At 42.0% G+C, this 288,358-nt stretch overlaps 2 protein-coding genes and 1 long non-coding RNA gene across 3 annotated transcripts; 2 read left to right on the forward strand and 1 right to left on the reverse strand.

The window, feature by feature from the left end:
* Positions 1-16,358: 16,358 nt before the first annotated feature.
* BNIP3 (BCL2 interacting protein 3) lies at positions 16,359-72,176 on the forward strand. Its single transcript, XM_089669285.1, has 6 exons — positions 16,359-16,486; positions 43,320-43,497; positions 46,507-46,591; positions 50,166-50,272; positions 51,835-51,984; positions 62,148-72,176. The coding sequence occupies exons 1-6, from the start codon at positions 16,459-16,461 to the stop codon at positions 62,191-62,193; spliced, it is 594 nt and encodes a 197-aa protein (XP_089525411.1). The 5' UTR covers positions 16,359-16,458; the 3' UTR covers positions 62,194-72,176.
* An 8,497-nt stretch (positions 72,177-80,673) lies between these two features.
* On the reverse strand, positions 80,674-118,895 carry PPP2R2D (protein phosphatase 2 regulatory subunit Bdelta). Its single transcript, XM_089669300.1, has 10 exons — positions 118,629-118,895; positions 117,852-117,926; positions 100,480-100,577; positions 97,962-98,127; positions 95,623-95,735; positions 93,012-93,189; positions 89,255-89,419; positions 87,268-87,437; positions 87,081-87,172; positions 80,674-83,569 (listed from the first exon to the last, which is right to left on the reverse strand). Exons 1-10 carry the CDS (start codon positions 118,633-118,635, stop codon positions 83,290-83,292), a joined length of 1,344 nt encoding a protein of 447 aa, XP_089525426.1. The 5' UTR covers positions 118,636-118,895; the 3' UTR covers positions 80,674-83,289.
* Positions 118,634-132,337, forward strand: LOC149474233 (uncharacterized). The gene is made up of 2 exons (XR_016311584.1): positions 118,634-119,125; positions 131,557-132,337. It is a non-coding gene; the product is annotated as an uncharacterized LOC149474233 (long non-coding RNA).
* The last annotated feature ends 156,021 nt before the right edge of the window (positions 132,338-288,358 follow it).

A 288,358-nucleotide genomic window follows, 5' to 3' on the forward strand; every position in this document is an offset into this window, starting at 1 on the left:
GTGGAACTTATTCTCATCAGACCACAGGACATGGTTCCAGTAATCCATATCCTTAGTCTGCTTGTCTTCAGCAAACTGTTTGCGGGCTTTCTTGTGCATCATCTTTAGAAGAGGCTTCCTTCTGGAATGACAGCCATGCAGACAAATTTGATGCAGTGTGGGGTGTATGGTCTGGGCACTGACAAGCTGCCCCCTACACCTTCAGCCTCTGCAGCAATGCTGGCAGCACTCATACGTCTATTTCACAAAGATAACCTCTGGATATGATGCTGAGCATGTGCACTCAACTTCTTTGGTCAACCATGGCAAGGCCTGTTCTGAGTGGAACCTGTCCTGTTAAACTGCTGTATGGTCTTGGCCACTGTGCTGCGGCTCAGTTTCAGGGTCTTGACAATCTTCTTATAGCCTAGGCCATCTTTCTGTAGAGCAACAATTCTTTTTTTCAGATCCTTAGAGAGTTCTTTGCCATGAGGTGCCATGCTGAACTAACACTGAATTTAACACACCTGCTCCCCATTCACACCTGAGACCTTGTAACAGTGATGAGTCACATGTCACTGGGGAGAGAAAATGGCTAATTGGGCCCAATTTGGATATTTTCACTTAGGGGTGTACTCACTTTTGTTGCCGGCAGTATAGACATTAATGGCTGTTTGTTGAGTTGTTTTGAGGGATAGTCAACTCTGGACACTTTCACCCCCTTCCAGTCCAGGCCAGTTTTCAGCTTTCAGTGCTATCACACTTCATATGACAATTGCGCAGTCATGCAACACTGTACCCATATTAATGTTTTAGCATTTTTTTAGGAAAGATAAAACTTTCTTTTGGTGGTATTTATTCACACTGGAATTTTTATTTTTTTGTTATATAAATGAAAAAGTCAAACCATTAAAAAAAAAGTGTTTTTCTTATAAAGTTTTGCAAATAAATAATTTTTCTTTATAAATCTTGGCCAAATTGTATTCATCTATCTTTTTACTAAAAAAAAAATAACACTATAACTAATTGTTTATAACCAAAAATGATAATTTTTGTATTTTTTAACATACTGTCACCCTAGCAGTAGTGTCACCATAGTGACACTGTACTACCTGTGGGGGGTGATGAAGTTTTTTTTTCTTTTTTTTACACTGATTGCTTTTACACCCAAAAAAGGCTGTAAAATCAATAATTTCTCCTCCTCTCTGGCTGCATTCCTGCAGCCATTGATAAATACTGTGAGGGCTGAGATTGGTCACAGCTTGTCACATGGTACAAGGCTGTTGTGAATAGCCTTGTATTATGTGATTTCTGTGATCATTCACAGATTTCACACGTAGTACGCAATGATGTCAGGAATGGACATCTTGTTTACTACTGTTCATGTCATCACTGATTGGCCAATCAGTGATCACATGAATCAGGACCTCAAACAAAGGTCCCCTAAAGCGATCTGTGTTCCACTGTGTCTGGAGGACACAGTGGGCAATGATTGTGGTGCCGCTCGCTCCCAGGGAACGCGCACAGGCAAAGGATGCGGGGGGAGGATTAGAAACGTCCCCCTGCATCGGCAGCGCTCCCGTTCGGCCGTTTATCTACATGGGCTGGACAGGAAGAGGTTAAGCCATAAAATTCATCCTAATATACTTATGTAAGTAGATGCACAAAAATTTTTACACTAAATCTGCAGGTTGTACTATGGAATGTATGAAATGCTTGCTTAATCCTTTACATGACTTACTGTACATGAGGGAGTGGAGGTGCAAACAGTAAATCCCCGCTGATGTGCCCTGGAGTTCCTGAGTGCCATGGAACAACCTGTTGATGTGATCTGCCATATGGTTCCAAGGCTGGTGATGGATGATTCCTGGCAACATGTTTCTATAAGACCACCTAGAATTTGGGGTCTTATTGTTTGGTAAGAGGCTGCAATTGGTGTTGGTGTGGAATTCACAAGGCTGCCTGTTGTCATTCACAAATGAAAACATACAGGCAGCACAGTGGCTAAATGGTTAGCACTTCCGCCTGGCAGTAGTAGGGTCATTGGTTCAAATCCAAACCACAGCACCACCTGTCTGGAGTTTGCATGTTCTCTCTGTGCCTGCGTGGGTTTCCTCTGGGTATTCCGATTTCCTCCCACACTCCAAAGATATGCTGGTAGGTTAATTGGATCCTGTCTAAATTGGCCCATGTATGTATAAATGTAAGTTAGGGACCATAGATTGTACGCCCCTTGAGGGTTAGGGACTGATGTGAATGTACAATATATATGTAAAGTGCTGCATAAATTGACGGCGCTATATAAGTATCTGAAATAAATAAATATGGCAAGCTTTGCAATGATGGTGGAACTACACGTAACTACTTATTTTATTTGGACATTTCCATATAGGTGGTGGACTTCCATATGGTTCTATGTTTATTGATTTATGAACTGATATTTTTTCTTCATTGGTGTGTCACTATGGAATAGTGGTGTCACCCTCTGATTTTTTTTTTTATCATTTTACTGTGTATTTATGATGTTGGGACACATATCATATTTTTTTTGGAATAATATATGATCCTTTGTATTGGGATACATATAACCAACACACATCAAATTTAGTAACACAGTGCCACATTTGTATTCCTTTTAATTTTGCTTCAGCATTGGCATTGTGTGTGGTTGGTGAAGACAGCTGTGGGAGATTTTATTTAGATTTTTGTTAGATCCTGAGCATCAAGTGCAGTTTTTCTACCATTTAGTTAATATATTTTAAAAGTCTAAGTACCTGGGCATGATCAATGTACATGGCAGTACATACATAAGTACAGTATATATACTGCAGAGAATATATGCTCCAAAAAAAAAAGAATAAAACAAAGTACTAGTATTATTTAAAAAACTAGAAAAGATAAATATTGAAGAAAAAAACACAGCTAAATAAAATGACAAAGGAAATGAAACTGTTATAAGAATACCTATGTTGGTGTTTCTGTACATAATAACAGCTCTATAGTTACAAATATTGTTGTATACCGTTAAATATATATATAAATGTTAATAGATATACAAATACAGTGAGCGTTCTCAATAATTAGCAGCTGAGCATTCAAGGAAAAACATATAAAAAGTCCCAAAGAATATAAATATATAAAAATGCAGCACTATCTGATGTTATAATGCTATATGCAATTAAATGCAAATGGATATATGAAATAAAATAAATTATGTCAAATCACAGTCCACAAGAAAAAGTGCTTGTTGATTCCCAGTGCAGATGGTAGGAATGCACACTAACCAGAAGCGTATTGGTAATACGCGTATGTGTAAAATAATCACGCTTCTACAAAAAACAAGTTAATTCTTCTGAATGACATTTCCAGGTTTGCGAACAAAGAAATTTACTACAGCAGTTCACAAAAAACAAGCAGTAAAGGCACTTTTTAGGTTTCCTAGTCTGGGCATGTTCAGTTGTGTCACTACTGAGACATTTGAACTAGGTGAAGTCAATGCATGTTTGGATTTTTTGAACTATATTACTTTATACAGACAAATTTAGAGTTCTTTTAAAGCAGTTATTCTTTAAAATGTTCAACCTATGTATAGGAAGTATACATATGCTTGAGATCATATCATTAAAGTGTTAATAAACCCACAACAGTAAATTCAGTCTGTATATGAAGTAAAGCATGCTTGTTATACTCACTGTGGAACCTGAGGGGTTAATATTCTGCATTGTGTAAAAAGGCTGTTTGATCCTGACTTATTTGCTCCTCCTCTTGTTCAAATATCCATGTCTTATCTCAATTTAGTGTGTATTGCTAGAGTTTTTTTTCTTGAGATGTGATCCGCACGGGGCCAATCAGCACTGTACAAATAGAGGTCAGGGCAGGGGTGGACTGACAACTCATGGGACCCCTGGGCAATAGGGGATCATGGGGCCCCTGTGTCCTTGCCCAAACTCAAAAAAGCCTATGAAAAAGGTACCAGGGGCATCTCATGGGGCCCCCTACTGACCCCGGGCCCTCGGGCAGTGCCCAAGTTTCCAAATGGTCAGTCCACCCCTGGGTCAGGGGTTTTGCATCCTCCTAGAGCAGAAAGAAAACTCCTCCTACAAGCTTTAACCAGTGCTCTGCTGAAGTCACAAGACTGCTCTAACTGCTGATGAGAAAAGGTATTTAGCAGTTTATATTTACTAAAATAATTGCACTTGTTGTGTGTACTGTGGGAGACCAGATATAGTGAATGCAGGGTCCTGGGTTTAGTAACACTTTAAAAATATTTTTCTTTGCTGTTCACTTGGTTCTAAGAGGTGAACTCATTTAGACAGGTGCCAAGTTTGACCATTACTACATTCCAAATTGTGACTATTTGTTGAGTGCTTTAGTAAATCTTTTCTCCTCCTAAAAGTAGTCAGTGGTGCAGGGAACTGCGACCATTTGCCAACAAGGTGCTTTAGTAAATCAACCGGTGCTTGTAGTTGATTCATTCACAGAACTCTGTTGTTGTTGTGTGGGTGGAGTGCTCTTTTTAAAAAGCGACAGCTTGTACAGGAAACTTCTCCCCGTACTGCTGTCACACCCAGCACATTGCTGCAGGAGTGGGAACATGTTACATATTCCACCCTTAAAATGGGTGTAATACATAACATGTTCCCGAAGGTGAACTTATCTTTTAATTTGGAGTAACTGCGACATTTAACTCTAAAGCATATAGGGGGAGTCATCGCTCCAAGCCATCCTTCATTCAGAATAATAGTCTTGTTTTTGGTTCCAAAATCTCGCTGTCCATCTTTCCTTTACAGCTGGTCTTCTTTAGGATTGATGTATGGAGCTGTATGGATAATTGTGTCATTAAAGAATATGCCACTCATTCACTCCCTTATCATATCACGACTTGACTACTGCAACTCCCTCCTCACCGGCCTACCTCAACACAGGCTATCCCCGCTTCAGTCTATCCTGAATCTGGCAGCCAGACTCAACCATCTTACTAACCGCTCCGTATCCGCCACCCCCCTCTGCCAATCCCTCCACTGGCTTCCGTTTGCCCAACGCATAAAATTGAAATTACTAACATTGACGTACAAAGTTGTTCATAACACTGCCCCAAACTATATCACCGACCTAATATCCATCTACCACCCAAAATGCACTCTCCGCTCCTCACAAGACTTCCTACTCTCTAGTTCCCTGGTCTCCTCCTCCGATGCCCATCTCCAGGACTTCTCCAGGGCTTCCCCCATCCTCTGGAACTCACTACCCCAATCCATCAGACTGTCACCTACCCTCTTCACCTTTAGGCACACCCTGAAAACCCATCTCTTCAAAGAAGCCTACCCCACCCTCACCTAATTGCCGATCTCCTCCACTCTTCCCACCACTCCATCCCCCACAGCTATTTCCTCCTGTACCACTCTCCCCTCCCTCCTACTGTAGATTGCAAGCTCCAAGGAGCAGGGACCTCGAACCCCTCGTGTATCGCATTGTATTGTTACTGTGCTGTCTCGTGTATTGTCTCCCATTATAATGTACAGCGCTGAGCAAACTGTTGGCGCTATATAAATACTGTATAATAATAATAATGCCAACCCAACATTTCATATTCCTGATATGTGCCTGCTGTACCATGTACTTGTATGAAAAAGTATCCTGTTCTCTTTGTATTGCTTCCTTTGTGTGAACTCCCTAGTGTTCCTGCCAGTCCAGCTACTTTCCTACTAAAAACTGACTACACTAGCATGAGAGCACAGTGTGGTCAGTTCTCAAGCTGTATTAACAACTCAGTGTGCTCTCCTCCAATGGTCAGACTAGTGCTGACACCCCCCCCCCCACACACACACACACAGCCATTCACTTGGAAGACCAGTGTGCTGCCTTTTCTCCTACCCCAGCTGCTTACGCTGCTGAGAACAAAGGGTATGTGATCACTTATAAAAAAGGGATAAAAAGGTATTTATAATGTTTTTATATATGCGTGGACAAATGTTTTATCCTGCATTTCTATTTTAAACTGTATGGGTTGTTTTGCAAGGTGAGCGTTCTTTAAATGTGTTCATCAAAATTGTATAGTATTATTACTATATGTATTTATATAGCGTCATCAAGTAATGCAGTGCTTTACATACTAATAATTTACTCCTTGAGGGTGCTTACAATCTAAAGGTCCTATCTCACATGCGCACATACTAGGACCAACTTGGAGAGGAGCCAATTAACTTACAAGAGTATCTGTGGAGTGTGGGAGGAAGCCAGAGTACCTGGAGAAAACTCATGTTAACACAGGGAGAACATGCAAACTCCATGCATACAGTGTCCAGAATGGGATTTGCAGCAAAGTCCCCAGCACTGCAAAGGAGAAGTGCTAATCACTGAGCTGCTATGCTGCCCAGTATTTCATTCCTCTTTGTGGAGTATAGTGTTGTTGTTTTAAAACAATTATAAGTGAACTGTAAAGCTGGCTATAGAGAAGTTTTTTTAGTTTTTTTGTTCAGCCAGATTCCTCCATCCACAGGTAAGATGAATGGAAGAATCCGCCCATTGGAACATTATATTCTGACAGCGGGACCCAGCGCTGCCACAATACACTAATCAGCGGCAGCAGCCGCTGATCGACAGAAGTTTCCCAGATTGTTGAACAGAAGTCAGTTTAACAATCACATTCCATTAAGCAGAGATGGCTACATGCTCATCGAAATTCAGCCAATCCCTGCTGAACCACAGGAATCTAATCTGTCTAATTTTGTTACTCATAAGTAACCAATCAATGGGTTCCTAACTCTACAGTGAGACCAGAGAATTTGGTGTCAGTTATTATAAAACATCAGTGTTTATGTTTTTACCTTTTGTTGGTGGTACCCCTTTTTTGTACATAATGACTACTTTGGGGTCTACTTATAAATGTTTTCACACAAAATTCAGTTTTCTAATTGGAAAACACATTTTTGTGGTCTTGGTCTCAACTGCAAATTTAGCTTATTCAAAAAAGAAAAAAAAAACCTTTTTAACAGAAAATGAGTAATAAAGAGTTAAAGTGCAGCACCACCCCCAGTATTTCCTCCTCCCTTTGGAGGGGTCCTCCCCAGCTGTATTTTTCATGTGGTTTTGGTTTGGTTACATGACACCTAGGTTGCTTTTCCTTTTTTGGATCTTCTTCAGTGATGACTCTGGTAACAATTCCCTAGGAGACAGGTACATGATGCCCTTAATGTAGTTGAACTTAATCTGGAACAGGCAACGCAACAGTCCTCAACAGCTATTCGGTTCACTGGTTTCCAAGCCCAGTCCAGAGTTTTACTCTCTATTCCTCCAGCCCTGATGAATGGGGACCCTTGCAGCCCTCAAAATGCATGGACTTACTCCATTGAATAAAAATAAAACTTACAGTGGTTTGAAAAAGTATTCATACCCCTTGAAATGTTCCATACTTTGTCATATTACAACCAAAAACATAAATGTATTTTATTGGGATTTTATTTGATAGACCAACACAAAGTAAGACATAATTGTGAAGTGGAAGGAAAATGATAAATGGTTTTCAAAATATTTTACAAATAAATCTGTGAAAAGTGGCGTGCATTTGTATTCAGTCCCCCTGAGTCAATACTTTGTAGGACCACCTTCCGCTGCAATTAGAGCTGCAGGTCTTTTTGGGGATGTCTCTACCAGCTTTGCACATCTAGAGAGTGAAATTGTTGCCCATTCTTCTTTGGAAAATAGCTCAAGCTCTGTCAGATTGGATGGAGAGCGTCTGTGAACAGCAATTTTCAAGTCTTGCCACAGATTCTCAATTGGATTTAGGTCTGGACTTTGACTGGGCCATTTTAACACATGAATATGCTTTGATCTAAAGCAGGGGTCTCCAAACTTTATAGAAAAAGGGCTAGTTTACTGTCCTTTAGACTTTAGGAGGGCTGGACAGTGACCTTTTCAAAGTAGAAAAGGTCCCGATGTCAGTGGAGCAAAACAATGCCCCATCTTTGGTGTCAGTGGGAGGAATTGTGCCCCATCAGCGGTGTCATTGGGCCCCATTGTTGTCATTGAGAGAAATTGTGACCCATAGTTGGCATCATTGGGAGGAATTATCAGTGGATGAAATAGTGCCCCAAGGGTCAGATAAAAGCAATCAAAGGGCCGTATCTGGCCCTTGGGCCGCAGTTTGGAGACTATCTAAACCATTCCATTGTAGCTCTGGCTGTATGTTTTGGGTTGTTGTCTTCCTGGAAAGTGAAGCTCCGCCCCAGTCTTAAGTCTTTTGCAGACCCTAACAGGTTTTCTTTTAAGATTGCCCTGTATTTGGCTCCATCCATCTTCCCTTCAACTCCATCCAGCTTCCCTGTCCCTGCTGAAGAAAAGCATCCCCAGAACATGATGCTGCCACCACCATGTTTCACGGTGGGGATGATGTGTTCAGGGGTTTTGCTTTTAGGCCAAAAAGGTCAATTTTGGTCTCATCTGACCAGAACACCTTCTTCCAAAAGTTTGCTGTGTCCTCCACATGGCTTTTCGCAAACTGCAAACAGGACTTCTTATGGCTTTCTTTCAACAATGGCTTTCTTCTTGCCACTCTTCCATAAAGACCAGATTTGTGGAGTGCACAACTAATAGTTGTCTTGTGGACAGATTCTCCCTCCTAGGCTGTAGATCTCTGCAGCTCCTCCAGAGTTACCATGGGCCTCTTGGCTGCTTCTCTGATTAATGCTTTCCTTGCCTGGCCTGTCAGTTCAGGTGGACAGCCATGTCTTGGTAGGTTTGCAGTTGTGCCATACTCTTTCCATTTTTGGATGATGGATTGAACAGTGCTCCATGAGATGTTCAAAGCTTGGGATATTTTTTTATAACCTAACCCTGCTTTAAACTTCTCCACAACTTTATCCATGACCTGTCTAGTGTGTTGCTTGGCCTTCATGATCCTGTTTGTTCACTAATGTTCTCTAACAAACCTCTGAGGGCTTCACAGAACAGCTGTATTTATACTGAGATTAATTTACACACAGGTGGATTCTATTTACTAATTGGATGACTTTGGAAGTCAATTGGTTCCACTAAATTTTAGTTAGGGGTATTAAAGTAAAGGAGGCTGAATACAAATGCACACCACACTTTTCAGATATTTATTTGTAAAAAAAAATTTGAAAACTATTTATCATTTTCCTTCCACTTCACAATTATGTGCCACTTTGTGTTGGTCTATCACATAAAATCCCAATAAAATACATTTACATTTTTGGATGTAACATGACAAAATGTGGAAAATGAATACTTTTTCAAGGCATTGTATTCTCCACATCTACTAGGTGAGTGGCAATTTTATTCCCCAGTCCTTTTTGTACACATGAAATGCTTAGATTGCTGTGCTACAAATAAGAGTCTCACAGACATGTATAAATCTCAGTACAATGTATAGTGCACACTGCAAATAGGCAGAGAGCTAATACTTTTTCTTAGCCTGTCTTACAGAAGAACTTCATTAAAATAGTTGGAGATTGCTTAACTAATAGCAGCTCTTGAGACAGTGAACACATTTGTGAGAAGTTTGTCATGTACCGTATAGTATATACTGTTCAGGAGTCTGTCCCCCGATCAATCACCCCCCAGGTAAGTGTTACCCAGCACAATCACCACCACCCCAGGTCAGTGTCCCCAGCGCAATTACCACCCCACCCCAGGTCGGTGTCTCCCAGCAAAATCACAAAACCCCAGGTGATTGCCACTCCCACAGGTTAGTGCACCCCACCACAATCACCCACCAAGTCAATTTCCCCTACCACAATTACCACCCAATAGGTCAGTGCCCCTCCAGGTCAGTGCCCCCCACCACAATCACCAGCCCCCAGGTCAGTGCCAACCCCCCAAGCCATTGTACCCCAGAACAATTGCTAATTCCCCCAGGTCAGTGTCACCCAGCACAGTCATCAAGTAACCCCCCTTCCCTCCAAGTACAGTTAGTTTTTCCCTAACACACCTCAGAAACATCTTGGCAACATGTGAGGTTTCCTTCCTCCTGGGCTCAAGACATTAGCACTCCACCTACCCCCCCAGTGATGTTGAACCCACCCCCAGAGTTAACAGCCATCTGCAGATCTTGAACATCAACAGGCAGTGGGACACAGGCATTGGGGACACAGCAAGCAGGACACAGGTATTGGGGACACAGGCAGCAAGACACAGGCATCAGAGACACAGGCAGTGGGGACACAGTTAGTGGGCAGTGACAGGCATGGCTGCAATGCCTAGACATGTAAGAGGCACACCGCACCTAATGTGACAGGAAGGCCACATGGGTCACCTGGAGCAAGGGCAGGGTCACCACTGCAACCCCTCTATCTCCACCCATGACCCTGGTACAAAGCAAACCTAACCTAGTATCAGCAGCAAAGAGCAGCATAAACAAATCAACAGCTTAAACCATGAGGAAAAGTCCCACAATACCCCTCTGCAACAAGTGGTCAAATGTCCCACAGTGCATTCTGTGTACATTCATCTGAGTGTAGGTATGTGTATATTTCCTGAAGGGGTACTTTAGAGAGGCACAGTATCTGGCACCTAAATTTGCAAGCTTCAGCCTGCTAATGGTGGGGCCCACTCTGTATGGTGGTGCACTTAAAGGCATAGTTCACCTTTACCAAAAACTGCCTATGCTGATAATGGACGTCTGTAGATGAAAAAAAATTGAGCAGTATTGACTAGGCCTTTCTTTGCAATATTATGGGAATATTAAAGTCAAGTTTCATGAGGTACGTAAATGGCCTACGCATATAGCAAGGGCATTATTCAACTTTGGTCAAAGCTGCACAGATGATTTTATCTTCAGTCATCGCTTATCTACATAGCCTGTTTTCTGGTAAAAGTAAACTAACCCTTTAATTACTGTCCCTTTAACCCTGCATGCAATGATCAGCTTTTGGGGCTGCTAAACAAGGAGGCAGTGTCCTTTTGTACTGAACTACTAGCAGTGGTGAAATAAGCACAGCTAAAACCTCTCACCAGTCCTGGCAACTCTCTGTCTCTGGTCCTCTGATACCTGATCCTTGGAGGCTCAGTCCTCAGTGGCTTGTTTCTAGCATTGTGGTCCTCAATGTCTCCCCAGGTCTCTGCACACCAGCCACAGGTCTCTCCAGACTGGATCATTGCACTGCAGTAATCTCTATGTGTCTCAAAGCCTGGGAAAAAATTATCTGCTCTTGTGGTTCTTGCAAATTTGCAGCTGCATTCACTTCCACAGTTCAGCTCCCTTTGCAAACTACATTTCCAAAGTTTCCATATGGCTGTATCATAGTCATTCTAGTTCTTTCTGTTTTCTAGCTCCTCCTAGTGTACAGAGGCGCGACAGCATGGTGATCACTGTATTGGTGTCACTGGGGATGTTAGTTACACCAAGTCAGTTCCCACCCAGTGTCAGAATGCCCGCTGCAGTCCGGCTTTAAGTCACTGATCGCCATCATTACTAGTAAATTAGAAAAAAAAATTCCATTATCCATACTGCCATTTGTAAATGCTATAACTTTCCCATAAACCAATTCACTTACACGTATTGGGATTATTTTAAGCAAAGACATTTAACAGAATATGTTTTGGCCTAAATTTATGATGAAATTTGATTTTTTAAGTGTTTTAAATTTTTTTACTGGACATGTTTAATAGCAGAAAGTCAAAAATATTGTTTTCTTCTCAAAATTTTTTTCTATATAGCGCAAAAAATAAAAAACGCCCAGGCGACCAAATACCACTGAAAGAAAACCAAACTTTGCACTTGGCAGAATGCAAGCAGGCAAGTACCGTTCTGGCAAATGCCAAACCCAGACACGTCCATCGGATTGCCAGACAGAGAAGTGTGATTTGTTACTCCAGAGAACACGTCTCCACTGTTCTACAATCCAGTAGTGGCATGCTTTACACCACTGCTTCCGGAGCTGTGCATTGTACTTGGTGATGTAAGGCTTGGATGCAGCTGCTCGGCCATGGAAACCCATTCCATGAAGCTCTCTACACACTGTTGCTGTGCTCATCTGAAGGCCACACCAAGTTTGGAGGTCTTTAGCTATTGACTCTGCAGACAGTTGGCGACTTCTGCGCACTGTGCGCTTCAGCATGCGCTGACCCCACTCTGTCATTTTACATGGCCTACCACTTTGTGGCTGAGTTGCTGTTGTTCCCAGTTGCTTCCACTTTGTTATAATACCACTAACACCTGACCGTGGAATATTTAATAATATGGAAATATCACAATGGACTTATTGCCCAGGTGGCAACCTATCACATTATAATGCTTGAATTCGCTGAGCTCCTGAGAGCGACCCATTCTTTCACAAATGTTTGTAGAAGCAGTCTGCATGCCTAGGTGCTTGATTTTATACACCTGTGGCCGTGGAGGTGATTGGAACACCAGAATCCAATGATTTGGAGCGGTGGCCCAATACGTTTGGCAATATAGTGTGTGTGTGTGTGTTTTTTTTTCAAATCATACACCTCTATCATTGAAAGGATTTTGTTATATCTGTATGGTAAGTGCAAACAATACCTGTCCCAGGAAGCTGTCTGCCTGTGCTGGACTCGTCTGACCTCATTCACTGGGATTCTAAAATGTGTAATCCATGGATGGGCTGTGTATTTATGTGGCTTGAGCCGCTAAATGCTGCATGTAGGCAGCCCATTCAGGCCTATGGGGATGCAGCAGGTGCATAGACACAGCTGCTCATCCCAGACGTGCAGATTAGCCATTCCGAATGCAGACAATGAGGTCATTGTGAACTATTACATAGGAATACACGGTCATGTTTTTCTTCCCTGTATTTAACGCAAAAGTGTAAGAAAAATGCATCAGTGTGAATGCAGCCTAACACTATTAAAAATAATTTTCCCCTGCAGGAGCAAATTAGATCGTGCTTTGCTGATTTTTTTTTTTTGCCTTCCTCTGGATCAATTGTGGGTATAAGATTATAACTTTTTTCTAATAATTGAACAGGATGGACTTTTGTCTTTTTTCAGCCAGACTAACTATGTAACTATATAAGTACTGTCTGCTGTGAAGGAGTCACTCTGTACTACACAACACCTTCCCCCTTCCTATCCCCATGGTTAACTGAAATAAATTAATGTGAAATAATATGCTGAAGTAAGGCTCCCTAGGAAGATCTCTCCATTCTACAAGCCACCTTCCTACTTAAGATGGACCAAGTGTATCACGCAGGAATTATAAACCTTCCCTGATCCAACATGTATGAAATGAAGGATGGATCTACAAACCACCTTCCTCTAATGCAAAAGATGCAAAAAATGTGCGTAAACAATATCTCCCCTCTAAAGTGAACGTGCCTAAGGGGTGGTACTATGATACACCTCCCCCGTGAGACCCCATACATAAATTCACCAAATGCATATAAACAATTAACAGTGCAATAAACTCTATACAATAAAATGGCAAATGGAAATCTATAAGCCACCTTTCTCCTTTGCAAAAATAGGATGTGCATGCACAATACTCCCCCTCCAAAGTGAACGTACTCAGACGTGGTACTGTATTGCACCTCCCCCTAGAAATACCATAGCTAAACTCACCAATATAAATAAACAATGAACACTGTAGGTGACATTAATGCAATAAGCACTATACAATAAACATAAAGCAAATAAAAGTGTCCGTGCATAAATCAGATATTTTGTATCAGGAAAAAGTATAGCCCAATAAATATATTTCTTGTGCTCCAAGGTGCTGTGGGTGATAATAAAAGAACTTGTGCTTCCATACATGCTCCCCCTTTGACACCGCACTCACCACAAGGTTAGATCCATGTTCCCAGTGGGTCTAACACACTTTAAGAAAAGAGGGAAGCTTCTATAGTGTAAAACCTTTTCATATTAAAATAGGAAGTGCCAAAAACACACTTACAATAGTAAGAAGTAAAAAGCGTTTGAAACCTGAATGCCATGCATTCCACAGCCAAAACCCGGAAACCGGAAGTTACATAAGTTAGCCCCCCCCCAACACATTTCATCATTGTGACATCATCAGGAGCTCCATCTTTAATGGTCCGGTATATGGAAGATTAGAGTGATCCTCTGGTATATTTCCTTCATGGTTTGGTAAAAAGAAAACCAGTGTATTTGAAATCGAACGGGCATGCACAGCCCTTGCACAGTGGATTGGAGAGCTACAAAAGTGTGTAAGACCTACTGGGAACAGGGGTCTAACCTTGTGGTGAGTGCGGTGTCAAAGGGGAAGCACGTGTGGAAGCACAAGTTCTTTTATTATCACCCACAGCACATTGGAGCACAAGAAATGTGATCAATGGACTATAATTTTTCCTATTTCAAAATATCTGATTTATGCAAGGACACTTTTGCTTTCATAATGTGAAGTGAAAAAATGCTGCCCTACAGGAAACAATGATACAAACCATTATATAACCAGAAAACAAAGTGAAAAAATAAATATATGTAAGAAAAAATAGTAATAAAAAATATATATTAATATTGAAATTAAAATATAAAAATATAAATATATATATATATATATATATATATATATATATATATACACACACAGTATATATATATATATATATATATATATATATTTATATATACAGTATATTATATATATATTATATATATATAAATAAACACAAAAACCACACAAACAAATAAAAATAAAGAATATTTTTAAGAATGAATCAAACAAAAGTAATTAAAAAAATCAAGTTCAATCAATAAAGTGTTCATTCAGTGAACCATCCTTTGGATAACAAAAGTTATGTGCATCTGTCATCAATTCCCATGCAAAGACATCCTCCATCATATATCTGCTCTCCTCATGCAGTGTGATCTCACATTATACAATGTTACGGTCTAACTGCACTTTTGGTCCCATATGGACTCACAAGATCAGTTTGCTGAATGAAGACTCCAAAGTAAGCTCCCTCCTGATGAGCATCTTTGTATCAGCCGTATTCCTCATTAAAAAGAACTCAACGTAGTGCTTTATCCTTTTAAACTTCTATTCATCAATTAAAACATATGAAATACACTCACGTTCCGGAGGTGTATTTTGCACCAGGTATGATGAAGATCCAGTGATGTACTGATTAACCACTAGATGGCAGTATCATCTCAGCAGCAGAGTCCTGTACAAGTTCAAAACAGACACCATCTGTAATGTAATGCAAGGCAAAGCACGGGCCACTTAATGAATGCTATTGTCTGCTGTAATGTCGTTCCAAGAGCCATTTGTAGAGTACTACAAGCCGCTATCCCAATGAATGACAACGTCGTGACGTCATCCGCACTCTCCTCTCCGACGCGTTTCGTCACTAGTCACATGACTTTATCAAGGGGAACGACATTACAGTAGGCAATAGCATTCATTAAGTGGCCCGTGCTTGGCCTTGCATTATATTACAGATGGTGTCTGTTTTGAGCTTGTACAGGACTCTGCTGCTGAGATGATACTGCCATCTAGTGTTTAATCAGTACATCACTGGATCTTCATCATACCTGGTGCAAAATACACCTCCGGAACGTGAGTGTATATTATATGTTTTAATTGATGAATAAAAGTTTATAAGGATAAAGCACTATGTTGAGTTCTTTTTAATGAGGAATACGGCTGATACAAAGACACTCATCAGGAGGGAGCTTACTTTGGAGTCTTCATTCAGCAAGCTGAGCTTCTGAGTCCATATGGGACCAAAAGTGCAGTTAGACCGTAACATTGTATAATGTGAGGTCACACTTTGAATCCGTCCCTTTTTGGCAGAATCGGATCGGATGTCAGTGGGTGTAAATGGACACGTCTGTTTACACCAGCCGCTCCATAGAGGATAGAGGTTCCAATTGGGCCTGTCTGAAAAATGGCCAGGTGGATCCGATTATCTGTGTGAAAGAGCCCTTCTACAAGAGGTGAAAAGAGAGGGGGAAAAGCCAAAGAAAAGAAAACGAATGCAGCCACCACATTTAATGATTGGTAAGCTGCAATAAATTACACTTTTGGGGCGTTTTATATCGCTTTACCTCATTTATTTAGGTAGACTTCTATACATCAGACAAAAACAGGAGGAAAGAGGGACATTCCCTTGAAGAGAGGGACAGCTGAGAGCAGTGCTGGCCCCCACAGTGCTCTGTCCCTTTGTGTACAGATCTGATCCTCCTGCCCTCCTATTCATCCTCTATAAATAGATGCTGGGTTATATTTGGAATCCCTAAACTGGAGCTATGAATCAGTGATCACGTCCATGTCCTGCCCCGGGATGACAGGAGAACACATGACAGACCCCCGGAGCGGCCAATCACCGCACGGCTGACATCCAACTTCTACAGAACTAGTAGAACTCCGAGCCCACCAATGGGAGCCCCGCCTCCAGCTCAGTGGGTGGACTGTGCTGCCGGCCAATCAGATGGCGGCTACGTGTGCGGCGTCACCACAGCTCACAGCAATAACAATAACAAGCTCAGTGACAAAGCCAGCTGCGGCAGCTGTGGAGGAGCCAGGCTCGGACCATGTCTCAGCACGACGAGCCTCTGCAGGGTGAGGGCACCACGGTATAGGGGGCGATACACTGCGAGCATCTCCTGCTTTTCATTCATGATCATCCCATCGCTCTGTGCGGAGCTGTGGCTTGGCTGCCTGTGTTCACCCCGGGTGTCAGCAGGGACAAGTCTCATTGCTTTTCCCAGGCTGCTGTTTACATGGCACAGCGCTGTCGGGGCTTCCTCCTAGGCAGCAGACTGCATTGCTGGCATCAGCCCCCGGTGACGTCACTTGCTGTGTCCTCAATTGGTGGCTATAGGGCTGTCCTGGAAAGAGGGGTGCAATGGGTGCTTTACAGCGCTGGGGTGCTGAGTACAAATCCTCCAGGAATTGTATGTTTGTCTGCCCCCCATGTTTGTTGGAGTTTACTACACGGGAAAATCAGAACTAGACTACCTTAAAGAAGTAGTAGGCTTTACAGAGTTCCATATACTTTTAGAGTTTATACTTTTATATCTATACCTCCTCCTGTACTATACATATATACTGCATATGGTATACCTCCTTCTGTACTGTACATATATACTGCATATGGTATACCTCCTTCTGTACTATACATATATACTGCATATGGAATACCTCCTTCTGTACTGTACATATATACTGCATATGGTATACCTCCTTCTGTACTGTACATATATACTGCATATGGTATACCTCCTTCTGTACTGTACATATATACTGCATATGGTATACCTCCTTCTGTACTGTACATATATACTGCATATGGTATACCTCCTTCTATACTATACATATATACTGCATATGGTATACCTCCTTCTGTACTGTACATATATACTGCATATGGTATACCTCCTTCTGTACTGTACATATATACTGCATATGGAATACCTCCTTCTATACTATACATATATACTGCATATGGTATACCTCCTTCTGTACTGTACATATATACTGCATATGGTATACCTCCTTCTGTACTATACATATATACTGCATATGGTATACCTCCTCCTGTACTATACATATATACTGCATATGGAATACCTCCTTCTGTACTGTACATATATACTGCATATGGTATACCTCCTTCTGTACTCTACATATATACTGCATATGGTATACCTCCTTCTGTACTATACATATATACTGCATATGGTATACCTCCTTCTGTACTATACATATATACTGCATATGGTATACCTCCTCCTGTACTATACATATATACTGCATATGGAATACCTCCTTCTGTACTATACATATATACTGCATATGGTATACCTCCTTCTGTACTGTACATATATACTGCATATGGTATACCTCCTTCTGTACTCTACATATATACTGCATATGGTATACCTCCTTCTGTACTCTACATATATACTGCATATGGTATACCTCCTTCTGTACTCTACATATATACTGCATATGGTATACCTCCTTCTGTACTCTACATATATACTGCATATGGTATACCTCCTTCTGTACTCTACATATATACTGCATATGGTATACCTCCTTCTGTACTCTACATATATACTGCATATGGTATACCTCCTTCTGTACTCTACATATATACTGCATATGGTATACCTCCTTCTATACTGTACATATATACTGCATATGGTATACCTCCTTCTGTACTCTACATATATACTGTTATCTCCTTCTATAAGTTATACCTCCTTCTGTAATTTACATGTTATACCTCCTTCTATAAGTTATACTTTTATCTCCTTCTATACTTTATATGTTATACCTCCTTCTATACTTTATACTTTTATCTCCTTCTATACTTTATACTTTTATCTCCTTCTGTACTCTATACGTTATACCTCCTTCTATACTTTATGTTCTACCTCCTTCTATATGTTATACCTCCTTCTATACCTTGTACGTTATACCTCCTTCTATATGTTATACCTCCTTCTATACCTTATATGTTATACCTCCTTCTATACCTTGTACGTTATACCTCCTTCTATATGTTATACCTCCTTCTATACCTTATATGTTATACCTCCTTCTATATGTTATACCTCCTTCTATACCTTATATGTTATACCTCCTTCTATATGTTATACCTCCTTCTATACCTTATATGTTATACCTCCTTCTATACCTTATATGTTATACCTCCTTCTATACCTTATATGTTATACCTCCTTCTACACGGTTTATGTTATACCTCCTTCTATACCTTATACGGGCTATATGATCAGGTCCTTCTGTCAGTTTTTCGGGTAAACCTGATCGGATATGTAATTAGAGGACCTCCTTGATATATCCAATCAATCCATTACCAATCAGGCAGGCTCTGGCACTGCAGAGTTGTTGGTAGATCTAAAGGAGATTGTACAATCAGATGGAAGTGTGTGTGGTGATCTTAAAGCAGTGTTAAAAAAACAGACATTTATTATAGTGCAGCTTACCATTTCTTAGATGTGATGGCTGCATTTGTTGTCTTTTTTAGGTTTTATTTTTTATTTTCATCTGGTGATCTAGCCAGTAAGTCTGTTGTTTTTGAAAAGAACAAGCTCTCTTCCAGATGTATCAGTTAACAGGGATGACACAAACCATTGAACACTAGCAGGGGTGCTTACAACTATCGGGTTTTATTTATTTTTAATAAAACCTTTATCCTAAAAGGAAAAACTGTTGCGGTAACTGATTGTAAAGTGTGAGCTGCAATTTGGCTTGAAATTGTTAGTGTATTTAAATCTTCTAGTACATGTACCACATCCCTCCCACCTCCCCCCAGACTGGCAATCAATGCTGCTGTTCAAAGGTCCCCTTGTGCTCCTTCACCCAGAGGGGAGCCACTCTAGTACAGGAGGTGTTATACTGGCCAGATCACCAGGTGAAAATAGAGGGGAACAAAGCCTAAAAAAGAAAACGAATGCAGCCACCACACCTAATGAATGGTAAGCTGCAATATATTACATTTTAATGGCTCGTTCACACTGGTTAAAGGGCTAAGCTGTTAGTTATTTCCAGTGCTGCCTCAATGCATAGACAAGGTGAAATCCCTTGTTTCCTTTGCTGTCAGTTTACACAGTAGTACTTTTTTTTTTCAGTATAGTGGGTTGCTATTCCTCTGCGGAGGATAAAGTCTTCAGTAAAGTTCAGTGGAAAAAAAAAATTAAGCAGTGCAGCCCCCCCATATTCTTACCTGGGTACTAAGGCAATGCAGCTCCAACGCACATGTGTTGCAGTACACCACAACACACAGTAACGTATGACCATGCATTGTGGTGTGCTGGCTTGCCAAAAATGTTGCCCAGTTTTTAGAATTTTTTTTTAGTGCATTGACAATACATTCATGTGAATGGGATGCCTTACGGCTAGGTTCACACCTATGCAGGTTGCACTTGAGCCATTTCTGCACTTGCGTTTTTGATGCGTTTTGCGGTTTTTATTTTTTGTTTTGCTGCTAGGCAGATTTAAAATGTAAGACACAGCACATGCTTTTCTGCAGCGTTTCCTTTGAAGTCTATAGAACCACAAACATAACTTTTTGCATTCAAAAAAAGTCCCTGACCCTTTCTAAAAAATGCACCGGGTGAAAATGCACAGGTGTGAACATGTCTCATAGGAAATCATGTTAAATGGACTGTAGTGTGTTTCTGCAAGACGCTGCAGAAAACGCTTTGGGGTGAACCTAGGGTGCCGCAACACATTATTGTGCAAAGGAAGCCTGTGCATTAATGCAACACAGCGGCATGCCGGGGCCTTTAATTGGCAGTGTAGGAAGGGTCAGTGTTAATTCCTGAAGCTGTCTCTGGAAAGCAGTGATAGGGGACAACTTGGTACAGATGACCCTCCTGCCTTTCGTTGTTATCCTCTGCCCTTGCCCATTGTGTGAATAGATCCAGTGATCAGCGTTTCTCTATATGACCCAATCCTATAGGTCACAGGGTCACTGTTGTCTAATATGAACTATACACGGGACTGGAGCTGAACAGTCATTTCTTGTGTACAGAGTGTGAACTGTGTTTGTTTGTTTTCAGGAACATATTGACAAATGGCTTATCACATACAAAAGAAACAATCCGCTATATACCTAAAGGAACACGTCACTCAGATACAAAACTATTGTATTTAAACTGACTCAGGCGGCAGAACTGACTTGCTGAGTGGCTCTGATTTTCATCATGCCATTCATCTTTTGCACCACAATGCTTTTTTAGCTATTTCCCTTTAGCTGCCAATATATTCCAATGGCCCTCCCTGAGCCTGTGAAAACGCAGTGTGTTCCAGGTTCCACCTACTTACTGGGACCACAGCAGAGGGAGATGGTAAAGCACAGAATCATGTGACCAGAGGCTGCAGTTCTTCTCAAAAGCCATGCAAAAAATCTGGCTGTGAGATTTTATATAGGATTCAGATAATTCAGACTCGCTGCCTGAGTTATGGGTGGCTCTGCAAGCACCATTTGGCATGATAGAAGGCCAATTTGGGCTTGGTTTACATCTACGTGTGGTTCTTTAGCTGACTCAATGGGTTCCCCTAATTCCTAATGGCACACCCAAGCATCAACAACCACATGCATCTTCAGGTTGCTGGGGTGGGCTATGCCCCCCCAGATTATAGTTGTGCCCCCCTAAAGTCAACCCTAACCTGCCATTATACTGCTGTAAATCTACACAATGCCACCCTAATCTGATACTTTACCACCCTAATTTGACATTATTCTGCCCTAGCCTGACAGTATACCGTCTTTGATTGACACTATACTGATCTCAATTATGCATTGTGTGGGGAGGAGGAGCTGTGCCCCTGTCCTCTGCCCTGCCAGCAGTGGCCCCCTGTCCTCTGCCCTGCCAGCAGTGGCCCCCTGTCCTCTGCCCTGCCAGCAGTGGCCCCCTGTCCTCTGCCCTGCCAGCAGTGGCCCCCTGTCCTCTGCCCTGAATGCAGTGGTCCCCTGCCCTGCCAGCAGTGGCCCCTGTCCCCTGCCAGCAGTGACCCCAATCCTCTTCTCTGCCAGCAGTAATCCCCGTCCTCTGCCCTGCTGCCCTCCCATCCTCTCCCTCCCTGACTTTTTTTTTTTTTTTTACTGCACCCCCGCATGGAACGGGCTAGATCCGGCCCTGAATCACATGGTGCCACAACACAATGAGGTTTGGTGCGATTTTACAAAAGGTTTGGGGACTTCTTTCCCAGCCTTTCTTGTGGATAAGGCAGCCCATTACAATGAACGGGCTGCCCTACTTGCGATACATGGATGCACCCAATGCACATGGAAATGTGAACCTCGTGTTCTTCATGTACACAAGCACTTGGGACCATACAATGTGGGTCTATTTTCCCACCTGGAAACCACAGGTGCTCTGTAGAGTTGCCCACAGAAATCAATGGCTGTACATGGCCAGCACTTCCATCAACACACGCATGCGTATAGACATAGGTCTCTGAGCACAGGCTATCTGCATTCAGGGGTGTATGTCCATATACATGTGCGTCTTTACACAAGAACTACATACGGTCATTGATTTCCATGGGCTGTATGTACACGTGCAGCTCCCAGGTAGGAAAATTGAATTTTACGTTTCATGGCCCCAACCAGAGAAAATTATTGGCCAAACAATGAAATGTTAGCAAATATGGGGGAATTGATTGACTATCTCTCGTTCAGCCCGCAAGAGAAAATCAAACTGTGTATGGTGGCCCTAAAGGTATATTGAGTGGACTTTTCCAGGATTAGCAGGCTTGCAGGTTTGCCTGGTTAGCATTTGAAGCTCATTGATTTTTAGTTGTTAGTCTCTTTTCTTCATGTTAATCAATGTATTTAGAAAAATCCCAATAAAAATGCCATCAGTATTTATAGCTGTGTATGGAACAGCGGTAATTGTTGAGATAATATATATATATACATATATATAGGAGTTTTCTGCCTCCAGCCCTTCAGGAGGGTTAACTTTCTAGAAACAAATGCTAATTGCCAATGCACTTGCATCAGCCTTGCACTCCCTAGATAATCCTATTCAGCTGTATTGAAAGAAAACAAAGTGCAGCTTCACCTTTCATGTGAATAAAGTAGCTCATCACAAATGACATCTTATTGAATCCTCAGTAAACCATACATGTACAGGGGCGGACTGACCATTTGGAAACTCGGGCACTGCCCGAGGGCCTGGGGTCAGTAGGGGGCCCCATGATATGACCCTGGTACCTTTTTCATAGGCTTTTTTGAGTGTGGGCAAGGACACAGGGGCCCCATGATCCCCTGTTGCCCAGGGGCACCATGAGTTGTCAGTCCGCCCCTGTACATGTACAATACATAACAAAAGGAGGGAGAAAAAAACTTAAGCAACCAGTCGGCTTTTACTTTTATTTGTTTCACCTGCACTGCATATAGAAAAGTTGATATTCCAGTAGTAGCTGCAGGTTTCACTCGCACTTGCTCTGTGTTTTTTTTTTTTTCAAAAAGAATCCTTGTTAATTCCACATGCTTTGTTGCTCTGTGGTTTTTTTTTTGGTTTTTTTTATTCATGCAAAGGGTAGTAAAACATATTAAACAATTACGGGTGTATTTAAAGTTTGTTCTGGGCAAAAAGGAAAAAAAAGTTAATAGGATATTTTCTGTGCTGGTCAAATGTTTTTCATTGATTTAAACAGGAAAATATCACATTTGGCCCCTAGATGGCGCAAAGCATCATAAGAATTCCCATGATACTTCATGCCATCTAGTAGCCAAATGCAGTATTTTCCATTTTAGATAAAATTAAAAAAAAATAATTGCCCAGCAGTTGTTTTTTGCCGCATTCACACAGACCAAACCCACATGCTTTTTCACTGGGCAAACTGCTATATGTCTTTTTTTTTGTTTATAACTACACCCCTTAGTTAATTTTCAAATGACCAAACTTTATTAAACTGAATGTAGTTTGAACATCACTGTAGCATAATTCCCTCAACCCCTTCAATTCAGGGCACTTCCACCCTCTTCCTGCCCAGGCCAGGTTTCAGTTTTTGCTGCTGTTGCACTTTGAATGACAATTGCACGTTCATGCAACACTGTACCCAAATACATTTTTATAATTTTTTTGAGACAGATGGAGCTTTCTTTTGGTGGTATTAAATCACCTCTGGGTTTTTTTATTTTTGCTAAACAAAGTCTGAAAATTTAAAAAAAGTTTTTTTCAGTTTGAATTATAAAATTTTTCAAATAAGTAATTTTTCTTCTTTACTGATGGGCACTGATAGACTGCACTGATAAGGTGGCACTGATGAAGTGGCACTGATAGACTGCACTGATAGACTGCACTGATGAGGTGGCACTGATAGACTGCACTGATGAGGTGGCACTGATGGGCACTGATAGACTGCACCGATGAGGTGGCACTGATAGACTGCACCAATGAGGTGGCACTGATGAGGCTGCACTAATGAGGTGGCACTGATGAGGCACAGATAGGCAGCACAGTTGGGCACTGATAAGTTGCACTGCTAATCAGCACTTCGTGTAAATGAAGTAACGACAATCTTGCCAGTTGTCAGCTTTCCTTTCCTCACACAGACACAGCATGTGAAGAAAGGACTGCCGATAACCTGCAAGTTTGTTTTACATGTGATCAGCTGTGATTTGAATAAAGCTGATCACATGGTAAAGGGCTGCTGTGATTGGCTCTTTACCCTGATTTGTGATCAGCTGTGTCTAAAGGGATTATAAAATTTTGCAAATAAGTAATTTTTCTTCTTCACTGATGGGCACTGATAGGCTGCACTAATGGGCACTGATGAGGTGGCACTGATGAGACTGCACTAATGCGCACCCCAGGGAGCGTATAGGAGGCATATTCTGGGAGGACATCCATGGACACCCTCCCAGAACATCCATGGACACCCTCCCAGAACATCCATGGACACCCTCCCAGAACATCCATGGACACCCTCCCAGAACTAGAGGACCGCACTGTGGCCGTCTATAGCGCGGTTGGATAGCAGTTTTCAATGGAGGGACTGTCCCTCTTCTCGCCTTGATTGTTCCTCTTTTATAGACCGCTATAAAAATGTACTATTTAGAAAGTGTTACAGTACACGAAGGCCCTGTTCACATATGACGTGGCAGGAGTGAGCGTTCCCGCCCATGCTTTTGTTGCAGTTTCCATGCAATTCCATGTATCGCTCACAGGGCAGCCCATTCACTTGCTGGGCTTTACTGGGCTGCCCTATGTGTGTTTGTCACGCATCAGAGGCTCCTGCTCCTTTTTTTGGGTGACAAGCTTGGCATGATTTTCAAACGTGTTTTGCCACTTGATTCTGTCATGTGACAATCGCGGCAGAATCGCACCGTGTTTGGGATGCCATTAAGAATATTGACACGCTAACGTGTGTTGCACATTTTGCCATGATTTGGAATCGCAGGCAATGTGGACGGGGCCTAAATCATTTATAAGACCTCTAGAGCAGGGATGTCAAACTGGCGGCCCTCCAGCTGTTGTGAAACCCCATCATTCCTCTGCCTTTGGGAGTCATGCTTGCAACTGTCAGTCTTGCAATGCCTCATGGGACTTGTAGTTTAGCAACAGCTGGAGGGCCACCAGTTTGACACCCGTGATCTAGAGGATTGCATTTGTTATTTTGAAAATCCGGTAGTGTAGAGTAACCTGTAAATGATAGTTTATGCATTCTTCATGGTGGGGGGGTTGTGTCCTCTGCCTACATCCCCCTTGCTGTAATGTGTCTTTCCAGTCTTCGAAGGTCGGGAGGAGTGCTGTTATCCACTTCCAGCTATTCGAACACATAAAACATGTCATGACCTGTCTATGAGAGGAAATGGCTTTCAAGGAACTCGCCTAGAGTCAGTTATGCAGGCCATAGATGGGTCGAAAATCGGCCGATTTTCGGATCGTTAGTGGGTTAATAGGTCGGCCGTTTTTCGGTATTTTGGCAGATTTTTTTTATCAGTAAAGTTTAAAAAAAAATCGGTCGATTTTGCCGATCGGCCGATTTTCGCGGCAATGATGGGCAAATCGGCCGATCTTTTTACCGATAAAAAATCTGCGCATGAGCAGTGACCTGCAAGAGGAAGACAAAAAGAAGAGGATGAAGAAGAAGAAGAGGATGATGAAGAAGAAGAATTCCAGTCTGGCAAAAAGTGTCCCTGCAGAGAGCTCCACTATTTCTTTGACAGTTCTTTGACATTTATAGCGGCTGCAACAATGTATCTATTTGTTTCCGAATAAAAACATCTGTATCCGAAATGGATACAAATAGATACAATGTTGCAACCGCTGTAAATGTCAAAGAAATAGTGGAGCTCTCTGCAGAGACACTTTTTGCCGGCTGTAGACGGGATGAAAATTGGCCGATTTTTTTTTTTTTTTTTTTTTTTTTTTTTTTTTATCTTTTATTTTTTTTTTTTAACCGTTCCTGGTAACGTCGGCCGATTGAACGACCGATTTTTCGTTTTTTTAAAGAAAAATCGGCCGTGTTTCTCCCCATCTATGGCCTGCATTACTTTGTATCCAAGTTATTCTATTTTCGGCCTCAAGTGACAACAATGTATTCTTAGTAAGTGTTCACAATCCTGCTCCATCATAAACCTCCTTTGTGTATTCTGTAGATGAGTTGTGACCTATACAGAAAATTGCAATGGGTCAGGTGGACGTGGTGGATAGGCCCCTTTTATATGGGTGATCCATTTATGTGCGCCTGTCAATTTTTCAGGTGGATCTGATCAGAAGGTCCATGCATTCCAATGGACTTGTGTCTGTTTACGCTCGCCTACGTCCCGGTCCGATCCAGGCCTCTCAAAAGATAAAAAAACGGAAGGAGATCCATCCACTTGCGTTTAATCGGATCAGAGGGCAGTTGGGTGTAAACAGACAGAGAGTTTGCTAACTCCAGGCCACCCATAAAGAAGGGTGAGCTCTGTTTGTGTTCTCTGAGCTGAACTGAGCGGACACAGGTGTCATCCACCCGCTCCTTTCAATCAGCAGTGGATGTGTGAGTGGATCCCCTGCTGATCAGAGTGGAATCTGCTCCATGTGAAAGGGGTTTTGGACTTCACACTAGCCCACACGTCGGCAAATGATGGCCCCAGGACCACATCTGGCCCTTTGGCTGTCCCTATCCAGCCCTTGATGCCTTCACTGTTAGTATATCTCTCTTCCGCACTGAAAGCTGACCGATGTCCATGTGGAGAGCTGCAAGAACTGGAAGGTGAGAGCCTGAGGAGTTGATCGGTACAGCAGGGAGGCTCGGTTCTGGTGGGAGATCATTGCCGAGGGGACATCCTGGTGCTCTGCCACCACTCTACTACCCAGCCACGTTCTCCTGTGTTAGAGCCTGCATACTGCAAACCCCAAGAGCCATCCACGTCTTCTTTAGTCCATGTCAGGACCTGCAGAAATCCCAGCTGAACTGATCTCATGCTCTCTCCTTTCAGCCACAGTGCTTTATAGAGAGCATTTGATTGCTTCCTCATCGCCTGATTTAACCCTAATATGCCACACTACACCACAATCCAAGTTGCGGCGTGGCTCCATTGAACTCAGTGGGTGAGTTTGACAAGTGGTGCCTCCTGTGAACAGCCCTGTACAGCTGTTATTTTACAGTTGGGTGGGCAGCCAGAGGATTGAAAAACTGAAGCTCAATTGCCCATTTTTACCACCCCCTGACTGTTGAAAGAGACCTGCTAGATGAGCAGTTGTACCTATTATTCCTAAGGCTGGCTGTTTGTTTTTCTATATGTTTACATACTTGCAGACCTTCCCAGGTCCAGAAATAAATTGATATTAAAGGTTCGGGTTTTTTTTTAATACCAAATGTCATACTTACCTGCTCTGTGTAATGGTTTTACACAGAGCATGCCCAATCCTCTTCTTCTCAGGTCCCCCGCCGGCACTCCTCCAATAGCAAGCCGGTTAAAATTCCAAGCCGTGGTTGGGATTTGAACAAATGACTAGTGCTGCTAGGTGGTTTCTAAACTGTGTGTAAATGCTAACTCGCATTAGGGGCCCATTCACACCATATGTATTGGGCTACCTTGGACACCATTGCCCAATGCAGTTACAATGCAATTTGCCTTAATTGTCCTATTGTTTCAGTTCATACCAACGCGTTTCATCGGTGTGTGCTGAAAAAAGTAGAACAAGAAGTATATTCACTCAACGAACACTGTGACATGTCAGTAAAGCTGGGAAAAAAACACAACACACACCGCCGGAACAGCATTTACGAAAGCATAGCATGCGCACCTTGACGTGAATGGGCCCCAACGGAGCTGCAATAGCCATGCCTTTTAAATTGCTAAAATAGAAAAAAGGATTAGCAATTAGCATCAAATTAGCACAAAAAATCCTATTATTTCAGAACAAAACAGATAAAAAGTGATTATCAGTCACCATTCATACAAAAGAGTGATTTCTGTGTGCTAACAGATGCACATTATTGTCACTGTTGGAGAAAAGTCAATCTGCATGACTTATACATATTGATTTTTGCTTTTTAAAAAATTGTCTTTCAAATGGAAATCCCATCATGTTTTCAGAGCAGGTCAGTGATTGAAAACAGACATTTGACAGCTTCCTTTGGGCACCTCCATAATTTTTCTTTCATACTTAGAACATCAATTCAATTGTACATTTATTGATAAGGATTTAAACATTAAAGGGTTTGGCTCAGTTCTCATCAATGCTAGCTGGTTCTACTTGTAGGGCAGACCATTCATTTCATTGGCCTGCCCTACTCACAGATGTGCAAAGGAAAAAAGTCTCTGACTTTTTTTTTCTTTTTTTAAAAAATTTAAATCTCACCGCATAGTGCTGTGGCACATCGAGGTTTGACGCATTTGAAAGGGTGAGCACTTGTCGCTGCATGGGGGGCCATTAAGAATTACCCTAGGTACACATCGCATTCCTGTGAAATTCGCATGCGATTCAGTTTAATCGGCTCAAATCATACAGCCTTGCACAAAAGTAGTGCATGCACCAATTTTACAAGCACGCTGCACCCGAATCGCATTGGTCGTTTTGTACCATGCTATCCGGTGCAGGCAAGGGCAGTGCAATTTGAACATGGTCCGGGAGAACGCACATGGATTGCGCTTTTCCTGCTCTGCATTCTAGTGTGAACCGTGGCTTATTGGCACCCCCATGCATTTGTTAAAGAACAGTGTGCTGCTTTCATGGTGGATGTACATGCGTTCTCAAGATGCAATAGAGTGAGCTTAGCCTTCGTTCACCTTTACCGTAAAAATGCCTATGCAGGTAAAGGGCCCCTGTAGATAAAAACAAACTGTGTAACTTTGACTAAAGCAGGATAATGCCCTTGCTATAGGTACAGGCCATTTATGTACCTCCTGAAGCCTGGTCAAACAACTCCCAGAAATGGCATCATCCCATCCTGTCTTGTTACTATGATGTTGCTAAGACACTCCCAGCCATTACTGCTCCCCTCACCACCATCGGAGGAACAAAACCGCTACACGTGTGGTCCACCATCTCCTCCTCTGTCACAGCATTGCTGTGCTCAGAGTTACTGCGATGGAGTTTGAATTGGCTGGAAGTGTCTTAGCAACATCCAAGCAGCAAAGCAGGGTGGGGGGTGTCATTTCTGGGAATTTTTCATCCAGGCGTTGGGAGGTACATAAATGGCCTACACCTATAGCAAAGACATTATCCAACTTTAGTCAAAGCTGCACTTATCCACAGGTGCCCCTTGCCCACAGTTTTTGGTAAAGGTGAACTAACATTTTAAACATAAAATAGAGAACATTGTAGGGAAAGGGGGATTAGGTGGATTTATATCCAAAAGTGTGATTGTTTCTCTTAAACAGGAATGATTAAAGTGTTACTAAACCTTGGACCCTGCATTCACTACATTTGGTCTCCTACAGTATACAGAACATGGAAATGCAATTATTTTAGTAAATATAAACTGCTAAATACCTTTTCTCATCGGGAGTTAGAGCAGTCTTGTGACTTCTATCATTGTCCAGCAGAGCACTGTTTAAAGCTTGTAGGAGGAGTTTCATTCTGCTCTAGGAGGATGCAGAACCCCTGACCTCTGTCTGGACAGTGCTGATTGACCCTGTGCTGATCACATGCACTCTCCCAAGAAAAAAAAAACCTCTAGCAATACACACTAAACTGAGCATGCGCAGAATGGCTACAGTTCAGACTGTCTTATCAGGAGATAAGACGTGGACATTTGAACAAGAGGAAGGGCAGAGAAGTCAGGATCAAATGGCCTTTTTACACAATGCAGAGGGTTAACCCCTTAGGTTCCACAGTGAGTATAACAAGCATGCTTTACTGCATATACAGACTGATTTTACTGTTGTGGGTTTAGTAACACTTTAAGTAGAGATGAGTAAATGTGTCCTGCCATTGTTTTTATTGGCTCCTGTAATCTGTTTTAATCACATTAGTCAATATTTTTACAACACAGTTTGTCTTTCTGTTTACTTTTTAAAAATCTGTAACATTTGTCCTAAGTATATCAGCAATGAATACCAGTCATACCGGCTTGTATCAGCATAACAAGCGGGCAGATCTGCTGTAGTGGATTGTTTCGTTTATTGATCTTTGCAGATATCTGATGAGCATTGAGCCCAATCTATCAACTCTTGAGGTTTTATGTTGATAAATGTAGAGCAATATGCTTGTTTGCTACAACATTCCTGCACTGGGAGGATCTAGATGTCCTGGTTGATCAAACACTTTATACCCAAGTATAAAAATGTTCCATAGTGCAGCTTACCAAGACTGCTGAGTGCCCAGGACATTGAATGCATGGCAGTGTCAACAGGTGTAAATGAGGACTGGTCAACACCAAATGCAAGTGTGAATGAGGACTGATTAACCCCAAACAGAGGTGTGAATGAGGACTAATCCATCGCAAATGCAGATGTGAATGAGGACTGGTTGACTAAATGCAGGTGTGAATGAGAACTGGTTGACTCTAAATGCAGGTGTGAATGAGGACTGGTCCACCCCAAATGCAGGTGTGAATGAGGACTGGTGGACCCTAAATGCAGATGTGAAATAGAACTGGTTGACTCCAAATGCAAGTTTGAATGAAAACGCGCCAACCTCAAATGCGGGTGTGAATGGGGACTGGTTGACCCCAAACGCAGGTGTGAATGAGGACCAGTCGACTCCAAAATGCAGGTGTGAATGAGGACTGGTTGACTCCAAATGCAGGTGTGAATGAAAACGTGCCAACCTCAAATGCGGGAGTGAATGAGGAATGGTTGACTCCAAGTGCAGGTGTGAATGAGGACTGGTTGACCCCAAACACAGGTCTGAATTAGGACTGGTCAACCCCAAGCACAGTTGTAAATGTGGGCTTGTTGACCCCAAGGTGTGAATGTGGGCTTGTTGACCCCAAGGTGTGAATGTGGGCTTGTTGACCCCAAGGTGTGAATGTGGGCTTGTTGACCCCAAGGTGTGAATGTGGGCTTGTTGACCCCAAATGCAGGTGTGAATGAGGCCCAAGTCATCAATTTACCTGTGGTGCTCTTACTATTCCACAGGACTGTACTTCTACAGAGTACAAGAGCGGGATGTGCTCCTTGCATATAACAGAAGGTATCATTTTCCTTCCATTGTAGATGGTGGTGTGACGAGGGATCAGATTCATCCTGTAGAGACATCACCCGATGGATATGAAGAAATATCTGTACACATTGCATCATATCTGGGTGAATGTGTGGAGGCACAAACCTCTTCCACAGAGGAACATCTGTCTAAACAAACAGTTTCCTTATTTCTAAGCTGTTTGGATCTCTCACATTATTCCATTTGTTTTTTTTCCCTTAGTTTATAGGAGATATGTTAGTTGCCAGATCAGCCCTTTCAATGAAAAGACTGGTAAGCTGCAATGTATTACATTCTTGTTCTTGGGCTCAGACATACCTTAACCCCTTACCGCCCAGCCCCTTTAATAAGGTCTGTGCTCCTGGGGGGTGGGAGGAATTGGCTGATCATGTGATTGCTGTGATTGGCTGTCACAATAGTCACATGATCAGGAGCTGGTCCCACCAACTCCTGATCATTCGTACGGCCTGAGGATTGTTTTTGAAAGCTTGGTTACTATGCTGGGAGTGGGCAGTGAGCAGGCTGTCAGCACAGAAAACACTGCCACCCATGAACACGCGTGTGCGTGTTTAAAGCCCACCCTCTTTGCCGCATATGCATTACATAAGAGATTAAGGGCCCATTCCTACCATATGCGCTGGGCAGCCATTCCTAGACAAGGCAGTTTGCCTTACGTCCTACTATTGATGTGTGCTGTCTGCAGAAGTGTGTAAACCATTGCACCAGTGATCAGCAGATTGCGGGTGCCATGCAGATCTCCTGCAGATCTGTCTGTATATTTGCTTGCCCGTACGGGATGTACAGACAGGAAGATTCAATGAACTGTCACGGCACTCCACAGCGACATGGTAGGCCATTGAGGACTACAACCCAACAGCCACTAAGGCTGTCGGGACTTGTAGTTTCTCATTCACAGAGGACTGTGAATGAGTGATGCTGCTGAGCGGGTGGGAAGATCCTCCCCTAGTTGCCAAAGTCCGTCCCTTTTTTTTTTTTTTTTTTTTTTAGAAAAGTGCTGCGCAGAACTAAAACCGTTTCTGTTGCATGAAAACGTGGGTGGATGTTGAAATGTGTTTTTTTTTTATTTGTAAAAATATAAGTTAAAATTACTTTTTTATATTCTTTAAAAAAATCTGAAGAATATATGGGAAAAAAAATCTGAAGAATATATAGAAAAAATATGTCTTTTTAAAAATATATATACTTTTGTTAAACATATTTGTAAATGCGTTCCAAAAATGTAGATTTGTATTTTTAAAGACATACGGTATATTTGAAATGTATTTTTAAAAATATTGTTCATATATTTTGTAATAACAACGCATTTCAACATACAGTGTGTGTATGTATGTATGTGTATATATATATATATATATATTAAAAATTGAACATGGCCAAAATTGTAGCCATGTATATACAGTATGTCAATATATTTGGGAAGAATATTTTAAAAATATATTTTTCTTTTACAATGGATTTTATTATAGACAACGCAACAACCTATGAATGGTCAGAGACAAGCTCATTAACACAAAAACAGTAGGATGTACATTTCTTTTAATGAAGGTCATAACAAATGCACTAAAAGATTGACACAGAGAGAAATGGAATATAAAAACACAATCATGAAAGGAATAGAATGAAGCCCTATAGAACTATGTTGGCTGCAAATAGTAGTCAATGAACTGATGGGCAAAGACCAAGGATAGTCACTAAAGTTAATGATGGGGAAAGTGAAGCATATTCAGATATATTTTTCTTCCATTTGGGTAGCCCTAAAATGCCATTATCCTTTACACGACTGGTTATGTACAGCACTTGTAGAAAACGTGGTAAATGTGTAAAAAATAAATAAATAAAAATTTAAATGAGCAATTGTACACAACAAAATCCAGCCACTGAGTACGTGAAATGGGACACACTTGTATACGCCAGTGGTGTTCATGTTTCCCAACAAGGTCCGGTGCTCAGAACATTCAGTGACGGGATGGAGGGGGATTCCCCCCCCCCCGGTGTTTTCACAGACATTCATAGAAGTGAAGGGATATCGCAATACAAAGCAGTAAAGAGAGATGGAGTGTCTTGTAACGACAGAACACACAATGCTCCCATTTCTGAACTCTTCTCGAGGAAATCGCTCTATATTTAGGTCACGTCCATCGTCAGGGCTGTTTTTACTTAGAATTTGCAGTCACTGTAAATGAGCCGTCTGTGTTGTTTACTGTATTCTGAGTGCACCGTGTACGGGGAAAGGGAAACGTCACCCTACCTGGGTAAAACTACACTCTGTATCTGTGAGGCTTCGTTTGTACATATGCCCATCCAGGGCCGTGTTTACCCATGGGGGATGCACACATGTTCCATGCATTCCAATGCAGACAGTCCCATTCATGTCATTGGGACACAGTGGCTGCATGGACCCAGTCACTGTGCCCCAATAGGGACATTTATGTGGGTGTCGGCATGGGCTTATTTACCACAAGGCACTTGCCTAGGGCGGCATTTTTCAGGGGGCAGCACCTCCCCCCAGAAGAAGGGATTAAAGAATGACACATGCACCATGGGAACCAGGTGGGATCCGAGAGAGGCTGCAGGCTGCTTGATGGTGTATGTAGAGTCTGACTCTCGTTCCCGGGGATGGCCGAAGCTGTAAAGATGAGTGTCTTTCTCTCTATCGCGGGGGGGTGTAGTGGAAGGCTCTGACAGGTGGGGGGCAGGGGTGTTGTTGGTCAATGTCAGGCTCTCTCCGCAGGAGGGGGAAGGAGGGGTGGTGTTGGTTGGTGTCCATGTGGGGGGGGCAGACGATTTTTGTGTTGCCTAGGGCAGCACAAAACCTAAATACAGCACTGGGTGTCGGTGCATGTCCCCAATCACATTGTCTGCTTTTGGGGACACGCATCCACATGAATGTCCTATTGGGGCACAGTGGACGGGTCCATGCACCTAACGTGTCCCAATGACATCAATGGGACTATCTACATTGGAATGCATGGAACTCTTGTGTATCCTTGTGTGGGTAAATGCAGCCCTGCATGGGCATATGGTATAGTACGTCCTGTGTGAAGGAGGTCTAATAGTTGTCCCTGTATGATACAAATAATTATCATAAAAACTGGCTGTGCTAGATGGGAATTCTGGTCACCTTGGAGAGATTTCCTTTCATTTCTTGTTATGTCTGAAGTGAAGGAAATTCTCCCCAGCAGGACACGGACAGCAAAAAATACCTTTTTTGATTGATCCAAAAAAGTTTGTTTTTTTCTCGCATTCTATAAATTGGTCTTACGTTTATAATCAGCTATAGGGCTTGTGCATATGTCCATTGGTCTCTGAAGAGCGATTTGAGGTGACTCGCTCTTCAGAAAGCATTTTACAGGCAGTTAGGAGGCAACGTATTGCCCCTATTACTGCCTGCTTTAACCCCCCCTGACCCCAGGACTAATGCACCAAAACTGAATGAATTGCACGTGGTTGTGGGGTGTTTTCAGAACAGCCCCATTCACTTGAAGCAGCAGGGGGGAAGCACCGGGGTGTATAGGCCTGCCCTGTTACTTACCCCTTCATCTGTCAGCTTATCCTTCACAGTTAGGGTGAATTTATATCTCCCCAGCCTTTGAAGACCAATCTGCTTCCGGATCGCGCTCCAGAGGCTACTGTCGGCTATGAGGAAGCGACGTAATGCCTCCTCACTGCCTGTTTTAACTTCATTTTTGTTGACAATCACACCATAACCACGTTCATTGCACTTGATTGCGGGGCATTTGCAGCATTTCCCTACTGACTTGCATGTGTAGCATTCGGTGGGCTTGCCGCCCAACAAATGAAACATGTTGGGCAAACTCTGCCCCAGCCGCAAAGCATTGCAGCCACGGTATGAGAACCTACATATCAGCTGCCTATTGCAGCTTAAAGGGGGTGGTTAGCGGGCAGCAAAAAGTGGCTCAACCGTACATTTTTGCACCCCTCCACCCGCTAGTCTAAACGAGGCCTTATTCCGTTTTGTACCACTTGCTCCACCCTGTTAGATTGTAAGCTCTTAAGCCCTCTTATATATTACTGTATTGCAACAGTACTGTCTCCAATTATGTTGTAAAGCACTACAAAAACTGTTGGTGCTGTATAAATACTGTATCCTAACCGTAGTAATAATAATATGAACATCCCCCAGCCACTGTCTCTGCCGCTAAAGGGGGAGCGGTTAGCGGGGTATAAAAACATGGCTCAACCACGGGGAATTACCACCCCTCAACCACTAATGTGAAGGAGCCCACAGAGCGTGCAGACCAGTGAATGCTGATCTTTGATGTACTGATGAGGGTATGGCACACCGCTGCAAGGGTGTAAACGGAGGTAGATGAATGCTGTCAGCTGTCATAACATGCCAGTGTGTGGGTATGGAGGATTCTGCTGTAACCAAGCGGAGGTCTTGCATTCAGGGTACAAGTCATTATGTCCTAATCTGCTGCTCTCTGCAACATGTTATTAAACAAACCCATTAATGTCGCAAACTTTGACTTATCACCCTCATTTTCTGCTGTTTACACTTCTCTGCGGAGGAGGAAAGAATGACGGATTTACTTTCCTGTAATTTTCCACTCAGGATTTTGTGCAATTCAGATCAGCTGTCTACATTAAATGTTTTGAAGTCTTTATACGCGACCATGGAGCCTTTGCCATGTTCTTCAATTCAGATGGGATTTGCAGGGAAAATGACATCAATTTGTGAAGCTGAAAGCTACTTGCCTAAATTCGATCTGCAGGCAGATATAACTTGCATGTATTTAACTCCATATTCTTTAATAAATCAGTAAATGCCTTCTTTATTACAGATTCTGTAAGGAAGGGTGGTGGGGGTTGCAGACTGTGACCATGTTTCATGTAACTTCTAAATGGGTGTAACATGGGCAGAAAGGTGGACTTCTCTTGTTCATGCAGTGCAACAACCTGAATGATGTGGTATTGGCCCCCTGCAGTACCATATAGAGCAGCAGGCTGGAAGAAGGAGAGGCAAAATTGCAAGCCAGTCAAAGGTTCTGCATGCAAATGTGGTGAAATGGAACATGCTGGTAGGAGGAGAGGACACAGTGAGTGTTTGGGGGTGGAAAGAAGACACAAGTCAATCCCTTATACAGATTATGACTGTAACAGAGAAAGTGGTGTCATCCTTCTGGATTGTCTGATTCATTTTCTCAGGACTGGATGGAAGGAAATAAAAATTCTTTGGCAGGTAAATCCTCTTAGTTTTATGCAGGGTGGATTTGATTTAAATCAAACTGATTTAAATCACGATTTAAATCACTGGTCAGTAAGGCTTGATTTAAATCTTAGTTTTCTACATGGACTAATTCTTGCTGGTATAACTTTAATATGCAAGTAGATGAAGATTTTTAGAATAACTTTTCATATTAGTTTTTTTATCCCCAGTTTAATAGGTTAATCATTCATATTTGGACAACTTTTCTGTTGAGAAAAATAATCATTACCTTAATAATAACAATTTAAATAGATTTATTCAACTGAAACAATAACATTCCAGCATATGTGATTTGCTTAAACAAACATCCATGTTTGTTAACTAATTTGGCTAAACAAAATATATATATTTTAAGAAACTTAGACTGTCAGCCCCTTCCTCCTCACACTTAGTTTCACTTTCTTCTTGTGCAGATCTATTCCACTCCAAACAATCAGAAAAATATTGTTTCTATTCAATTCACTGAACTTCTTGAAACTTAGCACTGAAGGGGTTGATTCTGTATTCATAGGTTTGTAGAAGTTAGGATGAAGGTCTTTTTCTTAACTCTGTTCATGTTATAACATTTTTGCTGTGAAGAAGAGGCATGTGATCTCCGCTGAGTCAAATTCAGTTTTGAGAACTGCAAAAGTAAACCGAGCATCTGTGATAATATCTTGTAGGCAGAGAAACTGCCCAATAATCTTACAAAAACCTCTGGAAGAGCATGACATTGTGAATGGATTCATGGAATTTATTTACCAAAAAAATTAAACATATACAGCCTTATTCTACATAATTAAAAAACTAATCTTTATTTCATGATGGAATAACCTTTGGATGGTAATATATTTTCCTCAAAAAGCATTTTATTTAAAAAAAAATCGATTTAAATAAAAAAAATCCGATTTAAATAAAAAAAACGATTTTTTTTTTTTTCTTTCAAAATCATTGATTTTTATCCACCCTGGTTTTATGTATTTCAATGGTGTAATTAGCTGTTTGTGTTGTTGAGTTTAACATCCGTGTAATTCTTGCATATTGATGTACCATTTGGAGGAAAGAATGTGTTTCATGATGTTTTGAGTTGCTTGAAAATTAGCAGTTCAAGATGGTTATGGAAGATATAATGACAGTGTGTCAAAAGGCAGGAGAGTTGTGGAGGAAAGAGGGACAGAAGGTCTAAAATAAGGAATGTGTCCAACTAGACTGCTGTTCAGTTATGTTGACTTTTTCCGTTGAGAGGACCTCCCTGTTCTCTGATATAATACATGTATCATTATCGTTTTGTACTTTGGTTAGTATTACGATACTGGAATGTATATTTCACAATATTCTGTTGCTATTTCCCTTTTCTTTTGGAAATCTATAAATGCTAATAAAAATAGATTAAATATAAAAAAGGAACGTCGTGGAGGAAAGCAGAAGAGCAGGTCTAAAAGAGGAACTGTGGTGGTGGGAGAAGGAAACAGAGTCTACAAGAGATAGTTTTGAAGGAAGGTTCAAAAAAATGACAGCTGTGGGGGAAAATGGTCAGGGGGTCTAAAAGCAGGATTGTTTCTCGGGAAAGAAGGACAGAGGACCTAACAGATAGACAGTTATGGGGGAAACAAGAACAGATGGTCTAAAAGAGGGACATTTGTCAAGGAAAGAAGAAAAGAGGGTCTAAAAGAGAGACAGACATGGAGGAGAGAAGGACAGCGGGTCTAAAATGATACATTTGTGGAAGAAAGATGGACATGGGGTCTAAAAGAGAGACAGTTGTGGAGAAGAGAAGGACAGCGGATCCGAGACAATACATTAGTGGAATTAAGAAGGACAAAAGGTCTAAAAGACAGACCGACATGGAGGAAAGAAGGACAGCGGGTCTAATATGGGACGTGTGGAGCAAAGAAGGACACAGGGTCTAAAAGAGAGACAGTGGTGAAGTAGAGGAGGACAGCGGGTCTAATATGGGACATTTGTGGAGCAAAGAAGGACATAGGGTCTAAAAGAGAGACATTTGTGGAGTAGAGGAGGACAGCGGGTCTAATTTGGGACATTTGTGGAGCAAAGAAGGACATAGGGTCTAAAAGAGAGACAGTTGTAGAGGAGAGGACAGCGGGTCTAAGACAGAACATTAGTGGAGTTAAGAAGGACAAAAGGCCTAAAAGAGAGACCGTTGTGGAAGAGAGGAGGACAGCAGGTCTAAGATGGGACATTAGTAAAGAACAGACAGAGGTTCTAAAAGAGGGATAGTTGTGGAGAAAATAAGGGCTGAGGGTCAAAACAAAGCCAGTTGTGGAGGAAAGCAGGACAGCAAAAACAGGAATGCAAACCATTCTAGTTATGGAGGAAAGAAGGAAATGGGCTCTTAAACAGGGTAAGTTGTGTGGTCCTAAGTCTTATGATGACATTGAGTTGAGGAACTCAGGGCTCCTACTTGTGCTTGGCAATTGTTTTTGAGAACAAGCAATTTTTTTGGTCTTTTCCACAGCACACCTGTCTTTAGGGCATTGCACAGGTTGCAGTTGCTTGTGGTGAGTTTGCGGTTTAGTTTAGATTTACAGCAAAGCCAGTATCTGCATATTCTGTGTGCCCTGGATTTGGAGGCCCAAGGGGGCAGTGAAGCCACTAGTGGCACATACTGCTTACTGGTGCTGCCTACTGCCCTGTTGTGAAAGGTTAGTTTTAGGAAGTTAAGGTCTGCTTGAAATAGACAGTCCACCCACTGTTGGTAAATTCAGTTCTGGATGGACTCTAAGGGGTTTATTTACTAAAGCTGGAGAGTCCAAAATCAGACTCCCTTCTGCATAGAAACCAATCAGCTTCTAACCTCAGCTTGTTCGATGAAGCTTTGGCAATGAAACCTGGAAGCTGATTGGTTTCTATGCAGAAGGGAGTCTGATTTTGGACTCTCCAGCTTTAGTAAATAAACCCCTAAATGACCAGCGGGCTTAGCATACTTGCTGGTGACTTCAGTGGGGAGGTTTCACCACCGTCTCCCTTCATCTTTCCTATTGCATTCTCTGCAATATAAAATAATTCCGACCCGATCTAGGCAGCAAAAATATCAAGTACATTTGATCTGCCGATTAATAACTATGGAGTACACAACGGAGTACTAGAGTTGGCACATGCTGTGCCTTCATGGTGTAAACAAACTTGTGAGTCAACTAAGATCATGGCCAATTTTCCCGACATTGAAATCCCTCTATTCACTCCTCCCACTGATTGGATGGACACTCTATTCTTGGATAAGTAGGTGGTCGGGTTAAATATTTCCTGATAGGTGATGCATGTGTGTTGGTTGGCTTTTAGTAACAGCTTAGCTCATATTGTATTGCTATTTTTACTTGAACTTTTGTTCCCTCGCCTTCGGAGTAAGGTGAAAACAAATGCCATGTGACTGCAGTCAGTTGATCTCCACATACAATGCAGAGCGTTTACATTGAATGGAAAGATGACTGTGATAGTATGAAGGTATGCCGAGCTATGACGCGTGTTGTGTTCCTTTGTTCCCGGTAAATACTGTAACCATTCTGCAGGTTAATAATAAATCTGCTGATGTTTATCCTCAGCGCTGAACCTATATAACCTCTTTTGTTGTGTAAGAACTTTAAAGTGGAACTTCAATTTTCAGGATTAAAGCTTGTGTGGGCTAGCAGGTTCCTTGGAGGCTTTGATCCTTGATCTTCACTACATTTCGGCTAGGTTCACACCTATGCAGTTTGCGTTTGATCTGTTTCTGCAGTGCTTTTTGTGGTGTGTTTTTGCATGTGTTTGTGATGCATTTTGCATTTTTTTTAATTCTTTTATTTTTTTGACCAACTTGTTGCTGGGCAGATTAAAAATCCAAACCGCGTAAAACACACAAAACGCAGCACTTGCATTTTTCGTATGTGGTTCCAATGAAATCTATTGGACTAAAAACGCAAACGAAAAGAAGTCCCTAACCCTTTCCAAAAAACTGCGCCCGCAAAAAACGCATAGATGTGAACTTGATCAATAGGAAATCCTGATAAATGGCATGCACTGCATTCTTGCAAAATGCATACAAAAAACACACAGGTGTGAACCTGGCCTTCTTTATTATATAGCCCATGTACCAATGCTTTCTATATAATGCATTTATAAACACAACTTTTTTTTTTCTTTTCACTATAACATGTATCCCCGAGCATTTTTTGGGGGGATGTCTATATAAATCCTGTATAATAATAATATTGTCTCTTCCTTTTATATCTTTTAGCTTTTATCACACATCAAAACTGCGACACGTACTTTTTTTTATGCGTTTTTGCAGCGTTTTCAATACATTTCAGGCCTGTTTCACACCAATGCAGTTTGCTTTGTTGCTTTGCAGTGCTTTTTGCGTTTTTGCACACGCATTTTTGAAGAATTTTTCATGCGGTTTGCAGTTTTTTTTTTTTTTTTTATCTTGCCAACTTGTTGCTGGGCAGATTAAAAACATAAAATGCATAAAATCGCAACGCGTGTGTTTTTGATACATTTTCATGCATTTCAGGCCTGGTTCACACCAATGCAGTTTGCTTTTAGTAAGTTTTGCATTTTTGATGCATTTTGCATTTTTGTAAAAAAATTTTTTTTTCTGCTTAATTTGTTGCTGAACAGAATAAAAACGCATTAAAAATACAACACATTTTTGATGCATGTTTGATGTGTTTTCAATGCATTTCAGGCCTGGTTCACACCAATGCAGTTTGCGTTTTGTCATTTTTCAGTGTGTTTTGCATGCGCATTTGATGCTTTTTTGATGTTTTTTTGAGTGTTTTTTTTTTTTTTTTCTTTATTTGTTCCTGGGCAAAATTCATAAAAAACACGGCTAACGTGTGAAAATACGTAAAGAATGCACTACATGCATTTTTTGCAGTGTCTCCATTGATGTCTGTTGAACCAAAAATGCAACGTTTGTTATGAATAATTCCTTGACTCTTTCCAAAAACACAGCAGCCCAAAAAAAGCATAGATGTGAATGTGTCCCTTAGGAAACCATGTTAAATGACTGTAGTGCTTTTCTGCAAAAAACCCTAAAAAAACTCATTGATGTGAACCAGGCCTCGTGTGTGTGTGTGTGTGTGTGTGTGTGTTGTTTTACTTGGCAAATTTGTACCAAATCTGCGGCAAGCAGGATTTTTAACACCACAAGGGAAGCGCAACAGACCAGTGTGAAGACATACATTGAATTTAAAGGGATGCATTTCTCTTTTCGCATTTCTTTTGCCTTTTTTTTTTTTTTTTTACACAAAAGCACTGCAAAAACTGCTCAGCGTGAAAGCAGCCTATTGGCCAAAAAGGTGCTGAAAATAAGTTCATATTCATTTAAATTCATGATATTAATTAAAAAGTCGAACATAATACAATTGTATATAAAAAAAATGTCCATTTCGGTTTTCGGCCAAATGCATTCTCAATTTTTGCTTTCAGTCCAAGAATTTTCATTTCGGTGCACCACTATAAATAATTGTTTTGTGTAGATTTTTGGCATAGTAACTTCATTTTTTTTTACAGGTTTGCAATTGCGAAATATGCAAATGACCTTCCAATGGCTTACGTTACAAAACTCAAGTCTGTGCTTTACTAACAGGTGCCCTCTATGGGTTCCCCAGTCAATCAGAGTGCTCTAGTAATATCTTTTTGGTGTTCTGTCAGCAGTCAGTCTTTTCACCCTGCAGCAGGCTCTCACAGCCTAGAGAAGGCACCGAGCATCCGTCAGTTTACATATAAAGGCTTGTGCACAGCAGAAACTAATAACTAAATCTGGCTACCAGGTAGGATGAGGATCTAAGAATGGAGGCTTTATTCTTCGCAAAGCTTTATAAAGCCTCCGGGCTCCAGGACCATTAACAGACTGTATTAAGTATCTCCCTGTAGTTCTCCAGACTACAAGGATGACGTAATTCTGATCCACACGCTGCTAGTGGGCATTACTATTGGTGGAATTATATGCGTATTTTGTGAGCTATGGAAGTGTCAAGGGCTATACCGATAATTTAGCTGCACTTGTTATGTCCAAACAAATAGCAGACTAATGTCCCTTGCTGCTCAAGGTGCAATGTGTTATGGGACATTCACTATAAAGAGTAAAGGAAAAATAGATTAGCTGACCACAATTTTATAAAAATGAAAAAAAAAATCATATTAATTGCTGTACAGTGCGGCGGGACTGAGGAAGGTTGAGGGCTTCATCTGTTAGTTGGTCTCTGGAGTATTGCTTTAGAGTATATCATTATCTTAGTGATTCCCAACCTCTAGAAGCTGTTTGTGCCCCTTGACACCACTCATGCCCATGGTTGATTAAGCAAAATGTCAGCATAAGTCTTAATTGGATCTGAACATCTGACGTAATATGTGTTTATGTGCCTATAGGCCTTACATGATGGTTGGACGTGCTATCATGATATGGAAGTCGTTTTGATTAAATGCAAGTGTAAGAATCAATGCTTAGATTACATAGGAGACTTTCTAAATGAATGGCACGGCACAGAGTATAGGGCATTATCACATGTAAAACTGCATTTTAATGTGGGTACGGTGCATATGTGTGAAGCCAGCCTATAACTTATATGAAGATACCAGAAGAACATAAGTGAATACAACTTAAATTGTATCACCAAATCTGCTATTCTCCCTTGAGGCTATATAAGGTATATTCTGGGTACATATCAATTGTTTTATGGAATTTGAATTGGGTTTCTCTAGCACTAGTTTTCCCAAAGTGAGTCTCCTGGGTTGGTGATTGACCTACAGCTCCCTTTCCAGTCCCAGATACTGTTAGGAGAGTTATATGTCTATGAAAAAAGGGTTCCTCTTCTCCCTCGTTGATGGTCAATGAGTCAGAAGACCATGAATGTCATAGCACGTTGTATCCATCCAATGATGAAAGCATGAAGACTGTATTTCTTTGTTATAATTTTAATGTATTGTATATGTTTGTCTTTTATAATTCTTTCTTTTCTTCTCAGTAAAATGAATAAAAAGAGCAAATATTAGGTTCCATAATTTAAAAAGAGAGCCATTTTTGTTTATTTTGGTAGGTTTTTTTTTTTTTTTTTTCTTTGCTAATGCTATTTTATTTTCTGACCTATAGGTTCTTGGGTAGAGCTGCATTTCAGCAACAACGGTAATGGTGGAGTAACACCATTAGTGGGCCAAGAGCAAGTGCCAGCCTCAATCTCTATTCATAATGGTGATATGGAAAAAATACTTCTGGATGCCCAACATGAGTCTGGACGGAGCAGCTCTAGAGAAAGTTCACATTGTGACAGGTATGTATTATTAAAGAGGAACTCTATTTATTTATTAATTTTTTTAAGTCCGCAGCTACACATTCTGTAGCTGCTGACCTTTTAAAAATCAGGTACTTACCAGTGCAGTCCAGTACTGTCTTCCCGCAGCTGGTTCTTCTTATTGCTGCAGGTCATCGGCGCTGCCATCTTAAATATGATAGTCGGCTGTGGCTTCTTCAGAAACCACAGTTGGCTCCCCATTGCACATGTTCGAGTTGGCTTGGTGCCCTCTGAATGGTCCTTCAGCCTCCTGGGACATCTGGCATCTCCTAGGAGGCTGCAGGAGGGGCAGGGCAAGCGGCATCATCCTTACCTAGGCAAGGAATGTGGAATGGGTATTGATAAAATCTGGTGCTTGTTCCCCTCTTCCCGCACAAAAATCCCTGTAGCTCGGTTACAGGCTGGGGGGAAGAGATTGAACCAGTAGGACTTTACCTTTAGAGTGATGTTCTACTTTAAGCGATTACCATAGTTCCTGGGTTTGGACATACGATTTGGAATGTTGTGACTACTTTTCAGGCCTATTCAATAAATGGTGCAAAAACTCAGAATTGACTATAGTAAAGTCATTGCTGCTGCAAGGTGGATTCTGATTGGTTGGTAGGGGTCCTCCACATTGCACTTGTTGCAAGTGTTGCTCTTTGTAATGATTTATTGAATAGGTTCTCCAGGACAGTAGGTTTGTTGAATAATGACATCTGGAAAGATTCTCAGCTTCAAATCCATTGAACCCATGCCACATTTACCACTTCAATTTTTCATGCCTGAAAAGTTTTGTATGCGCTTACAAGTGCACACAGCCTGTATCTGACCATATTATAGAGAGACATGGAACATGGGACAGCATATGCAAAAAAGCCTCTAGAAAGGACCTGCAGCTGCACCCATTCCATAAAGTACAGAATACCGTGCTGCTGGGCTTCAATTCAAAGGGAATGTGCCGTGATTGTGTAAATATTGGTGTGAATTTACTAAAAGCAAATAGTCTCTGCACTTTGCAAGTGCAGTTCCATTTTTTTCCCCCAGAGCTTAGTAAATGTGGTAAAGCTCTGCTGATTTCCATCATCCAACTGTGCAAACAAAAATTATTTTTTTAAATTTTCCTTGCACCTTATTGGGTATTTTTTACAAAGTGAAGCTTTAACACATACATTTAGAGGAAGGAAAATGAGTGCAAGTGCACCTGCAAAGTACACAATCTATTTTTCAACCATCATGTGGCGCTTCTCTGCTTGATGATGGTGTTTTCTTCTCAGCCTCTTGGAAAGACTTTGTGTACAGAGCTCAGTAGCTCAAGCTGCAATTTACACACAAAAGAATGACTCATCAGAGCAGAGATTCATCTCTTATCAGACAGTTCTATCCTTACGTGCGTGCTTCTGCCTGTAAGATAAATGACATCTAAAAGGTGTTCTGCTCTCTCCTTAGCTGATCCATATTGTTCTGGGAATCCTCTGCCATGAATGTGTGTATTACTATAACATGCCAACCATTTACCTAGAGAGGTCGGTCTCCAAACTGCGACCCGGTGGGCCGAATGCGGCCCTTTGCTTGCTTTTATCTGGCCCTTTGAGCACTGCTTCATTTGCTGACACCAACAAAGGGGCACAATTCTTCCCAATGACACCAACGATGGGACACAATTCCTGCCAATGTCACCAATGGTGGGGCACAGTTCTTCCCAATGACACCAAGGATGGGACACAATTCCTCCCAAAAACACCAATGGTGGGGCACAGTTCTTCCCAATGACACAAACAATGGGGCCCAATAACACCAGAGATGGGGCACATTCTTTCCAATGACACCATTGATGGGCACAATTCCTCCCAATGACTCTAACAATGGTGCCCAATGACACCAATGTTGGGGCACAGTTCCTACCAATAATGGGGAACAATTCCTACCAATGACACCAACAATGGGGCATTGTTTACTCCCAACTGATACCAGGAAATTTTCTACTCCCGATGGCCACAGTCTGGCCACCCTAAAGTCTGAAGGACAGTAAACTGGCTCTTTTGTTTAGAAAGTTTGGAGAACCCTGACCTAGAGCTTCACATATAGTACATCCATGTCAGTCTCTGCCTTTAAGAAGCATACTTATACATACTAGAGCAATTTAGACAGGGGCCAATTAATCTACAAACAGGACTTTGGAGTGTGGGAGGAAACGGATTACATGGAGGAAACTTAAGCAGGCGCAAGGAGAACATGCAAACTCCATGCAGGTAGTGCCATGGTTGGGATTCAAACCAAGAATCCTAGTATGGCAAGGTAGAAGTGTGTACTACTAGGTCGTGGTGTGTAAGTATATATAGTAAAAAACTTGGACATTTATTGGAATGAATAAGAGCATGTGTGTGGTCCCAGCCAGGATCATTTTGGCAACTAGCTGTGTGAGCATACGACAGGGAAGGGGATGGATGCAGAAGGCTACCAAATAAGCCCCTTTCACACGGGCGTTCTGTTTTTTTCATCCGTTCAGTCACTTTTTTTCCAAGAAAAAATGGATCAGTTTTTCACCAGTTTACATCCGTTTTTTAATCTGGTTTTTCATCCATTTTTTCATCCATTTTTCATATGTTTTATTCTGTTTACTTCCATTTACATCTGTTTCCTTCTGTTTACATCCGTTTTTTGACCGTTTACATCCGTTTCCTTCTGTTTACATCCGTTTTTTGACCGTTTACATCCGTTTTCTTCTGTTTACATCCAGTTTTATCTGTTTACATTCGTTTTTTGTCCGTTCCATTTTAGAGTTTTCTTCCCTTAAAAAAAATGGATGTTAACAGATGCGGACATTAACAGATGTAAACAGATGATCATCCGCTAGTCCATAGAAATACACGGGTGTCCGTTTTTCATCCATAAACAGACAGATGAACACATGTGAAAGGGGCCTTCGTGGAACTACACCAAAGCTGCATAATCTGAAAATTGAATTTACTGATCTAATCTGTTTCTTCTTTGTCTTGCCTTTCCAAGCCCCCCTCGATCTCAGACCCCGCAGAGCATCCAGAGACTAAGCGACAGTGAAACCCAGGGCAGCAAAGAAAAAAGCAGCTCCCAGGTAATTCACATGAATTGATAGACTTTATACAAACTCGGAGTGATTGGAAAAGAGTCAACCACAAAAAACTGTCTTTATTCTATAGCAAAGATTCAAATGACCTCTGGTACACATGGATCACTCGTGAATAAGACAATTAAAAATGATTAGATTATCTGTCTATCCAGTTATTTTTTGTTGACTTTTTGTAGCCCACACAAACAAATAAATTGGAGTCAGGCGCGTCCGGAGTTTATAGCTGGCGGTGAAAGCTCTTCTTGCACAAAGCTAGCTTACTGCAGCCACTGTGCAAATAACGTTTTAGAAAAACAGGTGTCACAAGCAGCTGGCTGAGCCATTCACCGGCCTCACCTTTGCTGACTAATCTTGGCCCCATATGGCCTGCAGCTATAAATCTTTATGTTCTTATCTTTTACCTAGCTAATGCAAAGACTAACATTGATATCATGTTGTTAAACCTCTTTACTGTTAAACATCAAAAATAAATGTTTTAAGTGTATAGTATGAAGTCAGGTGAGCCCTGCACACTAATGTACAGGAAATCAGATATACAGGGACATTATTGAGGAAACCATTGAAGTGAGTGTTTTGAAGATTGCATTATAGAATGGTACATTTCATCTTTGAATTGTCCTGCTCCTGTCTCAGCTGTTGTTAGCACATTAGTACACCGATGATGTGGTTGCAGGTTAAACATCAGGAACTGGTTGAAACTAAAGCCGGCCATGAAGGGATTGAAATTCAGCCGGTTCAGCAGGGATCAGCCGAATTTCCATCCATCTATGGGCAGGCTGATTGTACACAAGTCGATCCATCGATCATTGTTTGATCAATACTGATTGTGTTGATGGGGGAATCAAGGGATGGCATGAGGGAATCAAGCGATTTTCTTTCCTTCCACCCGTGGTGGAAGGAAAGAAAATCGAATCATCTATGGGCTGCTAAAGAATATGTTGCTTTGTGATTGGCAGGACCTCCTTATAGCACCTCTGCTGATGATAAAGCAATAGACATTGTTGTCAGGATTCTTTACACATCTCTATGAAGGTCTTCAGTCACAGGGCAGAGTCCTTGGTTTGTTGTTAGGCAAAACAGGAAATTTGGCGTTGGTCGCTTTAGAACAGCCTTTCACAACCATTTTACCCCCAAGGAATCCTTTGAAATTATTTTTAGGTCTAGGGGAACCCCTGCTAAAACAAATGTATTGTGAGTCAGTGGGAAAAATGCCTCGTGCATTGGTGGAAAGGTGAGAAGAGTGCACCCTCACAGAGGTGGTCAAACCTTACAAACAGTTAAACGATCATTGGTGTCATGCAGCTGGCTCTTTCAAGGCCCCGGAACTATGCAGGCACCATCAATAAAGAGGACAATCAGCCACAGCTAAGGGAACTCCTAGCAACCGCTGGAGGATCCTTATGGTTCCACAAAACCAAAGCTAAGAATGGATGATTTAGAATGATTAAGGGGTTTATAAAGTTCAATAAACTAAGCCAGAGAAGGTTAGGGCATAGGATACCCCAAAATAGGTAAAAAAGTCTCAGGACATCTAGTAACAGTCAGTACAAGCTATGGACCTGTAGGGCTCATTCACACAAGCAATCAACTGCCAGAATGTGCTGGGAGGAAATGGTCCTCACTTGCCAAAGTGGCTACTCAACCTTCATCAAAATGTATAGAGTCCCCAGTGTTCAAACTTTCAAATCGCAAAACAACCTGTTTTTTAGACTTCCATGGACTTTATACATTTGTACTGTTTGTACTATGACAAAAGATTGAATATAGAAATAAAGACCTGTGGAGTGCTACCTCTTGGAATAACTGTTTTATTCAAATTAAAGCATTAAAATCAATTTCATTATAAATTAAAATAAATACCCAATACCAGAATGCCAACTTCAATAGCTATTGTTTTTCATGGTAATATTTATAAATGTCTGCCAAAATATTGGCACATATACATTCACCGGCCACTTTATTAGGTACACCTTGCTAGTTCCAAGAAAATATCCCCCACACCATTACACCACCACCAGCCTGAACCGTTGATGCAAGGCAGCATTGTTCCATGCCTTCATGTTGTTTACACCAAATTTGGATCTTACCATCTGAATGTAGCAGCAACCAGTCTGTCCATTCTCCTCTGACATCAACAAAGCATTATCCTCCACACAACTGCCACTCACTGGATATTTTCTCTTTTTCGGACCATTCTCTGTAAACCCTAGACATGGTTGTTCATGAAAATCCCAGTAGATCAGCAGTTTTTGAAATACGCAGACCAGCCTGTCTGGCACCAACAACCATGTCACGTTCAAAGTCACTTAAATTCCTTTTCTTTCCCATTCTGATGCTCGGCTTGAACTTCAAGTCATCTTCAGCATGTCTAGATGCCTAAATGCATTGAGTTGCTGCCATGTGATTGGCTGATTAGTAATTTGTGTTACCTAGCAATTGAACAGGTGTAACTAATAAAGTGTCCAATGAGTGTAGTTTCCTATCAGTACATATATTGTAAAACATTCAAAGTTGTATCTATTGCAGCATCTAAAGTCCATAACCCTCAAGCTTCACCCCCGCCATCCCTAAGAAGGGTGCTGAAAGGGTATAATGTGAACCCAGCCAAAGCAAGAGTTTTTAAACCTACATAATCCTTCATTTGGTGACGTATATCAACTTAAACTGGCCATAGATGGATCGAAACCTGGCCGGTTCAGCTGGGATCTGACAAATGTGAAGTTGTTTCTGTTCGACAAATTGTTAGATCAACTTCTGTTGAACAGGAATGTCAGAAACGTTTGTCAATCAGTGTATTCTGATAGCAGAGTCCTGCTGTCAGAATATAATGTCTCAGCAAGCAAAATTCTTCCATCCACCTTGCTTGTGTGGACTGAAGAATTATCTATGGCAAGTTTTAGTCTTTTCAATATCCTGAATGGATACAGTGTGGGTGACATACACCTTTCTTTCATCCATTGGCACATGTGGTACTTTTTCTCAATGCAATATTTTAGAAAACTGTCGTGCATTTTGGCCTCTAGATGGAGCTGATGATCATGGAAACTAATCTATTAGAGAAAATAAGGGGAAATGTCATCCAGCCTGCATGAATGTGTCTGACATTCGTCCAAATAATGTTCTATAAACAGACTTCTTAGGGTTTACAGACTCTTTAAGGCTAGGTTTACACCTATGCAGGTTGCGTTTGAGCCGTTTCTACATTGTGTTTTTGTTGCATTATTTTTTTTCTTTATTTTTCGTGTTGCTAGGCAGATTTAAAATGCAAAAATGCAATACTTGTCTGCAGCATTTCCATTGAAGCCTATAGAACCAAAAAACGTGCTCAAAAAAGTCCCTGACCCTTTAAAAAAAAAACGCATGCATGTCCCATAGGAAATCATGTTAAATGGACTGTACTGCTTTTCTGAAAAACACTGCAGAAAACACTTAGGTGTGAACCAAGAGTTAAGGTCAATGCAAAGATGGATCTTTGAGATCGAATAGTGTATGTCAGTGCTTATCGGAGATCACCTGTGCATAAGAAGTGTTAAATGTTCCATCATTCCTTCTGTGACAGTCAGAGGAAGATTATATTGAACGGAGAAAAGAGCTGGAAAACATATTGAAGAAGAATTCAGACTGGATTTGGGATTGGTCCAGCCGGCCTGAAAATATCCCTCCCAAGTAAGCTTATTGTCCTTTTTTTCTTTGGTTACATTGATCAGGACAGCTGGCACTGCATTGGTATACACAGATCAGATTTAGATAAAATATGTTTGTCATTTTGGAGCCGTGCTCACCAGACTTCTGACCTCAATTCCCATCCTTTGCAGATACGGTCTTGATGAAAGTGGCAACCATGCTCATTCACAATTGTTGACCTTACTTGTAGTATAGGCAAACTCCCCAGGTGATCCTCTCCATGTATTGCATGTATGTACAGAATGCATACATGGGGTCCCATTTCTGTTCCGTTTCTCCCTTTTTCAGGTAAATTGATATAATAGAAAGTCTTCACCTTGCATTATGACCCTGGAATCCTCTACATCCTTTGGACACTGAAAAAACAACACAAGGAATTAGAAACTCCACCCACAAAAGTTGACCTTACTTGCAGTTTACAAAAATTTCCCAGGTGATCCTCTCCATTTAACGCATGTGTAATGGTCGTGCGCATTGGGCTCATGAAAAGCTCTGTGACAGGCATTTTGTTTAGGTCTTGGTTTATCCAAGCCATGTTGTCAGAAGAAGAGACAAAGCCACAATGACCTTACGCCCCCCCCCCCCATCTTTCTTCAGGTTATACAATCCACAATCAGACACTGCTTATCAGTCTGTTAATAGGACTAGCAGAATGTAACCTCAATAGAGGTCTCAGTACCTCATAAAACTGTCTGATTTGCCTGCTTGAGTAACTAGAGGCTTAACCCCTTAGGTTCCACAGTGAGTATAACAAGCATGCTTTACTACATATACATTTTACATGATTTTATTGTTGTGGGTTTAGTAACACTTTAAGGATAAATTGCTCCACAGCACATGAAGCTACAGAGGTAAGTGTGGGCTTGTTTTAAATCCCATTTACTGCTTGTCAGCACTATGTAAATACTGGAACATCCATAGTCTGGTTTCAGGTTTCCTTTTAAAAATCATGCCAGATTCTAATTTTGCTGTTATTTTCACTTATTTGCTCTTTTGGCTTTTTAGAAACCTTTAAACCGGTCATAGCCAAATGTTTGATAGATTACATTGTCACATAGATATTCTAACTCCATTTACCTTTTGTATACTGGATGTATTGTTTTCCCTATGCATCCAAAGAATGAATGTCCTGTAATCAATGTATGTGCTTTGTTTATCTTTAAATAAAAATAATTTTAATAAAAAAAAGTAATGCCAGACACTGCCAGGAAACTGCAGTTTTTTTGTTTAGATACCTGGAGATTCTGCCAACAACAGCACTTCATTGCTGGTTTGCAATTAGCAGCAATGTCGGCTGCTAATTGGGTCTATCAGACAGGCAGGCTGATGGCTAACTGAAGGAGTGTGCACATCAGGCTGACAATGCTGGCTACAATTGCGGGGCAGCAGCTAAATATTGTCCGTCTGCATTATTATTTGTTGGCAGGATCTCCAGGTAATAAACGTAACAAAAATGATTTCCCTAAGAAAACTGTATAATGCTAAAAATCCTGAAAAATAGATTTTTGCTAACAAAATTTGATTATTATTTCTTCTTCCCCCAGGGAATTTGTCTTCAAGCATCCGAAGCGTAGCTCCGCTCTGAGCATGAGAAATACAAGTGTTATGAAGAAGGGTGGGATTTTCTCTGCTGAATTTTTGAAAGTTTTCCTTCCCTCCTTGCTATTATCCCACCTGCTGGCTATTGGTCTGGGGTAAGTATTATAAAGTACAGTAATCTACGCAATGACACAGCCATTGACTTTTATAGATTAAAGGAGAGAACAATCTTCGGTAATCCTTGAACAGTAGTCAGAAGTCACTTTGGTTGTTCTGACAACTTGAAACTGCTGGAGGGTTATCTCTGCTTTGTGAACATGGAAGACAGAATAACCTCTATCGTTACATGATCAACTGGGTATACAGTGGATATAAAAAGTCTACACAACCCTGTTAAAATGTCAGCTTTCTGTGATGTAAAAATATGAAACAAAGTTAAATCATTTCAGAACTTTGTCCACCTTTAATGTGACCTATAAACTGTACAACTCAGTTCAACAACAAACTGAAATCTTTTAGGTGGAGGGAAGTAAAAACAAAAACTAAAATGATATGGTTGCATAAGTGTGCACACCCTTAAACTAATACTTTGTTGAAGCACCTTTTGATTTTATTCCAGCACTCAGTCTTTTTGGGTATGAGTCTATCAGCATGGCACTTCTTGACTTGACAATGTTTGCCCACTCCTGTGCACCTCCTGGGCATCTCCTGTGCACAGCCCTCTTCAGATCACCCCACAGATTTTCGATCAGATTCAGGTCTGGGCTCTTGCTGGGCCATTCCAAAACTTTCATCTTCTTCTGGTGAAGCCATTCCTTTCTTGATTTGGATGTATGCTTTGGGTCGTTGTCATGCTGAAAGATGAAGTTCCTCTTCGTGTTCAGCTTTCTAGCAGAAGCCTGAAGGTTTTGTGCCAATATTGACTGGTATTTGGAACTGTTCATAATTCCCTCTACCTTGACTAAGGCCCCAGTTCCAGCTGAAGAAAAACAACCCCAAAGCATGATGCTGCCACCACCATGCTTCACTGTGGGTATGGTGTTCTTTTGGTGATGTGCAGTGTTGTTTTTGCGACAAACATATCTTTTGAAATTATGGCCAAAAGGTTCAACCTTGGTTTCATCAGACCATAACACATTTTCCCACATGATTTTGGGAGACTTCAGATGTGTTTTTGAAAAATTTAGCCAGGCTTGCATGTTTTTCTTTGTAAGAAAAGGCTTCCATCTTGCCACTCTACCCCATAGCCCAAACATATGAAGAATACGGGAGATTGTTGTCACATGTACCAAGGGGCCAGTGCTTGCCAGATATTTCTGCAGCTCCTTTAATGTTGCTGTAGGCCTCTTGGCAGCCTCCCAGACCAGTTTTCTTCTCATATTTTCATCAATTTTGGAGGGATGTCCAGTTCTTGGTAATGTCGCTGTTGCCTCATATTTTCTCCACTTGATGATGACTTTCTTCACTTTGTTCCATGGTATATCTAATGCCTTGGAAATTCTTTTGTACTCTTCTCCACTTCTCATTTGTACCCTCCTCTTTTAACAATGAGATCCCTCTGATGCTTTGGAAGCTCTCTGCAGACCATGGCTTTTACTGTAGGATGTGACTAAGTAAATGTCAGGAAAGACCTACTAGAACAGCTTTTATTTGGGGTTAATTAGAGGGGGGTTAAAAAGATTTCTGCTTGTTTTTCAATTGAGTTGTACAGTTTATAGGTCACATTAAAGGTGCAAAAAGTTCTGAAGTTATTTATCTTTGTCTCATTTTTTTACATCACAGAAACCTGACATTTTAACGGGTGTGTAGAATTTTTTTATATCCACTGTAACTTACTGTCTTTTTTTTAAATTAATAACAATGTGCAAAGAGAGATTTGTTTTTGCTATATAGAAATGACAGCAGCAAAACTTAGCAACATTTTTCACCAAACCAAGGTATTCCGCATGTACTCAGGGCATGTTATTCTGCTTTTCTACTGGGGAGAATGATACATTATTGAGTATGCTGGGAAATATAGATGGCAATAGCCAGCCCTTTTCCAAGGTTCTCCCTACAAAATGTTTTAGTTTAAGCAGTTCACAGAAAATAACTAAGAAAACTGATTCATTGTTTGAGATTTCAGTTCAGTCCACAGGAAAGAATGGATCTGTAGGTAATTTTATTTTCTTGCAGAAAATGTATTTAGCTTTAAAAGACAAATCATGCAGCCACCGCATCTAAGGACTAGTAAGATATTGTGTAAGGGGTCTGTTTATAAATCATTCATTGGATGAATGTCACACACTTGCGCAGGCTGAACAAAGTTTCCCCATATTTCTGAAATCCAATAATTCCTTTAAACATGAGCTCCATCTAGTGGCCAAAATGTGGTTATAGTTTTTTTAAATTTCTCAACAAGAAAATATTTAGCATTTTGGCCACTAGATGGGCCTGACAATCCTAGAATCTATTACAGAAAATACAGGGAAATTTTGTCCAGCTTGCACAAATGTGGGTGACTATCGTTTCATTTTTATTTCCCTTTAATTCCCTTGATTTGTGGTGTGGATCTTGGTAAAGACTAGAATTAGACAGACAGCCCTAAACCTTTTATGAATACTGATTATCAGGACATCTTTTCACAGTTGTCAGCTAGTATTGAGCACCTAATGCCATCAGGCTGACAGAGCTTAACCACTTGCCTACCGGGCACTTATACCCCCTTCCTGCCAAGGCCAGTTTTGCACCTTTCAGTGCTGTTGCACTTTGAATGACAATTGCTTGGTCGTGCGACACTGTATCCATATGAAATTTTTATCATTTTGTTTCACACAAATAGAGCTTTCTTTTGGTGGTATTTAATCGCCACTGGGTGTTTTATTCTCTGCACTATAAACAGAAAAAAATTTTTAAAAAAAAGTTTCTTAGTTTCTATTATAAAATTTTGCAAACAAGTAATTTTTCTCCTTCACTGATGTGCGTTTGATGAGGTGGCACAGATAGGCAGCACTGATGGTCACTGATGAGGTGGCACGGATAGGCAACACTGATGGATACTGATGAGGTGGCACAGATAGGCAGCACTGATGGTCACTGATGAGGTGGCATGGATAGGCAGCACTGACGGTCACTGATGAGGTGGCATGGATAGGCAGCACTGACGGTCACTGATGAGGTGGCACGGATAGGCAACACTGATGGATACTGATGAGGTGGCACGGATAGGCAGCACTGATGGTCACTGATGAGGTGGCACGGATAGGCAACACTGATGGATACTGATGAGGTGGCACGGATAGGCAACACTGATGGATACTGATGAGGTGGCACGGATAGGCAGCACTGACGGTCACTGATGAGGTGGCATGGATAGGCAGCACTGACGGTCACTGATGAGGTGGCACGGATAGGCAACACTGATGGATACTGATGAGGTGGCACGGATAGGCAGCACTGATGGTCACTGATGAGGTGGCACGGATAGGCAACACTGATGGATACTGATGAGGTGGCACGGATAGGCAACACTGATGGATACTGATGAGGTGGCACGGATAGGCAGCACTGACGGTCACTGATGAGGTGGCATGGATAGGCAGCACTGACGGTCACTGATGAGGTGGCACGGATAGGCAACACTGATGGATACTGATGAGGTGGCACGGATAGGCAGCACTGATGGTCACTGATGAGGTGGCACGGATAGGCAACACTGATGGATACTGATGAGGTGGCACGGATAGGCAGCACTGACGGTCACTGATGAGGTTGGCATGGATAGGCAGCACTGACGGTCACTGATGAGGTGGCATGGATAGGCAGCACTGATGGATACTGATGAGGTGGCACGGATAGGCAGTACTGATGGTCACTGATGAGGTGGCACGGATAGGCAGTACTGATGGTCACTGATGAGGTGGCACGGATAGGCAGCACTGACGGTCACTGATGAGGTGGCACGGATAGGCAACACTGATGGATACTGATGAGGTGGCACGGATAGGCAGCACTGATGGATACTGATGAGGCAGCACGGATAGGCGGCACGGATAGGCGGCACGGATAGGCGGCACGGATAGGCGGCACGGATAGGCGGCACGGATAGGCGGCACGGATAGGCAGCACTGATAGGCAGCACTGATAGGCAGCACTGATAGGCAGCACTGATGGGTGGCACAGGTGAGTGGCACTGCAGGGTACAGGTGGGTGGCACTGCTGGGCACTGATCATCAGTGCCGACCACATCTCTGACAATTGCCGGTTATCAGCAGTACTTTTCTCACACTGTGACAATGTGAGGAAAGAGCAGCTGATAACCGGCAACTGTATTTACCTGGTGATCTGCTGTATCATTGGACACAGCTGATCACGTGGTAAAAGGCCGCTGTGATTGGCCGTTTACCGTATCACGTGATCAGCTGTGTTCGTAGGACACAGCGATTACCATCGGAGTCGGGTGAGCGCCGCTGGGGGCGCGCAGGGGGCATGTTCTGGAATGACGTCCATGGACGTCGGCCCAGAACTAGACAACCACGCTGTAGCCATCTTTCAGCTATAGCGCGGTAGGGAAGAAGTTAAAATTTCTAAATTCTAGTGTTTGATCACTCAAAGATGCATAACTAAGCAGAGTATTTTACCTGAAAAGCTACTGGAAAACTGTGCTGGTGTTGAAAATCAGTCTGCCTAAAAGTGATATTTTAGTTGTAGGTGGAACCTGGGGAGCTAAAGCAACCCCAGGCTTTTTGTGTTTTTTGGATACTTCAACAGAGAAATCACCATATCATATTATCCCTGTCAGATCCTGTCCATTGCATCCCTGATAATTTAAAGTGGTTGTCAACTCTTACATATACCCAGTGAGGTGACTGGCCTCAGTTGATACACATAGATTAAACAAATTCTCCTACTTAAGTTGTACCTGTTTATTTGTAGCCTTCTCTTCTCTTAAGCTGTTCAAAGTATATGGTTCAAAGGCTCCAGAAGGCAGGGGGTGGGAATCTGACACCACACACTGCACAGCACAGACCTGTGTGTAATTAGGGACCTGACAGGAGGGGGATGGACACACCCCATCAACACACTCTCTTAGGGAAACATGCAGAGTTTAGGCTGTCAGTTACCTGCTGAGTGCTGAAAGGGGGAGGCAGTGTCTCCTGGGATATCCTGGTGTCAGCATAAACATAAATCAGAAATGACTCGTGCAGATAGCAGATGTAGGAGAGAACAGCCAGAAATCATATTAGGTGCTTTGGATTGAGGCAAGTGCACACTATAGAAGGGTATGTCTAGTTAAAGTGGTTTTAAACCAATGAAATGAAACCTTAATATGAATAGAAATCCAATACGGTGAGTGGGACTTTTCATATTGCCATACCACATGTGCAGACCCAAGATAAGAAAACTCGCTAATAGACTCCCTGAGAAATGTTGTCTCTTGTGAACTTTGAAGACATTCCTAAGTCCTGTGTAAGCTCCAAGTGATTTGGAGCTTTCACTCAGCTCAAGTGGCCTTGGGATCTATAAGCAGGGGTGTACAAGAAGCTAACAAAAGCAGCAGTTAAGTAAAACGTTGGCTTTCACACTCCATTACACACGTTCGCTTTAACCTCATTTGATATATACATATCTATATACATACCTCTCAACACTTCAAACAATAAAAATAAAATAAGTCACTCCTTAAAATTTAGCAAGATCATAAATCACCCATAATTGGTTTGAAGGTTGTACAAATAGTCTGTTTATACCTTTTTATTTCTCATAAAATCCGGAACTAATGGGAGCTCTGCCGCATTAAACCATTATTTCCAATCATCTTGTCTTGTTTTGGTTTAACTTCTACACAACAAGCTATAGTGTTTCGCAATATCATTCCATATAACATTGTTTACACTATATACATTTATAGTACCAATAAATGTATGGGATGCCAACCCAGTACTTTTACTCTAAATTTATTTTCCAGGTTAAACAATTCTAGAAATTATATCAGTGCTGAGTCACTTTACAACCTGTACAATGTTCTTGTTTTTACTAAACATTGCCTGGTTCTTTGACTGTTTTTAGGACCGTCCCAGGTGTTAATGTATATGCATAAAAGGTATAACCATGCTTGTATAGCCTCTCAAACAAAAGCATTTCTCAACTGCGTTGTTTGCAGGGTAGGGGCCTCAATTTTACTTTTCTCAGTTTTCTTCTCTTGCAGCTGAGTTTGGAGGAGTGAATGAAGTGTGTATCTTACAATCACCTCCATTCTCACAATCCTGGTAATGCTTTGAGTCTTGGCCAATGCTCCCAGTCCTGGCCAGTCTTTCACTCCAAGCCAATGATCCCATTTCTGGCAACTGCTCCCAGTCCAGGCCAGTCCTTCAGTCCTAGCCAATGGTCCTAATCATGGATAATGCTCCCAATCTTGGCCAATGCTCCCAGTCCAGGCTAGTCTTTCACTCTAAGCCATTTCTCCCAGTCCAGGCCAATCCTTCAGTACTAGCCAATGCTCCCAGTCATGGCCAATTGCTCCCAATCCTGGCCAATACTCCTAGTTCTGACCAATACTCCTAGTTCTGACTAATGCTCCAATTCCTGGCCAATACTGCTAGTCAAGGTGAGTCATTCAATCCTAGCCAATGCTCTCATTCCTGGCCAATGATTCCAAACCTGGCCAATGCTTCCAGTCCAGACCAATCTTTCACTGCAAGCCAATGCTCCCAGTCCAGACCAGTCTTTCACTCCGAGCCAATGCTCCCATTCGTGGCCAATACTCCCAGTCCATGCTAGTCCTTCAGTCCCAGCCAGTGCTCCCAGTCATGGCTAAGGCTCCCAGTCCAGGCAATTCCTTCAAGCCTAACCAGTGCTCCCAATCCTGGCCAATGCTTCAGTCTTGGGTAAGGCCGCTGTGCCAGGTCCCAGTGACTTCCAGTAAATTCTGCCTGTGCCTCCATCCCTTTCCCTTCCTTTTTCCCCAGTGTGCCAGCCTGTGGAAAAATCTTTGAGTTCAAGTTCTGGTAGCACTGTAGATTTGACGTAGTGCTTCAAGAGTGTTTGGATGTGAATGGATAATCTGAGCACCCTTAGTCAACAGTATTGGTGGGTGCACAAATATGGCACAATAGTTTGGCCAAGTGTGTTTCTTGGTACTACTGTAGAGTAGGTGAACATGAGTTCTGTTCTAGTGTGAAAAGTCTGGTGTTGCTGTTTTTATTTTGGCATTCCCAAAATGCCAGAATGATGACAACCTAATTCTTCCAAATTTCCAGGTACTCTGGTAATTTATTTGTCAGTTTTGTTTGTCTAATATATAACAACGTATGTTAAAAAAATGAATGGATTCCTCCATCCACACAAACAAGGTGGATGGTGGAATCGCCCCCACTGCAACATTGTATTTTAACAGCGGGAACATCCACTGACAGAATACACACTGATCGTCAAAAGTTGTTGAACAGGGGCATGGATCACACATCGAAATTTGTCTGGTACCTGCTGATCCAGATGAATTTTATTGAATACATAACAAGAGGTTAAAGTGAATCAGAGCTTTACAAACAGTGTTTGGGCATAAATGTTAGTGAAGCGGAAAGCCATAGTATGGTTGGAATGCTTTATGCTGTATTTGCACTGTAAATAATTCATAGGTGATACATCCATTCCGTCTGTCTATAAACATATATAATTAGGTCTTGGTTGAACATCTTAACAGGATGGTTAATGGGCAGTATTTTTCAAACTTCCTGTTATTTCCCAAATGAGGCTGCTGGATTTAAACCATTAAAGCAGATCTGTCATGATGGAAAATAATCTAATCTATCCTACTAGCTGAGTAAAAGCAAAGGTGTGGAATACGGATCATGGTGTCATATATAATACACAGTATGGATGTAAAATTCTTCATCTAGGAAAAATAACTATTCAATGAAAACATACTTGTTCTGGAATGCCATTTCTGGCTGCCATATTAAAATGCTAATTACCTGGCTGCATGTTGCTTTAGTGCTGCTGAGTCATGGATCCTGAACCAGCATGTAGCAAAGAAAAGTTTGAATTATACTTGTTATACCTTCTACTTGTTCCAGGGCAATGGCTTAGGAAATACCGAATCCAGGGGATCATGCTATTGTTGCTGAACATTTATAGTTGTCTGGCTGTTATGCTAACCTACTAGGCCCAATAATTTAAAGGGCAACTATACCTTGTAATACTCAACTCCAGGCAAATAGATTATCATCACTAGGAATGAATGGGACCACAGCATGCATGTGCCCTAAGGAGAGGATGCAGTGGGGAGGTTTTCATTACAAAAGCTGTGCGGTGTAGATTGAAAGGTAGAGTAAAGAATGCTGGAACTAGAAGGAAGGTAAGTATTTTACTAAGCAAGTTGCATCCTTGAGGGGGTATATTAAATAACAGACAGTTGTCTGTAAGTAAAGTAGTAACTAAAGTTACAGTTGTCCTTCAAGTCACTATCTTGGAATATATATATACTGATTATGAGGTACAATTAAATCAGAAGTCCTTATCTACTTCCTTTGCGGGCTTTGGTTCTAAGTATTGAAGCAGGAGTGGCATCCAGGCAACTAGCATTGTTATATGTAGGGGTCATCAATTGTCATCTTGATGTTTCTCCTATGACGAGTTTCCTTTAAAGCTGAACTCCAGGCAAACGGCTAAATACACAGATAAAATGCATATAAGGGAATTTTTTTTTTAACAAACTCTATTGATTTTTCAATTTTTGCACATACAGTAAAAACACAAAAAAGCAGGATCTGAATGCCCAGCGCTCACAGGGGCAGTCTATCAAGAACAATATCGTGTAAAATAACACAATTACATAACCAAATAAAATAAAAAATAAAGGTGTGACTCTTGGTACAGCAACCACACTTATATTATCGCCCAGCATAGGTCTCCCTTCAACTTCAGGAACAGTAAATAATACATGGCCAACAATCCACCATACATATGATTCCAGCCGGGTGCCAGGGGGGTCTATACCATGGTAGTATCTTCTAACCATATCGCCCAGACTTTAACAAACATGCGAGGACAACCTCTATTTATATAAGTGGTTTTGTAAAGCGGCGATTGAGAGTCTACTAGATGTTTCCAGTACCCAATTGTAGGGGCTTCTGTTTTTCTCCAGTGCAGAGTGACCGCCTTTCTGGCATAAAATAGCAGTAGACCGAGTAGTGTCTGCCCAGAAACAATGCTGGAAAGACCCTCTATCAGGCCCAACAAACATATTCTAGGAGAGGGAGTAAACAGGATCTGTGCTTACTTGCTGATAACAACCACCACTGAGTCCCAATACCTTAGTACAACCGAACAAAACCAAAAAATGTGGATATAGTCAACCAAATCCTGATTGCAATGCCAACAAATCGGAGTGTTGTGTTACACTATTTAATTTATTATTATTTCTCAGTGACCATCACCTGTTTATTATTGCTCTGTGTCTTTTAAGCTATCTTCTCCTGTCTAAGCTGAGCTCTTTCTCTCACCGTACTTGTGTATATCCCTTCCCCTGCCTCTCTCCAGTAGTCATTCCACTGCATCCTGTCTTCCGAATGCATCTTTCCTTGTGGGATACAACATTAACGTTTTTCTACCTATGATTATTCTCCATTAAACGGAGCATTGGAATGGGTTTCCTCATCTGACTTCCTCAACATGTGAGTTTATTCATTGAGTTAAAACGTCTGACCCGATGCAAGGGATAAATTCAACACCACGTGGTATAGCTGTATACATCGTTGGAGATAAAGTTTATGGCCTAGTAGTTGAGTCAGAACACGGAGGAATTGAGGGATTAAGCCGATGGATCCTCTGGAGCGTGTAACAGGCTCTATGCTAAGAATCCTAAATTGTATTAACCTGTCCCTAAGGGAGACCAACTGCCTAAAGGGCATATCCCACATATCTGTGCAGTCCTCATCATCCAGATCTGGAATATCCAATAACCACTTCTGGTTTGCACCCTCAGACAGCAAATGAGCAGGAGTCTGATGAGGTCAACTCTGTTCTTTCCTCCTATCATTATGCACATTTGCACACAACACTTTTGATTGACTTGCAGTCAGATATGTTGCATGCAAATACAAGGAGAGAAGGCCTGCTATTCCCTCATGTGAGGACTACTATACAGTGGATTGCAGGAGGCTGATACCAAGCTGAATTCTGGTAATTACAGGTATGTACTAATTGTACTGAAATACCTAGCTGCATTCATTTGTGATTTATTCCTGCCCGAGGTTCAGCTTTGAGACATATTGACTGTCCTTGCATGAATGTTCAGTAACCATTTCACCAAAACATATTTCTTTTTTCTTTTTTTTAGGGTTTATATTGGAAGGCGTTTGACGACCTCCACTGGTACATTCTAAAATGGAGTGAGCGGAGCTTTATTCAAGCATGAGAAGAGAGCAGACCTCTGGTCATCATATTCTGCTCTATAAATGAATGTTGTTTATAAAGCCTATCATTAGTGGGGGGGATAGAAACCTCTTTAATGAAAATAACTGTTTCATTCAGATCCATTGGCATGTTCTAGGCTTTCATCCACTGTGAACTGTAGTTGTTAAAAGAACATCGGTTCTCTGTACAGGCAAAAAAAAAAAAATGTGCCTACTTTGTTCAGTTGACATTTAGCTTGATTTCAGTACCCAATATACTGCCAATGGTGGAGAATAATCTTGCTGCCACCATACTGGGCTTGGTATGTTGCCATGGTTCAATAGATTCCATAGGTGTACATTGTGGTGGTACTTTAAAAAAAAAATTTAGCTAAGTCTGCAGTGCAAGAAATATAATCAATAGTGTTTGCAAATGCTATTTCTTATTGTTGATGATCCCCACTGATAAATACATTAAACACTGCTTCCTAAGGGCAGGAAAAGCAGCTTCTCCTGTACAAGAAATAGTAGAGCACAGAAAGGCTTAAAGCTTAGGTCTGGTCAGGGAAGCCCATCTACCCCTGTCTAGTTAATGACCCCATTCATTTTAGAGAAAAAAAAAAAAAAGATAAATGATCCTAAATAGTTACCTGATTTGCTGGGTTCTGAGTTTTTGCTTCTTCGCTGCAGAGTGGGAGTCCATCTTTAGTTGCCCACATCACTGCCTAGGTGACATGGACCTGTCCAGAAGAAGGGTCCTCTCAAGCTCTGGAGGACTATGATGGACAACGGCAAGACCAGTAGGTGGCAGCCTGGACTGCATCGCTGGATCACTGGTCTGAACTCACGGAAGAGGTGCCATTGAGGGTCCCATGGTGGATACAGGTAAGTGAAGAGGGGCTTACAAAATTGTGAATGAGAATGAGTGGAGGGAAGATGGCTGCCAATTTTGCCTGGAGATGGGCATTAAAGCAAAGGGTGCCAAATTTGGTTTTGTTCAGATGCATGTGGCTGTCTTAGCTTCCCATGGTCAGTTTTAGCATTTCAACATTTTTGGATAGCATAGGAAAAGATTAAAGACCTGTTTATGGTTTTGCCATCTTTATCCTGATGGGGGACTTTCACTTCACTTCCTGTCCCAGAGATGCAACAGGAAGTGAAAGTAAATTCCTACATAGTAAGCTGAATTCCCCTGTTTTCATTGGAATGTTTTTCCCCATTAGAAGTTTTTACCTTCTATCCCTAGTCTGGTTACAAATGTAAAATATTGGATTTATCATCAGCTCTATCTTAGTGACAACACCAGGGCAAATAGAGCCCACCTAACAGGAACACAGACAGCAATAAAAACCCGATAAACGTTCAAATCCCACCAAAGTTTTAGCTATACATACATTTTTTGGTACATTATTTTTAATCTTGCATACAAATCAATAAATATGATTTATATATTTATAAATTAATAAATATTAAAATATATTTTTAGTTCATATGAGGATCCCTCATTTGATAGTTCTGACCAATAATAGAGCCCCTTACAAGGGATTTTTTTTTTTCCAGTTTTCAACTCATTTCCACATTCTCAAATGAGTTTGTTTCCAGTCACCTATAAGGAGTGCATGCATTGTAGTATACTACATTGTAGTATACTTTTGAGTACACAAGTTGCTCCTGGTAGTCTAAGAGTGAGCTCATGAAAAGTAGATTTGGTTTGTAGCCATGCATGTTTGGTCCCTATAGACCGCTCGTCCTTACCAGAGGTGGAAGCCAAGGAAGGACCTGAAATAAATATGGCTCGAACAAATCTCTTATTATGGGAAACAAAAGAACACTACCTGGCATTAGTTAAAGTTGTTGCTTTTTTGAATTGGAGGTACAGTGTTTGGGTCGGGATCAGATGTACTTTCACTTCTGTAAGCCATCACATCTCAATCACTACATCTGCTTTGGCTTATTCAGAAATGGTAAAATTTGATAACACGTCTGCAGTATATGTTCAGTGTGCACATAGAGACTTTTCTGGTAATAGGAAAATGGGGGTAGTGATTTTACGTGGTTTACTAACCACAGAAAAAGTTGTCTGTAATTTAATAAGAAAGAAGAAAACCGTTTTACAGACAAGGATGCCGGGATATATCAGGGTTGACAAAGTAAGTAACATTGTTATACTGGTATAACCAGTTCCCAACCACTCCATAGCAGATGTACTGGTACAGGGCGGACGCTCTGTGTAAAATCACGTACTGGCATACCTTGGTATATGAACGTCTTGGTTAACGTAATTTTCGGTTTATGAATGAAAATCCATTGAAAATAATGGCTCGGTTTACGAATTTGTTTCGCAATACGAACGGATCAATTGGTTTTCAATGCATTTACAAATTATTTTTTTTTTTAATCATGTCCCCGTACAGTACTATGCCTTTAAAGTGCACTTTATAAAGGGTTTTGAACAGATAAGCCTTTTTTTTTAACTTTTTTTCTGACCTCCGGAACGGATTAATTGGTTTTAAATGCACTTACAAATTTTTTTTTAATCATGTCTCTTTATGCCTTTAAAGTACACTTTATAAAGAGTTTTATAAGATAAGACTTTTTTCTGACCTCTGGAACGGATAAATTGGTTTTCAGTGCATTTATGAATTCATTTTTAATCATGTCCCTGTACAGTATTTGACTTTGGAGTGCACTTTATAAAGAGTTTTGTACAGGTTTAAGACTTTTTACTTTTTTCTGATCCAGAACAGATTCATTGGTTTTCAATGCATTCCTATGGGAAACCGCATTTCGGTTTACGAATTTTTCGCAATACGAAAAGTCCTGAAGAACAAATTAAATTCGTAAACCGAGGTACGCCTGTACATATATGTGATTTTGCACTTTTCGGCTTAGGGGGCGCACTCGCGCTGCCGGTGTGCCGCTTCTGCTGTGATTAGTCACAGCAGAAGCCAATGAGAGTGTGCAGACCAATGGATGACCGCCGGCACACGCTGATAGCCTAGTAGAGAGACAGCAGAGCAATGTCCTGTCAGTGGCGATGTGGTGGATTTTGTTTACCTGCAAAGTAGGGAATACAATCCAGCACATTACCTAGTAAAAATACCTCACAATACACACACCAAGCACTGTTAGGCACACATTTAACCCTTTTGATCGCCCTAGATGTTTAACCCCTTCCCAGCCAGTGTCATTAATGCAGTGACAGTGTATATTTTTAGCACGGATCACTGTATTGGTGTCACTGGTTCCCACAAAGTGTCAGTTAATGTCAGATTGTCCACCACAATATCGCACTCCTGCTATAAGTCACTGATCGCCGCCATTACTAGTATAAAAAAAAATAAGTACAAATTCCAGTATATATACCATAGTTTGTAGACACTAATAACTTTTGCACAAACCAATCAATATACGCTTATTGGGATTTTGTTTTTTGCCACAAATATGTAGCAGAATATATATTGGCCTAAATTTTATGAAATTAGATTTTTTTTAATTATTTATTTATATATATTTTTATCACTGTGATGATGCTCTGATCTCGCCACATTGCACTGTTTCCTTTTTTTTTTCTTTACAAACTTTATGAAGATGTCACACATACGTCTTATAAAATTCAAGTGCCAGTCGTGCACTGCATTAAAAGAAAGCTGCATGTAGTATTTTTTTATTTCAGTGCACTGTGCCTGCACATTATCGGGACACAGTGGCATTTTGCCTTGCCGTGTTGTGGGACTGCTCTGGGATAGCCCCCCAACACAGTCCCTCTGCATGTGTTGTGAATGTACCCTCATTCCTGGGTACTAATGTTACAGCTTTAGGCTGGCCATACACTATACAATTTTCTGTCCAATTCCTGCCCAATTTCCTTTAGATTTACCTTCAACTATGTAGTGCAAGGGCTTTCCTGAATTGAAAGTGTTTACGTTTGACCTCATATTATATGGGTTTTGGTAAATCTAAAGCAAAATTCTGAAGAAAATTGTATAATGAAAATTGAATAATAATTACATAAATACATACATTATACAATTTTCTTGAGATTTTTGCTTTAGATTTACCAAAAACTATATAACAGGAGGTCAAACCTAAACAATACTTTCAGTTGTATCCAATCAGACAGGCCCTTGCACTTCACAGTTGAAGGTAAATCTAAAGGAAATTGGACAGAAAATTGTATAGTGTATGGCCAGCCTAAAGCTGGCCATACACATGTAGATTTTCGGACAAGAATATTTGTTCGAAAAGTCGTACGAAATTCCAAGATTGAAGAGGTGGACACTGGGTGTAAAATAGGCTGTATGAATAGGAAAATAAAGTTTACTGAATGGTTAGTTGGGTCCGGTACTATTCATGTGGCAGTAAGATTTGCTGCTAAAGTCTTTGCTTGATACTGTTGACACTTCAATGCATCATAGATGGAAAGCATCTGCATTGTGAAGTGTGATGTGTGCCATGGAGCCAGTAATGGAAGACTGCACACTCACATTGTTTCCTACAGATAGTTGTCACTGCCAGCACACTAATAGGAAAGGCCCATTTTTTTGTGACAGCCACCCGACCCACCCCGATACAGAGTGTTCTCCTGTGTGAACAGTAAAAATAATGGATACTACAATATTTTTCCTGTTCGTTTACTGTTTTATTACATGTGAATCTCAAAAGTGACACATAGCCTATAATTAACCTAATGCTTATTAAATATTACAAGGCATCTGTCAAGGAGCAAAACACTTGGTGTAGATGAATAGGAGCTGCTTCACTGCCCCAGAAAAAGCGCGTTGTTTATCAGTCGTACAATAGCAGCTTTTATCAAAGGCCGATCACATGGTTTTGTGACCCTTAACCTCTTCAATAACGGGCATTTATACCCCCTTTCCTGCCCAAAGCCAATTTTCAGCTTTCAGCACTGTCACACTTTGACAATTGCGTGGTCATACAACATTGTACCCATATGAAATTTTTATCATTTTTTTCACACAAATAGAGCTTTTTTTGGTGGTATTTAATCACCACGGAGTTTTTTATTTTTTGCAAAATAAAACAGAAAACACCTGAAACTTTTGAAAAAAAAAAAAACCACACTTTTCTTCATTCCGGTTATAAAATTGTGCAAATAAATAATATTTCTTCATAAATTTAGGTCAAAATGTATTCTGCTACATTTCTTTGGTGATAATAATAATAATAATAGAATTTGTATTTTTTTTTCAAATGTTTATTATTATTTTTTATTTTTATTGAATTTTTTTTTTTTTTTACTATTTTATTTTTCAGCACACTGTGACCAAAGCAATACAATGTTACCATAGTAACATTGAACTACTCTGGGCAAGTGATCAGGATTTTTTTTTTAACACATTATGATTGCTAATACCAATGTATTTCATTGATATCTGCAATCCATTGTTATTGAATGAAACTGATTCATTCAGTCTTTTGTTGTGATTAGCTGTGATTGGGCAAAGCTGATCACATGATACAGATGGGCTGTGATTGGCCCTGTCTGTATCATGTGACTGCCTTGACCAGTCATAGCTAACAAAATAATTGTATACAATGGATAGCATGACAGGAACCCAAACATTGTATACAATTGGCATGTGATCTGCTGTGATTGGTCACATGACACTGGCAATGGGCCGGTGTAGTGATATGTCATCTGCTGTGTCCCATGGACACAGCCGGTGACAGATTGCGCTGCTGCGCAGCCCCGCAGCCGCGTGAGTGGCTCGTTTTGATAGGACGTCATATGACACCCAGTCCTGCCAGTGTCCCGCCTGGCCATCAGTCTGCTATAGACCGGGTGGGAAGGTGTTAAAGTTTTTTTCTGATTACAAAAGGCTTCTGGGTATAAACAGGATGTTGTTAGCGGCATTCAAATTGTATACAGAAACACTTGAAAATATCATATTGCCCATTCAGGGCAGAGTACTGGCTCCTCCTGAAAGCCCTACAGCAATGTATACTCACCAGTCTGCCTTCCCCCATCGTACTGCACTCTGGTCCTCTAATGGAGCAGGTGACCTTCTCCATGTGACAATGGCCAATCAGCAGGCCCAAACACTATGATGTTAGAGAAGCAGTGACATCATATTATTGTTATTATTATACAGGATTTATATGGCACCAACAGTTTGCTCAGTGCTTTACAATATAAAGGAAGACAATACAATATAGTTCAATACAAGAGGGATAGGAGGGCCTGATCCTTGGAGCTTACGATCTAGGATTATTCCACCTTAGTCATCTTCAACACCAATGCAGTGAGGGGCCTCATGGCCTGTACACATGGTAAGAAAATAAGAAAATTTCCATACAAGGAATGATCGGTCAGTTATTTGATTGTTCGTATAATGCTTTCAACAGCAGTTTCTGACTTTTTGGATAACAAAAAGCGAGGGTGCGAGCTAGAAAATATTATCATACGTGAACACAATGTCCAGTTTTCGTTTAATGTATACAGTAATTGTACAGAAGTAATCAGAAAAAAAAACATGCATGATCAGATCCAAAGAACGACCCTACACTTTCTGTTCTACTACACTAGTATGAAGCTATGTTTGCCTTTTGTCGGTTAAGAATTTTCATGCAAGTTAAAGTGATTTGTTATTTTAAAAAAAAAATTCCTTTACAAACATATCATATTTACCTGTTCTGTGCAATAGAATTGCACAGAGCGGCCCTGATCCTCCTCTTTTCAGGTCCCCACTGGGCGCTTCTGGCTCCTCCTCTCTTGTTGGTGCCCCCAATAGGAAGCTGTTTCCCAGGGAGGCACTCATGTGGGCTCACTCCTGAGTCCCGCTGATGTGTCCATTGACACAGGACAGTGGGACTCGGGCCCACCCTCTGCTTCCTCATCACTGGAGTTGATTGGCAGGAGTGGGAGCCAATATCTTCTGCTGCTATCTATCTGCCCATTGAGGAGGGACAAAGCCAGGAGCAGCTCTCGTGCATGGCGCTGGATCTCGATGGGGTTCAGGTAAGTATGGGGGGGGGGGGTGAGGGGGCCAGTTTTGACACACAGGTTTTTTTACATCAATGCATTAAAGTAGAAAACCTTGAGGCTTTAGAACCACTTTAATACTATTGCCGGTTACATCATGATACGCACCTTTTGTGGCATGTTGGACAGTCGTTCGTCTGATTTTCTAGGCTTTAGATTAATGAGTTTACCTTGCTGGGGGATGGGCTTTCAGGAGATGCTGCTACTTTGCCCTGTATGGGTAGGTGACAATGTCACCTGCCTCCTGTTAAAACGGAGCTCCACCTAAAAGGGGAAGTTCCGCTTTAAGCCTTTGTCCCCCGCTCCCCATTAAGGATTGGCACCTTTAAGGAATACGGGGAGAGGGGGTACCTGAATTTGACAGGTACCCGCTCCCACTTCTGCTGCGATCAACCTAGGCAATTGGAAGCGGAAATTGTCCTCCCCTTCCCTCCCTATAGTCTTCTGGGACATGTGACAGATCTCAGAAGACTATGGGGCCATTCACAAAGTGCAGTGCTTCTCGCACATGCGCAGTGGGCACCCAGCTGTGAAGCCGCAAGCTGTCACAGCCAGGTGCCCACACTGAAGATACCGGGGACAGAAGATGGCTGATGAAACCAGCTGTGGTGAGGACACCTCTGGACCGAGGGACAGGTAAGCATCTGTATTTTAAGAGTCAGCAGCTACAGTTTTTGTAGCTGCTGACTTTTATTTATTTTTTTTTTCAGGTGGAACTCCATTTTAAAAGGAGCTGGTAAGGGGACAAACATGGGAGCTTCCATTATTGAAGTAGATTTTAGCTTGTCATTATGATCCTTCCTGCACTAGGTAGAAAGTAAACTGCATATGTAAGCCAAGTGACTCTGGCTGATGTCTGTGAGTCATAGATTTACTAAAACTGGAGCACTCAGAATCTGGTGCAGCTGTACATCTGGTGCCAATCAGCTTCTAGCTTCAGCTTGTTCAATTACGCTTTGACATTAAATCCTGGAAGCTGATTGGTTTCAATGCAGAGCTGCCCCATGCAATTTTAGTAAATAACCCTCACTGTGTAGTGAAGCAAGGACCAGGTTAACTGATCGGGAACTTGCAGTCTCATCTGTTTTTTGTTTTTCCTTTTTAAACCCTTTAGAGTGTGGAAGGGTTAGAATCTGTCTATATTCCTATTTGGAGGATTTCCACTCACTCCTTGACAGGTAGAACAGGAAGTAAGTAGGTCAGGATTTTATTGCTGTCTGTAGGCCCATTAGGAAGATTGTCCTTCCCTTTCTGTCCAGGTGAAGGGTATCATAGAGAACATAAGCGACATCTGCAGTGTGTGTGCAGAGTATCTTCTTTTTGCTCACAATACCAGCATCAGCCATATGGTCAAGAGGGTGCTGCAATGACTCCCCGACTGGTCACAGTCTTTAACATAAGATACATTATCAGCACGCCAACAAGATCCTTGCAAAGTGTGTCACCTGACAACGGGTTCCTGTGTGTTTCCAAAATATTGTCTTTGTGCTCGTGCAATAAAATTGAACTTTACAAAAAGCTTGCTGGTGTGCTGACAACACAACTTAATCATCTTCAGTGTGGGGACACAGCACTGAAAACCTGACCGAAATATCTCAGTAGGAAAAGGCAGCAGTGTGAAATGTTCCTCACTACCTGGAGATGACCTTCAAGTCCCATAGCACTCTGAAACATGCTAAACCATGCCAAGTTATCTGTGGCCTGGTGAGCGGCATCATAGAAGAGATTTGCCATTGCCATTATACATTTGTACAAGAACTCCTGGAAAAGCACCTTAATGTCTTGGAAATCAAAGATTAAGCACAATTTTAAGGTAGATTTTTATTTTAATGACTTTCTTGTAAATTGTGATTATATTCTGTAACTGTTATCTAAAGTCAAAACTTTTTCTTTGCATTTTGGATCGAGGAAGGAGGATTGAACCCAGTGTCAGTTGTTTTTTTATTTGCCATCTCTGTGTCTCAAGAGATATTTCCCTTCGCTTCCATTCAGCTCAACAGGAAGTGAGAGAATCAATGTGAACAAAAAAAAAAAATCCTCTTAGACCATTGGCACAGTGTCTTCTCCCCCTATTGGCAGATTTACCCTCAATTCCTGTTCTGGTGGCAACTCAGAATTTTGAATTAACCCTCACTCTGGGACATTGGCGATTCAGAGAGTTTGAGCAAATCTCCATATTGGGAACATAGTTAGCAATATAAACCTGACAATAGTTCTAATCCTTCGCCCTCATTCAAATCTAAAGAAATTTTTTTTAATTTTAGCTATACTTTAATCTCTGTATATACATTGTAAATGAATATAGAATTTATGTTGCAAACAAGTGAATGTTGTGTTGCATTTCAAACCAAAGTAATTTTGTAAGGCTGTTTTTTGGTAACAAAATGGTTTCATCAACTGTCTGAATGTATTTATTGTCCCACTCCCTTTGTCTGATTTGCAGAAATACCTAATTTTTCCCATTGAGGGAAAACAAATTCTTTTTTCTTTTTTTTTTCCCACCCATGCTGCCCAGGGAGAGAAAATAACGAATCTCCTTGGCTGTGTGAGACATTCACCTATGAGGTGTGTTGGGGCCGATTTAAGTAAACTGGAATTAAAATTGGCGCAGCTTGCCAAAGAGCAACCGGCTTGCTTTGTTTTTCTAGAAAATGATACATTCTTATTTGGATAATTTAGCCAACATCTCCATGTATGGTTCAGTTTTTATAAGCACAATTCTGATCAAAAATGTCAGTATTGTCTACTGCAGCCATGAAAACTAGAGGAAAAAGCAGATAAATATGGTGATACGTCCAACTTGGAATTTCCTTCTTTGTTGTTTAGAAATTGCTCTGTCTTGTATATCAAACTGTTTTAAGTTACTGAATTTCATCTATGACAGCATACAATCAGAAATATTGTGGTTTTAAAATACATTTCATTAAAGTCAAAGCTATAATAAAATTTTTAGTGTTTCCAATGCCAACTGTCTGGAATGCTTTTGTAGCTTCATAGGTGGTGTCACCCAATGATGAAAATTGGTCCAGATGCAGTGCTTAAATCCTATCTCATAGGAAGCTATAAAAAAACCACAAAATTGATGTAGCTCTGCAGTCATTGATGCACCATTAAATGTATTTAAGTGAGAAAAATTATACATATTATACACACATACATACATTTGTGTTCAAAATAAAAGCAGTTTGTTTAAAAAAAAAAGTGAGTAAAGTTCAAAATCCTTATAATAGCTTTTAGCCCTGGTTCACACCGAACGCAACTTTGAAATCGCGCTACTTTAAGTGAAGTAGCATGATTTCAAAGCTGCAGATCAGTGCGATTTGTACCTTCGATTTCACTGCGGCTTGCAACTTCACTTAACAGAAATCAATGCAAGTCACAATGAAATCAGAAAAAAAGTAGTGCAGGAACCATTTTTTAAAATCGCGCTACTTGAAATCACACTGATTAAGACCGTGCCATAGAAATACATTAGCTGCAACTTCAGGTGCAATTTGTAAATTGCATGCTGCACCTGAAGTCGCACCAGTGTGAACCAGGGCTTACTTCCATACACACAAATGCATTGGGAACACTGCACAGTCTATTCCAAATCAAAACATGAAGAAAAATGTTTCAGATTTGTTATTTTACGGAAAGTGAAAAAAAGGAAATATTAGGCTGTTCAAAGAAATATAAGTGTCTGCATTTTTCTCTACAAACACATTTACTGTATAAACTGAAAAATGCTTGAAGATTTAGCTTTCCGTCTTCACATCTGTGTTGCATGGAGTCGACCAATTTCTGGCACCTGTGAACAGGTATTCCAGCCCAGGACGATTGCACTACATTCTAACAGAAGTTCCCCATGACTGGTGGACAGCTAATATTGTACCTATTCACAAGAAGGAAAGCAAAATAGAAGCTGGCAATTACAGGCCAGCGAGTTTAACATCAGTTATAGTCAAGTTAATGGAATCACTGTGTGGTTTTTAAGTGATCAATGATCCTTCTTTTCAATTTGCTGGACCCAAAGCAGCACGGCTTTACTGAGGGCAGATCATGTCAGACTAATCTGATTGGATTTTTTGACTATATTGCCAATGTTTTGGACCAGGGTGGTGCTGTGGACATAGCAGGGGTTTATTTACTAAAGCTGGAGAGTCCAAAATCAGACTCCCTTCTGCATAGAAACCAATCAGCTTCCAGGTTTCATTGCCAAAGATCATTGAACAAGCTGAGGTTAGAAGCTGATTGGTTTCTATGCAGAAGGGAGTCTAATTTTGGACTCTCCAGCTTTAGTAAATAAACCCCAGCATGTCTTGATTTCAGCAAAGCATTTTGCTTGAGGTGATTTGATAAAGTTCCACATAATGATCTAATACAAAAGTTGTCCAAGCTAGGACTTAGCCCTTGGGCGGTTCAGTACATATGCAGCTAGCTAAAGGATAGATACCAGAGTGTGGTTGTAAATGGGGTTCACTTGGGACTTATCTATCCATTAGCTAGCTGCATATCCACTGGATCACCCAAGGGTGCTACCAGAGTGTTCCGAGTAAACCCCATTTACAGACGCTGAGACCCATCAATGGTGGTGTACCACAAGGCTCTGTACTAGGTCCTGTTCTATTCGATCTATATGTAAGTGATATAACTAAAGGATGACACAAAGGTGTGCAATAGGGTTGATATCCCAGGAGGTGTCTGCAACCTGAAACACGATTTGGCATTGCTGGAAGATTGGTAAAAGTGGAAATTGCAGTTCAATGTTTCTAAATGTAAAAAAAAACCCTTGAGAGAGTACAACATTGGGGGTACAGTGTTGGCCAGCACTTCAGAGGAAAAGGATTTGGGGGTATTTCTTTCAAATGATTGCAAACAGTGTGGCCAGGCACTGGGGAAAGCAAATAGAATTCTAGGATGCATCACTAGAGGAGTCACCAGCAGGAGGAAGGAGGTCCTGATTCTCCTACATGGAGCTTTAGTTAGACCTCATTTAGAATACTGGGTCCAGTTCTGGAAACCTCACTTACAAAAAGATATTGATAAGATAGAATGAGTCCACAGAAGGGTAACAAAAATGGTGAAAGATATGGGGGATAAAACATATCAAGAGCGACTTCAGGAACTTAACATGTACAGTCTGGAGCAAAGAAGGGAAAGGGGAGACATGACTGAAATCTTTAACTACATCAAGGGAGTGAATAAGGTTCAGGAGGGCAGTATTTTCAACAGGAAACCAAAATCAAGAACATGGGGACATGACCTTTTAAAGGATAAGTTCAGCTTTTAGACAAAAAAGTGCATTTATTATTTTTGTCTACAGGAGCCTGGAAAGCATTGCACCAACGATCAGTAGGTCGCTGATGCCATGCAGGTCTCCTGCAGACCTGTCAGAATATCTGCTTGCTGTACAAGATGTACAGATATTCTGACAGGAAGCTTCAATGAATTACCACGGTGCTCCGTGGTAGTTCATTGAAAACTACAAGCCTACGGCCGCTAAGGCTGTTGGGACTTGCCGTTCATTCATTCACAGAAACTTCTCTTGCAACAGCTGCGGCTATGGGAACATAGCCACCTAAAAACGGGTGGAACATGTACCGTGTTCCCAAAGGTGAACTTATCCTTTAAACTAACTGGAGGAAAGTTCAAAACTAATCTCAGAAAGTAGTATTTCACTGAGAGTAGGTGATGCTTTGAATAAACTTCCAACAGAGGTAGTGAACCAGCCAACAGTAAATAGCTTCAAACATGCTTGGGACAAGCATAGATCTATACTAACAAAAAAAAAAAAAAAAAAAAAGCTAACAAAAAAGAAAAAAAAAAAATGGGTGGACTTGATGAACCACTTGGTCTTTTTGTAACGTCATTTTTCTAAGTTTCTATTCCACAATTCCTCTGCATATTTGGTTTCACCTCAGAAACAGCATTTTTGATGTCACCCCACACGTTTTCTATTTGATTAAGGTCCGGGGATTGGGCTGGCTACTTCATAACGTTAATCTGGTTGGCCTGGAGCCAAGATGCTGCTCACTGGTGTCGGTGTCTTATTAAAATACCCATTTCAAGGGCATTTCCTCTTCGGCATAAGGCAACATGACCTCTTCAAGTATTTTGATGTATTCAGACAGATCCATGATCCCTGGTATGCGATAACACATCCCCATATCATGATGCTTGAGCCACCATGCTTCACGGTCTTCACAGTGTACTGTGACTTGAATTTATTCATCTGACAAACTGTCTGCATCCCCTAGACCCAAAAAAAACAATCTTGCTTTCATAAGTCCACAAAATGTTGCACCATTTCTCTTTAGGCCAGTCAATGTGTTCTTTGACAAATTGTAACGGAACCGGACCCCGACTGCACTAGGGTATTTCCGTTAGACTCCCACTCCCTGTCCGAACACAGATCCACGGACACCACCTTTGACCATACAAGAGACAGCACCAGACTTGAAGGATTCCGGGAGATAGACTGCTTTTTTTTTTAACAGATACAAGATATATACATAGATATGTACACGGGGTGGGGAAATACACACTCAGTAAAAGGAAAAACATCAGCAGGCAGTCCCATCAGGGGGAAAAGGGCTGCCAGAAACACCCCCCACCAAGCCAATGCACAAACACATACATCCCATAATAGTTTGCTCCCAAGCCACACACACAATAGAACAATGGGATGCAGCCCCATGGCAGTGAACAATGAACAACCCCCACCTAAACATGTCTACACAATAGCAGGACATTCCACCCTGTACCCCAAACAGGCACATGGTAACTTACACATAAGAGGGATATGGGGAGCTGAGACAGGGTTTCTCCCACCTCTCTAAAGTTGGCTGTGTTCCATGGGCCCCCCACCCAAAGTGACTCCTGTCACAGTAAACTCTACAGCATGTAATTTTTTCAACAATGGGACTTTGAGGGGGCTTCTTGCTGATAGCTTGATTTCACATAGACGTCTTCTAATTGTTACAGTGCTCACAGGTAACTTTAGACCTTCTTTGATCACCCTGGAGCTGATCATTTGCTCAGTCTTTGCCATTTTAGCTATTCTTCGATCAATTCATATGGTAATTTTCAATTTACTTCCATGTCTTTCTGGTTTTGGTTGCCATTTTAAAGCATTTGAGGTCATTTTAGCTGATCAGCCTAACAGTTGCTGCACTTCTTTACCTTTTCCTCTCTCCAATCAACTTTTTAATCAAAATACGCTGTTCTTCTGAACAATGTTTGGAACAACCAAATTTACTCAGATTTTCAGAGGAAATGCACTACACCCAGCATGTACATTTGCTGCCTTTGTTCTTAAAGAGATATTAAAGGCTTTTTTTAATTTTTTCTTTAATAACACATCATACTTACCTGCTCTCTGCAGTGGATTTGCACAGAGCAGTCCAAATCCTCCTCTTCATGAGTCCCCTGACGGTGCTTCTGACCCCTCCCACCTGTCAGATGCCCCCATAGCAGGCAGCTTGCGATGGGGGCACCCGCTGCTCCATGTGTTTATTCACGCATGGAGCTGTCGCTTGGCCCCACTCCCTTTCTTTTCTCATTGGCTCACTGGCTGTGATTGCCAGTATGAAGAAGTCATGTTGTTCTTGATGAAAAGCGTCAGCAGTATGGTTACATGACATCATAATGCTGGAAGTACAGAGTCGGCCATTTTACTTACTGCACTGTGGTTGGGTATTTTTCCTTTAGGGGGCAACTTGGATTGTATGAAAAAGGCAATTATTTCTGTGCACAGGATTTGTACACTATATTTGAGTAATAACTCTTTTGTGAATAAAGTGAGAGTCTGGAGTTATTGCACTATGAGAGGTCTTTTATTCTTTCCCCCATTTTAATGGCACATATGAGATACATAGAACCATTGGCAGAAAACTGTGAAGAGTATTACCTAGAATACTGAGAAAGCAGTTTTTGACCAAATCTGACAGTTGGTCAATGTGTGGAGGTAAGCGGCAGTATTGACCGGTGGAGATGTATGGAGGTGTAGCAGCTTGAGGACATTCAGCGCACGCTTGTTCTTTTATGTAGGGACACTGCACGGAGTTGGAGCACGGAAAGATATATACAACATTTTTTTCAAGTGGATTATAAGGACTGTTTCATATACACTTATTTTGCAATTTGTTGTTTTGTATTTGTGTATCACCAAGTAATTATTATACAGTGTTGGTAGTAGATATATTTATGAGATACCTTCAATGTTTTTGAGGTTGCGCAGCACTTTTTGGTTAAATTTGATGTTGACTGCAGTCTTTAAGTCATTCCACAGATTTTCAATGGAGTTTAAGTCTGGGCTCTGACTAGGCCATTCACTTTTTTCTCCTACAACCACTGTGTGTTCATTTTTGCTGTGTGCTGTGGGTAATTGTCCTGTTGAAAAGGTAAACCTTCTTCCCATTGGCAACTTTCTGGCAGAGGGCATCAGATTTTCCTCAAGAATTTGATGTTTTTTTGCCCCAGTACATTTTTTTCTTCTAGCCAGACAAGTGCTCAAGTCTCTGCTGCAGAAAAATACCCCCATAACAGGATATTACCACATGCATGCTTTACTGTAAGAATGATTAATTTGGATGGTGAGCTGTGCACAATTATTAGGCAAATTGTATTTTAGAGGATTAATTTAATTATTGAACTACAGTGTTCTTGGTCAATCCAAAAGGTTAATAAACCTCAAACCTAAATATTTAAGAAAGTAAGCGTCAGGTTTTGGCGTTCTTGGGAGAATATCTATGTGTGCACAATTATTATGCAACTAAATAAAAATTTTCCCATCTCATTTATTTTCACCTGTTAAAGAGAATAAAAAAACTCAACATTTATAAATAAACATTTGACATTTACACACACACCAAAAAAAAAATCAGTGACCAAAATAACCACCCTTCTTTTCAATAAGCCATGGAGTCTGTCAGTTTCTTGATGTTGACAATCAACTTTTTGTGCAGCAGCAACCACAGCCTCCCAGAGGTGTACCGTTTCCCTTCACCTTAAATCTCCCGTTTAAGAAAGGCCCAAAAGTTCTCAATAGGGTCAGGTGACAAAGAGGGCCATTTCATTATTTTTTAATCTTTAAGGCCTTTACTGGCAAGCCACGCAGTGGAGTACTTCGATGTATGCAATAGAGCAGTGTCCTGCATAAATATCATGGTCTTCTTGAAAGATGCAGACTTTTTCTTGTACCACTGCTTGAAGAAAGTGTCTTCTAGAAACTAGCAGTAGGTTTGGAAGTTTATTTTGAGTCCATCGTCACCTAAAAAGGTTCAACTAGCTCATCTTTAATAATACCAACCCATACCAGTACCCCACCTCCACCTTGCTGGTGTCTGAGTCAAAGTGGAGCTCTGTGCCCATTACTGATCCAGCCACAGGCCCATCAAACTTTTGAACAATCTTTCTTCAGATATTTCTTGGCCCAGTCTTGATGTTTCAACTTATGTGTCTTGTTCAGCGGTTGTCGGGTTTCAGCCTTCCTTACCTTGGCCATATCTCTGAGCTCCTTGTACTTCTGGGCACTCCAGGTAGGTTGCAGTTCTGCAATATGAGACTAATGGGTTCCTGGTAGCGTCACGTTTGATTCTGCAATTTTTGACAGTTAAATTGTATCTTTTTTTTTCTCAACATGTTTCTTGCAACCCTTTTAACTATTTGCAACAAAATGTTTGATGGTTCTGTGATCACACCCCAATATCTTAGTTTTAAGAGCGCTGAATCCCTCTGAAATACTTTTACAATTTTTGACATTTCAGTCAGTTAAAGCTTTTTGGCCTATTTTTCCTGAGGAAAAGTAACTGCCTAATAAACATGCACATTGCTATAGGGCATTGATCTCCTTAGGCTGCACGGTCTCATTACACGATATGCTTAAATCCAATAAGCATTCAGGTTTACACAGCTTGGAGTTGGACAGTATGCATAAAAATGATGATTTTTGTCAAAATACTCACTTATATAATAAGTGCAGTGTGTTGGATCTCCACCAGACATATAGTGTTGAGGCCAAATAATTCAATTTTAGTCTCATCTGACCAGAACACCTTTTTCCCATGTGGACTCAGAATCTCCAAGGTGCATTTTGGCAAAGCTCAGTTGTGACTGCATGTGGCATTTCTTGAGAAGTGGCTATTTGCTTGAAACCCTCCCATACAAGCCACATCTGTGGAGAATTTGTGATCTTGTCGTCACATGTACACAACGACCACTGTGATAAATGCCTGAAACTGCTTCAGTTGCTGTAGGAATCTTAGTAGCATCTCTGACCAGTTTCCTCCTGGCTCTTTCATCCAGTATGGAGCGACGTCATGGCCCAGGGAGTGTTGTACCAAATACCTTCCGTTCTTAATAGACTTCACTGTGCTTCTAGGTATTGATAAAGCCTTTGACATTTTTTTTGTATCCATCTCCTGACTTGTGCCTGGCCACAACTTTATCTCAGAGATCTTGCTCAGGTACCTTGCCACTCATAGTTGATTGTTTGCTTTAGTTGCACTATCAAAGACTGAAATGTTTCAGGAAAGCTCTTTTAATGCTGAGCTAATCAAAATGACAACAGCTGTTCACAGTGGAAAGTCAAATTGCTTTGTGTGCTATTGAGCAGGTGATTAGCTACACCCAATTGAGTCATTAGGAGGGGGGTGATTCTTTTTCCAACTCAGTGTTTTTTTTCTGCCATGTTGGTGTTATATAAGTTGCACAGCTGGATAAAACAAAAACTGTCTCTTCATTTCAGGCTGCAAAACAAAATGTGATTTTAAAAAGGGGAGTGATTCTATTTCTATATCCACCCAATTAGCAGAACGGTGTGTCACAATTGGAAGAAATGCTGTGGAACAATGGAAAGAAATTCTTGTTCTTTCACATAAGCAGAAATCGTGCATACATTTGGATGTCATAGGGCCACAGTGCAAACATCCACAACACACTTGAAAATCATTAAAGTGGTAGTAAACTCTAATAAAGCTTATCTGAAAGTAAAAAGATGATAGCTCTTTTTGAGAGCAGGCCCATGCGCTCTGAAGGAAGAGCATACCCGTGTCATTCCTTTAAAGCACTGTGCCGTGGCCTGGGGACACCCCTGCACATGTGCGGGAGTGACGTTTCGGTCAGACAGCTGGAGTTCGTGAATCCGGAAGGAAGACCAGGTGAAGATGGAAGCCCTGTCAGCAGTGACAGCGCGCTGCTGGAGAGCTGTGTTAAAGTAAGTCCTTCATAAATGTGCTAGTGTGAGATGCATACTAGCACATTAAAAATTTTTTTACCTGCAGTACTACCGCTTTAAACTGAATATTTAAATGGGCAATCAGAGCTGAAAGTGCCTTGCTAAAAGTGTGTAGCAGCTGCAGAACTCACTTTGTTCACAGCAGTTAATACTTTTTCTCTTAGTACAGTAGACAAAAAAAACAAAAAAAAAAAACTGGTTATATAAAAAGAATGCAAAAAAATAAATTATAAACACACAACTCAAATTCAGGTAAACATTTAAAATTTATTAAACTTTTTGGTCAAAATAATTGAACAAATATATACAATCCCGTTGTATAGGTCTGTTTTCTATTTCATGAACATGGTCAGATTTTATGGCCAAAAAGTTTCACAACTTAGCAATTTGAAATAGTGTCACAACCAATATACAAGATAGGAAGATTTTTTTTTAATATTTTAAGCCTTTGTTTATGTAAAAAAAAAAAAATCTGAATTTCAAACCGCAACTGCACCTTTCTTAAAAAGTCATACTTTAAAGACAGAAAAGTGAATCAATCAGCTCTTTAAACAGTGTTTTACCCAATTTGTTGTGCTTCTACAGTGTTTGGAAGTGTCAGTGTATGAAAGTTTCATTACCATGGAGGACTACAATTCTGTACAGCCAATCACACGAACATTTAAATATTCATAACATTCCAAGTTCCCAACACACACACACGCACGCACACAATTGAACACTTCCTATTAGGCAGTGCTAATTCTTTAAGAGTCTAAACCATCATGAAGCATACAAGATGGGCAACACCATTTAGAAAGCTAATTTTGCCATCCTGCCTTAAAATATCAAATTTGCCAGAAAGGAAGAGTTGGCCTTTGTCTTGAGCCAAGTCTAATATGAAGAGTGGCACTCTATGGACATTAATCGGGGATGAGGTACATATTTTGTTCTTGCATATTATTACTGTCTGAACTGACCAATGAATTTATTAAAAACAGATTGAAGGTCAACGTGTTTTCTCGTCTCCAAAGAGGCACAAAATTCTTGCACTTAGTACCAGTCTCAGCTTCCTACGACTAGACGCATCTCGCCTACTTAGCTATAGGAAACCAATTCCAAGTGTCAAGCAACTGTTTACAGTTAAACCTATTTGTTCATTGCAGCCATTTTGTAAGAAACAAAAATATAAAAATATTGTTTGGCATTAACAAATTAAAAATGTCCCGGGCTGAGGTGCAGTGATGGAGTAGACAAAAACAAAAAAACCGTATAAAAAAAAAAAATAATAATAATAATGCACATTAGGTACACTATGACAATTGTTAGCATGTTACAACCGTCCTACATAATACTGTGCAAAACCCCTGTACTTTTAACTTCCGTTCACTGGATACCGACAAATATAACCAAGTAGGTTAAAATTCAGTCAAATGACAGGTCTTGAGAATATGGAAATCCCATAGTAGTCCTGGCAAGCAGAGCATGCTGGGAAATACAACTTCTCAGCTGAATGGTGCTGAAACCTTACCATTTCATTAAAAATAAAGGAAAAAATAAAAAGTTGCAACACATGAATGCTGAAAATACAAAGTCAGCTGGGTTGTATCAACAGTATACAGGAAAAAAAAGGCAAATAGAAAAGTCCAAATTCTAAAAAAAAGCCTGCTTCTTTTCATACTTTATTAACAAATTTCATAAAGGGGTTTCCACAAGAAAGTGGTTAGAAATACAGTGAATGGAGGAGGGGAAGGTGCTTGGCACTGCCTACTGAACCAATTCAAATGAACTGCTCAAATACAGCAATGGCCAAGCCTACAGAAAGATTACAGGAATGTTACAGACAATGGGAATTTATGTGTAGTAACTGTTAACTAGTCGATTTTCACCGTTTAATAGTTTAGGGCAGTCAAAGCAATGTAGCGGATTCTTGATTTGCATACTTACTGATAGTATGTCACCCAATAGTGATTACTCACTGTAAAAATAATGGGACTTTATGGACCAAGGTGCACAGTAACGCCAGTAGCTGTGACTGAAGTGGAAAGACAGGATTTGTGAAAACAAGCTGCAGGGAATATTCATCTTTCCTTGCCATGAGAGAGCAGCAAATATGAAGTCCAGTGTGCAGCACCCAGTAAAAAATGTGCCTGTGCCTTCTGCTACACTGGGTGCTGCTTATGAAGCTCCTACATTACACAATCAGAGCTTTTCCTGGCCAAGACCTGCAAAATTCCAACGTGCTGAAGAATTGGGGGTAGGTGGTCACTTTTTTTAATTTAATTTTTTTCCACAAGTGGCCAACAATGCCACATAATTACTGCTGTTAGGCAACTTTATAGCATTTCATTGTTTGGATTTGATGGTTAGGCTTAGGAAGTAAAACAAAAAGGAGAAAAACTGTAGTTCCGTTCTGAATTAAGGCCAAAGTCCATTAACAATTACAGAACAATGGAAAGGTCAAACTATTACATTTAAAACACTAAGTTTCTGTTTCCCTCCAGCTAATGAAATTGGTCTATGGCAATGAAATAAATTCATTTAAACACAGGCAGAGTACTGACCTCTTGAGTTTTGCTCCTAGCGGTCTTGCCCTCTGGGTTATGGACACTAGGTGGCCCTGGCTTCCTCCTTACTGTATGGAGCATTACCATGAAAAAAAAAAATCCAGGTTGGCTTCCTGCCAATTTGTTTTTCATTTATTTTCTACACAGGAAAGCGCATCCAATTTTTTGTTTAGTGGTAGGACAACACGGTCTGATCTCTTACAGATAAACAACTAGGTTTAACTATGCAAGAACAAGACTTTGTCCTCAAAATTATGGAGAGGGGAAAAGGAAAAAAAAAAAAAGAAAAAAAAAAGGAAAAAAAGAAAATACCATCTTTAATTAACTTTGTCCTGAAATATATACAAATTATTGGTGGCAGCAACAGCAATAATATTCTCTTTAGGGTGCCATGCAGTGTGTAGAATCTTTTTGTTGAAGTCTAGGCTGTCGACGTTGATCTCGTCTTTCTTCCTCTTACCACCCGTACAGACTTTCCTTGGCTTTAGAATGGCACGTGGTTTGCTGCTCTCTCTAGAGGCCTCCAAGGTGATATCCCGACGTGTGTTTCTGTCGAACATTCTGAAGAAGTTGTTGTAAGATCCCGTCATAATCGCACTAAAAAATATGATAAACACTTAAATCACTTAGTAAGGAAAAAAAAAAAAAAAAAAAAAAAAAGCATACAATGGAGTTGATTTACTAAAGGCAAATAGACTATACACTTTGCAAGATGCAGCTGCACTCTGCAAGTGCAATGAATTCAGAGCTTAGTAAATGAGCAGAAGCTCTGCTGACTTCTATCATCCAATCATGTGCAAGCAGAAATTATGTTTTTATTTTCCTTGCATACGAGTGGGTATTCTTTGCAAAGTGAAGCTTTACCTCAAATACTAAGCTCTGAAGAAACTGCCTTTGCAAAGTGCACAGTCTATTTGCCTTTAGTAAATCAACCCCTATGTTTTCATAAATATTTTCAATCTAAAGAGTAAGGAATTTCAATATATAAAAATGCAGCTGCAGACACAAACAGTGTCAATTATCCTACAACTTGTCAATCACGGAAGCATCCCTCTCCGCAGCTCCTCTGTGCTGTAGTGGAGACAGACACCCAAGCAGAAATGAAATGTTGCCAGACATTTCATAAATGTGGAGAAGTCTCATCTGCGCCAAGCCCCACCTTCTTGCAATCACTGTTTTCTATAATCCTCCTCATGCAATTTACAGATTTTAATGTAAAACGCTGGCCATCAGACAAGACCCTCCAGCCTATACGTAGATGGTACATGCTACCAGTCCCAAGATTTCACTACCTATGGTGTGTTCACATGCTCACAAACTGATGGGAAAATACTCTTCCTCAAGGGACACAGCTCGATACGTGACGTAGGGTTATATTGCTATGGTAGAAATGGACGATATGTGTATAGAAACTGAAGGCCAGAGCCTTGGAAACTATATAACCTCACCCACATGCAGCAAGCAGTCCTAAAAAGGTATTAAAAAAAAAAAAAAAGTCTGAAAGCCAGATAACCTACTTTATTACCTTCAGGAATAACAAACATGGATTCAATTTGATGTAAGGAAGTAGTGGCTGAAAGCTAAACCCCGATTGTACCTCATCACATACAGACAATGGAGAGAAAGGATTCCCTAGAAGGGAACTGGTGCCAGCACAAAGAAGGTAACCAACATCCTCAAACTGAAGAGCAGAGAGCACTTTAGGGAAAAAAATCTTGGTCTTAAAAATAGCATTTTCTTTATGTCAAACCAAATTAGGGTTTCTTACAGTACAATGCTGATTCTCAAGAGGCCCTTCATGCCAAAGTGATGGCCACAAGAAAGGCTAACATAATAAAGTCAAAGAAATGTCCTACAAGGCTGGCAATCTAACACTGTAGGTGAAGACAATCTGCACGCCGTTAATGCCAGGGACAGAAGCCAGCAAGATAGGGACATCTTGGCTTGAAGATGAATTTGAAACGTCCTGCCCATGGACAGGCTGGAGTTGTCTCATGCAGGAAAGCTCAGGAAAGAGTGTAATTGAGCAGATGGAATGGCTTTGAAGGTGGATACATCAGTCCTAGAACCTGCGTGCAGTACTTCAGGGAGGGATGATCCGGGGACTGAAGTTGTCAAACCTGACTCTGGAGCTTTGTCAACTGTTGCCAGGGCAGAAAGACCTTGGCCTGAAGGGTATCAAGGAGAGTATCAAAGTACTCCAAGCAATGTAACTGAATCAGAGTTCTGCAGTGTGATTAACACACTGGAGTCCCTGAAGCCAATGCAAGCACCTTTGTGAACAATCCCTGGAGCGAAGGCAAGACCAATGGAAGGGTCACAAACTGACAGGGACTTTCGTCCACTGCAAAACGGATCTGAACAGAGGAAGGATTACCATAGATATTGCTCATTTAGCACTGAACCACACTTTGATCAGATAATTGTGGTGCACCAACAAAAAAGGTAGACTGTTAATGCCAGCAAACTTCAAGTCCCTGCTTAGGGGTCTGGACCAGTCAGCCAAGGTCTAAGAAAAGCCGAAGCAAAACCTAGTTTGAAGGACAGAGCCCATTGAAGGCATAAACGGACTCAGAAATTTCTTCCAATTTCTTACCAGTAGGGTCATTTAATATAGCCATCACGTTCGGTTACGGATCTACGTCACTTCCGGCCTGCCGCACCATCACGTTCTGACACGTTTCGTCATATCCTTACTCATAGTGGTCTATGAGCAAGTCAGGCGTTCTGTCCGACAGTTCCGGAAGTGGTGAGAGCACCATGCGGTATCTGTATTACACTAGGATTGATCATTTGGGCTTCTTGAGGTTTTTAATGTTGTGCGTGCATTACTTGGAGCAAATAAAGTCATTTAACTTGGGTAACATACTATTTGAGCAGATATTTTTCTTCTCTTTCCATATGGTGAAGTGGAGTCTTTCAATTATCCTGGCAACCAATCTTAGGAGGGTGAGTCTTGGAGGAACTTCCTGGTCTAATTAATGGATATCCTCTTGATTATGCTTTAAAAAAGGCAATTTCTGGTGAGTGCACACCTGAGTGGGGCTGCACGGTGGGCTCAGTTTCAACACTTTTTTTTTGTCATGTCACATGAATTAATTTCAACACTGGACTTTAATTTCTTGTTTACCACAGGACTTTTTTTGAGTTTGTTTATATATAATTTTTAAGTCACGGGAACTGTGGACTGTCACAATTTTTTGTGCCATAGTCACCAAGTTGTTTCATAATTATTTTATTTATTTATGTATTTTTTTGTTACAGCAATCATGGTGAAGACAAAGTGACACTATATGAAAAATAATTGATGTTTAATGATAGCATTATGAAATGTATGTGCCACTTGTATTCACTGGATTAGGTGAGATACTAATATTTTTATCTTTAAGCACAGCCTATCCTAACAAAGGGTTAAATATTTAGAAGCTGGCTTCCTGCATTGATAAAAGAGAAGCTCAGTCTCCGGGACATGCTTACCGAGATTATACATAAAAGCTTGTAGTATGCCATGAGGTCTTCTCATGAAAAACATCTTTTAGGGCTGGTTCACACCATAGAAATGCAGTCTGGGTGCGTTTCTGTATGTGCATTTTTAATGCATTACAGTTCATTTTTTCCTCTCTCTTCAACCTAAATAAGGACGTGCATTTTACAGCGTTTTCCAGTACAGTTCAGGAAAAAAATGCAGCATGTTTTTTTTTTGGAACTGGAACGCACTGGAACTGACCACACTGATGTGAACTATGCCATTGGAAACCATGTAACCTACTATCAATGAGTTTTTGATGCAGAAAAAAAAAAACAAAAAACACACACAAAAAAAAAAAAAAAAAAACACACAAAAGAAAAAAACACCGCTGGACTGCAAGTGGTGTGAACTGGGCAAAAAAAAATTTTTTTTTTTTTTTTTTTAAAGTATGTTGTGTGAACATGCATAGTGGGATTTTCACAAATTTGAGAGCAAAAGCAGAAATACAACTTTAAAGAGGACACCATCTAATGTATATTAAAAAAAAAAAAAAAAAAAAAAAAAAAAAAAAACACAATTGATCCAAAACCATTTGTTTCCCTTTAAGCCATATACACTTTTGGCAGCTTAGCCACTCACCTATCAGATCCATTCCAGCAGCACTCAAATTTGTCAAAGATGCAGTCATTTTCATAAAGGGAACAAAGCTTACTTCGAAGATATTCATGAACCTGTGCAATGTTGGAAGCATAGGTTTTGTTACGAAAGTTGGATCATATGGGTAGAAAACTAAGAATATAGAAAGGTAAGCAGATCACAAACTAACCTGATATGTTTCTACCGGCCTGTTCTCCATGTTGAGATCCCAGACTTTGACAGACAGGTAATCTCTGGTCATCATGTAGCGGCCACTATGACTAAACTTGACATCTGATATAGAGGAGATGATTTCAGAGAAAAATGATCTGCTACTGGGATCTTCAGGTTCTTCAAAAACTAGGAAGATAATTTTAAGTCAGTAAATAAGAAGAGGGTAGGTTACTATTAACAATGGAGTTTTAAAAACAAATCCATAGTGGACAAGTTCTTAATCGTAAGGATTGAACGTAAGGATTTGATGGAAATGAAAATTATCAACCTACAGAGGACTGAATTCAGACACCCCGAAAATCAAAGTGAAAAAATGATGCAGCAGGATAGTCCATTCTGCTGAAATTTCATTGAAGCAACTCAAAATGGTACTCAGTAGTATGTGTGGCCCCCACGTATGCATGCCTGACAACATTGAGGCATGCTCCTAATTAGACGACAGATGGTGTCCTGGGGTATTTCCTCCCATATCTGGACCAGGGCATCACTGAGCTCCTGAACAGTCTGAGGTGAAACCTGGAGGCATCGGATGGACTGAAACATGATATCCCAGAGGTGTTCTATTGTATTAAGGTCAGGTGTGGGAGCCATTCAATGACATCAATTCCTTCATCCTCCAGAATTGCCTGCATACTCTCGCCACATAAGGCCGGGCATTGTCATGCACCAGTAGAAACCCTGGACCCACTGCACCAGCGTAGGGTCCCGATACCTAATGGCAGTCAGGGTGCCATTGTCTAGCCTGTAGATGTATGCGCGTCCCCTCCATGGATATGCCTCCCCAGACCATCACTGATCCACCACCAAAACATCATGCTGAATGATTGTACAAGCAGCACAACAATCTCCATGGCTTCTCCAGACCCTTTCATGTCTGTCACATGTGCTCAGGGTGAATCTGCTCTCATCTGTGAAAAGCACAGGGCGCCAGTGGCAGACCTGCCAATTCTGGTGTTCAATGGCAAATGCCAATTGAGCTCTATGGTGCTGGGCAGTGAGCACAGGGCCCACTAGAGAACGTCAGGCCCTCAGGCCACCCTCATGAAGTCTGTTTCTGATTGTTTGGTCAGAGACGTTCACACTAGTGGCCTGCTGGAGGTCATTTTGTACGACTCTGGCAGTGCTCATCCTATTTCTGCTTGCACAAAGGAGCAGATACCGGTCCTGCTGATGGGTTAAGGACCTTCCACGGCCCTGTCCAGCTCTCCTAGAGTAAATGCATGTCTCCTGGAATCTCCTACATGCTGGGAGACAGCAAAACTTCTGGCAATGGCATGTATTGATTGCCATCCTGGAGGAGTTGAACTGCCTGTGCAACCTCTGTAGGGTCCAGGTATCACCTCATGCTACCAGTAGTGACACTGAACCTAGCCAAATGCAAAACTAGTGAAAAACAGTCAGAAAAGATGAGTAGGGAAAAATGTCAGTGGCCTCCACCTGTAAAACAATTCCTGTTTTGGGGTCGTTTAGTTGTTGCCCATCTAGTGCACCTGTTAATTTCATTAACACCAAAGCAGCTGACACTGATTAACAACCCCTTCTGCTACTTAACTGGCCAGATCAACATCCCAGCAGTTTAACTGACCTGATGCTATTAAAAAGTGTATGAAGTTATTTAACATATAAAACCAGCTTTGTACGGTCAATGGACCTTGCCTACGATATAGTCACTTCGTACATTTAAGAACACTGAAGTTAAAGCAAACATCTGTCAAGAAATAAGAACCTGGTAAGTGTATGGCTGGGCAAGGAGCACATTTTCATAATTATTTTCAAATTCTATTGCCACCAGATGCTACAAATAGTTATGAACTTACTCAGCAAGGTACTTAAATACTTAAAAGTGAATGGTACTTTATCAATCATTTATTAGCATCCTGTTTTTGATGTGCCAGAACCATGTCTGGACAAACAAAAATGTTTAGAGAAGGAACTTATCTTACATTTCGAATGTCTATCACAGAGTGCTGCATCTCGCATGTCGCAAAGCCTAATTGTTCCTTTGCTACTGCTGTAGACAAACACGTTACATTGATGAGGATGGAATTCAGCAGCTGTGATAACTTCTGTTAATTCCTCCATGTTGGCAGGCTTAATATCTACAATGTCTGAAAACAGCGTTAAGGACAATTTTCCACATTTCAGTTCAAATTCTCTCAATATGTCACCTGGAATTGAAAGGAATGTAAAAGGGATCCAAAAACTATGGCAAACACATTAAAGAATATGGTTGATTTGATTCAATACTGACACTAGAGTTGTGCCAGACTATGTTCTGCAACCCACAGAAGAATTGTACAGTTAATCCAGGCAATATCAATGGAAGAAATTTAAGAAAAATAAAGCTGCCACTATTAATGTATTGGAAAACTTCAACCCCCTTTTTTTGTCAAGGTTGCATTACACATACCCTGGGGTGTACCCTCCTCTGTGTGGCCAATGATAATGACAAGCTATGTTATTCAAAGAATTTAAACTTTTTTTTTTTTTTTTTTTAAAGAGTGGCTTCTCCGCCCTCTCTAGAGATTATCTGGCTAGCCACAGAACCATCCATGCAGTACCATATCACTGTAATGTAGATCTTCTGAAGAACAACAGAGCACTATTGAGTGAAAGTACCGAAGAGGTGCATGGGCCACCTGGATGAGGCCCTAACCACAACATGCCGCAAGATCTTCAAGTGGGATGATATTGTTACTGACCAGATGACACTGGGACTGAGACAGGGAAGCAGGTGTAGTCCAAAAATAGGTTCAAAGTCAGGGCTGGTAGCAAGCAAGCTTAGTCCAATTAGCAATCCAAGGCCAAGTTCAGGCGGCAATCCCAAACAGTACTCCGGGTACAAGAGCAATCCGACAACAAGGCAGTAGTCAGGCCGATACAAAAATGGAGCCAGGAAGCAAATGCAATCACAAGCACACAGATTCATGTGATTTAAATAGCGTGCCTCCTGCCCTAAGAAACAATTTAGCTAGGGGGTGTGTGGCAAGACCAATTACCCCGCAAACTGATGGAAGCAGCTAGGGGTCAGACAAGACTCGTTACCCAGCAGTGGATGGAAGCAGCTAGGAGCCTAAGAATACTGAGTAAACCTTAATGGGAGAAGCTGGGAGACTACCTAACACCCTAATCAAGCAAAAAGGTATTACAAGGGTTTCAGGTTAAAAAGATTGAAAAAGGCTGCTCTAGAACATGTCCTAGCATTGTTTTTATTTTTGCATTGCTCCTGTATGGTTATCACCAGGCTTGACCAGTATTTTTAGTGGATACACATTGTACTAGTAAAAAAAAAAAAAAAAGATCACTATTCTACTCCTGGGCTAGCATTACACTTTAACTGCCATAAACATAAGGCTTACACAAGCAGTGAGATGCTTTTCTACAAACACTGGAATGCATGTACATTTCATAAGCAGACTGTCAAATTTCACATAAAAGTGACCCAACGGCTCTACAGCTGCCCAATAACTCACACTGACCCCTGACACTGTTGCCCACTGCCCTGTTTCCTAGTCTCCGCTGTACCACCTGTGGGCCTGGGACTGGCATGGTTTGGTGAGGCCAGGCAGAGGGGAAGGGGACCCTGATCCATCCTAACTAGTAAAAAACAAAAAAATAAATAAAAACCTAGGAGGAAGGGTAAATCTACAAAAAGGTAAAAAAGAGAATGCAATGATTTGCAAATCTCAAACTCATATTATTCAAAATGGAGAACATATCAAAAATGTTTAAACTGAGAAAATGTACCATTTAAAGAAAAAAAAAAGGCAATTTTGAAATTGATGGCAGCAACATTTCATAAGTTGGGACAGGGCAACAAAAAGCTGGCAAAGTAAGTGGTACTAACTAGTAGAACTGGAAGAACATTTTACAACTAATGAAGTTAACTAGCAACAGGTCAGCAACATGACTGGATATAAAAAGGGCATTATACAGAGTCAGTGTTTCAATAGTAAAGATGAGCAGAGGTTCACCAACTGTAAAAAAAACTGCATCTAAAAATTATTCCAAATACCCTTATATGTACATAGATATATGCATTGCTGCACACACCAAAACAAGGGGCAATAATTCTAAATTAATCATTTACCATTAAATCTAAACTGATGAACTGTATGGGGCTTGAATATTGTTGCCTATGGATGGAAAGTTTTGCATACAAAAGTCTGTCACTGCTTCAACGAACTGTGCAATTTTAAATGCTTGGCATCCATGTATTCAGAACCACATTTTATATTGTACCAAAACTTAGGTAAATATATTTTATGTGTATGCACTAAAGTTTACTTTAGTGCATTTTTTCCCTTTTAAACACAGAAAATATGGCCTTGATAAATCGGACCAATATTGTGTGACATAAAAAACATTTTCTCTACGGTCTCCGCTTTCAGAAAATATATAATGTGCGAGTATCTTAACGTGTCCAAAAATGCAGAAATAGCTTTGGCAGAAAAAAAAAAAAAAAAAAAAAAAAATGCACCTGGGCTCTCACGATTCAAGAATGCATGAATGTTAAACCCACCATTAACACTTTCGCTGCCAGACCCTGCTCTCCACTTTTAAACTCCGGTGACCACGCCATTTATCTATTTTTACATTTTTTTTTTAATATTTTGTTAATTTTTTTTTTTCCTGGGCAGGGGTTGGGGTGGATGAGATACCAGGGCTCTAAAGAGAGGTCTCTTTTCTGAGAGGTCTCTTTTCTGAGGGGTCTCTTTTCTGAGGGGTCTCTTTTCTGAGGGGTCTCTTTTCTGAGACTGAGAAAGGGACTGAAGACAGTCCCTTCCTCTGCAGCTAAGCTGCACTGTAATGAATGAATAAATAAGGAGTCTGTATAGAGACTAATAGTGATTAATGGACATAGGAGAAATCAGTAGTGATCACTGACGGTGTCCAGTCTAGGAAAGGAAGGGCTCTGGTAAACCAATATTTACAGCTTCCTTGCGTGCCCCAGCAACAGCTGGTGGGAGGGGGAGGAGGGAATGCGGCTGGCAGCACAACGGGGGACAGATTGGGGGATCAGATGAAGGGTGCCATTGCAGGGGTCTGAGGGCACAGGTTCAAAGCCTCTGTGGCTGCCCTATCCCGAAGCCAGTGGGAATGGAGGAAAGCCGGCGGCTGTAGAGTAGCCACAAGGGATTGAGGTTACGGGAGGGGGGTGAATCGGTGCTGTGGGAGTGAATGTGGGAAAGCACTAAATAGCAGCGGCAGGGGGTAGAGAGAATGGAGGAGACACGGGGCTGCAATGGCAGTAGCATTGGTGGTATCGGTGAGGGGGGTGTCACTTTTTAGGTGAACAGCTCTGATCAGTGGATTTTCATCTGTTGATCAGAGCTATTGGAGTCTGCTGAACAATTCTATCAATTTATGGACACTTTTTAACAATTTCTTTACAGCTATAGAACTTACACTACATTGTGCAAGTTAGTTTTAGGTGGCAAACTCCAATTTAGGCCCTTCTTGGTGCAAAACCCATCAAAACGTTAGCCAAGGCCTGGGCTATATGTGCTTTTTACACTAAATGCTCTAATTTTTGCAAGTTACTCCTCATCAGCATATATGTCATCTTCATTAAAACCCCAATTGACCTAGGAAAGAATTATCTTTCAGCAGAGTTTACAAAGGCAACAGTAAATATATCGGTTTTGGTATTATTCATGAATGGAATACCCCAATACACAGGTCACCAGAAAAGGATACTAAAACTTCTATCTGTAATTTCTAAATGCCATAAATTAATTCTCAGGTCATCTGCTGAAAGGTATGTTTCATGATCACTATTTACTGAAATAGAGTTTATATGATATGTATGTGCATTTGCAAATATCCTCCTTGGACTTGCTTCAACCATTAAATCCATGGGTTTCAAAATTGGCACCTGAAAAGGAAAACAAAAAAATCGATAAAAAATTTAAATACAACCTGAAGAGCTACAGTGAGGAACAGAAGTATTTGAACACCCTGTGATTTTGCAAGTTCTCCCACTTAGAAATCATGGAGGGATCTGAAATTCACATTGTAGCTGCATTCCCACTCAGAGACCGAATTTAAAAAAAAAACAAAAAAAAACAGGAAATCACATTATATGATTTTTAAAGAATGTATTTGTCTTGCACTGCTGAACATAAGTATTTGAAGACCTGAGAAAATCAGTGTTAATATTTGGTACAGATACCTTTGTTTGCAATTACAGAGGTCAAACGTTTCCTGTAGTTCTTGACCAGGTTTGCACACACTGCAACAGGGATTTTGGCCCATTCCTCCACCTAGATCTCCTCTAGATCTGTCAGGTTTCGGGGCTGTCACTGAGCAACACGGAGTTTCAGCTCCCTCCAAAGATGTTCTATTGGATTTAGGTCTGGAGACTGGCTAGGCCACTCCAGAACCTTGATATGCTACTTACGGAGCCACTCCTTGGTTATCCTGGCTGTGCGCTTCGGGTCGTAGTCATGTTGGAAGACCCAGCCACGACCCATCTTCAATGCTCTGACAGAGGGAAGGAGGTTGTTGCTCAAAATCTCACAATAAATGGCCCCATTCATCCTCTCTTTAATACAGTGCAGTCGTCATGTCCCCTTTGCAGAAAAGCACCCACAAAGCATGATGTTACCACCCCCATGCTTCACAGTAGGGATGGTGTTCTTGGGATGCAACTCTTCCTTTTTCCTCAAAACACGACAAGTGAAGTTTAGACCAAAAAGTTCTACTTTGGTCTCATCTGACCACATGACTTTCTCCCATGCCTCCTCTGGATCATCCAGATGGTCATTGGCAAACTTCAGAAGGGCCTGGACATGTGATGACTTGAGCAAGGGAACCTTCCGTGCAATGCATGATTTGAAACCATGACAGCGTAGTGTTCTACCGACAGTGACCTTTGAAACTGTGGTCCCAGCTCTCTTCATGTCATTGACCAGCTCCTCCCTTGTAGTTCTGGGCTCATTCCTCACCTTTCTTATCATCAGTGATACCCCACGAGGTGAGATCTTGCATGGAGCCCCAGTCCGAGGGAGACTGACAGTCGTCTTTAGCCTCTTCCATTTTCTAACAATTGCTCCAACAGGTAATCTATTTTCACCAAGCTGCTTGGCAATTTCACCGTAGCCTTTTCCAGCCTTGTGGAGGTCCACACTTTTGTCTCTGATGTCTTTTGACAGCTCTTTGGTCTTGCCCATGGTAGTAGTTGGCGTCTGACTGTGGGGTAGACAGGTGTCTTTAAAGAGCTCAGACAGGTGCCACTAAGTTAGATTAATGGGTGGAGTAGAGGTGGACTTTTTAAAGGCACAGTAATAGGTCTTTGAGAGCCAGAACTCTTGCTGTTTCTTAGGTGTTCAAATACTTATGTTCAGCAGTGCAAGACAAATAAATTCTTTAAAAATCATACAAAGTGATTTTTTTTTTTTTTTTAATTCTGTCTCTCAGAGTGGGAATGCACCTGCAATCTGAATTTCAGACCCCTCCATAATTTCTAAGTGGGAGAACTTGCAAAATTGCAGGGTGTTCAAATACTTCTGTTCCTCACTGTATATCCTACTAAAGGCTCAAATCACTAGGTGATTTTCATTGTGTCATTTCATTACATAATTTAATTTTTTTTTAAACACTAAAATTCACATACCAAACATCCATCTTTTTGAATAAAACACTCCCTCTGATATCCTGAAGTGAGGAATAATCCTCTTATTTTTAGGATTTGTGATGGAATTTAGACTTGTCATTACCTTTTGTCCTGGAAAGTGCTACATATTGGTTCAGTAGAGGGCTTTTAGGTTCCACTAGCCATACTTGCCTTGTCCATACTGCTGCAGCTGCAGTCCCCTACTCTCACCATTCTACTTCTTGTTGATGAGGACCAGTGTCAACCTAACTTCATCTGGCCAGAGACACACCTGTAGTCCTCTGGACTACATATGGTGCATCATCCAGCTTCTTGGGCCCAAGGAAGAAGAGATGGTATTGGCTGCATGACCACTAGTTTGAACCATGAAAGCTGCCTATAGACTGATGTATGCACCCTGAAGATGGGCTTTAAATATCACAAAATTTGTATTTTCTATCTACAACAAAACTTATTTGCTCTCCTCAAACCCCCAGAAGAAGACAGGGCTGCAGGACCCTGGGCATACAGGAGCAAGTAACATTTGCATCACAGCACATTTACCCCCAGACCACCTTTGTGTACACATTTAGTTTGTATTTCTTCTTTATGAGCAGACAAAAAGGTGTTCTGCATACTGAGGGTTTTTTTTTTTTTCCCAACCTTCACGTATAAGCCAACCAACCTACAAGGAAAGCCAAAATTGGTCCATACCCGTAAAGAGGTGATTCTAAATGGATCCCGTAGCCTACCATCGTCGTCTTTCAAGTTGTAGCCTTCTACTCTTTTATCGCGCTCACTTATTTTCCACAACTTTATTGTTTTGTCTGGTAAATAAAAAACACATGTTAAGAGTGCTTATAAAATCAGTTGTGCAGACTGGATAAAAAAAAAAAAAAAAAAAAAAAATGCAGACGGGCAACAATGAACTTCAGAATGTAGAACATGACAATACACAAATTTCTGTGTAAAGATAAAAAAAAAAAAAAAAACCTAACAAATTGTATGTCTCAGCCTTTACCCCAGTGACAGCTGAAGCACATAAGTAAACAATATGAATCATTAAAGTAGCTGTAAACCTCAGATGCTGAAAACATTTTTGAATAATTAAACTTAAGCCTTTAATGAACCCATGTTAAGAATTTTTTTTAAATTTGTCTGCGATACATTCTTGACTGCTCACATTATTGCTGTGTATTCCCAAACGACTCATGGACTTCCTGGTGGGCATGTATAGAGTGGCCGATTCCCCTCTAGCTGCTCCTCTTTGAATTTCCCTTTGAGATTAATAAATATTCTGATTTTCTACTCTTTGTGATGTCAGACGTGTCTATCCCATTCTATACACGGCCAGCAACTGGTCTGAATCGCTCTGAAATAAACAGCGATCACATAACATGCCAGTGGGCATGTATAGGGCAAGGTACATGTCTGGTAGGCAGCTTCACAAAGAGGAGAGGCAGTGCAGCTGGAGGGGAAGCTGCTGCAAGTCAGGGCTGGGGGGGGGGGCGGTTTACACTGACACTGGAAGAGACTGGCACGCCGTAAATTGACCATGCTAGCATGGATCGGATGCCATATTGGCATGGTCAGTTTACTATCAGGAGGAGGGGCAAAAGCAGGATCATCCAGATAATATAAAATAACAGCAGGTGCGATTACAATATTATTGTGAAATACATAGATATACATTAAGGAACCAGTGCAATGTTTTTTATTTTTAGATTTGCAAACACTAAGATTCAAACCAATAATTAAGCAAGGTTTGTAACAAATGCAATGCAAGGGGTGGGGGGTGCGTCTGTTGGCAAAGGAGCTGGTCTATTTCGGCCTAGTAAGAGGACAGGGGAACAAAATGGGGAGTAACTGACAAGATAAAGGCTGAGGAAAGCCCTTTCAGGGAAAAAGAAAAAAAAAAAAAAATATATATATATAATATATATATATATTAATTAATTAGAGGTAAGGGACTGCTCTGTGCAGTATTCATTGAACGTCTTTTACTCATTTAGGGAAGAAAAAATAGCCTTTAATGTCACCTTAAAAACTTAATTCTTTAAATTTCTTTTTACCAACAACTTAGCCAACCAATTGTAGCGTCTATCACGTGGTCTTAAGAGATGCAGTTTTAAAGTGTTTTAGCCATGTTTTTATTGTTCCAATACCGCCTGCCAATGTGTTAGGCAACTCAAACAACTGCAAACAGACAAGACACTATACACCTTCATGTAGGTGTCAAGAATTTAAGGGCATGGTGTACTCTAAGCTTTGCTGTAATGTGCTGCCTCCAATGAATTCAACTGCAATGCTTAAAAAAAAAACACATACTAAATGTGTCAAAAAATGCTATAAACACGTAAGCACATAAGCCCATGTGAAAGAGGCCTATTAGGTTACTTTTGTAGCCTGTAAAAGTGATTAGGTAACTTTACAACTGACCTGATTACTCCAAGTGCAAAGAGCCTAGTCAACAGATAGAACCTACAACTGACAGCTGCAATAGCTTGTTTTAACCCTTTGGATTAGAATGTATAGTACATTCCCTTGGCAGGCAAAGGGTTACAGCCCTTTAGGAAAACTCAAAAAGGTGCAAAAAAGCAAAAACAGAGTTTGATCTTAAAAAAAAAAAAAAGTTAATTTTGTCAGCTATTTTGACATATGTATTGTCTGATTAAGTATTTATCAATAAATCACTTGACTTGCCCAGGTTTGTGACAGCTTAGCTTTAACCCTTTCACTGCCATGGACACATTTCATATGTCAGCAGCAGGTGTGGGGAGGAAGGAGTTTACACACAGACAGTCAGGTGGAAACGATTGGGCAGATTCCTGCAGTGTGATTACATGGATACTATAAACTTCTGAGGGATTGCCCAAAATCATTAGATTCTAATCTACGGAGCACAGAGGGATTAGCCATGATGTGCGAGTCTCATGTTCAAGTCTACACAGTGCAGCCCATTCAGGAAAGGATTATTTTAAACTGCTAATACAGCCATGTAAGAATATTGGATACTATCCTCATGCATTTTCAATAGTAGGTCAAATACTTACCATTGGTGGAGAGTAGAAAATGAGCAGCATTTTGCTGTGGCAACCACCTAATTTTATTTATTTTTTCTTCAATTTCTAGACTTTTTAAGTAGTCAAATTCTGGTTCGTGACTCTGGAACGTACTGTAAACATTGTATTCACCCCTAGAATGAGGACGGTTTTTACTCTGTGGGGAAAAAATACCAAGATTGAACTTCATAAAGAGGTCGGTCATTTTTATTCAGATAAACTGTAAAAAATCTTTTTTTTCTTTATACATTTACAACAAATGGTTTATAAATGCCCATTTTAGTCAGGAAATTCACCCGTTAAAAGATTAGAGGGACAAAACCCCAATTTGTACTGCATTCTTCACTTCTTCTCAAGCACTGATAGAAAGTTACAGGTGTTCTATTTAAAAGATTAAGCCACTGAATAAAACAGAAGGGGCTTTTAAAAGGGGTTCTCAATTTCCAGTTACTTGCCTCATAAGAAGCAGGTAAAGGCTAAAATTGCACAAAGTCTGCTCATCTGCAAGTCTGTGGAATCAGAGGTCTTAAGTGTTTGTTTTACCTGCAAATTTACAACTGACCGAGACTTCAATTCACATTAACAAGCAGGTAAAGTGCTCCAAACAAGCTCTAATGGCTCAGAAGAGGTGAGGTGGTAGAGTGTTAGGAATCATGCACATGGGCACAGTGGGCTATACACAAGAAGCAGCATATTTCTGGGCTCGGGAGTCACAGGTGTTCACACAGAGCTGCAGCCGGCAGCATGTACAAAATATTGACAGGCTGACAGGCCGGCTAAACACAAAACACCTGCGACTTTCAGGGCCAGAAATATACAGCTTCTTGTCAAAGTATGGCCCTCTACATTCATGTACATGAGCCCTTAAGCTGTCCATACATGTGAAAATTTGTTTGAGATCACACATTTTTTCCCTGAAGATCACAAAAGCAATAAATTGATGATTTTGATGGCACGCAAGGAGACTAGATAAAAAAAAATGATTTCAGTTGGCAGTTGAAAAACTTGATTGCCCAGGATTGCTGGAGTATTTTACCCAGTTTCAACTCCATTTTAACTTAACCATTTACCTACCTGGCACTTTTACCCCCTCTTCCTGCCCAGGCTAATTTTTAGCTTTCAATGCTGTTGCAGTTTGAAGGACAATTGCGCAGTCATGCAACACTACCGATATGAAATGTATATCTTTTTCCACAAAAATAGAGCTTTCTTTTGGTGGTATTTAATAACCACTGGATGTTTTATTTTTTGCTAAATGAAAAAGAGACCACAAATTTTGAAAACAAAACGTTTTTCTTAAGTTTCTATTATAACATTTTACAAAACAGGTAATTTTTCTCTTTCACTGATGTGCGTTGATGAGGCAGCACTGACAGGCACAGATTGGGGCTGCACCAATAATCAGTGCCCTGATTATGTGTAGATGTCTCCATTCACAGTTGCCTGTCATTAGCAGTACTGTCCTCATGCCGTGACAGTGTGAAGAAAGTACTGCTGATAACCGGCAAGTGTGTTTACATGGTGATCAGCTTTGATTGGACACAGTTAATCACGTAGTAAAAGGCTGCTGTGTTTGGCCCTTTACTGTGTCATGTGATCAGCTATGTACACAGCTGGACACAACGATCACAGAGTGCCAGTTGCGCGCTTGCTGGACGCGTTCTGGAAGGACGTCATATGACGCCCTCCCAGAACTGCTTGACCACGCTGTAGCCATTATTTGGCTATAGTGTGGTCAAGAAGTGGTTAAAAAAGTAAATTTTGTGCATAGAAAAGTGCATTTGAACAATATGAGCCTAGTTTTGACTTTATAAGTGACAGAATTATTATTATTATTATATAGGATTTATATCGCTCCAACAGCTTTCCGAGTGTTTTACAACAGTACAGTTACAATAGAATTGAAGAGGAATCAGAGGGCCCTGCTCATTAGAGCTTACAAAAGGAGAGGGTCAAGCAATACAAAAGGTAAAACTGTGGGGGATGAGCTGATGGAGAAAATTAAAGTACAGTTGTAAGGTGGAGGCAGGATAGGCTTCTCCAAGAAGGATTTTCCAAGTAACGCCTAAAAGTGGACAAGTAGGAGACAAATAGATTGGGGTAGGGAGCTAAAGAGGATGGGAGAGGCTCAGGAGAAGTCCTGGAGGTGAGCATGGTAAGTGACAAGGGAGCTAGAGAGCAGGAGCTCTTCGAAGGATTGAAGAGAATGATTTGGTTGGTATTTTTAGACTAGGCTAGTGATGTAGCTGGGGGTGGAGTTGAAGATGGTTTTGTGAGAAGTTAACATTTTGAATTTAATTCAATTCTGGTGATTGACTGCTTTATTTGTGATTGCTGGTGAATTAAAAAGGGCTGAAATTGACAAAAAAATTGCCATGTGTATGGTCAGTATATAATATCAGTTCCACGGGAGAATCAATCAGTACAGCCACCACAGCTCAAAGAGTCAGCTATGTGGTAACATTACACCCAGAAACCAAGACTAAAAAAAAAAAAAAAAAAAACAAACCTCTTGTTCCCTTTGAAATATAACCACTCTTCCTCCTTTGTCTCCTGTAGCTAGCAAGTCTCCAGAAAAGTTGAATTCAACAGTTGAAATAATGTCAGCTAGAACAAAAACAGACATTTTAATGTTAAACACCTTGTAGATTGACAAAAACAAAAAACAAACACTGATGTCACAAGAAGTGTACTTTCCGTAAATTATATGCAACTTTACTTGGCAATTTTTGTTAAAAGCACAATTTTATATGAGATAAATATCACCAGAAATCATGACATCAGAGTGATATCAAGCGTATATAACAACACATTCAGGGTCTATTCACACCAGCCATTGCCGGTGTGCTGTGCAATGCAGTGAGATGGCTGCTGTGCCAATCGCCGCACATCACACGGTTAACTTTTTTTTTACCACAAAAATCATCGGCCACCCTATGCTATGAGGCTGAGGACTGCTGGAAAATTAAAAAGGAAGGCCTGCCTTATTGTTTCCAGTGCACATCACAACACAGTAGTGTGACCCAGCCACATAGGAGACAATGCATTCACCCAATGCAGTCCCACCACACCTGGTGTGAAGGGCCCTGGATAGTGTATATATAGAGAGCAAACAGGTCACGTTGACACTTCGCGTTTACATATAGTTGTACACAGAAGACCTAGTTTTGCAAGCAGGACTGATGTTACAGTGAACCAAAAACTAAACGTAGACTGTTAATTTGCCAACTAGAACATCCAAACACAAAATGCTGTTATGCAAGTGGATTTTAGGCATTCTAAAGTCCAATTACAGACCAATCTAAAATTCAATTAAAAAGTAGGTGAACTCAAGACCCCCCCCCCCCCGCAAAAAAATGGAGGTGCAGTCCGAGTACTATAGGCATAACCAGAATATATTCAAATGAAATTGAGTTATTTCTCAAGATCTGTGTCAATTGTTGTCAATTGGTGTTTACACAATAGTGGCTCCATGACAAATAGTTCTCAAGAGTTTGACTGGAGACAGTCTGGGTGCGGCAATGAGTGTCTATATGCATGGCCAGTGACAGGTGAGCTATGAGGAACCATCTAGTTGTAAACTGCCGTTTTTTACAAAATTGTTTATAACCATTATCACTCTTTAAAAAGGGAAGGTAAAGTGTTCATGGTCAGGGCTACCGAAAAATTGTCAAAAAGAAGTATGGTCAAAGCTATTTAGGCTATACTTCTATGGAGCACAGAATTGTTCTGCACTCCTGTGACCCTTTTCAGCCAACAGGGGGCTCAAGCCTACTGTCAGCTGACATCACTCTAAAATGATTTTTATAACTTGTGCAAAAAAATGCAAAAACGGCTCTGGCAGCAAAGGGATGAAGGATAAGCCCTGACCCACCCTTTCCTGAGGAGCAGGCAATCGGTGCTCATTACACTGCAAGGTCTCTCCCCTCCCTGCTAGTCCCTGGGGGCAGTGCTGGAGACAGGCAGAAAGGGGAGGAGATAAACCGTGCAATGTTAAAAATATTAAACGTTTAAGTCGCCATAAAGCCCCTTTTGTTTTTAAAAGCCCCAGATATTCCTAATATCACCTCCGATTTAAATACAGTTTTGGTTAAAATGTATTTTATTTTTTTACCTAGACAAGTAGACTGTCTTGAGGGACAAGTAGATTGGGGCACAGGTTTAGTCCCTGGCCAAATGTATTTTCAAAAATTTCCACACCCCTGTTTAGTCTTTTTATAATGACTTAAAAAACAAAACAAGTCAGTCTACATACACCCCCCCCCTCCCCCCTCCCCCCTCCCCCCTCCCCCCTCCCCCAAGGGCTTAAGATATGACACTTATACCGTTTATATGATATAAAGGAAATGGCATCACTTGATATTTTCCAACATAGGCTATGCATTTGATTACAGTTGGGTATTAAAAATTGCGTATTACATTTTTAAAAAATACAATTTTAAAAAAAGGTTTCAGCAATAAAGATTTTATATCTTCATCCATACAGCAAGAAAAATGCTTGAACATCTTGCCTTTAAAACATTCGTTGTGAATTATTGCTCAAGAAACAAAACTAGAGTAAGAATCTATAAAATTATATCAAATGTGAAATAGTAAAATGGTATTTGCTTCCTTACATGATATGGGGCAGTCTGTATATTGTGGATGTAAATAACTCCCCAATCTGATTGGCTCATTGCTGATCCCTAAAGTTTTACAGCACTGGGAGTGACCATGTGACCAATACATGGTAGCCCCTAACACAGCAAAGCTTCCCTGAGCAAGTGTCTGTTGTGCCATCCAGGCCAATAGAATATCTTCAGTAGTAATTGCCTGGGTAAGGCTGGATTATGGCAGGAACCCACATTGAGTGCTCCTATGCAGAGCTTTGAGACCACAGAGGTCCTTGAGCACCAATGGATTAATCCACACATCTGTCAGTTACATATAGAAAGTCATTATGCCGTGAACTTAATAGGCAGCACAATAGAAAAAAAAAAAAAAAGTGTAGCTTAGCCTTTAGTTTAAAGTGGTATTAAATCCAAAACCAAAATTGTATTATATTGCAGCTTACTAACTGCTACATGTGCAGGACAGCTTGTCCTGTTGAAAAATAACATTCACTGGCCAGATCACTAGGGGAAAAACACAAAAAAAAAAAAAAAAAAAAAAAAACAGTCTAAAAAAGAAACCCAATACAGCTCCCGCAAAGAATTGGTAAGCTGCAATATAATAAAGTGTTTGCTTTTGGGCTTAATACAGTTTTAAAAATACAAAAACCAGTGTCCTCCGTATCAAAAACACATTTCTGAAGTGTCCTTAGCACCATAAAAAGTGAAATGAAATCAAAACAAGCGCCTGATACGTATAGGATACGTTCGAATTTATACTGTTACAAGGAAATACGGGCATGTGCAACAAAAGCAGCTTTAAGCCCTTCCAAAGGCCACTTCCCAGCACGTTAAGAGGATCCAAATGCCAGGCAGTGGAGGCAGAGATTCCGATCACGTGACCGCTGTTACTGGCGGTCACATGATCTGAAAGCTCCTGATAAAAGTATAGATCAGGAGCTCTCTGTGACACGTGCGTTACTGTACTGGGGGCACGCAATAAGCAAGCTCTTAGCACAGTAAACAGTTTACATATAGATGCATATATGTGGTTGCCATGCATTAAAGCCCACATATGCAGCCAGTCGGCATTAAGAGGTTAATAACCACTGTGTGTTTATACCTTTTCCTTTCTATATTTATATATTGTACAGTTAGGGGTTACTAGCAAGCATGTCCACCCAAACCAATTGTTATTCTTTACATAAGGGGTACTGAATTAAAGTGATATTAAAGACTTAATACAAAAGAAGTAATACTTAATTGCTCTTTACAACAATATCGCACAGAAAGGTTGCTTTCCTCTTCTGGCAGCCCCCCTCCAGTGCCATCAACTTCTCCTTCCTCTGGATGCCTCCTGAAATAATTTGTGTTCCAAAGAGGCATCTGTGCGTGTGTGCTTGCGAGCAGGGCTGTGTGCATCCATAGACACACACAGCACCAGCAAGCCATGCCCCTGCTCCCTCTTCATAGGAGTTTGACTGACAGCAGCAGAAGCCTATGGCTCCGCTGCCCTCAGTTTCTCAAGTGAAAGCAGAAGTGAGGGAGTGGGGCTGGAGGAGTGAGATGAAGCCTGGTAAGTGTTTAGGGACAAGGATGGGTAGGACAGGGAGTGGGGTGTTTAGCTTGAAGTGGTTGTAAACCTCAAACATGAATTATAAACTAAAGCACATCCTTCTATACTGTGTACCTGTCTATCCAAAGCATTGAGTATCATTTCTTTCTGCTGCCTCCTTTTAACTATACACTCACTGGCCACGTTATGTACACCTTACAAGTACCAGGTTGGACCACCTTTTGCCTTCAGAACTGCCTTAATTCTTCGTGGCATAGATTCAACAAGGTGTTGGAAACATTCCTCAGAGATTTTGGTCCATATTGACATGATAGCATCACGCAGTTGCTGCAAATTTGTTGGCTGCACATCCATGATGTGAATCTTCCATTCCATCACATCCCAAAGGTGCTCTATTGGATTGAGATCTGGTGACTATGGAGGCCAATGGAGTACAGAGAACTCCTAGTCATGTTCAAGGGACCAGTTTGAGATGATCTGATCTTTGTGACATGGTACATTATCCTGCTGGAAGTAGCCATCAGAAGATGGGGACACTAGTCATAAAGGGATGGACATGGTCAGCAACAATACTCGATGGTCAATTGGTACTAAGGGGCCCAAAGTCTGCCAAGAAAATATCCCCCACACCATTACACCACCACCAGCCTGAACCGTTGATACAAGGCAGGATGGATCCATGCTTTCATGTTTACACCAAATTCTGACCCTACCATCTGAGCAGACCAGGCAATGGTTTTCCGATCTCCTATTGTCCAATTGTCTACCCATTCTTCTTTGACCTCGGTCAACAAGGTATTTTCGCCCACACAACTGCAGCTCACTGGATATGTTCTCTTTTTCGGACCATTCTCTGTAAACCACAGAGATGGATGTGTGGAAAATCCCAGTAGATCAGCAGTTTTTGAAATACTCAGACCAGCCCTCCTGGCACCAACAACCATGCCACGTTCAGTCACTTAAATCCCCTTTCTTCCCTATTCTGATGCTTGGCTTGAATTTCAGAAAGTTGCCTTCACTATGTCTAAACGCAATAAGTTGCTGCCGTGTGATTGGCTGATTAGCGATTTGTGTTACAAAGCAATTGAACAGGTGTACCTAATAAAGTGGCTGATGAGTGTATAAGACGCTTCTGAAAACTATTCCCAAACCAAGATATAAAAAAGGTGATGGGGAGGAGAGGATCTGCACACAGCCTGTGACTGATATCCACAGCTGTGGGTGTTCTCTATGTACTGTGGAAAGGGGGGGTGTCCCTTCCCTCCAATCAGGGATCAGAGCAGTCCTCACTGAGATTGGCACCATGAGACTTCAGACTGCCGCCCCTTGCTAATAGAGCTGAGAAAAAAAATCCTCGATCTGTGTGTTTTTAGAACAGTTTACAAACTAAATGGCTACAGATAAACAGGTATGTGTAGAAGGCTTGGTTACATCTCTGTGCATCACCTGATTCTGGTCACTTCACTGGGTATAGGCAAGTACTCTCAGCCCCCGCACCCCCCCACACCCTTTACATCAGTGTCCTCAGCCCCCACTTTACATCAACATTTTAATTTGTGTAATTTATGTCCAAAGTTTCAACAGCGCACAAAGCACTCTTCTCAAAATATAACAACTTTTTCTTTGCATGTAAATATACAGTAAACATCAGAAGGACAACCGAGGAAAAGCAAAAAATGAAGTCAGGAAGTATATTGTATGGCTATGTGCAATATTCCAAACCAATAAAATGGGTCTGACACTGGCAAACCCGGACATGTCTTACGATGATACAAGAGACAATTAAACAAAGCTTATTGTAGTTTCGCAAAAAATACAAGCTGTGCAGGTTTCATCGGATGCACAAGCTACTATTATTTTGAAGTGACATCACTGATTGAAGTTACAGCACACCCTTAATTTCCTCGTTTGAAGTTTTAAAATTGGCCAGAAGAATAAACTTGCAAAATAAAAAAAGCAATTCTAACAAGACTGTGTGCACTATTCTATGACCACACATAAACTATTGCTAGTCTGTTGAAAGGGAAAAAGTGGCTTCAAACAATGAATGCTATATTTTTATTGATTATGTCTATGTGTTATGGCGCTGTGAACCTCGTCTTTATAAATAAACGGAATCTGGTGGGCAGCCTAAAGTGAATGAGAAACAGTCCCCAACAGAAGACATCTGCTGCATATTAAGAATCAGTAGTCATCCAAGATACCTTTTAAAAGTTTAAAATTCAAGTGTGGCAAACCTTATTATAACTGCTCTTACAATTTTCTCCTAGTCCCTCTGCCAAGCCCCACAAATACCTTTAGATCCTGACAGTAAGGTTCACCCCATGCAGCTCCCTGTAATGGGATGGTAATGATGCTGCATTCAGGGGGGGGGGCACAAAAATGCATGCCCCCACCACAATGCCAAATAAATTCATTCTTTCATTAACCACTTGGATTTACCCCCCTTCCTGACTAGGCCATGTTTTGCGTTACAGCACTGCATTACTTTTTCCCACGAATTGAGCTTTCTTTTGGTGGTATTTGATCGCCTGTGCGGTTTATTAATTGCTATTAAAAACATGTCCAGTAAAAAAAAAAAAAAAAAAAAAAAACCCACAAAATTTCAGCATAAATATAAGCCAAATTGTATTCTGCTACAAAAAAATCCCAATATGTGTCCATTAATTGCTTTTCATGAAAGTTATAGCGTTTACAAATGGGAGGTATATATACACTGGGATTTTTTAATTTTACTAGTAATGGTTGCGATCAGCGACTTATAGCGGGACTACGGAGGACATTCTGACTTTGTGTCACCGACATCCCCAGTGACACCAATACAGTGATTAGTGCTAACAAAAAAAAAAAAAAGCACTGACACTAAAGGCACTGAGCAAGAAGGGGGTAACATGAGGGGCAATCAAAGGGTTAACTGTGTCCCGTTTTACTATGTGCTGTGTCCGTGTGCTTTACTGTAAGCATACTGCTGTGCACAGCCATCCAAAAGCAGTATGTACGGGCTGACAGGGAGAAGAACGGTTTGGCTTACGAACAGTTCTCCCCATCGGAGATGCCCACCAATCACCGGCCGGAACCCAGTGGTTGACAGCTGTAGATAGCGGCACGGGTAGGGCACATGCGCACCCCCTACCCGGAAATGCAAAATCACATATATACACACACACACGATTTTATGCACCTGTGCTGCCCTGTAGCAGTATTTCTGCTATAAGGCGGTCGGGAAGCGGTTAAAACCCCCCAAAAAACTAGACAAACAAAAAACTTTTTTTTTAATGCCTTTTTTCACAGAGGGCATACTACAGCGTACGCCCCTCCAAGGCAGTGTTTACACCTGCATGGGGATGCCTAGGTGTTCCATGCATTCCCATGCAGGCAGTTCCATTGATGGCAGTTTGGATGCAGCAGCTGCACAGACACAGCCACTGCTCCCAATTTGACATCCATGTGGGTCCAGGTGCATGACCGTGAGCTCAATTGTCAGGGCCATGCACCCACAAGGATGTCAGGTTGGAAGCATCAGCTGTGTCCTTGCATCTCAATTGCCATAAAAAGGACTGCCTGCACAGAGATGCATGGAACTCCTGGGAATCCCTGTGCAGGTAAACATGGCACTTTAGTACGCACCATGTGAACAAGGCCTTGGCAGGAATTTAGCAGGAATTTTGTAAATTATGTTGTGCTTGTGTCTGCTAATAATGATTTCAGTATAGTTTAGTGAAAATAACAATTTGATATTCATTTGTACAATTATTGCAAGGCCTAAAAAAAAAAAAAATCTGTATCATATTTTCTTTATTCTACGTCATGAAAATGTATGGTTTTGGATATTTTACGAATTCTGAAAGCTAGAGGAAAAGATGGTAACCTCAGACTTTTACAGTAAATGGCATTTGCAGTTGTGCAAACCTTCAGTTTTCACCATTTCACAAAAAGGCACAATTCAAAAATGTGCAAATATTAACTCAATGCAGTTTAGCTTTATTTAGTACGAAGGAATTTTGTACATTTTCCTGTGTTTGTGAATAAGGATTGTGTATTTTTAGCAAAAAAATTGTTTTGATAAACATTCGAGCAAATATCACGGGGACTAGAAAAAGCAGAAGCACCTTCTTTTTATTCTACTTGTCCTATGCTTTCAGAAAATGTATGGCTTGGGGGGTATTTCTCAAACTTTGAAAGCTGTAAGGGAAAAAATAAAAAACACAATGGAAAAATTGCAATAATTGTCCAGCCACGTGAGTTTAAAAGTGGGGCTGTGGGCCTGGCAGCCAAAAGATTAAGCCATTCAGCTCAATACACTGCTTGAGTGAAACCAATCTGAACTACTAATGCTCTATAGTGAACACAGCAGCTGTGCCAGTCAGTCAACTCAACTTAAAGTGGAACTCTCCCCATAACAACTGGATAAAAAATTATGTTCTGTAGCAAACATAAGGCTATGTTCACACTAGCCCTGTTTTCAAGCTACAGAAAGGCATTTGGGAAGTGTTTTTACTGCTTCCTAAACGCCTCAGACAATTCTGCCCATTGCAGCACATAGTGCTGTTCTAATGGGAGTGGTGGCGTCGCGGCAAAACAAACGCCTCTGGTCAAGTCAGGAGGCGTTGAAGCCTCCTATTCTACTCTAAGGTGCCACTCCGCAAACGCCCGGCCGGCGTTTGTGGAGTGGTAACACCATCCAAACTTCATTATAGGCGTTTGTGGGGCGTTTTTAACGCTCAGCAAACACCTAGCAACCGCCGCTGAACCGCGCATGCGGCGTTTGCCAAACACTATGGGGCGTTTGGCAAGAGTTGGTAAAACAGTCAAGTGTGAACGAGCCCTAAGTTGCACATTAATAGTTCTGCTCCTAAAATTAGTGTGTGCTGTAAATTACCTCCAGCATTGCTCCTGTTTAGTCTTGCTGGAGGCTGCCATTTTGCTGAAGGCCAGAGCCTTTCAGCAGCTGTATCTTTTAGGCTGTCAGCAAATCAAACTCTACATTTTCAGCACAGTGTCAAGAACAGAGAGCAACTGAGCATGTGCAGAGCAGGATGAGAGTGCATTACTGGATTGTACATAGTAGATGCTTATTTTTAAAGTTTTACATAGCTATATCTACAAAAAGGGGCCAGCATGAAGTCATCTAACAGAACTTCATTTTCTAACTACAGTTCCACTGTAAAATAAAAAAAGCCACTTTAACCATTTAGGACAAAATGGGAGTTTCTCTTGCTAGACCACATGCCCATTCCCCATTGCAGCAATTCCCATTGATCTATTGTTTGAGCCCTTGGAAATACCCAGTACTTCCAGCTATGAAAAAAGATGTGACCTTACTCTAAAGCAGCGGTTCTCAACCTGTGGGTCGCGACCCCTTTGGGGGTCGAACAACCCTTTCACAGGGGTCGCCTAAGACCATCGGAAAACACATATTTCCGATGGTCTTAGGAACCGAGACACCGCTGCTCTATCCGTCTCCAGGTGTGGGCGGGATGACATGCCGCCCCTGTCATCTGGACACACCCTCGGGATCAATCCTCGCCGGTGATTGGCCGCCAGAACTGTAGCTCAGGAGAGGCACACAGGCGGCCAATCACCGGCGAGGAGGTGGAGCTTGGAGAGGAGCAGCCGAGCGGCACCGCGAAGATCGAGCGAGTGAAGAGGAGGAGAGCGGCCGGAGAAGGAAGACAGTTGACAGGTAAGTGTCTGTACCATGGGAGAGGGAGGGAGCGAGCGAGCCCAGGCTGGAGCAGGGGTCAGCAAGGTAAGTATCATTGGTGTCAGTGGGAGGAATAGTGCCCCTTCATTGGTGTCACTGACACCAACGATGGGGCACTATTCCTCCCCCCACTGACACCAACGATGGGGCACTATTCCTCCCCCCACTGACACCAACGATGGGGCACTATTCCTCCCCCCACTGACACCAACGATGGGGCACTATTCCTCCCCCCACTGACACCAACGATGGGGCACTATTCCTCCCCCCACTGACACCAACGATGGGGCACTATTCCTCCCCCCACTGACACCAACGATGGGGCACTATTCCTCCCACTGACACCAACGATGGGGCACTATGCCCCCCACTGACACCAACGATGGGGCACTATGCCCCCCACTGACACCAACGATGGGGCACTATTCCCCCCACTGACACCAACGATGGGGCACTATTCCTCCCACTGACACCAACGATGGGGCACTATTCCTCCCACTGACACCAACGATGGGGCACTATTCCTCCCACTGACACCAACGATGGGGCACTATTCCTCCCACTGACACCAACGATGGGGCACTATTCCTCCCACTGACACCAACGATGGGGCACTATTCCTCCCACTGACACCAACGATGGGGCACTATTCCTCCCACTGACACCAACGATGGGGCACTATTCCTCCCACTGACACCAACGATGGGGCACTATTCCTCCCACTGACACCAACGATGGGGCACTATTCCTCCCACTGACACCAACGATGGGGCACTATTCCTCCCACTGACACCAACGATGGGGCACTATTCCTCCCACTGACACCAATGATGGGGCACTATTCCCCCCACTGACACCTATGATGGGGCACTATTCCCCCCACTGACACCAATGATGGGGCACTATTCCCCCCACTGACACCAATGATGGGGCACTATTCCTACCACTGACACCAATGATGGGGCACTATTCCTACCACTGATACCAATGATGGGGCACTATTCCTCCCACTGACACCAATGATGGGGCACTATTCCTCCCACTGACACCAATGATGGGGCACTATTCCTCCCACTGACACCAATGATGGGGCACTATTCCTACCACTGATACCAATGATGGGGTACTATTCCTACCACTGATACCAATGATGGGGTACTATTCCTCCCATTGACATCAGTGATGGGACACTATTCCTCCCACTGACAGCAATGACGTGGCACTACTCCTCCTACTGCAAAATTACAGTTATGAAGTAGCAACGAAAATAATTGTATGGTTGGGGGTCACCACAACATGAGGAACTGTATTAAGGGGTCGCGGCATTAGGAAGGTTGAGAACCACTGGTCTAAAGGATGTGATGCTTGGGTCTGCGCAGCCAATGGGCAGACAGGAACAGTTACATGGGGAAGAGAAGTCAGTCATAAACGGGTCCTATACAAAGTTTATAGACAGGGATTAGACAGATGACAGCAAACCTGGCGCATATTTTTATTCACAGCCTTGTATACTTTGTCACCTCACCATCTATATACACCATGCAAGATGAATACCTGAGATGTTGAGGCAACATGAACACCTAAGAAAAACAGGAGGTCATAAAAACGATTTTAAAAAATGCAGTATCCTATACCTGAATTTTATTTAGGTAAAAATTTCTCAGGCACAGCAGTGGTCAAATGACTGCGAAATAAGAAAAATGCCACAAATACCAATTTGACTGCATCAGATGAGCCCATTCACAACTCCACAATCTGAGCTCACCTGTGTATGTTATAGAGGAAAAAAAAAAACCAACCAATTTTGGGCCAAAACAGATATAGCAGTGGCAGTGCTGTGTATTTGTTACACTGGGCTAAACATTCCGGAGTGTGTTGTACCCATGTGAGGCTTCAGCAGATAATATGGTTTCTCAGTGGAGAGGCTTTATCCAGTGAATCCTTTGTTTGCAGCAGTGAGGGTTAGTGAAAAATCCAGAGCCTATTCAAATATGGTGCGGTTGTTCCAGAGGGCAGCAAGGCGCTGGAAAAGTCCTGCACATGCAGTAGCTGTCAGCTTCTCACATTTACCAGCCTTCAGGTAATCACTGCTCCCTTCTTCAGGATGGGGCTAAAGGAAGGGGAGCAAGATATTCTGGTACTGGTCAATATGAAAAGCAACACAGAGCTTTTGCATGAGCATGCCTTCTCCTCCAGTGCTCTGCTGTCTTGTTGGCCCCAAGAAGAGTAGCACCATAGTTGAAAGAGCTCCAAAGTTTTCCTGCTCGCCCTCACTGCTGTAAACCTGCAGGCAGACAATTCACTGGATAAAGTATCTTCACTGAGAGAACATATTGTTCTGCTGAAGCCAAACACAGGTACAGCATCTGTCTTTATCTACATATAGCAGTATTCAGCACAGCCATTGCGGGTTTTTGGTGCAACACTGCTTATTCCCCACAACACACCACAGGCAAAGCTCTGTTCTCTTGCTATACCTGTCATTTACTGGTGGTTATTTGGAGGTGCCATATTGTTTGTTATTGCCTTCTGAACAGTTATCTTATTGTGTGCATCGCTAAGTTCATTATATATTCATCTTTATTCCTTTCCCATTCACAGGATTCTAAACACTTGCTGCCAAACCCCATAGAAGGTCTGGTGCAACCCACGATCATCACAATTTATAAAAAGTTGGAGAGAGTCCACCAATATGCAATTAACATGTCACAGGATTTAAATGCATACATCCCTGGGAGGCCCTTGAGTTTGTTAGAGAACATTCGTAGCCAAACAGCATCATGAAAGCCAATGAGCCATTAAAACAAACTCAAGTTAAAAGTTCTGGAGACTCACAGATCAGGGTTAAAGTGGTTGTAAACCTCAGACAAGAAATACGAACAAAGCATATCCTTCTGTACGGTGTTGTACTTGCCTCTATCCAAAGCACTGCATTTGACTTTTCTCTGCCACTGGCTGTGAGCTGCAGCACACAGCCTGTGACTCATACAAACTGTGTAAAGGGGGAGGGGGATGTTATCCCTTACCCCCAATCAGGGCTCAGAGCTCCCCCACTGGGATCTGCACTGTTATACTTTAGATCCCTGCCCTTGGAGCTGAACAAAAACCCTTTGATCTGAGGTTTTTAGAATGATCTACAGATGAAATGGATGCAGATAAACAGGTACAACTTATGCCAGAGGATTTGTTTCACCTCTATCACCTAATGCTAGTCACGTCACTGGGTATATGATTTTTAAAGCCTTTAACCACATGACCTCTGGAAGGTTTTACCCCTTTGACCAGGGTATTTTTTTGCCATTCAGCCCAGTGCTTGAACTGGCAATTACACGGTCATGCAACACTACCCAAATTAAATTTAAATAATTTAATCACACAAATAGAGCTTTCTTTTGGTAGTAACTGATCACCACTGGGACTTTTTTTTTTTTTAATATAAACAAAAAAAAAAAAAAAGTCTGTGCGAAAAAAAAAAACCCACCACAACACGATATTTTCTACTTCTAAAACATTTCCAATAAAATGTCTTCATAGATTTAGACCAAAATGTATTCTGCTATATAACTTTGGAATAAAAAACAAACAAAAAAACAAAGTAGTATAGTTCCGATTGTGACCAAGATACTGACCTGTACAGACACTGAGAATAGAGGTGGCAGGGTTGTGTGTGAATGGACACACGGAGCAGCAGGTGCCCCCAATGCAAGCGGTTTACTGGAGGGAGGGCCAGGAGAGCTTGCGGGGGACCTGAGACGAGGAGGATCTGGGCTGCTCTGTGCACAATCACTACACAGCGGGTAAGTAAAGACATGTTTGCTATTTTTAGAAAAAAACATTTAAGCCTTAGTATCGCTTTAATATTTTATTGGTCTTATTTTTTGTTAGGGTGTTTATTATCGTACGGGTTAATTCTTATTACATATTTTATTATTTAGGATTACTTTTATTTGTATATTTTATTTCACTTTTTTTATTGTGCAACAAAACACTTGAAAACACGCAAATCACGCGTTTCCATTCATTTCTATGGCATTAAAAACACTAAAAAAAATGAGCAAATATGCCCAATTTGAATGACAAAAAAAGCTCCAGAACTTGTTTGAGCTTCAGGTGTTATTCTCCACTCAGAATAATTTATTTTTTCTCCTCAAGCATTTTGGAGCTTCGAGCTACAAATCACTCGGGTGTGAGTGGGGCCTTAGAACGGACACATCAATACACCAGACCATAACTCAATGGGGAACCTGCAGCAATAGACCCCATACAACTTGACCCACGTAAGAGAAATTTAGTCAAGAGGAATGGGCAAAAATTTAAATGCAGGATGCAGATCTGCACAGCTGGGGACCAAATTGATTTCAAAATAACATTTGTCTCACAAAATATTTTGCACTTCAATTGTTATATTGAGTAAAAAAGCGAAAAACAAACCACATTCTAGGTTAACAATACATGATGTAAAAAATTCCAAGGGAAATGAATACTGGTACATGTCATTGACATACTGACTTCACGCTAAATGCATAGCATAGACATCCAAAGGGCCACAAATTCATCCATATACAATGTTCCCAAGAGCAACATACTGTATATTACCCTAAGCATATTATTTCCACCATGTGCAACACAAGACAATCCTCAGTTTTAGAACACACCAGCTGCATACGCTTCTGTGGGCATTCTGCTAATATCCAGGACAAACAAGCCATCACAAATAAGACATTACTTAAATGAGTCCATGTGCACAAAGGCCAAAAAATACACACTAGCATGTTTTTATTTGTTGTGGGGAAAACAAATGTCTCATTACTGTGGCTAGAAGTTCTGTCACCATAGTCCTCCACACGTTAAGGAACGGCATGCCCCAGTGGTACAGGATTTGGTCTACCAAGTAACTACACATCAAAGGCCCCCCATTCAAGAAAATCCTACTAACAACCATTCAGTCAAACCTTCCTGACCTTCTGCTTCCAGTATGTGACTATACACCAATTTCCTACACAAAAGTGGTGTCTTTTTTTTAACACTTAAAGCACAACTCCAGGCAAAAGAAAAAAAAAAAAAAAAAACCTCATGAAGTTGGGCTGTGCTCATTTTGTCTAGGGGTCAGCAGAAAACTCATACTCACCCGATCCTTTGGAAAAGAGCGCTCCCCACGGTCCAGCAGTGGACTGTTCCTGGTCTATGGAGCATGCGGAGGGTGTGATGAAGTCCGGAACAGTCCACTATTCAAGACCACTTGAGTGTGGGGGAGCCAGGCCAGTCTTGTGCTGGCAGGATTGGAGGAGCAGGTAAATATATCTCCACTCTACTCTCCCCTAGAAAAAACAAGCAGTGCAAGCAAAACCTACTGCATGGGAAAAAGCTTTTTTGCCCAGCGCTGGGTTTTAACACAGGGGCACTCGCAGGCTGCTCATACATGCTGTTATCTATGTTTACCAGTGAGAGCAGCAGCAGTGGTTGGAGGAGGCTTTCATGAATGACTAACTATTTGTTATGAAAGTCCTGAGTTGTGGTTGGAGTACAACTGGAAGCCAAGCATTGTTCTGTCACCACTGCTACTTCCAGCTGGTGAACAGACCGGCCATGTGTGTGCAGCACAGGAACAGTGCTGTTGTGAGTGTGCCTGGGGTGTCAAGTGTTAAACTGACATGCCCGCTCCCGTGTTCAGTGATGGGAAAGCACATGGGTGACAAGTGCTGCCAATCATACAACTGTCTCCTTGAAACACTGTAGTCAGAAATTGGGCAGAACTTGGGGAGCGCTTCCCTTACTGGATATCATCTTCTACAGATCCTAAAATGTTGGGGCACTGGAGCACCAAACATATGAGGGGAGTTCTTAACCACTATCCAAAAACAAAAAGTATTGTAAGCCCTAAAGTCTAAGGACTGAGGTTTGGTCAATGTCAGGTTATCATCAAGCTGGCACACTGGGGCCCATAGTTAATCCACATACTGAAGCGCTGCAATGCTGAAATTTGTAGTTCATTTCCAGCAGTGCAATGCTTCTGGGCTGGGTGAATTCTACTTTGGTCTCCACTATTTTCTGATCATCTACAGCAAAGTACTGGTGGGACCTGTAGTCCTCCCTTCTTCTAGCGCACAGCAATGCTGGGACCTGTAGTGCTTCTCGTCTGCAGCACAGCAATGCTGGGACCTGTAGTGCTTCTCAGCAGCAGCACAGTAATGCCGGGACCTGTAGTGCTCAGCAGTTTAAGCACAAAAACTTTGGGACCTGTAGCCCACATCATCTACAATACACTATTGATGGGACCTGTAGTCCTTATACGGATATCATGGTATGCTGGGACCTCCACAAACACTACAATAATGCTGGGCTGTAGTCCCCCTCCTGATCCAAAGTACAATAATGCTGGGGCCTGTAGGTCCCCTCATCTACAGCACAGTATTGCTGGGACCAGTAATCCCCCCTCATCTTCTACTAAGTAATGCTGGGACCTGTAGCCATCCTTCCCCAACTGACACACAGCAGTGCTGTGACCTGTAGTGTCCCTTCTGTGCAGCACAGTATTGCTGTAATCAATAGTCCCCCTCCTCATCTACAGCGCAGTAATGCTGGGACCTGTAGTCTCCCTCATCTACAACACAATAATGCTGAGCTGTACTCCCCCTCCTGATCCAAAGTACAATAATGCTGGGACATGTAGGGCCCCTCATCTACAGCACAGTATTGCTGGGACCTGTGGTCCCCCTCCTCATCATCATCTACAGTACAGTATTTAGGAGACCTGTGGTCCTTATACACCTATCAATAAGCTATCCTTGAATGCTGGGACCTTCCTCTACAGAGTAAAACAATGCTGGGACCTGTAGTGCCCTCATCTACAGTACAGTATTGAAAGGACTTGTAGTAACTATATAGCCACTGAGAGGTCATCATGTAGTACTGGGACCTGTAGTCCCATCTAGAGTACAATAATGCCTAAACATGCAGTTCCCATCATCTAGAACAGTGTTTCCCATCCTTTAAAATGCTGCACAATCTCAAGGCATCCCTTTCTAAAATGTAAAAAGCTAAAAACTAAATTTTCCATAATGCAGCAACATTCACACACATAGGACACCCAACGCTAGAGGTGATTTATTCCTCCAAACACAAAGACACCTTTACACACTGGTATGTCAGCCTATAGGACCCCAGTGATGACAGAGGGGGGCAAACAAGGATGCCATGCAGACCCCCAACGTCCTCCTCTGATGCTGTCAGGACGACAGTGACCAGAAGGTCATAATGGTGCACAATGAAAACCTGTGGCCTCCTGTAACTAAAAGGCCGGCTTCATCCACTCACTGGCCTGGATACAATTTTTGGCCAGCTTTTAGTCATTTTGCCAAAGCGACCCTGAAGAATCCTGAAGGCACCCCGGGGTAACTGGGCATCCTGGCTGAAAAAGGCTGGTTTAGAGTACAGCAATACTGGGACCTGTAGTCCCCGAAGATGGAGCACAGTAATGCTGGGACCTGTAGTCCCCGAAGTTGGAGCACAGAAATGCTGGGACCTGTAGTCCCCCTCCCCATCTATAGCATGGTAACGCTGGGACCTGTAGTCCCCCTTACCATCTATAGCACGGTAAAGCTGGGACCTGTAGTCCCCCTTCCCATCTATAGCATGGTAACGCTGGGACCTGTAGTCCCCCTTCCCATCTATAGCACGGTAACGCTGGGACCTGTAGTCCCCCTTACCATCTATAGCACGGTAATGCTGGGACCTGTAGTCCCCCTCCCCATCTACAGCACGGTAATGCTGGGACCTGTAGTCCCCCTCCCCATCTACAGCACGGTAATGCTGGGACCTGTAGTCCCCCTCCCCATCTACAGCACGGTAATGCTGGGACCTGTAGTCCCCCTCCCCATCTACAGCACGGTAATGCTGGGAGCTGCAGTCTTCCCTCCAATCACGTACAGCATGGCATTGCACAGACCCATAATCTTTACACAGCCATTGATAAGCCATCATGTATTGCTGGGACCTGTCGTTACATTACCCACCTTCTGCCACATCCTCGTCTATGGCACCTTTGACTTGGGAGAAACACCACTGGAAGTCATTTCCTCCGGCCACTCCTGGAAGATAAGAGGAGGCAGAGAGGTGAGCCGGGCCCTGGGGTGAGGAGCCGGGTGTACAGGGAGGAGGGGAGCCGGGGCCCAGGCGCCGACTGTACAGGGTGGAGGGGAGCCGGGCCCCGGGGTGAGGAGCAGGGAGGCGAGATGCGGGGCCCCGGGAGTAGGAGCCGGGTGTGCACGGAGGCGAGGAGCCGGGTGTGCGGGGGGGGAAGGGAGCCGGACCCCGGGGTGAGGAGCCGGGTGTGCAGGGAGGCGAGGAGCCGGGTGTGCAGGGAGGCGAGATGCGGGGCACCGGGGGTAGGAGCCGGGCGTGCAGGGATGCGAGGAGCCGGGCGTGCAGGGATGCGAGGAGCCGGGCGTGCAGGGATGCGAGGAGCCGGGCGTGCAGGGATGCGAGGAGCCGGGTGTGCAGGGAGGCAAGATGCGGGGCCCCGGGGGTAGGAGCCGGGCGTGCAGGGAGGCGAGGAGCCGGGCGTGCAGGGAGGCGAGGAGCCGGGTGTGCACGGAGGCGAGATGCGGGGCCCCGGGCGTAGAAATCGGGTGTGCAGGGAGGCGAGGAGCCGGGTGTGCAGGTTGTGTGAGGAGAGAGGAGCCGAGGCTCTGGTGGGGGTGACGAGTCAATGAAAGGAGCCGGGGCCCCAGGCTGTTAGGGGAGAGCCTAGCCCGCAGAGTAGGCCGCAACCCGCCTGTATTAGAGTGTACCTGCCATGGCTGCCCTCTAGGAGCAGGCCTTCCTATCCGGGGGGTGGGGGGGAGGAGGCGGCTTCCTTGTCGCTGGTTCAGCCCTCCCCTCGGTCGGTGGGTCGGTCTCTCTCTCTTTTTCGGGCCGGTCGGAGGTGTTCGGTAGAGCCGGGCTCTCGGGCCGGGGAGGGAGGAGGAGCCGCCCTGACACTTCGGGAGGGGATGCGGCGGTCACGAGCCGCTCTCGGCAGCTCCGGGATGGGGTTTCAAAATGGCGCCCATTGCTCGTCGACATGATTCGATGACGTCATTTAACCCTACGGCTGCCGGGAGGAAGGAGAGGAGAAGGGTGTCCTCCCCTGTGTACGGTCGTCAGTCAGTGTGTATGGCAGAGCTGTGTCCATCAGCGTACAATACACACGTATATCCTCCATTATGTATGATGCTCATCATGCCGTATTATATATCTTTCTCCATCCCTCTACACCTATCAGCCATAACATTATGACCACTGACAGGTAAAATAAAGAACACTGATTGTATCATTACAATGGCCCCTGAATGTGGGTGGGATATATTAGGCAGTAAGTGAACATGTTGTCCCTGAAGCATCAAAAATAGGAAGTGTAAGGATTTGGATGACTGTGACAAGGGCCAGATTGTAATGAGATGACGGGGTCAGAGCAACGGCAAAGCTGCAGCTGCTGTGGGCTGTTCTCGGTCTGTAGTGGTCAGGACCCACCAGAGGTGGTCCAAGGAAGGAGAAGCAGCAAACGTGGCCATGGGCAGCCAAGGCTCATTGATGGAGGTGAGGAGGGAGGGCTGACCCATGTAGTCCAGTCCATTAGAAGATCTACTGTAGCTCAAACTGCTGAAAAAAATGAATGCTGGTTCTGATCGAAAGGTGACAGAACACACAGAGCATTGCAGTTTGCTGTGTATATGGGGCTGTGTAACCACCGACTGGTCAGGTTGTCCATGCTGACCCGTGTCCACCGCCATAAGTGCCTACAGTGCATGAGCATCAGAACTGGACCACGGAGCAATGGAAGAAGGTGGTCTGGTCTGATGAATTCAATAATGGCTTGAGGAACACAACAATGAGTTTGAGGTGTTGACCTGGTCTCCTAGTTCTCCAGATCCCAATCCAATTGAGTATCTGTGGGATATGTGGGAAAAGCAAGTCCAATCCATGGAGACCCACCTTGCTACTTATAGGACTTGAAGTAGAAGTCCAGGCTAATACAATCAAAGCTTAAACCTGAACCCACCCACATTCTGTCCCCATACTAACCACCCTGTAGATCAGGGGTCTCCACACTTTCTAAACAAAGGGCCAGTTTACTTTTAGACTTTAGGGGGGCTGGACTGTGGTCAGTGGGGGTAGAAAATGCCCCAGCACCATTAGGAGTAAACAATGTCTCGGACTTGGTGGTCAGTAGGGGTAGAAAATGCCCCAGCACCATTGGGAGTAAACAATGTCTCAGACTTGGTGGTCAGTGGGGGTAGAAAAATGACATATTGCCTGTGGCCAGTAGGAGCAAGAATAGTACCCCATAATTGGTAATGATGGGAGGAATAGTACCACGTCCTTATGGTCAGCGGGAGGAATAGTGCCCAAACCTTGGTGTTAGACGTGCAATTTGATTTGTTCCGAATGGACCAATTTTTAGTTATTCAGAGATGCGGATGTATCAAACTTTACGTATTACCACAGTAACAAATTTAAACGAATCCAAACTAACAAAACGCTATTCGAAAATAATTCAAATCAAATTCTTAAACAAATTCAAAATGGAATTCGAAAACAAGAATATATATTCTGAATAAAATTGAATAGAAAATAAAGAAATAGAATTGAAAAGAATAGAATCAATTAGAATAGAAAAGAATAGAATAGAAATGATAAAAATAGAAAAGAATAGAATAGAAAAAAACAATAGAATAGAAATAACTGTCTTCTGAAATTCGAATTTAGAACAGAATGAATTTGAATAGATTAGAATAGAATATAAAAGAAGAGAGAATAGAATAGAAAATGAAAGAATAGAATGGAAAAAGGTAGAGTAAAACTGAACAAAATATAAAATAAAAAACAATACAATAGAATAGAAACTAAAGGAATAGAATAGAAAAGAATATAATTAAATAGAATAGAAAATAAAATAATAGAGACAATAGAATGGAAAAAACAATAGAACAGAATAAAATACACCTGTCTTCCGAAATTCGAATAGAATACATTTGAATAGAATAGATTAGTATAGAATAGACTAGAAAAGGATAGAACATAATAGGGAAAAAAGCAATAGAATAAAATAAAATAGAAAGAATAAAACTGTCTTCCAAAATTCAAATTTAAAAAAGAATTAAGATTCAGTCAAATTTTTTTTAAATTCAGTTAAATTTTTTCAAATCCGGTCAAATTTGCATACAAATACGAATAAACTAAACACATTCCGAAAACAAATTTAACAAATCTAATGAAACAAATTTAGTTAATGAATCAAAACAAATTTTTTTCATTTTGCACATGCCTAGTTGGTGTCTATAAAAGGAATAGTGCCCCATCATTGGTGTCGGTGAGAAGTGTGATGCCTCTTATTAGTAGGAGAGAAGGTGCCCCAAGGGCCGGATAAAGGTAACCTAAGGGCCGCATCTGGCCCGTGGGCTACAGTTTGGAGCCCACTGCTGTAGAGGGAAGATGCCTATACTTTACCTGATCTAAGGATGCTCCAGTCTGGTCACATGATCAGCTCCCAGCAGCCAACTTCAGGGAAGAGGAGAGACGACAGACAACTAATGCCCCAAAATAAGTCTATGGGTGATGTCACCATCCAGGTGTTGCAGTCACAGGAAGCCCTCTAGTGCCACGCTGTCAGTGTGTTACAGAAATTGTTTTATAGTAACCGACGCGTTTCGGAGTAATTGTACTCCTTCCTCAGGGAAAAGACTGCACAGAGGTGATATAATCTGTGAGATTAAAAGTACATGTATTTAGAACATATAATATGTTATCTGCAACAAAACTAATATCTTATGATGGTGATGTAACAATATATTATGATCTTTGGAAAAGAGTTGTCATTTTATGTTTTGTATATCTGTGAAAATTTGATGGAAAATAAAGGATTTCTTATATTTTTAAATTCTATGTATCAAGGCATTTAACCACCTCCCGCCCGCCATATAGTCCAATGAAATGACGGACGCAAGGTGGTTCTCTCGTTCTGGGAGGACGTCATATGATGTCCTCCCACTCTCACCGCACATGCGCGGCTCCGGGAGCACGCAGTGTGGCGATCGGCGGTGTGCTGTGTCCCCCGGACACAGCGGATCACCGATCAACGGAAAGAGCCGAAGATGTCGGTTCGGTCATGTGATCAGCTGTGTCCAATCACAGCTGATCGCATGTAAATAGGGAAATACCGGTTATCCGCATTTCTCTCCTCACAAGCTGTCACGATGACAGCGCGTGAGGAGAGGAGAGCCGGTAATCGGCATTCTTCCGAGGAGACGTGCACTAATCATCAGGGCACTGATGATCAGTGTAGCCCCAGCAGTGCCACCTGTCAGTGTCCATCAGTGCCAGCTCTCAGTGCTCATCCATACCACCTGCCAGTGCCCATCAGTGCCACATATCAGTGCCTACCAGTGCACATCAATGCCACATATCAGTGCCCATCTGAGCTGCCTTTCAGTGTCACCCACTAGTGCCACCTATCAATGCCAATCAGTGCCACCTATCAGTGCTGCCAATCAGTGTAGCCTATTAGTGCCAGTCAGTGCCGCCTATCAGTGCCAGCCAGTGCCGCCTATCAGTGCCGCCTGTCAATGCCCATCAGTGCCACCTATCAGTATCCATCAGTGCAGCCTATCAGTGCCCATCAATGCAACCTCATTAGAGCACATCAGTGAAGGAGAAAAATCACTTATTTACAAAATTTTATAACAAAAACTAAGAAAAAACTTTTTTTTTTCTAAATTTTCAGTGGTTTTTGGTTTGTTTAAGAAAAAATAAAAATCCCAGAGGTGATTAAATACCACCAAAATAAAGCTCTATCTGTCACAAAAAAATGATAAAAATTTCATATGGGTACAGTGTTGCATGACCGCGCAATTGTTATTCAAAGTGTGACAGCGCTGAAAGCTGGAAATGGGCCTGGGCAGGAAGGGGGTATAAGTGCCCTGTAGGCTAGTGGTTAAAGTCCCATTCAAATCGGGGGGTTCTCCTATATCTGCTTAATATTTTGGGAAGATGGTGGCTTATTATCAGGTTTTTTTTTTTCCTTTTTCACTTTTTTTTTCTTTTTCTCATTATTAAAAAAGTGGGACAAAGCACATTAAGGGTCGGTTCAATCCGTAGAATCACAGTCTGGATGCGTTTCTGTATGCGCGTTTTTGATGCATTTTTGATTAGTTCTGGTTCATTTTTTTCCCCTCTCTTTTTCTTCAACTTAAATAAGAACATGTGCATGCCAGTGCATTTTGGTTGAATTCCAGTGCATTTTTGGTACGTGTGTGATGCGTTTTTCTGCGCTCCAGTACAGTTCAGTGCAGAAAAAATGCAGTATGTTCTACTTTTCTGGAAGTGGAACGCACTGGAACTGACCGCACTGGTGTGAACTATGCCATTGGAAACCATTTAACCTACTATCAATGTGTTTTTGATGCAGAAAAAAAAACTGCACTGGACTGCATGTGGTGTATGCTAACACATGTTTGGATGAATTTTCATTGATTTCAGTACACCGTATTTCAAATTATTATGCAAATGATATTTTTCTCATTTACCTAAATAATTGATGTAAATAACAGTCAGCATAATTCTTACAGCTTTGGCTGTACTTCTCCTTTAAGCCAGTTGGGTAACTTAAAGGAGCAAGCGTCTACCAGAACATTTACAGTACATATGTAATTTAAAGCTGTAAAAATACTATCACCTAAATTTATCTTTAAAAGGTGTCCCAATTTTCCATCTAAAAGTGTTTAAATCTGTATACAGCTTCCAAGAGACCCTGTTGCTGACAAAAATGCAGGAAAAAACACAAAAAAATCAAGTATTATAAATGCTTGCTTGCAGTGTTTTCTTTCTTTCCATAAGTTATTATTTTTTAATTATTTTGCCATGTGCCTTTAAAAGGATAAGTTCACCTTTATACAAAAAATAATAAATGTACATATTTTTACAGGCAAAAAATGTGCATTTATTTATTTTTTTTTGCAGGAGCCTGTAAAGCATTGCACCGGCAATCAGAAGATCTCTGGTGCCCTGTAGGTCTCCTGCAGACCTGTCAGTATATCTGCTTCTCCATAGGGGATGTACAGATATACAGACAGGAAGACTCAATGAGCTATCATGGCATTCCACAGCTCCATTGAAAACTACAACCCAACAGTCGCTAAGGCTGTCGGAACTTGTAGTTTCTCATTCACAGAACACTTTTATTTAAAATTTGACAGCTAGCGAGGGAGGAGAAGACCCCCCGCTAGCTGTCAAAGCAGGAGAGCGGGGGCTGGTGCATTCCTGAATATGGGTGTAACATGTTATGAAAGGTGAACTTATCCAGAGCAATTTTTTCCTTTCTGCTATGGTCCTGTATATTCTGTATTTTTTTGGTTTGATAACTCAGTTCGGTTCGATCAGTTATTTGATAACTTTCTCATTACTAAAGATAAAGATAACAAGGTAATACATATATTATCATTTTAAAGCGGAGTTCCACCCAAAAGGGGAAGTTCCGCTTTAAAGATTGGTCCCTGCTCCCCATTAAGGATTGGCACCTTTGGGGATCGGGGGGAGAGAGCGGGTACCCGAAATCGACAGGTACCCGCTCCCACGTCCGCTGCAATCGCCTAGGCAATCGGAAGCAGAAGTTGTCCTCCTACCCTCCCTCCCCGTAGTCTTGTGGGACACGTGACAGGTCCCAGAAGACGACGGGGTCATTCAGAAAGTGCAGTGCTAGTCTCGCATGCGCAGTGGGCACCCAGCTATGAAGCCGCGAGCTGTCACAGCCGGGTGCCCACACTGAAGATGCCGGCGCCTGGAATACAGAACAGCCAGTGAAATGGGATGCATTGGATCGTGGGATAGGTGAGTGGTTGTTTTTTAAAAGTCAGCAGCTACAGTTTTTGTAGCTGCTGACTTTTGTTTTTTTACAGTGTGAGTGGAACTCCGCTTTAAGGACAAACAAGACTTTCTTTTCATGATATTGTCTTGCAACACTTTTTTTTCACTATCCTTAGGCAAATAAATGGAACAAAACTAAACAAAACTTTTTTTTAAATTAGCAGTGTTGGTTTAAAAATAAATAATGTTACTGCAGATACAAATTATGCATCTAATCCTGTTTAAAATGACATTACAATTATGATTCTGGTACAAAGCACTACAATGTTATTTACAAATGAAAGAAACTGTGGTTTTATTTTCAATTTTGCTCTTTTTTTAATGTGAAATGTGTGAATATATGTTAAATGTGCAAATATAGTCAAACAAAAAAACAAAAAAATCATCAGAAAACTAATTAAATGAGGAGTTAATTAGGGCTGATAAGGGTTAATAAGGGGATAAACAGAGGAACATTTAAAAAAACAACAACTTTCTTTTACTTGTCAGGTTGTTTTAGGAGAAGTGTGGCAAAAGCTTCTTTGACCCTACTTCAACTATGGATCACAGGAGTGCATTTCATTCTGCACTCCTGTGACTCATTTTCAGCCAACAGTCACTCAATGCAACATCACTCAGCCGGTCCAGGCTCTGAATCGAGATTATGCAGTCGGGATTCACTCAGATGCCTGGATAGGCAGTTGGTTCAGCCTCTGGGCGAGTCGCTGAGAGCCTGAGCCAGCCCCCCTCGCCCCCTCCACAGCACGGTGCTCCAGTGAGTGCTGGAGGGGCAGATGACTGACAGTCATGGTTTTCTGCTCAGAGTGGAGGGGAGAAATGAGTTATCAGTGGTGTTTGATCGCTCAGTTCTTAATGCAGAGTTGGCGGCTGATAGATGCAGCATCAGACCAATATTGCATTCACCTAGGTGGATATAATTTCTTTTTTTATCCAATCCCATACTTCTTTCTTTAATTGACATCATCCGCAGATCAAAGTTCATCCCTTTGATCTGAAGATGAATGAACAAAATTATACAAACGTAACATTATGTTACTTTGTATCTTTCTATATTTTCTATAGCCACTTGAGCTCCAGTAGAGTTTACCCCCTTTATGGCCAGGTCAACAAAAAGTGATCCGTATTCTTACCTATGTTCAATCCGTTCTGGTCTGATCACAAGATCGTGCAGCTGCCACTCACTGACTGCAGGATCATGTGACCAGAGCACATTAGAAATAGGTAAGTACACAGATCTGTAGTACACAGGTTAGTCCTCATGCACACTGGACATTTTTACAGCGGCTGTCTTTGGATTTTTTTTTACAGCAAGTAAACTCCACAGCATGTTATCCTATGTGTCCATGCACACATAGACTGTAATCAACGTTTTTGTGGCAGGGACGTTTTTTTGGCTGGAAAAAAACCCAGGACTAGTGGGCTTCTAGAGGAGTTCTTTAGCTGTAAAAACGCTCTAACGCTGAAAAACGAGGTAAAAACGCAGTAAATCATGGTAAGCCAGCATTTTTTAACAAAAAAAACCCTCTAAAAAACACAAAACATGAAAAACGTTTCATTGCTGTGCATGCGCAGGTCAGAGCTGATGACAAGGGAATTTTTAATGGGTAGACATTTCTGTCCATGAACAGGAGAAAAGTGCCTGTTTTTTTTTTTTTACAAACCATCTATTAAATTACAGAAGGTAACACAGGGCTGGGGTGTACACATGCTGCCACTCTGATGTTTTGTTTCGTAGCCATGACAGAAATTATACTCTCTGTTGCTTTCTGTGTGCACAGTGCCTGATAACTGTGTTATATTCAAATGAATGGGGCTGCTCTGCGAGCACCTCAAAACTGCATAAGGTTGTGGTGTACTAATGTGGGGTTCCAGGGGTTAAAGCAGGCAGTGAGGGAGGAGGTGATACAATAACCCCTTCTACCAATAGTACTTCAGGTGTCTCTGGACATAAAATCAACTCTGCAAGTCTGTGAAAGCTCCTAGAACAGTGGTTCTCGACCTGTGGGTCGCGACCCCTTTGGGGGTCAAACGACCCTTTCACAGGGGTCGCCTAAGACCATCGGAAAACACATATTTCCGAAGTGTACAGAGCAGCTACTGTGTAGAAAGCAGCTGCTGTGTTGAAAGCAGCTGCTGTGTTGAAAGGAGCTGCTGAGTTGACAGCAGCTACTGTGTTGAAAGCAGCTACTGTGTTGAAAGCAGCCGTATTGAAGGTAAAACGACACATGAAATATAATTACTGGGTAAAGAATTTTATGGTTGGGGGTCACCATAACACGAGGAACTGTATTAAAGGGTCGCGGCATTAGGAAGGTTGAGAACCACTGTCCTAGAAGAACAGGGAGCAGGCTGGGGAGAAAAGAGAGGAAGATGAGGATAGTTCAGTCATAGAGCAGTGCTCAGTGTTCACTCCCATCCCAGGCTGGGATCTGGAGAATCAGGCTGCAGCATCATTCATGCGAGCAGGATGTAGCTTCCAACCACTGTACTTCATATCTCCCGCCCACATCCCCTTTCTGAGGCACAGCACTGGCTGTGTACAGGAATGTGGGTGGGGCAAACAAGAGGAGAGGTGTGGGAGCAGCTGGAGCAGATTAAGCCCTCTCTCCTGTCCTGTCTATTTAGAGGAGAGGGGGAGACAGTGGTGTATTTAGGTTTTGTGCTGCCCTAGGCAACACAAAAATTACCCCCCCCCCCACAGGGAGAGCCTGACACCAACCACCCCCCCTCATACACCGGCCACCAAAACCCCCTTTTCCCAGGGAGAGCGAGACACTGATCTTCACAGCTTCGGACATCCCCAGGAACAAGAGTCGGGGCTCTGCATACACCGTCAAGCAGCCTGCAGCCTCTCTCGAATCCCACCTGGTCCCCATGCCATGTGTGTCTCTTCTTCTGTCTCTTTTTCTGGGGGTTGGAGCTGCCCCCCTTGAAAAATGCCGCCCTAGGCAAATGCCTTGTTTGCCTTGTGGCAAATACGCCCCTAGGGGAAAAACTTGCTGCCTGGAGTCTGTGAGGCACTGAAACTTGACTGATGCAGTCAGCTGCTTCTATAGACTGCTTCCCCTGATGAACAGTTTGGCAACCCTGTCTGGGCACAACATCCATGGGGGGTTGTCTGGGGGGGACGCAGCTGAAATCTAAGGGGGCACAGCCCACCCCAGCACCCCCCTGGATCCTGCCATGGAATAAAGTTAATCAAATTAGGATCAATACATCTCCAAATGAACCAAAGAAGCAAAAATAAATATAGGATTTTTAGGCACACTTACATACTGTATGTAAATATAAAACAGTTGCATTTTTATTAATGTCATAAAGTGTTAAAATGTTATATCAAATACCAATTAATAATATTAATGTGTTTTCCTTAGTATTTTCAACATTGCATTGTAAACAGATTACCAATCATCATCAGAGAAGGTTTAAAGGAGAAGTTCTTGTTTCTTAAAAAAAAAGTGAGTCATCGGTTCTCTGCTTTGGCCCTCCAGTGCTCACTGGAGCTCTGGGTTGGGGAAGGGTCGGGAGCAACTAGCTCAGCCTCTCAGTGGCTTGCTGAGATGCTGAGCCAGCTGCCAGTCCAAACATCTGGATGGATCCTGACTGTAAAGTTGGGATTGATCCAGAGCCGGCAGGTGAGAACAGGTCACAGGAGTGCAGAATAAACTGCACTCCTGTGATCCACAGAAGTAGTGGCTGAGCTCTGGTAGAGGCTTGAGGAGATAGCACTGCTCTGTTGGAGGTTAGGGCTGAAGGTCTTGCTTTGTTGGAAGGCTAAACAGGTGGTACTGCTTAGTAAAGATTACCATACACTAGTAGAATATCACATGAATGTTCATATGAAAGTCTTGTCAAAACATTCTTACCATCATTGAGTCAATTTCTTTAAAAAGCCGTTAAAAGTTCATCCAGATCTACAATTTGAATGCAATCCTAGATGCATTTAACAGGTTTCACTAAAATATGTATAATTTGTCTTATGATTTTTTTTCCTGAACAAAATATGCATTCATGGTTAGAATTTTCTTTGTTTGAGAAGAAATTTCCTTCCTGTTCATTTGAAATGCCTCTACTGTCAATAAAAACCATCAATTTGACCCCACCAAGCATTAGGAAATTGAACTAATGTTCCAAAAATTTCATACTTAACTCTACTAGTGTATGGCCAGTTTTAGAGAGTGTAAGGTTATGTATTGCTTTGTTGGATGGCTGAGATGATGTACTGCTCTGCTGAAACGGGAAGTTTATTGTATGGCTAGATGGGAAAATTATGATGATGGAACTGTCATTGAGCAGACAGTACTGCTCTCTTGGAGACATCATTTTTTTTTTTGCCTGGATTAGTGAAATCTTTTTCATGGCCCATTAGTGAATAACTTAGTCATGAAACTGTCCTAGAGGTGGGCACATTTAAATGTGAGGGCAATTTTTTCCTAAAGATTTGGTTTCAAGGCCCGTAATTCACCCAACCACAGAAGTTGTTAGCTATGGAAAGGAACCTTTTGTTGGAGACTTTACTTGCAAACAAGTCAGGTTCTGAGGACAGTCTGTATCTACATGAGGGAGTGGTTCATCCCATCTTAAACTTTAAAGAAAATATCTAAAGTCTAAACCCACATCATGTCTGATGGGTACATTTTTGTTTTTATTTTCATATTACATATCATCCAGAGAACACTAATTCTAATGATCAGTCTCAAATGTTTTCTTCTACCATTGCCACTATCCTTTCTCCTGGCAACGGTCTCATTAGCCAAACTGAATAGTTGTCTGAAATCAAAAACAGACCTCTGTTCCTGCATCTACAACTTCAGTTGTCCCTGAAATACACAGAGGCCCTTTTTTTTGGGGGGGGGGCACCTAGGGAAGGTTTGTGATTTGCACTTGTTTTTGGTGCATAAAGCCGCACTCTGAAAACTATCAATGCCAATTCCTAAAAACAAATGATGTGCAGGGTGCTCTAGAGGATGTCTACGCTCAAGCACCTGATGGAGACTGTTAAACCATCCCAGATGGTCCACTATGCTTTGACTGAGTACACTTAACTGAGAACAGCCCTATCGTCAAAATGTAGGCAGGGCCGAGGAAAATGTACCCGACTTTGGAGAAACCACCACATAGTACATGAACATTATATTTATCTTGTATTCGTTGAAACAGGATTATAAATAGTATTCACTTACGAGAGAGACACAATAGAACAGCTGTAAAAGTATACCCAGTATGCATGGACGGTTTCACAATTGCAAGAACCAGAGGAATACCTCTTCTGGAGAGGTCATAATAACGCACTTGCAACTGGTGACACAGATCCCTGCTGTAGGAGGGATTCCCTCTGGAGAGGAGAAGATAAAGAGGAATCTCATCTGACCTTTCTCTTCCAGAACTTCTCCCTGCTCTATTAATCCAGACCCTAACCAGTAGAGCTCTGTTTCTATCCACACACCAGCTCAAGGCACGCCCATATGATGTGAGGCACCCTGTGAGGTCCCCAGCCAAGAGGACCATCAAAGATCTTGTGGGTTTTTAGCATCCAAACGGACGACCATCCTCCCCAAGATGGCTGCTGGAGCCCACAAGATGAGGCAATTCCGCTTGTCAAACTCCTCTCTGCCTGGAGAAGAAGTGGAATGCTCCTTTCAAGCTGTAGGAATACCTGCCTGTGTGAGGGACAAGGACCTAGGTTCTAGAACCTTCTGATCACCCATCATTGGGACTAGACTAGTTGCCTGTCAGGAAGTGGTGAGCTGAGCTACCCATCCTAAATCCCTGCCACACTCCGTTAGCCCAAATAGAGACTGCTCCTTCTTAGAGGCCCATCCCCCATTATATACTAACACTATTAAAGAGACAGTGCACCACCTAAAGAAGGCCCCACCAAAAACTGGCCAATGTTGAAAGTCAGATGCCAGGTACTTTCAGCCAAATTCTCCTACCCACCACAGGGGTCGTATGCACAGCGTGCACAGAAGTGCCCTTGTTTGTCTTTTAAGGTAGTTGATGCCATTCAAGAGACTCTAGTTGCATCTTTTATAGTTCAGTCTAACCTTGCTGTAGGTCATGAAAGTGCCAGTTAGTGAGTTATTGACCATTCACCTATTATAGTGCCTTTACGTCTGTATGGTTATCTGTTCATTGATTCATGCCTTGTTTAATTGCATTTTTTCATAATACACCTAATCAATGAACCACCAAGTTGATTGTGGACTGTTTCTGTGTACTATTGTAGAGTAGTAGCTTACTAACTCTCAAAGCGGTACTAAACCGCAGCTTGAAAAAAAAAAAAAAAACCCTGCAAGGTAATGTCATATTGTGCTAGTAAGCATCGCCCTCCAGCGGTGCGCTGTCATCGCTGCCATCGCTGCCGAGGCTTCCATCCTCACCTGGTCTTCCTTCTGGGTTCACGATCTACGGCCATCTGACTGGCAGATGACATCACTCCCACGCATTCACGTGGGGTGTCTCAAGCCAACGCACAGTGCTCTGAAGGAATGGCATGGGTATGCCGTTCCTTCAGAGCGCATGTGCCGGATCTCAAAAAGAGCAAATATCTCCTAAATGGTGCACGTTCGAGAGATTTTCATTTTACCTACAGATAAACTTTATTACAAGCTTACCTGTAGGGAAAAGTATAAAAAAAAGAGTCCGCTACCACTTTAGGTCTCACATCTGTAAACTGCTTTTAAGCTAAGTTCACACCTATGCAGTTTGATTTTGAGCCATTTCTGCATTGCATTTTGTGTTGTGTTTTTGTACGTGCATCTTTTACGTGTTTTTGCCACATTTTTTATTTTATTTTTTTATTTTTCTTGTTGCTAGGCAGAGTTAAAAAACAAAAGACATCAAAAACGTGGCAAAAATGCAGCAAGCAAGTGTACAAGCCAAACGCACACGTTCCTTTATTAAAAATGGCTGTGTGTATAAGTGGGTGCTGCAGCGATCGTTGGCTGGAACCGAACAGAATCAGCAAGGGAGAATGTCACCAGCACACCGTGGATCACCAATATGGGCCCAAAAGTTTTAATAAACGATCACATAGTTACAGCAATGTTTCGGAGTCTCTCAGGACCCCTTCATCAGGCCACATGCTGTTCTGTAGCATTTCCATTGAAGTCTATAAAACCAAAAATGCAACTTTGTGCTTTCAAAAAAGTCCCTGACCCTTTCCAAAAAACGCACCGGGTGAAAACACGGAGATGTGAACATGTCCCATAGGAAATCATGTTAAATGGACTGTACTGCGTTTCTGCAAATCGCTGCTGAAAACACATAGGTGTGAACCTAGGATTAGTCTATGACCAAGTGTATCAGTGAGAAACACTCATTCAGGAGATTCTTGGCAGAACAGAGGACCCATCATCACCAGCAGCTCCTGCGGAGGTAATCGCTACATATAATCCTATGCTCTTTACATATATTAAAGTGACATCCTGTCATCCTGTAAGATCCTACAAGTTGTTTTTGCTGGCAGTTTGTACAAATTAGAATCATTGCTAAATGATGAGCTGAACCAAAGCTATCAGAGCTGAAGTATTTACAACGTCAGAGCTTTTAATAAAACATCCTGATCTGAAAATAGATCTGAGGTCGATGAATTACAGATTGTGTCTTGTCTCCATGAATTGTCTTTGCCAAATGTTGTAATTCTTAGCAGATGACGGGGGAGCAATCTGGAAACAATGCATTGTCGTTATAGTTATTATTTAACAAGGCTCTAGAAATAACAACATTATGCAACCCACAGCAACCAATAAAAGTCAACGTGTAGCTTTTAATAGAAGTGGAAACAATGAATGGTGTTTGCTGATTGGCTGCAGTTACTTCTGTTTTCGCATTACTCTTTTCCTTATTACACAGGCTTGATATTTCCAGTTGTTTTCAAGCATACAGTATTAATGCAGCAGCAACCCATTCATTTGGTATTCCGTATCAGTTGACACTGCAGGTCCACACAGTGTACAGAGTTGAGCTGAGGACTGGGGCTATTTATAGCTTCACCCAATGAAGCTGCACTAACAACTTACACATATCTAATATATCAAATATTACTTCTCATCATCCCTGCAAGCAATGTCTTATACCACCTACTTCTATGTAAACCCTAACAATCAATTGATAAGGACCCGAATGCGTAACTGAGAGGCATAGTGAAATGAAAGGCTCCTTGCTTGGAAAAGAATGGTGAATCATATGAAAAAAACAGTCTTGGCCAAATAAATAATGACTTTCTGCACTTGAAAGCAGAACTTCAGCCCAAAATAACAAGATAAAAATTAACAGAGCAATAAAAGATACAATAAAACAGCTTTTGTTGCAATATTCACCTTCAATCTAGAGATCTGTAGTTTTTTTTGCTGCTAAATATCCTTAGTCTGATTTCCAGCATCATTAAACCTGCTTCCACTGAGCCCAGGTTGTCCTTTGACTTGCCCCACCCTGTTATTGGTCAGCAAAGGAGAAACAGCACAGTGATGAGCTCATCTCTCTGTCACTCTGATCTCTGCTCCTATCTTCATGCTTGTTGTCAGCACATGAACTGTTTGGCTCCTTGTGCTGCTTCTTCATCTCACATTCCAGCTGTGCTGTACAGGTACTGCAAAAGGCTGATATCAGGTCACATTCAGTTACTTACTGTGCTTGAATTTAAATGTTAAATTTAGTGATGCGTTAATGATTGTCTCATTTAGGGTTGCAATGATACCAAATACAGTGTTGGTATCGGTGCTGATACTGAGCATTTGCTCCAAGTTCTTGTACTCGTGGAAATGCTCTGATACCTAAAACCAGGGCTGCTGTTAGAAACCACAGGGCCCCATAAAGGCACCCTGACATGGCCCCCTAAAAAAACCCCAAAAACCCTGTTTACTATCTTTCAGTTATGAATGAACACAATGAGTGACTGGTACTGATCACTCATTGCGTATATTCAGGAAAGGAAGACTTGGTAAATGTGACATATTTACCAGTCCCTTCCCTCAGTCTCTGCTCTGAAGGATCCTATTGCGTGATCTTTTCGGGGGAAAAGGAGGGGAGGGAAGCCAGCAGTACTGAAGGTATGGGGGCACACAGGGCGGCCTGGGTAGCAGAGGGAAACATATGGTGCACAGGAAGGGGGGGTGGATTACTGGAATCGATCCCCTGTGTGGCTCTCTCTGGAGCAGATGAAAGCCAGCGGGAGGGAGAGAAGAAGAAGCCAGATTTCAGATGCTGCAGAGAGTGCCATACAGGGGATTGGTTCCAGTAATTGCCCACCTACCGTGCCGATTGCCCTCCCTGCCCACAAATCTGATTCACCCAGCTGCCTGGGCCCCCCTGATGGCTTGGGCCCCATACCGGAGCACTAGTGGTACCCCCTTATCTCAATTTGAGCCCATCCCTGCCCACAAATCTGATTCACCCAGCTGCCTGGGCCCCCCTGATGGCTTGGGCCCCATACCGGAGCACTAGTGGTACCCCCTTATCTCAATTTGAGCCCATCCCTGCCCACAAATCTGATTCACCCAGCTGCCTGGGCCCCCCTGATGGCCTGGGCCCCATACAGAAGGACTAGTTGTACCCCCTTATCCCGATTTGAGCCCATCCGCACCCACAGGGAAACTGTATGAGATTCAGACAGAAATCCCACTGCATTCCTGTTCAAATCGCATGCGATTCTGTGCAGTGCAATTTGAGCCCATTCATTTTGTATGGGCTCAAATCGCATGGAAAGGTATCTGTAATTGGTATCGGTGAGTACTTGAATACAAGTATTGGTACTTGTACTTTCAATAAAAAAACGGTATCAGTGCAACCCTAGTCTCTTTTATATCTGCCAATAGTTCAGCTTTTAAACTCTGGAGATGCTTAAGGTCTACACAATAAGTAATAAACATTTAATCGACTGATGTGAATGTACAATATATATATGTAAAGCGCTGCGTAAATTGATGGCGCTATATAAGCACCTGAAATAAATAAAATAAATAAAATAATCTGATTATCAATTGCAGGCAGTGATAATTAACAGGCAGCAGTATTCCCTCTCCATTATAAATGGGACCCAAAGGTTGCAAAACTGTCTGGCTGCAGGCTTTGGTTTTGAGCTGTCCTTTTATCACAAGAGAAATAGATTTACGTCCTCATTCACAAGGACGCACCGTACCATACCGTATGCCTATGCAAAGTGCTGTCTTCAGCCATCCGGGATGCACATGTGTTCCATGCAGGGGCGTGCAGGCAGCATGTTGAAAACAATGAGAAGCTGCCAGCTGAATGGACCTGTCCTACACGGACCTCCATGTGCATCCTAGAGTGCACATCCGCTCAAGCCTGATGCACAGATCAGGACTCAGACAGAACACTGAAACCTAAAGAATAAAACACTTTGTCCTAGCTGATGGCTAGCCATTGACTGTTAGAATGTATTTTTAAAAATGTTAGCTTTCGAAACTTGATTTTCTACAGTTTAATTGGGAGAAATCAATGATTGTTTTTGACCATAGTAATGAGAAAATTGAAGGTGAAGTATAAAAAATTTGTAAAAAAAAGTAAAAAGAATCTGAATGAATGAAATTCTAACTGTAAATGTGATCCTCAGGCACAAAAAAAAATCTTACTTAATGTAATATGCAAGTGCTATGAAAAACTAGAATGTTTGTGGTCACGAACATTCATTCTTTCAAATGATTAATTATGGTCTGAGAATGTATGAAAGAACAAATAAAGGTTCCTGTATCGTGTATGAAAAAATGTATTTATAAGGAGATTCCAATACAGTATATACTATAAATACACACACACATATTATATATATATATATATATATATATATATATATATATATATACATACACTGTATATATAGTATATTCACTAGTTTATAAATGATAAAAATTCAAACCGTGGTGAGGACGTGTGTTGAGGTTTAAGATTGGGTCAAAATCATCAAATTCGATTCAGATATGAAATGCATTAATTACTTAACAATAAAGACACCTTTCATGGCTACAATATGCTATTTCTTCAATTTAGTGGTGTTCACACAAAAAGTTCTGCCCCTGCTGGTTTCTGTGTGTTCAGCGACAGAGATATGTGTGGAGAATCACCATGAGGACCTAGGACTGGGTTCCCCGAGGCATCAAGAGCAACCTATCCTTTTTCCTGCGTGGAGATATTCTCCACACACATTTTCGGAAGCTTGTGTCTACCATACCACTCAGTCATTCGCAACCTCGCCAAATGTAAGTGATTTCCTTCCTTGCCTACTTTCATCTGTATACATTTCCTACTAATACCATCCATATACTACACTTTAAGGACTCTCCTGCCTCTCCTCTTATTTTTCCACTGACCCTTTGGAGCTTGGCTTCTTGTTTTCTTAGTACACTTTTGAGGACCATCACCTCACAAGCAGTGTATCCACTACAACATCATTGGCTGAAGAACATATAATGTATCTATCACTATATACACTATATTGACAAAAGTATTGGGACATCCCATCAAATCATTGGATTCAGGTGTTCCAATCACTTCCATGGCCACAGGTGTATAAAATCAAGCACCTAGGCATGCAGACTGCTTCTACAAACATTTGTGAAAGAATGGGTCACTCTTAGGAGCTCAGTGGATTCAAGTATAGTACTGTGATAGGTTACCACCTGTGCAATAAGTCCATCCATGAAATTTCCTTGCCACTAAATATTCCACTGTCAGCTGTTAGTGGGATTATAACAAAGTGGAAGCAATGGGGAATAACAGCAACTCCATGTAAAATGACAGAGAAGGGTCGGCACATGCTGAAGCGCACAGTGCGCAGAAGTCACCAACTGTCTGCAGAGTTAATAGCTAAAGACCTCCAAACGTCCTGTGGCTTTCAGATCATCACAACAACAGTGTGTAGAGAGCTTCATGGAATGGGTTTTCATGGCCGAGCAGCTGCATCCAAGCCTTACATCACCAAGTGCAATGCAAAACTTCGGATGCAGTGGTGGAAAGCACGCCACCATTGGATGCTAGAGCAGTGGAGATGTGTTCTCTGGCTTCTCTGTCTGGTAATTCGATGGACGTGTCTTGGTTTGGTGGTTGCTAGGAGAACAGTACTTGCCTGATGTGCCAGGTGTAAAGTTTGGTGGTGGGGGATTATGGTGTTATAATATAGCTGCAAAGGGTAAGCCAACTCAATATTAAGACAGGGATACCATTAAAGTTCATGTGCGTGTAAAGGTAGGCGTCCCAATACTTTTGGCAATACAGTGTACTTTTAAATAGGTAACATCGTATAAATGTAAAATAAGTTTGTTTTATATTAATCTTTAATTGATTTCACAACTGGAATTCCATTCAAGTAGTTTTTAAAGGGTTTTCAAATGAAATTTGTTGACTCAATGATGGCATCATTGGATGTCCTGACGAACACATTTTTCTGAATTTCATATGAACATTCAAACAAAAATGTTTGAATATCCACTGCAGACAGAGAGTTGGGAAACTGATCCAAAATCACTCAAACGTCACACTACTGCTGGATGACTTCTCTCTCTACACCCCCATGTATAAACCATGGCTGGCTATATTTAGAGCTTTATTATATACCATCATCTTCTGCGGATTCTGATTACATACTGTATTTCAGGTATATACACCAGCAGAACTTCCCCGTACCGTGTTGTATCACATTTGATGTTTCAGGAAGGACAGAGAGCAAAGGGTTAACCTATCAAGTCAACTAGCTGGAAACAATGAGAAAATGTCGACTTGTACAGGAAGACAGGGAGGGAGCCAGCTTTCTCAGAATGTTCTCCTGCTTCTAAAAATAACCTGTTCATTATCTGTGTACTCAGCATTTGTGTAAGCTTTGGAAGTGTCTATTACACGTTCCGCTGGAAAAGGACCGAAAATCTGTACTTCAAGATGGTTCTGAAAAATATTTATTGGCATGCCTTTGTATACTATAATTTGTTGTGCCTTTATTTCCTTTTTTTGCATTTTGCTCCATGTTTTGTATTTGTTTTTTAATTACTGGCATACCTTAAGGCTGGATTCACACCTATCTAATGGATTATTATCAATTCCTTCATCCTCCAGGAACTGCCTGCATACTCTCGCCACATGAGGCCAGGCATTGTTGTGCACCAGGAGGAACCCAGGACCCACTGCATCAGCGTAGCGTCTGACAATGGGTCCAAGGATGTTACAGGCAGCATAACATTCTCCATGGCTTCTCTAGACCCTTTCATGTCTGTCATAAGTGCTTAGGATGAACCTATTCTCATCTGTGAAACGCACAGGGCCTCAGTGGCGGACCTGCCAAATCTGGTGTTCAATGGCAAATGCCAATCAAGCTATATGGTGCCACTAGAGGACGTTGGTCCCTCAGGCCACCCTCATGAAATTTGTTTCTGATTGTTTGGTCAGAGACATTCACACCAGTGGCCTGATGGAAGTCATTTTGTAGGGCTCTGGCAGTGCTCATCTTGTTCCTTCTTGCACAATGAGCAGATACCGGTCCTGCTCCTTTTGGTCCTGCATGTTTTGTATTTTTTTTTATTACTGGCATACCTTAAGCCTGGATCCACACCTATCTAATGGATTATTACCAAGTATGTATTTTTATGTGCTGCCATTGTCATCGATAGGCTCCTATAAGGCATGGTCAGCACATAAAAGTCTGATGATGCACGTGAATGCATCACACAGATAAACTAAAATTTGTTTTTGTGACACAAAAAGGCCTGATTAGGCATGTCAAGGTGTTGTCAGGCATATTGTAACCAGGCTTTTTTGTGGCATTGGTGCAGTAAAAGCCTATTTCTGGCACTTTGACCAAACAGCTCATTTTTGTTCAAGTATCACCGTATTGTACTCCTTAAAAACAACTACACCATTCTTTTCCAGAGCAGCCTGTTTTTCTTTTGAAGTTGTCTGTGGGTTTTTCTTTGAATCCCAAACAATTCTTCTGTCAGTTATGGCTGAAGTCTTTCTTGGTCTAGCTGGCCTTGGCTTGGTATCAAGAGATCCCCGAACTTTCCACTTCTTAATAGGTGATTTAACAGTACTGATTGGCATATTAAAGGCTTTGGACATCTTTATATGTCCTTTTCCATCTTTATAAAGTTCCATTACCTTGTTACGCAGGACTTTTGACAGTTCTTTTCTGATCCCCATGGCTCAGTATCTAGCCTAGTCAGTGCTTCCACATAAGAGCTAACAAACTCATTGACTATTTATACACTGACACTAACTGCAATGTAAAAAGCCACAGATGTGGGACATTAACCTCTAATTGGCATTTTAACCCTTGTGTGTCTGTACCAAGGCCAAATTCCAGGGTATGGAAACTTTTGATCCGGGCCATTTGGGTGATTTCTGTTTATCATTATGATTTAAAAAGGAGCCAAACAACTATTTGATAATAAATGGCTTCATATGATCATCATCTTTCAATAAAAGGGCATTTTTTTGGCATGATCAGGGGCGGACTGACCATTTGGGAACTCGGGCACTGCCCGAGGGCCCGGGGTCAGTAGGAGGACCCATGAAATGCCCCTGGTACCTTTCATAGGCTTTTTTGGGTGTGGTTTGAGTGTGGGTGAGGACACAGGGGCCCCATGATCCCCTATTGCCCGGGGGCCCATGAGTTGTCAGTCCGCCCCTGGGCATGATCAGTCATATTTGCAATATCAATGCCAAAATTTCACAATTTCTGCCAGGGTATGTAAACTTTTGAGCACAACTGTATATCTTCACTTGTTCCTTCAATTTGTAGGCATCTCCACTACACCAGGTGTTAACCACTTCCCGACCGGCCGTTGCATATAAACGGCCGGACGGTGGCAGTGCAGGGTCGGGTGGCCGTTTATAAACGGCCTCCCCGCACTCTGCTTGTGCGCGCTCCCTAGGAGCGCGCAGCACCGCGATCCGGTGCCCGCTGTGTCCTCCGGACACAGTGAAACACCGATCGTCGGACGGGACCTCTGTACGAGGTCCCGATCATGTGATCACTGATTGGCCAATCAGTGATCACATGCAAAGTAGTAAGCAAGATGTCACTTGTGACATCATTGCTTACTACGTGTGAAATCTGTGAATGATCACAGAGGTCACATGGTACAAGGCTATTCACAACAGCCTTGTACCATGTGACAAGCTGTGACCAATCACAGCTCACTCAGTACTTCTCAATGAGTGCAAGAATGCACACAGATAGAAAGAGAAATGATTGCGTTTACATCCTATATGGGTGTAAAAGCAATCAGTGTAAAAAAAAAAAAAAATCTTCATCACCCCCCACAAGTAGTACAGTGTCACCATGGTGACACTGTACTGCTAGGGTGACAGTATGTAAAAAAAAAATAAAAAATAAGAATATAACAAAATAAAATAAAAATGTAAAAAAAATGTTTAAAAATTATAATTTTGGTTATAAACTAATTTGGATTTTTTTTTTTTACTAAAAAGATAACAGAATAAATTTTGGCAAAGATTTATGATGAAATATTATTTATTTGTAAAATTTTATAAAAAAAACACTTTTTTTCAAAATTTTTGAACTTTTTCATTTACATAGCAAAAAAAATAAAAATCCCAGCGGTGAATAAATACCACCAAAATAAAGCTTTATCTGTCTCAAAACAATTGTAAAAAATTCATTTTGGGTACAGTGTTGCATGACCGCGCAATTGTCATTCAAAGTGTGATAGCGCTGAAAGCTGAAAATTGCCCTGGTCAGGAAGGGGGTAAAAGTGTCCAGTCTGGAAGTGGTTAAACCTGCCCACCTTAGATATACTGATACAAGCCCATCCTCTGGAAATCCTTACACCAATTTGTCCAGCTGTCTTAGGCTGGCCATACACTTTCCAATAAAAAGGGAGACAGTACAATAACAATACAATTCAATACAAGAGGGTTAGGAGGGCCCTGCTCCTGAAAGCTTACAAGAAAACTAGGCTGCCTTAGGCTGCCCATACACTATACAATTTTCTGTTCAATTTCTGCCCAATTTCCTTTAGATTTACCTTCAACTATGTAGTGCAAGAGCTTGTCTAATTGGATACAATTGAAAGTGTTGTTAGGTCTGACCTCCTATTGTATGGGTTTTGGTAAATCTAAACCAAAAATCTCAAGAAAATTGTATAATGTATGGCCAGTCTTAGGCTGGCCATGAATTATACAATTTTCTTTAGAAAATTGCTTTAGATTTACCAAAAACCATATAATATGAGGTCAAACCTAAACAACACTTTCAATTCTATCCAATTAAGCAGGCCTTTGCACTACATAGTTGAAGGTAAATCTAAAGGAAATTGGGCAGAAATTGAACAGAAAATTGTATAGTGTATGGGCAGCCTTACTCTGTCGACTTTTAGGCAATCCCTGAAAACTCATCTCTTCAGGGAAGACTAGCCTTCAACTAACAACTTAATCTTTTATTTCTCCAATCAGCTCATCCCTCAAAGTTATTACCTTTTGTTCCACTTGCCCCTCCCTATTAGATTGCAAGCTCTCAGGAACAGGGCCCCCCTACCCCTCTTGTATTGAATTGTATTGTTATTGTACTGTCTCCCTTTTTATTGGAAAGTGCTTCTCAAATTGTTGGTGCTAAATAAATCCTGTATAAAAATAATAATCAGTTCTTGTCCTGATGACCACTAGTATATTCCCACCAGATGTCTTGGCCATATTCAAATCCAGTGGATGTGAGAAAGCCATGTGATTATGTACAGTATGTCTAATGTAGAATAAATAATAGGAAAATACTATTGCAAGAGAGTGACACTCATATAGGGACCTTGTGAGAAATCCAACTCACAGTGACCCACCCAAAATGAAATATGAATTCATTTTTGGAAACACTGCAGGTAAATATCATATGCAGATAAATATCACGCATGCAATCATGTGAATTAAGATGAAGCGGAAGGGTTCATAGATATGCAGTTTAACAAATATTTACTAAGGAATGTGTCCAGAGGAGGATTATGCAGCATGCTGAACTTGTATCCCGCATTACACTGAGTCAATGTGACAGCTTGGCTTCCAGGCTGTGCAAACAAACCCACAACACCCTGTTGACTCATATTGATAGGGAGTCAGGACACGTTCTTGTAGGACAAGTTACAGGTACTCTTCATAAAACTAGTACCAACATATACAGCAGGTTATAATTGTCCGCTTGGTTGCCTTTTTCTTAACTGTCATTTTGAGTTGCTATTGAGAGCCGCACCTATCTGTACACCTTCATTTCTGTACGACTACAGCTCCTTCAAGAGCCATTCTGGCAATCAGTATGAACACAAATTTTTGGAGCTAGGCTTTAGAAAATTGCTAATTTTCAAGGTCTACCAGTGCCAGACACTGAGCCTGGGTTCACATATATGCGGTGCGGTATATCGCATGTGATTTCCACAGGAACCGCACTGCATTCCTGTGCAAATCACATTCGATTTGTGTGTGGTGCAATTGGAGCCGTACATTTTGTATGGCTCTAATCGCATTGCACCCTCACCAAAAAGGTGCAGGACCCTTTTTTTGGTCCACACTGGAATCGGATCGTATGGGTATTCACACCTATGCAATCCGATTCTGCGCATCGCACCAAGTTTTGCAGACCGCTTTCAGGGTTTTGTTAACTTAACCTACACACCCGCAGCGGTTCGCACGAACGGGGTGCGATTCTGATGCGGTGCGGAATTCGCACAGAAAACGCTGCCAATTCCGCACCACACCAGTGTGAACCCGGGCTAAAAGTAAAGTGTATTCAAATGATATCAATTTTAACCTGCAGTCTTTCTGCAGCCTAGTCTTAAATATTTACTTGATATAGAAAACTGATAGTAGACAAAGAGAGCACGTGGTCCATCGAGTCTGCATTTTTTTTTTTTTACATTTTTGTATTTTACTTTTTGTTTCCTTTCTTGTCTGAGTATAGATCTGTGTTTGTCATAAGCATGTCTGAAGCCACTTACTGTTGACTGGTTCAACTCTGCTGGAAGTCTATTCCAAGCATCAACTACTCTTTTAGTAAAATACTGCTTTCTGAGGTTAGTTTTGAACTTTTGTGAGGTCACGTCCCTGTGTTCTTGGTTTCATATTGAAAATCCTCCTCTCATTCACCCCCTTGATGTATTTAAAGGTTTCGTTCATGTCTCCCATTTCCTTTCTTTCCTCCAGACTGTACATATTAAGTTCTTGAAGTCTCTCCTAATATGTTTTATCCTCCGGACCTTTCACCATTTTTGTTACCTGTCTCTGGACTCATTCTATCTTATCAATATCTTTTTGTAAGTGAGGTCTCCAGAACTGGACCCAGTATTCTAAATGAGGTCTAACTAAAGATCTATATCGGGGAATCAGGACCTCCTTTCTACTGCTGGTGACCCCTCTAGTGATGCATCCTAGAATTCTAATCTTTTCCCAGTGCCTGGCCACCCTGCTCATTTTGCAATCATTTTTTTTGCACAGGGATGCATAGGTGTTGCAGGGAGAAGGAACAAACAGATACTTCGTAAAAAGCAGCACACAGTACACAATGTTAGACACACAGTTAGCCCTTTGATTGCCCCTAGATGTTAACCCCTTCCCAGCCAGTGTCATTAGCACATTGAGAGTGCATAGTATTATCAATCAGTGATCACTGTATTAGTGCCACTGGTGATATCAGTGTCAGTTAGTTAGTGTACCTAACAACCAGTGACAGTTAGTGTCAGATTACCTGCCACACTATCACAGTCCCACTATAAGTTGCTGATCACCGCCATTATTAGTGTGTATATATATATATATATATATATATATATATATATATATATATATATATAAATTTCCTGTATGTATACCATAGTTTGTAGATGCTATAATTTTCATGCAAACCAAATAACTAATTAAAACCAATTAATTTTAATTTTATTACTGGATATGTTTTATAGACGAAAGTAAACAATATTTTTATTTTCCAAATTTTTTGACTTTTTCATTTATATAATAAAAAATAAAAAATGCCACCAAAAGAAAGCTCTATGTATGTGAAAAAATTATATAAATTTCATTTGGGTACAGTGTTGCATGACCACGCAATTACCAGTTATAGTCTAGCAGTGCTAAATATAAAAAAAATCATGAAGTGGTTCGAATTTGCAGAGCTCAAGTGTTTCATAAATACGGCAAGTGGAGCTCACTTTGGGGTGTGGCTGATACACATTTTCATATATTTGAGGGAGAGTGGCTATGGACTACAGCAGCCATCATCAGTATCCATGTATAATTAGAGGAGCAAGTCTTGAATGAAGCAATAGATTCAGGTATTCTCCAATTATTAGTGATTATTGTGCTAGGGCTGGACCTCTATACAAGTGTAATCATGACTGTAGCAGTCCCTGTTTTATTTGAAGATGTACATTGCAGCACAAGTGGTAATGTATACTTGTAGGTGTAAATGGGTACTTCTAGTTTTTCCCTTAAAATGATTTTGTGTTGCATATGCATGACCCAGCCACCCAGGAAAGAATGGGAAATTTTACCTGAAATGCCTTTTTCTTTTTTTTTAATTATTTATTCAATCATGGAATTTGACAAAATAATACACAAACAGTCTGCACTTATTACAGTATCAGGTAGCAATGTCTAGTGCCGTACCCAGTCAGAAAAAAAAAAGTACTTCCTTAATGACAGGACATATACAGTATGTATACAGGAAAATAATAAAAGGCCAAACAACATATGTCTCAGTAAATGCAGTAGACTGTATGACCCAGTACAGAGCTGCCGGAAATTAACAAAAAATGTAAAATTCCACCACATAGTGTTTGTTTTTCAGGAAACAACAATACACATGCAATAGTGTACAAAGCTCCATGCACACGGGGCGTTTTAATAACACTGGTAAAGTTAGCTGTGTAAAGTCATGTTAAAAATATGAGTTTTTTAGCATTTTTGCATTAACATTTAGCGGCCTTTTGCCTCGTTTTTTTCATGTTTGGTGGTTTTTAGTGGTTTTTTTTAGTGTTTTTTCTGAAAAAAAATCCAAAAACACAGATTTGCCACGATTTACTGTGATTTGCAGCATTTTTCAGCATTAGTGTCCATGCACATATAGGTTTTAATCAGTGTTTTAGCTGGAACCCCCCCTTCCCAATGAACTAGTGGGTTTCTAGAGGAGTTTTTTAGCTGTAAAAATACTCTAACGCAGACAAACGTGGCAAACCGGCGTTTTGATGCGTTTTTGTTTGCTTTTTTTGTGTAAAAACGCGGCTAAATGCTAATGCAAAAATGCTGAAACCGTGTTTTTAACACGACTTTACAAAGCTAACGTTATCAGTGTTACTAAAACGCCCAGTGTGCATGGAGCCTTACAGCATTTTTACAGCTGAAAAACTCCTCTAGAAACCCTCTAGTTCTGGAGGGTTTTTTTCCAGCCAAAAGACACCCCAGCCAAGAAACGCTGATTACAGTCTATGTGTGCATGGACAGATAGGATAACATGCTGGGGGGTTTACTGGCTGTAGAAAAAAATGTCAAAAGCCAAAAACAGCTGCTGTAAAAACGTCCAGTGTGCTTGAGGACTAAAACAGAGAAAAAGGGGCAGCACAGTGGCTAAATGGTTAGCATTTCCACCTGGCAGTACTAGGGTTGTTGGTTCAAATCCCAACCACAGTATTACCTGCCTGGAGTTTGCATGTGCTCCCTGTGCCTGCATGGGTTTCCTCCAGGCTTTCCAGTTTCCTCCTACCCTGCAAAGACATGCTGGTAGGAATTGGATCCTGTCTAAATTGGCCACCCTAGTATGTATGAATGTAAGTTTGGGACCTTAGATTGTACGCCCCTTGAGGGTTAGGGACTGATGCGAAGGTACAATATATATGTAAAGTGCTACATAAATTGACAGTGCTATAGAAGTACTTGTAACAAATAAAATTAAATAAAAAAGGTAGTGAGCAGAGATATGAACTGAGGATAGGGTTAGGAGAGTTGGGGGAAAAAAAAAAGAAATGGCTTTTCTTGACTGATGGACATGCAGAATATTGAGGCTAATACTTACCCCTAATCCATAAAACCACCCCCACCCTTCAACCTTCCCCACCTAAATAAACACGCGACTCTCTTTTGGTGTAAAACCGGCCATAGCAGCCATTTATTTAACATAACTCTAACATAACACTTCTTACAGTAACTCAAATAATAACTGACAGTAATAATCCCAACCGGGTCCAAGGTCTTCGAACGCACTGTTACTGACATCCACAACTCGGCTGTATCTGATACCCAATGAAAAGGCCCCCAGCTGCTACTACACTGCCTCGGGGACAATACTACAGTTACGTAGTCCTATATCCAGCCAATGAACTCCCACATTACCAACATGACCTTATAATTGGGAAGGGACACCCATACCTAAGATGGGGCCAACCCATAATCCACCAACTTGTCACTCCAGCACCGCCTTCAAAGACCCATGGACCCCTGCAGGCTGCCATGACAAAACAAAACAGACAGCCACCTCGGGACACAAATGCCTTTCCAGACAATAAACAAACTCAAGGAACCCACACAAAAACAAACCACAGGACAAAGAACAAACCAAAACAGCAAAACAAAACGCAAAAAGCTCCAGGGAGGGAGGGCGGGAGAAACCCACCCCACCCTCTCAAGTTGCGTACTCCAATCAGGTACGTAACCACCCTCTTACCTCCTGCATATACTCCCACCCAAATACACGCTCCGCCTCGTCTGCACACCCCGGTCATGCTGGCCTTCCCTTTTAGCTTTGCTCAGTCCAGGTCCTGACTTTGTGACTAGTCTCTCAGAGTGATGACATGCTGCATGCTTTGTCCTTTCTACTGTGGAGTGTTCTAGGTATTTTACATGTTGCATTAGCACACAGCACTTTTATAATGGTATTTTGCATTGTGGTATCCTACATTTCAAGTTCATTGGCGCCTACTGTGTTCTGCAATGAGATGCCATTCAAATGAAGGTATTGCTTGTTAGCATTCATTGCAGTAAAGCACAGCAAACCATTACCACAGTGCATAGGTACAAAGCCAGAATCATTGTATCCTCTGGAACAGGGGCGGACTGACAACTCATGGGGCCCCCGAGCAATAGGGGATCATGGGGCCCCTGTGTCCTTGCCCAAACTCAAGAAAGCCTATGAAAAAGATACCAGGGGCATCTCATGGGGCCCCTACTGACCCCGGGCCCTCGGGCAGTGCCCGAGTTTCCAAATGGTCAGTCTGCCCCTGCTCTGGAATATTAACACTGGATTAGCATATCCCCTTGTCTCTGTATTCCCCCAGGTTCACACTCACCCTAGCTTCACACTGACGTGATGTGGGAAATTTATTTATTTCAGGTACTTATATAGCGCTGTCAATTTACACAGCGCTTTTACATATATATTGTACATTCACATCAGTCCCTAACCCTCAAGGGGCGTACAATCTAAGGTCCCTAACTCACATTCATACATACACATACTAGGGACAATTTAGACAGGAGCCAATTAATCCACCAGCATGTCTTTGGAGTGTGGGAGGAAACCAGAGTACCCAGAGGAAACCCATGCAGGTGCAGGGAGAACATGCAAACTCCAGGCAGGAGGTGCTGGGATTCGAACCAACGACCCTAGTGCTGCCAGGCGGAAGTGCATTTAGCCACTGTGCTGCCCACAATAAAGTTTTATTTAGAAGTGACTTTATCAGAGTGCAGCCATGTTATTCCTTGGGGTTGGATGGATTTATACACATACAAAAAACAAAGAAAGAAAAGTAAAGATTGTTTTACCAGAAAAATTAAGTTTGCAGCAAATACCGAAACCGGGGAGCGCCACGAGTTAAGCTGGGGCCCTGGGAGTAATTCCTCCGGGAAAACTGGAAAGACCCAGTACCTCCTGATTTGGACGGATCTACCTTGGTCTGGCCAGGGGCTGAGGAGGCAGAAAGTCTGCAAACACGGTGCCCCCTGAGTAGTCGCCTCAGCGGTGCTCTGAGTAGCGTGGGAGGGAACCGGAGTACCCGGAGGAAACCCACACAGGCAGAGGGAGAACATGCAAACTCCAGGCAGGTGGTCCTGTGGTTGGGATTTGAACCAACGACCCTAGTGCTGCCAGGTGGAAGTGTTAACCATTTAGCCACTGTGCTGCCCGCACCACAGCGAAGCCTGTGCATTTCCCGCACCACACAGCATTCATTCGTTTTGCCGTGGGTGTCAATGTTAAAATAACGACACCCCAAAACAGTTTGCAAAATGCTGTGCGATTGCCTGAATCGCATCACATGGATGTGAACACCTATGCAATGCAATTCAGGTGCGGCAAAAAAAGGGGTCCTGCACCATTTTGTTGCAGATGCAATGCGATTTGAGGCATAAAAAATGAATCGCACGGCACAGACATCGCATGTTATTTTCACATGAATGTGGTGCGATACCTGTGTGAACCACATGCGGTGTCCCACATCGCACAACTGTGAACACGGGCTCAATCAGTGTATCTTTTGCCTCCGGTCTTGCCCAGATTCACTCTTGGCTTTGTACATTCCAGGTGGACAGTGTATCAGTGTTACACTGAATAGGTTATCCACTTATTCCTGTACTTACAGATTCCCTATGGATCCACAAGTCCTCTGGTCTCAATAATCCTCCATGCCTACACTAGATTATTGTATCCCTTTGCCTCTGTACTTCCCCAGGTTCACACTGGACCGGTTTATCACATTTTATCTGTATTCCTACACAGGGCCGTCTTTAAAATTGATTGGACCCTGGCAAACATTTTTTTTGTGCCTCCCTAGCCACCAGCCCCCAACTCTAAAACATACAATAAATAGCAGCTAGACTCAAAATCAGTTTACTGCAGCAGAACAGGCAGCAATTGGGTGCCAGAGGTTGCAGCATATCGTTACTGCTCACTGACTGGTTCTTAGAGGTTACAGTACGCATTACGACTCACTGATCAGTTGCTAGAGCTTACAACACATCATGTTTGCTTGTCGATTGGTTGTTAGATGTTACTGCACATCATTACTGCTCGCTGATTATTTGCTAGAGGGTACTGCACATTTTTACCACTAGCCCATTGGTTCTTAGAGGTTACTGCACATCATTGCCACTCGAAGATTGGTTGCTAGAGGTTACTGCACATTATTACTGCTCACTAATTGGTTGCTAGAGGTTACTGCACATCATTACAGCTCACTGATTGGTTGCTAGAGGTAACAGCACACAATCTCCTCCCTTCCTGCATACCACAGACTGCGGAGGGGACTAGACCCACCAATAGACAGAAAATTCTAGACCTTATTAGCAATGAGCATAGCAGAGAACACGCAACTATGAAGGTTGACTGTGTGCAGGTAGGAACAAAGCCCAATGTGAGCAGCATCTCTGAGCATGGGCTGCCAGGGTATTTAAAGAGTGCAGGGTTGAAAAGGGCACTACATACAGACTGCAGGGTTGAGGGGTTCACTTTGTACAAAGTGCAGGGTTGAGGGGTGTGCTGTGTACAGAGTTCAGTGTTACACTGTACATGTAGTGCCAGATTGAGGGGTGTGCTATGTGTGCACGGTTGAGGGGTGCGCTATGTATGCAATGCAGGATTGCGGGGTGCGCTGTGTATGGAGTGCAGGGCTGAGGGGTGCGCTGTGTATGGAGTGCAGGGCTGAGGGGTGCGCTGTGTATGGAGTGCAGGGTTGAGGGGTGCGCTGTGTATGGAGTGCAGGGTTGAGGGATGCAGTGTATGGAGTGCAGGGTTGAGGGATGCAGTGTATGGAGTGCAGGGTTGAGGGGTGCAGTGTATGGAGTGCAGGGTTGAGGGATGCAGTGTATGGAGTGCAGGGTTGAGGGGTGCGCTGTGTATGGAGTGCAGGGTTGAGGGATGCAGTGTATGGAGTGCAGGGTTGAGAGGTGCGCTGTGTATGGAGTGCAGGGTTGAGGGGTGCGCTGTGTACGGAGTGCAGGGTTGAGGGGTGCGCTGTGTACGGAGTGCAGGGTTGAGGGGTGCGCTGTGTACGGAGTGCAGGGTTGAGGGGTGCACTGTGTATGGAGTGCAGGGTTGAGGGGTGCGCTGTGTACGGAGTGCAGGGCTGAGGGGTGCGCTGTGTATGGAGTGCAGGGTTGAGAGGTGCGCTGTGTATGGAGTGCAGGGTTGAGGGGTGCGCTGTGTATGGAGTGCAGGGTTGAGGGATGCAGTGTATGGAGTGCAGGGTTGAGAGGTGCGCTGTGTATGGAGTGCAGGGTTGAGGGGTGCGCTGTGTACGGAGTGCAGGGTTGAGGGGTGTACTGTGTACATCCAAGTTCTCCGCACAGGTACAAAGCTTTCTTCCTAACATATTTCATTTCAGAGCTCACCCACTAAAAACAGACACACGCATCTATCCACACACACATACAGACACCCCCCCCCCCCCCACAGAAACACACATACACGCACACAGACACACATACTGTACATACACACATAAACATACACGCACACTCTCAGAAATGCACACACTCAGAGACACACATATACACGCACTCAGATAGACAGACATACACACAGAAACACACACACTCAGATACACACACATACACACATACACACATACACTCACACACACACACACACACACAGGCAGAGGAATACTTACAGTGTGTCTGTGCAGGCTGCCGGTGAGGAGGAGCTTTTGCCTGGGTGGATTCCCCACCCCCTCCCTCCTCTGCTCTCCTATAGAGATCAATGTGTAGATCAGGGAGGGTTGTGAGCGATCACCAGGAGAGGAGCGCTGTCACTTGTAAATATAGAAGCAGTGTTTCTGTATTTACAAGTGACAGAAGTGAGCAGTGCTGGAGGTGGCAGAATTAAGGCTGAAAAAACCCCTGGCAGGCAGCGTGAGCTCAGGGGGCAGCTGCTTTGGGCCCCACAACAATGATTGGACCCTGTGCAGCTGCCCCTTTTGCCCCGAGTTAAAGATGGCCCTGCTCCTACAGGTTCAAGCTGAATTAGACCCCTTCCACAGGGGCTTTCTGTATGTCTGTTTTTCATCTGTCCGTTTAAGGAAGAAAGACGGACACCCATGTATTTCTATGGACTAGCAGATGTAAACTGATGATCATCTGTTTACATCCGTTAATGTCTGCATCTGTTAACATCAGTTTTTTTGAACGGAAGAAAACACTATTTTTCTTCTGTTTAAAAAGATGGAACCATCGAAAAATGGATGTAATGGACAAAAAACTGATGAAAATGTATGTAGATGGATGAAAAACAGATGTTAACAGATGAAAATGTATGTAAACGGACAAAACTGGATGTAAACATATGTAAATGGACCAAAAAACAGATGAAAAAGGATGTAAAATGACAAAAAACAGATGAAAATGATGAAAAATGAATGTAAAGATGTACACACATGAAAAACAGATGTACGATTGATGAAAGCGGATGTAAAAATGAAAAATGGAAAAAAGTGACTGAACTGATGAAAAAAAACAGACCGCCCGTGTGAAAGGGGCGTAAAGCTACTTTCACACTGTTCCCTTGTAAAAACGCATATGCATTTTTACCGCATTTCAAATGTGTTTTGCACATGTGAAAGGAAACGTGACACGTTTTTGATGCGGTTTCCATTCACTTCAATGGGGAGGTGTGTTTTTGGTGCTTTTTTTACCACACCAAACATGAACCAAAAAGACAGAAAGCAGGATTTTACAAAACGCTGTGATTCCAGAGCTGATCAGTGTGAAAAGTTCCGTAGGATTACATGGTCATGTGGCATGGGTAAGAGGCATGGAGGAGATCAGCTATGAGGAAAGATTAGAGGAACTGAATTTATTCTCTCTTGAGAAGAGCAGATTAAGGGGGGATATGATCACCATGTATAATACATAAGGGGGGATATGATCACCATGTATAATACATAAGGGGGGATATGATCACTATGTATAATACATAAGGGGGGGATATGATCAACATGTATAATACATAAGGGGGGATATGATCACCATGTATAATACATAAGGGGGGATATGATCACCATGTATAATACATAAGGGGGGATATGATCTCCATGTATAATACATAAGGGGGGATATGATCAACATGTATAATACATAAGGGGGGATATGATCACCATGTATAATACATAAGGGGGGATATGATCACCATGTATAATACATAAGGGGGGATATGATCAACATGTATAAATACATCAGTGGTTCATATAGTGAACTCGGTGTAGAGTTATTCACCCTGAGGTCATCACAGAGGACAAGGGGGCATTCTTTACATCTGGAGGAAAAGACATTTAATCTCCAGACAGAGAAAGGTTTCTTCACAGTGAGAGCTGTGAAAATGTGGAATAGACTCCCTCAAGAGTTGGATCTGGCCAGCCCAGTGGATTGCTTTAACCACTTACCTACCAGGCACTTATACTCCCTTCCTGCCCAGGCCAATTTTCAGCTTTCAGTGCTGTCAAACTTTGAATGACAATTGCGTGGTCATGCAACACTGTACTCATATGAAATTTTTATCATTTTTTTGAGACAGAGTTTTCTTTTGGTGGTATTTAATCACCTCTGGGTTTTTTCTTTTTTGCTAAACAAACCAAAAACAACTGAAAATTTTGAAAAAAAAAGTTTTTTTCTTAGTTTTTGTTTCAAAATTTTGTAAATATGTGATTTTTCTTCTTCACTGATGTGCGCTAATGAGGCTGCAGTGATGGGCACTGATAGGCTGCACTGATGAGGAGGCACTGATGGGCATTGAGAGGCATCACTGATGGACACTGAAAGGCAGCACTCATATATGGCACATGACCGAGCCAACGTATTTGGCTCCTTCTGTTGATCGGTGATCAGCTGTGTCCGAGGGACACAGCGCACCACCGATCGCCACACTGCGCGCCCCTGGAGCCACACACGCGCGGTTAGAGTGTTTAAAGAAATTACTACACTATTAGGGCACCCCTTCTCTTGCTGAGATTGGTTGCAGAATGGACATTGCGGTCTTAAAGGGCCATACACCCAGCAAATGGGTGTCATTGTAGATGATTGGGAGAATACCTGCATTGGAGGAACAAGACATGAGACCTACCCTAGGCTGGGGAAAGCTCACCTGACCTATCTGATTGCAGGTCAAAGCTAACGGTGAGCACAATATTGAATGGTGGTGGGAGTCACTTCATATTTATGAACACGGAGTGGGGAAGATGTCACAGAAGATCACTGTCATTTACATTTATGGGATTATGTATACAGATGTTTGCATATTATTAATCAGGACTGAGTAACACGTGGAGGCTTGTGTTTGTAATATTGTTATTTGATATTGGTTCTTACTTATAGCTAGATATTAGGTCAAATGTTTACTAGTGCACATATTTAGATATCACTTATCTAGGGAAGGCACAACCAAATTTAAAAAAATATTTATAACAATCAGCCATAGCTCAAAGAACATCTCCAGAAAACTTCCCAAAAAACCAGCACAGGTTAAGGAACATGTCCAGAATACCATCTCCAGAACACTCACCACCAGTCAGCCATAGGCCAAAGAACATGTCCAGAACATCACCTGTAGAACACTCACCACCAGTCAGCCACAGGCCAAAGAATATCTCCAGAACATCACCTCTAGGACACTCACCACCAGTCAGCCACAGGCCAAAGAACATGTCCAGAACATCACCTCTAGAACACTCACCACCAGTCAGCCACAGGCCAAAGAACATGTCCAGAACATCACCTCTAGAACACTCACCACCAATTAGGCATATGCTAAAGCACACCTCCAGAACACTTACCACTTACAAGACACAAGCTAGGGAACATCTCCGGAGCATCACTATCTATCAGACACAAGCTAAATGACATCTAGAGAACACCACTTCTAGAACACTCATCACCAATCAGACACAGGTTAAAAGAACACCTCTATAAAGTTCACAAGCAATCGGATACAGGCCACAGGACATCTCCAGGCAGTCACCTCCATAACACCTACAGAACACTCACTACCAATCAGCCATAGGCCAAAGAACATCTCTAGAACACTCAGCAGCAGTCAGGCACAAGCTAAAGGACACCTCCAGAAACTAAAATCATTAATTCCTTCCTCACTGGTGTGTACCCTTTTAAAGAAGCTTTTTTTTCACCATTTGTAATTGTAAGATATTATTTATTGAAAATTACTAAAAGAAATATCTAGTTAAAGCCAAACACAGTGAAATCCCACCAGTTTATTTTCATGAGCAGGGGCACTCAATTCCCAAACTAATTATCCAGAAAGTTAAGATTGTTTAGCTAACACTTGACTTGTGATTCATTGTACTCTACAAAGTTGCTTAGAAATAACAATCAAAATGATAATTATAATAACAAAAAAAGTGGATCTACAGCTTTGAAAAAGACAGCAATTTTAAATAGTGCACCCCGATTGGAGCCACCCAAGATATTATCAACAGGACCTATAACTTGCTATCTTTTTTACATGTATACTAAAGGACACCTTAAAGAAAAAAGAAGAAAAAGGCTTTGTCGTCTGATGACTTCTAAAACAACAATATGAAAGGAGTCAGCAAAATTTTTGAAAAGCTTCATGTGTTTTCTAACGAGTTAAGGGCCCTCTGCTGCAGGCCGCAGACACAGCTTCTGAATTACCAACGATTACCAATTATGTTTGTAAGCAAACAGCCAAAGTACTTAATGATCACAGTTACGGCCCTGTAAATTCTCCCCTGTCATTATACACTTGTATTTGGAGGCCGGTACTTTTTTTCTTAATTTTGCTGAGAAGTAGTGTTCATAATTGGTATTCTGTTATGTGAACGGTAGGAATGCAAGTATCTGTTTATTCCAGAACCTGAAGCCGCTACAAGACTGAAAGAACTTTGAGAGCTGCTTGTTCTCCTCTGTGATGTACACGTCTCATTAATAGGTAAAGCAGACAGATGCCAGGGGTCTTTTACAGACAGATGTAAACTGCATGGAATTATGTTTGTAATGAATCAGTGCAAGTGCTAAAAGGATTAGTTCACTTGTACCAAAAATCCAACTATGTTGTCCCATATTGGTATAGCAGCATAGTGTGCAAAACCTACCTTCCAATCAGGGCTCCATTTCAGTTCGAAGAATGTAGCCTTTTTAAATCTTCTACAACACGTGTTAAACACAAGACCCGTGGATCATTTCATGTGGCCCTTACACCTCTCCTGCAGCTGCAGCACCCCCCTTGTCTCCACCTCCACCTTGTCTCTGCAGTCCACAGCAGAGAGGAGGACAAAACAGATCCTGCGCATCTCTGTTCAGCCACGACACCCCCTTGTCTCCACCTCCCCTGGTACTAGCATTCAGCAGACTCCAGCAGCTGACTCCAGCCCTCCTCTGGTCCTACTCCAGACCCTGCACCTTCTGCTTCACAGGTCCACCCCCAGCTTCTTTTTAGCAACAGCCCAAGGTAAGGGGAGTACACTGTGATGTAAGGGATTGTAGGGGGCTCTTGACTTCTGATGGTGGGGGGATCTTGACATCTGATGTAAAGGGGAGTGGGGTGTTCTGGACGTCTAGTCTTACAGAAACAATCGGCCCTTTGAGGGTAACCATAATGCTAAGGCAGGCCCATGATGAAATTGAGTATGATGCCCCTGGTCTACAGCCTGTGATGGTTCAAGCCTTAGTTATTTTTAGGGAAGGAGCAGTCTATGGGACCAGAATTTCTTAGTGCCATGGGAGGGAGTGCTGTCATGTTCCTTCTGGTTATACATGCAGAGTGTGTACTCTCTCCTGTTGAAATCACTGAGCTCCTCTTAGGTGACAGGAGAGAGTACACACTGTGCATGTGTGGCCCGAAAGAACAGGATGGCACTCTATGCTAAGGCACAATGGGGCATTGGTCCCAACAGCTGCTCTAGCCCTACGATAACTCGGGACAGAGCTACCATAGGCTACAGAAGATTTTAATACGGGCTCCTACTCTATTCACCACTAAACAAATGGCTTTACATACACTTTAAATTTTTATCCAAATGACTTTACAAAGGACATCAGTTGCTAATGAGGGACAGCAAATTCTCAGTCTAGGTAAGGAAACTTTTTGGTGGCAGTGGTTAAGCTGTCAAATGTCCTACCACCAAGGTTATGAATGGCAAATTCAGTGATTGCTTTGGATAAAATTCACGCAATGAGCAATTATCCAATGTTATAGTTACTAAGCCTGGTATATCTTTTTTTTTATGTAGGGAAGTAATCTGACCATCTAGTGCTCTCAGCAAATAACCTTTTGCCCATGAGAGTGGTTTCATACCGCTGCTCTGCAGTTTGTCCGCTCCACCCATGGTTTTCATGCGCATTACTTGTGGTTTCCCAAAGACTTTCTATTATGTCTTGCATTTTTGGCATATTTTCTTACAGTGCACCAAAGATGCAGAATGCAGGACTTTTTGTAAATGTGCCAAAAACACGGGACATAATAGAAAGTCTATGAAAACCATGAGTAGCCCTCTCAAAAACCACAGGCACACCCACATTGGAGCAAAACCACAGAGCAGCAGTGTGAAATGGTCCTTAGAGTTAAATGTAGTCATAAATGGCTGGGGGTGGGTGTTATTTTGCATTTCTCTGATTCAGTGGCATAACTAGAACCTTTAGGACCAGGGGCGGACTGACAATTCATGGGGTCCCCGGGCAATAGGGGATCATAGGGCCCCTGTTTCCTTGCCCACATTCAAAGCACACCCAAAAAAAGCCTATAAAAAAGGTACCAGGGGGCTTTCATGGGGCCCCCTACTGACCCCGGGCCCTCAGGCAGTGCCCGAGTGCTCAAATGGTCAGTGTGCCCCTGTTCAGGACCCTCGTGCAAGAAACCATGAAGGGCCCCCCTGACCCCCGGCCAGGGCCCTTCCATCTGTGCGCAATTTTAAAGCATGTCATGTTTAGTATCCATTTACTCAGCATAACATCATCTTTTATATTTTATCAAACAGTTGGACAATATATTGTGTTTTGGTGCATTAAAATTCTAAAAAGTATATTTTTTCCAAAACAATTGTGTTTGAAAAATCACTGCACAAATACTGTGTGACATAAAACATTTCAACATCCACCATTTTATTCTCTAGGACCTCTGCTTTAAAAAAATATATACTGTTTGAGGGTTCAACGTAATCTTCTAGCAAAAAAAACTGTTTTTTCACATGTCAGAATTGGCTTGGTCTTCAAGTGGTTAGAAAAGTGGGTGATGTGTGGCATAAGATTCTAATGTTGGCCCTGAAATTCCACGATAGTAGAAGCACCCCCCACAAATGACCCCTTTTTGGAAAGTAGACACTCCAAGGTATTGGCTAAGGGGCATGGAGAGTGTTTTGCACATCTCATTTGTTGCCACAAAATTGTATTTTTTCTTTTATTCTTCTTTAAAACCCTGTGACAAGAATGATACCTGAAAAATACTCATCATACCTCTTTTCAAATTGCTTGGGGTGTCTACTTTCCAAAAAGGGGTCATTTGGGGGGGGGGGGGTTTGTACTATTCTGGCATTTTAGGGCCTCTGAAACTGTGATACGTAGTCAGGAAGTGATATGAGGAAATATGCCCTTTGAAAGCCTGAAAGTGATCATTGGATTTTCGGAAGTAGCAGAATGTATTTTCAGGTATTATTCCACATATAACTATGGCATGCAGGAGCAATATATCATTTAACTGACAATGTTTGTCATTTTCCAAAAATGTGTGGCAAAAAATAAAAATGTTCCATGGACTCCACATGCCTCTCAGCAAATTCCTTGGGGTAATCTACTTTCCAAAAAAGGGGTAATTTGGGGGAATTTTGTACTGCCCTGGCATTTAACGCCTCAAGAAATGTGATAGGCAGTCAGAAAGTAAAAGCTGCGGAAATTAAAAAAAATAAAAAATAAAATATATATATATATTTGTAGACACTATAACTTTCACACAAACCAATTAATATACATATATTGGGATTTTATTTGCCAATGACATGTAGCAGAATATTTTTTATAACCGAAAGTAAGAAATATAGTTTTTTAAAAAATGTTTTGGTCTTTTTTCATTTATATAACAAAAAAACCATTGATGATTAAATATCACCAAAAGAAAGCTCTATTTCTGTGAAAACAAGGGCATACATTTCGATTGGGTACATAATTGCATGATTGTGCAATTACCAGTTGAAACAGCGCAGTGCTGAATAGCAAAAAAATGGCCTGGTCATTAAAGTGGAGTTCCAGTAAAAAATAAAAAAATAAAAGTCAGCAGTTACAAAAATTGTAGCTGCTGACTTTTAAAAAATGGACACTTATCTGCTCCCCCCTCAGCCCGTTTCACCGGCCATCCTGTGTTCCCGGCGCCAGTATCTGCAGTGTGGGCACCCGGCTGTGACAGCTTGCAACTTCACAGCCGGGTGCTCACTGAGCATGTCAAGTGTTCCTGAGGGAGGGGGGAGGATAACATCCGTTTCCGATCGCCTAGGCGTTCGCAGCAGAAGTGGGAGCGAGTACCTGTCAATTTTGGGTAACTGCTCCATAAAGGTGCCATTCCTTAACGGGGAATGGGGGACCGGTCCTTAAAGCAGAACTTCCTCTTTGGGGTGGAGCTCTGCTTTTAAAGGGGGTAAATCTTCTGGAGGACAAGTGAAATAATAACAAACTACTGTTTTGCAGCAATTTCTTCCTGCTTTGCAATGTCTGATCATTTCCAGCAGAGAGCACTGTCAGCTCATTAAATTCCTAACTTGCTCAAACCTGAATGGGATCCCAATGTGCATTAAGCAATTTTTTTTCTTTTCATATTGATCTTTTTGTTCTGTGGTTTGTAATAGCAAGATTTTCCCTTCTCTATAGCCATAAAGTTTATTATTCTGCCATAAACCTGCAAAACTACAAAAGAAACAAAATTACAGAAATAAAAAATAAAAAGTTTTACTGGTATTTATTCCTTTTTATATCTGCTTAGACAAACTTCTGAAAAACATGTCATTTACATAATATAACTAGTATTTGGCCTCGGGCAACGGCATGCAGCAGTCTCCTGGGTGAAAGCACTAAAGCTGCGGGAAATGATTATGAATGATACAGACAGCTGATGTGGATAAAGTGCCTATACAGAGGAGGCTTTCCCTCATACAGTCTTGTCCTGCTTTTAATTATTTTCTGAATATTGAAAAAAAAAATAAGCTTGCTGGCTAATAGGAAGATATTGATGAATATTAAATGACAAATCATTGTGATTTGAAATAAAAGAGGCCTGTTTTGTTATTACTGAATTCATGGGCAAAACATAAAGTTACTGCTTATGTTTGACACAGAACAGAGACTCAGTCCATATCCTGGAATGCATGAAATTGTAAAATTTCCTCTGCAGATGGAACTCCGCTGCCTGGAGCAAAGAATTTTTATCCCGGTCTATTCCTATTTACAGTTTAAAGGGGTTTCCACTTTCATTGTTATTCATTGACATAGTACCATTAAACTTTGCTGTGCCATTGGTGCTACTACCAGGAAGTAGAGTCAAACTTCCTCCAATTAGATCTGATTTTGAATGTAGTGCTGTAATAGTCTAGGATCAGGGGTCTCCAAACTATCGGCCAAACCCAGCCAGTTTTTTGCAGACTATGAATATTTAAGAAATATGAAATGTGGCCCTTGTACTGAAATATGTGGAGACTCGTGGTTTTAGTGATGATGAACTGCTTAAAAATGCATCTGCCAAGCCTTGCTCCAGTACAGTTTAAAGTGAACCAGTGGCCAGGCTATAACCATTCAAGTATTTCCATTTTCTTAACAAGCAGTAAATACATTTTAAAACAAGTCCTCACTGACCTTTGCAGCTGCTAGCATTGTGGAGCAATTCATCCTTAAAATTCACAGCAGAAGCACTGAAGTCATTTCACTCAGCTCATTATGCACCCCTCTCTCACTAGTGGCTTGGCAGCCTCACAACTGTCTCATCTCTAATAAATGCAGAGAAGCAGCTCTGGGAGGGGGTAGCATGAGTTGTACAGCTTGGATGACTTTGGTGCTTCTGTTGGTTGAAGAGCTATAGTGATATGTTGGTCTGCAGCCACATGAGTTTCAGTGAAGTTTCATTTGAGAAGAACAGAAAAAGAGGCCATTGGGGGTAATGGAAACATGTTACATCATGAAATAAAACAACAATTTATGAGGAAGTAAGGTTTTTAAAGGGGAATGCCCACTTGGTGCAAAAATTATTTATAATTTTATGACTAAGGTTGGCCATACATTGTGCCAATTCCCCCCATCAACACATTCGATGTTGATGAGGGAATTACTCCTGCAGCTCTGTTGTGTTGTGTTCTGTTGCTGGCGAGCCTTCCCTGCTAGTAGAATACAATGATCAATGTTGCTGGCTATAGCTGGTGGGACTGATCGTTCATGAAAAACCCAACAGGCTGGATAGACTTGTACAACCAGATAGCCCATACATTGATTGAAATTCGGCCAGTCCCTACTGAATTGGACGAATTTTGATCCATGTATGTCTGACGTAAGTGATATTTATGTTTTAAAATTGGGCAATGCATTGGCTAAATGCATTGCCAGGCATTTCTGCCTGGCAAATAGTAGGGTCCTTGGTTCGAGTCCGAACCACAGCACCATCTGCCTGGAGTTTGCATGTTCTCTCTGTGCCTGCGTGGGTTGTCTCCAGGTACTCTAGTTTCCTCCCACACTCCAAAGACATGCTGGGAGGTTAATTGGATCCTGTCTAAATTGTCCCTAGTATGAATGTGAGTTAGGGACCCTAGAGTGTACACTCCTTGAGGGTTAGGGACTGATGTGAATGTACAATATATACTGTATATATGTAAAGCACGGTGTAAATTAACAGCACTATATAAGTACCTGTAATAAATGAATAACATGAACCTGTCATGAGATAAAACAATGAATGGAGTTGACTATCTTAGTAAGTACCTATTGAGTTGATGTTCCTTCAGTGAACTATTGAGAAGCAGCTGCTCTCCCTGTGTGGGAATCCTGGATGGACTTTTGTGTTGTTTTCTCCCTTTTAATAAAAATGGGCTACCAGGCTCTTAACTATAATGCCTGTTTGACTTAGACTCACTATACAAAAACTGCATCTACCACTGAGCTAAACATTCCCTGTATCACAACATATATACTGTGTGTCAACATTTCTGAACTGGGATGCTGCATTCCTGTCTTCTCCCCCTCTCCCGCTGCCGACAGTTCACAGCTCTGCCAGTCCCAGCCCTATATAATATACAGGGCTGAGACTGGCAGAGCTCTGAACTGACGGTAAAGTGAGATTTGACAGTAATGTGCAGAGCCAACAATGTACATAGCCCCGAAAGAAGAGGGATAGTCTTCTTCCACACTGGTGACCTGTTCGGCATCCTCCTACAGTGCAGAACTTTGTAAATAAACATATCTCCGGGTAGTGGGGGTGTCAAACTCAAGCATGAAAGTCAGCCAAGTGAGAAGGTCAGTAGATCTGCATTTTTTACAAAGGCTTTGTACATACTGTATGTGTGTGTGTATATATGAGAGTAGTTGGGGGTGGCAAAAATGTGGCTCAACCACATTTTTTTAACACTCCCCCCCCCCATCTCATGTGTAAATGGCTGAGTTCGCACTATTGGGGCTCTGAGAATCGCATTTGCTCGGGCGTGACAGCTCATTCATTTGAATGGGCATGCCATGCCTGCGTTTCATGCAAGAGTAAAATTCCCAGCTCAACCTACCAACCAGCTTGCAAACAAACCAAATTGTCCTTTCTAACAGTATGTGTTAAAATCAGGGGTTTAGCTAGCACACATTTGCAAATACATGCATAAGCTACAGAGCCTCTTCACAGCACTCCAATATTCTGCAGTTCCTAACCCTACAAATTTTGAGAGCCCCCATAGTAGAGGCACATGTATTCAATGGATAGACTGAGGGCAAGTGAACCTGAGGGAACCCACCCCTCCTTAAACGTATGGGAGCGCACTGGACACCCAGCATATAGCACAATGGCAACTAAGGTGTCCAATGAGTCCCCTCGCCAACAAATCAACAGTATGAAAAATGGCCACTGCTCCAGTCTATAACTGGCCTTCACAGCAAGGAGCACATGGAAGGGCAACGCATATCAAACAATAAAAGAGAAAAATTCCCAGCTCAACTTACCAACCAGCCTGCAAACAAATCAAATTAGAGGCTCTACAGCTTACACATGTATTTGCATATGTGTGCTAACTAAACCCCTATTTTTAACATATACTGATAGACAGGATAATTCGGTTTGTTTGGAAGCTGGTTGTTAAGTTGAGCTGGGAATTTTTACAGAGTGGTGTATAAACTCTATTTAGAAAGTCCTTTTTTTTTTTTTCTATTAAAGATGTTTTGAGCTTTTCCTCCCGTTGAGGTGGTAGGGGAAATTTCCCCTGTGAAGGCAGTAAAGTGGTATTCCAGAGGTGTATCTTTTTCTCTGTAATATTTCTGCTTGAAGCAAGTTGGTCTGCAAATACACAAAATAAATGGTAATAAATGATTTTTTTTTTTTTTAGCTCTTTTTCTTCCCTATGGATTTAAAGCAAGGTATAAAACATGTTAATGGTAGAAACAGTATCTTGGAAATTATAATGCAGTGAGCACCAATTAATTCCACAGTACTGAATAATCATTATTTTGTCTTTTAAAAAAATGTAGAGCGTTTTTTCATTTTATTTATATTTTATTATGTTGCAAACTCAAAAAGTTTTGCACTTTATTAAAAAAATCTATTCAAGTAAATATTAAAATTGCATGTGACAGGAGAGAGGCACCTGGCATTTTGTATTGTGACCTAAACAGCAGGATATTAGATTTTATATATACATAAATTATTATTATACAGTATTTATAAAGCGCCAATAGTTCGCTCAGCGCTGTACCTTACAAAGGGGGACAGAACATGTGACAGAACAATACCAATACAATGCAAAACATGAGGGGATTGAGGGCCCTGCTCTTTCGAGTTTACAATCTAGGAGGGAGGGGATTGTGGCACAGGAGGAGATAGCTGTGGGGGATGGAGTGGTAGGAAGAGTGGAGGAGGTCAGCAAGTTAGCAAGGGGTGGGGTAGGCTTTCCTGAAGAGGTGGGTTTTCAGGGTGTGCCAAAAGGAGAGGAGAGTAGGTGATAATCTGATGGGTTGGGGCAGGGAGTTCCAGAGGATGGGTGACACCCTGGAGAAGTCCTGGAGGCAGGCATGGGAGGAGGAGACCAGGGAACTAGAGAGAAGGAGGTCTTGTGAGGAGCGGAGTGTGCGTGCTGGGCGGTACTTGGATATTAGGTCAGTGATGTAGTACAGGGCAGTATGGTGGACAGCTTTGTACGTCAGTGTTAGGATTTTGAATTTGATCCGTTGCGCAATCGGAAGCCAGTGGAGGGATTGGCAGAGGGGGGTGGCGGAGACGGAGCGGTTGGAAAGGTGAATGAGTCTGGCAGCCGTATTCAGGATGGACTGAAGCGGGGATAGCCAGCGGCGAGGCAGGCCAGTGAGGAGGGAGTTGCAGTAGTCGAGTCGTGATATGATGAGGGAGTGGATGAGCTGTTTAGTGGTTTCTGGAGTTAGGAACGTGTGGATTTTGGCGATGTTGCGGAGGTGGAGTCTGCACGAGTTTGTTAAAGATTGGACTTGGGGCTGGAAGGATAGGTTGGAGTCCAGAATGACACCAAGTACTCTGGCCTGCGGGGCGGGTTTGATGGTGGCGTTGTTGGATGTGATGGAGAAGTCAATAGGGGAGAGGTTCAGTTTAAGGAAGTGGAGCGACATCCAGTCTGATATGTCGCTCAGCAGGTATGTGATTCGGGGGGTGAGGGGGTGAGGTGGGGGGGGGTTGAGAGATAGATTTACATAAATGAATAAATCCCAATCCCTCCTTTGTCTAGATTTTCTATCTGCAAAAGCACAATAACTATAAGTGAACATTCTTATTTAGAAGCCCAGCATGCTCTACAAGTACCGCACCATAGAAGAAAACTGCAATAAATGTTTGTGAAAAAAAAACCTAAAAACTATTAGTGTTTACAGTATATTTAAATTGTTTAGAAAAATGCATTATAATTCCCATGTAAATATGTCCAGGGAAAGGGTCTACTGATCAGCAGGGTTGAGTGAGAGTTTCTTCTGTGCAATGGAGGGAGGGAACTGGGACATATGGGGTGATTCATACAGGTATATGGGTTCCAGGTCAGCCAATGCTTTGAAAGTCAGAAAAACTGAAAGTGGGGCATGCTTGGAATCCGTCTACCTGCAGCATTCTGCGCACCACTGTTTCTGGACCCTACTACATGTACAAACAACAAATAATGCACGTATGTGGTATTGCTGCGATTGTCAGGAGCAAGAGAATTTATTTTGGGTTGTTCTTTGGTGGTAAGTTATGGTAATAGCAAGAAGTGCACAGCTACATTAAAAAAAGAAATCTTTTGAGCCAGTTTTTCAAAGATAAAAAAAAAAAATAAAATCAGGAGATACCCATTACCATAAATTGAAAGCCCAATTTGTCCTGAGAAAAAACAAACAAGGTATAAGCCACCTGGATACAAAAAGTAGTTGCAATGATATGTACAGTTTTACTAACACATGCCAAAGTTGCAAAACTGTGCTTAGGCTTTAGGATTTTTTTTTTACCCTCCGTCATGAAGGATTTAAAGTGATCTCTCTCTGAAAGGGACTGTCTTCAGTCCCTTTCTCTGTCTCAAAAAAAGATTAGAGGTTTGTATACTGTAGACCCCTGATGTCTCTTCAAAGCAGCCCCCCCAATGAAAAATATTAAAAATAATATTGTACCTGTTGATAAATAAAAAAAAAAAAAGAGACAAAGAACATAGTAAGGGTAGATTTAGATGCATCTAAAACTCCCCTGCTTCTGAAGCCCGATTTGCAGGCTCCTAACAGGTGGTAAGAAACACCTCCTCTCTGCCTGTTTTAACCCCATTTTTTCTGACAAATTTGCCGCAACTACATGTACTGTATACGGTTTTGAGGTGTTTGCAGCACTTCCTCATTGACTTAAATATGTAGCGTTCTGTGGCCTTGCTGTCGGTCGATCACTGCAAGTCAGGTCAACATTGCTGTGGGTGCAAGTGAAATAAAGCAGCCTGACACAGCCTACAAGCACTCCCGTCCGCTACTGATTGCAGCTTAACCACTTGCCTTCCAGAGGATTTACCCCCCTTCTTGACCAGGACATTTTTGCGATATGGCGCTGTGTTATTTTAACTGATAATTGTGCGGTCATGCAATGCTGCACCAAAATGAAGCTTTCCCACAAATGGAGCTTTTTTTCGGTGGAATTTGATCACCTCTGTGTTTTTAATTTTTTGCTCTATAAACAAAAAAAGACCAACAATTTAGAAAAAAAAAATATTTTTGACGTTTTGCTATAAAATATATCCAGTAAAAAAAAAAATTTAAAATCAAACTTCATAAATTTAGGCCAAAATGTATTCTGCTACATGTCTTTGCTAAAAAAAATCCCAATACGTGTACATTTATTGGTTTACCTGAGAGTTATAGCGTTTACAAATGGTGGTATATATACTGGATTTTTTTTTCTTTTAATACTAATAATGGTGGCAATCAGCAACTTATAGGGGGACTGCGGCGGGCATTGTAACACCGGGGGGGGGGAACTGACTAACTGCCACTGACATTTCAATGACTAATGTACTAATGACACTGGGCAGGAAGGGGTTAAAAGCAGATTGCAGAATCTGGAAAGCTAGAATACAAAAACAAACCAAACTACAAAATTGCAAAAGTTCAAAGGAAGAAATTGATTATGAATAATGTTTTCAATCCAAAAGTTGCACCTCATCTTTTCAAGCATAGTGTGTTGATTCAGGAGCTACGAGTCACATGACAAATGACAGAAATGTTTTCATTCACCTTGACCAGAGTAAACAGAAAAAAATCACCACAGCTAATGGGCAAATAATAGAATCAGAAGGGATAGGAGACAGTTTTCTTTATAGTCCTATTTCCCAGAGTGTCACCAGAAAGATATCTGTGAAAAATGTTCTCTATGTCCCTGCTCTTAAAACAAATCTTGTTAGTGAAGAAGCTCACAAAACAAGGCAATGTAGTTACCTACCAAGATGACAGTTGTGCCATCACAAAAGGGGATATCTTACTTGCAAGGGCTAAATTTACAAATGAACTGTATCAGATGAACTGCAATGAGGTAGAAGAAAAACATTAAAACTGCATTCATACATGGTACAGACGACTTGGGCACAGAAGTCCTGACCTAATAAAGAAATTAACCATCAGGAGTCGCTCCCCAAACTACCTAAAAAAGCTTTTAACATGAATCAAATTTGATACTGCTGCTGAAGCCAAGCTAAATGTAGAATTTAAAAAAAAAATCAGGTACACATCCAAAATAATATCTGATGCCAAAATACAATGTCTTGAGAATCATACTGATCAGTAATACCACATACAGCTAAAGGGCATCTCCCAAGCATGTGACAGAAATCACAGGTGTTTTACTTATGCCGTGCCCAGAGTCACAAAAAAAGAGAGATCCTCTTTCTGACAAATGTTTTTTTTTTTTTGCATTGGTACATGTCCTCAATAACAGTGCCTGGCTCCCTATGCCTTTTTTTTTTTACAATTTTGAACATATAATACTTGAAAATGGCCAGAATTGACTTTCAAGATTTCTCACCTTCCCATAGACTTTAATGGGGTTCGGATAAAAGTTTGCAGTTTTAAAAGTTCACAACAGTTTTGACAAACGGCCAGAAAATCGAACCCTGGCCAATTCACTCGATCTAACCAAATATTTATTATAAGGTTAGATACTTGATTGTTTTATTACTTAAAATGGAAGTATAGTGGAAATATAGTCCACAAATAGTAACGAAACCTAAACCTACTTTACACCCCCATTCTAAACTCATTCTGACTACTCTGTAAAGAAAAGAAGTCTATACTTACCTATGCTGAGGGCACTCTGGTCCACTCACATGATCTCTCCAATGGCCAGTGTGACGGTGCGCGGCGTCAGACCCCAGCCCTTCTCACCAACTTGTGACCGAAGGACCAGCCGATCCCAGACTGCGCTGTCACTTGCGTAACAATGCCACTCTCAGCTGCACCCTGCACAAAGATTTTCCAGCTTGCGGGACCACAATCTATGTGCCAGCCGCCTGAGAGCGATTGTTACTGGGTTAGGTTAATTACGCAATTAACCCTTCACACTGCCACCACCACCTTTTTACAGAGAAGGAGAGAACTCACAACTCTTAGCAGTAACACTATGATATTAATATAAGTGTCTGTAATACACACTGCCACCACAGACAGATGTATTTCAGAGGATTATCACATACAGTAGCACACTTCAGAGACAGGGATTCTTTTTGTTTGCACTAGAAGCTTTAGAGACAGTTTCAACACTTTTCAGAAAATAGGATTTATTACTAAAAAGGTCAAATTGGTGCAATTAAAATATTTACAGAAAAAGATGTAACAAATATATATATATATATATATATATATATATATATAGAGAGAGAGAGAGAGAGAGAGAGAGAGAGAGAGAGCAATAAAACAACAGAGCAATAAAAGAAAGAAGTTTCAGAAGGTAGGATACTTGCAAAACGTCCGAAGAAAAGGGGTTGCCTTTCTCCCAAAGATGTTCCTGATGTTAAAAAGGGAAGTATCTCTTCTTTTTTTTGCTCCAGGCATGTCAGCCTTTTTCTAGTATCCCAGCAGGGGGTGTCTCCTGAAGCCAAGGACCAAATCGCCTCATTTGGGGAGGGGTGTTAGGCAGGGACCCAGGTTATGACCAAATCCCTCACAAGTTTATACCATGGTCAATAACCTTCAATGTAGCATGTAGCATCCTAGCCACTGGCAGATTAATATGCAGAATATTCTGAATGTCCAGACACCAAATATGGCATATCCTGCCATTCCGGATAAAAATATATTGCTTTCTACTCTCTTGTAGACGCTACCTAGGGATGTAAGGTGTCAGGTGACTCATATTAAAATGACCTATCTGAATATATGCTTTATATCAATGTGCTCAGTTCCTGCGGATGTTTATGAATTTGTATGAGAAATGACTCATGTGAAATGTACGTTTTATGGCCACTCTGAGGTAATGCTTACATGTCAAGTGACCGACTGAGTTATAGTTTTACGACCGGGCAGATGAAAGTGTTTATCAGACCCTCTGGCACCAGGCTTAAATGGGGTTACAACCATGAAACTTATCCAGCTGTGCCTTATGCACTTGTGACCCCCAGTGCACACACACAGACCACGTTCCATTCAAAGGGGAGGGGGGGACTGGAAAGAGTGAGAATGATATCTGCAGACCAGGACACAAGATGGGAGACCTTAACAAAATGGTTGTCAGGTCCATGTTTCCATGCGCACAACTGCCACAGCCAGCTTCAGTGAAGTGGGGAGATCACCGACAGGCTGTCCCTCCCCTACGCTGAAGCCAGCGCTGAGACCTGATAATGTGACCAGACTGGAGCTGCCTCAGAATAGGTAGGTATACAGATTTTTCCTTCCACACAGTAGATAGAAAAGGCTTAGGCTTAGTTAATATTTGACTGAAATTGCACTTTAACTTGTTGCTGACCGCAGATAGCCGAATGACGGCTGCACTGCGGCCGGCCAGTTCTGGGTGGACGTCATATGACGTCCGCCCAGAACGTGCTCTCCTGCGCGCCCCAGGGGGCGCGCACCCGGCGATCTCCGTGATCGCTGTGTCCTACGGACACAGCTGATCACGTGATGTGGTAAAAGGCCAATCACAGCGGCCTTTTACCACCTGATCAGCGGTGTCCAATGACACGCTGATCAGAGGGAAATACAAGTGCCGGTTCTCGGCTGCACTTTCCTCACGCTGTCAGATCGTGAGGAAAGTACTGCCGAGAACCGGCAGTTGTCAGAGCGGGGATCGGCACCGATCATCACGGCACTGATGATCAGTGCCCTGATGATCGGTGCCCAGCAGTGGCACCCGCAAGTTCCGCCCACCTGTGCCCAGCAGTGCGCCCACTAGCTCCGCCCACCTGTGCCCTGCAGATCACCCACCTGTGCCCAGCAGTGCACCCACCTGTGCCACTCTGCAGTGTCACCCACCTGTGCCCAGAAGTGCCACCTACCTGTGCCCAGCAGTGCCACCCACCTGTGCCCACCCACCAGTGCTGCCCACCAGTGCCACCCACCAGTGCAACCCAGCAGTGCTGCCAGTCAGTGCCATCAGTCAGTATCCAGCGGTTGTGCCAGTCAGTGCCGCCAGTCAGTGCCCAGCAGTGATGCCAGTCAGTGCCGTCTATCAGTACCCATCATCAGTGTCACCTATCAGTGCCGCCTATCAGTGCTGCATATTAGTGCCGCCTATCCGTGACACCTCATTAGTGCTGTCTATCCGTGCCGCCTATCCGTGCCACCTCATTAGTACTGCCTATCAGTGCCCTTTAGTGCTGCCTATCAGTGCCCATCAGTGCCGCCTATCAGTGCCCATCAGTGCTGCCTCATCAACGCACATCAGTGAAGGAGAAAAATTGCCTGTTTGAAAAATTTTATAATAGAAACAAAAAAAACTTTTTTTTTTTTTCAAATTTTTTGTACTTTTTTTATTTATAGCGCAAAAAATAAAATGCGCAGTGGCGATTAAATACCACCGAAAGAAAGCTCTATTTGTGAGAAAAAAATGAACAAAATTTCATATGGGTACAATGTTGCATGACCGCGCAATTCTCAATCAAAGTGCGGCAGCGCTGAAAGCTGAAAATTGGCCTGGTAAATAAGGGGGTATAAGTGCCTGGTAGGCAAGTGGTTAAACAATATTGCCAGAGCTTGAGGACCACTAAAGCTAAACCACTGGCAATACATCACAAAACACAAATCTTCTACAAAACAAAAAATCCCAATGTTAATAAAACAACATCTGTTCCACCCAGGCATTCTTTTCGGAGCAAAACATTACATAGACTGCTGGTATTTCCCTTTTGCTATGGTCTCAATAGTGGTGCCACCCTTTCTGACTTTACAGTATGCCAGGGTTGTATAAATCAAAACAGTGAGAACAGAATGACAAATAGATTGACAAAAATATTCTGTACTGTCTATCAGATTATTGTGTTAAATAGGAAGCCATCTATTTCATGGCAATTTCACCCTTTTTATTTTCTTCAGAACCAAGGAACAGGAAGTGTCTTTTTTGTTAGTAAAGATTATCCACAAATCACTGCAGTGCCATTTCAGCTTCCAAAAGAATACATAAGTGAAGCTCTCATTTTTCCCTTTAATACACATATGCCTGTAAGTCTATTCATTGTTTGTTAAAGCTATGCTATATTGAAATGTTATTTATTTTGTCAATGTTATATAGTGCCGTCAATTTACGCAGTTCTTTACATATATACAGGTGAAACTCGAAAAATTAGAATATCGTGCAAAAGTTAATTTATTTCAGTAATGCAACTTAAAAGGTGAAACTAATATATGAGATAGACTCATTACATGCAAAGCAAGATAGTTCAAGCCGTGATTTGTCATAATTGTGATGATTATGGCTTACAGCTCATGAAAACCCCAAATCCACAATCTCAGAAAATTATAATATTGTGAAAAGTTACAATATTCTCGGCTCAAAGTGTCCCACTCTAATCAGCTAATTAAGCCATAACACCTGCAAAGGGTTCCTGAGCCTTTAAATGGTCTCTCAGTCTGGTTCAGTAGGAATCACAATCATGGGAAAGACTGCTGACCTGACAGTTGTGCAGAAAACCATCATTGACACCCTCCATAAGGAGGGAAAGCCTCAAAAGGTAATTGCAAAAGAAGTTGGATGTTCCCAAAGTGCTGTATCAAAGCACATTAATAGAAAGTTATGTTGAAGGGAAAAGTGTGGAAGAAAAAGGTGCACAAGCAGCAGGGATGACCGCAGCCTGGAGAGGATTGTCAGGAAAAGGCCATTCAAATGTGTTGGGAACTTTCAAGGAGTGGACTGAGGCTGGAGTCAGTGCATCAAGAGCCACCACACACAGACGGATCCTGGAAATGGGCTTCAAATGTCGTATTCCTCTTGTCAAGCCGCTCCTGAACAATAAACAACGGCAGAAGTGTCTTACCTGGGCTAAAGAAAAACAGACCTGGTCTGTTGCTCAGTGGTCCAAAGTCCTCTGTTCTGATGAGAGCAACTTTTGCATCTCATTTGGAAACCAAGGACCCAGAGTATGGAGGAAGAATGGAGAGGCACACACTGCAAGATGCTTGAAGTCCAGTGTGAAGTTTCCACAGTCTGTGTTGATTTGGGGAGCCATGTCATCTGCTGGTGTTGGTCCACTGTGCTTCATTAAGTCCAGGGTCAATGCAGCCGTCTACCAGGAGATTTTGGAGCACTTCATGCTTCCTTCCGCAGACGACCTTTATGGGGATGCTGAGTTAATTTTCCAGCAGAACTTGGCACCTGTTCACACTGCCAAAAGCACCAAAACCTGGTTCAATGACCATGGGATTACTGTGCTTGATTGGCCAGCAAACTCGCCTGACCTGAACCCCATAGAGAATCTATGGGGCATTGCCAAGAGAAAGATGAGACATGAGACCGAACAATGCAGAAGAGCTGAAGGCCGCTATTGAAGCATCCTGGTCTTCCATAACACCTCAGCAGTGCCACAGGCTGATAGCTTCCATGCCACGCCGCATTGAGGCAGTAATTACTGCAAAAGGGGCCCAAACCAAGTACTGAGTACATATGCATGCTTATACTTTTCAGAGTTCCGATATTGTTCTATGTACAATCCTTGTTTTATTGATTGCATGTAATATTCTAATTTTCTGAGATTGTGGATTTGGGGTTTTCAAGAGCTGTAAGCCATAATCATCACAGTGATGACAAATCACGGCTTGAACTATCTTGCATTGTATGTAACGAGTCTATCTCATATATTAGTTTCACCTTTTAAGTTGCATTACTGAAATAAATGAACTTTTGCACAATATTCAAATTTTTCGAGTTTCACCTGAATATTGTACATTCATATCAGTCACTTACGTTCAAGGGGTGTACAATCTAAGGTCCCTAACTTACATTCATACATACACATACTAGGGCTAATTTAGACAGGAGCCAATTCACCTACCAGCATGTCTTTGGAGGAAACCCATGCAGGCACAGGGAGAACATGCAAATTCCAAATAAAAGCATATTGTAACCTCAGTTTATGGAATTGTATTGCAGTTTTACAGACCTAAAGCATATTCAGTTCTGGAAAAAAAGGCAATGCTGCTTTGGTCAGTTTTGCTAGCTAGCTGTCGGCTAACTGTTAGTAGGACCGCATCTATTCACTTACATTGGCCATACACTAGCAGAATTGTATTCACATTTTTTTGTCATAAGAACATTTGTTTGATTTTCCAAACTTTAGGGGGGTCAAATAAACAATTGTTTTTGACTGCAGTGGCAGGAAAATTTGAAGGAGTGAGATGGAAAAGTTTTCTCAAAGAAACACATTTCTAACAGTGAATATGATTTTTGTTCAGGAAATTCCATTCATTCCAAAGTTGAATGTTAAAAGCAAGGTTTTTTTTAAGTATTTTAGAATGATTTTTGAATGAATTTTTATTCATTATGTAAATTAACTTTCACTGATAAGAATTTTCATACGAATGTTCACATGAATGTTCATTCAGAAATCTACTAATGTATGGCCAGCTTAACTCTATATATAGCTATATGTCTAGAAATCAGTTTTGATGGGAAATTCTTCCATTTTGCTATACAGGGAAATCCGACATACTCAACTGAAATGGTTTTGAAGAGGCACAAAAGGTTTTAACGTATTTATGAATATATAGAGTGTGGTCTTTCTTCTGCCAGTGCCCTGTATTACATGAATTGCCTCCATTTACTTGCTTTGCTTTTATATAGGAAAAAAGGCATGAGCAAGCTGCATGCTTAAAGTCCTGCCGAATTACCAATATTGTATGCCATCGAAAAAAAATGACTGAGCGCTTATTACAGGAATGTTGATACAAATACTTCACTGGACAGTGGTAAAAGCTTACTGGAAGACTGAAAATCTGCAGATGGAACACACATTCCTCTGAACAATGCATCTTCCCGATGAGCCGTGTAACAGTATATCCTGGATGCTTCTGTATAGCTACATAAGTCAAAATGATTTATTTTATAAGGCTGATCAAAGACATTTGATGTACAGTAAGCAACCAATCAAGTTTCACTTTTTATCTGTATAGAGCAGTCAAAAATTGAACATTGATTTCTTATCAGTTGTGTGTTGCTATTTGCTTTACAATGCAAGTTTAGTTGAAGAGCTGCTTAGAACATTAATCAGTACAGGGCCAAAGCTACATTAAAACATTCTGAAAAAAGGAACAGAGTATTCATGAAAACGTTTAAGTGCTTTTACAAGTCTGCATGAATACATTCCTGGCATGTAACATATATAGAGTAGCAGTGTATTTAAAGCAGAACTCCAAGAAATGTTTTTTTCCTCCCATGTAGTGGGGCTGTGCTTGCAGTACATGGGTTAACTGCTCCTTTTGTCCAGGGGCGCATTGAAAGGCTATACTTACCCAATCCTTCAATCCCCTGGAAAACAGCGCTCCCCCTTGTCCAGCTGTGGACTGTTCCTGCCGTCTTCACATCCAGAGCCGGTCTATGGGTGCATTGACGTCAGGAACAGTGCATTCACAAGACTGCTAGTGTGTGGGGGTGGGGGGGCAGGAGCAGCAGGGACCAGTCTTGAGCTTGGAGGATCGGCAGATTAGGTATATCTCTTCTCTGCGATCCCCTAGACCAGTGATGGCGACCCTTTTGGAAACCGAGTGCCTAAACTGTAACCCAAAACCCACTTGTTTATTGTAAAGTGCCAACAACTTCAATTAAACCTGAATACAGAGGTTTTAGTTTAGAAAAAACTACCTGTACATTAACATCTTTTGTCTTAAAAGAAAAACACAATAACAGAGCTTTGACCACCAGCACAAGGGGGCAAAGTTCCACTGACCACCAGCACAAGGGGCAAAGTTCCAATGACCACCAGCACAAGGGGCAAAGTGCCACTGACCACCAGCACAAGGGGGAAAAGTTCCAATGACCACCAGCACAAGGGAGCAAAGTTCCAATGACCACCAGCACAAGGGGCAAATTTCCACTGACCACCAGCACAAGGGGGAAAGGTTCCACTCACCACCAGCACAATTATTATTATTATACAGGATTTATATAGCGCCAACGAATTGCTCAGTGTTTTACATTATAGTGGGAGACAATACAGTTCAATACAAGAGGGATTTGAGGGCCCTGCTCCTTGGAGCTTACAATCTAGGAGGGAGGTGTGAGTGGTACAATAGGTAATAACTGTGGGGGATGGAGTGGTTGGAAGAGTAGAAGATTCCAGTATTAGCAGAGGGCAGGATAGGCTTCCCTGAAGAGATAGGTTTTCAGTGATCACCTAAAGGTAAGTAGAGTAGGTGATAGTCTGATGGATTGGGGTAGGGAGTTCCAGAAGATGGGTGACGCCCTGGAGAAGTCTTGGAGACGAGCATGGGAGGAGGAGACAAGGGAGCTAGAGAGTAGGAGGTCTTGCGAGGAGCGGAGTGTACGGTTTGGGTGATATTTAGACATAAGATCGGTTATGTAAATTGGGGCAGTGTTGTGGATGGCTTTATAAGTCATTGTTAGTGTTTTGAATTTTATTCGTTGGGCAACTGGGAGCCAGTGGAGGGATTGGCAGAGAGGGGTGGCAGATACAGAACGGTTAGTGAGGTGGATGAGTCTGGCAGCAGCGTTCATGATAGACTGGAGGGGGGATAGCCTGCGATGAGGTAGGCCAATAGTCGAGGTGTGATATGACAATGGAGTGAATAAGTTGCTTAGTGGTTTCTGGGGTTAGGAACGGTCATATCTTAGAGATGTTGTGGAGGTGAAGTCTACATGATTGTGTCAGCGATTGGATTTGGGGCTGGAAGGTCAGATGGGAGTCTAGGATTACACCTAGTACGCTGGCATGAGGGGATGGACTGAGGATGGAGTTATCAATATTTATGGTGAAGTCAGGGGGAACATTCCACTGACCACCAGCACAAGGGGGCAAAGTTTCACTGACCACCAGCACAAGGGGGCAAAGTTCCACTGACCACCAGCACAAGGGGGCAAAGTTCCACTGACCACCAGCACAAGGGGGCAAGGTTCCACTGACCACCAGTACAAGGGGGCAAAGTTCCACTGACCACCAGCACAGGGGGCAAAGTTCTACTGACCACCAGCACAAGGAAGCAAAGTTCCACTGACCACCAGCTCAAGGGGGCAAAGTTCCACTGACCACCAGTTCAAGGAGGCAAAGTTCCACTGACCTCCAGCACAAGGGGGCAAAGTTCTACTGATCACCAGCACAAGGGGGCAAGGTTCCACTGACCACCAGCACAAGGGGGGGGACATTCCACTGTCCACCAGCACAAGGGGGGAATGTTCCACTGACCACCAGCAGAAGGGGGCAAAGTTCCACTGACCACCAGCACAAGGGGGCAAAGTTCCACTGACCACCAGCACAAGGGGACAAAGTTCCACTGACCACCAACACAAGGGGGCAAAGTTCCACTGACCACCAGCACAAGGGGGCAAAGTTCCACTGGCCACCAGCACAAGGGGGCAAAGTTCCACTGACCACCAGCACAAGGGGGCAAAAATCCACTGACCACCAGCACAAGGAGGCAAAGTTCCACTGACCACCAGCACAAGCTAAAATCTTGTGTTAATGAAAACAAATGTATTAAAATTCACAGCCAGTCCAATATATATATATCCTTGGCAATGCACTGACGTACAATTCAAAGCTTGGACGAGTTGCGGCTAATGAGTCGCGGCTCATGACGTCATTGTCTGGCGCTGTTATTCCTTTCTGAGCATGCGAATGGCCTCTATGTGCGTTGTTATCCAATGCTCGGCTGCTGGGGCGACTTGGCTAGTGTGTCGACAGAGAGGGCTCTACGTGCCCATTGCGGCACGTGTGCCATAGGTTCGCCACCACTGCCCTAGACATATAACGAGTATGTAACCCATGCAGTGTGGGCATATCCCCAATGCATTGGGATTTTTTTCTCCCTGGAATTCTTCTCTAAAATAAAAACAATGCTGCGTTTTATCATTAAAAAGCATTACTTGAGCTCTAGTAGGCAAATTTGTCTAGACTGAAATTATGTCATCAGTCTGGCACAGGCAGAAAGTTGTGTTTCCTCTTCCCCAGTGATCAGAGTGTAACATTTGAAATTTGAACAATGTGGGCAGAAATAAAGGCTCAAACAATGTAGAAAGAAGTACAGGCTTAAAGAATATGTCAATCCAACATTTCATATTCCTGCTATGTGCCTGCTGTACCATGTACTTGTATGAAAAAGTATCCTGTTCTCTTTGTATTGCTTCCTTTCTGTGAAATCCCTGGTGTTCCTGAAAGTTCCCCTGCTTTCCTATTAAAACTGACCACACTAGGCAAGAGAGCACAGCGTGGTCAGTTCTCTAGCTGTGCTGGGAGCTAATCCAATGATCAGGCTTGTGCTGATACACCCCCCCCCCCGCAGCCATTCACTTGGAAGATTAGTATGGTGATGGTTATCCTCCCCCAGCTCTCTGAACTCTTTAAGTAGATGAGAACATCTCGGTATGTAATCACTTTTAAAACAAATTTTTTCAATTTAATATACTTTTTTGGAATTTCTATTTTAAACTGAATGGGTTGTTTTATAAGGTGAGGGTTTTCATATACTTTAAGCAACGTGGACATATGTACAGGCTCAAGCGATGGAGATGGAAGTACAGGCTCAACATTATATTAAAGTGGAGTTCCATCCATCCATATTAAAGTGGAAGCTCCGCTTTTCTGCCTCCTCCCTCCCCACTGCCACATTTGGCACCTTTTTTTTGGGGGGGGGGGTACCTGGTTTTGACAGGTACCCACACCCACTTCTGGCTCAGTTCGCCCCCCCCCCGCAGCCCTCTGGGACACTTAACAGGTCCCAGAGGGCTGCAGCCCATTCACCCAGTGTAGTGCACTTTGCACATGTGCAGTAGGAAACCGGATGTGAAGAAGCAAGGATTCACTGCCAGTTTCCCTTAGTCAAGATGGCAGCACCAGCACTCAGCAGCCGATTGAAGAATCCGGGGGCTGGAACTCTGCTTTAAACCCAAAACAAAAAATGTTATTATATTGCAACTTACCAAGATCATCATTAGATGTGGTGGCTGCATTCATTTTCTTTTTTTAAACCTCATCCCTCTGTTTTCACCTGGTGATCTGGCCAGTAATACACCTCCTGTATATCAAACAACCATGCAGCGCTAATAAGTACAATGATGCATGCAAATAGTCATACGGTGCATGTAATAACTGGCAAAGTGAACACCACTTAATACTAAAATAGATCTTGGAAATTATCTAAAAAGTCCAGGGATAATAATGATGGTGAATAAAAATCTTCAACAAGAGTGTTCTTGCGGTGCATAATATATAGAATTTCAGGACAAAAAAGTGACACAATAAGTGACTTCTGTGACCATATTCCTCCCGCAGAAATGAGTGTAGATTGCACTAACCAGAAAGCGCAATGATAATGCGCATTTGAGTGTTAACCAACTCCTGGTCATCCGGCTACTGAAAACTGGAACTGGATCACAGAGTGGTCATCTGGCCTGCATCAGCTGGGCAAGCATCACAACCTCAGGGACACCAGATATCAGAGGGCGTGTAGTCGTCTCGCCACCGGGGGGAGTCTAACCAATCATGATGTGGCCACCAGATCATCCCAATAAGCCTTGAAGGTGGGGGGGGCCCTCAAAAGTAACAAGCCAAGACAACAGAAGATTCTGATAGTGTAGTACTTTATTATCCACAACAGAAAAATAGACAAATAGCTGAAAAATACTACTCACATGTGTAGTGAGCAGCTGGTAGCAGGGAATTCCAAAATGGCCACCGGCCGTCCACAGGGGCCATGCGGTGTGACGTCACAGGGTATAAGGCACATTCTAACGCGTTTCGTGCGATGGCACGTTATCAAAGGGAGTGTGCCTCCTGTAATTACATGTAATTACAAACGCTATTTAAGTAATGTCATTACAGGAGGCACACTCCCTTTGATAACGTGCCATCGCACGAAACGCGTTAGAGAGGTGCCTTATACCCTGTGACGTCACACCGCATGGCCCCTGTGGACGGCCGGTGGCCATTTTGGAATTCCCTGCTACCAGCTGCTCACTACACATGTGAGTAGTATTTTTCAGCTATTTGTCTATTTTTCTGTTGTGGATAATAAAGTACTACACTATCAGAATCTTCTGTTGTCTTGGCTCGTTACTTCCGAGCCCCCCCCCTCCTTCAAGGCTTATTGGGATGATCTGGTGGCCACATCATGATTGGTTAGACTCCCCCCGGTGGCGAGACGACTACACGCCCTCTGATATCTGGTGTCCCTGAGGTTGTGATGTTTGCGCAGCTGATGCAGGCCAGATGACCACTCTGTGATCCAGTTGCAGTTTTCAGTAGCCGGATGACCAGGAGTTGGTTAACACTCAAATGCGCATTATCATTGCGCTTTCTGGTTAGTGCAATCTACACTCATTTCTGCGGGAGGAATATGGTCACAGAAGTCACTTATTGTGTCACTTTTTTGTCCTGAAATTCTATATATTATGCACCGCAAGAACACTCTTGTTGAAGATGTTTATTCACCATCATTATTATCCCTGGACTTTTTAGATAATTTACAAGATCTATTTTAGTATTAAGTGGTGTTCACTTTGCCAGTTATTACATGCACCGTATGACTATTTGCATGCATCATTGTACTTATTAGCGCTGCATGGTTGTTTGATATATTTTCTTTTGAGGCTCCTGGTGTTTGCCTTTCATGCTAGCCGCTCTTTGGTTGTTTATCCAGCGCTCGTATTTTTTCTGTTTTTATTTAATACACCTCCTGTATTAGAGAGCCCCCACTTTGGACCAAGGAGCACAGGGGGCACGTTTGGATGAAGGAGCACAGGGGGCACCTTTGGACAGCTGCATTGGCAATCTGGGGGGTGGGGGAGTGTTAGAATTACTAGCAGATTTTGATACACTAACAAACTGAAGCCAAACTTCAGCTAACACTTTATAAGCAGTTACAGCAACAGTTTTCTCTTTTTGGGATAAAGGTTTTACATAATAAATAAAAGATGATTACCCTTGTCAATGCTAAATGCTTTGTTCCAATCTTCTAACTGCTACATTTAAAGGACAGCTTGTTCTATTGAAAAACAACAGAGTTAATGGCCAGATCACCAGGTGAAAATAAAAGAAAGTTTCAAAAAGAAAATGAATGCATCCGTGACATTTAAGGATCACTCTGCAGGATAACAAATGTTTGCTTTTGAGTTTAATAATGCTTAAAGCAATGTGGACAGAGGTATAGGCTCAGGCAATGTAGACAGGCGTACATACTCAGACAATGGGGTTTATTTACCAATGCTGGGATGTGCAACATCAGGTGCACTTCTGCACAGGAACCAATCAGCTTCCAGGTTTTATTGCCAAAGCTCAACTGAACAAGCTGAGGTTAGACGCTGATTGGCTACCATGCACAGCCGCATCAGACTCTGCGTGAACCAGTTTTAGTAAATCCCCCCCAATATCCAAGTTTTAGAGCAACATACTACAAGTGTGAAGGAAAGCATAATTTTTCACTAGGGAGGAAACAGATTTCAATAATTCAGCATTTGGTCAATACTTATCCTCAATATTCTTCATGATCCAATGACTACAATCATATACAATATACAGGTAACATGTCCATAGGAAAAACACAAAGGGTTTGATTTACTAAAGGCAAATAGACTATGCACTTTGCAAAGTGCAGTTGCTCCAGAGCTTGATAAATGAGCAGAAGCTCTGCTGACTTCCAACATCCAATCACATGCAAGTAAAACTGCTGTTTTTTTAAATCTTTATTTTCCTTGCATGCGATTGGGTATTGTTTGGAAAATGAAGCTTTTCCCCATTTACTAAACTCTGGAGCAGGGGCGGACTGACCATTTGAAAACTTGGGCACTGCCCGAGGGCCCAGGGTCAGTAGGGGGGCCCCATGAGATGCCCCTGGTACCTTTTTCATAGGCTTTTTTGAGTTTGGGCAAGGACACAGGTGCCCCATGATCCCCTATTGCCCGGGGGCCCCATGAGTTGTCGAGCCGCCCCTGCTCCGGAGCAACTGCATTTGCAAAGTGCACAGTCTATTTGCCTGTAGTAAATCAACCCCATACTTGGGCTTATGCATTTGTCCAAATATTCAAAAGGTTTCATCAGTGCCTATATGTCTGGCTCAGTCCCAGCTCTCCTGGCTGCTGCATTAACAAACTGGAGGAGGAACCTGCATTAAAGCTCCATTTTAAATTAGTCCCACCAGGAGGCTTTGGACCTCTGTTATATTGAGGAGCACAGATGTGAATATAACAAGAACATTGATTTATTGGCCTGGAAATGTTTTCATCAGAAATGATTCCAAATGGTATTTTTTGTAACCTGTACACAGTTATGTCAGTTATAAGCACGCTACAAAGCAGCACATTGCTGGATCATGTGGAACTAAGGGGATCCATTTATTTGCACATCTAATAGTGGAGAGACAGATGGTTTCTCATTACAATCTAAGATAACTGCCTGAGCTCTTCCAAAGAGCTTTGCATTACTTTGAAATGCTGGAAATGTTCATTTGGAACACGACAATTCTTAATATAAAAACTCCAGTACAGCCGCCAAATGGCAGGTTTGTAATAGTAATAATTATTGAGTTAATAATTTCCTCTGAAGTCAACCGTATCCTAAGGTTGACGGAAAAATCAAATTGAAAAAATGAACTGAGAATATCCTTTTTTTGAGCATCTGTGTTTTAACCTCTTGCCGACTCAATCGCAGTAGATATATTGCGAGCGGGCGTGTCAGGAATCGCGGCGGAGCACAGGTCGGCGCATGCGCAGAACGCCAAGGCGCATTAGCTGGCGGGAGCTAGGACATAGGCAACCGCAGCAAAGGCGGCCGCGCATGCACACTCACAGACACGCTCCTGGCACCAATGACAGCGCAGGGCGCGCTATTTAAACCAGCCCTGTGCAGACTCAAGTTGCCGTATGGTCTTTGTTCCTTGTTCCCTGCTGATCTGTTCCTGAGAGATATCCCTTGTTGAAGACCCTGCTTGATCCTGGTTCCTGTTGACTTCTCCTGCCCTGACCTCTGGCTCGTTTGACTACTCTTCTGCCTACTCCTGATTGCTTGACCTCCTGTTGCTGAACCTGGCTTGTGACCTGACTATTCTCTACCCGCTGCTCTGTACCATCCTGACTCCGCTGTGACTGACCTGGCCCGTCTGACTACACTATACCTGCACTGTTATCCATCCATCCATCCTGCACGGATCCAGTCCCCCTGCCCCGGACTGCCAGCCTCTTCACATCAGGCTCTCTTCCACTACATACCTCCGGCGGTCCCCTCTGTCACAGTTGGGTGCACTCAGGGGTCGTGACCTGGTCTCGGTCTGCTCCAAGTCCATCCCCACCATCAGGGGCCCTGGTGAATAAGCAGATTGGTGCTCAGACTCTGCGTCCTGGGGAATTCCGTTCTGTGGATCACTAGAGGTACCGACGGGCAGTGCGTGATAGGGCGGCACAGCCAGGCACCACAATGTACCTGTAGGTTGCAGTGTACTTCCTGCTCCCTCTGCAGACCTGTGCTGTGATTGGACACAGCACGACGGTACAGCCAATGACTATGGCTGTACACCTGCTGATCACTTGTGGCCAATCACAGCACAGAGTTCTGTGTAGACAAACACACAGAACTCTGTGCACAGACAGCGATCTGTCTGTTTCTTCTCCCTGAAATCAACTCTGAGTTCAGGGAGAAAAAGCAGACAGACCTGTTAGTAAAAGCAGCGCACACTATACCCATTACACTTGTTAGGCACACAGGTAGCCCCTTGATTGCCCCTCGATGTTAACCTCTTCCCAGCCAGTGCCATTAGTACAATCTACAGTATTATCACTGATCACTGTATTAGTGTCACTAGTGATGTCAGTGCCAACTAGTCAATTAACGTCCTTCCAAGCCAGTGCCAGTTAATGCTAGATTGCCCGTCACATATTTACAGGTAAAGTTGATCCAGGCAATATCCAATTGACTCTTGGGGGATCAGGAAGGAATTTTTTCCCCTGTAGGAGCAAAATGATTCATGCTTTGCTGGGATTTTTGCCTTCCTCTGGATCAACTGTGGGTATAGGATTATAACTTTTTTTTTATGGTTGAACTAGATGGACTTTTGTCTTTTTCTTTTACTATAAGCTGCTGATCACTACCATTACTAGTATATTGTCTGTATGGATCAATATCTGATCATGATCAGAACTATACTAGTGTCCGCAGTAATATAGTGTCCCCAAAATTGCAGTTTGGTTTTTACCAAAGACAGGTAGCAGAATCCATTTTAGCCTAAATTTATGAAGAAATGTGATTTTATTTGACATGTTTTATAAAAGGAGAAAATATTGGGGTTTTTTTTTTATGTTTTTGGTATTTTTGAATGGAGGTGGTTTATAAAGCTCACTTCACATACTATACATATTTTAATATATTACAAACAACAGAAACTTTCCCAGAACACCTACCAGCTAGCCTGCAATAAAACCAAATTAGACCGGTCCATGTTAAAACAGAAGGTTTAGTTGCACACATTTGCAAATACATGTGGAAGCTGCAGTGCCTCGCCAAGGCTCCTCTGTATACTGTGATCCTAGCTCTAGTTTTGAGAGTCTCCAAGTTGGAACACTTATAGCAGTGAAAGACCTGTTCACACACTGGACTCTTGAGTGATGTAGTTCTGGTGTAATGCCTTTGTCAATAGGAACCAACTTTCCAACAGCTCCCCCACAAGAGTTTTATAAGACTGGGGATATCAGAAAAAGTAGTAAAAAACTGTTTCCTATTACAGGAACAAGGTAAAAGAAAAAAACAACTAATGCTGGGACAAGATAAAGAATGGAAGAGGGAGGTGTGGGGGTAAATTTGGGTCAAGACTACACAAACCATGGACGCTTCCACAATACACTAGAACTGTCAGGGCTAATTTGGTTTTATTGCAGGCTAGCTGGTTAGTATGAGGGTAAAAATTCTGTGGTTTGCAATGTGCATATCCCCTTCCATGTGCACCTTACTGTAAAGGCTAGTTATAGATTGGGGTGGTTGCCATTTATCTGTACAGCACGATGAATATACAACTTGTCACGATGAATATACAACTTGTTATTGGTTGTATATTGTCCTTGATTTGTTAAATTATTGTTGGAAATGAAATCTGTTTTAAAATTGCTTCCAGTCAATTTTTGACCACAGACCTCTTCTGCTTTCAAGCACTCACACAAACAAACAAACAAGCAAAACAAAAAAATGGGATAGAAATCAATTGAAAGGACCGTGTGGTGCCTTTGATTGATTTCTTCCTCACTTTAGCTCATTCAGTCTCTGTATAATAGAAAAAGACTGTATTTGAAAACTGACTGAAAACCATTTAAAGCATATCTAAAAACTTTAACTTTGGGGCTAAGCTCCATTCAATCACAACCATCATCTAATCAGTAAGAATACTCGACTTGGCCAAAAAGTGCCCTCATTGAACGGGATGATGGAGGGTAGGTGAGGCTTAGCTTTTAATTCATGGATCATTTATTACAGGTATTTATATAGCACCATCAATCTTCATACAGTATATACAGTATATTGTACATTCCCATCAACCCCTGCCCTCAAGAAGCTTACAATCTAAGGTCCCTAACTCACATTCATACATACACATACTAGGGACAATTTGGACAGGAGCCAATTAACCTATCAGCATGTCTTTGGAGTGTGGGAGGAAACCAGAGTACCTGGGGGAACCCACACAGACACTAGACATGTGCAGTTAGTTTCGTTCCAAACTAAAATTTGGACAACATTTTCATTATTCTGAGATTTGGATGTATCCAAATTTCCAAATTACAAAAGTAATGAATTTAAACGGATCCATAATAACAAAACTAAATGTTGTCTGAAATTTGAATCAAATTCTAACTGAATGTGAATCAAATTCGAAAACAAAATCAAATTTGAAAACAAAATTGAAATATGAACATATTGCGAACAATTGCTGATTTCTTCAAAGCCTATGCATATTAGTGTTAGAATGTAGCCATCTTGCGAAATTCGAATTTCAAAAAGAATAGAATAGACTACAAAAGGATAGAGTAAAACAGAATAGAATAGATTAGAAAAGAACAGAATCAAAAAGAAAAGAATAGAATAGAAAAAAGAATATCATTATTATTATTATATAAGATTTATATAGCGCCAACAGTTTGTACAGGACTATACAAAATGAAGGCAGACATTGCAGTTACAATAAAAAAAAATTATATTATAGTGCAGCGCTAAAATATATAGGCAAAAATGACCAATAAAATGCAATCACTGTATAAAATAGTTTGTATGATAGCTGGTGTCATAAAACGTGAATCCTGTAATCAACTGGAAGTTGGTGCTTGTGCAGTCAAAAATGATAAGAATGCTCACTCACCAGAGCTCATAATAAAATGCGCATTTGTATATAAATATCCTGATGTTACTGAAGGTCATCAAGGTCTGGTCAGGAATGGAGTAGAATCCCTCACTGAGTGTGCCTGGATCTTGTAGCCTCTGTTGTATGATGGAAAGGTAACCGGGGTCCCTTTAAGGGATGGACAGGTCAGCTCACAAGGTATATGGAAATCCTTACTGCGAGTCCTGCGAATCTGTAAAGTAATCCTTCTCGGGGGAGTTTAAAGCAGAAGAAACTCCATAGTGTAGTATAGTAAGGTAGTTTATTGAGCATAAAACATCCAGAAGGTAGCAGGTTTCCAGGTGGAAAATGCAAATATCAGTGTAACTTGGACTAACCGTCCTGGCGAAAAGATGGCGTTGCTCCGGCGGCGTGACGTCACAGTGTTATTGACTCCTCCAAATGCAGTTACAATACAATTTGGTACAAGAGGAATCAGAATAGAAGAGAATAAAAAAAAAGAATGGAGGAGAGAAAAATAGAATGAAATAGAAAGAATATAATCATCTTCCGAAATACAAATTTTGCATTTTGAATAGACTAAAACCAGCTATTCTTCACAATGAAATTCGATATTTTAGATTCAAATTTGACCACTTCAAGTCCACTGGAAAAATTTGAATCCGATCGAAAATGAATAAACAAAATGAATCACATTACAAATGAAACAAAATGAAATTAGCAACTTAACGAATCGATCCAAAACTATATTTTTAATTTTACATATGTCTAGCAAGCACAGGGATACCATGCAAAAGCCATACAGGTGGTGCCATGGTTGTAATTCAAACTGACACCCCTAGTGCTGCTGGGCAGAAATGCTGTCACAATAGATACATAAATGAGAAAAACAAACAGCAAATTATGTACACTTGACGCGTTTCGGATCTGGAGCAGATAGGGAAAGATCACAGAGTGTTTGCATAGGGAGGTAGCTTCTGCTATATTGCCATACAGTGCTTCTGAACAGTGCTATATATACAGTCAGTGTTTGTTGAAGGCTTAAAGTAGATAGGGAGCGATCACAAAAATTCTTGGGGTATAGCCTTTGGGATTGGGGTTATTTGTTTTAGAATGGGATGTAGTGTTTTAGATTTTATTGTTTTGAGGGAGTTTTATTTTTTCTAAGGTCTTTTTTTTCGAGTACAGCAAGGAAAGCTTTTTCCTGACACAGGCAACAGTGCCCTTTATTTGCAGCACTTCACAGTTAGTGTTAGATTGTCCACTGCACTATCGCAGTACTTCTTGAAGATGCTGATCGCCGCCATTTCTAGTATAATAAAGAAATAAAAATTCTTGTATATATACCGTCATTGGTAGACGCTATGACTTTCATGCAAACCGATTAATATACACTTATTGGGATTTGTTTTACCAAAGACATGTAGCACAATACATTCTGGGCTAAATTAATAAAGAAATTAAATTTTTTTTATTGGATATGTTTTATAGCAAACATTGTTGGCCTTTTTTTGTTTACATAATAAAAAAAGCAGTGGTGGTCAAATACCAGCAAAAGAAAACTCTATTTGTGTGAAAATAAGTATATAAATATAATTTGGGTACAGCATTGCATGACTGCACGATTACCAGTTAGAGTAGTGCAGTGCAGCATAGGAAAAAAGGTCATTAAAGGGGTTAAATCTTCCAGAGGGCAAATGGTTAAACTGTAGTGTTAAAAGATAATGCAGTTTGGTACTGTAAGTAAAGAAGCACATAAACCACACCATTAAACTATTTTGCCACTGGCCAATTTGCACAAAGTTGAGGTTTTTGGCTTTATTTTTTTTTTCAACAGAAAACTTTCCTATAGCTTTTAGATCTTCTATGGCTCCTGCTTTCACCGTGCAATCAGGATTAACCAAAAATCAGGTGTTGCAGCCAAAACTAATTAAAAAGCCTTTTTTTTTCAAGTTTTAATGAATCCTTGTGGGAAGGTGCTGCTGTGTTTAAGACAAGCTAAATGTAAAAGTAAATCAATAACACATGCAAAACATGAGATGCCAGCATGCTGTCGCTGATGCTGTTAGTGAAAATTGTACTATTCCATAACACCACATACAGCTTAAAGGCATCAGCTTAAAGGGTCAGCAACCAGTAGATTGTGATCTATCAGTAGATCTTGGCCAGGTGACTGGTAGATCATGATAGGGGCTTGCTGAACTGCCATCCCAGAGCATCAAACAGAGTGAAATGCAGAGGGACTACTTGTATAGTGGGAGCTGTAGTAGGGAGCAAGAGCCACATAAGCCAATGCCTCCTCTGTACTGGTGGCTCCTGTCCCATGTGGAGTGATCCCAACTGCACTCCACCTCTTATCCCAGCTAGCGGTCTCCAGAGTGGTGCCAGTAGCAGGAAAGAAGAAATCTTCAGGTCAGCGTGAAACAATACATTGGGCATATTACTATAGGGCTGCTTTCACACTGATACGCTGCAGTTTATGACACGGTACTACGGCAATTAGAGGTTTAAGTCTGTGCCTGGTGATCTGTGACTTCTCTCATGTTGTTCAGGTAGATCTCCACCTCTTAACCGCTTAAGGACCGCTTTATATCAGATATACTGCTACAGGGGGGCACCTGTGCGCAAAATTACGTGTATATATATGTGATTTTGCATTTCTGGGTAGGGGGCATGCGCGAGCCGTACGCGTGCCCTACCAGCACCACCATTCGCTGCCGCGGATGTCAATCACCGGGTCCCGGCCCGTAATTACCCACCAGCGCCCCGTGATTGCCGAGCATCTCCAATGGGGAGGAAGATTGTTTTGTTTACAAACAATCTTCCTCCCTGTCAGCTCGAGCACAATGCTAGGGATGGCTGTGCACAGTACAGCCATCCCGATCAGTGTGTTTACAGTGAAGAACAGCCCCCGCCCCCTAGTAAAACACTCCCAGCACATAGTTAACCCTTTGATCGCCCCTCACATTAACCCCTTCCTGCCCAGTGCCATTAGTACAGTGTCAGTGCTTTTTTTAGCAATGATCACTGTATTAGTGTCACTGGAGATGTCAGTGACAGCAAGTTAGTTCCCCCCCCAGTGTCAGAATGTCTGCCACAGTCCTGCAAAAAGTCGCTGATCGCCGCTATTACTAGTAGAAAAAAAAAAAATCCCATTATCTATATAAACGCTATAACTTTCACGTAAACCAATTCATTTACACGTATTGGGATTTTTGGGACTTTTTTTAACAAAGAAATGTCGCAGAATACATTTTGGTCTAAATTTATGATGAAATTTGATTTTTTAAATTTTTTTACTGGACATGTTTAATAGCAAAAAGTCCCAAATACTGTTTTTTTCTCTAAATTGTCAGTCTTTTCTTGCTTATAGCGCAAAAAAATAAAAAACGCACAGGCGATCAAATACCACCAAAAGAAAGCTCAATTCATGAGAAAAAAGGCGTAAATTTCATTTGGGTGCAGAGTTGCATGACCCCACAATTGTCAGTTAAAGGAACGCAGCACCGTAACGCAAAAAATGGCCTGGTCATGAAGGGGGGAAAATCCTCAGGAGGGCAAGTAGTTAAAGGTTGCCTACCCCTGATGTAAAATAATGGATTGGTGTCCAAGTATTATTGAAAGGTGGGTCCTCTCCTGGCTGTAAGATATTGTGCCCAGCTCTCCATGCCCTTTAACAACCTCTGAAAATGGACAGAAACTATTCAATGGAGTTCCGAGTAAAGTTTTCCCTTTTTGGACTTTATGATGCCTTTGTCAGACAGCCTGGGACCTGACCAGGCTGATTCGCTTATCTTTAGCCCTTTGACCATGATAAGAAGATTGCACAGGAGTGGCTTTAAACAGCTTTAAACATCATAGAAGAAACTCTGCACTGTCTTCTCTCATTCAGGGCTTTTAATTTTAAAGCTGATCTGGCTGACAGGCTCTCCATACAAGAACTTGATATATGGATATAAGGAGCAAGGCTGGAAGCCTAGAAGGGTGCAATAAAATGGAGACTTTCTAATTGCCTTTCAATAAGGTATTAAAATATGTACCGCTATGATACCTTGTATTTATTTTAGTTTGTATGATAAAATTCTCACAATTACTCAGTGACGTTATTTATGGCGAAGAGAGCCTGCTGTGGTTTTTCAAACATAACCTCTGGCTGTTAGATGAGTGTAGCAGGTATAGCTATAGGCTCGTTGTCCACCAGATGGCACTGCTGTAAAAGATTATAGAAATGCTTTTGTTATTCCACCCTGGCCAATTTACAGCTCTGCAACCAAAAATAACCAATGATAGATCATGGATTTTGTCAATCAGTTGTATTATCAGGGATATATATATATATATATACACACATATATACACACACATACACATACACACAGTTGTGCTCAAAAGTTCACTTCGAGAATTGGTAATAGTATGTAGCATTTTTAACCACTTCATGTCCAGGCACTTTCACCCCCTTCCAGTCCAGGCCAGTTTTTAGCTTTCAGTGCTATCACACTTTGAATTAGAATTGCACGGTCATGCAACACTGTACCCATATGAATTTTTTAGCATTTGTTTTGAGACAGATAAAACTTTATTTTGGTGGTATTTATTCACCACTGGGATGTTTATATTTTTTTTGCTATATAAATGAAAAAGCCCAAACAAAAAAAGTGTTTTTCTTATAACATTTTGCAAATAAATAATTTTTCTTCATAAATCTTGGCCAAAATGTATTCAGCTATCTTTTTAGTAAAAAAAATCCTTACATATTAGCTAAAAAATGGCCAGTTTTGGTTTTTGACATTGGCTCCTATTGACTTACATGGAGCTCGGATTTGGCACCCGAAGTGCAGTAAAGGTTGCCAAACCCGTCTCAAATCTAACCAAGGTTCTGTATGTTTGACTTTCCTCTACTTGAAACTGCAAAATTTTCAAACCAAATGTTTGCAATTTACAAATTCAGTGAAATCCGGGGATTCACTGTGGACCTAATAGATAGATAGACAGACAGATAGATAAATGGACATACAGGTTCATATTTTGCAAATACAATACTATACCTGGAAGGATCCAGGAAGATTTTCTCCCATTTCTTCATATGACTAATGACACCTTTTATCAAACATTATCTCTACACATATGATGTGGTAAGGAGACACTATCATTTCTATCCCTTCCCAGCCCAATTATCTCACCTTGAAATCCATTTGCAGTGAAACTATCATGTCATTTGTATGCTAATCCACTCATAAATATCACCCTCCACACACACACAAAAATTATTACCCATTATCTATATACTGTATCTACTGCAATTCTCTGCTTAATCATCTAAAATAGGACCATTTTTGCTATGTGTCTTGTATCATGACGACACCAGGTCACTGGTGTGCTCTGTGCACCTTGTAGATGGCTACACACAGATAATCATACAAAGCTCATTCATCACGAATGGAACCTCGTTGTCCTGGAAAGTGGCATTACATTGAAGAGAGTATTAGTAGAAGGATGGAAACAGCTGCAGCATCAATTACATTAATATTTTAAAATACTGTATCTTCACACACTCTAAGGGCTTGCTTTTGTATTACCTATTTAACATGTTTGTTTGAGATGTATGCTATTCATGAATGAGGCTTAAATGGCCAAAATGCATTGACATGTTTGTGTCTTTACTCCACTACACTAAATAAAAGTTATCACTCCGCTGATTCCCCAGAATGCCTGTCTTTCTCCTTTAGTTAAGGTCTTGTTTAGACTTGCGATTGGAGGGTGCAAAAAAATACATACAGTCGAGCCACATTTAGGTGCCTCCCAACCGCCCCCTCCATAAGCAAAGGCAACAGGTGGGGGCATTAACATGCCACAGCTGATATACTTTGCGCCCGCAGTAAAAATGATTGCTTCTGCCATGTTTTGAGGCAGTACTGCCATTGAATGTGACTCATTCAGGCAAATGGGACGGGCAAGAAATGTATATTGGTAGGGCATTTACGAGGCCAAAACAGGTGGTAAATGCAGCAAATCACCTCCTCAACGTTTGTTAAATGTATCTGAAAAGAAATCAAAACATGGATTGCTTTCCATAGGTACAGCATACTTGCTGCACATCTAAACATAGCCTAAAACTGGCCATACAATCTCATTGTACAATCTATGTACAATCTCCTTAAAGCTGGCCATAAATGATGTCATTTTCTTTCCTTCAACTATGGGTTGAAGGAAAGAAAATTGCTTATTCCCCCATCAACTCAGTTAATATTGATGGGAGAATCCCTGCTGCAGTGCTATTGTGCTCTGCTGGCGGGGAACCTTCCCCACTGTCAGAATACAATGAACACTGCTGGGGACTATAGTCGTCTGCCATAGTCAAACAAGAAAACACAACAGGTTGGTTGTACTGAAACTGTTTGATAGATTGACTTCAGGACAACCAGCCTGCCCATGGATGGATTGATATTCGGTTGGTTCCTGCTGAACCGGCCAAATTTTGATCTGTCTATGGCGGGCTTTGGAGTTACCAAAACTATGCAATAGGAGCACACACATAAACAATCCATTCAGCTTGCATCAAACCACGCAGGTTCTTGCATTACATAGTTAATGGTAGATCTAAAAATAACTTTGAATACATTATACAAGACAATAGTACGGGCACAGTTCTCAACAATAAGATTTCCAGCATAGCATGTGATTTTTAAAGAAAAACTTCAGGGTGTGCATGAAACCAGTCAGTGAAACACAAACGCTGTGCAGGAACCTATGGAAGTCATTATCTGATTTTCATGGTATCCATTGAAGCCAGACTAATATCCGCCTCCTGACTGCCGTACATACACTATATTGCCAAAAGTATTGGGCCGCCTGCCTTTACACACACATGAACGTCAATGGCATCCCAGTTTTAGTCCTTAGGGTTCAATATTGAGTTGGCCCACCCTTTGCAGCTATAACAACTTCAACTCTTCTGGGAAGGCTGTCCAAAAGGTTTAAGAGGGTGTCTATAGGAAGGTTGGACCATTCTTCCAGAAGCGCAGTTGTGCGGTCAAGTACTGCTGTCAGATGAGAAGGCCTGGCTCATAATCTCCACTGTAATTCATCCCTAAGGTGTTCTATCGGGTTGTGGTCAGGACTCTGTGCAGGCCAGTCAAATTCTTCCACTCCAAACTCGCTCACCCATGTCTTTACGGACCTTGCTTTGTGCACTGGTGCCCAGTCATGTTGGAACAGGAAGGGGCCATCCCCAAAGTGTTCTCACAAAGTTGGGAGCATGAAATTGTCCAAAATGTCTTGGTATGCTGACACCTTAAGAGTTCCCTTTACTGGAACTAGGAGGCCAAGCCCAACCCCTGAAAAACAACCCCACACCATAATCCCCCCTCCACCAAACTTTACACTTTGCACAATACAGTCAGGCAAGTACCATTTTCCTGGTAACCGCCAAATCCAGACCCATCCATCGGATTGCCAGACAGAGAAGCATGATTCGTCACTCCAGAGAACACATCTCTACTGCTCTAGAGTCCAGTAGTGGCGTGTTTTACACCACTACATCCAACACTTTGCATTGCACTTGGTGATGTAAGGCTTGGATGCAGCTGCTCGGCCATGGAAACCCATTCCATGAAGCTCTCTACACACTATTGTTGTGCTAATCTAAAGGCCACATGAAGTTTGGAGGTCTTCAGCTATTGACTCTGCAGACAGTTGGCGACTTCTGCGCACTGTGCGCTTCGGCATGCACTGACCCCGCTCTGTCATTTTACATGGCCTACCACTTCGTGGCTGAGTTGCTGTTGTTCCCAGTTTCTTCCACCTTGTTATAATACCACTGACCGTGGAATATTTAGTATCAAGGAAATTTCATGGATAGATTTATTGCACAGGTGGCAACCTCTCACAGCACCACGCTTGAATTCACTGATCTCTTGAGAGCGACCAATTGTTTCACAAATGTTTGTAGATGCAGTTTGCATGCCTAGGTGATGATTTTATACAGCTGTTGCCATGGAAGTGATTGGAACACCTGAATCCAATGATTTGGAGGGGTGTCCCAATACCTTTGGCAATATGGTGTATATACATTCTTGTCAGGGAGGGGTGATACCAGCTTGGTCCAAGCTGGACCAATGTAACTGAACAATTTACCATACCTTAACTTCAGCTTTAGATTAATACCTGCCATGAAGGTAATTGTTCAGGTACTTCCTGTTACAGGGTGACAACGCCCCGTTCCTGTGCTTGTGCTCATGTGTTATCTCCATGGGCTTCTGATGGAGACTGCAAGTGGCAACTGCAACACACATTACACAGCCACGGTCCAGTGCTATCACCATCAGGAAACCTGCCCTGAGAAATGTCATACAGTTGTTGATTAGAGAAATGTATGTGGCTGCAAAAAGCCTGCAGGAGATTAGCAGCATTGAGATCAATTTAAAGTGGCTGTGAACCTCAGACATAAAACATGAACAAAGCATGTTCCTTTATAGCAGGAGTAAGCAACCTTAAAGAGGTGGAGAGCTACCTGAACAACATGGGAGAAGTCAAAGATCATTGGGCACAGTTTTGCCTCCTCACACCTGATGTAACCTCTAATTGCTGTACTACTGTGTCACAATCGCGTGCATTGCACGGCAATCGTGAGTTTAATCCGGTGGAGAGGTGGCAACGTATCATTTACCACAGATCAAACACAATTGGGTCACTTTGTGTCACTGCTCTTGTGAATGAGCCCTTGAGGGCTTGTTCACGCGAAACTTTGGCTGCTGGTAAAACCCTGTGGTTGAGCCGCAGCTTTATCGCCTCCAATCCCTACCCTCTTTAGCTGCTAAAGCAGCAGCCAAAGGTGGTCACATGTCACAGCAGGAATAAACCCCCTGTTGCTATTGGTGGGTACTACCGTCTGCCAATCACAACCTATTCAAGTAAATGAGGCCACTCTGCAAGCACCTCGCAACCGCATGCTTCTGCATGGTCCAAGGTGTTAAAGCAATTGGTCAGAAAGCAATCCACCACTGCCTGTTTAACCTCTTGTTTGCTGTATTGCACAAGGTTGCAGGGCTCTTGCAGAGTGGCCTCATTCACTGGAATTGGTCATACTCGGCAGGTGCTACACCCACCAACCATGAAAGGGCATAGGAGCCAGAGCTACAGAGGAGACATTGGCTTATGCAGCTCTTGCTCCCGTCTACAGCTCCAACTTTAGTCTCTCTGCATTGCACTCTGTTTGGTGCACTGGGATGGTGGGTCAGCAAGCCCTACCAGTGATCTACCAGTCACCTGGCCAAGATCTACTGGTAGATCACGATCTAATGGTTGCTGACCCCCTGCTCTATAGTCAATGCTTGTTTCAATTAGGAGCACTAAGTTTCATTTCTGTCTGCTGCTTCTTTCCTTTGCTATTAGCATGAATCACTTCTAACAAGTTTTCCTGACACCAAGAGAAAAAAGGTGACAGGGAAGTGATCTCCAGCCTGTGATTGACAGCCCCAGCTCTGTTCCTGTGTGCTGTGTGGAGGGGGGGTATGTCCCTTCCCTTCAATAAATTCTCACAGCTATCTTCACTGAGCTCTGCAGTGTGTAATTTCAGATCTCCGCTCCTTTTTTTTTTTAAACCTCAGACAAGCTGTATACATTCTGCACTTTGAATGGCTATATAGAAGAGATAACATCAGATAAACAGGTACAACTTATGTAGGAGGATTTGTTTCATCTCTGTGTTTCACCTGAGGTCACTGGGTATATGTAAGTGTTTAGAACCACTTTAGAAGTGCACATTTTCCCAGTGACAGACTCTCTACTTTTATTAACAACACTCCATTGTGTGCACTCAGTAGGATTATCCATGAAACGTTCACACTGGACTGTAGCTTTAATTTTACATCCGCAGCAATCCCTCCTGCGTCTCCCTGGTATCATTTTGGGCTATTGTGCTGCGCTCTGCCAATGCTAATCTCCAGATTTGTCTTAGTGCAACTGCTGTCTTACAACTTTAGAATAATAATTTCTGCTTCATAAACTAATGTCACGGCATGCATACTTTTTAATATCTCAGGGAGATAGTGCCTGCCACCGCTCTGTGCCTGCTCCTCTGTATTGATGGACCCTTATCTGTTCTCTGTTTGAATGCTGAAATTCAATTATGCTTCATTTTACACAGTGTCACAAATTAATGATCATTTGAAATATTTTAACAAATGGAAATTGCTGCATCTGCTAACTGCCATTCTACAAGGTTTTAGGATGTTGTAGATGTTGGAATTTAAAATGTACCAATATTGATATGTGGAAGAATTTACTCACTTTCCTAATATTCTATTTGTTATATTTAAATTCATATCGTTTGTTTTATTTAACATTTTAACTAATTTGCCATTGTTAAAAAAATTTAATCTAATGGTGCTCCGGCAGTTTAAAAAAATCAGCTGGGCGTTTGGCTCCTGTGCATAAGACTCCAGTGTTTAGCCATGGGCAGAGGGCAGACATGGTCTGACTGGTCAAACTACTTCACTGATTAGGGCTGCGAGTTGCACTCAGTGGTACTTCTACGTAGGGCAGTATGCAGCCAGGAATGAATGTCCAGATTGCAGACTGCTTGCATGAATGGGTGCACACTGTCCTAAATGTACATACTGCTAGGTGCACCACCCAACCCTGTCCAGCTGCAGCAGATGTCAAACTCTCAGAAAGATTGATGGACTGCTGACAAGGTGTAAGCGGGGGCTTAACAGTCGTTTCTTGTTGGGTACATGTTTCTGTATTTTGCTCATTTTCCATGTTATCCAGGTAAAAAAGGGGTTAAACGCTGCTTAGCTCTTTCCCTGGCATTTTTAGGTTCTGCCCTCCATCCCATGTTAATATAAAAAAGGGGGGGGGGGCAGGGGCAGACTGACCATTCGAGCACTCGGGAACCTCCCAAGGGCCCGGGGTCAGTAGGGGGGCCCCATGAAATGCCCCTGGTACCTTTTTATAGGCTTTTTTTGAGTGTGGGCAAGGATATAGGGGCCCCATGATCCCCTATTGCCGGGGGGCCCCATGAGTTGTCAGTCCACCCCTGGGGGGGGCTATATTTGAGCTTTTTTTCTGCTGTCTGGATGGGACCTACAGCAACAGGTTAAGAAAGCCATGTAGACCACAAGAGCCAACAGAGCACCCCAGAGGGAAACGTTCCTGCAGCCAGGGCACTGCCAAAGTCATGGGCTTTGAGGGCTCTGACTTTGGAAAGTCATACACTGGGCAGCTTGCATTAGTTAGTTAGGGTTGGACCTTACTTAATGTGCATGGTGCTTTTGGACTGTGGTACTGAGTGCTCAGTAAAGTTCCATTAAATGTTCCATACCTGGTCTGAAGTTACTGCAAAGGGGTGCATGGTGGTTTATGATGTATGCTAAAGATTAGTGCCTGTTACACACACGGGGTGAAGAAGAAGACGCATAATTGCCGCTGGTAACCAGGAACTGGTAGGAATGTAATAGCAGCCAGACAGTGGAGAATGGTACCAGGCATGGATGATGGGTTCTGTGTTGGGATCCGTTCTCTGATTCCCTCCCTTGAAGATTTAATTTAGTAATGAAGTGATTTTCAGCAACAAATATGATTTTTTGAGGTTCAGACGTGTACGAATCTCTTAATGGACATGGTAATTAATATCAATAAATCCAAGAAAAAGGTATGATGAAGTTACCGAATGTAATCATTTCATTTGGATGTTTAAAGCATCCAAAATAACATTGTGAATAGCTGGCTGTTAAGGAGCGGGTGGCCACCACGTTCTAAACAACCATGGATCATAGGCTGTCAGTGGGATTTCCCGCTGACAGCAGAATGTAAACAAAACAAGTGCCAGCATTAACTGCTTGCCGTCCAGCCGCTGTAGAAAAATGGCCACAAGGTGGCACCGCTGGGCAAAATCACGTTTTAAAATGTCATTTTGCAAAACAGGTAGGGGGCGCACGCGAGGCTACCCATCCCACCGATCGAAGCAGCGGGTGTCAATCACCGGGTCCCGCCATTATTAGCTGATCGCCGCCATTATTAGTATAAAAAAAAATCCCAGTATCTTTCCCGCCATTTGTAGACGCTATAACGTTCACGTAAATCCATTAATTTACACATATTGGGATTTTTTTTGCAAAGACATGTCGCAGAATACATTTTGGCTAAAATTTATGACGAAACTTTATTTTTAATTTTTTTTTACTGGACATGTTTTATAGCAAAAAGTCCAAAATATAGTTTTTTTCTCAAAATTGTCAGCCTTTTTTTTTATAGCGCAAAAAATAAAAAACGCACAGGCGATCAAATACCACCGAAAGAAAGCTCAATTTGTGGGAAAAAAAGGATATAAATTTAATTTGGGTGCAGTGTTGCATGACCGCGCATTTGTCAGTTAAAATAACGCAGCGACGTAACACAAACCGCTTCTGTAACCGCTTCCTGACTGCCCTATAGCAGAAATACTGCTACAGGGCGGCATGGATACGCAAAATCACATATATATATATATATACGTGATTCGCGCTCCCGTGGTTTTCACACCCCTCCCAGATAGTGTCAGATTGCCCGTCAGTACACCAGTCATCACATTTAACCCCTTGATTGCCAGGAGCACGCTCATGTACAATAAACCTCCATTGCTAGTATAGTGTCTGAACGGATCAATATCTTTGCGTTCACATTAGTATAGCGTCCCCAAAAACGCAGCGTTAATGGGATCAGCCCCGGCACCTGCCAGCACCTGCGTTTAGCCCCTACACATACCCCCCCCTTCTCCCCCAGCAAGTGCAGTGTCAGTAGGTCACTGTCACTTGATACATTGCACACAAAACCGCAGTGTTCGCAGAATCAGGCCTGATCTCTGTTAGCACTTGCCGGTAAATTTTGATGACTCTCATATGCAGCAGAGTGACAGTACTAGTGCCGCTCCACCTTTTGGTGAACTTGCGAGTACCAGCGGTCTAGTACATCTTGGTCTTTCACATACCTCCTTGATTTTTGGAACTGTTTTTCACGGAATATCTGTATGCGTTGATTGTGGATCAAAGCAATTTATATGCACAACAATTTATCGCCGCCAACCCAAATACAAGCCTTGCCAGACCAGTCGCATGGAAACTCATTACGGTTTCCGAATTTACATTTTTTTTGGGCCTAACCCTCAACATGGGCATTACTAAAAGAAATGTTGTATTGTATTGGTCCAAAGACCCGATTCATCATATGCCCGTGTTCTCTGCTGCCATGGCCAGGCATAGATATGAGAGTATAATGTGTTTTATGCATTTCAGCGACAATACACTCTGTCATCCTCGGGGTAACCCTGAATTTGAGCGGCTCCACAAAATTCAGCCCTTCGCAAATCACCTTAACCAAAAATTTGCAGATGTCTATACTCCCCAGCAAAACATCTGTGTTGATAAGTCCCTCATTAATTTTTCTGGGCGCCTTGAATTCAAACAATTTCTCCCCAGCAAGCGTGCAAGATGTAGAAGACCTGTGAGAGGACAACATGCTATATTTATAAGTTTCGGATTTACGAGGGAATAGATAGTCACGCGGAGCCCCCGGATGCCCAGACTACATGGGGAGCAGTGGCAAGATAGTTTGGGACTTGGCGTCATCCTTTTTCCATATGGGGTACCAGTTATATGTGGACAATTTTTATTCAAGCGTGCCACTATTTAGACATTTGTACAATCTCGGAACTGGCGCATGTGGCAAAGTGTGACCTAATGTGTGCCCACCATTAGAAGTGGGTGGATGCAGGGCGGTATATTCTAATGGTGGGCATACCACACACTTTTTCTGGCAGAGATTTTTTCTCTTTTTTTCATTCAGTCCACAGGCTGCATACAAAAAAAAAGAACATAGCATATACACTCAACAAGGTCCAGCGATGTACTGGTACATCACTGGATTTTGAATGGTTATACCAGGATGATGCCTACAGCTGCAGGCATCATCCTGGTATCATTTTTTTCAGCCGGCGATTGGCTTTCATGTAAAAGCAATCCTAGTGGCTAATTAGCTGCAGGATTGCTTTTACAAGCTGCGGGATATGATGCCCCCCCCCCTCCCCCATTGCCTTCCAGGGCCTTCTCGGGCAGTCCTGTGCCATCGGGGGAACCTGAGAATGCAGCCGGTGTTTCTGCCAGCTGACCATAGAGCTGATTGGAGACCAGAGTGGTGCCAATCATCTCTATAGTCTAAGAATTCGGAAGCTACGAGCATTTCAACACTTCAGTTTCGCAGGCTATAAACAGCGCCATTTGTAAATGGGAAAGCATCTGATCACACCGATCTTGGTTTGATTAGATAATATAAGGGCAGAGGAGATATCTAGAGTCTGATAGACCGCAGATTTCTCAAAAAATAATATATGACAATGTCCATTGAAGTTATAGGGGATATTTGCATTCCCTGTGATAGCATTAAAAGTGATAAAAAAAAATTAAAGGTACAGTGTAAAAATAATTAAAAAAATCAAAATAACTAAGAAAAAAAATAACTCGCCCCTCCCATGCACACACACCTGTGTGCACAAGCGTTGACCCTGTGCCAGTATGTAAACAGCGGTTGCACCATACATGTGAGGTATCGCTGTGAACGTCAGATCAAGGGCAGTAATTCTAACACTAGACCTCCTCTGTAAATCCAAAATGGTAGCTTTTAAATTGTTGCCTATGGATATTAAAAATGCATGCAGTTTGTCGCCATTGCACGGGGCATGCACAGTTTTAAAGCATGTCATGTTTGGTATCCATTTACTCGACATACCATCACCTTTTATACCTTACCAAATAATTGGCCAATATATTGTGTTTTTGTGCATTAAAAGTAAAAAAGTGTATTTTTTTTTTTTAAACTGCTTTTGAAAAATCGCTGCGCGAGTACTATGTGCCATAAAAAAATTTAATACCCACCATTTTATTCACTAGGGTGTCTGCTTTAAAAAAATATATAATGTTTGGGGGTTTAAACTAATTTCCTAGCAAAAAATACAGATTTTTTTCATGTGAACAAAAAGTGTCAGAAAAGGCTTGATCTTCAGGTGGTTAGAAGAGTGAGTGATGGGTGGCATAAACTTCTCATGCTGGGCATAAAACACCCCCACCCCCCAAATCGACCCCTTTTTGGAAAGTAGACAATCCAGACTATTTGCTGAGAGGCATGTTGAATCAACAGAAGAATTTGCTTTTTTACCACAAGTTTTTGAAAAATGACAAAAATATATATATTTTTTTACACAAAATTGTCACTTAAATGATTTACTGCTCACACATGCCATGAGTATATGTGGAATTACTCCCCAAAATACATTCTGCTACTTCTTCCGAGTATGGGGGTACTACATGTGAGAGACGTTTTGGCAGTCTAGCCAAGTACAGGACCCCAAAATCCAATAAGCACCTTCAGGCTTTTAAAGGACTTTATTTCCTCATTACACTTCCTGACTACCTATCACAGTTTCGGAGGCCTGAAATGCCAGGATAGCACCAAACCCCCCCCAAATGACCCCTTTTTGGAAAGTAGACATGCCAAGGAATTTGATAAGAACCATGGTAAGTATTTTGTAGATCTCATTTGTTGCCACAAGTTTTTGGAAAATGAATAAAAAAAACAAAAACATTTTTTCTATTCTTTTTTTATTATTCAAAACCTTGTGAGAAAGAATGAGATCTGCAAAATACTCACCATGCCTCTTTTTAAATTCCTTGGGGTGTCTACTTTCCAGAAAGGGGTCATTTGAGGGGGGGGGTTTGGTGCTATCCTGGCATGTCAGGGCCTTCGAAACTGTGATAGGTATTGAGGAAGTGAAATGAGGAAGTTACGCACCTTCAGGCTTTCAAAGTGGTCGTTGGATTTCAGACTCCTGTATGTGGCTAGGCTCCCAAAAAGTCTCACACATGTGGTATCCCCATACTCAGTAGAAGTAGCAGAATGTATTTTGTGGTGTAATTCCACATATACCCCATTTGTGCGAGAAATAAATCATTTAAATTACAACTTTCTGAAAAAAAATTTTTTTTGTAATTTTCCAGAAACTTGTGGAAAAAAATAAATCTTACATGGACTCAATGTGCCTCTCAGGAAATAGCTTAGGGTGTCTACTTTCCAAAAAGGGGTCATTTGAGGGTGTTTGTACTGCCCTGGTATTTTAGCACCTCAAGAAATGTGATGGGCAGTCAGAAAGTAAAAGCTGTGTAAATTCCATTATCTATGCCATAGTTTGTAGACGCTATAACTTTCACACAAAGCAATAAATATACACTTACTGGGATTTTTTTTTAACCAAAAACATGTAGCAGAATACATTTTGGCCTAAATTTATGACAACATTTTAGTTTTTTTGGATATTTTTTATGACCGAAATGAGAAAATATTGTTTTTAAAAAAATAGTTTGTAGTGCCAAAAATAAAAAGTGCACAGGTGATCAAATACCACCAAAAGAAAGCTCTATTTGTGTGAAAAAAGGACATAAATTTAATTTATGTACCGTATTGCATGACCACGCAATTGTCCGTTAAACTAGCAAAGCGCTGTATAGCAAAAAAATGGAGTAAATTGCAGTATCGGATTTTTTTTACCAAAAACATGTAGCAGAATACATTTTGGCCTAAATTTATAACTAACTTTGAGTTTACTATATATTTTTAATAGCTGAAAGTAAAAAATATCGTTTTTCTTCAAATTTTTCGGTCTTTTTTTGTTTATAGCGTGAAAAATAAAAAGTGCTCAGGTGATCAAATACCACCAAAAGAAAGCTCTATTTGTGTGAAAAAAAGGACGTAAATTTAGTTTGGGTGCAGTATTGCATGACTGCGCAATTATCATTTGAATTAGTGCAGCGCCGAGTAGCAAAAAGTGTCCTGGTCGTTAAGGGGGGTAAATCCTCAGGAGTGCTAGTTAAAAAAACAAAAAAAAGAAAAAACCCCAGCATGGGTGTCCCCCTAATTCTTACCAGGCCCTTCAGGTATGGATTTTGAAGGGAAACCCACGCCAAAATTAGAAAAAAAAATGGTGTGGGGTTCCACCCAAAATGTATACCAGAACCTTATCCGAGTATGCCCATGAAAACAAAAAGATTCACATAGTGCATTATCCTTTATAAAAATCTCATTACCCTATAAGGTTAATACAATCTTATTCACCCAAGTGAGAAAACACGTGTATATATCCAAAACGCATACACATGTGATATATTGTGCAAAACCATGCAAGTGAGACACTCTACCGTGCTACAAACTCCTAGCACAGTGCACACTTCTATTGGGGTAAGGAATATATACCCTTACCAATATTTAAGATAATATATGCTTTATTATCTTAATCCTCAGAAAATTTCTCTGGTGGTGTAGATCTTTGTATGGATATCCTCCGGATTAGCTTTATAAGGATCCTTCCACCCTAGCAGCCTGGAAATGCTTTCACCAAACACATCAGCCCGATTTCCATATATAAGGAACAGATCATAGCATAATACTGCCACATACTTTGATCAAAAACTTTTAATTATCTTGCTTACATTTAAAATCATCTTTAACCGCACATAATAAAAAACCTGTCTGCCATCCGGAATCCAGGAGAGTCCCAATCGCAACTCACAGCCGAGATTTTGCCCTCTCCAAGATGGCCGCCACTCTACTTCTGGAATTTTCGTATGCGTCTGACGTCACCTCCCTTTGACGCGTTTCGTCATTGGACGTAGTCATAAAGGGACTTTATGACTACGTCCAATGACGAAACGCGTCAAAGGGAGGTGACGTCAGACGCATACGAAAATTCCGGAAGTAGAGTGGCGGCCATCTTGGAGAGGGCAAAATCTCGGCTGTGAGTTGCGATTGGGACTCTCCTGGATTCCGGATGGCAGACAGGTTTTTTATTATGTGCGGTTAAAGATGATTTTAAATGTAAGCAAGATAATTAAAAGTTTTTGATCAAAGTATGTGGCAGTATTATGCTATGATCTGTTCCTTATATATGGAAATCGGGCTGATGTGTTTGGTGAAAGCATTTCCAGGCTGCTAGGGTGGAAGGATCCTTATAAAGCTAATCCGGAGGATATCCATACAAAGATCTACACCACCAGAGAAATTTTCTGAGGATTAAGATAATAAAGCATATATTATCTTAAATATTGGTAAGGGTATATATTCCTTACCCCAATAGAAGTGTGCACTGTGCTAGGAGTTTGTAGCACGGTAGAGTGTCTCACTTGCATGGTTTTGCACAATATATCACATGTGTATGCGTTTTGGATATATACACGTGTTTTCTCACTTGGGTGAATAAGATTGTATTAACCTTATAGGGTAATGAGATTTTTATAAAGGATAATGCACTATGTGAATCTTTTTGTTTTTTTGAGGTAATCAAGGTTTACAAGCAGTGAAGAGTTTTCGTCGGTTTATATTGGAAACTATTTTTTTGGACTACACGTATTTGCTTTATTGGACTTTAATTTAAAATTGGACTTTATTTATAGATGTGAGATTATATAGGGAATAGTATTTATTAGTGATCACTGAGCATATTTGTATTTATAATTGTACACCTCTAAGGGTAGAGGTGAAGTGTGCTTATTAAATAGTTGGGAATAGTAGTGTTTTACACATATATTATCCGAGTATGCAGCCGGGCAGGCCAGAAAAGGTGGGGGGGGGGGATGAGGGAGCACCCCCCTTTCTTAACCATTTAAAGCCACATGCCCTTAACATGAAGGGTTGCTTTGGGAGAGGGGGCACCCCCCCCAAAGCACCTTGTCCCCATATTGATGAGGACAAGGGCCTCTTCCCCACATCCCTGGCTCGGTGGTTGTGGGGTGACTTATCGGAATCTGGAAGCTCCCTTTAACAAGGTGGCCCCAAGATCCAGGCCCCCCATGTGAATGAGTATTGGGTACATAGTGCCCCTGCTTATTCACAAAAAAATGTGAAAAGTAAATAAAAACAAAAAAATCCCACTGCCTGCTGAACATGACTAGTCCTGTCAAGAGACACTTGCAAATGACAGCTGCTTCTCATCCGCCGGTAAGTAAACATGGGGGTAGGGTGACCTGGTTACATCACCAGGTGACCACGCCTCCATTACATCATGGACAAGGGTTTCTCAGTGACGTCATGAGGTGTGGTAACCTGGTGACGTCTCCGGGTGACCCCGGTTTCATGTTTACTCAGTGGTGGGGAGAAGCGGCTGTCTTTCAGCTAATCTCTTTTGATCTGACCGGTCTTGTTCGGCAGGCAGTGGTATTTTTTTTTGTGTGGTTTGGCATTCATTATGATTTACGTTGTTTTTGTCTGGGGGACATGTTTATTTGTTTGTTTTTTTTATATTAAAGGACTTGTCAAAAACTGTGTTCATGTTTTTATTTACATTTGATATTTTTGATATTCTGATACTACTTTTATTTTTTTGTACCCATACTCAATCACATGGGAGGGCCAGGATCTGATTCTGATATGTCACCCCTGCATCAACATGGGGACAAGGTGCTTTGGGGGCGCCTCCTCCCCAGTTACCCTCTCCATGTTAAGGGCATGTTACCTGGAATGTTTGGCTCTCATTCCCCCTAAAGAATGTCAGAAGTAAATAAAAGCACAAACACGACGTCTGCCTTCTCCTTAACAACCAGCTATTCCTCCGAATATATGAATGCCAAAGAAATGAAACATAAATTTTCAGCATGCCCATGTCTACTCTCTAGCGGTCGGTTCCCCGAATACCCAGGACTGAACCTGCATAGCTAAGACCTCACAACTCTAGCTGCAGGTACAGAAGGGGTTATTGACGTGGAGTAGTCCACGCACAAGGTCCCCGCTGAAAAGATCTAGATAACTTCCATTTTGTTAATATACGCCATTTTAAGTATTAAGTTAGCTTTTTGCAGATATATTAGAAGTTTAATGAAACTGTTTTTGGTTGTTCAAGGATGTATCAACAGAAGCTAACATGACCCTGACAATGTCTTTGTCTGGCTGTTTTTCAGAAAGTTAGCCAAAACAATTTGTACCAAGAAATATATATGTTATGTTTCATGTAGTTAGCTCATGATGGAAATTTACAAGTTACAGTTTTGAAACTCGCTCCCCCCCCCCTTATTATTATCTGTAGTCTATATAATCTTATTAATGCCTAATAAACTTTGAACATCTCTGAACATAAGCTGCCGTTATTCCCGTGTTCAAGGGGTGTTCCCAGAATTCTGCTGATAAACCAGGAATCTCTCCACAGACCGGGGGTCTCTGAGGGGAAAAGAAAATCATTCCTTTCAGCTGGGGGCTCAGCCCGGGATGACCACCCACCTCACTTGGTAAGTAAACCTTTTGTCTTTTTATGACTAAAAGCTCTTTCTTGCCCTGTGTTGAGGGAAGGTCTTGAATCATTCTGTATTGTCTATATAGACCCGTGATAACCTGTAGCTGCTTTTGGTAAGCAGATTTAACTCTTTGGTAGAGTTACAAAATAGTGCACTATAAAAAAGGTGTTTTTGGTAAACACAGATTGTTCTCTGGTAGAACACACTGTTTTTTGGTAAAACAGTGAAGAGATAACTTTTGGGAAGTTATCAAGAGGTTAATAAGTCTGTGGAGCAGATTCTGGTTTATCTGTCTTTTGCTTTTTCTTTCTGTTGCGTAGAAGTATAAGATAATTTGTTGTGTAGAACAAAATAAGATTTTAAGGTAAAATTGTCTTATCCACTGTCTAAATATGGGTCAAGGAGGTAGTTACCCACCAGGTCCCCCAGAAAAGGGAGAAAATTGTAAGGATTATGTTTCTAGAGTTTGTGGAACGGACTATTATTTAATAAATCCCTGGGTGGATTGTATGGCAGGCTGGACAGAAGCTATGGGGAGTACAGACCCATTCCCAAGAAAGGGGGCAAATGATCCTTTTCATACAGACATGGTTAAGGGATTATGTTTGGGGGACAAACAAGCCTTTCCTTGGTATGAGGGGGACCCACAATGGGACCAAGTTTATATGAAGAAAGGGGGAGAAAACTGGTTAAAATGGTCACCGTATTGGGTTGATAATAGCAAGGGAAAGTTCAATTTGATTTTCTCTTTAAAACAAAAGAGGAAGTTGAAATTGGATACATTAAAAATATGCCAGGAAAAGCATCAATCTGAAAAGACATGCAGACCCAAGATTGGACTGAAAACAGTTCAGACACCAATCCCACCCCCTCCGTATAATATATATCCTTCATTAAGTTGTTTTAAAAATGCTGCTGATGATGATTTTTTGATCAGTTTGGGGATGACTACTCCCCAGCCTAATGCCCCTCCAGCCCCTGCCCCTGTCCCTGCCCCTGTCCCTGCACCACTTCCCGTCCCGGATCTACAACCAATACAGCCAGGCCCCTCCACTAGACCCAAACAGATTATTAGTATAAAATCACCAGACAAAGAGGGTAGCCAAGTTCAAGGCATCCTTATGGAAAATAATGACAACGAAGGAGAGTTGGAATACGAAGAACAGGGACAGGTAAATATAATAAAATTACAGAAAAAGGATGGTCAATGGAGAAGAAGTGACACCAGTCATAGAAAGGGCAGAGATGTGGAGGAATTTAGAATGCAGCTTACATCCATGGATAAGAAACTAGAGGGAAAAAGAGAAGATGAAGGGGCCGTAGGAGGAAAGGAGTTGGCTATATTGACACTACCTTTTCTCACAGCAGGAGAACTAATTCTAAAAAAACCCATAGAATTAGAAGATATTAATAAGATTGTTAAACATTGTCCCAAGCCTACAGTATCTCCTGGAGGTACACTTGCTTATTTAAAAAAGGCATGTTTAGGAAGAAATTACACACAGGAAGATATGAGATTGATCATTGATGGTATTCTGGGAAATAATCCAGCTTGGGATTGGATAAATGTAAAAAGCATTAGTCACATAGAACCAAGTAATACACAGGCTACTGCCTATAAACTGAATACCACAGAAGGTAGAAGAAACTGTTTCTCCTTACAACACACCTATCAATCCTGTTAAGAAGCCGGATGGCTCTTACAGGTTTGTACAAAATTTGAGGGCCATAAATAATTTGGTGGTTCCATTAGCCCCAATAGTGTCTGATGTGCCATCACTCCTTACCTCCATTCCGTCCGATGCAGAATATTTTACAGTGATTGATTTAACAAATGCATTTTTTTTCGGTTCCTGTGGACCACCAGACGAGGGCGCTATTTGTATTTATATTATGAAAATCGCCAGATGACCTGGTGTAGAATGCCCCAGGGCTATGTAGATTCGCCTGCAGTCTACTCACTTGCCCTCCAGACCACGCTGAGGTCCTGGACCCCTCCCAATGGTTCGGTCCTCATTATATATGTAGATGACCTATTGATTTGTAGTTCAAGTCAGGCGGCCAGTCAGGAGGATAGTTGGTCTCTGTTAGAATGGTTGTCAGGGAATGGTCACAAAGCATCTAAAAAGAAATTGCAATGGTGCCAAAAACAGGTTGAATACCTTGGTTTTATTCTAAGTCATGGTGAGAGGAATGTCAGTCACAAAAGAGCTGCGGCTCTCGTGGGTCTGCCCCGCCCACAAACAAAAAAGGATATGCTAACTTTTCTTGGTATGATTGGTTACTGCCGCCAATGGATACCTGATTGTTCATTCTATGATCACACTCTGAGGTCTGCCACACTTTCAGAATCACCTGACATTCTCACATGGTCAAATGAAATGGTTGATGCCTTTGTGTACCTGAAGAATGCTATGGTAACAGCCCCTGGTCTTGGACTACCTGATTATAAGAAAATGTTTCATCTTTATGCTAGGGAAAATTGTACAACCATGGCGGGGGTCCTGGCTCAGGAACATGGAGGCAAGCTCCGCCCTGTAGCTTTTTTTTCCAAAGTAGTGCCAACTCAGGTTCAGGGCATGCCTGCTTGTCTGAGAGCTGTTGCATCCTGCGCGATGGTGGTAGAGATGGCTATTTCTTTCACATTGGGACATGAAACTACCCTACACACCACACATCAAGTGTCCTTACTACTGAAAAACATACACACTCAACACATGTCAGCACAAAGGTTGAGCGGATATGAAGTGATTCTTCTATCTGATCCCAACTTGATTATTAAATATTCTTCAGCAAATTCAGGCCCTGCTCCAATTTTGAATGCCCTACTGGGGCTAAAGGGGGAACAGGATGAAGTGGCACCAGAACACAATTGTATAACCCACATACAGCAAGACACTTCCCCTAGGTCCGACATGTCAGCTGTGGCTCTTGATGGGGCCCCAGATGTGTTTGTAGATGGCTCATGTTCTAGGCCAAATGATAATACTTACCATGCAGGATATAGCATTGTGCAACTTCCTGACGAAATACTCGAGGCAAAGCCAATCCCATATCAGTCAGCCCAAGCAGCTGAACTGATTGCCCTTACAAGAGCATGTCAATTATTTGCAGGACAGGATGTCAACATTTACACAGACTCCAAGTACGCCCATGGTGCTGTACATGGTTTTGGGGTCATTTGGGAGAGAAGAGGATTCATTGCTGCTGATGGCAAAACCATATCTCACTCTTCCTTGATATCTGATCTACTTAAAGCCATACAGTTACCAAAAACATTAGCCATTCTACATTGCAGGGCACATACAAATCGCAGAGATCATATTGCCAAAGGAAATGCATTAGCAGATAAGGTAGCGGCATAATAACAGGTGGCCAGTGAGCAGATGCCTATGCTCACTTCAAGCGTCACAACCACCCCACATGACCAGATGTATGCAGATTTACAAAAATTTGCTACAAAAATCGATTTAGCAGACTGGAATGGTTCTGGAGCTCAACTAGATCCAGCTTCTGGTCTAGTGTGCTTAGAGGGGAAACCATGCATTCCCATGTCAAGTGCCCCATTGTTCATTGCACAGTACCACGGTCTAGGACATAGAGGATGGAAAACAACATGTGAAACATTATTGCAGGATTTTTACATTACAGGCTTATCTAGGTTGGTGAAAGAATATGTTTCTAGGTGCATTACATGTATAAGGAACAATCCACAGAACCCAAAGAAATCACAACACCAGCATCTAGTGTACCCAACTACACCTTTCACCCATTTACAAATAGATTTTACCCACATGCCAAAAATAGGACAGAGGCAAGAGTTTTTGTTGGTAATGGTGGATATGTTCAGCAGATGGGTGGAAGCATTTGTCACTAATAAAGAAGATGTACAAACTGTAGTCAGAATTCTTACACAGGAGATAATACCCAGATGGGGATGCCCGCTGCAGATAAATTCTGATAACGGACCAGCTTTTGTGGCCAAGGTATGTCAAGATTTGGTAAAAGTACTTAAGATAGATTGGAAATTTCATATTCCCTATCATCCTCAAACTTCGGGTATAGTAGAAAGGATGAACAGGACAATTAAGGATAAGTTGAGGAAGGCCACTGGAGGAACCTATACCCACTGGAAGAAGATGTTACCTGCAATTCTAGCAGAGGTAAGAATGACACCTAATAAGACTACAGGGTTATCTCCTTTTTAAATATTAATGGGAAGACCGTTCCCCACTCCTTGGGCTTGACAGCCACTTATGTTAGAAAGAGGGGACCTTGACCTGGTACAACAAGAATATGTGAGAAAATTGATTCAGAGTTTAGATAAGGTTGAAAGAAATGTTGCTCGCACTTTTTCTTTATCTTTTCAGGATCCAACACACCTTTTCCAAGTGGGAGATGTCGTAGTGGTCCGCCAACTCGCTAAAGACAAGGAGCAAGGCTACCCCTTTGGACCACCTACTACAGTGATAGCGGTTACCAGAACGGCTGTTCTGGTGGAGAATTCCCAGTCCTGGATCCATGCTAGTCGAATGAAGAAGGTGAACCAAACACCTGAGAAACACGAGATGGAAAAAGGAGGTGAAGGACAAGTAGAAAATCCTCGAAGAGTGGGTGAAGTCGGTGAGAAAGACCCTGAAGATGACATTCCTTACTGCCCCTCATGGTGCTTTGAAACTCTGGGTCCTATTGGGCACACTGACTCTGCTCTTTTTCCTGCCAGTATGGATCCTAACTAACTGTATTTATCACCCTAAGGACTTGGGCCTAATAAAAGGTATCTGTGGTCAAGGACTAGTTTTAAATGAGACCCAGATAACCAAAAGTGAAAGAAAGTCAAAAAGAAGTTTTGAAGAGAACAATCCTTTTTCAGGAAAAATGTTGATGATGCAGTTTAAATCTGCTTATGCTCAAAAGTCAGGTTATGATAAATGTTGGATATGTAGTAAGTTACATCCTAGCACATATGAAATTCCTCTTCTGGCCGTTCCAGTCAAAATATTTTTGTTAATAAAAGGGAATGTAAGTATTGGTTTGACCAATATTACTTCTAATGCCACCATATCTTTTCCAACTCTGGGAGTCACTCAACTCCCCGATTGGTGTTTTAGACTGGGGAATACTTCCCACAAGGGAAAGGGAATGTGCTCTCAGTCCATATTAAACATATCTGATCCTGGAAGGAGGGATGGAACTTCTTCTGTGAAACTCTGGCAAGTAAATGGTAAAACCCTGAATGAAAGTTTAGAAGGGATACAAGATAATGTGGGGAAAACTATGTTTGGAAAACTTCTTTTTTATTTTACACTTGTTGTCACCCCTGAATTTCATTCTGCAATACAAAAATTGCCGATTTCCTTGGGAAACAATACCTATATCTGTTGTGGTAAGATCTGTTACCCTTGGATACCGAGTAATGTCCAGGGCTGGTGCTATGTAGCCCAATTAGTGCCAATTATGGCAGCTATAGACCAAAAGGAACATCAGGTAAAAACCAGTACATACCCAAAATACCAACTAACTCTGAGACAGAAAAGGGAAACCAAACAAGAAAAGGTAGATCTATTCTCTACAGGCGATAAGGTTTGGTCATGGTTCCCTACCTACACGGGATGGGGAATAACACTCATGAACAAAATAAATAATTACACCAACATTATTGATATACTGGAGAGGAACTCTAAGGACATAGGGTTGCTAAATACTGAGATCAGAGCTATTAGAAAACAGCTGGAGATGCAAGAATTAGCTATTGAAAGCATGAGTGCTGCTCTGACAGGTTTGTGTGAGATGACAGAGGATTATGAATGTTGTACTTGGATATATAATACCACAATGACTGTTCCAGATTATTATGAAATAATAAAGCAACACAGGGAACAGGTAGATGGTTTGATGGAAGAAGCTAGAGCTATAGGAAAAGATGGATGGACTCCTTTTGATTGGTTAGGATCAGGATTTGGTTCCATCTTTTCATAGACGAAAGGTATCGCTGTAAGCATAGTCATGATATTGTTTTTTGTTTTATCTTTATATCTATGTTTTAAATGTTCATTATATTGCATTGCTAGAGCTACCAAGCCGCAAAATACAAATGAAGGTTATCTGGCTATGTACAAAAAGATGAATGAAGTAAAGAATTGAGATCAGGTTCATGATCTCAGAGGGGATTGAAAGGATCTAGATAACTTCCATTTTGTTAATATACGCCATTTTAAGTATTAAGTTAGCTTTTTGCAGATATATTAGAAGTTTAATGAAACTGTTTTTGGTTGTTCAAGGATGTATCAACAGAAGCTAACATGACCCTGACAATGTCTTTGTCTGGCTGTTTTTCAGAAAGTTAGCCAAAACAATTTGTACCAAGAAATGTATATGTTATGTTTCATGTAGTTAGCTCATGATGGAAATTTACAAGTTACAGTTTTGAAACTCGCTCCCCCCCCCCTTATTATTATCTGTAGTCTATATAATCTTATTAATGCCTAATAAACTTTGAACATCTCTGAACATAAGCTGCCGTTATTCCCGTGTTCAAGGGGTGTTCCCAGAATTCTGCTGATAAACCAGGAATCTCTCCACAGACCGGGGGTCTCTGAGGGGAAAAGAAAATCATTCCTTTCACCCGCACAGTCTACTTCGGAACCCCTGCTCTGTCATTGGGAGCTAGGTGACAGGAAAACTGGGCTAGTGGCTCGAAACACAGGCTCAGCAGTGTCCTCCTCTAAATGCTGCATTCTGGGAGACAGTGCGCAGTGATACGGGATGGAGTGTTTCACAGTAAAAATCTTCAGTTGCACAGGGTGAATGTCTCACTTCTGAACACGGGATGCTGCTTAATGTTGAGTTCACATGACCACGGCCACATGAGCATGTTCACGAGAAAGGTACCCTTACGTAAAGCCTCAAGTGGGGCTGGATGGTGCGCCTATGCCCTCCAGTTGGTGTTGAACCCCGTAACGTCATATACTGGGGCTAAGCACACAGTGTGCATGAAGTCTTACTCATTCATACTCTAGCTTTGTCCTGTTCCTTTTCTGCTACTAGATGTTCTCAGTCTTTAGGGTTGAGTGGTGCCTAGTGTCATTCAACCCAAAAACCTGAGAGTGCAGATCATCACCAGTGCCCTCATACATTATTGCAAAGAGTGTTGCTGACATCATTACATCAGCACTGCCTTTTGTATCGATTACCCGCCACCAATACATAAGGTCAGAAGAAAAAGAACTCCTTGCACATCACTTGACCAGCCTGAAGACATCTGGACAAAACAAGTAAAAAAAAAGGGTAAAATACATGTTGGATGAAGACCCATAGGAGAGTTGTGCTTAAAGCCCACCCTGTGCAAAAACTCTCTCTCCCACCCACCCCTAACACAGCCTGCCAAGACTTTTTGTTTCCTTACCAGGTAAAGCCATCTATACTCAAGCAAATTCCCCATACAGGTTCCTTGCTACTGTCATTTCTGGGTGCAGGGGCCACTAAGACTGTAGAGACCCCCAGACCTCTCGACCCCCCCCCCTTTTGCTGATGTAGCACTACACTCATGAGGGCCGCTGTGTTGTGGGTACCCCTAAGCTCTGCACAGCCAGGCAACATGCATTTCTCACATTTGCATCCACAGTCAGTGAGCAATCTGCAAGTTTTGTTTTGTTATTTTATAAGGGGAGATACCTTGGATAGGGTAATAGGGATTATGGTATGCCCAGCTTGGCTTGATTCGATAAAGGGGGACAATTTCCTTTGTATGTACAGAAACAGATCCTGGACTATTCTTTTCTTTCCTGCAAAGCCATCAGTCTTCACAGATCTTGCAGCCCCTCAAAAATCAGCTTAGCTTCTTGTAACTTCATGCAGAAATATCTCCTCTCCCCTGTAGAACTGCTCCTAGCCCCCCAGCCTGCAGACACTACCAGCTCTCCTGACTGCTCTGAAGATCTCCCAGGACAAGGATAAATGGTTGAGCCCAGCGCTGTCCTTTGAAAGCTTTCTACACGTGGCAGTCTTTCCCCTTGTGGATCCCAGGGTGTGCTGATGTACACGCTCTGTCCTCCTTGCCCCACTGCTCCAGGTCTTGATTCCATTCATGCTGCACTGCTGAATGTATCCTCTTGAGCCAGCCTGAGCCCAGCCTGGGGGCTGGCTTTCCCCCAGACCTAAAGGACCCCTCCCAGGTACTGACAATCTCCTCAGCACTCTATCTTCCCCCCGACTCCCCTGTCAGTCTGACTCTCTCATATTTATGGGCTGGTCCATCATTCTACCAGGGCTTCCAAGCCTGAGACTGGCCAGTCTCTCATAAATATGCAGATTAGGTCTTCACTCCTTCCTGCCTACTGATTTCTGGAAGCTTTTATGGTTCTCCAATGCCAGTAGGCTGCGATAGAGTCCCAACCTGTTAAGTCATCCAGGTGACCTGCAGTAACCCGACCTCAATCACAGGCTCACACAGTGAGTCATACACAATGGCTTTACCTGCAATACACTATGCTATTCTAGTAGCACACTAGAGGGTGCTACAGTGATGTCAGCTGAGGTGCAGTTTTACTGCCTTATTTACTGCACCAAATTTTGACATTACAGGAGAGGACTGTAATGCAGAGACTACATATTTATTTTTGTGATTTTATTTAAAAGTTTAAAATTGATTATAGGCCAAACATTGGAGGGCTAGCACAATTTCCCCAACACCTCTGATCTCAGAGTTGATTTCTTATACACATCTGGCTGAACGTTTAACTTGTGCACTTTTTTTAATGTACAAATTTACGAATATATTTTGATCTTTATATTTTCTGCATACTATATTATATCCCAAAAACCTTTTTTCTCACTTTTGCAAAGGAAAGCAAGATCATAATGGCCTGGCAAGTGTGTCTGTCTGTGCAGGGCCTACAATGCCACTGAATTCTAAAGCTGGTCACACACAAATAGATTTTATTCACTGAGCCTAAATGAAAAAAAAATCCTTCAGATTCCTCCATCCACACTAAACAGCAGGGATGGACGAATTTCTTGGACAATGTTAGCTGCCAAAATACCCAAACAACTCATGCATTGGATGTACGTTCTGTTTGGCTGACAATTTTCCACCTGTCTTCTTCAATTTTCAGTTAAAGGATGTTTGGTGGGATGGTGCCACAGGGCCAGCCATGGAGTGAATTTCAGCCTGTTAATCAAGAACCAGTCAAAGTTTGCTCCATGTATGAACTTGTGCAATCATCCTACTGATGTCCATAGCTCTAAGAGCTCATGCATACTTGAGCTCAAAAACAATGCTTTTAAAGGCATTTGAGCTTTTTTTTTCTCTCGGACTCCAAATGACCCTCCATGTTAGCCTGTGTCCATGCACACTATAGGAGTTTAGAGGCAAGGGTGTTTAGAGGCAGAAAAAACCCACCAAAGTAGTGTTCAGGAGAGGAGCTTTTGAACATAATAACCCTTCAAAGTGCCTAAACGTTCATGCCTAAAGTGTTAACTTTAGGCGAGATCGCACATTAATAAATTCTAATGGCCAGAATAGATTACCATTCTGACCAGTAAAATGCATTAATGCCAGATGGTGAAAGCTCATGCAAAAACACAGCTTTTTATCACATTTTTCTGTTGCTAAATTCCTGTAGGAGAAAAGACGTCATAGAGAATACAGTGTGGCCTTAGGCATTGTCAGCCCAGAAAGAATTCACACCTATCAGCCACATCAACCACACAGATGGGCTTGCTGGCATTTTGTGGTAATTTGACCACTTGGAAAAAGTTAAAAGAAAGGTATTTCTTTTATGATCTCTTAGTAACTGAATGCACAAAATATACTAGTGGAAAGAAAACATTTAAACTGTGGCTGACTGTATTGCCTTGCTTTCGACTTTAAGCTATGATTTTTATTGACATGCACAGTGGTTTCATTCTAAAAGGACACTAAAACTATTGATTTTGTGTCTGAATGGCGCTTTTAAAATAAAGATTAAAAAATAATATAGTCATGTAAGTGAAATACATTTAGCTTTCTGAGGCTAATTGCTTTCTGAATAGAAGGTATTACAGACTTAATCATCATGGCTTAACAGCGATCAGTCAATTGAACATGATGCGCTGGATGGTTCATAACAATTTCTATTCACTTTAAATATTACCTGCAAGTTGTATTGTAGTATTTCTGCGTAAGCTTTCAATGTTCACAGTGATGTGAAAACTGAATAGTACACTTTGCTGTAGGGATAAACTGTTTATATGAGGTCATCATTGAAAACATAGGTTACAAACAATGGAAAAATGGCAATTTTGGGGTTATAGCAGCAAGGTTAAATTGGGAACCCACTTGTGTTATCTATGTGACCCATCTGGCCATAATGAAATAAAGGATCTTTATTAAAAAAAAAAAATAGAAACAAAAAACTATAATGAACATAGATGTAGCAGGATTACTATCATTTTGATCTTGAAGTTATTTGTGGCCTTTTACATGTTTTACATTATTACTATAATACTTCCAGCATAATATTAAAGTCTATCTCCAGGTAAATTTAGAATCCCTCCAACTCACTCCTTTCCTGCCAATTCACAAATCCCTTTTTTAAGATGACCCTCACTCTCTAAGGGAACTTTCCTTCAATCCCCCCTCCACTGCATGAATAGCACCATCTTTTTTGTTTTGTTTTAATGAAAAAAAAGGTAAAAAACCCCTCCATCCACATCACTTGCCTAGATAAATGACATACACAGTGCTTGCTGTGACTCCTGGGATATGCATGTCACATGTCCCAGGAGGCATAGCCCTTTATTTAGAAAGGAGACTGGAGGCATGCCTAGCAGCATGTCATTGGGAGGCAAACTGGCTGATCCCAGAAAAGCCAGCGGGCTTCTTGATGAGATCACAAGCAATATGGTGGATCGTGACTGAACAGTTGCAGAAGACAAGAGGATCTCAGCAGGACAATGCTTGATCCTCTGGCTAAGTGAGTATCTGAAATGTGCACAACAGACCACCCAGTATGCAGGTGTAAAAAACAAAACAGAGGAGCTGGAGAAGATCCAAACCTATCATGTGACCCGCTAATGTGCCCCTTCCAGGCATTTAAAACCTGTCATCCAGTCCAGACTCTTTGCCAACTGGTCAAGTTGGCGTCTCCCTTTGTGAAGTCACCACACCACCAGTAGAGTCTTTAGGGACTCTCTAAGGTTCCCATTGATGGACTGAATGAGAACAGTTCATGTCCCCAGGCAGCTGTGTGGGTTCCCGAAGAAGGATCCTGCTGAGAAAACTCGGAACATGACATGATTCGGGCTAAGTGCTTGGGGTTTTATGCTGGTTATACACTAGTAGATTTTTTTAAATAAATACTTGTATGGAAATTTGTGCAAGCATTCTCAGTTCTGTTGAAGTCTTGACAAATGTCGTTCACAAGTAGTTAAACATTTTATTTACTTTTAACATTCAATTTTGGAACAAATGGACAAATGGACTGAACAAAAACTACATAAACTGCTGAAAATTCATTTGTTTGAGAAAAAGTTTCCATCCTGCTTTGAATTTTCTCATTACCATGGCTGAAAATGAAAGTCGATTTGACACCACTAATGATTAGAAAATTGAATGAACACTCTTGAAATGAAAAGTTTTGAATGTAATTCCACTAGTGTAACACCAGCTTTAATTTATGATTTAATCTACTGGGTCCATTACTTAAAGGGGGGTCCAGTAAGTCAGTCCCTGGTTGGAGTTCATAAAGTACATCCAAATCTTAATTTTAAATTGAGGACATTTAGTTTGCTAAAACACCGTGTATCACAAACAATTTATATTTTTTCCCTATGATAGTTTTCACCTTTTTTTTATCCTTTCATGTAACTAATCTTAAAAATACTGATTTTCTGTGCTTTTGCTAATCCAGTGGGTTCATCACTCCTTTGGTCACAGACCCAAAAGAAAAATTCCCATTAAGAGGTTAGACTTTGCTCTGACTTCTGCTACATGTTTACTCAAAATACTAAAACCTACTAAATACTAAAATACTGTACTAATACTAAATACAGAAAACCAGGCAACTGGCATTTTAAGAACCAGATCAGCAATGGCAGACTTTGTGCTGTATGTCTTTCAGTACAGGTGCTTGTTAAAAGAAAATTGTGCTGAGAGAAATGTGAAGGCTGCTATTGGTGGCCTCTTTTTTAAAATGTCAGCTGCTTGGCTGTCATTTTATTGCAGCTGTTTAAATAATTTGTGATCTGAAGTCTTCTTCCAGATTAGTGACTTGAAAAATATTTCCTTTGGGTTGTCAAGACAGCCAGTCAACCAGCTTTTTTAGGAGAAGGTACAGCGTTTCTTTTGGAATTGGATCTCAGCATTAAAGTGCTCCTGTCACCTGCTGAAAAATTGCAATTTAAAGCACAAAGAAATTACATATTTAAAAGCTTACTTGTAGCTATTTTTTCTTTCCATAAATTATTTTTTTAATTCTTTATTTTTCCTGACAGTAGTGATTACAGGAGATATGTTCAATGTACCATGTCACAGATCATACAAATCAATATGAGGATGTTGCTGTCAGTGTTGACACGGTTGGCATGAATATACAGTGAAAATAAAGATCAGAGTCTGTTTAGTTGATAAAAAAGTATAAACTATTTTTATTGAATTGCAATGTAACTTTGAGCCCTGTCTTCTTCTTGTACCAAAAGTTTTATCAAACATGATGAAAAAAACATAAAACCATGACAAACCACATGATACAAAGCGACATCAGACAACAGAAGAGAAAGAGACATCTTACAGAAACACAGGAATACACATATAATGCCCACACGGGGGTCCAGATAACACTTTATAAAACAAAGGGCTGCAAAGCCCACAGTCACGTTATACAATATATGAGATACATTCAAGAAAGGCATAAAAAAACACAAAGAGTGCCTCGCCCCCTTGAGGAAATATTATCCCTGAGAATCATAGAATGATCAGATAACAACATATGGTAAGCAATTGGTCTATTTTAAACAAACCATGTGGGAGAAGAGAGAAAGAAAAAAAAAGTATGAGAAAATCCAGAGAGGGCCAAGAACCACAGAACCCCCCACTTCAGAAAAGACAGAAAAAAAAGGAGGAAGAGAACAGAGAGAAGAAACAGACCAGCAAAGAAAATAAGTTCGCCTGGGGGGAGAGTCGGGAGACACGACCCCCACATCCCAAACATCCCAGCAAATCCCAACACATCAACGATTAGTGAGCTTCGTGGTAAAATGGGAAACTGTGTGGTAGTCCACCCAAGGTTGCCAAACTGAGAGAATCTTATCATGATTATCCTCCAATACCACCGTTCATTTTTTATTGATAAAGAAGCCTTGGATCCTAGACCAGACCTCCTCAAATTGTAAAGTGGGGGACTTCCAAAAGCCAGCAATAGTCTGCTTAGTAACCATAAAAAAATATTGACCACAGAGTGGGGTTTACGAGGTAGGCCATGGAGTGGCCTAAAATGTAAGGCTTATATAGGATCTTTTTTAAGGCGAGCCCTTTCTTCTTCTAGGAGTGTTTCATTACTGTCTGTGCTGGTCTAGCTCTTCTGCCCCTCCCCTAAACCTCCATAAGTAACCTTTAGGGTCCATTCACACCACATACAGTGGGATTTCCCTGAGCAGTTATTCCAGTCCCGCTGCATGACAAGGCCTTGTCTCCTGTGTGCCAGATTCACACCATTGCATTGTGCTGAAAAAGAGTAGTGCATGTACTACTTTGTTCAGCGCACCACACGGCAGACAATTTTACTTGAAATGAAATGTCTTTGTGACATTGCAATAAAGTTCAATTAAAAAGAAAAAAAGAATAGGAACAGTGATACCCACCAGACTGCACCGCACACCAGCTGCTGTAATATAAAGTGGTGGCTGGTGTGAAAGGATCCTTATTGTAGCTGCCAGGGGAGAAACTTGAGTGACAGCTCTCAGTCTACTGGAGAGATGCAATAGTTGGGTAAGAAGATTGGAGCACCACAGCAACACATTTTATATTCCAAACATCTAGTAAACTAATAAACAAACTTAGAAGTCAAATTGTTTGGGGGGCTACAGTTTTCCCCCTTCATCTCAGCTACAATATATTATGAAATATCATAAAAACATTAGAATAAAAATAAAGGATTACATGAAGGTCCACAATCCACAATGTTGATCTTTTAGTCATTTATTAATTGTTTAATGTATTATTTATTATTATTATTATTATTATTATTATTATTATACAAGATTTATATAGCGCCAACAGTTTGCGCTTGAAGGTAGACATTACAGTTACAATGCAATTTAGTACAAGAGGAAACAGAGCGTCCTGCTCATTAGAGCTTACAGTCTAAGAGTTTTATATATTTTTATTGTAGCCTTAATGTAATGGCAAAGTGTGGCCCCTGAAACACACAGGATATTAGTTTACTACATGTTTGGAATTAAACCTCTTTTTTGGATTTCGAAATGGCACTCCACTTGTAAGGGATACCGAGTACATGGGTGACCAGTTCAGTGTCGCTGTACTTAGGCAACTGAAGCCAGGCTGTGTAAACCCATCCAACACCAGCAAACAGAATACACAGCAAAAGTGAAGATATACAGGACACGAACCACAGACCAAGTGACAATATACCAAACCAGAAACCTAATTATATTACAATATATAAAAATGGGGAACACAGATAAACAGGGTAAACCAGGAGCTGCAAGGAGACGGATAGAGAAGGAGGCCATAACTGGGACTAGCAACAAGGGGAGAAGATCCACTCCCTCATCGTATCACGACTCAACTACTGCAACTCCCTCCTCACTGGCCTGCCTCGCTGCTAGCTATCCCCGATTCAGTCCATCCTGAATACGGCTGCCAGACTCATTCACCTTTCCAACCGCTCCGTTTCCGCCACCCCCCTCTGCCAATCCCTCCACTGGCTTCCGATTGCGCAACGGATCAAACTCAAAATCCTAACATTGACGTACAAAGCCGACACCATACTGCCCGGAACTACATCACTGACCTAATATCCAAGTACCGCCCAGCACGCACACTCCGCTCCTCACAAGACCTCCTTCTCTCTAGTTCCCTGGTCTCCTCCTCCAACGCCCGCCTCCAGGACTTCTCCAGGGTGTCACCCATCCTCTAGAACTCCCTGCCCCAACCCATCAGATTATCACCTACTCTCCTCTCCTTTAGGCGCACCCTGAAAACCCATCTCTTCAGGGAAGCCTACCCTACCCCCTGCTAACGTGACCGACCTCCTCCACTCTTCCTACCACTCTATCCCCCACAGCTATCTCCTCCTGTACCACTATCCCCTCCCTTCAAGATTGTAAGCTCCAAAGAGCAGGGCCCTCAATCCCCTCATGTTTTGCATTGTATTGGTATTGTTCTGTCACATGTTCTGTCCCCCTTTGTAATAATAATAATAATAATAATAATAATAAATAGTGCCTTTCCAGCAGCCAGCATCAGGTGGAGACTGATTACTGGGATCAGATAGCTACTGGGAGACACCCGCTGGTGCCCACTGGAACAACACTCTTCCACTCTGGAAACCACAGTGCCACCAGCAGGTGATCCAGGCCCTGATAACACTCTTCTGACCTAACCAATTGAATTTGTATCTTGAGGTTTCTGTGGGAGTTCCATGGTGTATGTAAGCAGCCCACATATAACCTAGATGCCTCATTGGGATAGTACTAGTATGATTTTGATAAAACCAATCGCATGTATCAAGTAACATCTACCTAAGATTCCAGCACCATCACATTCACTACCTCGAGCATCATGTCCAAGATGGTAGTGGCCAGCAACAGTTTAAGGCTTTTTGGATATCTGCAGCTAAATAACATGCATGAAATATATTAAAGGCACATGTAATCTTATGGGAAGAGCAAAGAACAGGCACAGCAAATAAATTCCAAAGTCCAAACCATAGAAGCATGATTGACATTGCTGTTCCTTGAGATAGAGAAAATAAAACAGCTTTGAAATGGTACTTGGCTGGTAGAATCAGATTAATCCTGGATCTTACTTCTGGTACCACAAGTGTTCAACCCCCCCCCCTCCAAAAAAAAACAAAAAAACAAAAAACCACCACACCTTTTGACCTAGTCAAGTTCTTTTCTGAGTGGACAAGAAAAATAAACTGGTCAGGTCAAAATCTGAGGAACAACCACAATAATTATTCATATGTGGCTTGGACTTTTGGATCTCTTTGCTGAACTGGCTTCTTCTGTCACTAATATACTTTAATTTAAAGACATTATACACTTTCAAATGTTTTTGTTGTTTTAAATAGTATTAGTGTAGTTATATGCCCTGTGTTATTTGTTTGCCTTACCTTGTAATGGTGGACTCACATACTGGAGTTTGTACTGTCATGACTGATCGATTCCCCTCTGCCCATGGATTCATTCACCTAGCTTGTCCCTATTTGATTAAGGGAAAGTCAACTTTTTATTCAGAGTCACACAGTGTCCAATCCATGTCTGTCATTTCCTGTGTTGCTTCAAAAATGCGGAAGAGCTATTGTGATGAAAATACATCTCTTCCAGCCAAATCACCCATTCTGGCACAACCCCTCAAAAATCCCCACTGCGCCCAGGGCAGCTACCCCTCCTGTCCACCTCTTGTTCCGGCTCCGATAGCACTTGTTGTTAGTAGAAAAAGCAATATTGCCTCATCATTGGTAATAATGGAGGAATAGTGCCCCATCGTTGGTATTAGTGGAAGAGTAGAAAGAACGGTCCCTCATCTTTGGTTTCAGTGGAAGGAATAGTGCCCTATCATTGGTGTCAGTAGCAGGAATGGTGCCTCATTGTTGGTGTCCGTGGGAGGAATAGTTCTCCATACCAGTGTGAAGAATAGTCCTCCAAGGGCTGGATAAAGGCAAGCAAAGGACCGTATTCAGTCCGCAGCAAGGGTGGACTGACCATTCGGAAACTCTGGCACTGCCTGAGGGCCCGGGGTCAGTGAGGGGTCCCATGAGATGCCCCTGGTACCTTTCATAGGCTTTTTTGGATGTGGTTTGAGTGTAGGCGAGTACATAGGGGCCCCATGATCTCCTATTGCCTGGGGGCCCCATGAGTTGTCAGTCTGCCCCTGGTCCGCAGGCCACAATTTGGAGACCGCTGGTCTAATCCTATAGTTTAAATATGCACTTATAACATTTATAGGTGGAACTGTGTACCAGTGGTTTGGCTTGAATTCTGAACATTCAAAGCAACTCTGTAATCAAACAAAAATAGGAAAAAAACCCTATTTTACTGCTGCTAATGTGAACGGAGCCTTAAAGCTTATTTATTTACCGCTTAAGAACTTTATTTTAAGAATAATTGAATGTCTACTGCCTGGCCCTGGCCATGATTCACTTTTTTTATATGAATTCAAGCACAATATAATGCAACATTGTGATCAATAATACATTTTTTAAAGCAATCAGGGCAGGTAACTAAATTTGATTTGCTATCAGATTTTTGATGTCTACTGCATATAGTGAAAGGAAAATCAGCACAAGGAGCCAGTGTACTGCAGTGCAAGAAGCATGCTGACAGAAGGACAGACAGAGTGACAGAGTTCATCAGTGTGCTGCCTACCCTATCACTGTCTAGCAAGAGAGTGTGGGTGGGGAGGAGATCTATAGATAAAATGCAAACTGCAGCAGAGAAATACGATCTCCTTTCCCCCGATAGACATGGCTGTGTTGTGGGGCAGAGCTGTGTAAATCTCGGGGCTGGATGGACAGAACATCTCATATATATGTTTTTCATCTGTGTGTTTGCCTGGAGTTCAGCTTTAATAAACCATCACAATACAGTAAGAGGTTAAAAAAACAGAGACAAGCGCTAAAAATGTCTCAGTAATTTGTATCCATAACCTTTCCTGGCTTGGAAATGAAACCCTTGAAATAGATTGACTTTTAATACAACAATGATGGCGTTTACATTGTGTCAAGAAGGGACGACAGCAGATTGCTGAGCGCAGCATAGCCCCGCAGTTGACGAGATTACATACTGCAGGCTGGCAAAGTCTCTCAGGGCATTTTCCCTCCGAACGCACCAACGACTACATATCTCACTTCCAATTATACAACAACTTGGCTGGAAACATCTGCTTAGGTGCTCAGATTATGAGAAAAACTAATAACTATAAATTTCACGGTAAATGGCAGGATTCTGTGATGAAAGGCTCTGAAGTTCAATTATTTATATTGCTATATGAAACTAAATGAAATTCAATCAAACTAGGATTAGACCCCTAAGATGCGCCTAGCAGGAAGCCGTCACGCTAGCCGCATTTGGTCAATTGAATTATGATTATCTTGTGCATAGATTGTAGTGGCAGTTAAGTAACTTGTTTGGCAAGATGGATATTATATTTTTACACCGTGGTAGTAGTTTTAGAGGAGAACGCTGGTTTAATTGAAAAAAAACCATGAAATTGCTTTAAAACCCAACTGAACTTTCAGCTTCAGTCAGCTAAATGCATCCCAGGTGCATCAAAACAAAAGGTGTGCAAAGTCTTACGGTTCATTTATTAGTTAGCAGCCACTGCTTGAGTAGAAAAGCATGTCCCCTGCCAACATAAGAGGTGTGACCATTTAATTCCCTGTAAAAAAAAAAATAATTGTCAAACACCTCTACATTCTTCAAAAGATCGGATGAAATTTGAAGACAAAGTTCTTTCTGATCTTCTGTGGAGATTTGAGGCACCATCTTTGCGGAAATCTTTCTCATTCTCAAATCTACCTTTAGAATCTGCCGCACTGTTTCTCTGTTCATATTCATTTCTTCATTGGTATCCACCTCTGAAGAATGAAGAAGTGCGTGCGCACGAAACACGTTAGAAGGAGCCAATACGTTGTGACGTCACGCTGCCGGAGCCACGTGGAGGCCTGGTGGCCATCTTTCTTTCTGGACGGATAGTCCATGTTTCACTAGCTGCTCACATTCATTTGATTTTATGGAATTTACCTATTTGGTTTATGGAATTTGCAAATTCTACTACTTAATAAATTATATTGATTTTACCTACTACACTATGGGCACTTTTTATGGCTTCCTATGCGGAGCAATTCATTTGTAGAGCCCACCTGATCCAACCCACCACAGTATCCAGAGAAGGGAGTTCCTGTCACACAGGCTTCTACACCCACCCATCCCTTTAAGGGGACCTCTGGCTGACTGGATCTCTTACCACCTGTGAGCTCCGACAGCACCAACTTTATACAGAAGGAGGATTATCTTTGGCCAGGATCATATCCAACTCATAAAGGGGACCTCTACTGTTTGATTTAATGCGTATTTACATACTTTTTTGGAGCACCGACACTGGATCTTTATTGCTGCTATTTTCACCTAGACCTGCACAGATTGTCACTTATGGATTCAGTCTTCATCCTGCATACCTCTACTTATGTGGACTAATATATTTATAATTTTTAGCGCTACACTTGTTTATTTTGAATATTCAATTCTTCTGCCATTATTTGTACACTCAATCTTCGCATCCATCCTTGGCGTTTTTAGCAGACATCTTCCCACCCCTCTTTAAACCGCCTATGCCATTCAAAACATTTGATTTCTTCATGGAATGTTCACCATGAACCTGCTGTAACAGAGCTAAAGCTTCACTCTCACTTTTGTCAATTTTCATGCAAAGTTTGATGTTTATCCGCCAGAGAAACATACTGTATTTTTGTAATTTTCAGATATTCTTTTAAACTCCAACTTCATTCTTAAGATACAAGCTTTAAAACGAATATTAAGAATATCTTAACATAGACATAAAAAAACATATGTGCTGAATGTAAAACCTTCAATATGATTACACATCTTTGACAGATAATGAATACATATTACAAATGCAAGGGTGATATCAAATGCAAACTGTACTAGCGATATATTATTATATCAGTAACAACAAGATGCAGAAATGTCATGTAGCGCTACTCCCACAAGCTTTGCCCTGTAGCCAGGAACATAGGCTCATTCGTGCATTTCTTCAATGATCAATCTAGGGCTGTTGATCTATTCGTGGGAAAAAAAGGATGAAAATTTAATTTATGTACAGCGTTGCATGACCGCACAATTGTCATATAAAGTAACGCTGCGCTGTAACGCAAAAACTGGCCTGGTCAGGAAGGGGGGTAAATCCTCTGGAGGGTAAGTGGTTAAGGTAGCAGTGGTAGTAGTAGTGATAGTTATAAATATCTTTCTTAGAGCTTTAAGAGCAGAGTTCCTTTATGTAGAAGATTAGTTGGACAAAGCTCTTCAGCAGCTTGTGTCCCCCTTTAACAGCTGATTCTCTAGCACCAGAGGGGAGGCAAAAGCACACCGGTCCCCAAGATTTCTTAACCACTTCAAGTCCGGACATTTTACCCCCTTCCTGTCCAGGCCAAGTTTCAGCTTTCAGCGCTATCACACTTTGAATGGCAATTGCGCTGTCATGCAACACTGTACCCATATGAATTTTTTAGCATTTTTTGAGACAGATAAAACTTTATTTTTGTGGTATTTATTCACCACTGGGATTTTTATTGTTTTGCTATATGAATGAAAAAGTCCAAACATTTTGAAAAAAAGTGTTTTTCTTATAAAATTTTGCAAATAAATAATCTTTTTTCATAAATCTTGGCCAAAATGTATTCAGCTATCTTTTTAGTAAAAAAAAATATCCAAATTAGTTTATTACCAAAAATTATAATTTTTCAAGAAATTGACATTTTAATTTTAATTTTTTAGATTATTATTTATGTTTTTTTTTTAACATACTGTCACCCTGACAGTACATTGTCACCATAGTGTACTACTTGTGGGGGGTGATAAAGATTTTTAATTTTTTTTTAAAGGCTGTAAAAGCAATCATTTCTCCTTCACTCTAGTTGCATTCTTGCAGCCATTGAGAAATGCTGTGTGAGCTCTGATTGGTCACAGCTTGTCACATGGTACAAGGCTGTTGTGAATAGCCTTGTACCATATGACCTCTGTGATCATTCACAAATTTCACTAGTAGTAAGCAATGATGTCAGAAGTGACATCTTGCTTACTACTATTCATGTGATCACTGATTGGCCAATCAGTGATCACATGATCGGGACCCCATACAGAGGTCCAGTACAGCGATCTGGACACAGCAGGCTCCGGATCACGGTGCCACACGCTCCCAGGGAGAGCGCACAGGCAGGGAAGCGGGTAGAAGTTTATAAATGGCCACTCTCTCCTGCACTGCTCCTGTCCAGCCTTTTATATACACGGACCGGACGGGAAGTGGCTAAAATTGTCTGTACTCACACAAGGCTCAAGGAAAGCTGGTTACCTCCCTTCAACTTCCAAGCGACACCTTACTCGGGTGATACCAGACCAGATCTTCAGCAGACAGCCCCCCCAGTCAGCTCTCTTTGTTCCTAGATCTAAGCATCTAGGACCTCAGGTCACCCACCTGAGGCCTCACAACAGCAGACATAGCAGCACTGCCTGGAAGGGCAGCGTGCCCCCTCCAGGCAGGACTAATTCTCTCCAGTAAAAAGACCCCAAGCTCCGTGTGCTCACCGATTATATACAGTTTCCCAGCATGCCATCAGAGCCTCCCTTTCTGGGATAGGTCAGGGCTGTATCAATATTCATGTTTCTATCTGCATAGCTCCCCACCTATCATCCAGAAACTTCTCAAACTCTCTGGATGCAGAGGGAGCTCTCAGACTAGCAGCAGCTGAACACATTGAGCAGATCTGACTATCAGAATATAGAAAAAGAGCCAGGCAGGGCTGTGGAATGTGTAATCATATAAACACCTTTCTATGGGGTGTACCTTTAATCAAGGATGGTGCATAACAGGATATATATATATAAAACACAAGCTTTAAGATGCCAGGTATCCAGATGGATGGCCCGTCCGCTCAGAGGGAAGCTGTGGAGGAGAGGAGAGCCTGTCAAGCAGGGACCACGTGATCGTGGTGTCCCAGAGAGCGTCACCACGCAGCTTCACTGAGTACAGTGATCAAACTATACTTTTACCTAACAAACAGCAACACTGACTACAGTTGAGCAACTAAATTTACCTATCAAAACACACACTAAATCTATCCATCTAAACCTAGCACCTGTCTAGGAGGGTGCTACAGTTACATAATATCATCCCATCCACAGGTGAGGCCAGCACCATCCCTAAACAGGAATAGCCACAAAAATAGTCACACAGACCACCTAAGATTTTGTATGATTTGAAAGTAATAACAACATACCAAAGAGTTACATGGTGTGATAATCCCATCCAGGGAGAACGATAAAATACATCCTTGATGTGTTTTGCAGGGAGCCCTGCTTCTTCAGGAGGATATTTGAACTGCAGGTAGTTGTAAGTCCTTGTTTATTGCTTTCAGTGAGTGCAAAAACCCAGGGTTCAAGGGAGCCAGTGATCACATCAATCCACCACACAGGGAGCAGGTAGCAGGGGCTAATACTCCAGGTAATATGTACACAGGTATGAGCTGGCCAGATCAATGCTAGGGCATCAAATAATGAAAAAATAATACTCCACCTGTTGGGATCACTGCTTCACTGGTCACTATCGCCAGGAATAATACAATCCACCTCACCTTCAATGTAACCTTTACATTTGTAATATGTACAATATTCATCTTTTGTGAAAGATGTGTAATCATATTGAAAGTTTTATCTTAGGCACTTATGTTTTTTATGTCTATGTTAAGATATTCATAATATTCTTTTTAGTACTCCTATCTTAGGATTGAAGCTAGAGCATAAATAAATATCTGAAAAACGTACTCTATGGGGGAGATTTACTAAAACTGGAGCACTTGGAATCTGGAGCAGCTGTGCACGGCAGCCAATCAGCTTCTAACTTCAGCTTGTTCAATTAAGCTTTGGCAATAAAACCTGGAAGCTGATTGGCTACCATGCACAGCTGCACCAGATTTTGCACTCACCTGTTTTAGTAAATCTCCCCCTTGTGTCCTTCTTGTTGTTTTAGGAAATACTTGCTTACTGCAATATTAACCCCTTCACGCCTAACAGTAAAAGAAATCGTAATGCCTAAGCACAATTTTGCAACGTTGACATGTTTTAGTAAAACCGTACATATCATCACAACTACTTTTTACATGCAGGTGAATTATACCTTGTTTTTTTCAGGACAAATTGGGATTTCATTTGGTGGTAAATGGTAATAGATATCTTCTGATTTGTTTTTATTATCAAAGGAAAACTGGCCCAAAATAGTAAACAAATTTTTTTTTTAAATTTAGCTGTGTGTCTCTTGTTACTACCATAACCTACCACCAAAGAACAACCCAAAATAAATTTTCCAGCTCTTGTCGATGGCAACGATACCATATATGTGTATGTTATTTGCTGTTTGTACCCGTAGTACAGACCAGAAACAGTAGTGCACATTTTGTTTTGTTTTTTTTATACCTAAAACACACTGACACTAACTGACACGGATACCAATAATAATAAAAAAAAATATCCTGACCTTTGACCTTGACCTTTAACCCTGACCTTGACCCAAACACTTACTTTGGCACTGAACTAGATCAAACCTTGATATAGGTATTTTTTCTTTATTTTTTTAATATTTATTTATCTTTTTTTTTTTTTTTTAACAAACATTTTTTTTTCTCTGTGCCAGGAGTTAGAGAGATACAATGTATCTCTCTCCTCCATTCATAGAGAAAAAAAAACAAGGGAGGCGGGCTATACAGTGACTGATCACTGTGATAACCAATCAGAGGCTATCACAGCGATCATGTGACTCGGAATCGGGATTCCAGGGTCCCGATTGTTAGAATGGGACCTAGGGCTCTCAGTGACACCCCGGTCTTTGTGCTGGGAGTGTGCTGTGTGGCATGCTCCCAACAGAAAGACAGGTACACAAATGTGCGGCCCCACGGAAAAAAGCCCAGTTCTGTGAGGCAACATATTTGTGTGACTTCGGCGCAAAGGGGTTAAGCACCCAAAAACAGATTAAACTCTGTGGAAGCCCCTAGGCAGTAAAAACCTTGCCCCCCCCCTGCATTTCTGGAGTTTTTTTGTGCGTGCTCTCTAGTGGGATACCATTGAACTAAGTAGTGTACATGTCGGCAGCTACATGGAGATGACCATCACTACTGTACATTACATTACGAAGGTTGCACAAAAATTTCTTACAAACTGACGGCTGGAAGAAGATGAGCTGTTAAGAGACAAACTGTATTGTGAACCTGATGTCTATGGCTTGGGTAATTTAAGTTGTTATTGGGTAGATTACATTAATACAGTATTTTCTCTATAGAGTCTTTAATGTAAAGTTTTCCTTTCTTTGAGTTGATTCATTTTTTTTATATCTTTTGTAAACAACTAAGGAAAGCTTCATTGCAATTGTATTTCAAAATTAAATCAATATTATTTTAATCCATTGTTGTGGAGCCCATAGGCTAGTGTCTACTCTGCCTGTTTGGTATTCTGACATTGTCCACTTTTTTGCTGGTTTTATTTTAGTTATTATTTAATTAACCAACATGTGCTGTTGTTGCTAAATTTGGTCTGGTCTTTTAGGCATCAATGACCTCTGGGCATGAAAGCTTTGAAGAAAACCTGTGCTGAGACGAGAAATGTGAAAGTTGACATGGCTTATTGACTTCTGAAAGCTATCTGCCTGCACGTCACTGGCTCCAGTACTATCTTTGTCACTATGCTGGAACAAGCATGCAGTTCAGGAAAGTCAGAGTACCCGTTGCGTGGGCCATTGACTTCCTAAGTCTTGATGCTTTAGGCTCACAGAAAGTGGTTTGAAATATGCTGGGCACCATTTAACATGGAAGAGGCCAGGCACTGGATTGGTGAGTGGGTGACAGCACTATAGAGAAGGTGAGTATAGTAAGCAGAGTGTTTTTTTTTCATTTTTAACAGCTTCTGGAACATCCATTTGTTTCGTTTTTGTCCAAGCTGGAATAGAGCTTCAAGGTGTTAAAACTCAAAAAAAGCAACTGTACCCTCAACAAAGGTAGTCTCATGCCTATAAAATTGTGAATTTGTTGACTTTGCATATGACGTATGGGCTTTCCTGCTGTATAGCTATATTTGAAGATCCCCTGGGTGGTTGCGTAGACAGCTTTGATTCCATTGTAGTCACATAGACTGCTCTTGGTAGTCTGGGTTTTACTCCATGTACTTCACCATTGGTTAAGAATATGTGTTTGCAGTGACTATTTTAATACAAACATCTCCCCGTCGCTCTTATGTTTAATTCATAGCCTTTGATGAACTGAATAGTGAATGTGAAGCATTCAAGGTTCCTAGCAAAACTGCATTTTACGACTAATTGGAAGCAGCGGTTGTTTTAGTTGCATAACTATAAATAGCCAAGGGCGCGATGTTAAGAAACAGTTGCTGTAGATGGATAATGGAATAGATAAGCGGTGTTTTTCTCCTACAGGAAGAGATCCCAGGAGTATGCTCATTATGGCAGGTGTATTGTCAAGATTCCTTCAAGGAGCATTACTGATGGGCACAGGCTCACTTGTTAGTCTGTGTTTTTTTTTGGGTTGAACGTGGGTGTTATCAACATTTGTGGTGTAGGGGTTACATTTTATAGCTGGCTGTCAAAATAATTACAACTCACTGATGAACTGCTTGCCAGTATTCTGATAGTAGATCTGGATGTGCAGGAAAAAAATGTGTTAAAGGGTAAGTTCACCTTTACACATACTTCGCAAAAAGGTCCCCATGCACCATAGTGTCCCCAATATATTAAAATGCTGTGCTTCATTCCCCAAACCAACACCCACCTCTTCAACTGCTGATATTATTGTCCTGATGGGAGGACGCACCCAGACCTAGAAGAGTGGCCCTAGATATCCAAGAACAAGCACTCCGGGACTCCTTCCCACCCACACTGTCCACCCTCTCTGGCACATCAGCGTCTTTGCAAGAGTGAAGGACAGCGCCCCCAACATTGGATGTGCATCCCTGGAGTTCCATTGATAAGCATTAGACTGAAAACATTATGTAGCTCTACTCAAATAGTATATAAATAAATAAATCACATATCATAAACACATATTAATAAATGTGTGTAGGCATGCAGTGATGCACTTCCGGCGCGGATGCCATTTTACTACACCCATGCAAGTACATCCAGAACATGAGGTTCTAAATGTTTGTTTATCCATGATTATAATGTGAGTGCCAAATTTGGAAGGCTTTGCTCTATTCTGCATATAATAAAAGGTAATACACTATGGGAGGTTCTGCTTATGTTTTCTACTGAGATATTGGCTTATACCACACCTGTATACCTGGAGAGGATTTCGCCACCATTACATATATTCCTGAGGGGGAGATCGCTACAGGGAGAGGTGCGCAGTGACAGAGGAATCATGTACATGGAGGATCCAGTTTGGTGATCCTAAAGTTGTTTTGACTCTTGTGGGTCGAAGCAAGGAAGTGAGCGGGTATTTCAGCTACTTGTGGATATCCTTCTGTGGTACGCACATCCACTATCCACGTGCACGAGTGTTTATTCATTGGACTGCGTGGTGTTTAAGCACCAATTTGGACTTTCTTCACATATATATAGTTTTTTAGTGTCATGCGTTTATTTTGCATGTTCATTCGTATTTAGTGTGACACGGTCATTCCACTTCTGGGTTTATTTTTTTATTGTCATTTTTTTTATTTATTTATTTTTTCAACACAAGTTATATGTTTGGGTTGATATTTGTTTCGTGGGGGTATTTGCTTTTTGATATTAAGTAAGTGTGCACATTTGATATAAGACAGTATTCACATATTAGTCCCATTTGGACTATTCTATCTTTTTGGTTTGAATATCCACCATCACCATAGATCCAATTTATCATCAATTCACTTATATGCCATACTCGGTGAGAGTATTGGTATACACACTTCAGTTATTACCATCACTTTGGTGTATTATAATCCACTTTCTTCACAAAGGATCCCTAGAGGATCAGGTTATGTTTAGACACTTATAATATTTTTATTGTCATTTTTTGGACCCCATGTGGATCAAGTCATGTTTATGATATTTTTCACTCTTCGTCACTTTCTATGAATCACATTTATTTATATGTGTTTATGGTATGTGATGTATTTATTTATATACTATTTGAGTAGCGCTACATAATTTTTTCAGTCTTGCTCATTTGATCATTAGGTATATGATTAGATGTTAGCAGCTTCTCTTTGCTATTTGTATTATCACTTTTTTAGTTAGGAGAGCAGGAGGTTTACACCAACATTGACAAGCATTGTCGGTCTCTCTCCCGATCCATGCATGCGTTGTTCACTCTCACTTGCAGCTCAGTGTTTTTGTAAGAGTAAACTGCCATCTTCAGTTTAGGTAGGACAATGGTGTCAGCGTGTCAGCAGCTGAAGAGGTGTCTGTTGTTGGTTATGTGTTAGAGAAGACACTGGTAGCTTGTGATGAGGCAGAACTCTGTTTTACTTGTGTGGCTTAAGTTGCAAACATACAGAACACATTTCAGCAGACATCTTGGTTTTGAAGAGAGAAAAGAGGAGAGAGAACCAACAGGTTTTACACATATGCACAACTAGTAACCTTAGTGTACAGTGCCATCTACTGGTCAAGTGATATTAACACACAATACTATATAGTACATGCTGTTGTATTCCCAACATTTGTTTGGGGAATGGAACACAGCAATTTAATATATTAGAGACAATGTAGTGCATGAAGACATATTTAGGAAATGGCTTTAAAGGTGAATATACCCTTTAATCACTTGTGGAAACATTGGGGGGAATTACTAGAAACAATGTAGACTTATATTTGCAACTGTGCTAGGAACAGAGTTAGTACTTAGGTACTTTAAAGGGAATGTTGTATTGATATTCAACCATTGTTGCCCCCCCGCCGAACCCATGCATGCACTGTCCACTCTCTCTTGCAGCTCAGCATTTTTGTGAGAGTAAAGAGGAGAGCGGATTATGTGTGCATGGGTGGAGAGGGAAGCTGGAAGTGCTCATATTCTGGCCACATGTTCACTTTAAATCTGGTTAGGTCCAGAGACACTGTGTTTCTGAGTGAAATTTCAGATGGAGCTATATAAGGAGTATGGAAGGGATGGATGGGGATATGCCACTTTAACTTATTGTGTGTACCTTAAGCTATTGAGATCTGTGAACAATATAACATTTTCAGCAGGTGGTCAGATGTTTTGAAATCTCCGAACCCAGGTTTACATTAGGTGTCAAGATGTCAAGATACAAGAAGGATTTGTGTTAGGGTTACAGGGAGGATATACTGATTACAAAAACAGCATAGTGTTTGGGTTGGGGTTAGAGGGAGGGTTAGTGTTTGGGTTACAAAGTGGGCTAGGGTTACTGTGAATGTTATGGTTACAGCATGCATTAGTGTCAGGGTTCTAGTGAGGGTGTAAGTTAGACTTTCATGGAAGGTTAGGATTAAAATGAGAATTATGGTCATATCAGCCCTTGACCTTTGGAACTAGAAAGATCAGCACTGTGACCTCTACACCAAAATCTAACAGTACTGATCTCTTGAGAACAAAATTTGTCATATCAACTCAGTGGCAATCTTTCTGCTATTTCCTCCAATATGTCACCAAGGGTAAAAATAATCAGGCCAATCTATACTCCTATTTTGGGCCAAGAATTACTGTCACCAACCTATTCATGGAAACATTTTGTTTAAAGAATGTAATCCAATGAAGACTCTCAACAAGGTTATTTAATTCTTTTTGTTTTCTCCAGAATTTATTTTCCTTTTTAGACAGATTTCTCTTTGATCCTGGAACTTTACAAATTGCACCTGATCATGTCAGTATTTAAAGGGACTGAAAATAAAAGGAGGTAATATTATATGGTGACAAAGCAAAGTAAAAAGTTCCTAAATAGGCATACTGTACACAGGAGGAGATTTACTAAAACTGGATCACTCAGAATCTGGTGCAGCTGTGCATGGTAGCCAATCAGCTTCTAACTTCAGCTTGTTCAATTAAGCTTTGGCAATGAAACCTGGAAGTGGATTGGTTTCTATGCAGAGCTGCCCCAGATTTTGCACTCCCCAGTTTTAGAAAATAAACTCCAAAATATATTATTATATAACATCATGTCTGGCTTTATTTTTCATTTAGCATGCAAACAAACACAAAAATCTAAGCTCAAATCCAAGTTTCACTGTTAAAAGAATGCATTTAACAGTATTACAGAGTTCATCGGCAGAGCAGCAGTAGTTTCCAGCTGCCGAACATGCGTGCAAAGAAAACCGTGACATGGGATGAGCTTAGCAGATGAAGTAATTTTGTTGAGCGAGACTCTGACAAGTTAACATTTAATTAGCTTAAACTGGAATTAGGGATTACGAAATAATACACAGCAGAGGTTACAGTGCTTAATAAATGTCACAGCTATCTCCTCTGCTTAGTAACTGACTAACCAGATTATGAGTGTTTGTATATCCCTTCCACAGAGCAGTAGGTTCATTAAATGGAAATACTGCACTAGGGGTATTATGGGTTTAAGTAGGAATTTTAAACAACAATGTTTCAATAATTTATAACGATAGAGATATATAGAGTCCTAAGTATGGATTATTGACAATTTTGCTTCTGATTCGAAGGCAGGAAAAAGTAGTAATCTCCTAGAAACCTGGACTGGGACAAGTTAGAAATCTGCCATTGCTGATTGTAGCAAGCGTACACACAGAGATGGACGCGGTTCAACCCTTTATGCTTCAACCGCCATCTTTGCAAAGGGGTTAACCATCCTGACAAACATATTTCCCCCTCATTCTCCCCCTCCCTCTCTGAGAGTCACAGCGACATTTGGCCAGTGTGTGTGTGTGTGTTAGGAGTGTCACAGGAGGCCAGGGCCCGAGCTATAAAGTCCCCAAGGGAGCTGGGACCTAGCTGTCCAAAGAAGCTGTGCAATGTAACACCTCGTATAAGATAAGGCAAGCTTTCCCAGGAGTTCAAAGAACATTCCCAGGAAACATGGCCAGATAACCTTTGTTAAAATCCATTTTTCCCCTATGTCTCATATCTTGGAATATGAGAGACTTACATTAAAACTGGACATATCGTCAGATTGGCTAAGAGAAGACGAACATTTTGGTAGGTCACTCTCCTTGTCTCGAATACATAGGAAAGCAGAAAAGTAGATCTTGTGAACCATGCAGTGTATAATTTCAGATTTAATATCTAATCAATCCTCAGACGTGTCTGCATAATAATCTACCCGCAGGTGGAGTGTCACTTATGCATATGGAAAGTTATGAGCCAAAGCATGAACTAGAAGAGATTTTGGCTCTAGTTTAGGTCTACGCCCAGACGATCCCTTCCTACACAGGGTATTGGTCCTTGATTTCAGAGACACCCCCTGCTAGGGAACTACAAAAATGGGCTGTCAGGCCTAAGAGAGAAAGTTGAAGACCTCTCCCTTTTTAACATCAGTACCACCTGGGGAGATCTGTGCCCTTTCGCTCTGAAACTTGGATCTGCTAACTCAGGACTTTGGCAAGTACCTTAACCCTTTCACCTCTCTCTGATATCTCTTTGCTGTGCTGTTGGTCTCTGTATATTTATATATATATCTTAGTTACATCTTTTTCTGCAAATATTTTATTGCACCAGTTTGACCTTTTAGTAATAAATCTTTCCTTCTGAAAGTGTTGAACTGTTTCTATAGCTATTAATTGCAATTTACGAATTCCTGCCTCTAAAGAGAACGCTACTGTTTGTTTAACCCTCTGTATAACCGTGACTGTTTTATACAGACGATTATCTCAATCATTATAGCGTTATAGCTGATATCGTCGAGTTTCCTCTTTCTCTGTACAAAAGGAGGTGGTGGCAGTGTGAAGGGTTAATTGCGTAATTAACCTGACCCAGTAACAATCGCATTCAGACTGCCGGTACATCGATTGTGGTCCAATTAGCTGGAAAATCGTTGTGCAGGGTGCAGCTGGATGTGGCATTGTTACGCACGTGACAGCGCGGTTTTAGATCGGCTAGTCCTTCGATCACGAGTTTGGTGAGAAGGGCTGGGGTCTGACGCCACGCCTGTCACATATTGGTGACAGCGATCGTGGGATCGTCGCATATTGGTGGCAGCGATCTCGCGTCCGTGACACTGATCATTCTAGCAGAAAATACTAGTTGCTTGGCTGTTCTGCTCATCTAATGGCTTTAATACTTGCAGTCCATGACCACAAACAAATATACAGATGAGGCATTCTGACTTCATGTGGAATTCACTAGCTGCATACTAGCTTGAGTTAGGGTTGGGCTGACCTAGATGTTGGAGACTCCGGCCTTGGGCTTTGCAGTATATGTAGGGGTGGAGGATGTTTGGAGAAGCTTGCTAACCCATTGCTTTTGCAGACAGGGCTGCTGTTGGAAACCACAGGGCCCCATACAGCCAAACTGGCAAAGCCCCCCCCCCCCAAAAAAAAAACAAAAACATTTTTTACTATGCTTCAATTATGAATGAGCACAGTGAGTGATCAGTACTGATCACTGTTTATTCAGGAAAGGAAGGGGTTGGTAAATGTGACATATTTACTGGACCCTTCCCCCACTCTCCATGCTGAAGGATTCTATTGTGTGCTTGCAGCTGCCGGTGGGAAGGAGAGAAGGGAAGTCAGCAGCACTGTGGGGGTGGGGGCACACAGGGGGAAATAGATGCACAGGGAGGGTGATGGGTGCAGCGGGGGGGGGGGCAATTACTGGAACTGATCCCCTGTATGGCTCTCTCTGTAGCAGCTGAAAGCCAGTGGCAGGGAGAAGAGAAGAAGCCAGCTTTCAGCTGCTGCAGAGAGAGCCATACAGGGGATCAGTTCCAGTAATTGCCTCTTGCCATGCCAATCACCATCCCTACCCATATCTGCTTCATCTAGCTTCCTTGGCCCCTCTCCTGTCCTGGGCCCCGTACAGGAAGACTGGTGGTACCTCCTTATCCACAGCCCTGCTTGCAGATTTTAGAGGAAGAACAGCCATCCTGGTAAAATCTGTGGGGCATGGCTGTTAGGTTGAGCCAGATCCTGCTCTGTGTATCAGGAGCACTGACAGCAGTGCCTGTGTGAATGAAGTCTGTAAACATTAGTTTCAGGCTTGATTTACAAATACAGTAACAGTATTTTTACAATGTATTTTGTTGTTAAGCCTAATACAGGTATAACACATACTGTGTATCAAACCTCTAGAAATCTGAATTTCTCTCCAGCTACTATCACTACTTCCCTTCCAAATTTCCTCCGCAATCTTCACTATAATCCAAGCTACTTCCTCAATCTCTACTTCTATCCAAACAACAATCTCCTTAATGTTGCTGCCCCTGTGTTCTGTGTATTTCACCCCCTTTGGATCCATACACCTAAAATAATCTGCTATCAGAGTAGGGTGATTGTTTGCCCTATGCTAGTTGTCAATTAGTTGGCAAACTATCTCTTTAAGCGTCTTCAGTCTAAGATGCCTTGTGTTCAATCATATTGTGCCTTGGCTATATCATCTGATCTTGTTAGTGTGATGGTAAGGCCAGGCGCTGGACTGCAGTAGAAGCACAGTGACTTAAGACAGCCTGAGAAAAGGGGCAGAAAAATGGAAAATTGAATGATAGATACTTACTGTAATTTTCCTTTCCTGACATGCTCGATGTCAGCACAGCTGGGTAAGCCCCCCCCATGCTTCCAGGACCTAACTCATAAATTTGAGCCCACCTGCATCCTCAGTGTTCTATAACTAGTCCTACCAAGCTGGGTGGGAATTGTGCTGACATGCAGCATGTCAGGAAAGGAAAATTGCGGTAAGTATCTGTCATTCAATTTTCCGTTTTCCTGACAGCTCCATGTCAGCACAGCTGGGAACTAACCAGCCACACAGGAGACGGATAATGCTACACACTCCTCAATTCTGGCTAAAAAGCAAAAGCCAGGATGCCTCTGTCAAACTCAACTGGGCACACTCAGCCTGCTGCCGCTAACGAAGTCGAGACCCTTTTGGTGGACAGAAGTGATTCCCCCCCAGCACAGTCAACCCTTTCAACTTGTAGGCCAAGGAGATGAGCTTCACCAACCAGGAGGCAATAATCTTGTTGGAAACCATAAAATCATTACACGTTTCACCTGGAATAACAAACAAGGACACCGACTTCCTGATGCCAGATGTCACCTTGATGTTAAATTTTAAAGCTTGACTAACATCTGATGAGCTAATTTCTTGGGTACTTCTCAAGAGGGATATAGGAAGGATAACTTTCCATGTGATATGGACTATGATGAAGGCCACTTAGGCATGATCTTGGATCTTGAGCATCTGCATGAGTACCACCCTCTCCGGGATAAATACAAGACAGGGTTCTTTAAACCCCAAGGCAGCTAATATGGACACTCTTCTGGTTGATGTAATTGCAACCAGGAAAGCAGTTTTTGGCAAGAGGTACCACAAGGGGCCACTTTGATTGAAGGCATCTGATGCAAGCAAGTCCAACACCGATGGGAGATCCCACTTTACAAACAATCCCTTAGGTAGGTTTCAACCAAGTTGCAGCTTGAAGGACAGTATAATTGAGTGTTGGATGCCCACTGTATGCCGATGAAGGCAGAGATAGCTGAAATGTGGTCCCATATCACACTTATGCATAAACCTAAATCAAGCCCCACCTACAGAAACTTCAGAATGTGGCAGACTTGTGGAGAGCCCAGTGTAAAACCTTGATCAGCAGTAATCCTGTGAATTTATGTCATATCCTACTACAGGCACTGTTAGTGCTGTCCTTCTTTGCTTTCATAAGAGTATTCACAACCTTTACAGAGCCCCTGAGATCTATTAGCCTTTGCCTCAAGACCCAAGTCATGAGCTTGAGTCTGTCAGGTGATGGATGAATGTGTCAGGAATGGACTTGCCAGTAATGGTGGGACTCACCTGCCTTGTGGGCTGCAGTACCAGGGCTGGCCAGCGGGTGCTCTCAGCAATCAGAGACTCAACCCTGCAGCCAGCCAAACACCTGAAGCTGATTATGCAGGTGTATTTAAGGGATGGCCAGACCTGCAGTCTTGGCCTTGGTGTGTGCTTTTCCTGGGCCCCTGTATCTTGTTACCTGCATCCCTGTCCCTGTCCCTGTCTGACTGATTCGTTGCTGACCCTGCCTGACCCCCTGTACCTACCTGCCCGTTAGTTGCTGTACCCGGCTCGTGACCTGACTACTCTCTGCCTGCTCCTCCTGTTCCTGCCTGCCCGATTGTTATTGACCCGGGCCTGCCTGACGACGCTTGCATTGTATGTTTTGTTATCTGTGAGTGGTTTGGTTTGGTTCGTTTGCACTGTGTTATGTTTTAGTATTGCACTGCGTTTATGTATTGTTAGTGTTAATAAATTACATTGTTATAACATATCTGAAGCCTGCGTTTCCCTGCGTCACTTCACATACCTCTGGTCATACCCTGGAGCCCTGACATTACACCAAGGCCAATCCTGACCAGAAGTGGCTGCACAGGGAAGCCATCTTGGCTTGTTGCTGGGAAGGATGGATCTTGATGAGGTTGTGTATTTATATCTGCTGGTTTTTGATGACAGAGAATATGCTTATCAGGCTCTGAGGGAGTATACCTGGGATCAACTGCTAGAATGTATACGGATCGCTCATGTTCTAGTAGATCAGGGCACAGAGTTCTCTGAGGTGCAACCTTTGATTCAGGTTTGTGTAGAGTTGGCTTCATCTGGTACCCCTGAAAGCAGGAATGACTTTTTGCCACCATTTAGTGCAGACCAGGTAGAGTCCCTGGTATGGTTATTAGAGGATGATGTGGATTGCTTCTTGGAGCATTATGCTGCATGTTCACCACAGGTATTAATGGATTGTATAAACGCAGTGCAGTCTTTGGTCAGACAGGCTTTGTGTAAGCTGAGCTTTGTTCAACCCATACTGCAGACATGGTCAGACTTGTTACACCCAGCCTCAGTCAGCTTGCAAAAACCCAGTCCTGCTTCTAATCTATTTCTTCAAAGCTCTATTCCTGCATTCCCAACAGCACCTCCAGTTACAGCCCAGTATACCCTGCTATCTACTGCATGTCAGTACCCTGTTCCCACTCGCTGCACCTATCCTGCCTTTAACCCTGTAAAGAAGCCCTCTGTAGCAACTGTTCCCTCCCCTGTTCCACCCTCCAGCTCTTCTCTGTCTCCAGCTGCTCCATCCGTTTACAAACCTGCGCTTACTTACATTGCTCTGGTAACTAAAACCAGGAAAAGGCGAAAGTTCTTTCCAACCAATACCATCCTGCCAGTATCCAAACCGGTCAGCCTCCCATCTGAGAACCTGCCTTCCGTGGTGCAGCCTGGTGCCTCGGCGCCCACAATTCAGCCTGATGCCTCTACCCAGCCTGATGCCTCTACCCAGCCTGATGCCTCTACCCAGCCTGATGCCTCCATTCAGCCTGATGCCTCCATTCAGCCTGATGCCTCCATTCAGCCTGATGTCTCTACCCAGCATGATGTTTCTACCCAGCCTGATGAACTGATCCAGCCTTATGATCCTATTAGGCCAGTTGACTCGATGCCCACTGTCGATCCAGACGATCCGGTACCTGATGACCCAGTGCCCGCTGTGATGCCTGGTGACCCAGTGCCCGCTGTCATACCTGGTGAACCGATGCCCGCTGTCGAGCCAGACAATCCCATGCCTGATGACCCAGTGCCCGCTGTCATGCCTGGTGACCCGATGCCCGCTGTCGGGCCAGACGATCCAATGTCTGACCCAGTGCCCGCGGTCATGCCGGTTGACTCGGAGCCCACTGTCGTGCCTGGTGACTCGGTGCCCACTGCCTTGCCAGATGACGCGGTGCCCGCTGGCGAGCCAAATGACCCGATGCCTGGTGACCCAGTGCCCGCTGTCATGCCTGGTGACCCGATGCCCGCTGTCGAGCCAGACGATCCAACGCCAGATGACCTGGTGCCCGCTGTCGATCCAGACGATCCGGTTCCTGATGACCGGTGCCCGCTGTCTCAGAGCCTTGACTCGGAGCCCACTGTCGTGCCTGGTGACTCGGTGCCCACTGTCTTGCCAGATGACGCGGTGCCCGCTGGCGAGCCAAATGACCTGATGCCTGGTGACCCGATGCCCGTTGTCGTGCCTGATGACCCGGTGCCCGCCGCTCCACCTGGGGGCCCGGTGCCTGCCGCTCCGCCTGGGGGCTCGGTGCCCGTCGCTCCTCCTGGGGGCCCGGTGCCTGCCGCCCCTCCTGGGGGCCCGGTGCCTGCCGCCTCACCTGAGGGCCCGATGCCTGTCGCCCCTCCTGGGGGCCTGGTGCCCGCCGCTCCGCCTAGGGGCCCGGCGCCCGCCACCCCGCCTGGGGGCCCGATGCCTGTCGCTCCGCCTGGGGGCCCGATGCCTGTCGCCCCTCCTGGGGGCCCGATGCCTGTCGCTCTGCCTGAGGGCCCGGCGCCCCGCCTGGGGGCCTGGTGCCTGCCGCCCCACCTGGGGGCCCGATGCCTGTCGCCCCTCCTGGGGGCCCGGTGCTCGCCGCTCCGCCTGGGGGCCCGGCGCCCGCCACCCCGCCTGGGGGCCCGATGCCCGTCGCCCCACCTGGGGGCCCGATGCCTGTCGCCCCTCCTGGGGGCCCGATGCCTGTCGCCCCTCCTGGGGGCCCGGTGGCCGCCGCTTTGCCTGGGGGCCCAGTGCCCGCCGCTTCACCTGGGGGCCCGGCGCCCGCCGCCCCGCCTGGGAGCCCGGCGCCCGCTGCCCCACCTGGGGGCCCGATGCCTGCTGCTCCGCCGGGGAGCCCGGCGCCCGCCGGGGAGCCTGGGGGCCCGGTGCCTGCTGCTCCGCCTGGTGATCCGGTGTCCAGCTCGATGTGCCTCTGCCCGGAGTCCAGCTCGATGTGCCTCTGCCCGGAGTCCAGCTCGATGTGCCTCTGCCCGGAGTCCAGCCCGATGTGCCTCTGCCCGGAGTCCAGCCCGATGTGCCTCTGCCCGGAGTCCAGCCCGATGTGCCGCTGCCCGGAGTCCAGCACGATGTGCCGCTGCCTGGAGTCCAGCCCGATGTGCCGCTGCCTGGAGTCCAGCCCGATGTGCCGCTGCCCGGAGTCCAGCCCGATGTGCCGCTGCCCGGAGTCCTGCCCGATGTGCCGCTGCCCGGAGTCCTGCCCGATGTGCCAGTCTTTGATATCCCGCCAGTTACCAGACCCGGGCGGTGGAACATTTTGCCCAGCTAGGACTGTTTGGAGCGTCCTGAGGCCGCTCCTTGAGGGGGGGGTACTGTCAGGAATAGACTTGCCAGTAATGGTGGGACTCACCTGCCTTGTGGGCTGCAGTACCAGGGCTGGCCAGCGGGTGCTCTCAGCAATCAGAGACTCAACCCTGCAGCCAGCCAAACACCTGAAGCTGATTATGCAGGTGTATTTAAGGGATGGCCAGACCTGCAGTCTGGGCCTTGGTGTGTGTTTTTCCTGGGCCCCTGTATCTTGTTACCTGCATCTCTGTCCCTGTCCCTGTCTGACTGATTCGTTGCTGACCCTGCCTGACCCCCTGTACCTACCTGCCCGTTAGTTGCTGTACCCGGCTCGTGACCTGACTACTCTCTGCCTGCTCCTCCTGTTCCTGCCTGCCCGATTGTTATTGACCCGGCCTGCCTGACGACGCTTGCATTGTATGTTTTGTTATCTGTGGGTGGTTTGGTTTGGTTCGTTTGCACTGTGTTATGTTTTAGTATTGCACTGCGTTTATGTATTGTTAGTGTTAATAAATTACATTGTTATAACATATCTGAAGCCTGCGTTTCCCTGCGTCACTTCACATACCTCTGGTCATACCCTGGAGCCCTGACAGAATGTGACTTTGGAGAATTAGATCTTACCGGCAGAGGGAGTGGATCCTTGGCATTCATTATTAGGGGAAGAGGGTACCAAGGCGCTTTCAACTAATCTGGAATACCACCAGAGTGGATCATTGGCACTCATTAGGAGGGGCAGAGGGTACCAAGGCCCCTTCAACCAATCTGGGATCACCACCAGAACTATCACCTTCCCCTGCCACAGCCTCAGCAGGAAACTGAGAATCAGAGGGAGAGGCAGAAAGGCATAAGATGTCCTGAAGATCCACTCAGCACCTTCACCCCCATGGCTTGTGGATGCTGGACCCTGGAATAGAAAGCAACTTTATGTTGACTGAGGATGTGAACAGGTCTACCTCTGGAAGTGATTACCAAGCTCGTTATTCCTCAAAAGACTAGCAGCAGTCTGGGCTATTCATTGTCCTCCAGGACTGTCCTGGACAAATTGCTTGCCTAAAGATTCCTCTGACCGGGTGTATAGGCAGCAGATAGCTGCAGGATATTGACTTGGGCCAACTCTAGAATCAGAGAAACCTCCTTTAGGAGGGAGATAAGAAGTGCCGCCTTGTTTCCGGATGTAGGCCACAGTCGTTGTGCTAACTTCATCAGGACAGGTCCACCTTGGATGAGGTCACTGAAGGCTAGGAGAGACTGAAATTCAGTTCTTAACTTCTACTTTAATGGTGTCTTACTGCACCACCAGCCACTAGGTTTTCAGATGGGAATGACATCTCAAAATATTCTGCTTTTCCAACTAAACGTTTTGACTCACTTCCATACAGGGAGTAAGCCATATCTTCAGACATCGGCCCTCTGACTGCTACCAGTCCAAAAACCCAACTTGATAGGGTTGAGAGTACAACTGAGTCTACTTGACCTGTTGGATCTGAGATGTGAAGGATGAAAGATCTCCCAGATATGACCTGAAATGCCTGCCTTTGGTGACTATGTGTCCGTCACCAAAGCTCTACCTATGTCCAAGGAGGGACCACCAAGTGCCCATAAAACATGTACAGGTTGGCACAATTCCAGAAATCATCCTGACATGAAGCTCTTTGCTGAGTTCTTGGATTATGTACTTTTTTTTTTTTTGACACCCATCCAGAAATGCAGAAGTTACCCTCTCTGGAGTAAGCGTGGAAATGGACTCTTGAACTCCAGTCTCCTTTAACTCAACAGATGTTTAACTTGAAGCTGAACATCAAACTGACCACTATTAATTCAGACTTCACCTTCCAAGATCAAGAACAATGCAGTTATTGGGTACATCCTTAAAGGCCACAGCATCTCCTAATGGTAAAGTCATGTATCTGGCCAATCCCATAAGGGACACACCGACCAAAGGGGTGATTCACAACCCTTGACATCATGTTGTGACAACACACTCCAATCTTGTAGAACAGGCACTTGATTCAGTCACCATAAGGGAATTGTCAAGCCGTCTTCTGGAGGCACTTGAAATACTTCCAAAGCTTGGATTCTATTTAAAGGAATTTCATCAACCTTACAAAAGGAGGCATCAACAACCTGGACAAAGGTCATCCTCATCTTGTTCAGAAAGTACTGATAAGGATTGATTGGTTTGAGAAGGCTCTGAGACCATTTATAATGGCCCTAGAAGGAAAACTGGGCATTGTTCGAACAGATGGCCCTTGCAGAAGGTGAATTCAGCAATTCCTTTAGAGTGGCTTGACCACATGATTAATTGTGACAACTTGGTCACCATCATCTTAATCACTGTCTAGGAATCGTACAGTCATGTTTGTCCACATGTTCTTTGTACGAATCTGGTAAGGGTTGCTTTAACTGAGAAGGTTCTGAGACTGCTGTTTGGCAGAATATATGACCCCTTCACAAGGTGAGTGGAAGCAACTTCTTTAGAATGTATTGTCCATATGGTCAATGAATGTGATACATTGTTAGGTGTCAACTTCTTTATCCCTGGTTGCTTGAACCAGCAGGGCTCACACAGTCATGCTAACCTGAATCTTCTTTTGGAAGATTCTGAGGAGGGTTGTTTACCTGGAAGGCTAGGAGACTGCTCATTGATTAGATCAGATAACCCTTTCACAGTGAGTAAAAACATTCCTTTAGAGTGTATTAGCCTCATGTGACAACCTGTTAGGTGTCATCTTTATCCTTGGTTGCTCGAACAAAGCAGTATTCATGCAGTCATGTCCCCCCACATCGTCCACTTTGGAAACTCTGAAGAGGGATGCTTTGCCTGGGAAGACTAGGCAGCTTCTCATTGCCAAAGCAGATAACCCTTCAAAGGGTAAGTGGAAACCATTCCTTTAGTGTATTGACAATGTGTTTATTGAATGGGACATCCTGTTAGGTGTCATCATCTCTATCATCTCTATCCCTGGCTGCTTAAACCAGCAGGATACGTAGTCATGCTCATTTGCCTCTTCCTTTCATAGAGTCTGAAAAGGCTGTCTTGCCTGGCATTGCTATGAGACTTCTAATCACCAGAACAGGGTGAGTGGAAACAACTCTCTTTGAGTGCACTGGCCACTTATTGAATGGGACAACGTGTTGGGTGTCAGCATCCTCATTTGTGGTTGCCTGAACAAAGCAAGATTCATATCATCATGTCCATTTGTATTTTCCCCTTTGGAAATTCTAAAGAGGCTGTTCTGCATGGGAAGGCTATGAGACTGCTCCTTGTTAGAACACATAACCACAGGGTGAGTGAAACTCTTACATTCATGTTTATCTGTGTCTTCTTTTTTGAAAAGTCTGAAGAGGGTTGTCTTGCTTGGGAAAGCTCTGAGACTGCTCATTGACAGACTAGATAATCCTTTCACAGGGTTTTGCATGCTGCTTAAAACAGCTAACAAAACCCCAAAAAACAAAAAAACCTCAATTTAATGAAGTAGAAAATAACTTACTTAGTAACAAATCCTAAAGGGTTAATCACTGCTAGAGGGATGTCGATACTTCAGCTTCCAACCATAGCCCTGAAGTCACCCGGTGGTTAATGAACCAAATCTCGCTCTTCCAGAGAACAGGACATGATGAAAAGTTTTTTGTTAAAAAAAGCAACAAAAAAGGTAGGAATATGCATCAGAATTACAATAATATTCTGCAATGTACACAAGTCATCCAAGGGAATTATTGACGACATAAAGACCTTATCTTTTTTGTGAGAAACTGGAGACCACAAACAAATATTAAAAGGATGTTCTATACTCCAACAGGCAATGCTGGCTACAGTAGACATCCACAGGTGACTCCTCTGCCTTCTCTAGGAATGCTGGTCTTTAGAGGGGGTTGGCATAATGGCACAATATGAGAAGCCACCAACAGGCAATGCCATGTGTGAACAGACAAAGTATTGCTTTGTACACCTGTTATGCAGAGTACTATCTGTGGAGGAACTCAGGGTATGCACAGCGGCTCCAGGAAGCAAGGCACAACAATAGCCAGCAATTCAGCATTCATTTGGAACAAAGCATTTTTTCATTTAGCTCACTCAACCTCTGCCATCTGACTGTAAACACTGGCACTATGCAGGTGTGAGTGCATAGAGGAGACTCTACCCACTTCACATGTAGCCAGCGGACCCCCCGCCGTGATAAAAGCTGCCCCACGAGGACCAGCAGCAGGGAAGCTTGGATTATGGGTCATTTAGCTGGTACACCAGGGACCACATCCAGCTGAAACCCACATGCATGGACGGACAACCAGCCCTTTAGGCCGGCCAGGTAGAGGAGCAAATTTATGAGTTAGGTCTTGGAAACATGGCAGGGGGCAGGGGGCAGGGCCCTTACCCAGCTGTGCTGACATGGAGCTGTCAGAAAATACAAATATGACCCTTACCGTATCCCACTTTTTTAAAATACTGCACATTCCTAATTGTGCAATTTAGTTAATCATTCCACCAAAAGCATCTAGACCCTGATATTGTGTGAGTGTAGGCATCATAACTTTGTATTTTTAGAATTGGTAGACTGTCATGATGTTATTGTCACTTACATAAACATTATTTGTTACTGTTTTTTTGCTGACAGTTCTACCCATTTTCTTGAATTATTCAGAATTCTTTGCTGAGTCTTGACTATTCACATTGTAATTGGAAAATAATGAGCAAATATTTTTGTTCTGTCTGACTAAAGGATTGCTTCCTCTAGAAAATTTGTGGATTTCTATAGCTGTCTGTTTTTAGGAAAGGAGTGTTTTCGGAACTTAGAATAGTAATTTATTCATGAAACTTGTCAACATTGAAACAATAGCAAATTCTGTTTTTGGAAGAAGTCTGATTTTGTTTTTTTAGTAGCTAGAACGCATCTACATGTACAAATTACATTGACCCATAGCGACCAATCAAAAGTAAGTTTCCTGAAGTCACATTGGTACAAGATAGATTCTATATTGCTTATTGTGTTACCGTACTTTGTAGTTAGTGCTTTGCTCATTGCTCTGCTGCTTTTGACCATATTGGACCTGTTCTTTTGTCTGTAGCACTGTCCCCTCAGGAGTCGCTGGGTTTTGGGTACCCTATGCTCTGCACAGCCAGGCAACACGCATTTTCCACACCTTGCACACAGAAATCCTTACATATATATAGTGACTGGCACATGCACACTAGTGCGGCTCCATCTTGCCGGAGTCAGAATGTCTGCAAGATGGCGCCGCACTAGTGTGCATGTGCCAGTCACTATATATATAGACAGTGATCTGGTCATGGTGATCCTCAGCTCTACCTCTGAAGAAGTGCGTGCGCACGAAACGCATCAGATGGAGCCCAGGACGCCATTGACACTACACCGCCGGTGCCACGTGGAGGCCTGGCGGCCATCTTTAATCTTAAAGGGTCAGTCATTTGATTAAACCTGGCACCATTGTGAGTTTTTTCTGAACACTCCTGTTTTTCTTGAATAAAATCATTTCCATCAACCTACTACACTATGGGTTCTTTCCTGTGTCTTCTGCGATGAGCCTTTTCAGCTTCTGCAGACCCAGATTGATCCCTACACCAGCCTTTGAGAGGAGGAATTTTCCACTTCACACACTTCTGTAAGGATTTCTGTGACCTGCTGGACCTCCATTTCACCACACGAGGGCGCTTCATCTCTACTATCTTCAGCTCCTGCCCATTACCAGACCAGAAAAGAGAGGGGAATCTCCATAATAACATATACACATGCGTATTATTAATACGTTTCTGGTTAGTGCGCATTTCTAACTTTTGCACTGGGAATCAGCGAGCACCATTACTGTACTGTGATTTATTCATGGATTCATTTATTCATTTGCTTTGGTTTAATTTATTATTTATATCTGCCCGCAATATAGTAACATCACACAGCGCTGCATTTTCTTTATATATATATTTTTGGGACTTTTATGTGTTTTCCTTGAATGTTCAGCTGCTGACCATTGGAGCGCTCACTGTACTTTTTATACTCTCATGCAGTGTTATTAGACTGTAATTAGTAGCGCATATCTTTTATTAATAATTTTTTGAACATAAAAGGCCACTTTTTTTGAGAAATAAACAACCCCTTCTAGGTGATTTATGTGCATTGTAGGATTTTTCATACACTGTAGCAGATTCCTGTCTTTTGTAGCTCTAAAGAAATACTTGTTTGATCCATTATGTCCTTTGGATACTGATTCTGAATGGGAGGCACTAGTTCCGTATAATCACCTGGTGCATGCTCAGTGTTCTTTTGAGTAAAGCTGCAATGTCTGTATCTGTTTAGAAGTAATTAACCCTTGGGGAGTATCTAATCAAAACTGAAATTCCTATTGCACGGGGTTCCTAAAATTTGACTTGTATCTTAGTGCAGTCTTCTGGAAAAGCAGCGAGCCAATCGCACAAGCAAAAAATGAACTTTCTGGGGGAGTTCTGTACAATGACGGTGTACAGAATGCCTTCAGGTTGTCATAGTGCATAGAATTGTACAGAAAATTAAACTAGCTGCACACTGAAATATATGGGTAAATTTTAGTAAATGTAAGGCTTTGACATATTAATGTAAGTTTAACAGTCACGGTTAAATGTGTGATGTCTATAGCTTATAGGGTCAGTCCATACAAAATTGCACTGTTTGTTTTGAAAACATACAGGTAATTTAAATGACCATCTGGCATCTTCAGGCAGCTGGAAAAGAGAAATAAATAAATCACACCTCATTGCACACACTTCAAAATAACTGTGAAAAATCTAAGTATCTCCTAGCCCCAAGTGACCAATACATTTTCCAAATAAAGCCTTATATTGAGCCTTATATAACCTGCTATTAACTGAAGGTCAGCCCCACTGGGGAGTTCTTTTCCTATTGGTAAAGGGCTACACTGGCTGTGTGTGTCCTATTTACGAAGTTGAGGAATCATCACTTCATATGGAAGACTTTTTATCTTTTGGGATATTTCATATATTTAGTTATTTAGAATGACCAATAAATTCTAAAAAATAAAACCATAAACTGAGACTTGGGGTCCTTTCACATGGGCGGACCCGTTTAGTGGATCCACTTGCTCAGGGGGAAATCTCTCCGCTGATCCCTGCTGAGCAAGCAGATGACAGGTCTGTGTCCGCTCTCCTGCTGCAGAGAGGACACAGAGCAACTTGCTCTCCTCAATGGGAGGTCGGATAAAAACAAACTGCCTATCAGTTTATATCCAACCAGATCGTCCCTTTTTGGATGTCAGTGGGTGTAAACGGACACATCCCACCGCTTCATAGAGAAGAATGGAGGTTCTGATTGGATCCATTTGAAAAATGGGCAGGAGGACCTGATCGGAAAGCCCATGTGAAAGAGGCCTTATAGGACTGTGAGATGGGGAAACAGCTCTCATTGTTTGAACATTGTTTATGTGCAGTAAGTTATTGTGTGGAGTAAATTAAATGTTCTGGAGTGACATTCTGCGGTTTAGCCACAAGATGCCACTGGTTTCCTAACACAGCCTCAGACTGCATAGATATTTCTATATTCATGAAGAGGTGGGGTTTTTCAAACAGAGTTTAGAGAACAGGAAGGAGAGCGAGAGCAGCCATGTTTTGGAGGATGGTGAATGCAGGAGCCGTGTGAGCAGAGAATCTGATGGCATCCAGGTGTGAGAACATCCCTCAGTAACCAGAGCTTCAGCTAAGTGAAGCTGATCGTGTCCAAGACCCTGATCCTGTTCAGAGAAAGGGAGATTGCTGCCAGGAATGCTGATGAGAGCAGAGGAACAAAGCAACATACACTGCGATACCGCATGCTTGTTGGAGAGACATTTGTTCTGTTCAGAGTCACCAGCGGATGCAAAGAAGACCCGGGTCGGTAAGATCGTGCACGCATCTCATTTCAGTGTTGGCGCCTAGAGACTGAGTCCAGGCCTATAGTTAGTTAGTTAGGGTCTCTGTTTGTGTCAGGTCACAAGTGTTATTACTGATCATTGGAAGGACTCCATAACTTAAAGTGACATTTCACATTGGAGAGCTGATAACATCCCACAAACTCAAGCCAGACTGGCGTTTTGCTCAGAAGGAATAATCAGGCACGTGCTACAGGACCAGTTATGGGAGGGGGAATACTGTAGATTTGTGTAAGATTGTAAGCTGTTGTGCTGCATCGCAGGCTAGCCCATACCATACACCCATACTCTGATTCCTGCGCTTTTAGGGTAATAACAGGTAAGATGTGGCAGCTTAGTTGTGCCCGCCAGTAGGTAAATTACTACACCTTCTACCTTCATCCATCAGGAGGCGCTGTGCTGTGCAGCACAAGGGTCTCAGCCTTTGGGCTGAGTGTATGTAAATTTATTGTATGTTCTCAGAATTTGTGGTTGTGTTTATTTGCCACATCTAAGTAAAATTCTGTTGTGGCAAAAGCTGGTGTTGGGGTTGCTTTCCTCGTTCGTGACTTCACTGTATCCTGGGGAGCCCACCCCGGTACACGGCTTACAGGACCTGCATATGTACTGAAGTTTAACCCCTCTGGTGAGTGGTTTTTACATAGATGTATTGGTGGTATGTGGCACTTTTTTGGCGTTGGGGAATCATCATCGTTTCACATGAAAGACTTCTCCTCTTTTGGGACAATTCATATATTTTGTTATTTAAAATGACCAATACATTCTCCAAATAAAACCACACACTGAGCGTTATTGGACCTGCATATAACCTGAAGGTTAGCCCCTCTGGTGAGTTGTCCTCACATAGATGGAGGGCACATTTTTGGAGTTGGGGAATCTTTATCACTTCATGTGAAAGACTTTCCTCCTTTGGAACCATTCATATATTTTATTATTTAAATTACCAATATATTCTCCAAATAAAACTTTACATTAAGGCTTATAGGACCTGCCTGTAACTTGGAAGTTAGTCCCTTTGGTGAGTTCTTTTCCATAGGTGGAGGGCTGCACTAGCGGGGTGTTACACATATTTGGAGTTGACGATTCGTAATCATTTCACCTGACTTTTCCTTTTTCGCCACAATTAATATATTTTGTTATTTAAAATGACAAATACATTCTCCAAATAAAGCCATACAGTGAGCCTTGTAGGACCTGCATTTAACCTGAAGGTTATCTTCTCTGGAGAATTGACTTACATGGAGGGTTCCGCTGGTGGTATACTTTTGGAGTTGAGGAATTATCATAATTTCACGTGAAAGACTTTTTCCCTTTTGAGACAATTCATGTACAGTATTTTGTTATTTAAAATGATTAAAAAAAACAAATAAAACCTTACATTAGTCCTTTTAGGTTAGTCCTTCTGGTGAATTGATAAAATAAACTTATATATAAAATATATATAAAATCGAGCGCAGTGTGTGGATGTAGATAGGGTAGCTGCTGGCACAAAAAGGCACCTCGTGAACCTCCAAAGTAAATGGTAAAATATAAAAGTGCAGCGCTAACTTAAACAATGATTACACATATGATAGATCCCATATGAATGTGGATCGGCAAAATGACGGCGTAAGTTCATCAGATGTGCTAAATACGTATACAGTCTCCAACGCGTGAGGAGCCAGAAATAGTGAATTTCAGAAATGATAAAGAATAGCCAAGTAATGCACTAACCAGATAGCGCATGTTAAAGCGCATGGGACATTTAAGACCTGTCCCTGGTACTCAGCCACTGTATCACTGGAGCAAGGAGGTGTCATCTATATGGTGACCACTAGATGTCATCTGTCCGGATGGAAGCTATATCCAGCCACTGTGTTAATGGATCAGGTGGGTGTCATCTATAGGGTGACCACTAGATGTCATCGGTTCCAAGAGAAGCTGTATCACGGATCCAGGGATGTCACTTGCAGATGTGTTCTTGTTAGGCACAGTCCCAGGACCTTCTGGATTACAGGCTCCCCAGAAATAAAGAGCCCGTGGAAAAAGGCCTCAAATAGTGTGATAACGTTTATTAAAATGAACAATCAAAAAAGAACTTACTAGCAAAGGTTCAGCTGCTTATAAACGGCCAGACCGGAGGTACATGTACAGATGATAAACATAGCTTGGCACTTCCCTTCTGGTGAATTGTTCTTCATAGGTGGAGGGCTGCTCTGGTAGTATGTGACATGTTTTTAGAGTTGAGCAATCATCATGTGAAATACTTTTCCTCTTCTGGGAGAACTCATAAATTTTGATATTTAAAATTACCAATACATTTTCCAAATAAAAGCTTACATTGGGGCTTTTATGACCTGCCTACAACCAGAAGGTTAGTCCCTCTGGTGAGTTCTTTTCTCATAGGTGGAGGCTGCACTAGTGGTTTGTGGCACATTTTTGGAGTTGAGGAATCATGTGGAAAACTTTTTCTCTTTTGGGACTTTTTAAATATTTACTTATTTATCACTTAAGCTAGTTTGTTGGACTTTCAAAATATTTTTATGGGCTTGTTTGTTGTATTAATGTGATTATTTTATTATTCACTTAGCTCTAAGCGCTGCCTTTATTTTATGATTTAAGCTGCAGGAAAGACTTCATAGTAGGAGGATAATCATGTTTTAAGGTGCAACACACTTATTGCTCTTGATAAATATAAGATGCCAGGAGCCTGTGACTGATTCAGCCCAGCAGCATCCACCCATAACTGAAAAAACAAATTTACGGTGAGCTTAGAATTGAACTGGAGATATCTCTTAATTATACAATCCTACCCATAATGCCTTTGCAACATTATGAGAGGTTTCCTATAATGAGCTTAGGAGCCACGAAGACGAAAACATTTCCTGGGCGATTTGCAAAGTTGCTGCAAATCTTGTCCTTGGGAGGAAATTGGTTCTGTCATAATGATTTTAGGCATAATCCGGTAGCTATCTGATTGCTTCTTTTATAGGCAACGGCTTTTGATGAAGTGGAATGTTTGCAGTCTTGCTCCACTTTGATTTCCCATTTCAAAGGGAAATCTATAATTAGGAGTAGCTTTGGCTTTGTGATTTATGAATGATTAATAGACGGAACAGTTAGGACTTCTGGAGGATCTAGAATCGCCTCTTCCAATAAGTCTGGAGCTCTCGTCTTGCTGGAGAACACTGATATAAAGCAGCTCTGAGAAACAGTTAAGGAAGAGAGAAGCATAAATAAGATATCCTTTTCACCAATATGACTGTTTATTTTGACCATGTTTGGTGTCCCAATAATGGCTTGTTTATTTGAGAAAATGCCCTTTGGTGATTTCATGCCCTTTTGTTAATTAACCAGTGGTTTCTCTCTGTAACCTGTAAGTCATTTGTCCGCATGTTTTCTATCCCCTATTTGCCACTTCTAATACTGCATACATTGTACATGTATTGAAAACATGTATTGTGGAACCTAAAGCATATCTAAACCCCAAAAAACAAGAATATAATACATTGCAGCTTACCAGTCTTTAGTTGTGGTGGCTGCATTAGTTTTCAGGCTATCTTCCCTTTATTTGGACCTGGAGAATTAGCCAAGAAACTCTTCCTGTCCATGAGTGACATAGATGTGCAATGTTGTCACCCTAGGCTACTCTCCTGGTTTGAGATGCAAACTCCTCCACCTCTCCTCATCTCTATATAGCACCCCCCCCCCTTCCCCAGGGGAACTGCTGTCTTGATGAGCCCTCTGAAACAGTTTTTTCTCTTGGACCTTTATTTGGACCTGGAGAATTAGCCAAGAAACTCTTCCTGTCCATGAGTGACATCTCTCATGCAGGGCACTGTCTTTATAGATGTGCAATGTTGTCACCCTAGGCTACTCTCCTGGTTTGAGATGCAAACTCCTCCACCTCTCCTCATCTCTATATAGCACCCCCCCCAGGAACTGCTGTCTTGATGAGTCCTCTGAAACAGTTTTGTCTCTTGTTTACACTGCAGACTCTGACACACCCAACTCCATTAAGGGGAACAAAACCAGGGTAAATTAATACTATAAATGTACTGGAAAAAGTTAGTCAAATAAAGGCAGGGTAATACAGAATTTTGACTAAAATGTTATGAAACACTAGTTGTTATACAGAGTAAGTTTAAACCACACACAGAAAGCAACACAAGAGGTAATTGGGCCAAGTTCTCACTATATACCCTGATCAGCTTAAACTGTACCAAGGTCACCAAAAGTGCACCAAGTAGCTTGTCAAAGGTGAAGCATAATCCCCCCTCGGAGACTACACTGCTACTAGAACACTAGAGTGACCATTATAGACTTTGTTATAAGATAGGGCAATACTAATGGATTATGGATGGGAAAATTTGATGTGAGACGGAATGGTGCAGTCCTTGAAGGATTATTTCTGCCAGCTATCATTGGGGCTCTTAATGGTGGTGCACAGCTAGTAAACTTGGTTGCTTCCGTCTGTATACAGTTCCAAGGAACAGCTATTGGAAGAAGGTTAGGTGAAGTTAGTTTGCAGAAAACTTCAACAGTACCAGAAAATGAAACAGGTTCGGAAGTAAAGTTAGTTCTGGGTCAATGGGACAATCCTGGATAGATGCTGTGGTTGTATTCTAGAATGAATTATTAGGCAGTGCAACACCCAGGGAGCAGGAAGGCAAGGCTGTGTTAGAGGACTAAATGGGTCTCAGTTCCTGCTGTGCAGTATGTGCAACGGGTTGACAACCCTCTCACCAATCAGCCGTGAATACTGATGGCAGAGGTGCCCCTCATGGATTGATGGTTCGAACTCTGGCAAACCTGCTTCGGAATGCTGGGGATGCAGCAGGTGACTGGTGGATCTGCACTGAAACACTGTAGATGCAGGCTGTGAATGTAACCGATTAGGTCACAATTGTGGGCTCATTCCTGGCCAGCTCAATGTTTTAGCCTGGGAGTCTGCTCTCTTCCTCCTCCTGGTGCCAAGTACCCCGAGCCTCTCAGAGCAGTTCATTAAGAATATCTCTACTCCTCCCCAAAGGTCGCACAGCTCCCTGGGAACTGTAGTTTCCTAACAGCTCAATGTCACCTGTATACAGTGAAACTGCCTCCCTCTATCTAACAGCAACAACTCCTCCTCCAAAGTCCAACATTGTCCAATCAATGGAGGCCATTTTATGCTCATGAAGACATAGTGGATAGGCTTGCTGAGACCTGTTGTTCCACAATAGTAATCTAAGGCGTTCATCTTCTTTTTTAAAGGGGCATATTTGCCAGCACCCCGTTCTATCTATTACATAGAGTGGTGTTGCTTTGTAGTTGGCTAAGAAAGCTGATAATGTTATATGAGATTTCATTTTAGTCCACAGGAAGTTATAAGAGCGCTGAAATTCTTACAGGATCAACAGGTATTTTCTATACCTGCACCTGAAAAAAAAGTAATGTAGCCACTACATCCAAAGGCTGGTAAGCTGCACTATATTACATTTTTGTTATTGGGTTTTAGATATACCTGAAAGAAAATCTGTTTTCATTCTTCTTGTCACCATAAGTCACTAATAGATTCTATATGCGGCTTAACTTCAGACATATAGCTAAATACAGAGCCAAAGTACATAAATGTTGCTGCTTCACTTGCCAAAGGAGTCGTAATTCTGTATAGCTAATCTTGTGATTTAAACACTTTTTCAGACTGCACAATTGATGGTGATGCACATAGTAACTGATTTAGCAATTCATCTTACAGGTTCAACAATTTAACTTACCAGCCTGCTTGCAAACAAACCAAATTAATCTAACCATATGCGTTAAAAACAGGGATTTAGTTAGGACACTGGACACCTTGGCTGCCATTGTGCTATATGCTGGGTGTCCAGTGCGCTCCACTACCATTAAGGAGGGGTGGGCTCCCTCAGGTTCACTTGCCCTCAGTCTATCCATTAAATACATGTGCCTCTACTATGGGGGCTCTCGAAATTTGTAGAGTTAGGAACTGCAGAATATCGAGGTGCCTTGAAGAGACTCTGTAGCTTACGCATGTATGTGCAAATGTGTACTAACTAAACCCTTGGTTTTAACACACTGATCACTGTATTAGTGTCACTGGGGATGTCAGTGACAGTTAGTCCCTCCCCAGTGTCAGAATGCCCACAGCCTCTTGTAATCCTGAATACAGCAGCACTCAGATTAACCACATGAGCTCCGGAACATTTTATAGCCTTCATGACCAGGCCATTGTTTGCTATTTAACACCATGCTACTTTAGCTGGAAATTACGAGGTCATGCAAAACTGTACCCAAATTAAATTTTTTTTTCACACAAATAGAGCTTTCTCTTAATCATTACTGAGATTAAAGTTTTTTTTATATTATAACATTTTTTGTTTACTTTCTGCTATAAAACATAAAAAAAAATTAAATTTCTTCATAAATTTAGGCCAAAATGTATTCTGCTACATGTATTTGGTAAAAAAAAATCCCAGTAAGTGTATATTGATGGGTTTGTATGAAAGTTATAACATCTACAAATTATATATATATATATATATATATATATATATATATACACACTGGCATTTATTTTTTCTTATACTAGTGATGGTGGTGATCAGTGACTTATAGTAGGACTGTGATAGTATGAAGGGCAATCTGATACCAACTTTGGGGAACTAACTGCCGCTGACAACTCCAGTGACAGTAATACAGTGATCAGTGCTAATAATATGCACTGTCACTGTACTAATGACACTGGCTAGGTTTACCAACACAGGGCTCTCTACTGTCATTCGTTTAGCCAATCAGCAGGACCCGGCCAGAAATCATTAGCAAACAAAAGCACATTTTTTTATTTCAACATGAAAATTTGGGAATCGTCTTAGTGGAACACCATCTCATGAAACATACAGTATACCCTTTGCAGCTGCAAAGGTTATTGGGTGTTGGATTTAGAACGATAACTACCACGACAGATAACTCTGAATGTATTCAGCATTTTCCTCTGCTACGTGTATACACCTGTCTAGATGTATTTAATACAAAGAGATTCTTCGCTCGCTGAACGGTACAACTGTACCTCTGTGTGTTTTTAACCATTTTTAGAATGGCTCGTATAAAATGCTTATAAATAGGATGGTTTTTGTATTGCATTGGAGACACATTGTTCTCTGCTTTGGATTTTCGTAAAGCAAAAAACTTCAGGTTTGCCATATTTGATCAATCTAGGGAGCTACAAAAATGTGCTGGAGTCCAAAGAAATAGTAGAATGAAAACCTTTATGCATCATTAAAGAATACATCTAGATTCCTTAAAAAACAGATGATCCTAACGAGGGCAGGGAGGTAAAAGAGGCTAATAATGTTCACATGTATTGTCCCAATCCATGGATTGTAGGTCCATGTGGAATTCTCTGCTGTTCTACCAGTTTGCAGACCTTTTATGCTAAAAGGCTGAATATGCATTGATAGCATTCGGAAATAGTTTTTGGAAGAACCGTATCCCTCCATGATAGATTAGCTAATAGCCATTATGTGTCCCATCCCATACCTATGACCAGGGGCAGACTGACAACTCATGGGGCTCCCGGGCAATAGGGGATCATGGGGCCCCTGTGTGCTTGCCCACACTCAAAGCACACCCAAAAAGCCTATAAAAAGGTACCAGGGGCATTTCATGGGGCCCCCTACTGACCCTGGGCCCTCATGCAGTGCCCAAGTGCTAGAATGGTTAGTCCACCCCTGTCTATGACCCTACACATAATTAATCAATTCTTGTTGCATAATGGTGAAGTTTTTTGCCTTACATTTTATGGGGATTGTAACATAGAGGGTGTTGTGTATTTAATGCTCTGTAAATGCAGTACGTTTTATGTAGAAAAAACTATTAGAAAATTGAGACAAAGACTTAATGACTGTATATACTATTCAGCAAATGGTAAAATGGTGACTCCAGTGAGCAGACATTTGGACCTTTATCGTTCATTGTGTAGCAGTACCTCCTTAGGAGTCACTGACTTTTTGGGTCCCCATATAGTCCTTCACAGCCAGGCAACATGCATTTTCTCCCACACTTGCACACTGGAGACAGTAAGCAGTCCTCAAGCTTTTTTTTTTTTGTAGTTTTATTAAGGGGTATTGAAATTTTTGAACTTGGATGGGGTTGAGGGGAGTATGGGATGCCCCAGGAAACTGTAAATATGAGGACAAACTCCTTAGCAACTATGTACAAGTCCATAGACAACAAAGTCTCTTCTTGAAGGGCTTTCCAGCCCTCCTGGTGTACCACCTCAGATCCCAGATGAATTTGCCTTTTCACTCAGCTGCCCGAGGGAATCCCTGGGCAAGGGGACCCTGAAGTTGCCACTTTAGCAAAGCAGTCCCAGATGAGGAGCTAGTTGGGTTTCCCACCTGACTGCCCTCTCCCCTTTATCCAGTCCAGGGGTGTAGGATTACTCACTCTGTCTCTTCTGTAAGTTTTTTGGGTTGGTGGCTGCCTTTAGGCCTTTCGCTGGGCTGGCTCCTTCCCTGCTTCCCAATCTGTTCTCAGGGGAAAGTGAGGCAGAGATATCCTCCTGTCCATCTCCTGCCTGTAGGTAGGCCCCTCCCTGGGCCCCCTCCCAGGCTCTACACTCCAGCCTTCACTCCATCTTCCACTCGACACTGACCAATTCCCTAGTAGGCTCTCTCATACTTAAGGGCTGTCCTGACCCCATGCTAAACCTCTTTCTTGAGGGTTGGTCAGAGTCCTTTGAGTATGCAGATCAGTCCCTCCTCACCCCCACCCACTGCCTTCTAGAAACTTCTCAAGCTTCTAAAGCAGTGGCAGGTATCAGGGAACTGACCTTCAGAACCCTCAGCCCTGACCTAAAGTTAACCTGGCTGACTCATTCCAGGCTGCTATCCAACTCTAACTAAAAAAAAACCTAGCTAGCCCCCCATGGCTAACTAGAGATGGCTACAATTGTTTTGAAAGTTGCTCCTAAGGACTCCAGAGGGGATAATTGGGACAAAAGTATTTTACAGAAAGAGATCCTTTGGATAGAACATCTCAATGCAGTGTGTCCACCAGGGATTAATAACATGCTCTCCTACAAACTGTTGCAATAGACAGGGATTGGTTAGTGTGTCATGCAATAATGAAAAATATGAGGTATGTGGGCCCCCTCTCTCCCAGTTATCCCTATGTCTTTCTTTTAATTAGGGCAGGATATTAGGATGAAAAGATAGATCCACATCTTTTATAATTCTCAGTAAATATTGGAAACAGCTGCAGCGTCATACTTTGTTACACATGCGTTATCAATACGCTTCGTAATATACATAAGGGGCCCACTAAGGTTGTATGGGCATTATATGTTTTGCTATGTCTTCAGTTATCTGGAGTATATATTTTAGAGATAAGAATTGGTATCAAGGTGGTTTCTTGATCAATTATCGACTTGTATTGTTTATGTGAGAATTAACCTTAATGTGTTTGGAGCACAATACATGTAAAGTTTTGTAACTTTGTTTAGGCATAGAGGATGGATGGTTCTTGGCATTGGGTGGGTGCTCCTTCTGGTGGCTGTGTGGCTTTAAACATCATGGTCACGTGCCATTGCATGAAGTTCCATTGGAAGTGCGGAATTTGGGGACACCAGCAGAGGCCGTTGTTCTGTGTTGGGTCTTCACCTGGCCAGTGCCCCTTCTCCATTGGTTTGGTGGATGGGGGTAGTGCACATGCACTGGGTGTGTGGCACATATGCATTTAGGTATTCTCACAAACCATCCCAGGTCAGCGTGGATGCATCAGGTTAGGACAGATACATTAGGGGGAACTGGCAGCTACCTAATAGTGGTATTGAATGTAGAGGACACAGAGTCACTGCAGCATTGATGGTTTTGAAATTGTATCGTATCGTGAATTATTGCCCTGAAAGGTGAGTTGATGGGTGTTTTCCCACTTTGGGAAGGGGGGGGGGGTCTTTGGACTTATGACATATTTTAGTCCATATATGGGATAACTGTAAGTATATATATTCTCCACGGGCTACACCAAGACCAGACCTAAACAGATTATACATTTGAAAATGTTCCTTTTACTTATCTTACCCTGTCTTCGTTGATAGACATGTAAGTGGATTATGGATATATGTATGTTATGGTTTGGGTATATCCTACCTCATTGCATATATTACTTTAATTATAGAATTTATGGCCCTTGTAGTATATTGGTCTCCGCATCCGTTTTGGTGCCCTGTTTCTGCCGGATTGGATCCATCTCTCCTGCCTTGATCTGCATTGGCATATACTTGTTTTTGTAATTGCACATGTTGTCAGCAACACTTTGCATTTTCGTGATACAATTATGTTGCATATACCTTGCACACATATGTATGCTACCGGTATTATAATGATTGTTTTCTGTTTATTTAGAGTTATTCATCACAGCTCCTGAGGAAGCGATTAACTTTGTGAAACATGAAGAGCTTATTAATGAACAGACCCAAACAGGGGCGGACTGATAACTCATGGCAATAGGGGATCATGGGGCCCCTGTGTCCTTGCCCAAACTCAAAAAAGCCTATGAAAAAGGTACCAGGGGCATCTCATGGGGCCCCCTACTGACCCCGAACCCTCGGGCAGTGCCCGAGTTTCCAAATGGTCAGTCCGCCCCTGGACCCAAATACATTAAGGCTGCATGCACACTTGTGCGTTTTGTAGTTTGAAGCTCAAAGCTCCAGAAAAGCTCAAACTTAAAAAAATCAATTGTTTTCTATGGTGCCTGTTTACACCTGGTTGTGCAAACAAACACCATACAGAAGAATTGATTTTTTAAGTTTGAGCGTTTTTGGAGCTTTGAGCTTCAAACTACAAAACGCACAAGTGTGAATGCAGCCCAAGAGTCCCTGCTATAGCATACAGCTGATTGATGTTGTACCCATGTGTACTCTTATTAATTAAGGAAACATTTTTATATGTTATGCCTTTTATGAAAATTACTGTTTTATATGTAGATTATGAATAAATAAAGTCAATGTGTCTAGTTATTCATGTATTGCAAACATTAGGATGTGGTACCTTATGTATTAGTTCTGCACCCACAGTTGCCACCATGTGATGGGGCATCATTTCTAAAGCTAGGTTCAAACCTATGCAGGTTGCATTTGAGCCATTTCTGCATTGAGTTTTTGCTTTGTTTTTGATGCTTTTTAAGTTTTGTGGGTTTTTTGACATTTGTTTTCTTGTTGCTAGGCAGATTTAAAACCAAAAACGTCCAAAACGCGGCAAAAACACAGCAAAAACGCAGTACATGCTTTTCTGCTGCATTTACATTGAAGTCTATAGAACCAGAAAACTCAACTTGCATTGAAAAAAGTCCCTGACCCTTTCCAAAAAACGCACCGGGTGAAAACACCAGATGTGAACTTGTCCCATAGGAAATCATGTTAAATGGACTGTACTACGTTTCTGCAAAACGCTGCAGAAAATGCTTAGGTGTGAACCTAGGGTCATTCCTAAATGGCTGAATTGCTAATAAAGTTATTTTCAACCAATCAGGTTTAGGTAAGAAAACACCCTATGTGAACCATCCCTAAAGGCCAATTTACATCATTGTGGTGCTATGTTAGAGTAATTGTGCATCAACCCATGTTATTGCATCCAATAATGATGATGTGTACCTGCGCTAAATTCATTCTATGTGGTGAGAAAGCAGATAATACAAAACTATTTATTAGAGTATTTGTGCATCAACGCATGTTATTGCATGATTTAATGTGCATTGGATTAAAGTAGAACTAAAGTGTAATATTAAAAAACTGCAAGCAGGCAGGCAAGAGGGCAAGCAGCAGGCAGGCAAGAGGGCAAGCAGGCAGGCAAGAGGGCAAGCAGGCAGGCCGGCAGGCAGGCAGGCAAGAGGGTAACCAGGCAAGCAGGTAGGCAGGCAGGCAGGCAAGAGGGTAAGTAGGCAAGCAGGCAGGCAGGCAGGCAGGCAGGCTGTTTATTGCAGAAGAGATGTGCAATGCTTCATCTGCAATAAAATAAACTTTCCTGCCTGCTCACAGTCTTCTATAGGATTTATAATGAACGGCACGTGGGTAGCTCAGTTCACATTCCAGCACAGTGCCAGTACCTGTGTCCAGGGATGACTGCTTACACATGGCCAAAGACCAGCACCTAGAAGAAACTGGGGACAAGCTGCCAGTGCCAGTGAAGGAGCTTGCTGGCATCAGACCATAGAAGCAAAGATAAGTATTGCAAAGATTAGTTCTTCTTTAAGGTAGCCTATTTGTTTCGATTCGTACCAGGCTGATTTAATGCTTTCAATGGCAATAGCCATAGTACAGTATTTTTTTGCCATGGATAAAGCAGGTACAAACAGCAAATGTAGTGAGAAAAAGGCAGTCCCCGGGTTGCAAACAAGATGGGTTCTTAAAGTGATACTAAAGTCTTGTTTATTTTTAATAGCAAACATGTCTATACTTACCTGCTCTGTGCAGTGGTTTTTCACAGAGCAGCCCGGATCCTCCTATTCTTGGGTCCCCCACCGGCGCTCCTGGCCCCTCCCTCCTGTCGGGTGCCCCCACCACAAGCAGCTTGCTATGGGGGCACCCGAGCAGTCTCGCTCCCGAGCCATGGCTCTGTGTATCCATTCACACACAGGGCCGTGGCTTGGCCCCTCCCCTCCCTCTCCTGATTGGCTCACTGGCTGTGTTTGACGACAGCAGGAGCCAGTGGTTCCCGCTGCTGCCTCAGCCAATCTGGAGTGAGAGTCCCCAGAGAACCAAGGCTCTTGTGGACATTGCTGGATCAGGATGGGGCTCAAGTAAGTACTGGGGGAGGGGGGCTGGGGGCCTGCTGCACACAGAAGGTTCATAGAATGTATGAAGGTACAAAAACTTGAGCCTTTAGGGCCACTTTAAGTTAAATTTGTATGTAAATTGGAACAGCTACATTTTTGTTAGGTGTAACTCCAGCCAAAAAATTATTTTTAACTTTTGGATAGCATAGGGAGGGGTTAACTGGCCATGCAGTGATGTGAGATTGCTGAAAGATCTGCCAGACAGTAGGTGGCAGCATGCGATGAGCAGAAATATGGCTGCCTGGTGGTTTTTGGGGCTAGTGTGACATCATGCTGCCTCCGTTCTTAAGTATGAGTTGTATGCAAGTCTGAAGTTTATAACTCGGAGACTGCCTGTACTGAGAACATCTCATGTGACTGTTGTTAGCCAACCACAAACAAACTTTTAGAAGCAAACACCAATGTGAGACATTCCTTAGATGTAACACATAGAGCTGTGTACTCTGAGAGATGCCATAAAGGAATCAATGTAAACAAAATAAAATAAAAACTTGATGGGCCCTTGATAACAGCTCTTGAAGGTGACAAGTGTAAAGAAAAGGTACAAATTTATGAGTGCATACTTTTGCTGAATACATTCGTGGGTCCCTGCCTGTCTGTCTGTCTGTCATAGCCGCTTTGTCCTAAACAGGGGCTACTAGTTAATTTTGGTTTTTGGCCAGGTGGTAATTAGCATAGACTGATTGTATAGTTTTCCACTCTGTCTTTCCCTAAGCTTCAGTTGGGTTGTGATTTCTTAGCTCTGCCAGTAGGTGTCACTGGTACCACTGGCAGTAGTATGTTATGCATATTTACATTTCTTTTGGCTAACCCAGTAGGAGGTTCATGACTGGTGTATTTCTGGGGACAAAATAAATATTTGGGGGAGGTCATGTGCTTGCTCTCTTCCCCCAGGCTGCTAAGCCCAATGCCTACCTCTGCTGAATGTTAGAGCTAGGCCTGATGTGGTCCTGAAGCTGTCCTGCCTGGTGATGGAGGAAGCTGTGCCAAGGAGACATCATGCTGCCTCCATTCTTAAGTATGAGTTGTATTTAAGTCTGACTTTTATAACTCGGAGACTGCCTGTACTGAGAACATCTCATGCGACTGTTGTTAGCCAACCACAAACAGACTTCAGTTGGGTTGTGATTTCGTAGCTTTACTACTGGCAGTAGTATGTTATGAATATTTACATTTCTTTTGGCCAACCCAGTAGGAGGTTCATGACTGGTGCATTTCTGGGGACAAAATACCCAGGGAGGACTCTTACTGGAGAAAACCGGGATGAAGGCTGGTTTCTCAGAAAGGCCTGGTCACTCTCTTGAAGGATACACTGAGGAAATGTGCTAATCACTGGGATGGATTAAGGGTTCTGTAACTGTGAATTGCTTAGAAATTCATCCAGTAAAAGAACATGTATATTTATTCTGTGGAAATGGGGAAAAATCTAATTTTCTGTGTTGTGTAAAAGTTTTTTTTATTGATTTAACCAGTAGATGGTGCTAAATATCCCAGGAATTTCTTATGGTACTTATTGCCCTCTTGTGGCCAAATGCAATATGTTCCCTTTTAATCCATGAAAGACATTCATCCAGCCCTGGAAATAGCCTAATAACATTCATTTCGCCTTATTCATACAGAATATCTGTAGATGCACTTTCACTGGGTGAGTTGCTGTTCAATTTTTTTATTACACCCTTTTGTGTATTCTTAGGACATGTCCTAACTTCACTCCTAACATAATATTTTGTGACAAACTACAACTAGATACATTATGACTTGGATAATGAGAACCTTCACAGACACAATTGCAATAGAACCTTTTAAACTAAAACTATTTTTCTTTTAATTTGAATGCTACTTATTAAATACACTGTCATTGAAAGGTGATCTAATTAACCTTCCTTGATTATTCATTGTCCTATTCCTCATAAGTGTCTTGTAATCAAAGTTATAATGTAGAACTAGAATGTTCAATTAATAAAATAATCAGTCTAGAGTTTCTCCTCCTACATTGGACACACTGTAGGTCTGTTGTATTAGGGAGAACAACGCTGAGCAATGGCTAAAACACTAAAAACACTTTGCACTGCTCCTTTAATAAAATGTAAGATCTGATTGGCTGCTTTGGGTTCCTGTGCATAATCCTTGTTTGTTTTTTCTTTCCACTTTTTGCCTGGGTTCACATACATGCGGCTCAGGATATTGCATGTGATTCACACAGGAACCGCACCGCACCGCACTCCTGTGCAAATCACATGCAAACTGTGTGCTGTGCAAACGGAACTATACATTTTGTATGGCTCTATTCGCACCGCAGCCGCACCAAAAACATGCAGGACCCTTTTTTGGGTCCGCACTAGAATCAGATCGCATGGGTAATCACACCTATGCGATTCGATTCTGCACCTCGCACCACGTTTTGTGGAGCGCTTTCGGGGTGTTATTAACTTAACATACACACCCGCAGTGGTTTGCATGAACGGGGTGCGATTCTGATGTGGTGCGGAATTCGCACGGAAAACGCTGCGAATTCCGCACCACATCAGTGTGAACCAGGGCTTAGAAACAAAGTGCAAAATCTGGTGCAGCTGTGCACGATAGCCAATCAGCTTCTAACTTCAGCTTGTTCACTTAAGCTTTGGCAAAACAAAACTGTCAGCTGATTGGATTCTGTGCACAGCTCCGCCAGAATATGCACTCTCTAGTTTTAGTAAATCAACCCCCCAGCAGGACTGGATCTAGCTTGTCTGATGTGGGGATGCAGTAAAAAATGTCAGGGGGGCAGAAGATGGGAGGCCAGCAGGGCGGTGTACAGGGGGTCAGCAGGACAGAGGATAGGGTCAGCAGATTGTATTGCAGTGGACAGAGGCCATTAGATTGTAGGGCAGTGTATGGGATTTCTACTATCTTAAAGGAGGGTCCCCAGTGTTTCCCTAGTTATATCAGGTCCTCTGAGTCCCCCCTTTACATCAGGGTACCCCTGTTTACATCAGGGTACCAAGAGCTCCCACCTTAAACTAGGGTCCCAATAGTCCCTCATTTACATCAGGGTTCCCATAGTCCCTGCTCCCCCTTTCGCCAGGGACCCCAGAGCCCCCCCTCCCAACATCGGACCCCAATGTCCCTAGAGTCCTTTCCCTTACATCAAGGTCCCCAGGGTTCCTCCTCCTTACTTAAGGGTCCCCAGAGCCCCCCATCATTACACCAGGGTTCCCAGAGACACCCTCTTTAAATCAGGGTTCTCAGAGATCTCTCCTAACATCTGGGTCCCTAGAGCCACCACCCTTATGTCAGGGTCCCCCAGAGTCCCCCTTTTATATATCTGGGTCCTCAGAGCCCTCCCCCCCCACTTACATCAGGGTCCCCAGAGTCACTCCCTTCAATTCAAGTCCCTAGAGATTCCCTAGTTACATCAGGATTCCCAGAGGGCCCCCTCCTCCTTACATCAGTGTCCTCAGAGCCCCCCTCCTTACATCAGGGTCACCAGAGCGATCCCCCTTTTACATCAAGACCCCTTTACATCATGGTCCCTAGAGTCTCTCCTTACATCAGGGTATTCGGTGCCCCCCATTTTATTAGGGTCCCCAGAGCCACCCCTTAATTATATCAGGGTTCCCAGACCCCCCAACTTGCATCAGGGACCCAGAGTCACCCCCCCTTGAATCAGGGTCCCCAGAGTCACCCCCTTGCATCAGGGTCCCTAGAGTCACCCACCTTGCGTCAGGGTTCCCAGAGCCCCCCTTTACATCAGCGTCCCCAGAGTCCCCCCCCCTTACATCAGGGTCTCTGGAGCCTACACTCCTTAGATCAGCATCCCCAGAGCCCCCCTCCTTACAACAGAGTCCCTAGAGATCCCCTCCTTACATCAGGGTACCCAGAGCCCCTCTCTTTACATCAAAGTCCCCAGAGTCACCCCTTCCTTATAACAGTGTACCCAGACCCCCCTCCTTACATTGGGGTTCCTAGAACCACCACTCTCAACATTGATTAGCGTCTGAAGAGTTTCTTTACCCTCTTTGCTTTCTTTTCCTCAAGGATGTTTGATGGGTGGATGGCTCAGTTTACCACCAGAACCTAGCATTCAGGGTACAGCGGGAGCTATTGGCTTGAAAGTGAAGGAGGAAGCATCATTTTGTCCAAATGTAGCTCAGAAGAAGGCCAACTGCAGGGGTGCTAGCAGTGGTAATTTAGGAGATATGTGTGTGGGGGGTGGGAGAAGAGGATTTGTGCTAGGAGGGGGGATTTGGGGGGTTTGTGGTATATGGTGGGGGGAGGGGATTTGTGCTAGGAAGGGGGAAGTTTTTTTTGGGGGGGTGGAATTTGTGCTTTTCGGGATAATTGGGCGGTATTTGTGCTAGGATGGAGGATTGGGGGGAATTTGTGCTGGGAGGAGGGATTTGGAGTGGGGGGGAGGGATTTGTGCTCGGAGGGGTGATATTTGGGGGGGATTTGTGCTAGGGGAATTTGCTGAAAGGGAGAGGATTTGAGCCGGGGGGTGGCTAAAGTTTTGTGCTGGGATTTCAGCAGGGGAGCAGATTTGTATTTGGAGAAGGGTACATTTTAGAGCGTAAGCATGCAGATTAGTGCTCAATTTTTTTTTTGGGGGGGAGGGTTTGCTGACACATAATGATGCTCATACATCTTGGGCGGGGCGCAGTTTTGTATGTTCACCCTGAGCTCTAGATGACCTTGTCCCAGCATTGACTGTATATGCATTAACCTGGATTACCACAAAGACATTAAGAGGGATCCAATGTTCTGTGTATGATCATCTAGTTATTAATGTACTTTGATATATGTATGTTATTTTCAACAGGTACAAGGTCCAGGTGCCTTGAGGGAACATATTGACAGTGTCTTCACCTTTGCTACACTAGGGGCAACTCTAAGAGGTTGAGGAGGCATGGTGGATGGGTTTTAATAAGGATAGGTAAGCCTATTTATATTTTTATATCTTGTACAATAAATGGCTCTTTTTGAGGGTACATGGCTGGTGTTAGTGTTTATTCTTGATTTGAGTATGCATTGCATTCAATATACTTTGTAAATGTCCATAGCAGTCCATTAAAGTATATGCATATCCTCAACTTGTAAAACAACCTATTCAGTTTAAAATAGAAATAAAAGGTAACGTTTGCATATATATAAACAGTTGCAAGAAAAAGTATGTGAACCCCTTGGGATTATGTGGAGTTTTGCATGAATTGGGCATAAAATGTGCTCTGAACGTCATTTAAGTGACAACAATAGAAGAACACAGTCTGCTGAACATAATACTACACAAACATTAGATGTTGCCATGGTTTAATTGCACATAACATGTAAACATTCACAGTGCAGGGAGGAAAAAGTATGTGAACCTTTGGACTTAATAACTGGTTGACCCTCCTTTGGCAGCAATAACCTCAACCAAACGTTTCCTGTAGTTGCAGATCAGACCTGCACAACGATCTGGAGTAATTTTGGACCACTCCTCTTCACAAAACTGTTTCAGTGTAGCAATATTCTTGGGATGTCTGGTGTGAATCGCTCTCTTAAGGTCATGCCACAGCATTTCAATCGGGTTGAGGTCAGGACTCTGACTGGGCCACTCCAGAAGGCATATTCTGTGCTCTTGCAGCCATTGTTTTGTTGAATTACTTGTATGCTTTGGGTCATTGCCCTGTTGCATCACCCATCCTCTGCGGAGCTTCAGTTGGCGAACAGATGGTCGTGCGTTTTCCTGCAAAATGTCTTGATAAACTCTGGAATTCATTTTCCCATCAATGACAACAATCCATCCAGGCCCTGATGCAGCGAAGCAGCCCCAAACCATGATGCTCCCTCCACCATGCTTTACAGTGGGGATGAGGTTTTGATGTTGGTGTGCTGGGCCTTTTTTTCTCCACACATAGTGTTGTGTGTTCTTCCCAAACAACTCAATCTTGGTTTCATCTGTCCACAGTATATTTTGCCAGTAGTGCTGTGGAACATCCAGGTGCTCTTTTGCAAACTTCAAACGTGCTGCAATATTCTTTTTGGACAGCAATGGCTTCCTCCGTGGTGTCCTCCCATGTACTCCATTCTTGTTTCATGTTTTCCTTATTGTAGATGTGTCAACAAAAATGTTAGCATGTGCCAGAGATTTCTGTAGGTCTTTAGCTGACACTCTGGGATTCTTCTTTACGTCATGCAGCATTCTGCGCTGTGCTCTTGCAGTCATTTTTACAGGACGACCGCGCCTAGGGAGAGTAGCAACAGTGCTAAACTTTCTCCATTTGTAGACAGTCTGTCTTACCATGGACACATGAACATCAACGCTTTTGGAAATACTTTTGTAACCCTTTCCAGCTTCATGCAAGTTAACAATTCTTGATCGTAGGTCTTCTGAGAGCTCTTTTTTGCGAGGCATGGTTCACATCAGACAGTGCTTCTTGAAACCAGTAAACCCAAATCAGGTGTGTGTGTTTTTAAGGGCAGGACAGCTGTCAGAAACACATCCAATATCATCACACTGATTGGAGTCAAGGTTGGCTCACTCCTGGCTCCAATTAGCTCTGGGAGAAGTCATTAAGCTAGGGACTCACATACTTTTTCCTCCCTGCACTGTGAATGTTTACATGTTATGTGCAATTAAACCATGGCAACATCTAATGTTTGTGTAGTATTATGTTCAGCAGACTGTGTTCTTCTATTGTTGTGACTTAAATGATGTTCAGAGCACATTTTATGCCCAATTCATGCAAAACTCCATGTAATCCCAAGGGATTCACATACTTTTTCTTGCAACTGTATATATATATATATATATATATATATATATATATATGGAAATAAGTATTTGATCCCCTGCTGATTTTGAATGTGTGCCCACTCACAAAGAAATGATCAATCTAAAAATCGAATGGTATGTGTATTGTAACACTGAGAGACAGAATAGCAACAAAAAATTCAAAAGAAATGCATGTCTAACAAATTATGCACTGATTTGCATGTTCATGAGGGAAATACGTATTTGATCCCCAGGCTACCAGGTGTCTTTCATACAGGTAACAAGCTGAGATTAGAAGCAGTCTCTTAAAGGGTGTGCTGCTAATCTCATTTTGTTACCTGTATAAAGGACACCTGTCCACAGGAACAATCAAACAATCAGATTCCAAACTCTTCAGCATGGCAAAGACCAAAGAGCTGTCCAAGGATGTCAGCGACAAGATTGTAGACCTACACAAGGCTGGACTGGGCTACCAAACTATCGCCAATCAGCTTGGTCAGAAGGTGACAAGTTGGTGCAATCATTCGCAAATGGAAGAAACACAAAACAACTGTCAGTCTCCCTAGGTCTGGTTCACCATGCAAGATCTCACCTCGTGAAGTGTCAATGATCATGAGAACAATGAGGAATTATCCCAGAACTACACGTGGGGATCACACTACGCCGACAAGGATTGAAATCCTGCAGTGCCCACAAGGTCCCTCTGTTCAAGAAAGCACATTCCCAGGCCCATCTGAAGTTTGCCACTGAACATCTGAATGATGCAGAGGAGGACTGTTTTAAAGTGTTGTGGTCAGATGAGACCAAAATCGAGCTGTTTGGAATCAACTAAACTCGCCGTGTTTTGAGGAGGAGAAATGCTGCCTATGACTCCAAGAACACCATCCCAACTGTCAAACATGGTGGTGGAAACATTCTGCTTTGGGGGTGTTTTTCTGCTAAAGGGACAGGACAACTGCACTGCATCAAAGGGACGATGGACGGGGCAATGTACCGTCAAATCTTGGGTGAGAACCTTCTTCCCTCAGCCAGGGCATTGAAAATGGGTCGTGGATGGGTGTTCCAGCCATGACAATGACCTAAAACACACGGCCAAGGCAACAAACGAGTGGCTCAAGAAGAAGCACATTAAGGTCCTGGGGGGGTCTAGCCAGTCTTCAGACCTTAATCCAATTGAAAATCTGTGGAGGGAGCTGAAAGTTCGAGTTGCCAAACATCAGCCACCAAACCTTAATGACTTGGAGAGGATCTGCCAAGAGGAGTGGGCCAAAATCCCTCCTGAGATGTGTGCAAACCTGGTGGTCAACTACAGGAAACGTCTGACCTCTGTGATTGCCAACAAAGGATTTGCCACCAAGCACTAAGTCATGTTTTGTGAAGGGGATCAAATACTTATTTCCCTCATGAACATACAAATCAGTGCATCATTTGTTAGACATGCATTTCTTTTGAATTTTTTGTTGCTATTCTGTCTCTCAGTGTTACAATACACCTACCATTCGATTTTTAGACTGATCATTTCTTTGTGAGTGGGAAAACATTCAAAATCAGCAGGGGATCAAATACTTATTTCCTTCACTGTATATACTGTATATTATAAATACCTTTTTATTGCTTTTTTATAAGTGATACTGTTCTCAGCTGCATTATGGACTTGGAGAGGTGGAGGTGGAGAAATAGCAGTACTCTAATCTTCCCAGTGATCTTGGCCACTGGAGGACAGGCAGGCTGAAAACTGAAAACGCTGGGATAGGTGTGCTTCTATGCCTTGTGTGGTGAGTTTTTAATAGGAAAGTAGAGTATCTGGCAGGATCACCAGATATTTCACACAAAGGAAGCAATACAAAGAACAGGATATGTTTTAACACAAGTACAGACACATATCAGGAATATGAAATGTTGAGATAATATATTCTTTAACAGTAGTCATATGTGGATTTTTTATTTTGCCAATTACCCTACCAGTGTGTCTTTGGAGGGTGGAAGGAAAATGGGGTACCTAGATATAACCCAGACAAGCTCAGGGAAAACATGCAAACTCCATGTAAAGTGTGTTTTGAGTTAGATTCGAACCAAGGACCCCAATGCTGCAAGGTAAAAGCTCTAACCACTTTGTCTACATGCACGCAAGCATTGGGTTTCCTGGCCACAGTTGCCAGCATGACCAATTTTCTTTACTACATTTAAAGTACAACTCCAGGAAAATGAAAATGTTTTAATATCTGTTGAGATGGCCACTTGTAGACTGCATTGGAAGCACGTTGGAAGCACGTTGTGGCAGCATGATAATGCAGGAGCACAACTGGGAGGTCCTTGCTCAGGAAATGCCGGCGCAAGGACCTACATGGTAGTATCATCCAGTTTTATTTTAATGAAAATTACAGATGTAAAAATATTGATAATGGCTGTTTAAACTACATGAACATGATAAAGTTTAAATATGAAAAAAAAATCTGAGAGTAATAATCCAAATTTTTATATGCTTGACTTTTTGAGTACATCACTCCATGACACATATAACAATTTGCTGAAACCTCATAGCCATAGGTGTTGTTTATGGAAGGAAATAGAACATATTCTATCTGAGTAACAATCAAGTTGCACTGAGTAAGCGTAAGAAAACCTTTAATCATTGTAAATCAGACTGCGTATGAAGTGGCTCCCAATTAGAGAGCTGTTTTCTGATTATTTTTGAAGTATTGTGAATACAGCTAAATTAACCCCAAGGTAGTTTCCATTCTTTCCATGATTGTCTATCAGCATATGGTTAGCAGTACGCAGTTTCCAAACACAATCAGTATGCCGAACTCTTGTGAAGTTATCTTCTGGGGCATCATTATGTCCTCCATTGAACTTATGGCTTGAATAGAAAATAAGTGGTGCTAGATCTTCCCTCTGAGCATCCTTCAAACAATAAAGATAATGCACAGAGATAATTCCAAGGGGCTCATTTAACTGCAAGTACAAATATGTTTTCAACAGGCTCTTGTCATTTCCCCAGAGAGACAGCCAACTTATCTGTGTCAGTCTTCTTGTTTGCAGGACACATACAAATCCTGAAAGAGTGTTCACCTAATAAAACATTAGTCCAACCAAAAATGTATTTTTACTTAAAGTGAAACTTCTCCCGAAAGGAAGTTCTGTTTATTTGCTTTCTCCCCCATCCTCTTTAACATATTCATTTTTTTGGAAGGGGGGGGAACGAGTACCTGGTTTTGACAATGCGAAAGTCCCCCCTTCCTTGCCTCAAAGCCTTCTGGATCACCAGTAGCTGGAGACTGCGGGACCATTCATATAGTGCAGCACGACTTGAGCATGCGCAGTAGGAAACCCTTAGTTAGGATTCCCAGGACTCCGGGACCCAAAGCCAATTGAAGATTTGGCTCGGGCAAGGACAGCGCTGGATCCCTGGACAGGTAAGTGTCCTTATATTAAAAGTCAGCAGCTACAGTATTTGTAGCTGCTGATTTCTATTTGTTTTCGGGGGAGGCTGGAGATCCTCTTTAAAAATGTGACTCTGTTATTGTTGAGAAAAAAAAAAAACCTGTCAGAGTTAGATCCGGGAGCTTTTGATTTGAGTCCAATAGACACCGTTTTGCTACATTGTTCAAGGTCTGATGAAGGGGTTTTAGGTCCCCAAAATGTATTGTATGTCTTTTTCTCTCTTGTTATTACGTGTGAAACTAACAAAGGATCCTAGGCTCTTGAGATAGTTGTTTGGCGTTCTCTTTAGGTTTTACAATGGATAAAAAATTGACAAGGGTTCTTAACCAAAATGAAAAAAATGTTTGGGCTTTAGATACTTTAACTACTTGCCAACCCGTTCACAGTAAAGTGCTGCGTAAATTGATGGCGCTATATAAGTACCTGTAAATAATAAATAAATAAATGAAATTTACTGTGGGCTGTCGGCATGTACTGACACGATCACATATAGATCGGCCTTCTGCCAACCTGCGCTGTGATTGAACACAGCACAAGTTTGACAGCTAATTTCAGCCAATCATTTTGGCTGAAATCAGCTGGTTGGCTGTGTCCAATCACGGCACGGGTTGGCAGAGGCGGGTTGGCAGAAGGCTGATCGGGTGGCAGGAGGCTGTGTTTACAAAATGTGTACAGGGAACAGCAGTCTGGCTGTTTATTCTCCCTGCAAAGAATAAACAGTCATGTAGTAAAGTAAAAGCAGCAAATATTACACACATTACACATTGTTAGGCACGCAATTAACCCCTTGATTGCCCCTAGATGTTAACCCACGGGTGTCAAACTGATGGCCCTCTAGCTATGGCAAACTTCAATTCCCATGAGGCATTGCAGGATTGACAGTCACAAGCATGACTCCCAAAGGCAGAGGCATGATAGTTTTGCAACAGCTGGTAGGCTGCCAGTTTGACACCCCTGTGCAAACCCCTTACCAGTCAATGTCATTAGTACAGTACCATTGTACAGTATTAGCACTGACCACTGTATTAGTGATGTGATGTCAGTTTCAGTTAGTCAGTTAGCCAGAGTCAGCTAGCACCAGATTACCCGCCACACTATCACAGTCCCACTATAAATTCCAGAGTATATACCATTGGTTGTAGATGCTATAACTTTCACACAAACCAATGAATATACACTTATTGTGATTTTTTTTTTACCAAAGACATGTAGCAGAATACATTTTGGTCTAAATTTATGAAACATTTTGATTTTTTTAAATCTTTTTATTGGAAACGTTTTGTAACAGAAAGTAGAAAATATTGTTTTTTTCCCCAAAACGTTCAGCCTTTTTTTGTTTATATAATAAAGTATCAAAAATTCAGTGGTGATCAAATACCACCAAAAGAAAACTCTATTTGATAAAAAAAATGTTCATTTGCATACAGTGTTGAATGACTGCACAAATGCCATTTAAAGTACCTCAGTGCCGAATAGGAAAAAATAGCCTGGTCATGAACGCTTCCAGAGCTCAAGTGGTTAAAGGACAAGTATATCCAAATTGCACTTAGCTTATACAAATTTTATAAATTATATATTATTTGCATCTTTATTGACCACAAAACATATCAGCAGTTCAAGAAGAAAACCATTCCATCTGTGAAAAATAATTAAAAAATGAAGACCTACTAAGAGTGTCTGAACCAAGAAAAAAAAACAACTTCTATGTTGTTACCAAAACTTCTTCTATCCTAACCTCATAGGTCTGCAGAGGACCTAAATGTGTTTTTTTTTACATAATTACATTTTTTTGCGACAGACTATATTTCCTTCCACTGTAATGACTACCAAGGTTAATTTTAATTTATGACTGAAATGGGTTCTTGTGCTTGAAATACATCAGCAAACGTATTTAATAAAGCCTGCAAGGAATACATTGCAGAATTCTATAGACACCAATCACAATTCGCTACAGCAGCCGGCCAGTACAAGATGGATTTTGATCATTTGTTATGGCTTCTGTGCTTGCATTACACTCCTAAATTCTTGCATTGTGTGTTATATCTCCCCATAGATGTAAATGCAATTACCATTGCCATGAATTTCTTATGGCAGGATTTGTTTATTTCTCTTCTTGAATTTCCTTAGTGAACCATTAGCAGTGTGTCTACAGCTATAGAAATCCACAAGGTGGCAGGCTACTACACACAGTGCGAAAAAACTGGGTTTACAAATGCGGCAAGGTCGAAGTGGAGAATTTAAACAAACACATTTACAGCTAATTCTGGCCCTGTAATGTGAACCTTAATAATGACACAAACCATATTTGTATTTATTTCTCATTCCCATTTCTCATTGAAGATTTGTAGTTAAATTTTGATGCCCAATTAAAAGAAGAAAGGAAAAAAAGGAAAACTGTTCACCTAATGATCTAATGTAAATTCCCCCCCCCCCAAAACGCCTGCTGATTAATCCCTAGGTTATTTTCCCAAGTTGGTGTAGTAGCAGCCAGACACACAGCAGGACAGACAATCTTACTACTCAATGATCAGTCTAGGGCAGCAATGGGCAAACTACGGCCCGCGGGCCGTATAAGGCCCGGCGGACCTTTTAATCCGGCCCGCGGAGCATGATACAAAAAAAAAACAGCCAGGGCAGCGCGCTCAAATGCAATGATTGGCCAGTCTCGCTGCCACTCACATCCTGATAGCCAGTGATTGGCTGTCAGGATGTGTGTAGGCGGGGCAGCGTGACGAACGTGAGGGGAGCTAGGCTCCTCTCACAGTCCGCCCTGAAGACCGGAACGGCGCGGGAACACGGCGAGAAGAACGCGCGGAGCAAAGGTAAGTAAATTGACACAGGGGGGACTTGGCTTACTACTTGGGGGGGAATAGTACTTTTTGCATGGAAATATGTAGTTTTTTATTGTAGGCTGTAATTTTTAGGAATAACTCACTGAAATCTGTACGAACAAAAGTCTAGTAAACATCCCGGGTAGGATAAAACTTGAAACACGAAATCATAAATTATAATTTAATAAATAATCATAAAAAATAATATAATAATAATAAAAAATTTAATTCAATAATATAATCAAACCAAAAACACTGAAATTTGAAATACAGAGGCAAATTCGCACATCGCTGAGCAAAGTCGCAAAATCGTTTTCAGTGTCTGATGACGAATTTCCCCACGAATCATTATCACTCAATTCTGCAAGTGGTTCTGATTTACTGTCGCTGTTCTAAAACCGCTTTTGACGTAAAGGGACGCTTTTTGGACGCCATGGACTTTTCTAAGTTTCCAGGCAGAAAGAACATTCAAAATGCAGGCAGGGCACAGGACAAAGCAGTAGGGACAAAATGTATGTGAAATGCATTGAAACAGCAATGACAGCAAAAATTACATTTTTTAAAAATTTCAAATTTCCAGACGTCACAGGGACCGGAACACAGAAGCCGGATGCCGGCATCGGCCGGAGGAGATGGCCGGGGACGCTGCAGGGGACACATCGCGGGAGCGAAGGACAAGGTAAGTGCTGCAGGGACCCCCTGAGCAGCACCGCATGGTAAGCCCGAGTGTAGCTCGGGGTTACCGCTCTTGGTACTCAAATTTTACCCCGAGCTACACTTGGGAATACCGCTAAAGAGGTTAAGCAAGCTTTGGCACTGTTGCACAAAGGTTCTTCCATGTAGATAAAATCGGCAATCAGGTGAGGATGAATAAAATCTCTCTTTGTTTCATCTAAGGAGTACACACATTTCAAACAGAGCTGATACCAACACATTTAATAAACTAAAAGAGCAACACCCACGCTCAAACAATGCAAATAGTGAGTACAATAGATGCACCAACTGTCTCTATCCATGAATAAAAAGGTTTTGTTTTCAATTAAATGTGCTGAGAAAGCACTAACGCTCTTCAGCCTGTCGAAGCCTTACTCATATCTATGAGTAAGACCTTGGTCAGCTGAAATGCATCCATGTTGGCTCTGTTTTGAACCTGTGTACTCCGTAGACAAAATACAGAGACATTTTATTCATCCTCACTTTATCTACATGGAAGGACTTGTGTTGCGAGGTAGAGACTGCAAATCAGGCATGGTGAGTTTCCACAGAGAGCTCATGTCAGGCCATAATTACATAATTGGGTTGCAGTACCATTATCTTGCATGTGTGACTGTTGCACAAGGGATAGAAACACCACACGGTCACAAGGATCCTACACACAGGTCTCTACTCACAAATGTCTCTTCTATACTTGAATGCCTCCTTCCATTATCAACCAGACATTTCTCCCATGAACACTCCAGACCAGATCCTCAGTGAAAATCTCTCAATCAGTTCCAGCAAGGTCCAGTAGAAAAGGTCCCCCCAGCTCTAACACAACTGTGACCTTGATGAGCACTAGAATAGTCCCTCCCAGCTCTGGCTGAGCTGGGTCCTTGAAGAGCACTTGTAAAACTTCAGCTGTACTTCCCAGAAGGGCAGCAGCCCTTCAGGCTGGAAACCTCTCCTCCTGGACAAGAACCCTGCTGCTCCAGGCCTCATACTATTTATGCACTCCCTCCCACCTATTGGGTTTCCTCACCCAGGGATTGACCGAGACCACATGAATATTCAGGCTGTGGGTCTGTCTCTTCCAGCCCACTACATTATAGAATCAGTGATAATGAGCCACATAAATATTGATAAAAAATTTTTTTTAATTATGCGTGCAAAAACCCATATTGTGATCTGAAAATGAATCTTCTAAATAAATCCAAGAGGTCACTAAAAATCATCCAGTGTCCCAAAAATATTTTTCTTAAGTAGTGAACTGTCCAAAGATATGTGTAGTCATACGTAGTTCATCCTTGTTCCCATATTACCTCAAAATAAATAAACATAGTGCATTATCCTTATAACTTAATATGCCTACAAAACACCTCAGTGTACCCGTGTGGGAAAAAATATAAATAAATCAAACCACTATGTGCTACCAGCACTAAGTGACTGCAAACGTGAAAATCTATCACAGCAAGAAAAAGTGAAAGTGAATGTACAAACACAAACAAAACAAAAACCCAAACACAAGATCTCCTGTCTATAGATGTACCTTATCAAATTGATAAAAGAAACCAAGTACAAAACATGTTGCAAATCCTCCCTTCAGTTGCAAACAAAATAGATGATGTGAACTCGTACACTCAAATAATAGTGAACAAATAGTGCACCTTACCAGAGGACAGGTAAACAGGGCTTCGAATAGACCACCAGCTATCCCAGATCCTGTCTTCATATGCTCCGCACAATAATGATGGTACCACAAAGAGAAAATATAGCAATAGTGCAAGACCTCCAAAGAACTTAAAGGCACTTTAAGAGAACTGCTTACATTTAAAATTGCAGAGTTAGTGCAGCTAAAAACAACCAGCAGCAAAAGTATAAAGCTCACTATCTCCCAGATGGATAAACCACTTCCAAGATGGCCGATTCAGAACTTCCAGCTACATCATCTGACATCACTTCCTGACATATTTAATCATTCCGACTTATTCATAGGATCAAATGATATATTTTGCAATCTTGGCCCAATATAAGTCTTCATATGTGATACCTAATCAGTCTCTCTGTAAGCTGTAAATCATTGTAGTTGCCCAAGCTGCTATGGTGATAGCCATGATCTTCCTGGCGCCTTGCTGAGCGGCTGCTCTTGTGCATAAAATGTTGCTCACTTGGCACAGCCACCATATAGAGAACGCTTTGCATTTTTTTCAATGAATCTAAAGCATTCTCTGATTGGAAGAAGAAGAGATGAGGGGTTGTGAAGTCATAATCTCCATATCCTCTAATCAGAGAATGCTTTAGATGCACTGAAAAAAAATGTAAAGCGTTCTCTGTATGGTGGCTGTGCCAAGTGAGCAACATTTTATGCAGAAGAGCAGCCGCTCAGCAAGGCGCCAGGAAGATCATGACTATCACCATAGCTTGGGCAACTACAATGATTTACAGTTTACATAGAGATTGATTAGGTATCACATATGAATACTTATATTGGGCCAAGATTGCAAAATATATCCTTTCTGGAATTCAGGTTTTCACTCTAGCTTCCATTTTGGAGAGCTGAAGACAAACTCTGGGTTTTTTGACTGCATTAGGTATACAGAGTTAATTTAAGCGTGTAGCAGAAGTTAAGAGGGCAATAAATCTACACTGCTAAGACAACTATGAAAATGTTCCCTACTGAACAGAGGGAGATCTGTGACTAACGATGATCCTGAGGTCTGATTTCAGTCCTTCTATATCGCAAACTTTTTTTTTTTTTTTCTTAACAGCCCTCCTATTACCTCCACCCCTCCAGGCCCTATAGCAGCGGTGTGTCCTGCTATGGCCATTGTTACACCTCTGTTCAGGGGTAATTGGTGCTGCTATGGCCCAGGAACTGCGGGTGAATAATATTGTTATGCGGCTGCTGTGGATCTTCAGTCCAAAGTTTCCCGTTAACAAAACAGTCAGCTACCTGCGTAATGAGCCTCTTAAGAGTCTGACTGATGGCTCATGGAAGCTCTTGTATTCTCATTAATGACACTAGTGAACGATGAAATGTCCATAGACAGTTAATAAAAGATATGTCAGTCAGCTATGGAAAATCCTTTTAATTCCTCCATCAGGTTTTCACTTCCACTCATTGGTTAAATGTCTATAAGCTGTGTCATCCAGCAATCTCCTGCCTAAGGGTAACCTAAGGGAAGATAAAACTGATTGCTCAGTGCGCTCATTTACATGCCCAGAACCATCAATGTGAACGCCTTCAGTGTAGCACAGCGTGTGATTTCCAGGTGTCTGTGAGCAAGCTCTGCAGGGCATACCAATGAGTCTCTCCTATGTTGTACGTCTATTCAGTGTTCATTGTATCTGCTTCATTCTAGCACAGTCCAGCATCCACCTTAAAGTAATTATAAACCCCTAACATATACCTAGTGAAGTGACTGGGCTAATGTGACACACAGAGATGAAACAAATTCTCCTAAATATGTTGTAGGTTATCGACAGCCATCTCTTCTCTTCATACACAGTGCTGAATTTCTATAGCTTGTCTTACCCTAGGTGCATACATTTCCTATGGATCTAGTTCACATCTGTGCATTTTTTGGAAAGGGTAAGGGACAGTTTTTCCCGTAGCAGATCGCATTTTGCAATGGACTTCAATGGACCCGCACCAAAAACGCAAGTGTTGCGTTTTGTCTGAGTTTTTTCTGTGCTTTGCGTTTTTTTTGCTAATAGAAAAGTATGATAGTTCTGTTCATATAGTGCAATTTTGATGTGATTTTGATCTGACATTACACTCTCTGGCACTCAAGTAGCATTAAACTTTCATTAAAGTAGTGCAGGAACCTTTATGTGACCAAAGTCGAATATTAGGGTTAGGGTCAATTACTAGGGTTTGGGTTAAGGGTTAGGCTAAATGTTAGGATTAGAGTTAGAGATAACGCTAACCCTAACAATTACCTCTAATCCTAACTCTAACCCTAATGATTATCACAAACCCTAACCCTAGCCCTTAACCCTAAGCCTAGCCCTTAACCCTAAGCCTAGCCCTTAACCCTAACCCTAACATTTTACCCTAGCTCTTAACCCTAACCCTAGCTCTTAACCCTAACCCTAGCCCTTAACCCTAACCCTAGCCTTTAACCCTAACCCTAACATTTTACCCTAACCCTAGCTCTTAACCATAACCCTAGCCTTTAACCCTAACCCTAACATTTTACCCTAACCCTAGCTCTTAACCCTAACCCTAGCCTTTAACCCTAACCCTAAAATTTTACCCTAACCCTAGCTCTTAACCCTAGCCCTTAACCCTAACCCTAACATTTTACCCTAACCCTATCTCTTAACCCTAAGCCTAGCCCTTAACCCTAACATTTAACCCTAACCCTAGCTCTTAACCCTAACCCTAACATTTTACCCTAACCCTAGCGCTTAACCCTAAGCCTAGCCCTTAACCCTAACCCTAACATTTAACCCTAACCCTAGCTCTTAACCCTAACCCTAACATTTTACCCTAACCCTAGCGCTTAACCCTAAGCCTAGCCCTTAACCCTAACCCTAACATTTAACCCTAACCCTAGCTCTTAACCCTAACCTTAACCCTAACCCTAGCCCTTAACCCTAACCCTAACATTTTACCCTAACCCTAGCTCTTAACCCTAAGCCTAGCCCTTAACCGCAACCCTAACATTTAACCCTAACCCATCTGCTGAACAGAATAAAGGGGGAGTGAAGTAAAGTTAGTAAGTGCTGCAGGGGAAAGTTAAGTGCCATGCTGCTTTGCTTCCTTCATGAGTAAAGTAAAGGATCACTTTAAAGAGACCCTGTTGCCAGACTGGGTGTCTTAAATCCATACATAATGTTACAGAGCAGTACTATCTTCATTGACCATCCAAGTGACAATGAATACTGGCAGAGCATCTTTAGTTATAAAACTACCAACATTTGAAAAAAAGAGGTGGATATGGGACTGTATGGTACCTAATACGCAGAAGAATATTTAACATGAAATATAAAGAATTTACAAATTTTAATAAGTATAACAATGGTAAGTAGCTTAAGAAGCCTTGTGGCGTGCACATACAAAAATCGCTATAAAAACATTAATAATTATATGGTATAGAAAGCTGACATCATAATTAGGAGAGCATCAAAATTGTAGCAAAGGAAAACCTCAATGGGTTTCGACTTGTACATAGCATATGTCTTCCTCAAGGGGTTGTTCTATATGATGATCTCTGCAATAGATAAAGATAACACTAATAAATCAAAAAAACATAACCAAGGAAAAAAAAGTACATATAGTCCCATAGATGGGAGCATTTTTAATCCTTACTCACATTAAATATACAACATGAACAAACAAAAACCAAGACAGGCTGAGTGTCTCCAGGGGGCTCCCTCCATAAAGTCTACAGTAAGTACAAGGGGTAAATCTGAGCCTTCAGGGCATGTGAAAACCCATCAAAAATAGACTATAATAAACTAATATATAATATTCAAAAGTATATAGGCTTGTTAAAATAACAGCAAGGTTATATTTCCTAATTTGCAGACAATGTAATCAAAATATGGATCACATCTTGCCAAGAAAATAGTAAATTTCCATTCTTAAATTCCCCAAGCCAATTAATCCAACACAAAAAGTATAAATCCCCTAAAGAAGTTCAAAACAAAACACAAAAATAAAAATCCATGAAAGAACGCTTTCATTCAATAAGTTGCAGAGAATTAAATCCTCTGCCCAGAGAATGCATTCATCAAAACAAACACAATTTACCAAAGCTCTAGGCTACATAAGTGGTCACAAAATCCCCCAAGACGGTTAAAGTAAACACTCCAAATGAGAAAAAGATGGAGACTAAGACCAGTTCTGTGAAAATACACACACACCTAGTCACATGATAGTAAATAACCAATAATGGGGGGAAGCTTTGGCGCCAAAACAAACGTCTTCATACAAGAGATTCATCCATTCAAAAGGCTGCTAAAGGATACAAATGTCTCCTAAATATCCCCTGCTGATACTTTCCAGCACCGCGGTCACTTCCGTGTGTGATGTTACATCCACTCCAGTGTGACGCCACATCCGGTACATGGCAACATCACTTCTAGAGTTGCTTGGAGAGAAGTCACAGCCATGATTGAAGAAGGCAAAAGGAGAAAATCAGCGCCGTCACGCATTACAGACCAGGTGGATGTTCAGGAATAAGATACTTGTCATCCTAAATGAACAGACAGCATCCCCTGTAATGGGGTGGAAAACAACCATAATAAGCCCGCCCTGGAAAAAGAAAAACGAGGGGGCCAAGCGTGCCGGGTGCTAGTGAACATATCCACTGAAAGCAAAATGAAAACAAAACGCAGAAAAATATGAGAAAAAGAGAAAAAAAGGACAATACAAACAGAGTGAACCAGAGGAGAACAGGAGGGAGACACAAAAAAAAATCCGGTCATTACAAATTATGTAAAATTATATATACACACTTACTACTATAAAATGAATATACAGAAAAACATTTAAAAAAAATAAAATAAAAAGGGATCCAAATCACCATTAATTACATCAGATGTTCAGACCTACCAGAGACAAAGCCCTCCAGAAAGGACTTGTAACGTAGCATCTCATTGAGGCCTGAACATTCAAATTTTTTTGAATTTTGGTAGATTTCAGCATTATGGGATGTGTTGCTGACTTATCCAGTTTTATTTAGGTATAGGAACTGTAGGTATAGAGGAGCTGTGAAATGATCTATTTTCTTTCACAATTAGATTTTCATACAGCAGTAGCATGCCATTCCTACTCATTTTGGTTTGATAAAATAATTTTTTGCCGGTATTTTAAGCAGTGATAAATTTAAAGCTGTAATACACAGAGAGCATATCACTCTTTGCTCCATGCTGTCTTTTCAGTTCACTCCGGACTGTGAACCTGAATGAAAAAGTTTTGGATTGCCACTCAGGTTCCTGTATCCAAATCCAGTGGACTCACACTATGGGTTTTGGCTTGGGGAAGAGCTCATTCCAGCTCTACATGTGCAAACTGGAAGAAAAGAATCCTGATCGCCGCACTTCAGAGAGACCGAATAGGCATACAAGCGAAAGCAGCCTCATTCTAGATCCATCCAGGCCATGAAGCTGGTGCGTTTTGCCCCACCCCCGGGGCTTAGGGATAGAGGACCTCGCAGGTGGGTGAGAAGTGTCAGGGCTGTGGTCTGGACAGAGCTAGTGGCTGAGGCTTCTTTCACTTGCATGACTATCGTGTCTCTTTGGAGTGCATCAATCGTGATTCTTTACTCCCAGTTTGCCCACTCCAGACTGCTTTAAAATTTCCTCCCCACCCCCACACTACATGAACATTTGTCAAGGGGGCAAATGAATAAGTAAAGCAGGAACAAAAGAGCAAGCATAAGTAACCACACCTAAGCATAAATGTGGAACTATCTTGCTCAGAAAAAAAGAGACTTTATATGTACATCAACCAAAGACCTCTTTGGTTGATGGTCTATGCAGTTTTGGCAGTTACCAGGTATTGGTTTGGTTGATCTAATACTTGTGGATAACATTGTGGGAGTGAGTTTTGAACGGCCATGGGTATAGGAGCAGTGTGTACTTGGATCTAGGATAGGAGTTGTATGGGAACAGCCTGGAATGTTATGTACCTAATTACAACTGATCCCTGCTCTCCCTCGTTTAGAGCCAGATCAGAGTTTGATCCTTAATATCTCTCATTTGGATCCGTTTGGGTAATGTGATCCTCTTCTCCCCCACAAGGAAGGATGTTTACTGTTTCAATCTTTTCATGCTACGTAATTTAATATGGCTTAGTGTTGCATCTCAAGCATGGATCCCAAGGAAACAAATTCAGCGAAACGCGTCGATTCTATACGCTTATTGTTTGTTCATCACAAACTTAAAAGACTGTATGATGGTGCTAGACTGTGATATTCATTGTTTTATGTAAAATGTCTATTTTAACTGGATGGAGTAATAAATATAAAAATGTTTTATGGTTTAGTATTGTATATTTATTCCATTGTGAGGTACATATAAAGTCCCTTTTTTCTGAGCAAGATAATTCCAAATGTATGCTTATGTGTGGTTACTGATGCTTGCTCTTTTGTTCTGGCTTTGATTGAAAGTTTAGGATGGTACCACAATGTGGATACTTTTAACTTGGCTCCTAATCACACATTGGGGTTGATTTGCAAACGTTAAATAAGCTGTTCACTGAAAGTGCAGTTGTTCTAGATCTGAGGGGAACACACAAGGAAAATAAAAAAAAAGCATTTTTGCTTGCACGTGATTGGATGAAAGAAATCAGCAGTGCTTTGCCTAATTTCAGAGCTTCCCCTTGGATATAAAGCACTTGCAGTGCATTTGAAGTGCACAGACTATTTGCCTTTAGTAAATTAAGCCTGATGTCTCTTTCTTGCTAATCCAAATGAATAAGTACAAATACTGTTATTCTTTACACTCAAAGACTTCCTCCTTTCCCTGCGATCGGTCCCCTGAAGCTGCTTCTCTTCACTGCCTTGCCACTGACAGCCATCTGACATCGTCATGTACAAAGCAGGACCAGAAATTCTGCATTGCACAGAAGGACTATGGGAGTTCTTTCACACTTGATGTGCTGGGGTGCATTTGGCAAACAAAAAAGAATGCAGTTCAAACCAGAATGTTGTGGCATGCACTACTTTTTTCCAGCACAACACATCGCAGATGCACATGAGCACATTGTTTGGGGTTGTTTTACCTTATTTACCTTGGTTTGCCTTTCAGTGCAAACGTAACGCATGTAAAATGCATGCCAATGCATTACAAGGTATTACAAAAAGTGCAATGCAATGCGCATGCATTAATGTATGCATTGGGGTGTGAATGACCCCCGAAGGTTTGCCCACATTCCAGAATGGATAAAAAGGAAAGCATTGGCTGCTGGGGAAGCAAGGAATAAGGTAAATCAGGGGCGGACTGACCATTTGGAAACTAAGGCACTGCCCGAGGGCCCACGGTCAGTAGGGGGCCCCATGAGATGCCCCTGGTACCTTTTTCATAGGCTTTTTCGAGTTTGGGCAAGGACACAGGGGCCCCATGATCCCCTATTGAACAGGGGCCCCATGAGTTGTCAGTCCGCCCCTGCCTGGTACCTTTTTCATAGGCTTTTTTGAGTTTGGGCAAGGACACAGGGGCCCCATGATCCCCTATTGCCCGGGGGCCCCATGAGTTGTCAGTCCGCCCCTGAGGTAAATGTTTCTACTTGTTCCTTTCCCTCCTAGGCAACATTTAATGCATGCAGCACATGGTTAAAATAAACAACAGCCCAGAGTTGGACTTTAAATGCGCTCTTGGGTTGTAGGTGACAGGGTCATTTTAATTAAAAGCTTAGAGGGAATGTGGGAATTATTTCCCTATTAAGTCATATACTTTTGCCCGAACATTTGATCTGGCAGCAGCATAGATGTAATCAATACAGTATTTACATTTACTGCCTAATTACGTGTGAATTTACATGGTAGCTGTTAGCCTTTCGTATTCTTTCAGCTCAGGCTTTTTGTGTGTCCATTAAGATAGTGATCAGATACACCACTGTGCATTAGACTTGCTATTTGTCAGGTGTTTGGTTCCTAATAAAGCCGCTGGCAGGAATACAAGCCAGCTACCATTAGGATCAGTACATATGCCTATAGAAAGAGTTTTACCTATCCATAGACAGGTTGATATTGATGGAAGGGGGCATCTGGCTGCTTTTAGCACTGGATCCTGACCCTGGGACTTGCCTGATGGACCTAAAGCTGTAGTAAACCATCACAAAAAAAAAAATCCAGTCCCCTGCAAGTCAATGGCATAATGTGCTAGTACGCATCGCTCACTAGTACATTATGAAATGCTTACATGTAAAACGAAGCCCTGCAGTGGTGCTCTGTCATGGCTTTCATCTTCACCTGGTCTTACCTCTGGGTTTTTGGGTTTCGGCCATTTGAATGGCCAAGCCACAATGACAAAACTCCCGCGCATGCATGCAGGAGCCACGATAGCAGCACATCTCTCTCAATGGACAGCATACTGGGGTATGCCATCCATTCAAAATGCAGTGTGCATGCTCAGTGACATGGCCAGCTGCTAGTCATGGGAATATCTTCTAAACAGTGTAAGATTAGGAAATATTCATTTGAAATACAGGTAAGCGTTATTATAAGATTACCTGTAGGTAAAACATGCAAAGCAGACTTTACTACCAATTTAAGTGGCATGTACGTTGTTAACATGTTCCTTCTCTGTTAACACTGTATTACAGAACGTCAGTGAAAGATCAGGAGCGATTCTGATATTAAAAGATATTGCTATAACTTCCTAGAAAATCTCTAAAATGGAGTAAACCTCACTACACTGGGTTATTGGATCAGGGCAGGATAAGGCTTTGAAATAAAACTATAATGGTTTTGGATTAATTTTATTTTAGTCCTTTTTTTCACTATCTACTTTATAATCTTTGTACTAAATTAAGCATTTAATACATGACAAAAGATTCCTAGAGCATTATGGGCTAGCCAACAAGAAGACACAGCAAAACAAGTGTAAACCTTGTTACTTTTGTCTAACTCAAACTTCCAATAAGATATGACTCACTGGGATGGGTCATTCACTTGTCTCTGTAAGTACCAGCTTGAGCTAGTGGATTCAATAAACAGAAGACTTTCTAGCAAAGTGAGACTAGAAAACATGAGAGGAAACCAAAAGCTCCACCTGCTGGCACAAAAATAAAATGCTAAATATTTGTTTGAAATATATTTTATGTTGACCTTAAATATATAAATAGTAAAGTATGTCACATTTATTTATTTTTAACATTTCTTCATTTGCTTCCTGGTTTCCTGGCCTAGGCAAATGATGTCATACATCCCAGGAGTCTTCAGGAGGGGAGGAGGGGTTTTCACACCCTTCTGCTTGCATGCCGGAGCTAAGGGCAGATGGATTCCAGGCAGTAACTACTACATGAATCATCTGCCCTTACTTAAGATGGCCATGGACAAAAATGCTCAGGGGTGTTTTTCATTGTGATTGTCAGCAAAATAAAGCATAGAGACATGGATGGATGCCCAAGTATGCTTTGAATTTTAAAAATAAATGAAAAAGCATTTTCAGTTGGCGGTGCTCAGATGCAGTTTAGTTCCACTTTAAAAACAGAAAAATATATTTTTTAAAATTGTACATTTAAAGTTGAATTCTGATTTTAAAAAAATCCTACTCCACTGCCTATAACTAATCTAAAGTCTATAACTAATCTAAAGACTTTAAACCTCCAAAGTCCCTTTTACGTACTTGAATGCATGGTAACACCACACATGGGGACTCAGGATGAATTTCGGACACCCCAACTGGGTACCACTGCCAAGAAGCTGCTTCCCAAGTTCTGGAACATGAGGTAAGTGACTATAGCTGTAGCTACCCCAAAGAACTAGACAACACCAGTTTTTAGAGTAAACAAGAAGAACTGCTTTATCAGAAACACACACTGCATACAGAGAACCATCAGATAAGAGCTAGCCATATTATCACAGACAAAGCCCATCTCAGAAAGTCCGGTGCCCTCATAGAAATACATTACACATAGGAAGTCATATGTTACAATGATAGTTCTTTGGGTATTCTACTAGCCCTAGCCACTATACAGTTCCATGCGAATTTGGCTAGGACCTGGTGATATGCTGATGGAGTGCCCAGGCTAGATGGAGGTTTCGATGGGCATAAAAGTCAATTAGTGACCAGCACCTTCTGGATAACTTGAAAACACAATAAAAAAACATTTCTCCGGGCAATAGTTCTCCTGCAGCCCCAAGTCCTTGACAGGGACCCAAGCCTTCCTTCCTTTGGAATGCATTGTGGAAGGGTGCTAAAAAGCACAGTGCATTTGCCCACCTCTATTAGCCCTAAAATGCTATTGATCTAGTATTAGTAAATGAAAAGACAAAGACACAAAGATGGAAAAAGCAAATACAGAATCTGTAAAAACAAAGGCACCTCTGAAGACTCCTGTCTTCTAATAAGTAATAATACTTTTATTCTGATTAGATTACCCCATGCCTCATTTACATGCT

Source organism: Staurois parvus, unplaced genomic scaffold (genome assembly GCF_062004578.1).
Source record: "Staurois parvus isolate SC_StPar_1 unplaced genomic scaffold, SC_StPar_1.0 ptg000009l, whole genome shotgun sequence".
Lineage (NCBI taxonomy): Eukaryota > Metazoa > Chordata > Amphibia > Anura > Ranidae > Staurois > Staurois parvus.

Coding starts and splice junctions, on each gene's coding strand:
- BNIP3 (XM_089669285.1), top strand. CDS start 16,459: ATGTCTCAGCACGACGAGCCTCTGCAGG. Junction 46,592..50,165: donor AAGAAAAAAGCAGCTCCCAG/GTAATTCACATG, acceptor CTTCTGTGACAG/TCAGAGGAAGATTATATTGA. Junction 50,273..51,834: donor CCTGAAAATATCCCTCCCAA/GTAAGCTTATTG, acceptor TTCTTCCCCCAG/GGAATTTGTCTTCAAGCATC.
- PPP2R2D (XM_089669300.1), bottom strand. Junction 98,128..100,479: donor TATTTCAAAGGGAACAAGAG/GTTTGTTTTTTT, acceptor TTTTCCCCACAG/AGTAAAAACCGTCCTCATTC. Junction 95,736..97,961: donor TTTTCTACTCTCCACCAATG/GTAAGTATTTGA, acceptor TTTATTTACCAG/ACAAAACAATAAAGTTGTGG.